Source organism: Chroicocephalus ridibundus, chromosome 13, assembly GCF_963924245.1.
Source record: "Chroicocephalus ridibundus chromosome 13, bChrRid1.1, whole genome shotgun sequence".
In the NCBI taxonomy this organism is placed as follows: domain Eukaryota; kingdom Metazoa; phylum Chordata; class Aves; order Charadriiformes; family Laridae; genus Chroicocephalus; species Chroicocephalus ridibundus.
This window is the reverse complement of record NC_086296.1, coordinates 16,830,162-17,108,500: the sequence shown is the minus strand read 5'-3', so window position 1 is coordinate 17,108,500 and position 278,339 is coordinate 16,830,162. Positions and strand designations below refer to the sequence as shown.

Sequence of the window (278,339 nt, the reverse complement as noted above, 5' to 3'; positions counted from 1 at the left end):
TGGATGCAGACGGAGAAGAGGAAACTCTGCTGGGGACCTTCATGTACAGTGTGGCAAAAGAGGCCATTCAGACCTTCCCTCTGAAGGTGCGATGCAGGCACGGGGAGTGAAGATGCCAGGGAGCAAAGCTGGTTTGCCTGCAGGTCCACGGCAGGAGGAGCATGAATGCTTTCTCCCTGGGCAGAGGTGGCCCGGGCCACTGCCAAGAGAGAGCTGGTGGGGCTGGGAGGGCTGAGCGGCACGCGGTGGTGGTAGCAAAAGGATAGCGAGGACAATGTCAGGCCCATGGCAGCACAAGTCCCGAGAGATCCCTGGCTGTACCCAGGGATCTGCCTTCAGCAGAGCCCACTGCACACGCGGCCACTGCACCCGAGCAACGTCTTTGTGCCGTGGAGAAACAGGGACGCCCGTTGGAGAAAGCTGTTGGGCAGCACCCTGGCTCCATCCCGTGGCCTGCTGGCCTGGTGTCCTCTCCTCCCAGCATAGCATGCCCCTTCTCTCCCGCTGCTCTCACGCCTGCCCGCAGGAAAGCGGGCAGAGCAGACAGCGGGAGCTCGGTGGGGTGTCACACCGGCTGCCCCACGCAAAGGAGCACCTCCCCGGCCTCTCTGCCGGCACAGAGCGAGGCGCAGACGGAAGGGGCAGAGGGATGGGAGACTGAGCCCCAGCCAGGCCCATGCAGAGGGTGCCAGGTGCCTTCCCCCTCCCCGTGTCCCCAGCCTCCCCAGCAGCCCCGCTACCAGAGCCAGCCTCAGATTTCCACAGCCACTCCCACCCACTGTCAGGAGCTTGTTCCTGAGCAGAAGCAGGGCTGGTGGGGCGAGATACGTGGACTGCATTGTGGCTCTTAACACCCCCGATTCCTCTTCCCTCTTTTCCTCACAGAACGCCACGCATCCCAGAGCCTTCTGCTATATCAAACTCACTGTGAACAGCACCTGGGGAAACCCAAAGTACACCTGCATTTATCGAGTGCAGGTTCATGGGGAGATGGCAAAACCAGACAGCCTCAGCTGAAACCAGAGAAAAAGAAAGAAGGACAAACACAAAAAAAGAAGACAAAAAAATAATGTTGCCACAACTCAGATTGGTGTCTCTTAAAATGGGTGCACAATAAGGTCCATTGAGGGGAGTGCGCAAGTAACTCCTTATGAAGAACAAACAGTGAAGAATACCATATCCCCGAAGAGACTGGATAACAAGCTTGCAAAATAACTGGGGAGCTGCAAAAGCTTCTGCATTTATCTTCACCAGTCCACACAAAGAGATTCCTCTATTATCAGCTTAAACCAGCCGCCGTACACCACTAGGAACCACCCAAAAGCTACCATGAAGCCCATAACAGACTTAATGCGCATGTGCCAAGCTGATGTGAATATGGAAATGAGCTCTGGAAATGCAGTGAATATGGAGATGACTTCTGGAAATGTAATGAATATGGCAATGAGTGCTGGGACATGTAATGACCACGCATATTTTGTATGGATATAAGTCTCTGTGAATCTCACATTCAGTGGACATGTTAGGTGGAGAGATCCCCCGTGTCCCTGGTGCCGAATAAAAGAATGCCTGCTTCTTAAGAGTACGTTAGTGTTAAGAAGTTCATTCCCAATGTCAGTGACAGTTTCTGGTGACCCAGATGGGACTCTGCCACTGAATCTCGACAGATCGGCCTGTGCTGAGGGCTGTCAGCTGCTGGGCGGCCTGCTGAGTGAGCCTGGGGTCAGAGCCAGCACCTCCCCTGGTTGCTCAAGCCACCAGGTTATAGGAAGCCTCCAGGAGGGCTAGTCCCTGCCCACAGAGCACAGAGTGAGCAACCAGTCCTTTGGCTGGACCTCAAGAGCAAAAGGAGAGTGTATGACCTCTGGAAGAGGCGGCAGGTCTCTCATGAAGACTATAAGGATATAGCGAAGCTCTGCAGGGAGAAAATTAGGAGAGCCAAAGCACAGCTCGAGCTCAACCTAGCTACAGCTGTTAAGGATAAAAAAAAATGTTTCTATAAATTCATTAACAACAAAGGGAGGATTAGGGAAAATCTCCCTCCCTTACTGGATGCAGAGGGAAACACAGTCCCAAAGGCTGAGGAAAAGGCTGAGGTGCTCAATGCCTACTTTGCCTCAGTCTTTAGCAGTGGAACTAACTGTTCCCTGGGCGCCCAGCCTCGTGAGCTGGGAGACAGGGAGGGGAAGCTGAATGAGGTCATCGCAATGAAAGAGGAAGTGATCTACGACCTGCTACGCCTCTTGGATGCGCACAAGTCTATGGGACCGGATGGGTTACATCCAAAAGTGCTCAAAGAGTTGTCAGACATGCTCACCAAGCCACTTTCCATGATCTACCTGAAGTCATGGCTAACTGGGGCGGTCCCAATGGACTGGAGGGTAGCAAATGTGACACCCATCTACAAAAAAGGCAGAAAGGAGGATGCAGGAAACTATAGGCCTGTCAGTGTGACCTCGGTAGCAGGGAAGGTCACAGGGCAGATCATCTTGAGTGCCATTACAAGTCATATAATGGACAAGCAGGGGATCAGGCCTAGTCAGCATGGGTTTAGGAAAGGCAGGTCCTGCCTGACGAACCTGATCTCCTTCTATGACAAGATGACCCAATTATTGGATGAGGGAAAGGCTGTGGACATTGTCTGCCTAGGCTTTTGAAAAGCATTGGACACTGTCCCCCACAGAATTCTCATGAAAGAACTGGCGGCTCATGGCCTGGATGAGCATGCGATCTGCTGGATCAAGCACTGGCTGGATGGGCGGTCCCAAAGAGTGGTGGTCAATGGAGTTAAATCCAGCCGGCGGCCGGTCACAAGTGGTGTCCCTCAGGGGTCGGTGTTGGGACCGTTTCTGTTCAACATCTTTATTGATGACCTTGATAAGGACAGAGAGTGTATCATCAGCAAGTTTGCAGATGACATGAAGCTAAGCGGGAGTGTTGATCTACATGAGGATAGGGAGGCTCTACAGAGAGACTTGGATAGATTGGACTGATGGGCCAATGCTAACGGTATGAGCTTCAACAAGGCCAAGTGCCGGGTCCTGCACTTGGGCCACAACAACCCCATGCATCGCTACAGGCTTGGGGAAGTGTGGCTGGAGAGCTGCCTGGCAGAAAAGGACCTGGGGGTTCACATTGACAAGCGGCTGAACATGAGCCAGCAGTGTGCCCAGGTGGCCAGGAGAGCCAATGGCATCCTGGCTTGTATTAGAACTAGTGTGACCAGCAGAAGGAGGGAGGTGATTGTCCCCCTGTACTCAGCACTGGTGAGGCCACACCTGGAGTATTGTGTCCAGTTCTGGGCACCTCAATACGAGAGAGATATCGAGGTGCTGGAGTGAGGGCAGAGGAGGGCAACGAAGCTGGTGAAGGGCCTGGAGAATAAATGTGATGAGGAGTGATTGAAGGAGCTGGGACTGTTTAGTTTGAGGAAGAGGAGGCTGAGGGGAGACCTCATCGCTCTCTACAACTACTTGAAAGGCCATTGTAGAGAGGTTGGTGCTGGTCTCTTCTCACAGGTAATTGGCGATAGAACAAGAGGGAATGGCATCAAGCTGCAACAGGGTAGGTTTAGGCTGGACATAAGGAAAAAATTCTTCACAGAAAGAGTGGTCAGACACTGGAATAGGCTGCCCAGGGAGGTGGTGGAGTCACCGTCCCTGGATGTGTTTAAGACTCGTTTAGATGTGGTGTTAAGGGATATGGTGTAAGGGAGAACTTTGTAGAGTGGAGATGATGGTTGGACTCGATGATCCCAAGGGTCTTTTCCAACCTAAATAATTCTATGATTCTATGATCACACATATTGAGCCACTTCCCACAGAGATGCTACAATTGTGCGATGAAATTGAGAAATGTATGATACAAAGCTCTTGTCAGGCCTTATCCTGAATATTGCGCGCTATTTTAGTCATCTGTGCTCGAGAAAGATGGATTGAAACAGAAATATACCCAGGGCCACCCAAACTGGATAATCAAGGGAATGAAGAGCCTCCCTCTTCAGAGGAGATGGAAAGATTTGGCTGTTTTAGCCTAGAGAAACAAAAACTAAGAGAAGAGATGATTGCTCTCATCAGTAGGGCAACTACCAAAGGAGGGAACAAGGACTTGTGAAGGTAAAGAATGATACTGGCAGAAGAACAGAGAGATGTAGCCTGGAAGTGAATAAATTTGGGCTGGGAATCAGAAGAGTATTTCCGAGCATCGGAGGAGTGAAATTCTGGAACAACACTGCAGTAAGAGACAGAGCGTGGTACAAAAGAAACTTGTTTTTAAAACAGCAATTAGTAAGATTAAGAACGTCATTATCCAAAGCACTTGCTGTGACAGCAGGGCTCCTTCCAGTTCTACCCTGGTGGTTCGATGCGATTGACCCTGTCTTTGATTAGAAAATCAACAGAAGGTGCAGCTAAAGGCAGGGAGTATGTTTCTGATTGAGAGACTTTGCAGAATTTATTTGGAAAACACCTCTTTCAGTCATAGAGAAAGGCAATAGTGGAGCAATTTGCCAGCCAGCCATTGCAACTGAACAATTACTCAAAATACAACATTTTTGCAAGATGACATTTTTTTTGGAACTAGATAAGAACTAAAAATGATAAAAAATGGACAAATGTTAAAAGTAGTTCATTTTCAACTTGATTTTTAGTTTGGGATTTGTTGGTGGTTTTTTTATAGCAAAAGCCCGTTGAGAAGATCAGTCAGAATATGACCAGGTAAATACCACTCACTTTAGAGAGCCACATTGATTTCAAAAAATTGACCCAAAAAAACCCAAATCCAAACCAGTTTCTCCAATAATGGATTGATGGCGATGTTCATCTCATCATCCATATGTCACGATTTTTCACATCCTTATCAGGCAGCGACCTTTAGCAGATGAATTGGCAAGCTAATTCTCCATTTGAGATCTGTTGATAACTGCTTGGATCTGTAAAATTGATGCATTTGGTTGCAACCCTCACTTTGGCAATCTGCTTTTAAAACTGCAGTGGAGGCTAAAACCTGCTTTTTATGTGCATAAGGCAATAGTGCCATCTCGTGGGAAACACGCTGCTTCGTGCCTTGTGGTGGGCAAAAAGAGCTTGGAACCTTTCTTCACACAAATACCTCCTCAAGACAGATAGATTTTTATTTTTCTTTAAGTTGGCTCCCTCCGGTTAGCATGTAAACTTTCATCTAAAATGCCCGCTAACCTTTTCTGGGTAAGGTTCCGTAAGGATTCGCCTCTGCTCCAAGATGCTCTCCTACAAACCCCGGCCCCAGCGTCCTGTTTGGGTACAGCCCAGGAGGAGCAGGAGGGTCCCACGGGCAGGAGGGAGAGCACCCAGCCCAGCTCCGACTCTGCCCGCCGGCAGAGCAATGCTGCTCGGCGTCCGCCAGCAAGACCAGCCTCGCTGGGCAAGCACATGCCACGAGTCCTCAGGTCTGCTGTATGTGCAGAACATACACACACAGTTGACAGTCGCATCTCAACCCTGCTTCTCCTGTCGACATTTTTGCTCCATTTTATCTGATTTTGTGCCTCTACCTTTTTTGGCAGAGCCGAAACACAAGCAGCACTTGGCACACCGAAGAGCACTGGAAACCTTTTTACATTTAAAATATCATTCATCTTACAGAGGGAAAACAATGAGGATTCATCTGTTTCTTCCACGAGCAGTGGAAGAAGCATGGCAGGAACAAGGCTCTTTCTTCCAGAGAGCTCCGCCTGCATGGCTCCTTGGTGAAGAAGGGAACTGGTTAACCAAAATTGGCTTCCTTTTACACAAAGCAGGTGTTAAACAGAAACCCTCTGCCTCCTTCAGATTCCAGCCTTTCCTGCAAGGCTTCTCCTCCTACCGCCACGCTGGTCCTCATCTGGACCCTGGTCAGCCTGCTTCTTGGTAAGCAAGTCAAGGTAAATGCCAGCACAGCTTTTTTTCCTAGATCCCTGTTAAACGTTGTGAGTTCTGGAGCCATCAGATAGATATTAACCGTAAATAAGAATTAAATAGGATCCTGTATTCACAGCAAGTTTCCGTTTGCAGCCTGCAGTCAGTGCTTCAAGACGCTCAAGAATGAATCTCAGGCTGGTGCTTCCATGATGCTGTTGGTTCGGCATTACCAATGAAGCCAAGTGTCAGGAAAAATGGTAAACTATTACCTTCATTTATCATTTGTATGCTCTTGCCAGTAGTATAAAATTGGGATTTCTATTTTAAAATACCAGTATAATAAAATAAGGAGAAGCTGTCACACCTACCAATTTTGTCTTCCTGTATGAGGCTCTGGACTGTTCCCCTGGACTGTTATACATGTACGGTGAGACAAACACACGCTCCCAAGCTTAAAATTCCTGAGATGGACGATCTATCACAACTCTTGATAAACTGTGCCAGTATAGTTACAGCAGTATCCACAAAAAAGACGACAAGCTTACAGAGAAGAGATGTCACCTTGCGTTTTGGCATCAGAGGTTTGTCCATTTGCAATAACAGCAATTGAGATCTTGTTTAATTTGGTTTAAGCTAAATTCAGAGCAGGTCAGGTGCTGTTGGTGTAAGATACAAAGAGCTTAGGCTTGGTGTTTTATTAATTCTCTAACAAAATAACCAATTTACAACACAATTTTGAGGTACTATTTTAAAACAGCCTGTTCACTCAGACTAATTGAAATGGACACATTCTTTAGAGTCCAGTTAGTCATTCCTGAAATTCCAGTCTGGGTGAGAAAAACATACGGTACTACTACTACAGGTGTGAGGTTCAGGATAAAGCTGAAGGCAGCGACAGTGTGCCTGGGGGAGGACTTTGCGCTGAACCAGCGAATACTTCACATGCCCTCATGTCAGCAACTCACCTCAGCCTGAACAGTAATGATTCGCTTCCTTGTGGCATGTAAAGTGCTTCCAAAGAATAAAACATTCCATTGCTGATCGACACATAAAACCATAAAGCACGGATAAAGGTTTGGGAAAAGAAAGTCTGTGTATGCAACGTGCACTACAAGCAGTATTACAATAGGTACAACTTACCCCAAAAGCAGTCATAAAGCTTATGGCTAAGAAACAGAGGAAAAAAATGATAAAATAGCCCTTCAGATTTTCTGAATTTTACATTTGCGTCACAAGAGATTCTGATAAATCTTGGTTGTAAGCTATTTAACCTAACTGCATATTCTGATACTTCCAAAACAATGAGAATAGAAATTTTATACAATAAACTCAGTGTGATTTTTCTAAACCGCAATATTTTGGCTTGCTTTTTAATTAACAACTTCAGAATAGACACAGTCTATTCATACATGGCTCCGTGCCTGGTGTCACCCACACAATTTTGGGGTTTTCGAGAATGGGGCGGCCTGCACGGCACGAGGCTTGCTGGCGTCAGATGGGATTCACCTTTCTGAAAGGGGGAAGAGGGTCTTTGCTCCCGAGTGAGCAGAGCTCATTGACAGAGCCTTTAACTAGGCTTGAAAGGGGAGGGGGACAATATCAGGCTTGCCCGTGACAAGCGGTGGGACAACACACCAAGGCAGAGGGTTGGGGTGCTAGTGCGGGCCCTCAGCCTGTTGCTCTGACACGTGCTGGCAACACTGGAGGACGCTTGAAGTCTTCCAGAGATGAGGGAATGGCTCCTGAGGTAATGGGGGGGAGCCAAAGGGGGAGGAGTCAAGAGGGGAGGAGAAAAGAGGGGAACAGCAGTGAATAGCTCAAAGGAATTAAGGCATGTTCCTCTAAGAAGGTGACATGGCTGACAGACCAGCTAAAGTGCCTCGACACCAATGCATGCAGCACGGGCAACAAACGGGAGGAGCTGGCAGCCACCGCGCTGCTGGAAAGCTGACGCCTCGTTGCCATTACTGAAACCTGGTGGGATGAATCCCATGACTGGAGTGTGACTGTCCATGGCCAGCAACAGGGGAGGAAGAGGGGGCAGAGGGGCTGCCCTCTGGGTCAAGAAACGGGTAGAGTGTGAAGAGCTGTCTCTGAAGAATAGCCAAGAGCAGGTTGAAAGCTTACGGGTAAGAAGGAGGAGGACCTCTGAGGAGAAGGACCTGGGGGTCCTGGTAGACAGCAAATTATCCATGAGCCAGCAGTGTGCCCTTGTCGCCAAGAAGGCCAATGGCATCCTGGGCTGCATAGGGAAGACTGTGGCCAGTAGGTCGAGGGAGGTCATTCTCCCCCTCTACTCTGCACTGGTGAGGCCACACCTGGAGTACTGTGTCCAGTTTTGGGCTCCCCAGTTCAAGAGAGACAGGGAACTACTGGAGCGAGTCCAGCGTAGGGCAACCAAGATGATTATGGGACTGGAGCACCTCCCTTATGAGGAAAGGCTGAAAGAGCTGGGACTCTTTAGCCTGGAGAAGAGAAGGTTGAGGGGGGACCTGATTAATGTTTACAAGTATCTAAAGGGTGGGTTTAAGGAGGACGGAGCCAGGCTCTTTTCAATGGTTCCCAGCGACAGGACAAGGGGCAATGGGCACAAGCTAGAACATCGGAAGTTCCGTTCAAATACACGGAAAAACTTCTTTACAGTGAGGGTGACAGAGCACTGGAACAGGCTGCCCAGGGAGGCTGTGGAGTCCCCTTCTCTGGAGATTTTCAAGACCTGCCTGGATGCAGCCCTGAGGGATGTGCTTTAGGCAATCCTGCTCTAGCAGGGGAGTGGGACTAGATGATCTCTAGAGGTCCCTTCCAACTCTGAAGATTCCGTGATTCCGTGAATTAGAGAGCCAGGCAACAAAGGGAGCCTTGGCGTTGGTGTCTACTCCAGGCTGCCCAATCAAGGGGAGCCTATTGACGAAGCCTTCTTGCTCCAGCTACAGCAGCAGGCATCGCGCTCACAGGTTCTCGTCCTGCCGGGGGACTTCTGCCACCCTGACAGCTGCTGGAAGAGCAGCACGGCAAGCTGGAGGCAATCCAGGAGACTCCCAGAGCCGAGTGCCTTGAAGATAACTTAAACCAGGTCACAGACAGCCCCACCAGAGGAGAGGCCATACTGGACCTGAAGGGCACCAACGCAAATGAGCTGCTAATGGGTGACATCAAGATTGGAGGCAGCCTGGGCTGTGGTGGTCGGGCGCTGGTGGAGTTCACAGTCCTGAGGGGTGTGGGCATCAGGGGGAAGAGTAAAGTCAGGACCCTGAATCTCACGAAAGCAAACTTCCAGCTCGTCAAAGAGCTGGTCAATAGGACCTTCCGGGACACTGATGAAAACCTAGTTCCTATGAAACTGATAGAAATGGCACTTGCAGATTTGCATGAGGGACGTGTAAGTACAGGGAACATGGACTACAAATTCATACCAGTGCGCACGCGTGAGTTCAAAAGTTTTAAGCAAAGTCTTAACTGTCAGTAACACTGAGTTTATTTAAAGAAAAAAAATCCCTTCTGTCCACACTTCCACCCTTCCTTGCCAATCCATTGGCATATGGATTATGGATTATGGATTGAACTAGCAGCTTGGCTACTGCTAGTGCCCAAAGTGGTGCACGGGGAAGGAGGCACAGGGGACAATGGGGTCAGGGTGTCACACGGCGAGGCCGCTTTCTTCCCCAGCAGTGCTTTGTTTTTTTCAGGGCTTTGTTCTCCACCAACTGGAGCAATGCCGAGAGGAAGGTCTATCAAATCCCCGGCACTTCCTCACAAATGATGCGGCTCCTTATGGAATATGCCTACACCGGGACAGTGCTGCTCACGGATGACAATGTTGAAAGTTTGCTAATCGTGGCAGACCAGTTCAACGTCCTGGACATCGTCAGACTGTGCTGCGAGTTCTTAAAATTCCAGCTGTGCTTGGAAAATTGCATCGGCATCTGGAGATTCACCGGCTACTACTACTGTCCTGACCTGCAAGAAGCAGCCCATGAGTTCATCCTGCATCACTTCGAGGAGGTGACCAAGGTGTCCACAGAGTTTCTGGCGCTCTCCTTCAATGAGCTGGAATGCCTGCTGGAGAAGGATGAGCTCCCTGTGAAAGAAGAGGCCGTGTTCGAGGCCGCTCTGAAATGGGTTGCCCATGACCTGCAGAGCAGGAGGCAGCACGTTGTAGTCTTGCTGGGCAAGGACCAATCCATAATATATATGACCATATGACCATAATATATAGGTACATGTTGATCTTGACAATCGGGGCAGGCTGCAATAATATTGCGAGCCTCAGAGTTACTAAGATTAAACTGATGTTTTAAAGCACGATATCCCTGATGATAAAAACTAGGCGATGCTATCGCTTGCTGTTTAACATTGGGCACAGGTCCCAGGGCCACTGCAGACACTAAAGCATCAGCTTGTGCATTGCCTTCTACAATAAATCCTGGCAACTGGGTATGACTTTTAATATGCATCACGTAATATTCTTGCTGTCGCTTTTGTATTGTTATCCATAATAGTTTCAATACACCAAACAGCAATTCATTGGTTACATTACCTAAAACAGTCTTATCTAAACGTTAGTACCAGTCCAGCCACATAAGCCGTGTGAGGCTTCTATGTGTCCTGCAACAAGTTGTTCTGTTACCAGAGACTGCAGGGCCGTTAATTTCTCTTGGCTAAGGGGCCACTGATCAGCCCACACTGGTTTTTCTGTTAGCCATTTTAGAGCTAAAGTGAGCTGAGAAACGCCCTGCAATACAGTGGCCCCGACTAAAAATCCGTAGTTATGCGAACTCCCCGTTGGCCTAAGCAGTCCCTTCCCCAGAGGTTTAAAGGAGGTGAGGTCACATATGGCTGCACTGTAGCCCTTTGCCCTTCTGAGTTTACAGTCACCATTGGGTTAGTGGACATAGAACTATTGGCAACCCCTCCGAGTCCTGCCGCTCCCAAGGCACTGGAGGTTAATGGCCAAGCAGCAGGCCACTCCCTTAAAGAAATGATCGTCACATCTGCTCCAGTGTCTCGTAATCCAGCCACTCGGACCTTCTTAGGAGTGGCATCACTAAGTTCAAGAACACAATGCATTTGTGGGCGTTGATCAGATACCGTCTGCACCCAATAGACTTGTGGCTTTCCCGTAGCACCAAAACCACCATCACCACGTGTAACGTTGTCCCTTTGTGGAACACAACTTTGAAATGGGACTAACTGAGCAAGTCGAGTTCCTTTCTCAATAGTCACAGGTGGTGTAGCTGTCGATACCATGGCACATATTTGTCCTGTGTAATCAGCATCAATCGCTCCAACATGTACCATGAGGCCTTGTAAGGTGCAACTAGATCTTCCTATTAGTAAGGCACTTCAACCTTTGCCAATTGGCCCCCAAGCGTCCAGGGGCACCTTGTGTACGATGGGGGTGGCTCCCCAGAGTCCACCACTTCAGTCCCTTCCTCACCCGTTATAGGACTGCCCTCCTCATCGTCTGACTCACGTGGCAAGGATGGAAAACCCAGACTCGAGATGGGGTTAGTAGAAATAGAGGAGAAGGCCATGCCTCTGTTTCCCCCAAGGCTGGAGCGGGGGGTGCGGAGGGACGCACCAGTCCTTCAGGGTGGATAACACCCATCCCTCTTTGAGTCTCTTTTACAGCTGCTATTTGGTCACGAGGCAACACGTACTTATATTGTTTATCTTTTGTGTTCATCGGGAGCAGTCCCTATTTTCTTTAACAGCAATCTCCCGCCCCTTCATATCATCAACAGGAGGTTTTAAGGCCAAGGGCTCAGGGGCTGCGGACGGCTGTTCACTTCCTTCCACTAAATCTTTCTGCTCCTTAAAGTTCTTTAACGTGTCTAACAAAAGTCACCACGTAGTTAACAGTTCAATGGCTGGTTTTGAGCCACGCGTAGCTTCCTCAAATAATGTCTGCCCTGGGTTCGTCCATTGTGTTACACTAAATGCCGTAACCGACGTTACTTCTACTCCCTGTTCTTTTCCCCACAATAGCATTTTTCGCAAAGTCACTTCAGGGAGGATTACACCCTGCCGCTTCAACAGCAGCGTCCATGTGGAGACTTCCTTAGTTAATTTCTCTCCCATGTCCCCAGTGGCTCACCTACTACAGGTGTCTTCTTAAATATGATCCGGATCCGTCAACAGCTCTGCCCGCTGTCTTCGGCTTCACTGGGCTCCGTCCCCACGACTATTTCCAGTCATCTTCTTCCTCAGCATCACATCGGGGTCACTAATTGTCGTTTCAGTCGGGACGGACAAACGACAACTCTCCTTGAAGAGTTAAGTTAAGCTCACTCTTTATTACAAACTTGGCTTTCTTATATATCTAATCTTTTGTTCACGCTCCGTTCACGCGTTCTTTCTACGCATTCAATTGGTTAGGTGACATAGCACATGCGCTCGTAGCTACAATACGATTAGTTATTGAAATCCTGTTCACATTGCTCAAAATCTGGCTTTCTCACAGCCTAACTCTCCTTGTTCTCTGAAGCAATCTTCTTTCTCCTTTTTGTTACATTGTCCTTATATGACGCAACTCGCGGCCTTCTTATGGGTACACTGCAATCTCTGTCTCTTCTGTCAAGGGGTCTACAGACCCGCCGTATCCCCCAACAAAAACAAAGCAAAAAAAAAACCAAGGAGAGGTTTGTGTTCAGTACAGTAGAGCCACCGGTACCCTCTTGCATCGCCCTATGGCTCTACAGTGAAGGTGATGGCAGTCAGATGTTTCAAACCAAGCCTCTACCCTCCCAAAAATTTAGGGCTGCTGCACAAAACCGCCTCCGGTGCTGAGCTTTAACCTGCTCCTGTCATGATATAATGACAGCCTGCAGAGGCATAATTTAGCCCAGACCTGAAGACGTCTGTTTTAAGGTTAAAAAGTCCTCCCAGCTAAACTTTATCCAACAGCAGCAATGAAAAAATCAACTTGTCTGGTGTTCATTTGGGTTCCTCTCATTAATGAAGTCACGCAGGGTCACAGCCCGGAGGGTCCATCTTTGCTTTATCCCAACTTCCCATATCCACTGCAAGGTTTAATTGGTTTGATGGCACCGGATCCCAACAAGGATTTAAAATGATCCGGTTGCTAACAGACCTGGTTGCTTTAACCCTGAACCCCAGCACTGGAGGGACGCAGCCTCCCGATAAGGACAATGCCCCTATTGCTGGGCAGTCACCCAGAATCGGTGCCAAAATGGGTTCTGAAGTTTGGTGACCTGAAGACCAGCCTCACCCCTGGCAATGCCATGCCGAAAGTCAGCAGGAGCCACTGAAAAGCTCCTCCCCACCTCTCACCGTGCCTGTGCAGAGCAACATTTGGTCATCGTGTCTGGAAATGCTCCCTCCGGCTACCAGAGGGGGACAGGTTGCATGAATTCAAGCAGCAGCTTTTCTCCTCAGAAGCGAGTTATCATTTCTTTGGTTCTCAAGATGATAGCACCCACCTGCACCCCAAAAATTACCTTCGATGTGATGCCGTTTGAGGAGAGCCCACTGGGAGGACTGGCCCTGAAGCAGGTTTGTGCACGCAGCCGTCTCTCCACAGGTGACATCTGCCCCAAAGTGCTCGCATAGCCTTCGGAAAGGGAGGTTACCGCCCTGAAAGAGACAGCAGAGAGATGGTTTGTCAGGAGATTTGCTCTGTTCCAGATGTGGCAATGGCAAATTTGGACAAAAGGAGAGAATTATCCACCTACCGTGGTCAGCGGAGCCAAGTAGAGCGTGCCTTGGATTTCCAACTGCAAAACAAGAAGGATGGAGGAGCATGTTAGGAGAGCTGAAGCAGCAGTGGTTAAACAGAACGATATTCCAGGTAGCAATTGTAGCACTTGCCTTGGCTAAATGTCAGTGTGAAACCCAGGAAATCACTGGTTTTTCTTCGAGAACCCCAACTATTCCAAGAGAATGTATCACTTGGAGAAAAGAACCAGAAACTGGAACCGCTCCGTTTGTTTTCAGTGCTCAGCTTGGAGAAAACTCAAAGCAGTTACAGATATAGAGGGATGCAAGACTGGCTAAAGGATGAGCGCGGAGAGGGGCCAGAACTGCTCCAAGCACCCGTTGCTCCCCGGGTGACGTTGGGTGCCCCACGAAACGCTCCCAGGAAGCCGACTGCTGTAACGTGCCGCAGAAGAGTGGCGACGTACCCACTTGAGGGGACATTTTAGCACTAGCGCTTCAGGGAAGCTGACGCTTTACTTGTCCCACTCAGCTCATCCTGCTTCACCCTCTCCCAGGCAGCCAACGGAGCTGGTTTTGTCGGCGCAGCCCCCTGCTACGCGCTCCCTGCTGGGAGCCTGCCCTGGTGCGTCTCTCTCTTCAGTGTGCTTCCCTAGACTTCCAAATCAATGCAGCCCTGGAGGGATCACCGGGGTCCCAAATCCCCCACCCCAGAGCAGCGCAGAGCAGGGCCCCCGCACCCTACCTGCGTTACCCACAGGCACAGCCTGCTCTGCTCGTAGCGCTTGGGCTTCATACACGGCCTGCTCTTCTTCTGCCCCCGGGCCCGCTTCCGCTCCACGGGCTCCTTCTCCGCTGCTCCACCATCCTCTCGGCTTTCCCCGTCCTGACCGAGGTCCTCTGACTTCACCCGTTTGGCGGGGGGCTCGCTCTGGCAGCTGCCGACCTCCTCCTCCTCCTCGACCTTCTCTTCCTCCTCCTCCTCCTCCTCCTCGCCCCTGCCGCTGGGCTCGCCCCGGGCCCGCAGGTAGGCATGGCACTGCTCCTTGGAGGCTAGGAACCTACAGAAACATCACACCCCTGTCACCCCAGCCATGGGGGGAGCGGTGTGACAGGGCCATGGGGGACAGGGGGCTGCTGGGGGGACAGCGGGGCCGGGCATGTACTGGGGGGGCAGTGCAGAGGCTTGGCATGTACCGGGAGGGGGTTATGGGGGGGCCGTACACGTAGTGGGGGGGTTACGGAGGGCGCTGGCCCCTACCAGGGGGGTTATGGAAGGGCCATACCTGTACCCGGGGGGTTATGGGGAGGTCCGTGCATGTACTGTGGGGGTTGGGGGGGGCCTGGCACGTACCGAGGGGGGTTATGAGGGGGCCCGGGCACGTACCGGGGGGCCGGCGGGGCAGGGCCGGGGCCGGGGCCATCGTGGGCCCGCACTCACCGGGGGCCGGCGCCGCCATGCTGCCGCACGCGGGGATGAGGGCAGGGGCCGGGCGGGCCACGTGACGGGGGGCGCGTGCGCGGGGCGGGTATAAAAGGCCCGGCGGGCGGCCAGGCTGCCTCAGAGCGGCGGCGGGGCCGGGGTTTGCGTGTGCCCGGGCCGGGGGCAGCGGCCGGGCGGGCTGTGTGAGGGGTCGCAGCGCCGCTGAGGTCAGTGTCCGTCCGGCTGTGGGAGGCTCTGAGCGCTCTGCGGGGGAGCAGGGCCTGTGGGCTGGGGGCGGCCCTCAGGAAGGGCCTGGCCGTGGGGGCAGGACCCCCGGGGGAGGGGCTGTCCGTGTGGGGAGGGGCGGCGCGGGGCGGCCGGTGTGTGGGCCTTGCACCGGGGAGAGGTGTCGTCCCGTGTTGTGGCTCCTGAGGGCCTGTGTTTTGGGGCACCTCCTGGGTGCTGACCTGTGAGGCGTTCGGGATGAGCAGCAGCTGCTGTGCCGGGGGAGCAGGGCTCATCCTGGCTCGAGGGACAGAACAACCCCCCTAGAGGCCCCCATCTGGTGACCTCTGAGGGGTTCTGTGCTTTGGGGCTTTGGCTCTTCTGCCTCCTGCTGGCTGTCAGCTGGAGAAGGTGGAGCTCTCTGCAGAGATGCAGGGCGCTGGGTGTGGGCTTTTTTAATGTGGGGTTTTTTGAAGCAGTAAATGCAAGGCCTGGTTGCTCAGGGCTCAGCCGTCTCCCATTGCACAGAGGTGTAAATCTGCTTGAAGCTGTCCCGTGGGCAGAATTCTGTTGGGGCTGCTCTGGCAACAGGGTTTTCCACATTACCCTTTGGAAGCGTTTTCAAGCTCAGCCCAGCAGAGGTGTGAGAGGGCTTTGTGTTTCGGCTGCTGGTGGCCCATGGGAGGAACTGTTTTTTGCTCCTCCTTTGGTGCAGGCCGTTGTGCCTTCTTCCTGCTGTGGGCAGGCTGCAGGATGGATGGAGGAGCCGTGGGACAAAGTCACCTTCCCTCTGGGGGCTGGGGTCGTTCTCTGACATGGGCTGTAGCCAGCACAAAGCTCACTGCAGATGTTTGGTGCTGCCACGCGTTCCTGGTGGGTGTATGAAGGAGGCTGTGCTGCTAATGCAGGGAGCAAGGGCTGGTGCTCATGAGAGTGGCCGGAGTGCAAAGTCTGTCCTTGTGTTTGGTGTGTGGGTGGGAGTTCAGACTGAAAGACAAAGTGAGGTGACAAGTGTGGGGTGCTTGGTGTGAGATGGCACTCGCTGACCTCTGCTTCCTCCCCTCTAGCTGCCACACCTTCCCCATGTGTTTGGGACCCTGGTTGCAGCCTCTCCAGCTCCATAGTCATAGAATCGGGTCATACGGAGGTTGGAAGCGTGTCCAGGGGAGCGAGGAGCTGTGAATCCTGCGTTGCGGCTGCCTGAGCTGGAAGGCTTTCATGGGCGAGTATAGTGCTTGGATCGCCAGAGCTGTTGCTTCAACATCCTTCAGCAGCACTAAAGCAGCTTTGAAGAAAACCACTACCCAAGACCTCGCTGGGAAAGGCCAAGTCAGGAGAAAAGGAAAGGCTGATTGCAAGAAAGCGTGATATATATATACAGGGAGAACTAAATCAGAAAAAGTTGAGCTACTTGAAAGTCCAAGTTATACAAGTATGAACGAAAATCCCCCTTCACTGGGGCTGTGGCACCTGGTGGGGGCTGATTCCCGCTGCCCCCCGCACTCCCTCCCCTCCCGGACAGGCACGGAGCAGGGCTGGAGAAACAACTTTTAATGGAAAAACACAAGAGAAAAGGTCCTAACAAAGCCACTCTAAGCCTCCTCCCTCAAAGGTACCTCCTCCCCTAAATGCATCCCTCCCCCCACCCACCCCCAAATACAGTACCCTCTCCTCAAATGCCCCACCCTCCCTTAAACGCATTCCCCCCCGCCCCCCAATACACTGTCTGCTACAACTTATAATGGAAAAACACAACAGTAAAGGACCTATCAAAGGTACTCTATCCCCCACTTCCCTAAACCCATCCCCCTCCCTCAAACACACCATCCCCCCAGATACAGTCCCCTCCCTTAAATCTGCCCCCCCACCCCCCTCCCCTTAAAACAACCCTCCCCCGACCCCCCAAATGCACCCCCCCATCTGCCCCCCATCATCTCCGTCACCTCGCTGGGGGGCATCTCTTCCCCCCCGCTGCCCGCCAGAGCCCTGTGCTTGCTGGGTGGCAGCAATGCTGGGCTCATCCCCCGCTTCTCTGCCACAGTGGGCTGGGGCGGCAGCAGCTCCTTCCCCACGTCCTGCTATGGCTCCTGGGACTCTGTCCCGTAGAGGAATTCTTCGAGAATGCGGGCACCCTCCAGGGTCTCCTCCATGCTGTAGTCGAGCATCAGCAGCTCCTCGGGCAGCGAGAGGGAGTCGACATCGCAGAGGGGGGCGGCTTCTCCAGTGCCACCGGGGTCACAGTCCAAGAGCCTCAAGGCCTCCTTGAGAGACACCTTGTGGGGCACGGCAAGGTGGCTGTCCATGTCCCCGAGTGTTTGGCTGTGGGGGACAGCAGAGGGGCTGGTGGGGACGTCGCTCTCGGAGGAGTTGTCGCTGCTCGAGGAGGTGTCACACTTTAGGGAGATGGTGTCGTACTCTGTGATGTCCTGCTCTGAGTAAGTGATGTTCTTTGGGGAGAAGGTGAGCTCTGGGGAGATGTCGCTCTTTGGAGAGATGTTGCTCTTTGGGGAGCTGATGGTGCTCGAGGAGATGTTGCTGCCCAGGGGTGTCTGCATGGGGGAGGCCCCGCTGAAGCTGTTGGTGCCTGCAGGCTGTCCCTTGAGGTGCTGGCAGCCAGGGATGGAGGTGAGCAGCAGCGGGGGGGCTGCAGGCACCACTGTGGCCTGGTGGCCGTAGGCTGGGAGCTGCGTCATTTGGGGTGGTGGTGGTGGTGGTTGTCCCTGGGGGGTGCCAGGGTCTTCCCAGGCTGGGAGGGTCTCGCAGCCCCCGGGGCCCCACAGGGCAGCACCTGGCGGAGCAGCGGCGCCGTGGCCGAGGGCGGTGGTGGCTGGCGCAGGCACATTGGTGACGGTCCACTCGATGTGGAAGAAGCGCGGGTCGAAGCAGCAGCCGCATGGGGCCCTGTGCAGCCCTGTGTGGGTGGGAGGGAGCCGTGCTGGGCCGGGGGCACCCTCCAGGGCACCCTCCAAGCTGGCCCCCATGGCCATCAGGGTGGCAGAGGGGACAGGGGTGCCATACCTGGTGGTGGAGCCTGTGGGGCCGCCCCCACTGGGGGTGCCCAGGCCGTGGGGAAAAGCAGCTGCTGCCCGGGCGATGGGAACAGGGTGGCTGCGCCTGGAAGAGAGACAGGAGCCATGGTCACCTCCTGCGCTCCTGGTCCCGAGAGCGTCCCCGGGCTGCGTGTCGGGGTCGGTCCCTGCCTTGGGGGTAGAAGGTTTGTGGGAGCACAAAAGCCTGACGGCTCTGGGGCGCCGGGGGGGCGCGGGGGCCGCGCAGTGGGAGCCACGGAGGTGGCAGCGCCATGGTCGGTCCCCTCAGTCTCTCCGCTGCTAAGGACTCTTTGGCGTCTCCAGGATGGAATGCTGGGGCTCCCTGTGCTCCGCCCCCTCCCAACGGTCCCCCCAACAGCCCCCCCAGCTCCTGCTGGGGAGGGAAGGGGCTCAGGGGGGCTGAGGCCCTGCAGCCCCTACGGGCAGCTACTGGGGGCTGTGGGTGCAAGTGCCTTTGGCTGGAGCCTTGGTGCATTCCCAGAGCTGGGGTGTCCTTGGGGTGAGTGGGGCTCAGTGGGACGGTCCCACAGCTGAGGGGCCGTGCTGGAGGTGCCGGGCTGTGCGGGGGGGTGGCAGAGCAGAGGTGGAGGGGTCGCACCGTATCCAAGGCAGAGGTTTGATGGTGCAGACACGATGGTGCAGTGGGGGTCTGCGACCCATCGCCCAACCAGGATGCTAGCACTGAGGCCATGAGTCTCTGAATCTCTAGGGGATGAGGAGACACCTCTGTGTCAGGAGCCCATCTCCTTATGGGAGATTTCATCTTCCCAGACAGCATCTGGGAAGCCCCTGGTGCTGTGAGGAGCAGGGCTGGGCAATTCCTGCAGTTTCTGGGAGATGGGAACTTCTTGTCGGCAGCGCACAGGGGGCCATCGAGGAAAGATGCCCTGCGAGACGTGGTGGTTGTGAGCGGAGAAGGACTCATGGGAGATGGGAAGGTCTTGGCTGCAGACATCATGAAATGGTTGAGTTTCAAATTGTCAGAGAAAGGGCAGGCAGAGTTGCTCCCCTGGATTTTGGGAGCTGAATGCCCCATTAGGAAGGTTGCTGGTGATCCCAAACTGGGAGGTGCTGTTGAGTCTGTTGAGGGCCAAGAGGCCTTGCAGAAGGCTCTAGATGGCTTGGAGCGTTGGGCAATCCTGAGCGGCGTGAAATTGAACCAGTCCAAGTGCCGCGTTCTGCAGGTGGGAGGGAGGGAGGGAGTAACGGCGGCAGCAGTGGGAATGGGGAGGGTGCGTCTGGGGAGCAGCCCTGCAGAAAGAGGTCTGGGGGTGGTCAGAGCTCAGGAGGAGCCAGCAGTGTCCCCTGGCACCAAGAGGGGACCAAGAGGGCCAGCGCATCGTGGGGGGCATCAAAGACAGTAGAAGCAGCCGGCCAAGGGAGGGGATTGTCCTGCTGTGTTCGGCGCTGGCGCGGCTTCACCTGGAGCACTGTGTGCGGTGCGCGGCCCCACCATTGGGGAAGGGTGGGAAGGTCCTCGGATGGTGCAGAGGAGGGCAAGCAAGGTGGTGACAGGGCTGGAAGGCATGTCCTCTGAGGAGCGTCTGAGCACTGGGGGTTGGTCTCATCTGGAGAGCAGGAGGCTGAGGGGCGAGCTCGTGGCTCTGTGCAGCTTCCTGAGGAGGGGACGCGGAGAGGGAGGTGCTGAGCTCTTCTCCCAGGCATCCGGGGACAGGATGCATGGAAATGGCTCAAAGCCGCGCCAGGGGAGGTTCAGCCTGGGCATTAGGAAGCGTTTTTTCACCAAGAGGGCGGTCAAACCCTGGAACAGGCATCCTTGAGAGGTGACTGATGCCCCAAGTCTCTCTGTGCCCAAGAGGCACTTGGACAACGCCCTTAAGAACACGCTTTAACTCGAGGTCAGCCCTGCAGTTTGGGTTCTGGTCTTTCTCTTCCCTTTTCCTCCTTCTCTGGCGCAGAGCAGCTCCCCGCAGCCCCCGAGAGCTGCGGGCGGTGGTGGTGCAGCTGCTGCAGGGGACGGGAGTTTTGGGTGCAGGAGGGTGCTCAGGGCAGGGGGTTGGGAGGCCGGACGCGGAGCAGCAGCGGTGCCGGGAGCTGCGCTGGGCCCTACCGAGGCCAAGGGGACTGCACCCGCCCGGGGCCCGCAGCGGCTCCCCCCACCCTGGCGGCGTCCCTGGGGCTGCCCTGGGGCAGGGGCTCAGGCCCCGACACCGGGGGTGCCCCGGCGGGGACCGGGGGCCTCCCCCCGCACCTTCTGCGTGCCGGACCCGCAGAGGGGCGGCTGCTGCCCGAAGGCGCCCTTGGCTGTGTTGGCCCCGGGCTGTGGAACTGGGAGGGGGAATGGGCAATAAAGAGATGGGGTTTCCAGGCACTTTTGGCCCCTGCTGTCATTTCTTTGTTTATTTCTTTCCTTATTTCCCCCCCGGACTGGTGTTGGGGCTGTCCAAGGCGCAGGCAGAGAAGGGGAGGAGGGTCCCTGCCTGGCCGGCAGCTCCTCCCTGGCCGTTGTGGGGGTGATTTGGGGTGATTGGGCAGCGCAGGGAGGCAAAGCCGGGCTGCGGAGCCGCGGATGGGGGTGATTGTGCCGAGGCTTTGGGGGCTTTGCCCCGAGCCCTGTCCCCGTGGGAGGGGACGCTGGCCGGGGTCCAGCCGAAGGCCTGGCAGCCCTTGTGGTCGTGTGTGTCCGTCCCCTCCCGCTCCCCAAGGTCTGTCCTTGTCCGGGGGGCTCCGTGCTGCTTTCTGCGTGGGGCTGTGTCCGTGGGTCCTGCGGGGACCCATCTGTCCTGGTTGCCCCTGGGGAAGGGGACAGGGGAGTCCCTCCCCGCCACTGCCAACCCGCTGGTGGTGACTCGGCTCTGGGGGCGGCTCGGTGCCCTTCGGGGTCCCATGTGGGGCTGTGGCACCTGGTGGGGGCCGATTCCCGCTGTCCCCCGTGCTCCCTCCCCTCCCAGACAGGCACGGAGCAGGGCTGGAGAAACAACTTTTAATGGAAAAACACGAGAGAAAAGGTCCTATCGAAGCTACTCTAACCCCCCCCCAAAACGCGCCCCCCCATCTCTCAAAATACACTACCCCCCCTTTAAATGTACCTGCCTCCCCTAAACACACCCACCTCCCCAAACACACTGCCCGCTACAACTTTTAATGGAAAAACACGAGAGAAAAGGTCCTATCGAAGCTACTCTAACCCCCCCTGCCCTAAACATGTCCCTCTCCCCACCCCCCCCAAACACACCACCCCCCCAGATACAGTCCCCTCCCTTAAATCTGCCCCCTGTGAGAAACAAGTTCCGGCCCGAATGAAATAGGCTCAGGCAGCATCCTCTGTGAAGCACATTTTTATTCACGTTCTCGCAAGAGCGGGTGACCTAGCAAGTAGGCACACTTCCAGTTCTTGAAACACACCTTTTTATTCCCTAATCCCGGATGAATTTTTCCCTCCCCTGTTTCCCATTGGTTGGGTACTCCAGGGTTCACTGTCTGTCCGAGGCGCCTAAAATTCTTCCCGGGTGTCCTGCCTCTCTTTACTTCTCTTTATGCTACACCCAAAGGGATTATCTGACTAGTTTCTTTCTTTCCTTTTTGGTAAAAGATTGCTCAATGTCATTAGCCCTGGTTAAATGCTTGACTACCCTTCTAGACACTAATCCAGTAGGAATCAGTTTGTCCTTTTATCTGCGTGATAAGAGATGTTCTACAAGCCTTTGCTGGAGCCTCTTTGTCTTAGTCCTTCCCTTATCGTGTCACCTCTGATGGAAACAGCTTTTCTCCTCTGAAAAAGCAATACCTGCCTTTCTTACAACTTCCCCCTTTCCTTTTTCATAATCTTATTGTCTTTTGCATTTCTAGGGCATGGTTCCATATGAGGCCTCTAGACCTGACAGCATGATGTTACATTCTTCTTCTTCTCGAGAGTTTTTATTTTCTTCTAGATGAAGCATTTTTCCAGGGTATGGGGGAGGGTCTACTTCCATTCATTTCATTAGGGCAGTTTCAATTAATCGTTGAACTAATCCTCACACACAGGGAATGATACAGCATCCTACAGCCACTAACATTCCCGCTACCATTAAAAGAGAAGTTAATATTGAGACCACCGTAACTTTCCATTTCAGAAACCAGGAATCCAGCCATCCTATCAGTGAGGTGTCTATTCCAGAGTTCTCCGCTAACTCATCAGCTAGACTGGTGAGCCCTTGAAGGGCTTTAGTTATAGTACCATCTGGAGCTGGACTGTTGGGGATGAAGGTACAGCGCCGATTCCCTAACATTACACACACCCCTCCATTCCCTGCTAAGACCATGTCCAGGGCGATCCTATTTTCCCATGCCATTCGGCTGGTTGCATCCAATTGTTCAGCTATTCCTTTTAATGCATCCCTGGTATAATTAATAAAATTCTGTTGGTTATAGTAAATATAATTTATCCAATCTACATTTCTGTTTATAGTTTATAGTTACCCACCAGAAAAAGACAAATTCGAATCCTGCTCCTATCCGATTCCTTGCTTTGTGTTCATCTGGGACCCCTCTAGGGACTCCAATGGGATCTCTCTATATATCTGTTCATCAAGGGATATACCTCAACTTCTTTTTACTCTATTGCCTGAGCTCAGGGATCCCGTTCCTTTTTCAAATGCCAGGGTGAATGGTATTGCCAATTGTACCATTCCACGTGTACCTTTCCAGTTAGCCGGCAGCACAGATCGCAAGGTCTTCCCTCCACAATACCACCAGAGATCCGCCCGAGGCACTCGTAACGCTGAGCCGTTTCCTTTCACATCCTTGGTCCCATTCAGAGTTTCAGTGCACAGGGTAAATCCCCCCCAGGTCTGGCAGCATTCACGCCCTGCCGTGAGAGGCACGCTGGATGGTTCCCAACTGCTGTGGAAAATGCTGGTGGCACTTTAACATCTCTAGACTCCAAGGCAGGAAACAGTAAGGAAAGTGAATGACAAGTCTCATTTCCCCAGGCGGTCTTTTCTTGGTATAACGCTATCATACACCACATCCCTACGGAATCTTTCCTCCACCCTAAGGGAAAAGGGATGATCTGTGCTGGGGGCCTTCCTGAGGCACAAGCAGAGCAATTGCTTTGGTTCAAACTATTAACAGTATATTTTACCCATTCTACCCAAGCATTTGTCTCAGTGTACCCTGTCTCAATCCCAAATGTTTGTCTAAGACCTTTAATCTCAGCAACCGTTACCAAAGCTGGATCATTCGGTGGTTCCCACTGTTGTATTACTGGGAGTTTAGTAGTCATAGTTGTCCCTTCTGCTTAACTGCTATTTTCCAGTGTGTCTATTCTAGATCTTCCCCTTGGATCTCTTCCAGACATATCTGCTCCTATTCCATACATTAGGTTAGCCATATCATCCCCCTGGGTTACAGTTATCAACAGAGGATTACATTCAAAAAGGCCACGCTCTGGGGAAGGTGATCCTTTGTAAAAACGTATTTTCTTTTTGAGAGGGTAATAATAAGAAGGCTTGATCCACTTATCAATGGCCCACCCTCCATGGTGGTGTGGTCCACCACAACTTCACTCCATCGGTCACAAGGTGCAGCCTCGTGATATCCCTCTGTGACCCTCCAAATTTCTGGGCACAGGTACTTGTTTTCCCCCCTCAACCATCTTTGGGCCTCTAGATTCCCACACTTTGGTACTTGACAGGCATCAAAGCGTACAGTCTGTGTGGTATTTCCTTTAGTGATATTTATGATAAGCCTAACGGGGTCATCTGGGTGTGCACTTCGTATGTGATCTAGCTGTACAACACCGCCCCTATGACTAGTATCATCGCACAATGCTTCTTAAAATTCATGGCATACACAGATTTATATCTCCCGACTGGATCATCCCGCCCCAACCTACAGCTGATTGTCTCTTTAGGGTTACTCGCAGCGGGCTGTCAGTAGAAGGTACAGTCTGCTGTTCCACTGGATCTGTTGGCGGGGGTTCAACTGGTCCTTTTAGCCGAGTGTAGTGAGTCCAACCCCTGTTGGCCGTCCTCACTGCAGTCCCAGTGGTCAGTAACACTTGGAACGGGCCTTCCCATTCTGGTTGGAGCTTGGTTTCCTTCCAGGATTTGATCAAGACCCAATCTCCCGGTCAAAAGGCATGGACTGCAAATTCCAATGGTGGCGTTTGGGCAAGAAGTCCTTTATTTCTGAGGAGAGATAAAGAAGATGACAACCCTGGAATGCAGTTCTTAAGAAACATATCTTTAGTTTCAAAAGTGGGCGTCTTCTCTGTTACCCATATAAGGTAGTTCAAAAAGCATCTCATAGGGCAAGAGACCTGTATCTTTTCTAGGAGAAGTCTGGATCCTCAACAATGCTGTTGGTAAACATTTAGTCCATGGTAATTTGGTTTCTAAAATCAGTTTCAAGAATGGTCTCTTAATGGTCTGGTTCATCCTCAGCTTTTCCTGATGATGGGGGATGCTAGGGGACATGAAATTCCCACACTATCCCTAAACTTTCCGCAATTCCTTGAAGGATTTTAGAAGTAAAATGACTGCCCTGATCTGAGTTTATATTCTCCACTAACCCGTATCTGGGAATAATTTATTCTAGTATTATTTTAATTACCCCTGCTGCAGTAGCTGACACCAAGGGGTAGGCTTCCACCCATCCAGTAAGATGGTCCACCAGGACTAAAAGACCTTTTCGCCTGCCTGTTGGTGGCAGTTCAGTGAAGTCTACCTGTATACTTTGGAACGGTCTCAAGCCGGGCTCTCCTCCTCCTGAAGACTGCTTTCTCAAGGCTTTCTTGTTTGCTTTCTTACAAATAATACATCCCTCACAAATTTCTTTGGCCATTGTCTATATGCCAAAGCATCTGTACTTGACAAAACCATTCGCACGTTGCATGCGTTCCCCAATGGCTTCCCTGTTGTAGCACCGTCACTATTTCTCTCATTGTTGGTTGACCATTTCCCTTCCATCAGGCAGAATCCATTTACCACATATCTCCACTGCCCCTGCTTCTGTCATTGCTTCTCCTGCCCCAAGGCCGCCTCTTTTGCCACCTTGTCCACTAATCTGTTTCCCCTTGCGGTAATTGAATTGCCTCTCTGGTGACCTTTAACATGTAAAGCTGCTATTTCACTTGGTATTAATATATTAGCTAACACCTGCTTTGTACGTTCTTCATGTAAAAGTTCTTTCCCTTTGCTGTTTATTAGTCCTCGTTCTTCCCAAATTTTACCAAAGGTATGCACTACCCCAAGGGCATAATAAGAGCCTGTATATATTGTTCCTTCTCCTTTCTTCAGTTAATTTAAGTGCCTGGTTTAAGGTATACATCTCACATGTTTGAGCGGACCATGCACTAGGTAATTTTTCAGATGCTTTTACTTGTTGGTGTCGCGTTAAAAGGGCTGTAGTTTCAATACTTGTCTGTCAGAGTCCCAGGACTTTCACTGATTTACTATCAGAGTCCCAACAAAGGACTTTCACTGAATCAGATTCACAAATAATCAAAATTAGTTATTTTATTGAGAGCGACAGAACAGATTCGAGATTGCCGTTGATAAATTCGCTAACTACAATAGCGCTCATGACTTAAGGTTAATATTGCTAGCAAAAATAATGATAGTACAAGAACCCGGGGTAACGTTCCCCAGAGGGTGAAAGGCGCAGCGCTCACCCAGAAAGGCGTCCCTGCCTGGGGTGGAGGGAGAGAACACAGCCCATGGACCGGTCCGTCAGGTATCAAGTTTCTTCACTCCCAATTTAACAGTCATTTTCTCCATCCTTCTATCCCCAAAATTACAAGGTTTCCCTCCCCTAGGTGACGTGTAGTATGATTTGGGTGGAGAGATGAGTGCTATAGTCATATATGTTTAGCATGATCTCTAAAATCTTCATTAGCATATACAGGGGTGTCAACTTCAATATGCATTTCACAGGTAACGAGGCAAAGGTCAATTACCAGACACGGCAGCCGCTCAAGGAAACAGAGAGCTACACAAGGTCTCTGTTACCTTGATTTTACTGTCTCTGCTGACGAAAAGCAGGGCTGTCCTGGCTCCCCAAGACTACCCCGTCATTTATGTATCCTGTGATGGCCAGACAAGCCTTCACTCCCCTGGGCTGCACAAGAGATAGCAAAGCCAGTCTGAATTGCTCTTTGAGCACAGAGGCTTCACCTCATTATCCAAATTCCACAGTTGACTCACTCCATTTACCACCGCATGTCCATGATACCTCTTTCCTTCTATCACTGTTGAAGAACCGTCTACGAACAAATGAAGACCCCCAGATAGGGGTTCTTCCCTTAAGTCAGGTCAAATCTTAGTCTGGTACTCAATTTACAGCTAAGCATTCGTGTGTAAGTTCTTCATCCTTTGCCTCTATATATATATATATTTTTTTTTTCCACAAAAAGCTCACTGGGTTAAGGCAAGGGCTGGTAGTTAAAATCAAATCATCCTTTTCAATTAAAATTCCTTCATACTTCAGTATTCTTGAATTGGTTAGCCGTTTTCCCGTGGTTTGGGCTAAAATAGTTTTTTTTGGAATATAGTCCTTTAGTCTTTTGAACACACCCCGCTATCCACAGTCCACAGTACCCAGTCAGCCCCAAAAGTTTTCTCAGTTCCCCCTTGGTCTTTGGCAGAGGTAAGTCTACTATTCCTTTGATCCTCTCAGGATTTATTTTTTTTCGACTCCCTTCACTGACTAGATGTCCCAAGTACTTCACTTCTGTTTCCACGTATTGCAATTTTTTTATTATTTTTTCTTTTTTGAGACCATCAAACCTTACTGTCCCGAAAAGTTCAGTATCTCATTCGTGGCTTCTTTTACCCTGCCTTCTTCCTCCCCAGATACCAGTAATCATCCACACACTGAAGCAGGGCTACTCCCAATGGAGGGCTGAATTGTTCAAGCACTTGTTCTAACACTTGCCAAACAAATTAGGGGATTCTGTAAATCCCACAATGATAACACCCTACCGGTGAACCTCGAGCTGCTGGTAGGAGTGGCTGGGGCAGTCCTCGTCCCATTATTCACCCCTCTTCCTCGCCCCCAAGTAACAGTCTAAGGGGTCCCACTTCGGGGATTCAGTTTCTTTGTCAATTGAAACATCATCGACAGCCTGGGCTGGGAACATATAAAATGGATTTGGGCGTTCCTGAATATATTCATCTTGACCCAGCAAAAAGCATATTCACCTTCTTCTAATTCCTTATTATTCCTTATTATTCGCATACATGTTTAAAGTCTGACAGACCCAGTCTTCATCAGATCCAAATTTGGGCCAAAATACACTAGGAGGTCTTATGGGTTCTTTGGGCCAAACAAATTCAAATGCAAATGCAAACATGTCTCCCCTGGGACACCTCTGGGATCCTGTAAGACAGACACAGGACCCCTAGGACACCCCTGAGACCCTTCCCAGGATGTCCATGGCCCCTCCAGCCACCCCAGACCCCTCCAGGATGCAGTCCGAACAAAACAAATCATTTTCTTTTTATCTTTATCCCTTGTACAAGAAGAATCATTCCAAAACCTCAACATTCTACCCTAAAGGACTGTCTGGGGGAATGTTCCCGGGGTCTTTCTTATTATCCCCTTTTTCATCGCTAGGCTTAGAATCCTTATTTCCCATTCTGAACACAGACTTTTCTTACACCCCTTCCTTTCGCTTCGTCCTTCTCCAGCTGCACCCCTCGCGGGACTACAGAACCGTGGATCCGGACTCCACACTCGCTTCGTACCGCAGTACATCTCAGTCACTCACACACAAGTCTCTTAGAACGTCCCGACCACCAAGGCAATACTTTAACAGTCCAATTTTTCTTACCTTGGTCCATGCATGGAGTTGCCTGGTCGTACTCTCTGTGCCTACTGCACCTACCCCTTCTCCCCCTGTGCTTCACAGAGTCTGCCGTCCAACTGGGTCTCGAGATCTTAGTCAATTCCTCACGGAATCCCTGCCAACGATCCACGAGACTGTTGAAATCAACAGGACACGTCTTCCCGTCCTTTGGCGACAGGGACTCCCAAGAAGATGACTTCTGCTCCTGGATGAGCCCCCAAATTGTGAGAAACATCTCTGGTTGTCGTGGTTTAGCCTCAGATGGCAACAAAGAACCACGTGCCGCTCGCATGTGCCTTCCTAATACAGGAAGGATCGTAAGAAAAGGCAAGACTCTTGGGTTGGGACAAAGGCAGTTTAACAGAACAGCAAAGGGAACAGGCAAACAACAACAACAACAACAACAACAACAACAACACGGATAGGGGAATATACAAACGCGATTACGGAACCGCTGCTCCCCACCGCTCGCCGACCGGCCGGACCCGGGACGCCCCAGCCCGCTTTTAAGCAGCAACTTCCTGCCCCCTCCCCCGGCAGCTCAGGGTGGGCGTGGCTCACATGGCATGGAATACCAGGAAAAGTTAACCCTATCCCCACCGGAACCAGGACACCGGTCTGAATGAAATAGGCTCAGGCACAATCCTCTGTGAAGCACATTTTTATTCACGTTCTCGCAAGAGCGGGTGACCTAGCAAGTAGGCACACTTCCAGTTCTTGAAACACACCTTTTTATTCCCTAATCCCGGCCAAATTTTTCCCTCCCCTGTTTCCCATTGGTTGGGTACTCCAGGGTTCACTGTCTATCCGAGGCGCCTAAAATTCTTCCCGGGTGTCCTGCCTCTCTTTACTTCCCTCTATGCTACACCCAAAGGGATTATCTGACTAGTTTCTTTCTTTCCTTTTTGGTAAAAGATTGCTCGATGTCATTAGCGCTGGTTAAATGTTTGACTCCCCTTCTAGACACTAATCCAGTAGGAATCAGTTTGTCCTTTTATCTGTGTGATAAGAGATGTTCTACAAGCCTTTGCTGGAGCCTCTTTGTCTTAGTCCTTCCCTTATCGTGTCACCTCTGATGGAAATGGCTTTTCTCCTCTGCAAAAGCAATACTTGCCTTTCTTACCCCAGGACTTGGCACGAGGATTTGCACAAGGCCTCACACCAGGGTTTGTTCGAGGGCTCTTCAGGGGCTGGGGGGAAATGAGGGGGCGGGGGAGGTGGGTGGCGGGGGATCAGGGGCACAGGGTGGGGGTTGATGCGTGGTGGGTATTGCACAGAGGTTTGCACGAGGGTGCGTCGGGGGCTGAGGGGGCACTTGATGGGGTGGGGGAGGGGTTTGGGGGGTTGGGAGGGGGCAGGGGGTGAGGGTGAGTAGGGGGGGGAAGTGCGTGAGGGGGGCTCGCATGAGGATTCACACAAGCCCTTGCAGGATTCACACAAGTGTTTGTAGAGGGTGGGGGAGGGGGTTGAGGGGGGACACGTGTGAGGGGGGTGGTGAGTTCACACGAAGGTTCGGGCGGGTTGAGAGGCTGGGGGAGCATTCCCAGGAGCGTTTGCACAAGGGTTCGCACGAGGGTTTGCACAAGGTTTTGTGGGGAGCTGGAAGGTTGGGGGGTAGGGGAGGGATCTCACACGAGTGCTTGCACAAGAGTTCATAGGGGGCTGGGGGGGTTGAGGGGGTGAGGGAGGGATTTGAGGGTGATTTTGGGGGGTCGGGGAGGGGGTGGATGATGGTACATGAGCGTTTGCACGAGGATTTGTACGAGGCTTTGTAAGGAGTTTGAAGGGGTGGGGCAGGGGGTTCACGGTGGATTCGGGGGTGGGGGGAGAGGTTGGAGGTTGGCACATGAGGGGGTCGCAGGAGGATTTTCACGAGGGTTTGTAGGGGGCTGGGGGAGGTTTTTGGATGGAATTTGGGGGGTGTGGGTGGTGGGTTTGCACAAGGGTTTGGGGGGGTTCAGAGGCTGGGGAGGGGGGGATGGGGGATGGTGGCATTTAGGGTATTTTGCACATGGACTCGCACAAGAGTTTGTAGGGTTTGTAGGGCTGGGGGTGTTTCAAGGGTGGGGGAGAGGGTGGAAGGGGAGATTTGGGGTGGGAGGGGTAGGACGTGGGGTACGGGGGGGCTCGCACGAGACCCTGCACTAGGGTTCGTAGCAGGACTGGTGGCGTGGGATTGGGATTCTGCTCGAGGCCTCGCACAAGGACTCACATGGCAGTTCCTAGGGGACTGGGGGGGTTGGGGGAGGGGCTTAGAGGGGATTGGGACGGGGTGGGGTGGATTTGGGGGTGGGGGAGGGGTGTGGGAGCTGGGGGTGAGGCAGGAGGGGGCTCGCACAAAGATTTGCACGAGGGTTTGTAGGGGCTGGGGAGGGGGTTGAGGGGGGACTTAGGGCGTGGGGGAGGGGGGAGTGGGATGGACGGTGGCCCGTGAGGGGGTTTTGCAGGAGGATTCGCACGAGGCCTCGCACCAGGGTTCACCAGGAGCTGGGGGTGTCGGGGGGTAGGGGAGGGGGCTCACACGAGTGTTTGCACAAGGGCTTATAGGGGTCGGGGGGGCTTCGGGGGTGGGATTTGAGGGGGAATTTGCGGGGTGTGGGAGGGGGCGGGTGATGGTATGTGAGCGTTCACACGAGGGCTTGTGGGGGGTGGAAGACTGGGGTGTGGGGAGGGGGCTGAGGTGGGGTTTAGGGGCTGGGGGAGTGGAGGTAGATGTCACGCAAGGAGACTTTGCATGAGGGTTTGCGTGAGTGTTCGTAGGGGTCTGGGGGTGTTGTGGGTAGTGGGGGGGGATTTGGGGCGTGTTGGGGGTAGGTGGGGGGGGTGGGGCAGGAGGGGTCTCACACAAGACCTTGCACGAGGGCTCATAGGGGGATGATGGCGTGGGGTTGGGATTTTGCATGAGGCCTCACACGAGGGTTCACGGGAGGCGTTTTGGGAGGGGGGGGGCAGGAGGTGGGTGGTGGCGCATGAGGGGGCTGGAACGAGGCTTTGCACAAGGATTCGCACGGGGCCCTGCACGAGGGTTCGCACGACAGCTCATGGGGTGCTGTAGGGGGAAGGGCCGTGGGGGAGGGGTTTGAGGGCAATTTGGAGGGTGAAGGGGGGGTTCAAGGGGGATATAGGGGGTGGCGAAGGAGGAGGCTTGCGCGAGGGTTGGCATGAGGTTTGGCAGGGAGGGCTGGGGTGGTGGGGTAGGGGCGTGAGGGGGCATTTGGGGGCGGGGGAGGCGGTGGATGTCGTGCAAGGGGGTTTTGCCCGAGGGTTTGAAGGACAAGTTCCCCAAGGGCTTGTGTTAGGGAGAGCGGGGGGTGTTGGAGGATGTGGGGGACGGGGTTGAGGGGGGATTTGGGAAGGGGGGAGGGGGTTTGCACGAGGCCTTGCATGCTGATTCGCACAAGGGTTCACAGGGGGCTGCGGGGGTTGGGAGAGGGGAAGTAGGGAAGTGGGGGAGGGGCTGTTGGGGGGAGGGGAGAGGGAGGTGGGCGGGGTGGGGGCTGTCACAAGGGTTTGCAGGGGGGTTGGGAGGGGTTGGAGGGTGGGGGAGGGGCTGGCAGAGATTTGGAGGTGGGGGAGGGGTGGATGATGGTACCTGAGCGTTCCCACAAGTTTGCACAAGGGTTTGCAGGAGGGTTCACAAAAGGGTTCATAAGGGAGTGGGGAGGGTTGGGGCTGGGGGAGGGGGCGGTGGCGCACGAGGGGGCTCGCGGTAGTATTTGCGCGAGGGCTCGCACGAGGGATCCTGCAGGGCTGGGGGTTAGAGGTCTTGGGAAAGGGGTCGAGGGGGGATTTGGGGGAGTGGTACAGGAGGGGGCTTGCACGAGGATTCGCACGAGGCCTCACACAAGGATTCACACAAGGGTTTGCACAAGGATTTGGGGGGGGATTTGTGGGTGGGGGATGGGTTTGAGGGGGTATTTGGGGGTGGGGAAGGGAATGGATGTCGCGCAAGGCATTTTTGCACGAGGCCTTCAACAAGGATTTCCACGAGGGCTTGTTGTAGGGGGCTGGGGGGGAGCGGTGATTTGGGGGATGAAGGAGGGGGTTGAGGGGGGATTTGGAGGGAGGGGGAGTGCCGGGGGGTGTGCGTGCAGGGGTCCGGAACGAGGATTCACACGAGGGTTTCCACAAGGATTCACAGAAGGGTCCCTGGGGGTGGTTGGGGTTTTGGGGAGGGGTCGAGGGTTGGGCTTGGGGGTGGGGCAGTGCAGAGGGGATGGGTGGCAGTGCACGAGGGTGCTTGCACGAGGGCTCGCACAGAGACTCACATGAAGATTCAGGTGAGGTCTTGCACCAGGGTTTGTGGAGGGCTGGAAGATTGGGGGGGGACGCGGGGGCAGAGTTGGGGTGTACGGCGTGGAGATGGGTGGGGGATGGTGCGTGAGGGGCCACAATCCAACTCACGGATCTCCTCGGGCCTCCCAAACCTCCTGAGTCCCCCCTGAACACCTCAGTCCCCCCAACCACCCCTGTCCCCAACCCCCTGCGTCCCCCCAAAACGCGACTCCCCAAACACCTGTGTCCCCCCCAAACCCCCGGGTCATAGAATAGAATCAAAGAATCATTTAGGTTGGAAAAGACCTTTGGATCATTGAATCCAACCATCATCTCCACTCTACAAAGTTCTCCCTTACACCATATCCCTTAACACCACATCTAAACGAGTCTTAAACACATCCAGGGACGGTGACTCCACCACCTCCCTGGGCAGCCTATTCCAGTGTCTAACCACTCTTTCTGTGAAGAATTTTTTCCTTATATCCAGCCTAAACCTACCCTGTTGCAGCTTGAAGCCATTCCCTCTTGTTCTATCGCCAATTACCTGTGAGAAGAGACCAGCACCAACCTCTCTACAATGGCCTTTCAAGTAGTTGTAGAGAGCGATGCGGTCTCCCCTCAGCCTCCTCTTCCTCAAACTAAACACCGATGATACAATCTCTGTCCTTATCAAGGTCATCAATAAAGACGTTAAACAGAAATGGTCCCAACACTGAGCCCTGAGGGACACCACTTGTGACCGGCCGCCAGCTGGATTTAACTCCATTGACCACCACTCTTTGGGACCGCCCATCCAGCCAGTGCTTGATCCAGCAGATCGCATGCTCATCCAGGCCATGAGCCGCCAGTTTTTCCATGAGATTTCTATGGGGGACAGTGTCAAATGCTTTTCAAAAGCCTAGGCAGACAATGTCCACAGCCTTTCCCTCATCCAATAATCGGGTCATCTTGTCATAGAAGAAGATCAGGTTCGTCAGGCAGGACCTGCCTTTCCTAAACCCATGCTGACTAGGCCTGATCCCCTGCTTGTCCATTATATGACTTGTAATGGCACTCAAGATGATCTGCTCCATGACCTTCCCTGCTACCAAGGTCAGACTGACAGGCCTATAGTTTCCTGCATCCTCCTTTCTGCCTTTTTTGTAGATGGGCGCTACATTTGCTACCCTCCAGTCCATTGGTGTCGACACGGAAGGCTTGGACAATAACACAACGACCAATATGATCAGGTTAATGCCACTTTATTGCACAGTTAGCTCAGTTATTATAGACGTTCTGGTTCCGCATCATGCGCCAACACTTTGCCGATTGGCTGCATGAGCTGTGCATGCGGTAAGCAACATATTATAATTGGCTTAAAACATCTGTCCACGCGAACAATCACCCCTCCGATATCCTGGGTGAAGTTCTGCATTTCGCATGCTGACTTCAGCACACTTTCTCACATCTTGTTTGTCTCAGCATTTCTAACACTGCTACAATGTTTTCACGTAACCTTCAAACTTACAAGGCCTACATAGTTGTTAGCAATTCTTCGGTGCTTGGAGTGTTCACAGGATGACCCCTTTGTACTAAAAATCCTCCCACAGATCCCCCTTTTTGTTTTTGAACAATCCAAGCACCTGAAAACATTTTTTCTATAGACACTTCTAAAGATCTTTGTAGACAAGAAAACAAACAAGGTAAAATGATCAGCAATATCATTACAACAATCAAAATTACAAGGCCCTGTTTCAACAAATCTTGTACCCAGCCAGCCAGTCCCCGAGAATTAAACAATTGCTCCAACCACGAATGACCCTGAGTGAGCTTATGCATATTGTGCTGTAACTGGGCTAAGTGGTCATGAATGGAGCGTGAGCGATCAGACAAATTCATACAACGCATCCCTTCAAAATCCTCACAACCGTGGCCTTGTGCTAACAACAAAAAATCAATAGCAGCACGATTCTGCTGCTCTACACAATTTGGAATTCCGTGATTCCGTGATTCCATGATTCTGCAGCACAGCATGTCGTATACTATCAGCATCTGTTAATAAAGCAGAAATCATCTCAGAAGTCAGTTAAACTGTTTTATACTCCAACAGGCTAGCTTTTCTAGATCAGTTAAAGCCTTGGCTGCAGCCACACCTGGAGCTAAAAAGCCTGTAAAAATTTTTGACGGGCGATCCCAAAACTCGATGCGGTCACTGCACTCAGGGGTAAAATCGGTAATCGTTCGTCGCGATCGCCGTGACTGGTTCCTAAGACTAATAAGATTAATCCTGTCAGGAGCAAACAAGGTAAGTCTGCCTAAATAACACGGTCCTCCTACTGATCGACTAGGACTGCCTCCCCAAGCTCGGTCACCACATATCAAAAAATATCCAGGTGGAAGTAGCTTAGGAAAAGATGCATTATTCCAAATCCCTCCACACGACAGTCCGAGGTCAGCACCTCCGTTTTGACAATAATTACTCTTAATAAATGAAACAGTGGGAGTAACATTTTGCATACCAGTGAGAGCACCTGTCATATTAAACCCATAATCTCTATATAATACTGGATTTTGCCCTCCCAATTCAATACACCCTAAGCTAAAGTTGCCAATATGCCTACCAGTATTATTTCCAGCATGATGTCCCACTGCTGGAAGTGACCCCAAAAGATCCAATTCCTGCAAAGGGAGAGGAAATGATTGGTTTAAATGATTAATGAGATGACCTTGAAATATGGGTCCCACTGCTTCTGGACACCAGTAGCTGTCTGCAGATCCTCGCAACAGGTTACAAGTGACGTTAACCTGCTCTGATTCTAACAGCGAATTATTTGTTAAATTGACTTGGGATACATAGCCTTCAAAATCCTCCAATCGCAGGAACGGAAAACCAATCAAACACGTTCGGAAAGGATCTGATGGAGTGGCCATGGATAAGCAAAAGGCCGAGTTGCCTGTCTGATTTGCCCATGTTACCCACATGTTCTGCCTAGGGGATATGTTTGTAATACCTTCCACTCCCGGTCCCACTAAACCAATAATCATTATCCCAATTATCCAACCCATGTTGCCGTTATGGTTTTCCCTTTCGCTTCCAACCAAATCGCCTTGCACACTTTTTCTTCGTTTTCTCCCACTCTTCTGGTTTTACCTTCCAAATGCGGGGTATTAAAACGTCTTTGCTACACTTGACTGCTAAAGGATCACAGTTACCCTGATACTTCCAAATTGCTCTCACCCAACAATGTGTTTCCCAAGCTAACCGACGATTATGATTCTCGTCGACGTCATGCCCTGTTAAAATGGCTATACGAACAGCCTGTTGTATCCTTGCATACTGAACTTCCAGGCAAGCCGAACACCAAAACCCTGCTAATCCGGCACGTTGACAGAGCTGTTTCTTGCACTCATTACACTCGCAAAGAACCCACGGTTCACACTCTCTACAAGCTGCACATATGACAGTTGCCAAGCCTGCGAGAGCCAGAGTGGTGAGTTCACGTGGTCATATCAGTCTCGCGTTCCACTCTCTTGCATTTTAGGTTCCCTCCACGGCTTAATCCAACGTGCTGGTACCCATCTTGGACCTTGATCTGTCAAAACACAAGCATATCCACGACCAATCATTTTTATCTCCACTGGACCCTTCCATTGCCCTGATTGCCAATCCTTATACTGTACCCGTACTGGTGTGGTTGCTTGCAAACCAGACCGTAATGACATGTGATGAATCACTATTGGAGGTGAGTCACGTTCTCCAGTTAACTGCAAATAGTTCAATACATATAAAGCTTTTGCAAGGCGTTCTGCAGGAGAAGAGGTAATTTCTCCCCCTTTTTGTTTTTGCAAAAGCGACTTCAGCGTAGCGTGTGCACGCTCGACTATGGCCTGTCCCGTGGGAGAATGAGGAGTTCCAGAATGTTTACGTATACCCCATAGAGTACAGAATTTAGCAAATCATTGAGAAACATAGGCAGGTCCATTATCAGTTTTAATTTCCTGGGGTACCCCCAAAACTGCTATAGCTGCACACATATGCTTAATAACATGTTTGGCTGTTTCTCCAGTTTGTGCTGTGGCCCAGATGGCGTGCGAACAGGTGTCAATGCTTACATGGACATATTTGAGCCCTCCAAATTCAGGAACATGGGTAACATCCATTTGCCATAATTGCAAGGAATGCAACCCACGTGGGTTCACGCCTAGGCCAAGCCCAAAACCAGTTCCTTGGCAATCCGGACAGGATTGCACAATGCCACGTGTCTCAGAAATAGGTAAATTAAACTGCCTCACTAATACTTTAGCCGATCGATGAAAAAAATCATGAGACACTCGAGCTTGTTCAAATAAGTTGGTTTGACGGTTCTCCCAGGTTGCTGCAACCAAATGGTCAGCACGATTATCACCAATGGCCAGGCCATAATCAGGCTGATGGCTACGTATGTGCACTATAAAATAAGGATACGTTCTCTGATTTAACAAATGTAACAATTGTAACAATAACTGATATAAGACAGAATTTCGAAGAGATCGAAGCATCGATCGTTCCAGTCCCATAACAGTACTGACCACATACATAGAATCTGAAACAACATTAATCGGTTCATTCTGCCAGTTTTGAAAAGCCCACACAACTGCCCGTAGTTCTAAAGTCTGTAAAGAATCTCATCGAGCAGTTTGGAATGCCATTTTCCATTAAGGTACCAGGTAACCGCCGCCCTTTTTGATTTCTTTCCGTCATCTGTAAATACCGTGAGTCCAGACACCGGAGAATTCGAACGTCGTGGAGTCTCTTCAAAAGTTTGATTTTGAATTAATGGCAAAAGTTTCATTGGTGGGTAGGCGTTAGTTATCTGTCCGGAAAAATCCGTTAACGCATATTGTAAAACCTCTGAGGAAGAGAGAAGCCAATCCAGATAATTCTGGGTAATTGGAACATATATAACCTCCGGCTCATGTCCAGTTAAGTCAACGATACGACGTCTGCCCTTTATTATAATAAGGTTTGCAAACATTTCTATACGAGTGCAGACAGTATTCTTAGGTTGGTAAGATAGAAAAACCCATTCTATTATAGACACTGTACAATTGACCTGTTGCACTAACAAACCTATCAAATGTTCTCTGCCAGACCCAGAATTTATCACAATCAATTGTAGGGGAACTCCTGTTAAGCGTTGCACGCACCCAGTCATGATTTTTTGAACAATGAAATCTAAAGCCTTTTCTTGAGTTGGCGAGAGTTGCCGACAAACTTCAGCCTGTGTAGAGGTACCTAGCAATGACATCAGAGGAGCCAGGTCATCATTGGTGATACCGGATACGGATCGCACCCATTGAATATCTCCTATTAATTTCCGTACATCCGTCAAAGTTTTAATTTTGGTCGTTAGCTGAATCTTTTGAGGCTTAACAGTACTTTGAGTAATAATCCAACCTAAATAATGCCATGGTGCATTCTTTTGTACCTTTTCAGGAGCAATTTTCAGACCCTTTTACTCTATGGTTTCAGTTAACTCCTTCAAGGTTGCTTCAACATCCAAATTTGGGCCTGCCACTAAAATATCGTCCATATAATGATATACAAGCAAAAATGGATCATTTTCCCTAAACGGACGTAAGGCCCAGGCCACAAACATTTGACACAAGGTGGGAGAATTCTTCATTCCTTGTGGCAGAACAACCCAATGATACCGCTTAGCTGGTTCTTTCTTATTTGTTGATGGCACGGAAAAGGCAAATTTTTCTGCATCTTCCGGATGCAACGGTATAGTAAAGAAACAATCTTTTAAATCTACAATAAACAAATTCCATTCTTTTGGTATCATCACAGGTGATAGTAAACCTGGCTGTAATGCCCCCATATCCTGCATTACCGCATTAATGGCTCGGAGATCATGTAATAGGTGCCATTTTCCTGATTTTTTTGGAATAGTAAAAATAGGGGTATTCCAAGGGCTCGTTGAGGGTACAATATGACCTGCCTCCAACTGTTCCTGTACTAACATTTGAACAATATGCAGCCGATCCTCTTTTAGTGGCCACTGGTCCACCCACACGGGAGTTGTAGTGGTCCAGGTGAGCTTCAATGTTGGTTGCTTGACCGTGACCGCTCCTAAAAAGGCGATGTCACAAGTCGAGCCCCAAGCTGAGAAACCACATCTCTACCTATCAAGGCGACAGGTAGCTGCATCACGTATGGCTTGACTGAGACTACCGTTCCATCCATAAATGTAAAAGAAACTAAAGTTTGGCTGATCATTGTCCTTTGTGGACCCCCTGCCCCGACTACACTCCTCGCAGCAGGAACAAGGGGCCGCGCTGATGGCCAGCTAGAAATAGGCACAATCGTAACATCAGCACCTGTGCCTATCAACATAGTCAGGGTAATAGACGATCCTGAAGGATGCGTCACAACCACCTTTTCTTCAGGCTTGCCTCATGCTATATCAATAGCTAACAAGACATCAGGAGACCCTGTTGAGCCAAAACCTCCGGCACCCCTCTGTTTTGGCAGCGACCTCGGGACCATTAATCGAAATAATATCAATTGTGCAATTTTTGACCCCTGAGGAATGGTAATCGGGGGGGTCAGCGTATATACCATAATCTTTATAATCCCTGTATAATCACCATCGATAAGGCTCGGTACAATAAAAATGCCCTGACGGGACACGGAGGAGCGCCCAAGTAACAGAGCACTCAGTCCATGGCCCAGCGGTCCTCGTTGATCTGAATCAATTAGAGCGACCGCCGTTGTGACTAACGTGGTATCTACTGCTGTTGCCAGGTCCATTCCCGCGCTTCCTGTGGTGGCGGCGGCGCAACGGTCCAGGCACCCTCTACCGCCTCCTGTACTTGTGTCATAGCGCGAGGAGGACGCATCACGCTTGGTACCCGGTTTCCCGATCGCCTACACTCTGCAGAATTATGGGTGGCGCTTCGACAATTCACACACCATCTACCTCCACTCTGACGTGGGGAGCTTACTTGCCTGCTCGCTTGTCCCTTATGTGCGTTTCTGCACTCTTTACGAAAATGACCTGATTTTCCGCAATTATAACATTTCTTATCATTATTATTACATTTTCCTTTTGATTGCTGTTGCACCAATGGACGTACCGCCGCTCCAACAGGAGCAGCCATAACCATAGCCTGTTCTTGGGAAAGCACCCGTTCTGCTGTTTCCAGCAGCTGAGTAGTGGTACTGCCTCGAGGTAGGGTACTAAGAGCTTTCTTGGTTTTATCGTTCGCATTATCAAAAGCAAGTAAGTCTAAAAACTTAGCTTTCATGGTCTCATCAAGGTCAGGGTGAGCAGAAATAGACGCATGCAATCTATCAACAAACCCAGAATAAGGCTCCGTACGTCCTTGGCGAACATTTGTAAAAGCAGGAGGGGTTTTTTCCCCTCTAATCCCCAACAAAGCCCTGTGAGCTAGCTGTTGACTGAGTTGCAAAACCTCCACAGCAAAATTAGCTTGCCAATCAGTCCGAACGTAAGGTCCCGTCCCCATTAACATCTGCGTCTGTACCCCATACAAAGGATCACCTTGAGGATGCGGGGTGGCAGCAGCCTGATCACATAGGTTCTGCCACACACTGAAAAACTGCAACTGCTGAGAAGGGGTGAGCAACATTTGAGAAATCTGCTTTGAATCATGTGGTGTGAGTAAATTTGCAGTAAATAAATGCTCCACTATAGCCCTAGTATAAGGAGAGCCTAGTCCATATTGATTAACAGCCTGTTTCGCCTCCTTTAACAATTTCCAATCAAACGGTTCCCAATCCTTTCCACCCCCAGCATTAGCAAACACCAGAAACGCCATAGGCTCAAGAAACACGCCCTCAATTGCCACGTCTCTAATTACTCCCCTCCATCGGTTTTTCAATCCTTTCTCCCCTCCTACCGCTCCCCCACGCCCCTCAAATCCCGACGATGGCGGCCACAACAAGGCATGATGAGGCAGTGGCAAAGGAGCAGGGTAAGCTGGAGGAGCTCGTGAACTGGATTGATCGTCTAGACGAGCTTCCAACGCTTCCAACTTTTTTAACAACTCCCAGAATTGATGGTCTGTCAGTCCACCAGGTGGTACTCTAGTGCTGCTGCCGGGTGATGGCGGAGTAGAGGGAGGCAGAGGAGGGTACGGCGTTGGCTGATCCCTGGAATCCTCAGGGGGGTCTCCTTCAGTACTTTCGACAACAGTGTCTTTGGGAGGGGGAGGAGGAAACGTAGTTTCTTCCTCTTTTCCACTTTCATAAACAGGCGTCTCAAGAGGGTCTGTAGCAGGAGTAGGCTGGCTCGGGGCAGTAACGGCACGACTCGCTACATTCCCCTGTGTTATTCTGCAGCCCCGGGGTTGAGGGACGACAGCTTCTGACAATCCCCCAAAAGAAAGGCTCGTGGGGGAAACATCCTTAACTCCGGGTGTTAACGCTGCAAAGGCAGAGGTGGCCGCAGCACGTTCTGCCTGCATTGTTTTCAAAGTCTCTGATACTAACCTCCACACGGTGGAGAGTTTCTGTGCCTCCTTGGATCCTTTACTTACTTCATCCCACAACACCGCTCCTATTTTAGCCCACGTATCTTGAGCAAAAGCGGCAGCAACAGTGGGGATAAGTCCTTTATCCCGCGCCCATGCTAAGAGTGCCTTCAAGGTAGGCGTATCATACTTCGGTCCTCTCGTAGAGAGTATATGTTGGAGGAGCTTGACTACCGCCTCTTCTTCTTTGGAGAGCGTAGACCATATCTCCTCCCTGGCCGCTCGCTTGGCCAGAGCGAGATTCCCTACTTTGATGCGCTAGCGTCTTCCCGAGTGCCGGGGCAGCACTCACCTATCGACCGGCTTCTTCTGCCCCCTCTGTCCGTTGGTTGCTCATCGGGTATTCACTGATCCCAACACCGATCTGAGGGTCCCTGTTCGGGCGCCACTTGTCGACGCAGAAGGCTCGGACAGTAACACAACGACCAATATGATCAGGTTAATGCCACTTTATTGCACAGATAGCTCAGTTATTATAGACGTTCTGATTCCGCATCACGTGCCGACAATTTGCTGATTGGTTGCATGAGCTGTACATGCAGTAAGCAACATATTATAATTGGCTTAAAGCATCTGTCCACGCGAACAATTACCCCTCCTATATCCTGGGTGAAGTTCTGCATTTCGCACGCTGACTTCAGCACACTTTCTCACATCTTGTTTGTCTCAGCATTTCTAACACCACTACAATGTTTTCACGTAACCTTCAAACTTACAAAGCCTACATAGTTGTTAGCAATTCTTCGGTGCTTGGAGTGTTCACAGGATGACCCCTTTGTACTAAAAATCCTCCCACACATTGGGACCTCCCCAGTTAGCCATGACTTCAGGTAGACCATGGAAAGTGGCTTGGCGAGCATGTCTGACAACTCTTTGAGCACTCTTGGATGTAACCCATCCGGTCCCATAGACTTGTGCGCATCCAAGAGGCGTAGCAGGTCGTAGATCACTTCCTCTTTCATTGTGATGACCTCGTGCAGCTTCCCCTCCCTGTCTCCCAGCTCACGAGGCTGGGTGCCCAGGGAACAGCTAGTTCCACTGCTAAAGACTGAGACAAAGTAGGCATTGAGCACCTCAGCCTTTTCCTCAGCCTTTGGACTATGTTTCCCTCTGCATCCAGTAAGGGAGGGAGATTTTCCCTAATCCTCCCTTTGTTGTTAATGAATTTATAGAAACATTTTTGTTATCCTTAACAGCTGTAGCTAGGTTGAGCTCGAGCTGCGCTTTGGCTCTCCTAATTTTCTCCCTGCAGAGCTTCGCTATATCCTTATAGTCTTCATGAGAGACCTGCCCCCTCTTCCAGAGGTCATAGACTCTCCTTTTGTTCTTGAGGTCCAGCCAAAGGTCCCTATTTAGCCAGGCCAGTCTCCTTCCCCGCCTACTTGTTTTTCGGCACACAGGGACAGCCTCCTCCTGTGCCTTTAAGACTTCTCTCTTGAAGTATGTCCAGCCTTCCTGGGCTCCTATATCCTTCAGGGCAGCCTCCCAAGGGACTTTGTCCAGCAGTCTTCTGAACAGGTCAAAATTTGCCCTCCGGAAGTCTAAGGTGGCAGTTTTACTAACCCCTCTCCTTGTTTCCCCAAGAATCAGAAATTCGATCATCTCATGATCACTGTGCCCTAGACAGCCACCAACCTTTACTTCCCCTACAAGTTCTTCCCTCTTCGCAAGAAGCAGGTCCAGGAGGGCACCTTCCCTGGTTGGCTCACTTACCAGCTGCGTGAGGAAGTTATCTTCCACACATTCCAGGAGCCTCCTGGATTGTTCCCTCTCAGCTATGTTGTATTCCCAGCAGATATCCGGGAGGTTAAAGTCCCCCACAAGGGGAACAATGGCAAGTGATGGTGAGATTTCCCCCAGCTGCTTATAGAAAGCTTCGTCCGCCTCACTGCTTTGGTTGGGAGGTCTATAGCAGACTCCCACAGCGATAGCAGCTTTATTGGCCCTTAACCTAATCCAAACACTCTCCACCCCGTCATCGCTATACTCGATTTCTGAGCTCTCATAGCATTCTCTAATATACAGGGCCACTCCTCCACCTCTCCTTTCCTGTCTGTCCCTCCTGAAGAGCTTGTAGCCATCGATTGTGGCACTCCAGTCATGTGAGGCATCCCACCACGTTTCTGCGATAGCCACTATGTCATAGTTTCCCTGGTGCATCATGGCTTCAAGCTCCCCCTGTTTGTTGCGCATACTGCGTGCATTGGTAGAGATGCACTTCAGATGTGCTAATGACTCCAGCACCTTTTTGTGGGTGTGGGCCCCATTTCCCACCAGACCCCTCTCAGGTGCTTCCATGATTTCTAAGTGTCTATCCCTTCTCTCCAACGAAATGTCAGAGTGAGAGTCCTCGCTAGCCCACCATCCTTCAAGCCCTGGCATGCCTCCCTTGGATTTACTCCTGACAGGCCCAGTTGTCTCCCCTTCCCCCCTCATATCTAGTTTAAAGCCCTGTCAATGAGCCTTGCTAACTCCTGCCCCAAAATTTCCGCTGGCTTCCAGTGTTTATCCCCTTCCGTAGCAATTTTTTCTTGAGCAATTATAAGGAAATTATTATATTTTGAATGCAAAGATTTGATATGAAAATTGCTTTGATACCATTTTATAACTTAACCTTAATTATAACTTTGTTATAATGTATTACGTATTATATTTATTATACATATTTGATATATATTTCATATTATCTATGATGCTTATACGTTATACAATTAATTTATTATATTATTTAAATAACACCGTATAATTATATTATGTAAATTTATTATAAGAGTATGGAGATTACCTTTCCCTACAGAGTACATACACTGTGGTCTCATCTTGAGCGGAGAGAGGATGTTGCCGGGGTGGCTGAGAAGAGACAGGAGGGAAGTGAAGGGTGTGACCCCTGCTCTGCCAAGTAAATAGTTCCTTCTTCTTCTGGCCTTTGGAGAACGTTTGGACCAGCCTGTTTGGCCTCCTCTTTCAGATGGTGCGTCATCTACCCCTGTAGCCCAGATGAGAATGCCCTAGGAACTGCTTCCTGCCATGAGAGCATGCTGAGCAGTCTGGGCTCGTCCCCTGAGTTGACGCCTAACTGGGCTTCTGCTGCATTTCATGTGAGGACCATCTGGCCATAAGACTGGGGGGTTTTTTTTGCACATGTACTTTTCCCGTTTAGAGTGCCTGAGACAGAGTAAGAGCTCTAGGCGTGGAGAATATGCATTGCCTTCTGTGTAGCATGGCGTTAGGGTGTATAATCTGGTTTGAAGCATCACACATGCAGAAGGCAGATGCAAAGCATTTGGGGAACTGGTTCTGATAGTGTCTTGCACATCATTCCTGTTGTAAGTGATGCCCAGTGTTTGCCATTACTCCGTGGTGCATAAAATCCACGGTATAAGTTGCCACTTAGCAGGAACTAAAGCCGTGCCAGCAGTTACGCAGTAAGCATTGTTGAGGTCGAAAAGCTGAGCTCGCTCTCTCTTTGGTTTATTTTAGAGTGAGAAAATGCCATAAAGTTCTTTCTCTGTTCTAGGCCATCTAAGAGAAGCATGAGTGGTTTATAAAAAGCTAGCTTAAGTCCAGTCATTATGCAGATACGAAGTGTTTCTCCGTGCCCCGTGAAGGCCCCGGAGCAGGGAGTTTTCCGCAACATAGTGTATGTGGTGGAACCTGATCTTCTCCTAACATCCCTCAGGTCTCCATCAGAGACCTCTAAGAGAGAGGTCTGAATCTCCCTCAGGTCCGTGTGAGTCCCGTGACTGAAGCATGTCTTTGCTATCCTTTTATCCCGAAGGACGCTTAACACAGGCAGTCAGTTGCAAACAAGAGAATTAAGCACCCGTTGGTGAATGTTTGGTCGTCAGAGCTTTTCACTGCAGAGTGAGCACTTGCCATGCTGACAGACCCCGCAAGGACAGACCGCAATGCACGATTGTCCACTTTTGCTCTAAAGCAACTTTCGGAGCTGTGAGGTAGTCGTACACATAAGAAAGGCTTCACAGCGTTGAAGGTGACTTGTAGGAATGTGTCTGAGAGAAAATGGTCACGTGAGCCAGCCTCCCTACTATGAGAGATTAGATTAAGGGCAAAACAGGTGGTAGAAGATGGAATTAGGACATGGGAAAAACAGGAACTGAGAAGGTAGAAAACATGTTGTGCTAATGACTAAGTAATTTACTATGTGAATTCTTGTAACCAATCTGATCTGTGAATGAACTGCATGGACAGTGCGTGAACAGAGACTGTAAGCCAATCATATAGCTGCCGCTAGCGCGTGCTCTTATTGCCTGTCTATATATACTCTGTGAAAACTTGAATAAAGGGAGAACGATCATACTCATATTGAGATTCCATCGTTACTCCGGGTCCATCTCCCACTCCGACATCCTCCGACATCTGGTAGCAGAGGATGGTTCAGCGCGACTGAGTTCTCCGAGACTGCGGTAAGCAGCTAGAGGAGGGGAGTGGGAAACTTCGGCTGGGAGACGTGCTGCTTGGGCGCATCAGCGGGAGCAGACAACGGCGTGAGGTCGCTCCTCACCTCCCAGGTGCAGCTATGGAAACAGAAGCTGCGGCCACGCTACTCGCTGGGATCCTCTCTCTGAGAGGGATTGAAACACCAGCGAAACTGTTGCTCAAACTGATTAAGTCGGGGCAGGAGATGGGGCAAAAGTAACAAAAGAAGAAGGGACAATATTAAGACTTCTCCTGCATATCCTCTCTAAGAGAGGGGTGAAATACAATGAGCGTATGCTCCGAAGGTTGTTAACCTGGTGCAGAGAGAACGGATTCGCACCAGAGCCCCAGACAGCTTTTAAACCAGAAATACGGGAGGCTGTTGGGAATAAACCGTGGCAAGTGATAAGTAAAGGAGACAAAGAGGCATCACCGTTAGCGACGACATGGTGGTTGGTGTTATCGACCTTACAAGATATGAAGGCGGAGCGAGCCACAGCAGCCGGGGCTTTTGCAGCATTACAACCCACGGGAGGGGGATCGAACAGGCCAGGTCCGAAGGTCTGGGACGATCCCCTGCTGATCCCCTCTGCTCCACCTGAGGCCGATGGAGGAGGCAGAATGTCAGCAGAGAAGGACAGAGCCGGAGCTGTTTGCTCCTGACATTGCCCGCCTCACCCCCTCCCCTCCCCAGTCGTCTCCCTGAGATAAAAGTGCTGGTTTTGTATGTCTGCTGTGTAAGTGTGTGTGGGCGCCGGCTTATACCTGCTGATCAGCATGTGTGCTACTGTTTGCTTTTTGTTGTGTGCAGTGTCGTTAGGTGACTCCACTTGAGCAGGTGTTCTGCCCGGTGTGGTACTGTTCTCGTATGCATCTAGGGCTGACACTCCGTCAAGTGAAGAAGTTTGTATATACACAATGTTTAGACGTAAGGCGAGCGCGCCCCAGGCAGATACACCAGGATGGGCTGTAGAACTGATGGAAGTCCTGGAATATTGGGGGAGTTTTCATGAGCCGACACGTTTGCACTCTCAGGAACGGCTCGCCCGTGCAGGGCGTATTGTTGGTTGTTTGTTGTTTGTCTATAAGATCATGGTTGATTGGGAAAAGGAGTTGAGATAAAGTCTATAGGATGCTCTGTAGGAAAATGAGAAACTTAAGGAAAAATGAGAAACTGAGCTCTTGTTGCAAAGGCAGACTTTTATGTCAGTCGTAAGTGATGAAAAAAAAAAGAAAAAAAAAGAAAAAAAAAACAAAAAAGAGGAAAAAAAAAGAGGGGAAACACCCCCCCCAAAAAAAAAAAAAAACCAAAAAGAAACCAAACAGCAACAATTAGATTGGAAATGTGCCACGTTAGCACAAAAGTATGCCATAAGCATTACGAGAAAGCATCAGAAAAAGAGAAATAGGACACCTGGTTCAAAGCAGTACCATAGAGATATGTTTTTGGTTTTTTCCTATATGTGTCTATGTTATTGCATGCCTTAGTAGATTGCTCTGTGTTATACCCTGCGAGACTAAAATGAACCCAGCAGAAGCGGTCTCCTGAGCAAGGGGGTGGAATATGGGAAAGCAACGGAAGATCGGCGAGGAGGACTGTAAATACACTCAAGGGACTCGCACCTGGGTGCTGGAAAACACAGATATCACACCAATTGTTATTCAGTCTCGGGTGCTTGCAAGAAAAACATTTGGATGACATAAGCCTGTAATGGACTCACACACACCTTATCTAGCTGCTTGAGAATCTTGGCCTGTTGTGGAAGAAGATCAAAGCACAGCACCAGCAAGAACAGGGAGTCCGCATGCTCTCTAGCTAACAAGGACTCTTTTGCTGCCAAGGATTTGTGATAACAAGGACTCTCTTGCTGCCAAGGATAAGTTTAACAATGCTACTAGTACCGCTATTTCTGAGTTATTGCTAGATGTAGATAGTATTCGATATGCGATGTTGCAAAACAGAACTGCTACTGATTTTTTGCTTTCAGCTCACAGACATGGTTGTCAAGATTTTAAAGGATTGTATTGTATGAATCTAAGTGACCACTCCAAATCCATCCATGCCCAGCTGCAGGAACTGCACCGACCGAACCAGCAACTTGTGGAGGCCACTGGGTGAAATCTCTTTGCTGGATGGACTTGGGGGTGGGGTTGGTTCAAGCAAATTGTACTCATCGCCTGTGTGGAAGGAATTTGTCTGTTATGTTTAGTATGCTGTTTGCCGTGTTTAATAAGCATTATATGATCAGCTGTAAATGCTGCTTTGCATCGTACCCTTGTACGAGTTGTAGAATATGTTGCTCTAAAAACTATGTGTGTATCCATGAGAACCCGACCTTCACAGAAGAAGATAACAAGAAGGGATTACAACAATGTAGTCACGTATCAGACAGCCGCTGTCAGCAGAGCTGGATCATGAGTTTGGTGAGACTCGCTGCATACGCTGGCCACGCGTGCGGCGACTCTGGCCTGTACTTTTCTACTCAATCCAGTGCAGGAGAGTCTGGTGGGACTCGCTGCGTGCGCTGGCCATGCATGCAGCGACTCTAGCCTGTACTTCTCCACTCAATGCAGTGCAGGATATAAGGAGGCTGTCTCAGGTCAGAGAGGGGGAGAGAGACATGAGCGCACTTTGAAGGTACAGGGGATGCCCTGAAGCACTGTGTCTGCCCCCGCCCCCCCCCCCCCCCATAAGTTCTATGTTCATTAACCCCAACAGCTCTGAAGGCATTACAGTATATTGCAAGATAAGATATAGTCTACTACTGCTGCAAGACGCACTGAACACCTTCCTACAAGAATTTCAACTTTATGCCCTGATAGGACAGTGGGATGATGCACTCGCAAAGCGCCTGACTGCGTTAGAGTGGGTATTTTTGCCACATACCTTTTCAAAACCAGTAACTATGATGATTGAAATGTTACCACGATTGTTTTTCCAGGGTCGCTTGTGCTGTCAGCAACCGCAATGTATTTGAAATATTACAAAAGGATTTCTCGTGGGTAAATCCAAAGAAATTGGCTTTCTGGGCTAGATTTAGGAATCTGGGTATTTATTGCCTTAGCAGGGTTCTTTTTGATTCTGTTTTTAATTGTGTTTAGTATATAACCGGCTAAGAGCGTCACAACGAGTAGAAACACAAGCCCTGGCGACCTTGTTAATAAATGGTCTGATGTTAAACAAAAAAGGGGGAGATGTGGCAGATCTACGAGCAGAGGCCTGCATACGGACAAAGATACAGTGAGCAGAGCATACAGGAAACACAGAGCCAAGAGAACAGTTCATACCTTCACTCCATCCTGTGACGACCATATAACATTTTCGAATCTCAGACAAAGAATAGGGCTAAGTATTCTTCCTTCGCTAGGAACAGCAACAGCATTAAATATGCTGAATAAGATAGGGTGTTGGGCAAGTAAACAGATAAACCTTACAACTGAAATCATATCTAGCTTGCTTACTGATGCTGATAGCATTCGGCATGCTACGTTGCAAAATTGAGCGGCTATTGACTTTTTGCTGTTAGCTCAGGGTCATAGGTGTGAAGATTTTGAAGGTATGTGTTGTATGAACGTTTCTGACCACTCATCATCCATTCATAAGCAGTTACGGGAGCTGAAGGATAACATGTCCAAATTAAAAGCGGTTAAAAAGGGTTTTGATGATTGGTTAAGCTCATGGGGTATAACGGGATGGTTATCAGACTTACTAAAACAAGGGCTCATGCTACTGTTGGTTATATTATTATTGATTATGGTAGCCTCATGTGTTCTCCGCAAAGTGACTGACATGATAGAAAATGCCATGCATAAGGTCTGGCTGGCTCAAGAAGAAAAAGGGGGTATTGTAGGAATGTGTCTGAGAGAAAATGGTCACGTGAGCCAGCCTCCCTACTATGAGAGATTAGATTAAGGGCAAAACAGGTGGTAGAAGATGGAATTAGGACATGGGAAAAACAGGAACTGAGAAGGTAGAAAACATGTTGTGCTAATGACTAAGTAATTTACTATGTGAATTCTTGTAACCAATCTGATCTGTGAATGAACTGCATGGACAGTGCGTGAACAGAGACTGTAAGCCAATCATATAGCTGCCGCTAGCGCGTGCTCTTATTGCCTGTCTATATATACTCTGTGAAAACTTGAATAAAGGGAGAACGATCATACTCATATTGAGATTCCATCGTTACTCCGGGTCCATCTCCCACTCCGACATCCTCCGACAGTGACTTCTGCAGTGGGAAAAGTGGCATGTGACAGAGGAAGCTGAAGAAGTCAGGAGGGCAAGTTACAAAGCGCCGATACTGGAAGAACAGCGCGAGGACAATCGAGAGACTTGTACAACCACAAAGCAGAAAGGTGGGCAGGCGGAACCTCTTTCTGCGTTACATTGGTTAGAAAAATGGCCAAAGTATAACATCAGCAGCTCTACCGTAATGCATCGCTCAGGCACAGCAAACAGCCTGAGAAGAGCTGAAAGATTTCTGTCAGATAACATGAGACCATAAGAAACACCACTGGGTCTGATGAAGCAGTGCTCTGTCTGGTGACTGTGGGAGCACATAGGCCTGTCTGCGCTCTACAAACCACTCCCGTGCCTTTTCCACCGTCCACGTCCTCTAAATCCAGGGAGTGGAGGGGAACAAGGAGCTGTGGTGACAGAGAAATTGGGGGTTCCATTACTGAGATACCACAGAGTCATGGAGTTGCCCAGACAGGAAAGACCTTTCAGATCATCAAGTCCAACCATCAACCTAACGCTGCCAAGTCCACCATGGAACCATGTCCCTCAGTGTCACCTCTGCCTGTTTTTTAAATACCCATACAGAAGTGGGTAATGGGAGTTAAGTACAACACCAAATTTCCCCACACTACTCAGGAAAGAGGACAAAAACATTCAGAATGATTGGCTAACGCATCTGCAAGCAGCCTGCGCTTCACTCTCTGGATCACAAGAATCATCTTACTTGGATACACTTATCTACCTCTCTGCCTCCCACTTAGATGACACTCTGAAAGGCTTCTAAAGCCGGATCAAGTCTTGCATTGGCAGAAACTATTTTTCTGTCTGCTGAAGCCCTGGACGAGATCTGCTGTGCATATGGCATATGGTCAGTGCTCCGGTGGGCTGCTCTTTATGACCTGGGGCTGTGCAAAATACTTGGTCAAGTCGTTTATTCGTTTTGATTCAGAGAGCCATGACACGGACAAGTAGTTAGCAGAATGGGCATTTCACCATGAATAGCACAAATATTTGAATTCAAATTTATGTTAACAGCAATTGATTGAAACCTTCATTGTGAGGGCCTACGGGAACCAAAGGCAGATGAAAGAAGAAGGAAAGATTCTTTTCAAGGCTAAGTTAGGCTATTAAGACAACACTGCTTCTTGCAAGTGTGTCAGCTGTGTTATGCACATAGCCACAGAAAGAGGACAAGAAAACTGTATTCTGCTTAGCCCCTGCACCACAGTGACAGCAAGGGGGTTACCGTGAAGGCGGGCTGCAATTTCACGTCATCTACTAAAATGTGGTCAAGTAAAAGGCCGTGCTATAACTATCTGTCTGTATGGTTTTTTCCTGGGGCAATGGTGCATGCGCTTTCAAAAACGGAGTGCACAGCCACAAAATGCCTGAAAATTCATGCGGGGAATGTGTGTTTAAAAAAGTAATAAAACCTGCCTATATGGGCATGAGGCATTGAAATAAAGAACAATGTCTCATTTTTATACATATTGAAAAATATGAGTGTGTGTATATAAAAGTTCAAAATAAAACCCTGTATCTACTCTGTTATATAAACCATGTTATCATATTAAAAGATCTGTCCCATCGATAATTTTTGCCTTCATGGTTCTTTCTCTGTCTGGCTCCCTGTTGCGTCCTCCTGTCTGGTCTGTAGCCCGTTGCTGTTTTCTTTCCCCTGTGGCTCTCTTTCCCTGTTTCTCACCTCCACCTTCTCTGCCCTGTAGCCGATCGCTGTTGTATTGAGTTTAAGTGACAAGGTTTTGTTAGATGAGTTGCGGGGGCAGGGGCTGCAGGGGTGGGTTGGGGGAGAAGACACCTGAAACTCTCGCCACAGTAGGCACAGCCAGCGCAGAGAGGGACCTGCCGCTGGTCAAAGCCGAGCCCATGAGCAACGCTGGCCGAGAGCAGAGCAGAAAGTCCCTGCAACCCGTGGAGGCCCCCCCATTGGAGCAGAAAAAGAGTGCGAGGAGGAAGGAGCAGCAGAGACAATGCGAGGTGAACTGACCACCACGCCAAGTCCCTGTCACCACGTGTCGTCCAGGGGTAGAAAGCAGAGAAGTTGTGACTGAAGATGATCCCGGAAAAAAAGAGAGGGGGGGTGGGAAGGTGTTTTTAAACTCGTTTATATTTCACATTGTTTGATTGACAATAAATTAAATGAATTTCCCCAAATTGGTCTGTTGCTCTTGTGGCGACGAGAGATCTCTTTGTCCTTGTCTCAACCTACAAGCTTTTTGATTTTAATTTCTCGCCTTGCCTTGTTGAGGAAGGGCCGCGATAGAGTGGCTGGGTGGGTACGAAGGGGCCAGCCAAGGTCAATCCACCACAGATGACTTCTGCTACGCTCCCTGTCCTTGTTGTTTTCATGCTTGACTCTCTCTCTTGTACCCGATACCTTTTCAAACTTTATTTCTCACTTTCCATCTCATTATTTCTAATTCTTGCTTATGTTTCCTGATCCCTGTTAGTTTTAAATAAAACTTGCAACCTTTCACTCTATCTGTCTCCCACAATAAATTTTAATTTCTTGCATATATTTCTTGTACCCTGTGGATTTTCATAATTGTCCTCCTCCATTTTTTTCCAAAAGCTCTTTGGGAACAGCTTGCATGGCCCCATAAATCTTTGGGCTGTGGGCTTTTCAGGCCCCTTCAGCTTCAAAACCACACTTCCTTATTTGGCACAACACTAGCCTCAAAAATTTCTATATGTCCCGAGATTACTTCCACGCCCAAAGGACCAGGAGGGAAAACTGTGGCTCTTTTTAAAGCTCTTAGGGAATTGCTTGCCACGTGGTGCCCTACAGCAGTACTACACATGGGCGCCACTACCCGGTGCTCTGTGTTGCTGCATCCTTCAGTACCAGATTCTGGTTACCAGGGGGTAGCGGTGAGCCCGGGGCCGTGCGGTGGGGCTGCACAGGGGTGCCTCCTGGCGCCCCACAGCAGTACTGCGCATGGGCGCACCCCCGCTGCCCTAGGGCTGCACTGCGGACGCCTGGCCTCTGACCAGCCGTACCACATTCTGGCTGCCAGGGGCCAGCCTTTACCCTGGGGCTGTGCGGCGGGGTAGCACATGGGCGCCTCTTGGTGCCGTGCTGCGGTGCTGTGCATGGGCTCCCCCCCTTGCTGCCCTGGTGCTACACCACACATGCCTGGCCTCCGGCCTGCAGTACCACATTCTAGCTGCCAGGTGGTGGCAGTGAGCCTGGTGCCCTTCAGCGGGGCTGCGCTTGGCATCCCCCGGTGCCCCGTGGCAGTACTGTGCATACCTGCCACCATACCTGCCTTCTGACTGCCAGGGGGCAGCAGTCTGGCCAGTGCCCTGTGGCAGGGCTGCACAGGGGTACCCCCTGCAGCCTGGTGGCAGTACTGAGCGTGCTCTACCCACCCCCCCGGGGTCCTGGGGCTTCAGCACACACGCGCAAAGTCTGGCCTCTTCCCTACGGCCTTCTGGGCGCCAGAGGACAGCAGTGAACCTGGTGCCTGCTGCCCTACAGCAGGGCTTTGCAGGGGCGTCCCCTGACGCCCAGCAGTGGTACTGCACATGGGCGCCCCCTCCTCCCCAGGGCCCTTGGGCTGCAGCGTGCATGCACATCCTCCGGCTTCTGCAGTACGGCCTTCTGACCACCAGGGGGCAGCAGTGAGCTTGGTGCCCTATGGCGGGGCTGCGCAGGGGCGCTCCCTGGTGGGCGGCGGTGGTACTGCGCATGGCCACCCCCCCAGCCCCACTGCCCTGTTGCGCATGCATTGCATCCTGCCCGCAGCATCGTGTTTTGGTCACTAGGGGGCAGCGGTGAGCACTGGGCCGCACGGTGGTGCTCTGCATGGGTGACCCCTTCTGCCGTACGGCAGTACTACGCCCACACGCTCCCTCGTGCCAGACGGCTGTACTGCACATATGTTCCCACTTTGTGTCGTACGGCTTTACTGCACATGCATGGCGTCCTGCCTTCACTACCGCATTGTGGCCGCTAAGTGGCAGCAGTGAGCGCTGTGCCATATGGCTGTACTGCGCATGCGCACCCCCTTGTGCCATAAAGCCTTACTACGCATGCACAGCATCCTGCTTGCGTTACCGCATTCTGTCCACCTAACCCCTAACCCTGACCCCTAACATTGACCCGTAACCCCGACCCTAAGCCTAACCTCTAAACCTAGCCCTAGCCTCAACCCTTACCCCTAACCTTAACCCCAACCCTTACCCCTAACCCCAACCCCATAACCCCAAAGCCTAACTCTAACCTCTAATCCCTACCACAACCTTCAACTCTAACCCCTAACCGTAACCCTTAAATCCTAACCCTAATCCATATTCCACATCACAAATCGTTTCACAACTTCAAGTTAAAAAATATATAACATAGTTATAGAGTGACCAGTCACTTGTTCCCCCTAATAGTATACACTGACCCATCTTCTTACACTGTTCAGCTCACCTCTGCTGCATTGCCCTGCACAGCTTGTCCCTCTGCATCTGTAAAAATATCAAAGTAGTCAAATGGATACAGAGGGATAGCTCCACAATGCAAAAGGACATGTTTCTACACAGGAATACCATCTCGAGTCCAACTACAGCCTGCCATTTAAAACTGTGAATATTAAGGCTGCTTTGTGTGGGGCTTAACATCTTTGTGATGTAATCTGATTCACTGCTGCTGAACAGCCTCTCCAACGTATCTCTGCTCACCCAAAAAAAACCACTAATGAAAGAGCTGCCCACATGACTCTTAACACTATTCCACCTACCCCTGAGTCTACACTCCAGGCAGGGTGGGTCCAAGCCAAACACACACACACAGACCAACGCGACACAAAACACTACAAACAATGCACCACAAAGACAAGTGAAAACTCTCAGCAAGAAGAATGACACCCAGACATAAGTGACTGTCAGGCAAGAAGACCTGCGGTGACATGATGGTGACATGAGGAGGCTCTAAGGAAACCCCAGAAAATGCACAAATGTAAAGGCTCAGGACAACAAGTGACTCTCAAAACTGAGGAGATGTATGTGCAGGAAGCCTGGCTTCAAGACCTAAGAACATAAGGATGCAGGGAAGAAGTCCCAGTTCCTAAAAACAGGCTGTCCAGAAACTTCCAAGATGCAAGACTGATCCATGCTTCAAGCTTGTAACGCAAGAAAAGCAGCACCCAACTGGTGCTATGCTGATGAGTACGGTCATTCAAGACTCTAGGGATGGTGCCTGAGGCACCATGCCATGCTCCTTGAGCATAAAAAGGACATCTAGACCTGAGGAAGGTCTAAGACACAGAAGACAGACCACACAAACTACACAACAACAGACATGGGCTGGAACTGCCCTGCCCAGCATATGCTAGCATCATGATGAAGACTAACCTGCTTCCTTTACCTGCCCAAAGGAGACAGCTCCAGGACAGCCCTCTTCCCTATGCTAACATTAAAACCCCCTTTCTGCAACTGTCAACCTTGGCCCCTCTCCAGTGCTAGTCCCTCAATTTAGGTTCCAGAGGGCCAGGGGTATGAATTAATCCTTGACAAAAAAACCACAAGAAACAGCTACCTGATATGTTTCTGCAGTCACTGGGTTCCTCTTCTTCACCTGCAAAACAAAAAGAAACCACAGCTCCAGCAGCGAGTATCATGACTGTAGACTGTTGCGTGAAAAGGGGCAAAGCAGTTTTGGCAGAAAATAAACCCCTTTGCATTCTAACACTCCTCTCCGAGGCGGGAGGCCAGGTGCGGCTGGGTTTAAGTTCTGAGTGATGCCCAGTTCACCACTATCAGTCCAGTCACGTTTAATATATTAAACTGTTGTGATTTGGATACACTAATAGTGGACTGCGCCTTCAGTCTAGACGTGCTCATGAACCAGCACGGCCACTCTCGAGTCTTTGGTTGCGTTCAGGGAGAAACAAAAACGACTAGCTACTTTAAAAAGTGCAGTTTATTTAAACAACAGATATACAGGTTCTTAGGATTGCTGGTGATAAATACACTGTCTGCAAAGCACGTGCAAATGAAAGTATTGTTACATATACGAAACGCGCGACAAAGTTATAAACGATACAGCCTGGCTATACATGTAGAAAAGAGTCTCTAGAGAAATTTCTAAGTTTCCCGAGGAAGCAGTCAGTATAATCTAAGTCTTACCCAAAGGCGTCCCTATGGGGGGGAAGAGGCTCAGCCCGTCGACTGATCCCAGAAGTCAGTGATGTAATTCTTTGTGATGGTGTCTTCCCTGGGTATCCCCCCTCTCTGGGGCTATTTTTATACTATTTGTTATCTTCAAGGTGGAGTCTGAGTGACTTTAGTCATACATACTTTTATCATGATTGGTGTAAATTTCTCTCGCTTCACAATTAAAGGTATCATTTACGAGAAATTCAGGGCTCAGACTCAAGTAGTGGTCGCACCTTGGAGGTGGGCAGTCTTCGGGATGGAGTTGTGTTTTGGTATTATAATGACATTATAATGAGCAAAGTTCGCACAAAGGACAGCATTTCATCAAAATTTGACAAAATGTTGGCTCTGAGCATCTAGCGGGCAGCTAATTGGCAGCTTATCTGTTTCATGGTATCATCCCATTCCCATATCCGCTATACATCATAAGGTAAAGCCGCGGAATAATTGCATCCTGTCCCGTACCTCATGTAGCTTATCAGGGAACCACAGATGTTGTGTCCTTCATGCCAGCTGCGGCTATTTTCTACCTCAGAAGCCTCTTAATTTTATACTTTTCCTTAATGTGTGAACAATGCTGTACTTTTGTATTTTTTAGCCAATTTAGTATTTACTCCACATAGACGCAAAGCTCTTCCACAACACCCTCATTCTCAGAAACGCCATGGCATTCTGCTCACCTGCTCCATGCCAATCCCTGAGTCAGAGGCTGAAGTGACAGTTTTTCATGGCACCTAAGATACCAAGAAACACAAAATTACCATTGTGCTTGTGTGGAATCACCAGTGCCATTGTGATACTACTCATCTTCAACACTACCCATCTCACCTCAAATGTGAGAGACTAAAACACACCCAAATCCAAATGCAAATCCGATATGAGAAAGACTGATGAACTTGCCTCCCTTTCCCAGCCATCCCCCAGTCCCAGAGCTTTAGAAACCCCTTCTCTTCTGAACTGTCAGGGAAGGAACCCCGCTTCTTCCCAACAGTTCCTGCCCTGTATTTGCACCCCTGAACCCCCTGCAGCAGCCGCTCCTCAGGAGTGGCTCTTCCAAGCCATACCCTGCATTCTGTGGGCACCTCCTATCTTCTGTCTCCCCACAGACTCTGGGCTCTGCTACAGACCCACAAAATAACTGAAACTCAGACACAATCTATGAGGCCGTAGATTTGTAAAAGCTCTAGGGACACCGTGGTACTCTGTGGGCAATGGGGAAAGGTGGCGAGGCATCCGATACCCTGAAAGACGCTATGCCTTACGTCCCTGCTGCTTCCTTAAGAAATGCTAAAACTCCACATACAGATACACACAAGATGCTCACCCTAACCCCTGCTAGATAACTTCACCATCAGTACTATTGAGAGAAATGATATCAGCAACTTACACAGTATACAGCAAAAATGGTGAAAAAAAAAACACAGTTCCATCTTTAATAAAGTTGGGAATTCCAGGAAAATACAGTGCACCTGGAATAAAGAAAAGCATACTATTAAACCATCTTGCCACCCCTGAACACTCATTACAAAACTACTGACCTGAACAAAAAAAAAGAAAAAGCAGCATACAAGTCTATTTTCTTCTATATAAACTGCTGAACATTAACTTGTCCCAAAGGTCTTACCTCAGCCTCCCTAAATGCTAAAACACACCTGCCCAAAAGGCTGAGCCAGCCCCAAAGCTGCAGTTGACTGAAGGCCCAGCAGAGCACCGTCCCCACAGAAGCCCCCAGCAGAGCATGCTCCCTGAGCAGAGACCACGGCTCATATACCCCGGGCCCCGCCCTCTGCCCCCGGGCCACACCCACCTATTCCTGGCCCCACCCCCCACTGCTCTGGAGGACCACAGGGCCATAGAGATCGAACTCCCGAGGACTGACGGGCACGTCCAGTTTCCTGGAGGACTGAAAGGCGTAGAGAAGCCCTCGCAGAGGACTGACAGCCAGTTCCAGTGTCCTGGATGACTGAAAGGCAATCGAGACCCACTTCCGGAGGACTGACAGGCAATTCCGATGTCCTGGAGGACTGCAAGGCCATAGAGACCAAGCTCCGGAGGACTAAAGGGAAATTCCGATGTCCTGGAGGACCGCAGGGCCATAGAGATCGACTTCAGGAGAACTGATGGGCACTTTTGGTGTCCTGGAGGACTGAAAGGCCATGGAGGTGGACATCTGGAGGACTGACGGGCACTACTGGGTGATCCGGAGCATGATAAGAGCCAGTACCAGAGCGCTGATTGTGGCTCTCCGGGCCGGGCGGGGTGGCTGTGGCTGCGGGTGAGTGGAATCGAGCCTGCTCTGGGTGGCAGGAAGCATTGCCTGAGCCCCCACCCCGAGCATATGCCGGTTCACCCTCACCCACACCCTTGGACTCGGTGCCGGCCCAGCCTCCGCGAATCCGCGTATGCAACTGAGCTACAGAACAGATGCAAAAAGCCGCCAGGGGCGTCACTGTGCAAGCGGGGCTCCTCATCTGCAGTACTGGACTATGGCCACCGGGCAGCACCACTCCCTTAATTATCCCACTCTGAGCGCTCATTAGGGGAATGAGCGGTGACCGGTCTCATACCGTTTATTGCATCGAGGGACCGTAAAGACTTACTGTGTGTAGGGCTTCAGTCTCTCTGCCTTGTCCCTGTTCGCAGACCAGGCAGCAACAGCCATCACTTCTGCACTAAAAAGCTGCAGAAGAGGGGTTTTCGCCCACTTTCCTGGTGACTTCATCCTCAAAGAGAACTAGACGGGCTGGAGAGATGGGCCCATGCGAACCTCATGAAGTTCAGCCAGGCCAAGTGCAATGTCCTGCTCCTGGGTCATGGCAATCCCAGGCACAAATACAGGTTGGGCGGAGAATGGCTTGAGAGCAGCCCTGAGGAGAAGGACTTGGGGGTGCTGGTAGACGAGAAGCTCAACATGAGCTGGCAATGTGCGTTTGCAGCCCAGAAAGCCAATCGCATCCTGGGCTGCATCAAAAGAAGCGTGGCCAGCAGGGTGAGGGAGGTGATTCTGCCCCTCTGCTCTGCTCTGGTGAGACCCCACCTGGAGTGCTGTGTCCAGCTCTGGAGTCCTCAGCACAAGAAGGACATGGACCTGTTGGAACGGGTCCAGAGGAGGGCCACAAAGATGATCAGAGAGGCACCTATGCTATGAGGACAGGCTGAGAGAGTTGGGGCTGTTCAGCCTGGAGAAGAGAAGGTGCCGGGGAGACCTTATAGCAGCCTTCCAGTACCTAAAGGGGGCCTACACGAAGGGTGAGGAGAGACTCTTTATCAGGGAATGTAATGATGGGACGAGGGGTAACGGTTTCAAACTGAAGGAGGGTAGATTTGGATTGGATATCAGGAAGAAATTCTTTACTGTGAGGGTGGTGAGGCACTGGAACAGGTTGCCCGAGGGAAGCTGTGGCTGCCCCATCCCTGGAGGGGTTCAAGGCCAGGCTGGATGAGGCTTTGAGCAGCCTGGTCTGGTGGGAGGTGTCCCTGCCCAGGGCAGGGGGGTTGGAACTAGGTGATCTTTCAGGTCCCTTCCAACCCAAACCATTCTGTGATTCTGTGATTCTATGCTGGAACTTCAATATGAACTGGACTCCAAGGCAGCCAAGTGGTATGCAACAATTGATATCACTAATGTGTTCTCTCACTCCCTTTGGCAGCAGGGTGCAGGCCACAGTTTGCTTTCACTTGGAGGGGCATCCAGTACACCTAGAATGGACTGTGGGGACCCTCCTTTATGTCATCTCCTCACAAATGCAAAGATGCCTCTTCCTAGACATTCAAGCCAAGCAAAGGGAAGAGGGGTGCTTGGCGCAGTCACTGGTCTGAGACACAGCCAATTTTCATCTGCTCTGAACACCAGAGGAGTGTTAGCCCATCAGTACAAACAGGATGAATCGAGACCTTCCCTTTACAGCTTCAGTGTGGTCGAAGTTGTTTTGAACACAGAGAGATGTCAATCAAGGAATAGTCTCACCACTTACTCCTCCCAATGAACTGATCCCATTGGCATTTTCAGTATCTACAGCCAATAGAAACCAAAAATCAGCAGGACCACCTATTTCCTCTTAAATATTATTGTCTGACCAACAAACCCCTTGGCTGGCGAGGCCGGTCCTCTGCCCTCTCTGAGGTACCCCTTGGCTGACACTGGGGAGTGCTCCAGGTCCGCCTGACTCCAGCAGCCGGTCGCACACAGGTGGTACAGGCAGGGCCATAGGTTTCTTGTCCTGCTGCAGGCGGCACTGGCAGGTACAGGGCTGCTGAACTGGGAGCCCCAGGCATCCCCGGCTCATTCCTAGCTGTACCTTCTAGTCCCGCTTCCCCACCTTTTATCCTGACGCTCTACTTCCCGATCTTTTGTACAGTTGGTTTTCCCTTTATGGTCTCACCAGTTTCACCGCAGGCCAACTAGTTTTCTCCTTTCATGGTCTGCCACGTCTACAGTTGCTCTATTCCCAAAGCAGTGAGTTGCACCTTGAGCCAGGGTGGTTGAGGACAAAAGTGAATGAGAGCTTCGGTAAACAATGAGACAGCAGACATGATCAAAAAATGTCTGTCCTCTCCACTGCACACCTTAGAAATCTTGAGAAATCTCTAAAAGCACAAATAAGGAGCAGCTTAGAAGCTGTTCAAATCAGTCGGGCTTGGCTGGGATCCCAGTGAGATCCATATGTTTAGAGAAGACTTTTCTGAATGATGCCTCAAGCTCTCTGTCCCTTAGGCTGTAGGTGAAGGCATTGATTAAAGATGTTAAAGCAGCATAGAAAAGAAAGAGGATGATCCTTTCGCATTTCCTATTCTGACAGCATCTGTTAAGCGATACACACTGTAAGAGTCCCATCAACAATTGTATGCCCAACCAGTGATTGGAGGAGAGCAACAGGGCAAAAGGTAGGATTACAGCCCTGGACTTCAGGAGAGCTGACTTTGGCCTCTTCAAAGACCCACTTGGAGCAATCCCATGGGCTAAGGCTCTAGAATGAAGCGGGGTGCAAGAGAGCTGGTTAGTACTCAAGCACCACTTCCTCCAAACTCAAGACTGGTGCATCCCTATGCGTCAGAAACCAAGCCGAGGAGGCAGAAGACTTGCATGGATGAGGAAGGAGCTTCTGGAAAAACTGAAATGGAAGAAGGACATTTACAGAATGTGGAAAAAGGGACTGGCCCCTTGGGAGACATATAGGAATGTTGTCAGAGTATGCAGGGATGCAACAAGGAACGCTAAGGCCCACTTGGAATTAAACCTGGCAAGGGATGTCAAAGACAATAAGAAGGGCTTCTTCACGTACATCAGTAGGAAGACTAGGGAAAATGTGAGCCCACTGATGAATGAGGTGGGTGCCCTGGTGACGGAAGATGCAGAGAAGGCGGAGTCACTGAATGCCTTCTTTGCTAGAGTCTTTACTACTAAGACCAGCCCTCAGGAATCCCAGACCCTGGAGGTAAGAGAGAGAGTCTGGAGAAAGGAAGACTTTCCCTTGGTCGAGGAGGATCGGGTTAGAGATCATTTAGGCAAACTCAACACCTGCAAATCCATGGGTGCTGATGGCAAGCATCCACGAGTGCTGAGGGAGCTGGCAAATGTTATTGAGAAGCTGCTCTCCCTCATTTTTGAAAGGTCCCAGAGAACAGGAGGGGTGCCTGAGGACTGGAGGAAAGCCACTGTCATGCTAGTCTTCAAAAAGGGCAAGAAGGAGGACCTGGGAAACTACAACCCAGCCAGCCTCACCTCCATCCCTGGAAAGGTGAAGGAACAGCTCATCCTTGATGGCACCTCTAAGCACATGGAGGACAAGAATATTTTCAGGACTGGTCAACTGTCCTGGTTTGGGGTGGAGCAGAACCAACTTTCTTTTCAGTGAGAGGCTCTTATTTACCCCATGGAGGGGCTGCACCTGTGGGGAGGAGCGGATGGCTCAGGTGACCCAAACTGACCAATAGGGTGTTCCATCCCAGCTGCCATGGTCAGTAGAAAAGAAGAGGGATTGAAGGGTCAGCTCTCTTCTCCAAGAGCTTCTTCTTTGAAGTTGTGGCTTCTTCAATGGCTCTCTTTCTTCAATGACTGACATCTGAGGAGGACCCTGTCAGTCTACCTACCTTTGATCCTGACCTGTGGGTTCCTGAATCAAGATCCAGAGTTCAGTTCTCATTCATCACAGAGTCCAGTCTGGAACTCCCCCAGTGCCCACTGGTGATATCTACCTGGGAGCCTGATGTGATTTTTCTATATATTGTATCTATTTCATTACTTCCTTTTTCATTTTATTATTAATATTTCATTAGTTTATTTTTTTCTAAACTCATAACTCGGTCTTTATTCTTCCTCTCCTTGGAGCTACAGGGCTGCTGGACTGGGACCCCCAGGCATCCCCGGCTCATTCCTAGCTGCATCTTCTGGTCCCTCTTTTCCCCTTTTTCCTATTGCTCCGCTTCCACATCTTTCATGCCCCACTGGGCAGCACCCTGCCCCTCCCTGTGGGTGGCAGGTCACAGGGGGGCCCTTTGTGACCTCACCGTGTGACACCCCACTGCTCTGCATGCGGTTAGCGTGGCTGCGGGCCCCCACCCGCAGCGTCCGGCAGGACGGCGACGGGACAGGGCAGGAGCACGGAGCTGGCGAGCAGCCCCCGAGTGCAGACCACGTCTTTCCCCAGCAGCCCCACTGTGCCGAGGCATTTCGCCAAAGCTTCCTCCGTCCCCACCCCTTTTCTCTGTGCTGCAGGATGGCAGAGAGACCCCCCAGCCGCCCCAGGGTGGCCTGGGAGCAGGTGGCTGCTCCCCAGAAGAGCAGCTCTTCACGGAAGTCCTCCAGGGTGACCAAGATCCTGCCACTGCAGATCGGTGAGTGAGGGGCCCTGTTGGTCTGGGCAGGGCTGGGGCCAGCGAGCGCACCCTGTTCGACGCCAGGATCACGTTTTGCTGGTACACTGGTGGTGGGCGTCCCATGGGTGGTGGGCATGATGCTGCCTAGGGGCCGGGGCTGCTCAGGGCTGGGAGCTGGCCCCAGCACAGCCTCTCCCAAGGCAGGAGAGAGCAGGGGGGGACCCAGCTCCTGCTCCAGGGCGCGGCCAGTGAATGGCAGCTGGGCGGGCAGGAGGCAGCGATGCTGTGGCACAGGGACCTTTCCTGCCCATCTGCAAGCGAGTTCCTCAGCCCGGGACACTGGGGGCTTTCCCTGCTGCGCTGTGCTCCGACATGGCAGCCCGTTGGCCGGGCACCCTCCTGCCCTGACACACATGGGAAGAACGTGCCAGGGGAGCGGGCACGGGGCTGGACGGAGGGCAGATCTCCTTCCTCTGCTCTCCTGCCAGCAGCCCCTCTCCACAGCCCTCCCTGCTCTCCTCCTTTCTTAGATGCTGAATGGTTACCGGCTTACAGAGAGGAAAAGGAAACCGTGGACTTTATCCAGTCTTTTGCCTGCAGACCAAAAGAGGTAACTGCGGCCATTTTAACGGCAGCTGTGCCAGCGTCTGCTGACACGGGCTCTGCTGCCAGGCTGCTGGAGGTGTGCTGGCTGGGCAGAGCTGCTTCTCCCAGCTCTCCCACACGGCACCGCACCCCCAGGGCTCCGGTCCCGCTGGCTGTGTGTCCCCCCCCTCACGCTCTGTTTGTCTCTGTCCCCACGGCTGCCAGAACGAGGACACGAAGATGAAGTTTCTCGACAGCATCTGCGTGCTGTGCACAACAGCCAAGCGCCGTCGCTTGTCACGGGGCCTAGATGTCTTCTGTCACACATACGAGCTGGCAGAGACTATCAAGGTGAGAGCACACCGGGCGGCTCTGGAGAAGGGGGTGAGGCCCCCCGGCACTGGCACCCTGTGAGGGCAGTGCTTGGGCAGGGCGGGAGTCTGGCGGAGCTGGCAGCTGCCAGGCCCCATCCTGGTTGTCACCTGCAGATGCTGTTGGAAAAGGAGCCCAGGGACCAGCTGCACACAGCAGTGCGGTGGAAAGCCATGCTTGCCATCACCGAACTGAGGTACCTGCCCATCCCTGCCCCAGAGTCCGTGTCCACCTGCAGGAGGCCTCGAGGCGCTGCTCCCAGCACCAGTGTCCGACTGGCCCCTCTCTCTCTGCAGCTCAGTGCAGAGAGCGCTGGAGGGCAAAGAGAAAAGCCTCCTTCAAGCCTGCTTCTCGAGGGTCTTGTCCCTTCCTCCCACAGAGGAAATGCAGGGCCTGGACACTGAGCTCTATTCCAGGGTAAGTGCTGGGTGAGCTCCAGGAGCCTGCGGTCCCTCTGGGCTGCTCCCTGGCCACCCTGTGCTGCGATATGACCAGAGATCCAGGGCAGGGTCTTGGCTTTGCTTTCCCACCCTCATCCCTTTGTCCCCTTCCCGTAGGCCTGGCCACGTCCAGTGCCACACGCTGCTCTGCATGTAGCAGATTGTGTGCCCCTGGTTCTCCCTCGGGCACCACGAGGCAGCAGGGGAGTCCTCCCTTGGCTCTGGGAGTTCAGAGCAGTCTCCTGCGGGTAAGAGGGACAGCAGAATCACTGGCACAACTCTTTCCCCTCCTTGCAGACCCTGAACGCCATGGATACCATGCTGGAGACGTTGGTGCTCCGCTGTCCTCTCCCCAGAGTCAGTGAGGTGCTGCAGAATATCTTCCAGGTCTGGCATGTGAAAAGAGTGGGCTTCACAAGGGCTGTTCTTCACCCAGCAGGGAAGGGGGTGTCCACTCTTGAGTGGATGCTCCTGCCCCAGTGCCATGCAGAGACAGCATACCGCAGGGAGGGTGCTCACCTCCTTTGGGCAACCAGGGGCTGCCCAACAGGCTCTTCTGGAGCACAGTGGCTGCAAAGGGTGGCCTCTGCCTTCCTGCCTGGCCACAAGGTTGGCCCGGGGCATTTGTCCCAAGCCTGCGAGCTCCTCCAAGGCGAGAACCCCACTACAGGCTTTCCTCCAGATCAGAGGAAGCCTTAATGGGCTGTGCAAGTCCATCCCAGGAGTTCAGCGGTGCTGCTTCTGCTGGGGCAGGTGTCTGCAGCCTGGGCACACCAGCAGCTTCTCTCTTCCCAGATGCTGCTGAACTTCACTGACTCTGAGACAGTAGCTGTGCGGGTGAGAGCCCTGGACAGGATTAAGATGCTGAGCGGTTTGGTGGCCAACAATACCACCCTGGAGGTAAGAAGCCAGGCACCCTCCAGCCAGGCCATCTCCCCCTCCTGTGCACCAGAGCAGCCTGCAGCTCTCCCTGTGTGGGGCCGCTGCCCAGACAGCTGCTTTGGGAGCTGCGGCCGGCACAGCCCTGCAAAGCCCAGGCTCACCGGGAATCCGTCCCTGGGCACACTCTTGGGTTCAGGGCTTTGGCATCAGCTGCCTGCCCTCAACCCTTCTGCCTCCCTCACCCAGGTCTATGACCACTTTAGAAGAGACCTGTATGGCCCCGTCTGCTATGGAGACCTCCAGATCCCAATCCTGGGACAGCTGCTGGGACGTCTCCTCCTTTTCTATTCTTCCAATGAAGAGACACACTTTCCAGCTTTGGATGCTCTTTATGCCCTCTACAGATTCATCCGTAACCAAAAAAGTAAGAGAAACAACCCACAACAGTGGGCTTCATCCCTCTGCACGCAGACATCTCCTGATAGCTCTGCCTCTCTTCCTGACCTCCTTTGCCCCTCACAGCTGCTTCCCATAGCATCCCAGCTGTCATTTTGCTGCAGAAGCTGAGTGCTCTCCTGATGTCCATGGATCTGTCCTCTGCTACTCTCCTTCCTCCCTCCTTTCAGCATCTTGAACCCCACTTACTGTTTTGTGGTCCCCACAGCCAAAGCTGCCATTGATTATCATGTCCCAAGGCCACGTCTTCCCTGTTAGTGAAGAGCAGATCCATCTGTGCATCACCCTGGCTGGTCTCTCCAGTGCCTGTGGCAAGAAGCTATTCCTGCTGCCCTCCAGAAATCTCCTTGACCACTTGCATCCTGCCATCTTGCAAGTGGACCTCAGGGCAGTTTGGTAAGCTTGCTGTGCTTACCAACAGCAACTGCTGTGTCTTATTGACTCTGCTGTGTTTCCCCCGCTATTTAGGCAGGTCAGTGACACAGGATAAAGCAGCAAAGCTCCACTGGAAACCTGAGAGCGACTGCTATGCGTGTTCACCCCCCACCAGAGACTTTGCCATGGTAATGAGCTCCCCCCCTGCTGGGATTCTTATCTGAGGCACCAAGACAGGACTTGAGTGAGCAAAGGCATCCAGAATCAGTGGGGTGGCGTGGCCTCACTGTCCCTGGTGACAGGGTTCCTGCTGTCCCCAAGCAGGGATGATGTGAAGGCTGCACACCAGTGTCCCAGCAGCAGCTCCAGCCCTCCTGGCTACCAGCAAGCCTGGGTTCTCGCTGTGCCCATGAGCCCAAGCCTCCTCCCTCACCCTGGGGACCCTCTGCTCTCATGCTCTGCCCTGCAGACACTGCAGCCCCTGCTGCCACCTTTCCTGCGGGCACTGCTGCCAGCACTGCCACCGGCACTGCCAGGCATCTCTTGCCAGGGCTGCTCAGTCTGCCCAGCTAAACAGCACCATCAGGGGACTCAGTGTGACGTGTCTTCACTCCCTTCCTTCCTCCCATAGGAGTTTGCAGAACACCTCACACCGTATGAGATGACAGACTTCGTTCTTGTGGCCATTGAGGCAATGAGAGACTCCAGCATCTTTGACAAGGGGGTGGCAAGAAACATGCTGGATCTGGTCATGAGTTACCCCAGCTTCTGGATGGTGGATGTAAGTGACCTGTGGCTGGATTGCCCTGCCCTTGAGCCCTGTCAGGCCTTGTTCCTCCCTCCCTCCCTCCAAAACCCAGGTGTCTCAGGCACCTGAAGCCATCTTAAGCCAGCAGAGGGGGATGGAGAGGGCAGCTGAGGAAATGGCTGTGCTCCAGTGGCAGCACCATCCTCACCCGTGTCCCCTCCAGGTGCCAAAGATCATGAGCTGCATCCACAAAAACATGGAATGTATCACCATGGAGTCAGCCCGGCACAGCGTGGCGTCACTACTTCTCATGCTGACCAACCAGGACCCCACCAAAGTGGTCCTGAGCCTGTTGAAGTTCTCTCCAACAGGAGACAGGTACTGACCCCAAAAGCCATGAAGGCTTGTTCCCTGTGGGAGAAGGATCCAGAGACTCTCTGGCTGTCAGACCCAAGGACTAGCAGAGAACATCCCTGAGGAGCGTGGCCCTTCATCCCACCATACTTTCCAGCCCTGGTGGGTCAGCCAGGCCTACAGCAGCCAGAGTTGGCCAAGCCAGCCCCCAGATCCAGCACATTCCTCCCCACAGGGAGCTCAGCTCTCTCCTGCTGCCCAGGGCATCCCGACTGAGGGGCAGGGTCTGGGTTATGCGGGGCTGTCCCCAGCCATGCTGCTGTGGCCGAGGCGGCCCTGCTGACAGAGTGCTCTGGCTTACAGCAATGGCATGGCGATGTGGGAGGTGATGCTTTCCATCCCCGAGACTTTGGAGAAGGTCTTGAAGGAGCTCCTTGGCAAATTCCAGGCCATGAAATCACACAGCCTGATCACCATCGAGAACGCCTACATCACTCACTTGGCTGTGAGTTACCTTGACCAAAGTGAAAAGGCCTGGCTCACCTTCAGCAAGCCCTGCAGGCTCTGCCAGTATCTCACTGCTGTGTTTTTCAGCTGATGGTCTCCACTGAGTTTCAGTCTGAGGATTTTGGTGACGCCTGTCAGAGGCATTCAGGCGTGGTGGTAGTCTCTGTGTTGCTCAGACGCCTCATCCCGCTGTCGGAGAGACCTGACATGGTGAGCAGGGCGTTGTTAGGGGAGGCACGCTGGCTGCCGGGGGCTGGGGCAGTGGGTGAGGTGGTGGCTTGGCCGTGGCTGGGAGACGGGCAGTGGGGTGACTGCTCCAAATGCCCTACCCCTGCCATGGTGGGGCCTGGCGGCTGCCCAGGCAGTTTTCCAGGCACAAAGGGTTACCAAGCCATCTGCCCCTCTGGGCCTGTGGGAAAAGGGAGTGGCTGAGCAGGGGACGGGGAATCTTTGCTTTCCTGCCCTCTCTCTGCTCTCCCGTGTCCCATCAGTGTGCCCATGGCCACCACCTAGCAGGAGGCTGCCGCAGAGATTCCTGTGCCAGTACCTGCCAGGATGCTGGACAGGAGGCTGGTGCTTAGTGACCAGAGCATTTTTGCCAGGGTGGTCTTTGACAGTTTCTTAAAAAAGAAACCTGACTTTTGTACAGGCAAGAAAAATGCAGGTCCTCCTGCCACACATTATGGAGTTGTTCCAGGATGGTCCCACCAATATCAAGATCAATGTCCTGGCCATCTTCAGAAACGTGATGGGTCACCTGGAGAGGAAGGAGGCCAGCCCCATTGCTGTGCAGCTTGCGGAGAAGCTCCTGCCCCTCTTTGACGCTGTAAGGCTGATGTGGGAGACTGAGCCCTGCAGATGGGCACTCTGCAATGAGAGCTGCCCTTCAGCCCAGCCCTGTGGGCGGCACTCGGAGCAGGGTCTGCTGCCCTGGGCTCTGGTGGGATGGCTTCTGGGCTTTGCAGCCCAGCACGGCTTCTCCCTCCTGCAGAATCTGATGCCGGAGCATCTCCCCTCACACGTGCCATGCTCACGCCCGTGGGCTACTGCTCACAGTAAGCAGGGAGCGGCTCTCTCTCAAGTCCTTCTCTCCTTCTCCCTACCAGGAGTCCAGCCAGCTGCGAGAGCTCTCCATCAGCCTCTTCAGAGATCTGGTGGAGACTGTGGTGGGGAAAGACAAGAGGAGGGTGAAGAAGGAAGTGAAAAGGGGCCTGCTCCCGCTCTTCTTTCACACACTGGATGAGACGGACAGTGTGTCCAAGGTACAGATTTCAAAGCTGGCCAGTGAAACAGAGAAGGGCATGCAGAAGCCCTGGGCACGAGGGGCAAGAGCTGCTGGCACTTGGACTGTGGGAGTGTCTGTCACCTTGGGGTCCCCCTGCCCAAGTCACTGAGGACAGGGCAGAGCTCCCCTCCTTCCCTGCACCAGTCCCACCACTGCCTCCCCTGTCCCCCAGTGCCTCTCGCTGCAGAAGTGGATGGGGTGCTGGAGTCCCAGATGTTTAGGCCAGGGCATGTCCCAGCTCCCCATGGGCAGGATCCCACCAGCAACAAAGACAAGAGCAGGGGGATGCCAGGTCTCCTTCTCCAGACTGTGGAGCCATCTCTCAGCTTTCGCTGTTCTGCAGGCCTCCGGGGAAGCCCTTCTTGCTGCAGCAGAGCACCTCAAGAGGAAAGAACTCAAAAACCTCGTGCAGCCACAGCAGACATGGAGGACTGTTGAGGCCTTGGTGAGGACAACTCCCAAGCCCCGAGGCCCAGGCTGGACGAGGGGGTCTGCCTCCCGGCTCTGGGGTGTGGGCTGTGCAGCTCTGCCTCTGCTGGAGCCCACAGGCTGGAGCTGCATCCTTGTTCCCTGTCCTCAAGAACAGAGCCCCAAAGGGATCTTCTCCAGGTCCCTCTGCCCTCCCTCCACGCAGCGGGAGGGAAGGGTCTCAGCAACAGGGGTGCTGGGAGGAGGGATGCATCCGGATAACTGGGGAGGGATGGCACATGCCCATGCCACTGTGCCCTCTCCAGCTGGTGCGGGACAGGAGGAGGGTGGAAGAATACTTGAAGCAGAGCCTGCCCTACTTGAATAATGCTCAGAGCACCTTGCGAGATGCAGCCGTCAGGTTCATCGGTGAGCCAGCCCCCCCGGGTCCTTCTGCCCGCAGCCTGGCCCCAGTCCCCGCTGCTGCACCACAGGGAGGGGCAGCCCTGCGGCTGACAGAGCCTGGCCACCTCCTGCAGGACCTTGGCCCCCTTCTCCCAGCCCTGCCCACTCAGATGGGGTCGCTGGGAGCCTTGATCAGTCCCACTGCCCTCGGGGACTGTCCTTCCCTGGGGTCAGCCCTGCTGAGGGGCAGGAGGGCGTGCAGCCAGGCTGGCAGGGCCAGGGGCCGTGCTGCCGGGGTATGCTGAGGAGCAGGGGGTCTGACAAAGCTCTGTGCCTAGGGCTCGCTGCACGGCACCTGAGGGACCAAAATGAGAAGAAGCTGCAGGATATCTGCAACGGTGAGTAGGGGCAGTGCTGTGCTGGCCGGGGCTGGTGGGGCAGGGGACAGAGCCTGGGCAGGGTGCTGCCATGCCTAACCCTGCTCCAGGGAACTGCTTCAGGGACCGAGGAATGCCCCAGGGGCATTGGGAGCTTCCTGAGCAGCAGCTTCCAGCTGATCTCTTGGTCCCACCTGCTCCTCCTGGCCAGAGAAAGAGACGGATGGGGCTGGCTTGGGAGGGTCTCTGCAAACAGCGGGGTTTCACCACTGCTCTGTTTCTGACACAGCCCTCGAGCCTTTGGTGAATGACACAGAACCCTCAGTCCGGTCCCTGGCAGCTCAGACCTTGCTGATCCTGGAAACACCAAGGAAGCAGACAACATCAGGACAAATACTGGGCTGTTGGCTCTGCAGAGACCACCAGGACTCCGGCTGAAACCAACTGCGTGTGAATAAAGCTGGAACAGGCAGCCCAGTCCCACGGTGTCCTTCACAGAGGGAGCAGCATGAGCGGGCCGAGAAGACAGCATCATTCCTGGCCTCTACTGCGGCCTGCAGGACAGCTGTTGAGGGATATTAATTGTTTAGTGTAAATAAGAAATTTTAAGTTGAATAAATGACTTGGCACAAGTCACACCAAATTATTATCCTGCTTGCTTAGCTCTCCTCAGCGTGAGTAGATTTGCTGAAACCTTCAGGCTGTGAGAAGTCTACTCTTCTCAGCATCCTTCCTGTGATAGATAGGAACTGGATTCCGGATGTGGTTTCAGGAACACACGGATCGGGATCAAAGGCAGACAAACAGACAGCCCTCCTTGGACACCAGCCATTGAAGAAAGAGAGCTGACTCTCAGCATTTATACTGAGCATGATGTAGAATGGCTGTGGGGGCCAGGCATACGCTATACAAACAAATAAGATTTCCACTGAGCTTGAGTAAGTCTTACATATTTAGCTTTTCCAAGGGGGAGAGGCGGGGCTCTGGAGTACACCAAAAGGAAAGGGGCCTCCTTTCCTGTTGCCAGGGTGTCTGACGTGGGAGGACACACTGGAGGGCAACAGGGAAGTCCCAAGGGGACATGAAGGCAAACGGAGACCTTGAGGCACCTGAATTGGGGTTTGCAAGCAAAGATGCAAGGCGGCAGACTTTTGCCAACACAAACAATGCTAGCGCACAAATACTGTCATCTTCCTTTGAAAGTGCTTAAAGAACTAAGCTTTTTTTAAAAAGTCGTACACAAATTTCTATCACTTTCTATCACAATTTCTATCACTTTCACTTGGTGAAAGAATTATAGGTAGTGTCCCTTCCTCTGAGTGAAGAAGACCAGTGCCTAGCGTGGTGTAAAGTGATGTGCTTTACTACTGCACATGCTAACTTGCACAGCTCCAAGGCTTCGACACATGCTCAGCAATTTTCCAAGAGCAGGCAAAGGGGTTTGAGATTTGGGACAAGTAGCTGTAGAGCTCGGACAAAGGCAAGAGAGGCTGGAGCTGTAGGCCTGCTGGCGCTGGGGAGCCCCAGGGACAGAAGTGAAAGACGGTGGCCAGCCCCCACGGGAAGAGTGATGGGGGCTCTCTCCTTCCTTCTGGCTGCAGGAGCTGAGCTGCCGCCATGCCGTGAGTGTCTCTGTGCTGAGGGCTCTGTCACCAAGCACCGATCCCGCATTCGCTGTCCCTCGCTGGCAGTGCACAGCTTCCTGCCAAGAGAAGGGGCTGAGTGGAATCCTTGTCCATTTTCTGTTGGGATGGGGATCAGTACTGGGTCTTTAGCGTTCTTCACGTGAATTACTTTTTCTATTAAATCTGTTTCTCTTTCAGCCCTCATGTTCCTGTGGTTTTTTTCCCATTCCCTTTCCCAGCTGGGGTGGGGACATCGGGTGATGGACTCCTTGTCTAAACGACAAGGAACTGGGGGATGTGCAGAGCTGGCCTGCTCTGGCCTAGAGCAGGTGTCCTGGGACCATGTGTCGCATTAAAAGGACTGCAGTTTCGATATTTGTCTGTCAGAGTCCCAGGACTTTCACTGATTTACTATCAGAGTCCCAACAAAGGACTTTCACTGAATCAGATTCACAAATAATCAAAATTAGTTATTTTATTGAGAGTGCCAGTCGCAGATTCGAGATTGCCGTTGATAAATTCACTGACTACAATAGCGCTCATTACTCAAGGTTAATATTGCTAGCAAAAATAACGATAGTACAAGAACCCGGGGTAACATTCCCCAGAGGGTGAAAGGCGCAACGCTCACCCAGAAAGGCGTCCCTGCCTGGGGTGGAGGGAGAGAACACAGCCCATGGACTGATCCGTCAGGTATCAAGTTTCTTCTCTCCCAATTTAGCAGTCATTTTCTCCATCCTTTTATCCCCAAAATTACGAGGTTTCCCTCCCCTAGGTGACATGTAGTATGATTTGGGTGGAGAGATGAGTGCTATAGTCATATATGTTTAGCATGATCTCTAAAATCTTCATTAGCATATACAGGGGTGTCAACTTTAATATGCATTTCACAGGTAGCAAGGCAAAGGTCAATAAACGGGCATGGGAGACTCTCAAGGAAACAGAGAGCTACACAAGGTCTCTCTTATCTTGATTTTACTGTCTCTGCTGACGAAAAGCAGGGCTGTCCTGGCTCCCCAAGACTACCCCGTCATTTATGTATCCTGTGATAGCCAGACAAGCCTTCACTCCCCTGGGCTGCACAAGAGATAGCAAAGCCAGTCTGAATTGCTCTTTGAACACAGAGACTTCACCTCAGTATTCAAATTCCACAGGGTACCCTGAGGGGTGGGGAGGGGGGCACTGGCATCCTATGGGGGAAAGGGCATCTAAGGGGTGGGGAGGCAGCTCTAGCACCTACAAGGGTGGGGGGACACCCTATAGGGACTTGGGGGTCCTGGACACGTGGGTCCCCCCCATCCCGCTCCCCTGGGTCACTGCTCCTGGATGCCTGGGTCCCCTGAGAGCTGTCACCAAACGCAGGGCAGGGGTCACCCCCTCCCAGATGCCTGGGTCCCCTCCGCCAAGCTTGACCAAACTCCCATGATCCTCTGTCCCCCCCAATTAAAAGCAGGTATTAATTATTTGTGGGGGAGTGTCATTAGGGCTGCCCCCGCAACACCTCCTGGGGGTGCATGGGGGGGCCCTAATGCCTGCCGTGGGGCTGAGGGGATACTGGGAGGGCTACGGGGACATTGAGGGGGCTGAGGGGTCACAGAGGGGGTCTAAGGGGACATGGAGGGGGTGAGGGGACATTGGGGGTGGCTGAGGGGACACTGGTGGGGTCTAAGGGGACATATGGGGTTCAGAGGATACTTGGGAGGGTATGGGGGGGCTGAGGGGACATTGGCGGGGTCTAAGGGGACCCAGCGGGGACTGATGTGACATTTGGGGGGCTGAAGGGGCATGGGGGAGCTGAGGGGACATTGCGGGGCCCCAGAGTGAGTTAAAGAGGACCTGGAGGGGCTACGGGGACATTGGTGAGGGACTATGGGGAGCTGAGGGGACATTGGGGGGTGTCTAAGGGGACATTTTGGGTGGCTGAGGTGACATTGGCAGGGGCGAGGGGGCCTGAGGGCACCCAGAGAGTGTTTAAGGCGACATGGGGGTGTTGAGCGGACACCGGAGAGGCTGAGGAGACGTTGCGGGGGGCACGGCTGAGGGGACAGTGGGGTGCTGAGGGGGACCCGCGGGCGCTGAAGGGGATGGGGGCGCTCGGGGGTCTGAGGGTACCCGGGGGGGGTGTGAGAGGCACCTTGGGGGGGCCCGTGGGGGGGGAGGGGACGCTGGGGGAGCCGGGGACGCACGAGCCTGAGGGCGCAGAGCCGCCGCCGCGCGCCGCTCCCGCCGAAACGCGGCCGCGAGCTCCCCGCCATGGCCACGCCCCCAGCAGTTGACCGCGGCCTGAGCCACGCCCCCACCCCGCGGCCCCACCCCCGCTTTGCGCTTTCCGGCCGCGCTTTCCGGCCTTGTCGCGACAGCGCCCGTCGGGCCGGGGGGGAGCGGGGCTTCCGGGGAGTGAGTGCGCCACACACACTCAGGGGAAACTGAGGCGCGCACAAACCTTGAGGGTGGTGGTGGTGGGGGGTGTCCTAGAGGTCCCCAGGCATCCGGGCGACCCCCATCCCCCCTCAATCAAGGCGGTGTTAGCGCATGAGTGGCTGTTAGGAATGTTACAGTAGCTGGAGACAGCATTAGGAGCATTACGGGAGCCGGGCACCAGCAGAGGGTTAGGCTGAAGCCTGATATGAAGGCTATTAGCAGCTATTGTAAGCAGCTCTTAGGGGTGTTGCGGTAAGCGGGCCCCAATATTCGGGGCATTACAGGAGCTAGACCCCGCTATGACGGTAGCTCGGAGCCTGGTATCAAGTCTGGAGCAGCTATAAGGGGCTTTATGGTACCTGGACACCAATATTAGGGGTGTTAAGGTACCTAAAGCCTGCTGTTAAGATCATCTGGGTGCCTGAAGCAGCTATTAGGGTCATTATGGTATCAGGTCCCCAATACTGGGAGCGTTATGGTGGCTGTACCCCACTTTTAGGGTGTTGCATTAGGAGGCAAAATGGTTTTGGCAGAAAATAAACCCCCTTGCGTTCTGACACTCCTCTCCGAGGCAGGAGGCTGGGTGCGGCTGGGTTTAAGTTCTGAGTGATGCCCTGTTCACCACTATCAGTCCAGTCACGTTTAATATGTATTAAACTGTGAAAAATAGCGAAGGTATTGTTGGCTTTCGCCATAATAACAAGGCTATAATCTTTGACTTATAAGGATAACTAACCTTTAGTAAATTAGGAAACATGAGAAACCTCAAAGATAACAACTAACAGCAACTATGAAGAAAAACATCTGAGAGAAACAAAAGAGAACTTCTCCAAAAGACCCCACAAATGATTAACAGAAGGAAACAGATGCATAGGCGAAGGGAGTTGATGATAATCAATCCTACCAGAAGGAAATGGATGCTTGGGAAAGGGGAACTGAAGATCATCGATCCTCAGAAACAATTCATAAGGAAACACACACATAGAAGAGAAAAAGGACTAATGATAATCAATCATTATCAACAATTACTCTGTCTAAAAGAGGGAATACGTATGCAATATTGAATGTATATAAGACATGGTTGAAGTGTTAGCTGGTGTGCCTCTGACTTGAGTCATGTGCCCAGCGCTGTGCTTTTGCCTTATTGGCTTTGTCCCTATAATAAAATAAGTGCCATTTTACCCTCAAGGTGGAGTTTGAGTGACTTTAGTCATAAATACCTTAAGGCGGGTAGCCTTTGGGATGGAGGTGTGTTTTGGTATTATAATGACATTATAATGAGCAAAGTTCGCACAAAGGACAGCATACCTTTCCTTAATGTGTGAACAATGCTGTATTTTTGATCATTTTAGTAATTATTCCACATATTCCACCCCATGACTATGGTTACTCAAGCTCCACGATACTCAAACCTGACTGGGAATATCACATGTGCTCTTGTGGAGAGGGTTATCAAGTACAAATACATGTTGTGGAGCCGTCAAGCAAGTTAAGCTTTTCATCATGATCCAAAGTTTAACACAAAAAACAATTGTTAAAGCAAAGCCCAATGCAGTGAGTACTGGTAAAACAACTACAGGATGGAGCATCTTGTTAAAAGATTCCTGTAGCTGTTGGTGACAATCCAAAAATGTCCTCCGTCTTTCTTGACTCTTTACAACACTTGGTGTATCTCTTCAACATCATGATGGATGGTAATCAGAGTTCTTTGTCCATTTTCTTGGGCCTCTTTCAATAGTTGCTTCACGTCAGTATGTTGTAGCAGCTTCTTCAACAATGTAATGTTCGTCCCAGTGGGGGCAAGTAATAAATCACGGATCAGCATGTAGTTAGACCGTAGCAATTGATAAGACGTAACAGGAGCTGAATAATTGAAGTCACATCCAATAATGTTAGTAAAGTTACAAACACAAAGATTCGAGTGATTATTTATATCTACCGCTATGTCATCTACCAATATAAGACTACGGGGAGACCTCATGCAAACGCACCCTTTCCCAATATATACAAGCACAGTTTCTGGGGTTTCATCGGGATGTATCTCAAAATGACAAACATTTTGGTCCGTGTCAAGACAAATGTCTTGCGCTTTGAGGGTATTACTCTCACAAATGAATCCTTGATGGTCTCATGAAACACATGCATCAACACCAACAGTTTGCCATTTATTCTTGTTTTGTTGTGCCCACACTCTGTGCTCTATTGGATAGAGTACAGCTCCATGGTGATTCCACCCCAGCGCGATGATTGGGTACATGGTGTATACCGAAGCATTGTGTATTGTTAGGACAAAAGCTGTGGCTTCGCTCTCAATGGGATTGTAGGTGAAATTAACCAAATACCACCAGGATTGAATTTTTTTCTCAAATTCAATTGCGTTATCCCATATTGCTTTTCAAATTTCGGTGAGCAAGGTGCCTTCTTCACCTTCCATTATAATTGCGGCTGTCGTTGATTGCATCCACAGTTGGGCTTGGATACAACTAAGAGCCAAAGAAACATTGTTTTGGGCTATATCAAGTGCGTTTGTGATCAGCTGATGGTCTTTTTCACCCATTTCTTCCCACTGAGGTAATATATTTGATAAAAGCCATTGGTGGTTTCCCAGTGCTAATAGAGAGGACTGTAGAGGACGTTTCAATTTGTTTAGATCACTAGTGGTGGTGACTAGTCTGCTGGCCAGTACCTCAGCATCTCTACTATTTAAGACTCCCAGTCGTGTTCCTAAGATACCAGTCACATCTCTCTTCAGTTGTTGTGAGGAGGTAGGGGTTTGCCCGTGTAACCATGCTGACCATCCTGCATAAGACGTACCCAGGAATGGTGAGCAGGTGGGTTTGATCGCAGAGATGTTAATCCGCATTGATAATTCCACTCATTTGAGGGAATATGTTTGGTTGAACAGTATTTGTTGTTGACCTGTATGTTTAATAATTTAAGGGCCAATGTTGAAGGTGTTAGGAGTTAGACTAATGGCTGGCTGAGTACGTACACCTTTGAAAGTTTGTTGAGGTACAGGTCATGGGTTCTTTCCAGCACATTCAGATGTAGTTGTGTCAATCATAAATTCAAATGATAATTCTGTGCCTTTATAGCCCCGAAGACAATGCACTACTGTAGGTTTGGTAAAAGTAAAATTGTGCCAGCAATCTGAATTTGGCTCCATAATTTTGTAACATTCAGAATTATATTTTTCTGGTTTGGTAGAGTCCACATAGATTGTTTTAACAATTGGCCTGTAGCCAACTGTTAACAGTTGGCCTGTAGCGAGTAGACCCATTGATTACTTGGCAACCAATCTGTATTTCCTTTCCTGGGACGGCTTCGAGTTTAGTCATTTGGAGTGAGTCTTTCCAACTCCATTTATCTCTGGAATATACTTCACTTCCTTGTATAATCAGAGTAGAGAGATTTAAATCCTTTTTGTTTTGCGGTGTTCCAGTGCTTGCAGTATACCTTGACAATGCATTATCCCAAAGGTCATCATCCACTTAATAAGGTTTCAGTGTGGTGGTTACTGTCAGGGGTTTCAAATAGCAAGAGTGGAACCAGACTAGGCTGTGTGGTTGGATCAAGTTCAACTATATCTATTTTGAGCTCAAATAACAGTGTTATTTAATGCTGTTGACTACGACAAGTTACAAAAGTGGGTTCCACAAGAGTAAAATTATAACAGCAATCCCTCTTGTCTGTGATGCAGTGCTTTGTTGTCATTGAGCATGGATTCTTAGGGCGAAATAATTTTATTCTTGTGGCCTTCTCATGGTTTGAACCGTTGATCAATCTACATCCTACCTGGATTTCCTCTCCTGCCTTACCTTTCAGGGTTGGATACCAACTATTCCAGGCCCACTCATGTTTTGAAAACATCTCGTTTTCACATATAACTACAGTGGCCAAACTCAGTTTCCCCTTTCTTGTTCCTGCCATCGCATTGTGTTTAATAAAAGCTTGAGACCATGGCCACGCTGGGTCTCTGTGACTACAAATAACAGGGAATAAAAAGGTAAAACGGAACAGCATCGATTCCATCTGCCAGTTCGTCATTTTAGAACTTGGGTCTCCACAATAAAAATAATATTACTGCCAGGATCGACATCAAGACTCCTTGGAGGCACTCAAGGTTAGAATTCATTTGAGGTTCCTGTAAGACACAAAAGACAAGAAAATCTGCTCTGTCTTATTTTGACCAACGGGGTTAGAAAGCGGGCGAGATCCACCAGGTACTGATCCGATGTATCTTTCCTGAACAATCTCTGTCTTCCCATGCATGGGGGTTTTTGGGAGTAACTAGTACCATTGGCACCGTTCCAATTTGAGGCATTTTCACCAGCACGGGTTGTCCAGGGTGAAATCGTCCTAGGTATTTTCCTGGTTCATTGGGAACTTTTGGAGAGATGATATTAGCAGATACACAGAAAGCTTTCATTTTAGGACAGCCGTCTCCACACCATCTGTTATTTAGTTGATAGATGGCATCATCCAATTGCAAATGCCAACCAGGTTCGTGAGTTTTTCCAAAATGTTTAACCAATCCATTGGTGCGTTCAACAATGCCATTAGCCTGAGGATAGTCGGGGTGTGAAATACCCACCGAATCCCTTCCTCCTCGGCCCAATCTTGTACCACCATAGCGGTAAAGCGTGAACCGTTATCACTTTGGATTTCCTTGGGAAGGGGAAGTGTGCTGAACCATCCCTTTAGGCCTTTTGCTGCGTTGTCCCCTGTAGCTGATTTGGAACTAGTGGCCATAGTGAGGCCAGAGATAATCTCCACTCCTACCAGGACATATCTTCTTTCGCCTGATGGTCTCAAGGGCCCTATATAATCAATTTGCCAGGAATGCCACAATGTTTTCTTGTCCCAATGTGTAAGGGAGGCGCCTTACTCGGATGATCTTTACTGAGTCATAGGCGACATTGTGAATGGGCAGTTACTACTTGCTCGCACAGATTAACCGATACAGGCCACTGTCGGGCTAGACCTTCCTGGTATAGGTCAGCACAGCCCGTGTGGCAAGGCTTAACGTGTAACCATTTGAGTAAGCGTTCCCATTCCCGACCATCATCTACAATGTCAATTTGCTGCAGCCGCGTGAGCCTATCTACCTGTTGGTTGAACTGAGCAGTGATCGAGTTCAAACGATCATGGCCTTTTACCCAGCCAATGCACAATGCTCTCTGTCCTCCTATTTCCAACAGTTGCTTCCAACTATCGGTTTCCCAAACTGGGACCCTGTTCACCTGCCAATCATTGGCTGCCCAGTGACCATCCATTCGGTTCTCCTCTCCTGGTTGGCTCCTGCACCACCTGTGTCACAAGGGATTTGTACATGGGAGGGAGTCGAGTCCCTTTCTGTCCCCAGGACTGAAAACACAGGAGGAGGTGACTCAGTTGACTCAGCTGCATCCCTTCCCTCCGCAGGGCTAACGGAGATCCTTCCCTGGCACTGTCTGGGTGCCCTGCCTAACGACGGCACAAGGAAGGGCTATTCTCATGCCCAGTTGTTTTCCCGGCATGAGAAATGACACCGCTGGAAAGAAGCCTCTGTCCCTGGCTGAGGAAGGGAACATCAGCCATTCCTTCAGCCTGTTTGCCAGCAGGTTCCCCTGGAGCCCCAGGGACAGCTGGAGGGAGCCCAGCGGGGGCAGAGAAAGTGCTGCCTTGGGCTGGTCCTCTGCTGCTGGGGTGGGCTGGGCTCCTGGGACGGAGGGAGCTCATGGCAAGCAGGCAGCGCTGCAGGGAGACAGCTCTGCCCAGGAGCAGCTCCTCTGTGAAGCGCAGCAGGGCCGAGGGCACTGCCTGCAGGCACCGAGCGGAGAGGAGCGAGGCACAGAGAGGGTAAAGGCAGTCTGGGAGGGAGGGTGGAGAGGGGGACAAACCACGGAACTAGCTGAAACTGACAGATGCAAGCAGAATGAAGAAGAAAAGGACCAAGGAAACAATTCCAAGAGAATGAGGTAACTTCAGAAAAAAAGGCCAGCCCGGTGACCAAGAAAACCAGTAAAAAAGCAAGAGACCACCAACAAGGATTAAGTGGTTGGACTTGGAGATCGGGTGATGGGTGGTACGTCCCGGGAAAGCTGACTGTAAGGGTACAATTGGCGGGTGAGATCTGCAGTAGGGGTCCCTCCTTGGAGGCACCCAGCTCGAGCTGCTCTGCACATCGGATAAATAAACCACCGATTTACTCAGTGGATTGGTGACTTGTCTTCTGCGAGCAGGAACCTGGGGCCGAGCCCTGTTGAGGTGGCACCTGCAAAATTCCTACCATGATCTAGGTGGCAGCTGTGTACGCTCCTGAAACAACGAGCCAGGGGCCTGCTGCCACCCTATCACCCGCTCATCCACCGAGGCCATCACAAGCAGCTGGAGAAGCAGCTGCATGCTCCTGCCCTTGTAGCTGCAGGGCCACCACTGACATCACAAGCACCTGCAAAAGCCAGGCGTTCATTCATACCCAAACAGCTACTTAGCCACCAGGGACATCAGGAGCAGCTGTACAAGCCAGGTCCTGCTCCTGCCCCATCACCTTCTCATCCACCTACGGCATCACAGGCAGCTGCACAGGCCAGGAGTTTGCACATGCCATGTCAACTACTCAGGCACTTGCGACACTGTAAGCAGCTGCACGTGGAATGTTCCTGCTCCACCTTTGTCACCTACTCAGGCACATGAACAAGCCAAGTGCCTCCTTCTACCCCATCACCTGCTCATCCACCTATGACACTGCAAACAGCCGCACAAGCCCGGAGCCTGCTCCTGCCCTAACGCCTACTCACCCACCCATGGCATCACAGGCACCTGCACAGCAGGAGCGTCCTCACTGCCAACACCCGGGCTTTTCCACCTCCATCTCTGTCTCCCATTCCCATCTCCATGTGCTCTCCTTGCTCCCAGGCACCTTTTTCACCCACTCCACAACCTCCCGGTGCCCCTGTCTGTCTTTGTCTTTCTGAGGCAGATGCTACCTCGGAAGCATTGTCCCAGTGAGGTCACCTGATTCTCCTTCTCCCTCAGCTGTTGTCGTGACTGTCCCACCAGTCCAGTGCTTTTTGACCTCATGGGCCCTCTCGTCCCACCTCCCTTCTGCAGTTAAACCCTGTTCCTGTGACAACCAGTCGGTGCCCGCTCTGTGGCATCTTGCCTGCATCTTCCTGACCAGGACAGCTGGCGGGAGCTGTGGCCATCAGCCCCAGCTGTGCCTGACGTCTTCTCCTGCACAGGCGCAGCTCTGGGTGTGCTTGGTGCATACGGTGCTTCCTAAAGGAAAACAGCGACAACAAAAGTAAGTCCTGGGCAACATCGTGGTGGGAAGAGCTGATTGCAAGGTAGGATTGACGCAGGTGCTGAGACCGGTCCAGGGGTGCTCCCTGTCCCCCAGCGCGGCCACAGGTCCCACATCCGGCTCCTTCCTGCAGGATTTTGGAAAGCCCATTCCAGCTGTGAGCGCCAGGCCGAGGGGATGGGGCAGAAACAGCTCCCACCCCCGAAGGCCCCATCCCCCCACAGGCCTCTGTCCCCAAACTACTAAAACTTACAAACAGGCTCTCCCTCTTGCGGAATTATCTGCTGTTTCAAGAAAAGAAACCCTACCCTTCCAGATTAAGTTCTCTATGGCTGTTGGAAGGCCATTTGTGCTTCAATTCCATTACACAATCTCAGCCACCACCTCCGAGATGGTCTTGTCATTGACCCACAAAAGCTCGGTTGTCAAAAACCTAGCGGCTACTGAAAAGTATCCTCTCCTCCCCAGACCTTTGTTTCCCTCATTCCCTCAGACGAGGCAGTAATAATTATATGATGGTTATTCTGTAATTACCACCGGTCTGAAACCGCTCCAGAGCATCACTCACTGACGTGACCGACAGCACTGTGGATAAGGGAGATCCTTCACTGACCACACACCCACCCGTTAGTCCTTTTGCAGCAAGGCCTCTGTGGCCGAGCACATCTAACGTGGACATCTCTGCCTGACAGGAGACGACCGGCCCCAAAACAGTACCTCAGGGTGTCTTGGGCCTAGTGAAGGCAAGGAATTTGGAATAATGATACAAAAAAGTGTAAGAGAAAGCAGGGTAGCAGAAGAGGCAGAAAAAGGGATGTCTCTCCCCCACCTCAAATTTCAGAGGAAGTTTCAAGGGGTATTTTTTTAATCACTGCCCAGCCCGAGGGAAAAAACACAGACCTGCTGTTTAAGGAGAACTGAAAACAAGAGGAAGATGATTGAGCCTGTGCAATTACTCTTCTTGACAGGACACATTGGCTGGCTGTTTTTGTTTTAAATCTCAGTGGAGAGCTTCAACTTAAAATCACTGAGTTCTCATACAGGAATAGCAAAACGTCCTCTGTAAATCTTTGAAAAGAACAGTACATTGAAGGGAAACTGTTCATATAAACTGTAAATTACACGTTTCCGCTGTCAAGGTTTATAACGCTTTTCAGTATCTTCGCCACCCTCATCTTCTTTCCCTTCGCTTTCTTCTGGTGACACTATCGCTACCGGACCTCAGCAGAACATTATGCTGTTCAAGTTCTCTTGCAAATCAGGTAACATCCAAAATGCCCCTCACAGGTGCCTATAGGTTTTGTGTTATCATCATGTTAATGACACAGTAGGTCCTGCCAAACCTACAACCTGCAAAACCTGAAGATAATCGAGAGATTCCGTAACTACACGAGTCTGCTGTTCCTTTCCACCCCCTGAGGTCCCACGGCACGAGGGCAGGGGCAGGAAGGGCAGTTGTGCGCTCGGGTCGCACCAAGGAGGAGAGAGCAGGAACCTTACACTGGTCCTATTGCCCGTCACTTGGGAGAAGAGACCGACAGCCCCCCTGGCTACCCCCTCCTTTCAGGGAGTTGTGGAGAGCGAGAAGGTCTCCCCTCAGCCCCCTTTTCTCCAGGCTGAACACCCCCAGCTCCCTCAGCCGCTCCTCACAGGACTTGTGCTCCAGATCCCTCACCAGCCCTGTTGCTCCACCACGCAGGTGGTCTGTGAATGTCAAGTAGCTCTCCAGGACCCCTCTTCTCTCCAAGGCCACATCCCGCAGGAGTCTTCCAAACAGATCTCTGAAAAGCTGCAGTCTGCTGTCCTGAAAGCCAGGGCTGTGGTCCTGCTCTTTGCCCTGCTCCCTCCCTCCCACATCGTCAACTCCACCGTCTCAAGGTCACTGACTTTCAAATCCCCACCCAGTTCTTCCTCCTTCACCAGTACAAGGTCTCCAGCAGAGCACCTCTCCTTCTTGATTCCCCCATTACCTGTGCCAGGAAATGCACCCTAGAAATCTCCTCAATTGCTTGAGCCCTGCTGGATTGTCCTTCCAGCAGGTACCCGGGTGGTTCAGGTCCCCCGTGAAGACCAGGGCCTGTGAACATGAGGCTTCCTTCACTTGTTTGAAGAAGGCCTCCTCTCCATCTCCCTCCTGAACAGGAGCTCTCTAGCAGATACCTGCTAACATGGCACCCACCTTGGTCTGCCTGCTGACCCTGAGCCATAAGCTGTCTCCTGTCCCACCCCAAGCAGGAGGCAAGTCCACCACCTCATCTTCCCAGACAGCCCTTCCTGAGGAGCCCATGTCCCTGCACCGCAGCCCTCCCGCCGTGCCATCCACCCACCACACCTCCGCGCTCCCCCAGTGGTCCCAGCCCCCTAATCACGCACAGACTTATGGCCCTGCAGGTGGTTCTCCACGATGCGTGCAGGAGCGTGCAGGCACTTCAGGGAGGCACCAGCTCTGCTGGTTTCCCGGGAAGAGCGGGAGAGGCTCCTGGGTCGTGCTGCCTGTGTGTTGGCATGTGCAGGAGTGGGGCTGCACGTGTGCCCACTGTGGGGTATGTGTGGACTCGATTCCCTCCTGCCCCGAGGAGCAGTTCTGGGATCACACCTGGGGCGTGTATAAACCCTTTAGACCGATCCATCGCCAGGCACAGGCCAGTCAGTCCGGCTGGGAACACCCCCGGGGCTCTTCATTTTGTATTTGTCGGTGCGTCTCAGCCGCTGAGAAGCCTCCAGAGCCCTGGCTAACAGCCACCGCTACAGCCGCCGCTCCCGGCACCTTCCCCTCTGCTGCGGTACCAGCATCTAGTGCTAGGGAGGAAGAAAGAAAAGCGTGTGATCGTACGCACAGGGAGAAGGGAGAGAAATCCTTCCGGTGTGTCTCAGGCCACCTGTGTTGGGATCTGCTTGCCATGAAGCCTCAAGGTGTCTGTGAAGCGGGAGAGGCCTCTGATGCCCAAGCCCCTGAGAAGGTCCCAGGTGCAGCTGGTCAGCCTGGGGCTGAGTCTGGTGGGGCTGAGACCTTGGGTGTCCCATACAGGTGTCCCCCCTGGGGGCAAGGTATCTTGGGGCAGGACTCTGCAGGGGAAGGACGTGCTCTCTGGTTTGGAAATGAGAGAGCCAGCCATCAGAGGGATCCCTCTGCCTTCAGCCAGTACTTTTACATCCCCCATAGAAAGCCACTTGTGGGTGCCCAGGCAGTCCCCTTGGGTGTCAGGGAGGTCCAGGCCAAAGCCAGCCTCCAAAACCTGCTTCTGTCTCACGAGGGCTGCCAGAGAAATCCCCTCTTTCCCCGAGGGCTGCCCTCAGTGGAGGCAAGGGCCCTGCAGCCGGGGGAAGCACCATCCCTTTTTGGAGGTAGTTACCGGGGAGATGCAGAGAAGAACAGAGAGTTCAGCCAAGAACACAGCTCAGCCATGCTGGTCTCTTCCCTTTCTTGCTTGATTTCTTAGACCTGGAGATCGAGAACTCTTGTGCTCTATGGAAAGTGTCCTTGGAGATCTGCCAGCTCTGTTCTGCCCCCCTGTCCACTGCCCAGGGGGTCCTATTGACTAACTCCTTGAAGAGCTGGGGGTTTGCTTTCCTAAAATTCAGGGTCCTGACTACACTCCTCAGCTGGCATGTATCCCTTAGGACTGTGAACTCCACCAGTGCGTGGTCACTGCAGCCCAGGCTGCCTCCAGTCTTGACACCCTCGATGAGCTCACTCGCAGTATGGCATCCCCTCGGGTAGGGCTGTCTGTTTCCTGTCTTAGGAAGTTATCATCGAGGCACTCCAGGAAGCTCCTGGATCATCTACAGCTTGCCGTGTTACTTTTCCAGCAGATGTCGGGGTGGTTGAAATCCCTCCCCCAGCAGAGGGCCGTCAAGCGCAATGCCTCCTATAGCTGGAGGAAGAAGGCTTCATCAGTAGGCTCCCCTTGATCAGGTGGCCTGTAGTAGACACCAACCACAAGGTTCCCCTTGTTGCCTGGGTCTCTAATTCCTCCCCATGAGCTTTCGACTTCCTCTTGGCTATTCTTTAGGGACATCTCTTCACACTCTATTCCTTGCTTAACAGAGAGGGCAACACCTCCGCCCCTCCTTCCTCGCCTGTCCCTTCTGAACAGCCTGTAGCCATCGATAGCCACGTTCCACTCATAGGATTCCTCCCACCAGGTTTCAGTAATGGCCACTATGTCATAGCTTCATAGCTTTCCAGCAGCATGGTAGCTTCCAGCTCCTCCTGCTTGTTGCCCATGCTGCGTGTGTTCATGTAGAGGCACTTCAGCCAGGCTGTTGGCTGTGACACCTTCTTAGAGGAGCACCCCTTGGGGTGTTTCAGGGGTGTTTCCCTGTTTACTCGGACTACCTCAGGAGCCCCTGGCTCATCTCCATAAGACTTTGGCTGTGATGGAGCATCCCTAGCATGTCAAAAAAAACAAAATTGTGGTGGCGACACCAGCCACAGAGCCATGTATTAATGGGTTGGATCCGTCTGTTCCTTCCAGTGTCACTGCCTGCAACTGGAAGGAGTGAGGACAAAATAACCTGTGCCCCAGACTCTCTCACCAACCTTCCCAAGGCCCTCAAGTCACCTTTGATTGCCCTTGGTCTACGAGTCTCAGTTTCGTCTCCACCTACATGGAAAATCAGTAATGGGTAATAGTCCGAGCACTGTATCAAACTAGGGAGTTTCCTGGTGATGTCCTTATCCCGGGCTCCAGGAAGGCAGCAGACTTGCTTAGGGGGGCAGAAGGCGTGGACAGCTGGGAGGTAGGGAGGACAACTCCTTGAGTGTCAAAGCTGAAGATCTGGGAAGGAATTCAATTTGGAGCTGCTTTCTCCAGCTGCCCAGTGTCCCTTGGCCTTATGCGGGGTGATGGCTTAGTGACATCTGTGTGTCGCTGCCATCCCTTGCCCCTCACCCCTGTTCCCAGCCTGGCCTCCCTGGCTGCTTGGGGTTCTCCTGCGAGGTTAGCAGGGTTCCTGGGTCATGCCAAAGAAGACCCTGGGGTCTCTAGGTCAGCCCAGAGGAGCTGTTCAGGTGTCTTGTGCGTCTTGTTGAGGAGGAGGGGCCACGGTGGTGCTTGGCAGCATCATCCCAGCCGCTGTGGGAGATGGAGCCCTGCCTTGTCGATGCGGAGCCTGAGGGGCCCAGGCCCAGGCAGGCGCTGCCATCGCTGCCCACTCCCACAGGAGCCCCCTTCCAGGGCTGGACAAGGGAAGCCCGTTCCTACCCAGAGCATCACCCCCAAATACCGCCCTGCCCCACGAGTGCGAGAGCCGCCCGTCCCGTCCTGCCGCAAGCCCCCCAGGCGCCCTTTGTTGCCAGGGCCCTCCTGCCACCAATGGCACTGGCAGCTCTGGTCTGGGATCTTCTAACATCTCATTGGATTCTTTTCCAGCCTAAAGGTTTCAGCAAATCCAGCGCCTCATGCTAAGTAGAGCTAAGCAAGCAGCACAAATGACACCAAATTCTAATCCTAAATCATTTATTCTACTTAAAATGTACTTATTTACGCTGAACAATTAATATCCCTCAACAAGAAGGAAGGAGCAGAGCGTCTCCTGGCCCTGCTCAGCCCTGGGCAGCCCCAGCACGACGTCAGAGGTGACACCACTGTGATGTCACAGCTGGCCGCCTGCACAGCCCTGTGGTGTGTGGGGCAGGAGCCCACAGTTGCCGTGTGGCTGCGGCCCTGGACAGGCTCCTGCTGGCTGCGGCGAGGGGCTGCTGCTGGAGCTGGTCTTGGGGACAGGACACGCTGCTGGGGCTCAGCGGGGAGCCTGCCTTTGCCACAATGGCGAGGAGAAAGGCCCCTCGGAGAAGACACCAAGGGGCCTCCAAAGGCTCCTTGGGGACCAAGGGAAACCAACGGCCGGCAGGGTGAGAACGGGGCTGCGCTGCCGGGCGGGCTGCCCGGGGTGGGGGACTGCTGCTGCCAGCTCGCCTCCTCTTTTGCCAGGGCAGGCCTGTCCCGCAAAGGGTGGGGACAGGAGGGGGACCCCTGGAAGCAGCCCAGCCCTGCTGCCCGCTCTCGCTGCTGCTGGGACAGCCCTTCCTCTGGCAGGGGCCTCCGCTCAGGCTACTCCTCCCCGCCTCAGCTCCCGCGGCCTGGGGACGGTGGGCAGCCGGCATTTGTCTTTGTCCTCCCACAGGGACCCAAGCGCTGACGTGGAGCTGGAGATGTGCCCGTCAACTCCCAGCTCAGCCGCCCAAGGGCCTGCCAAGGGGCGCGCCAACGCCACAGAAATCGCAAGTAAGCTCAGCACTGCTGCTTGCTCCAAAGTCCTCCGGGGTGAACGTGGAGAGCCACGCTGTGCCAGAGCTCTGGCCAGTTGTCACAAGTGGCAGGAGAATCGTAGAATCCTAGAAGAGATCTCTAGAGGCAGGCTTAACTTTTCTCTGGTTTCTTTGCCCAGGGACGGTCTTCAGCCTTCCTTGCCTTCTGGCAGTTGCCCTGGTCTCCCTGTGGGGACATCTGCTGAGCATGTGCCTCTTGGCCGCGTACGTACGACATGTTTCTGCTGTGGACGAGGGGTAGAAGGGGGGTGCCTGAGGGCCAGTGCCAGCAAAGGGCAGAGCGGAGGGTGCTCCCCAGCCAGCAGCCCGGGGCTCCCAATGGGGCGCCTCAGCTTGGGCACTGCTCGTGCTGTGGCCGTTCCACAGGGGAGCCAAGAGCAAAGCCCCTCGGCAGCCATTTGCCGCAGCCCCAAGCTTTGGCTGCGGCAGGACAAACTGCCCCGTAGCCAGACGCTCGGGTGCAGAGCCAAGCCTCCGCAGGGCAAGGGTTTTCCCCAGCTCAGGCAAGAGACCACGCCGGTCTGTGGAGGGCTCTGGGAGGAAAGGCGAACAAGGCTCCTGCGCTTCCCAGCTCTGCGGGAAAAGACTTGCCCTAAGAGGGATGTGTGTGATGGCAAGGGAGAACAGGCCTGCTTCCTCAGCCAGAGGGAGAGCAAGGTCCGCACCAGAAAGACTGCTGGAAAGCACTCTTCGTGTGCTCGACGTCTTTGCTTCCTGGGATGATCTTCCTGGAGACCTTCCTTTGGGGAAGAGCTGCCGGCAGCGTTGAACGATGGGGACAGAAATCATGTTCCTGCTGGACGCTGCTCTGTCAGTTCTCTGTCAGCAGCAGGCTTCCAAAACGGTGCCTTTTTGGCCTGAAAAGGGAAATCCGCCTGTGAAGGGGTTTGTCCAAGGCTTGGATCACTGACAGCACCAGGACTCCCTCTTTTTCAGGCGAAAGATGTCCCTGCAGAAGAAGACGTTCTTGCAAGTCGGCTTCCTGTTGCTCCTCCTGGCTCTTGGTGAGTTTTCATGAGCAACCACCTGAGAGCGACAGCCTGGCTGGGCTGGACGCCAGCTTTCCTTTTGGGCCAGTATGTGCGGAAACTCCCGTGGCCCAAGTGCTTCCCAAGCAGGTCCTTGATTGGGACTGCCTTCTGGGCCCCCACTAAGACTGGTAGTCTCCCAGCCACGCTGCTGCTGTGGCTACCGGACCAAACGGCTCGCTTAGCCTGCACGCCTGCAAAAGACGGGTGTAGCTCTTTGCAAGCCTGACCTGGGGATTCCCAGAGGGCAGGGGCCGTGCAGGGGGACCGATGAAGAGGTACCTCTCCTCGCCCAGCAGCCTGGTCTCAGTGCTCACTGGGGCAGTGAGGGGAAATGGGGAATAGCTCTGGGGCACCGAGCACACCTGAAGATCACGGCTGCGCAGCGCGCTCAAGCCTGGGCTGATGGCCCCCGGTCAGAGGCGCGTCCTCTCCCTGCACCCCACGTTCCCCACCTCCTCAGCTCACCTGCTGCCCCAGCCCCAAGGCAACAGGCAGAGACAACGCCACTGCAGGGATCCCAGCAACCCCGGTAAAATAACTGTCTCTTGCTGATGTGAATTGCAGCTGCTGTTTACTGCGGGATCTCGCTGCCAGGCCTGAAGCCCCTGCGGTAAGAGATGTTTCCTGAGCTGGAACCGGGTCTGTGCGGAAGGGTCAGACGACCTCGTGTCCATTTGCCTGAGGGCTGCGGCTCCCACACTGTCCTCCCGCCTTTGCCTCTTGCGCCAGCTGGTGCGGAAGGGAAGCGCTGGCAAAGCCGGGAACACACGTGTGTCTCTCCTTGCTGAGCTCAGAGGCTCCCAGTGGGGTGGGCTGCTCTCTGACAAGATCTGCTTTCCTGTCCCTGCAGGAATTCTCCCCATTTAATGCTGCAGCAAGCCCAAGAGGAGGTGGCTAAACTGCGGGCGCAGATCAGCAGTTTGAAGCAGGTGGTGTGGCGTTTTGGGGAAGGAGGCTTGGCTGGGCAGAAGTCCTTGGGGCTGTGGGTGGTGTGGGACTGCTGACTGCAGTCAGCCAGCCTTTTCCCCAGGGGCCTCCTGGGTGAGCTTCTGGGCTGGCTGAACGTTGATGTGGTCCTTTTCTCTGTTTACGGCGTTCCCAGGAAGTCGAGGAAATGAAGCGGGCAGCATCCGAGAGGGCTTTGGAAGCCTACGTGGAGATGTCTGACTGGGCCCTGCAAAGCTCTGGTATGGACACAAGCAGCCCCGTCTCCTTGCCCTGCGCTTGTCCGTAGCCCTCCCCAAAGGCGCCTGCGCTCCAGGCGCTGCTCTCCAAAGTGGGGGAGCCAAAATGCTTGTGGGGTCGCAGGGCAAGGCTGTGGCAGAGCAGCTCTCTCAGACTCCCTCCCGGCCCTGCCCTCGGCGTCCTCACGCTGCCTCTGGCGCTGCCCCCGCACGTGTTCCTGTGCTGGTGGAGGGGCTCTCTTCCTCTCCTCGGCAAAGGGGATGGCCGGGCCGTCCGTGGCTGCCCACGCGGCAAGCCCTCAGCTTGGGGCTGCTGCCGTTCACAGGGGCACCGTCTGTCTCCCAGAAGCCCCAGACCTTCTCCTGATGGTGCTGGGAGTGCAGCAGTCACCAGGCACGTGGCCGCTGTCATTCCCCTGCACAGCTGGGCAGCCGGGCAGCCCACCAGCCTGGGGACGAGGACAGGACTGACAGAGGCGCAGCTGGCCAGCGGTGTCAGAAATAGTGTCTGAGCACCAAGCCCTCCTCATCTGTGGCCTCTTGCAGTCGTCTGCTCTCCCTTCCCTGCAGGTGCCAGCATCGACCTGCAGAGAACTTCTGAGACCTACACCTGCAAACAGCATTGGTTCTGGACGTTTGTTGAGTCCTTTTGCACTCCCTGCAGTCCTGATCGCATTTTGCAGGTATCGTAGCAGAAATCATGAGGGGCGTTTTCCTTCCTTCCTGTGAAGTTGAGACAAACCTCGGGGCTTTCCCTTCAGTCCAGTGTTGCTGCTCAAGCCCACGGTGTTGATCAGGTTCCTGCAACCAAGGCTCTAAGGCAGGGGCTGGGCTTGCTAGAAATGAGAGGTTCCCCCCAGGCGGGGATCGGAGCTGAACTGCTGCATCTTGCCCACGGTCCTCTGGTGAAAGCTGGGTGAAAGACTTTCTCCCAGGTGACCCCGTTTCCACACTCGTCCCTAACAGCGCTTTGTCGCAGGTGGGAGGTGGGAGGTGGGGGGGTGCCCCTGGGCAGAGACATGTTTCTGCAAGGCCCTGACGAGAACGGTTTTGTAACCAGGATTCTCCTCTGCTCCATAACACTGAGAGGCCCTGACAACGGTCGGTCAGGGAAGGAGGCCTCCTGCTTCTGTCCACCTCCTCATTTTCAAGCTGAAATAGACCCCCCAGACACACCGGTGCCTGTGCTTCAGGCTACGTGGGCAGTTGTCTTGGCCCCAACACTCTCTCACGCTTCATTGCTCTGGCTTTCTGCTGGCCTTTCCCAGGGCATCAGGGCCAGGTGGTCATCAGGTTGCCAGCACGAGTCCACCTGACCGCCGTCAGTGTGCACCACATCTCCAAAGAAGTCTCTCCGTCTGGAACCGTCATCAGTGCCCCCAGAGACATCGCTGTCTTTGTAAGTCTCTGCTGAGCGCTTCTAGCGGGGATCTGGCCCTGGGGGAAAGCCATGACAGGGTCTTCCTTGCCTCCTCTGAGGTTGGAGTCCTGCTCTCTCCTGAGCACTGCAGCGCCCTGCTGAGGCTCTAGGAGTTTTCCTAGAGGAAACTAGGAAACTTCAAGGGCTCTAGAGGTCTCCTCCCTCTTAAGACTCGTTCTGGCCAAGCAGCCCAAGGTTCTTGACCAAAACTCAAGACGGAGCCTGAGCTCCACCATACCCAGTGCTAGACTAGGGCCAGAGCCCCAGGGGAGGGTGGGTAAGTAACAGGGCTGACCCAGCGCCTACGTTCCCTCTTTGTCGGGACGAGTCTGAGCTGCTCTCCTTGTGCTTTGCCCTGCAGGGAGTGGATGCAGACGGAGAAGAGGAAACTCTGCTGGGGACCTTCATGTACAGTGTGGCAAAAGAGGCCATTCAGACCTTCCCTCTGAAGGTGCGATGCAGGCACGGGGAGTGAAGATGCCAGGGAGCAAAGCTGGTTTGCCTGCAGGTCCACGGCAGGAGGAGCATGAATGCTTTCTCCCTAGGCAGAGGTGGCCCGGGCCACTGCCAAGAGAGAGCTGGTGGGGCTGGGAGGGCTGAGCGGCACGCGGTGGTGGTAGCAAAAGGATAGCGAGGACAATGTCAGGCCCATGGCAGCACAAGTCCCGAGAGATCCCTGGCTGTACCCAGGGATCTGCCTTCAGCAGAGCCCACTGCACACGCGGCCACTGCACCCGAGCAACGTCTTTGTGCCGTGGAGAAACAGGGGCGCCCGTTGGAGAAAGCTGTTGGGCAGCACCCTGGCTCCATCCCGTGGCCTGCTGGCCTGGTGTCCTCTCCTCCCAGCATAGCATGCCCCTTCTCTCCCGCTGCTCTCACGCCTGCCCGCAGGAAAGCGGGCAGAGCAGACAGCGGGAGCTCGGTGGGGTGTCACACCAGCTGCCCCACGCAAAGGAGCACCTCCCCGGCCTCTCTGCCGGCACAGAGCGAGGCGCAGACGGAAGGGGCAGAGGGATGGGAGACTGAGCCCCAGCCAGGCCCATGCAGAGGGTGCCAGGTGCCTTCCCCCTCCCCGTGTCCCCAGCCTCCCCAGCAGCCCCGCTACCAGAGCCAGCCTCAGATTTCCACAGCCGCTCCCACCCACTGTCAGGAGCTTGTTCCTGAGCAGAAGCAGGGCTGGTGGGGCGAGATACGTGGACTGCATTGTGGCTCTTAACACCCCCGATTCCTCTTCCCTCTTTTCCTCACAGAACGCCACGCATCCCAGAGCCTTCTGCTATATCAAACTCACTGTGAACAGCACCTGGGGAAACCCAAAGTACACCTGCATTTATCGAGTGCAGGTTCATGGGGAGATGGCAAAACCAGACAGCCTCAGCTGAAACCAGAGAAAAAGAAAGAAGGACAAACACAAAAAAAGAAGACAAAAAAATAATGTTGCCACAACTCAGATTGGTGTCTCTTAAAATGGGTACACAATAAGGTCCATTGCGGGGAGTGCGCAAGTAACTCCTTATGAAGAACAAACAGTGAAGAATACCATATCCCCGAAGAGACTGGATAACAAGCTTGCAAAATAACTGGGGAGCTGCAAAAGCTTCTGCATTTATCTTCACCAGTCCACACAAAGAGATTCCTCTATTATCAGCTTAAACCAGCCGCCGTACACCACTAGGAACCACCCAAAAGCTACCATGAAGCCCATAACAGACTTAATGCGCATGTGCCAAGCTGATGTGAATATGGAAATGAGCTCTGGAAATGCAGTGAATATGGAGATGACTTCTGGAAATGTAATGAATATGGCAATGAGTGCTGGGACATGTAATGACCACGCATATTTTGTATGGATATAAGTCTCTGTGAATCTCACATTCAGTGGACATGTTAGGTGGAGAGATCCCCCGTGTCCCTGGTGCCGAATAAAAGAATGCCTGCTTCTTAAGAGTACGTTGGTGTTAAGAAGTTCATTCCCAATGTCAGTGACAGTTTCTGGTGACCCAGATGGGACTCTGCCACTGAATCTCGACAGATCGGCCTGTGCTGAGGGCTGTCAGCTGCTGGGCGGCCTGCTGAGTGAGCCTGGGGTCAGAGCCAGCACCTCCCCTGGTTGCTCAAGCCACCAGGTTATAGGAAGCCTCCGGGAGGGCTAGTCCCTGCCCACAGAGCACAGAGTGAGCAACCAGTCCTTTGGCTGGACCTCAAGAGCAAAAGGAGAGTGTATGACCTCTGGAAGAGGCGGCAGGTCTCTCATGAAGACTATAAGGATATAGCGAAGCTATGCAGGGAGAAAATTAGGAGAGCCAAAGCACAGCTCGAGCTCAACCTAGCTACAGCTGTTACGGATAACAAAAAATGTTTCTATAAATTCATTAACAACAAAGGGAGGATTAGGGAAAATCTCCCTCCCTTACTGGATGCAGAGGGAAACACAGTCCCAAAGGCTGAGGAAAAGGCTGAGGTGCTCAATGCCTACTTTGCCTCAGTCTTTAGCAGTGGAACTAACTGTTCCCTGGGCACCCAGCCTCGTGAGCTGGGAGACAGGGAGGGGAAGCTGAATGAGGTCATCGCAATGAAAGAGGAAGTGATCTACGACCTGCTACGCCTCTTGGATGCGCACAAGTCTATGGGACCGGATGGGTTACATCCAAGAGTGCTCAAAGAGTTGTCAGACATGCTCACCAAGCCACTTTCCATGATCTACCTGAAGTCATGGCTAACTGGGGCGGTCCCAATGGACTGGAGGGTAGCAAATGTGACACCCATCTACAAAAAAGGCAGAAAGGAGGATGCAGGAAACTATAGGCCTGTCAGTGTGACCTCGGTAGCAGGGAAGGTCACAGGGCAGATCATCTTGAGTGCCATTACAAGTCATATAATGGACAAGCAGGGGATCAGGCCTAGTCAGCATGGGTTTAGGAAAGGCAGGTCCTGCCTGACGAACCTGATCTCCTTCTATGACAAGATGACCCAATTATTGGATGAGGGAAAGGCTGTGGACATTGTCTGCCTAGGCTTTTGAAAAGCATTTGACACTGTCCCCCACAGAATTCTCATGGAAGAACTGACGGCTCATGGCCTGGATGAGCATGCGATCTGCTGGATCAAGCACTGGCTGGATGGGCGGTCCCAAAGAGTGGTGGTCAATGGAGTTAAATCCAGCTGGCGGCCGGTCACAAGTGGTGTCCCTCAGGGGTCGGTGTTGGGACCGTTTCTGTTCAACATCTTTATTGATGACCTTGATAAGGACAGAGAGTGTATCATCAGCAAGTTTGCAGATGACATGAAGCTAAGCGGGAGTGTTGATCTACATGAGGATAGGGAGGCTCTACAGAGAGACTTGGATAGATTGGACCAATGGGCCAATGCTAACGGTATGAGCTTCAACAAGGCCAAGTGCCGGGTCCTGCACTTGGGCCACAACAACCCCATGCATCGCTACAGGCTTGGGGAAGTGTGGCTGGAGAGCTGCCTGGCAGAAAAGGACCTGGGGGTTCACATTGACAAGTGGCTGAACATGAGCCAGCAGTGTGCCCAGGTGGCCAAGAGGGCCAATGGCATCCTGGCTTGTATTAGAAATAGTGTGACCAGCAGAAGGAGGGAGGTGATTGTCCCCCTGTACTCAGCACTGGTGAGGCCACACCTGGAGTATTGTGTCCAGTTCTGGGCACCTCAATACGAGAGAGATATCGAGGTGCTGGAGCGAGTGCAGAGGAGGGCAACGAAGCTGGTGAAGGGCCTGGAGAATAAATGTGATGAGGAGCGACTGAAGGAGCTGGGACTGTTTGGTTTGAGGAAGAGGAGGCTGAGGGGAGACCTCATTGCTGTCTGCAACTACTTGAAAGGCCATTGTAGAGAGGTTGGTGCTGGTCTCTTCTCACAGGTAATTAGTGATAGAACAAGAGGGAAAAGGTTCAAGCTGCAGCAGGGTAGTTTTAGGCTGGACATTAGGAAATAATTCTTCACAGAAAGAGTGGTTAGACACTGGAATAGGCTGCCCAGGGAGGCAGTGGAGTCACCATCCCTGAATGTGTTCAAGACTCATTTAGATGTGGTGTTAAGGGAAATGGTGTAAGGGAGAACTTTGTAGAGTGGAGATGATGGTTGGACTCGATGATCCCAAGGGTCTTTTCCAACCTAAATGATTCTACGATTCTATGATCCGTGGGATCACAGGACCTCCAGCCAGCATGGAGGGATTCTCTGGGAGAAGCTCCGATCCCCGGACCGAAGAGCTCCGAGCAAGGCCCCTGGAAAGGTAAAGGCATTCCTTTCTGTAAGGAACATTAAGGGTTGTCTGCCCGTAAGGCAAGGCGAAAGCCTCGCAGGGTAAGGGTACCTAAGGCTAAGGTAAGGTACCTAAGGGAAGGAGTTGGCCTCACCAGATGAAAGCCTGTGAGAAACCCAGGTGCTAAGCTTAAAGGTATTGCTCTCAACACCAGGCGGGGAAGGCCCGCACCAAGAGCAAAGGTCTGGTATAAAAGTTTCGGGCCCTAAGGTTTTGTTATTTTGTCTTGTGTAATAAGTGCTATGTTCAGTTGTCATTTTCTTTGTGTTTTGTGTTGTTCGTTCTACTAGTACTATCCTATAATGGGTAGCAAGCCGTCGGCGGAAGGGGGAATTTTGAAAAAATCTCCTTTAGGTTTGTCCTGGTTCCCGTGGGGATACCAATGGCCACCAACCCCTGTGGCAGCCACTGCCACTGAACCAGGGAACCAACCCATGCCAGTATCAGTTGCCCCCATACAGAAGAAGAAGTACTTGAAGAAATCAGTTTGCTTACTAAGAGATGATGATGAACCAGGGCCATCACGAGAACAGGAGGAAGAGGCAGAACCAGAGATAATTACCCGATCCCTATCCTTGAGTGAGCTGCGGGATATGCGAAAAGATTTTAGTTGACTTTCAGGCGAGAACATTGTCACCTGTGTTGGGTTGGGAACCTGTGTTCGGTGTTGGGATAACGGGGCCGGTAGCCTGGAATTAGAGGGTAGGGAAGCCAGGCAGCTGGGATCCCTGTCTAGGGAAGGTGGCATTGACAAGGCAGTTGGGAAGAAGACCCAAGCCCTCAGCCTCTGGAAACGACTCCTGTCAGGCGTGAGGGAGAGGTACCCCTTCAGTGAGGATGTTGTATGTCACCCAAGCAAGTGGACTACCATGGAAAGAGGTATCCAGTACCTGAGAGAATTAGCTGTGTGGGAGATGATTTATTATGACTTAGACAATGCAGACTTACCCACAGACCCTGATGAGGTGCAATGCACAAGGCCCATGTGGCGGAAGTTTGTACAGAGCGCACGATTGTCATATGCCAACTCACTGGCAGTAATGGAAGGGAAAGGTGAAGCGGGACCAATGGTGGATGAGGTGGCTGGCCAGCTCCGGCGATATGAAGAAAGTCTCTCTTCCCCCCTTGTCTCAGCTGTGCAGAAACTGTCCCAGAAGGTCCAGCAACTTGAAGAGAATATCTCCTACTCCCCACCTCTACGGGCCAGCATCTCAGCTATTAGAAGCAGGCATTTCCCCACTCAAGAGAGAGAGTACAGAGGGTATGCACCACGAGGCACCCTGTGGTTCTACCTGCGTGACCACAGGGAGGACATGAGAAAGTGGGATGGACAACCTACTTTGATCCTGCGGACACAGGTGGCCGGTGGGCCTTTGGCGTAGCTGCCCTGGAGATGGAGGAAGTTAAACAGTTGTCTACCTTGCCTGGTCTCTCGGAGGACTCTTCTGTTGTGGGGTTGTTGAGGGTCAAAGAACAGCAGGTGACGATTACTACCACAACGGTGCATCAGCGGCAATATCGCACTAACCGAGACTCTCTGATTCCCATCCATAAGCTGATTCATCAACTAGAGGCTCAAGGAGTGATCAGCAAGACTCGCTCACCCTTTAACAGTCCCATATGGCCGATGCGGAAATCTAATGGAGAGTGGAGGCTAACTGTAGACTATCGTGGCCTGGATGAAGTCACGCCACCGCTGAGCGCTGCCGTGACGGACACGCTAGAACTGCAGTACGAACTGGAGTCCAAGGCAGCCAAGTGGTATGCCACGATTGATATAGCGAATGCATTCTTCTCAATCCCTTTGGCAGCAGAGTGCAGGCCACAGTTTCCTTTCACTTGGAGGGGCGTCCAATACACCTGGAATCGACTGCCCCAGGGGTGGAAACACAGTCCCACCATTTGCCATGGACTGATCCAGAGCATCTGCAATACATCGATGACATCATCGTATGGGGAGACACAGCAGAAGAAGTTTTTGAGAAATGGAATAAAATAATCCAAATCCTTCTGAAAGCTGGTTTTGCCATAAAACAAAGTAAGGTCAAGGGACCTGCGCAGGAGTTCCAGTTTTTAGGAATAAAATGGCAAGATGGACGCCGTCAGATTCCAATGGATGTGATCAACAAAATAGCAGCTATGTCTCCACCAACTAGTAAAAAGGAAACACAAGCTTTCTTAGGCATTGTGGGTTTTTGGAGAATGCATATCCCAGATTACAGTCTAATTGTAAGCCCTCTGTATCAAGCAACCCGGAAGAACGATTTTAAATGGGGTCCTGAGCAACGACAAGCTTTTGAACAAATCACACAGGAAATAGTCCATGCAGTGGCCCTGGGGACAGTCCAGGCAGGACAAGATGTTAAAAACATGCTCTACACCGCAGCTGGGGAGAACGGCCCTACCTGGAGCCTCTGACAGAAAGCACCAGGGGAGACCCGAGGTCGACCCCTAGGGTTTTGGAGTCGGGGATACAGAGGATCCAAAGCCCGCTACACTCCAACACAAAAGGAGATATTGGCAGCATATGAAGGGGTTCGAGCTGCTTCGGAAGTGGTTGGCACAGAAGCACAGCTCCTCCCAGCACCTCGACTGCCGGTGCTGGGCTGGATGTTCAAAGAAAGGGGCCCCACCACACATCATGCAACTGATGCTACATGGAGTAAGTGGATTGCACTGATCACACAGCGAACTCGAATGGGAAACCCCAGTCGCCCAGGAATTCTGGAAGTGATCATGGACTGGCCAGAAGGCAAGGATTTCGGAATGTCACCAGAGGAGGAGGTGACACGTGCGGAAGAGGCCCCACCATATAATAACCTGCCAGAAAATGAGAAGAAACATGCCCTGTTCACTGATGGGTCCTGCTGGATTGTGGGAAAGCATCGAAAGTGGAAGGTTGCTGTGTGGAGTCCTACACAACAAGTTGCAGAGGCCAGTGAAGGACAAGGTGAATCGAGCCAGTTTGCAGAGGTGAAAGCCATTCAGCTGGCTTTGGACATTGCCGAGCGAGAAAAATGGCCAGTACTTTATCTCTACACTGATTCCTGGATGGTGGCAAATGCTCTGTGGGGGTGGTTACAGCAGTGGAAGCAGGGCAACTGGCGGCGCAGAGGCAAACCCATCTGGGCTGCTGACCTATGGCAAGATATTGCTGCCCGGATAGAGAATCTGGTTGTGAAAGTACGGCATGTAGATGCCCACGTACCGAAGAATCGGGCCACGGAGGAGCATCAGAACAACCAGCAGGTGGATCGGGCTGCTAGGATTGAAGTGGCTCAGGTGGATCTGGACTGGCAACATAGGGGTGACCTGTTCATAGCTCGGTGGGCCCATGACTCCTCAGGCCATCAAGGAAGAGATGCGACATATAGATGGGCTCGTGACCGAGGGGTGGACTTGACCATGGACACTATTGCACAGGTCATCCATGAATGTGAGCCATGCGCTGCGATCAAGCAAGCCAAGCGTTTGAAGCCACTTTGGTATGGAGGACGATGGCTGAAATATAAATCTGGGGAGGCCTGGCAGATTGATTATATCACACTGCCACAAACCCGTCAAGGCAAGCGCCATGTGCTCACAATGGTGGAAGCAACCACTGGATGGCAGGAAACATACCCTGTGCCCCATGCCACTGCCCGGAACACTATCCTGGGCCTTGAAAAGCAAGTCCTGTGGCGACATGGCACCCCAGAGAGAACTGAGTCGGACAACGGGACTCATTTCGGAAACAGCCTCATAGACACCTGGGCCAAAGAGCATGGCATTGACTGGGTACATCACATCCCCTGTCACGCACCAGCCCCTGGGAAGATGGAACAATACAATGGACTGTTAAAAACTACACTGAGAGCAATGGGTGGTGGGACATTAAAACATTGGGATGCACATTTAGCAAAGGCTGCCTGGCTAGTTAACCCTGGGGATCTACCAATCGGGCGGGCCCTGCCCAATCAAAACTCCCACGTACCATAGAAGGGGATAATGTCCCCGTAGTGCACATGAAGAATACGCCAGGGAAGACAGTCTGGGTCAGTCCTGCCCCAGGCAAAGGCAAACCCATCTGTGGGATTGCTTTTGCCCAAGGACCTGGGTGCACTTGGTAGGTGATGTGGAAGGATGGGGAAGTCCGATGTGTACCTCATGGGGATCTCATTTTGGGTGAGAACAGCCAATGAATCAAATTGTGTGGTTTTGATTGCTAAGTAACACTGTCACTGTATGTCCTCATTACTATAATTGCTATCAGCTGTACTACAGTAAGAATCACCCAAATTAAGGACTGATGGACTTTGATGAAAAATTGAGTAAAGCACAGCGGTGATGGGATGAGAACTGACCTCAGCAGCTGGCGCCCAGCAACTTCCTCAAGATCTACATCTTCAGCCCATGGATTGTGTGCCTGAGCCACACTGGGTACACCCGTCACAAGCTCCGAAAATACAGCACGCCACAAGGCCAGCACCACCCAGCATCTCACCTGCCCTGAGAGACTGTTCTAACAGCTGGAGCCCAAAGCCATGGATTAAATGAACTCACCAGACACCTTGGAGGGATGGCCCATAAACTAAGGGCATTATAGCTGCATGAATATATATGTGTGTATACATAGATGACAGGGGAAAGTGGTGGCAATTCATTGGAGCCTGTAAGATCTGGGCATGGCAAAAATGGTATGGAATAAGGGGTGGATAATGTCCTGGTTCCAGCCGGGATAGGGTTAATTCTCCCTGGTATTCCATGCCATGTGAGCCATGCCCACCCTGAGCTGCCGGGGGAGGGGGCAGGAAGTCACCGCTTGGAGCAGGCTAGGGCGTCCTGGTCCGGTCGGGGAGCGGCGGTTCTGTAATTGTGTTTGGATATTCCTCTGTCCGTGTTATTGTTGTTGTTTTCTTGTTCCCTTTGCTGTTCTGTTAAACTGCCTTTGTCTCAACCCAAGAGTTTTGCCTTTTTCTTCCGATTCTTCCCGTATTGGGAAGGCCCGAGCAACCGGCACGTGGTTCTTTGTTGCCATCTGAGGCCAAACCACGACAAGGTTGTATACTGAAGCATTGGAAACAAATAGGAGGGGACTCACTCACAAGAAAGCGGCTGATTGAATATTGTAACAATTGGTGGCCATTATATACTTTAGAAGATCAAGAAAAATGGCCAAGAAGTGGGACTTTAAAACATAATACAATTCTACAGTTTATGTTATTTTGTAGAAGGGAAAAGAAATGGGATGAAGTACCATATGTAGATTTGGTTTTCCCTTTAAGAAACTAGCCAGAGTGGCAGAAGGATTGTGGGCGATAACCAGATATCAGAGATGGTTACTCGGAATGAGACATGCTATGCCAAAAGCGATTACTTGGTCAAAATCGTATGGGGTTAAACAAGAACCAAATGAATCGCCACCTGCATTTATGGAACGATTAAAGAATACTGCTAGGAAAGACACGAACTTGGACCCCGAGAAGCTGGAGGAGGCTGGGCTACTGGCCTCTATTTTTATGGGACAATCTGTCCTGGACATACGAAAGAAACTCCAAAAGTTACAAGGAGCAGATTCGAGGGACTTGCGAACATTGGTGTAAGTAGCTTGGACCGTCTAGACTAACAGAGAAAAGGAGAGGGAGAATCAAAGAGAAGGGACATCAATTGCCGCGTTGACGGGAGTTGCTCTGGGAAGAATGAATGGGGCGTGGGGAAGTAGAGGAGGCTACAGAGGAATCACGGAATTTTCACGGAATTTTTCAGAGTTGGAAGGGACCTCTAGAGATCATCTAGTCCAACTCCCCTGCCAAAGCAGGATTGCCCAGAGCACATTACTCAGGACTGCATCCAGGCGCGTCTTGAAAGTCTCCAGAGAAGGGGACTCCACAGCCTCTCTGGGCAGCCTGTCCCAGTGTTCTGTCACCCTCGCCATAAAGAAGTTTTTCCTCATATTTTATGGGAACTTCCTGTGTTCCAGCTTGTGCCCATTACCCCTCGTCCTGTTACTGGTATCCACTGAAAAGAGTCTGGCTCCATCCTCCTTAAACCCACCCTTTAGATACTTGTCAACATTAGTAAGGTCTCCCCTTGGCCTTCTCTTCTCCAGCCTAAAGAGTTCCAGCTCTCTCAGCCTTTCCTCATAAGGGAGATGCTCCAACCCCTCCATCATCTTTGTTGCCCTACGCTGGACTGTCTCCAGTAGTTCACTGTCTCTCTTGAGCTGGGAAGCCCAGAACTGGACACAGTATTCCAGGTGTGGCCTCACCAGTGCAGAGCAGAGGGGGAGAATGACCTCCCTTGAGCTGCTGGCCACACTCTTCCCTATACAGCCCAGAATTCCACTGGCCGCCTTGGCGACAAGGGCACATTGCTTGCTTATGGATAATTTACTGTCTACCAAGACCCCTAGAGCCTTTTCTTCAGAGCTGCTTTCCAGCAGGTCCACCCCTAACCTCTACTGGTGCCTGACATTCTTCCCCCCCAGGTGCAGGACCCTACACTTGTCCTTGTTGAACCTCATGAAGTTCTTCTCTGCCCAGCTCTCCAGCCTGTCCAGGTCACGCTGGATGGCAGCACGGCCCTCTGGGGTATCAGCCACCCCTCCCAGTTTGGTATCATCAGCAAACGTGCTGAGCATACACTCTGTCCCCTCGTCCAGGTCGTTGATGAATACGTTAAACAATACCGGTCCAAGTATTGATCCCTGGGGAACACCACTGGTTACAGGCCTCCAACTCGACCCTGCTCCATTAATCACGACCCTCTGAGTCCTGTCACACGGCCAGCTCTCAACCCACCTCACTGTCCCCTCGTCTAGTCCCCACTTCCTCTGTTTCCTAAGGAGGATGTTATGAGAGACAGTGTGAAAAGCCTCGCTGAAGTCAAGGTAGACGACATCTGCTGCTCTGCCCTCATCCAGCCAACCAGTTATAACATCATAGAAGGCTATGAGATTGGTCAAGCGTGATTTACCCTTGGTAAATCCATGTTGACGACCTCCAATAACTTCCTGCTCCTGAACGTGCTTGGATAGGACATCCAGAACGAGTCGCTCCATTACCTTCCCAGGGACAGAGGTGAGACTAACCAGTCTGTAGTTCCCTGGGTCCTCCTTCTTGCCCTTTTTGAAGACTGGAGTGATATTGGCCTTCCTCCAGTCCTCAGGCACCTCTCCTGTTCTCCATGACCTTTCAAAGATGATGGAGAGTGGCCAAGCAATAACATCTGCCAGCTCTCTCAGCACTCGCGGCTGCATCTCGTCAGGGCCCATGGACTTATGGATGTCCAGTTTGGCCAAGTGGTCTCTAACCTGATCTTCCTCTACTGGGCAAAACTCTTCCTCTCTCCAGACCTTCCCTCTTGCCTCCATGGCCTGGGATTCATGAGGGACAGCTTTAGCAGTGAAGACTGAAGCAAAGAAGGCATTCAGTAGCACTGCCTCCTCTGTGTCTTCCACCACTAGGGCGCCCATCTCATTCGTTAGTGGGCCTACATTTTCCCTAGTCGTCTTTTTTCTATTGATATACAGAAAGAACCTCTTCTTGGTATCTTTGACCGTGGTGGACAAGAGGAGTTCTGCTTGAGCTTTGGCCCTTCTAATTTTCACCCTGCAGAGCTTCACTACATCTTGGTATTTTCCATAAGTAGCCAACCCCCTTTTCCAAAAATCATAAATTTTCCTTTTTTTCCTGAGGTCCAGCCAAAGCTCTCTATTTAGCCAGGCTGGTCTTCTTCCCTTTCTGCTCGGTTTTTGGGACTTGGGGATGGCCTTCTCCTGTGCTTTTAAGAGTTCCTCCTTGAAGTAAGACCAGCCTTCCTGGGCACCTTTGCCCTCCAGGACTGTCCCCCAAGGGACATCATCAACCATGCTCCTAAGCAGGCCAAAGTTCACCCTTGGGAAAGCTAAGGTGGCAGTTCTGCTGGCTTCCTGCCTTGCTTCACCAAGAATCAAAAATTCTATCATTTCATGATCACTCTGCCCAAGACGACCTCCAATCTTTACCTCCCCTGCAAGACCTTCTCTGTTAACAAGCAGCAGGTCCAGTAGGGCACTTTCCCTTGTTTGCTCCCTCACCAGCTGTGTTAGGAAGTCATCTTCCACACGCTCCAGGAACCTCCAGGACTGTTCCCTCTCTGCCGTGTTATATTTCCAGCAGACATCTGGGAAGTTGAAGTCCCCCACAAGAACAAGGGCGAGCGATCGCGAGACCTCTGCCAGCTGCTTATAGAACATTTCATTGGCCTCTACATCCTGGTTGGGGGGGTCTATAACAAACTCCCACCACAATGTCCGGCTTATTGGCCTTCCCCTTGGTTCTTATCCATAAACACTCAACAGTGCCGTCATGCACATTGTTAAGTTCTTGGCATTCAAAACTGCCCCTGACATAGAGGGCCACCCCACCACCTCTCCTTCCTTGCCTATCCCTTCCGAAGAGTTGGTAGCCATCAGTCACCACACTCCACTTGTACGTGTCTTCCCACTATGTTTCGGTGATGGCAACTATATCGTAGTTTCCCTGCTGTATGGCGGCCTCCAACTCTTCCTGTTTGTTGCCCATGCTGCAGGCATATGTGTAGATGCACTTCAGCTGGGCTAATTGCCTTGCCACTTTATTGGGGGGACAAGCCCTTGTTCCCACCTGCCTGCACTCAGACATTTCTGCAGGTGACAACAAATCACTGCTCCTCTGTCTTTGCCAGCACTTGGGTCATCATCTCCCTCCTCTGCTGCAACAACAGGCTGCAAGACCTTGCCAGCGCTTTTACCCACCAGCACTGGCATGCTGCTCCCAGGCACCACTTTAGTCACTCTGGTTGCATCCCCATCCCCCTTCAAACCTAGTTTAAAGCCCTGTCAATGAGTCCTGCTAACTCCTGTCCCAGAATCCTTCTTCCCCTTTTGGTTAGGCTTTCCCCACCTGTTGCCAGCATGCCTGCTGTGCTGTATATCGATCCGTGGTCCAAGTAACCAAAGTTATGCCAATTGCACCAGTCTCTGAGCCAGGAGTTAATCTGCTGACTCTTCATCTTTATCCCCTCATCAATCCCTGGGATAGAGGAGAACACTACTTGTGCTCGTGATCCCTTAACCAGCCATCCCAGGGCTCCGAAGTCTCTCTTCATTGCCCTTAGACTTCTGGTAGCTATCTCATCGTCACCTCCTTGAAATAGCAGTGGTGGATAATAATCTGAGGACCGAACCAGGGTAGGGAGTTTCCTCCATATGTCTTTGATCCTGGCCCCAGGGAGGCAGCTGACTTCTCTCTGGGGTGGGTCTCCTCGACAGACAGGGCCCTCTGTTCCCCTCAGAAGGGAGTCACCTACTACAGTTACTTTCCTTTTTTTCTTGGTTGAGGAGGCCCTGAGTTGTGGGGGTGAGTGATTAGCCATGTGTGACTCACTAGATGGACAATCCTCCCCATCCTCATTTGCCTGGCCCTCAGATTCCAATGCCCCAATGACTACAACCCCTCTTTTCTCCCTTGGGGCTGTGGTACTAGTACAGGCAGTACGCCTTTCTGACTGTGGAGATGTCTCTAGCGTAGATTGCCCGTCATCCACACCCTCACTCGACTGGCCTTCCTCGTTCAGTACCTCATAGCTGTTGTTCAGAGGTACTGGGGGCGACAGGGAGGGCAAGGAGAGGGTTCGCCCACTGCCCTGACCATGAACTTGCCTCCATGAACTTCACTCCATTTAGGCTTCTGCCTTCTGCGTGACAGGAGCAGGGTACAGGGCCTCTAGATTGCGGCTGCTTCCTGCTGGGTGCTCCTGTTTCTGTTTGAAGGAGGGCAGAGCCTGGCTCCACCAGTCTATTTCTTCCTCAGCCTCCCTAATGCTTCTTGACCTTTCAGCTTCCTCTCGCAGCTCCGCCGCCAGGCTGAGCACATCATCTACCTGTTCACAACATAGGTGGCAGTTCTCATAGCTGCGGTGAAAGGCTCCAGCACTCCCTGCAGCCAATGACCTTGACGGCTGTGTGTCTCTGCGGGAGCTCTGTCTGGGTTCCCACATGCTTTCTGGCTGGGGCTGAGTGCACCACCTTCCTTCGGGTGGAAGCCATAGCTGAGCTCTTTGGCCCCTTAGAGAGTGGGACGACTGCCTCTGGTGTGGTGCTTTCAGGTGATGCCCACTCACCGCTCATTTACTCAAGTGCGCAGCAACCTGGTCACTGCGCTCCTGAAAGGCTTCTTCTTTTACAGAGGAGTGGGGAGAGGAATTTACACCTCATTCAGACCTGCGGCAGGGGGTGGGGGGCTGGCTCCGACCCACGCCCCCTCAGCTGTCACCCCCCGGCAACACCGGGTACCGGCCCAGGCTGGCCACTTTTCCAGGCTTCAAAAAGCCCCAAAAATGAACCCCTTGCCGGCCTTTTTTGCCGCGATCCCCTTCCCTAGTATAGACTTACCTGCGCTGGTGCTGGTCTCGTTGGCGAGTGATAAATTACCATATGTCCGGAGATTGCTCCCACCCCCAAGGAGCCAGGAGGGAAAACTGTGGCTTGTTCTAAAGCTCTTTGGGAACCGCTTGCGTGGCCCCACAGACGTTGGGGATGCGGGCTTTCCTGCTGCCTTCAGCCTCAAAACCACCCTTTCCCACTTGCCCCAGGGCTGGCCTAAAAATTTCCATATGTCTGGAGATTGCTCCCACACCCAAGGAGTCAGGAGGGAAAACTATGTCTCTTCCTAAAGCTCCCTGGGAACCACTTGCATCACCCCACAGAGACCGGTCAGTCTCACCTCTGTACCTGGCAAGATCATGGAGCAGATCCTCCTGGAAACTCTGATAAGCCACATGGAAAGTGAGGAGGTGACTGGCGACAGTCAACATGGCTTCACCAAAGGCAAATACTGCCTGACAAATTTGGTGGCTGCCTACGATGTTGCCACAGCATTGGGACATAAGGGGAGAGCAACCAACGTCATCTACCTGGAGTTGTGCAAAGCGTTTGACACTGTCCCGCACAACATCCTGGTCTGTAAATTGGAAAGGCATGGATTTGATAGATGGACCACTCGGTGGATAAGGAACTGGCTGGGTGGCCACACTCAAAGGGTTGTGGTCAATGGCTCAATGTCCAAGTGGTAACCAGTGACAAATGGTGTTCCTCAGGGGTCAGTACTGGGACTGGTGCTGTTCAACATCTTTGTTGGCGACATGGATGGTGGGATTGAGTGCACCCTCAGCAAGTTTGCTGATGACACCAAGCTGTGTGGCATGGTTGACACACTGGAGGGAAGGGATGCCATCCAGAGGGACCTGGACAGGCTGGAGAGGTGGGCCCATGTGATCCCCATGAAGTTCAACCAGGCCAAGTACAAGGTCCTGCACCTGGGTCATGGCAATCCCAGGCACAAATACAGGTTGGGCGGAGAATGGCTTGAGAGCAGCCCTGAGGAGAAGGACTTGGGGGTGCTGGTGGATGAGAAGCTCAACATGAGCCAGCAATGCGCGCTCGCAGCCCAGAAAGCCAACCGCATCCTGGGCTGCATCAAAAGAAGCGTGGCCAGCAGGGTGAGGGAGGTGATTCTGCCCCTCTGCTTTGCTCTGGTGAGACCCCACCTGGAGTATTGCGTGCAGCTCTGGAGTCCTCAGCACAAGAAGGACATGGACCTGTTGGAGCAGGTCCAGAGGAGGGCCACGAAGATGATCAGAGGGCTGGAGTACCTCTGCTGTGAGGACAGGCTGAGAGAGTTGCGGGGGTTCAGCCTGGAGAAGAGAAGGCTCCGGGGAGACCTTATAGCGACATTCCAGGACCTGAAGGGGGCCTACAGGAAAGGTGGGGAAGGACTCTTTATCAGGTAGTTTAATGATAGGACGAGGGGTAACGGTTTTAAACTGAAAGAGGGGAGATTTAGATGAGATCTGAGGAAGAAATTCTTTGCTGTGAGGGCGGTGAGCCGCTGGCCCAGGTTGCCCAGAGAAGCTGTGGCTGCCCCATCCCTGGAGGGGTTCAAGGCCAGGTTGGACGGGGCTTGGAGCAACCTGGGCTGGTGGGAGGTGTCCCTGCCCAGGGCAGGGGGTGGAACAAGATGGTCTTTAAGGTCAGTTCCAACTCTAACCGTTCCATGATTCTATGTGGAGAAAGAAAAAAATAGTAACAGGCTATAGGCAGACAGGGAGGAAATGGAAAAATATAGACAGGGAGCCAGACAGAGAGCCTTTGCAGCTTGGAGCAGACCCCTTGTAGACTGTAAGCATCAGGACTTCACTTACTTTGTGGGCTTACTTACTGAGATACAGCCAATACACGGTACAGTTTGTGAGCAGCTGAGGGCAAAGACTAGAGACACCCTATTAGGGTATGGCGAAGACTGCAGTGTATTTCAGCTGCAGCATATTTCTAGTCCATATGTTCTTTCTCTAGGGAACCTTTGTATGGATATCTATGGTCTTTTTTAACACCTGCTACAGAAGGAGCTGCTTCTGGCCATAAGATAATTGTTCAGTAACTTCTCAATTCTGCAAGTGTCCAGGCAGTTCTCTGTAAAGCTGAAAATCTGTGGTTGCAGCCCTTAGAGAGGAAGAACCACAAGTCTGACACCAGACTTCTTACAGTGTTATGTTTGATCCTTGCTGACAGTCACCTCTGACGTCACAGACTTCCAGGACTGTTCTCTCTGCTTTCTGAAGGCTAGTACTCTGGTTTTACACTGGCCTTGCACGAATAGGAGTGAGGTCTAACTGTCCAGATTTAACTGAGTGAGGTCTGAATAATAATAACAATGCAGTAATCTCCATATTGTTTACAGGATTGCATGCTTGGGCTAGTGGGCATCTTCTACCTCCAAAAGCGTATGAGCATGCATGTCTCTGGATGTTAAACAATTGGTTTTTAATATCCCGTTTAACTGGTCCAGCTTACTTCCAGAGGGAGGCAGCAATGCAAAACATTTTTCAGATAAAACAAACTAGTTCCCTGTGGCACTGCACAAGTGCCATATGCCTGGGCTACTTGGCGTTCAGGGATTGGAGAGACTGTAGATAACTAGGAAGGCCACAAGGTATTAGAGGAGCTTGAACCGTCTATCAAAGGTGAGCCTGTATTTCTGATGGGCTTGGAGGAACCAAGGCAATTCTGTGGCTCCCTTGACTTTCTGTATATAGTGCCTTCTGCTATGTACATCTTGAACACGTTTTTTTTCTATAGGGAGTGAAAGCAGATCTCAGAACACCGGAGCCACAGCATGGACACTCGCCATGAAGTATGGACATATGAAGATTGTGGGGCTGATGGACTTGCACGTAGCCCCAGTGCCCAAAGTCTTTGGCAGTGGTCCAGGTAACAGATGTTTTACTGTGTTTATTTTAAGATGGAACATAAAGAGAGGTACTTGATATTTTGAAAGTATATTACTATGTGTATAGGGTAATATTAGCTGTCTGTCCTGGAAATTCCAAAATTTCTGAGGATGGAAGAGGCACGGAATGAACAAGTTTTTTGTCTGCTGGCCCTCTTCTACCTAGTTAAACTTTCACCCTCTCTCTTTCAACATTTCCTTTTTATTTTCTGCTGCATTTATAGGACCAGAAGAAAATAAAGTAGATAAATTAATTACTATGCTGCTAAAAATCTTTGTTTGAACTACAAGAAAATATGAAGAGATGAGTTCCTCAGATGAATCATGTTCTGCTCCCCAGAGACAGACCTGGGTCCAAGCCTCCCAGGTTTTGGCTAAGACAACAGCGGTTGGAATTGGGGCGAAAGAAGCGGTCTCACTGTGGGGAGAATAATTAGAAGTCTAACTGAGAGTCCCTTGAGGTCTCCCAAATGCTTTGCAGCTGTTTCCATGCCAACATTGTTTTCTTTTGGGATTCATATTTCTTTTGGGATTTGGGATTCATGTGTGGCTCATACAGAAACAAAGACAGTGAACACCATTATACAAAGCTATCAAATATCCACCTTAAAAAGAAAACTGGGACTCTCTTGTCAGGGCTGGATATTGATGAGTGGAACATTACGGTAGAACAAACACTGCTCTTACTTCCATTACTGTTCCCCTGACTCCTGAGAACATGCCAGCTTACCTTTTCCAGGTAGGCTTAAAAGTTTGAGAACCATTCCCAAGCTATGTCAGAGGATGTGGTCACACAAGCTAAGAAAGTATTGATCATGAAAGGGAACTCACTGCTCCTAGACCTGTCAATTTTGTCTTCCCTGATGCTTGAAATACTACTAAAAGTGATATAAATCCCCTGCAAAAGACCAAGAGAACGATCATCCCAGTTAAGCCATGAGCCCCTGCATGCAGTGGTATGAGTTTCGTTTTCGTGTGTGTGTGTCATAGCCATGGGTATTTCTAAGGCTGATTACCTAGTTGTTGAGAATTGACAAGAATACGGACCTAAAGCATGGTCAGAGTTTGTTTCATTCTCTTAATATAGATACAGCCATGCAGATGGGACAGCCTGTACTAAAACAGTACTGTCAGCTTCTGAAACAACAGCGAGAGGCTACTAGTGTTTTAGCACAGATGCGGAGGGGTTGTCTCTGCAGGGTGTGCTTGGCTGGAGAAGGGACGTGGCTGGTGCCTTGCTCTCTTAAGCAGATGTTTTTCACCTTTTATAATATGAGTATGAAGTCTGGCCCTTTTCTCCCCGCTACCTGACGCTTCCCCCGGCATCTTCCCTCCTCCTGGTGCTTCCCCCACTGCGCCTCCTCCACCTCACGCTTCCCCTCTCTCCCCGCAAAAGCTTTCTGTCCTGGCACCTTTGGTGTGGGAGCAATCGCTGGATGTTTGCAATTTTTCAGCCTGGCCCTGGTGAGAGTGAAAAAAATGTGGTTTTGAAGAATAAGCTCAGCTGAAACTTCCTCGCTGGGCAGCAGGTGGCAGGACAAAGAAACCCTGACGGGCACAGGACAGAGACACAGAGATAACGACCTTCCCTTCCCAGGGAAGAGCAGTCAGAAATGGCTGTTTTGGGAGTGATGTCCCACACCCACCCGTGCATCTGCACAAAACAGGGTGGAAAAGGTACCTGGCTGCTGACCCCGAACACTCTTCCCTACAGGAGCTCCCTGGACCCTGCTCAGGGAGCAACCGATCGCTGGTTCTGGGGTCAGAAAGGAGTTTTTTCCCCCGGGCCGACTGGCACACGGCCCCGGGGGTTTTTTGCCTTCCTCTGCAGCACTGAGCACAGCCCCTTGCCAGGGCTCCTCGCGGCCGTTTCTGGACAGCCCTTCCCTGCTCATGCAGGACCCGGAGCCCAGCTGTGCCCTCCATCCCTCCGCCTCTCTTCCCTGGGCCAGGCTGGCAGGGGAACCTCAAGGACCTCCACGCATTGGGCCACCTGGGGGTCTTCTGCCCTGCGCACAGCACGGCCTGCTTGGGAAGGCCGCCGGCGCGATGCTCCGTCAGGAAGGAGCCGCCACTTGCTGCCCGGCCGCGCCTGCAATAAAAGCGGCGCCTTGGTCTCCTCTGCCCGAGCCGCTGTTTCTGCTCTCAGCCACCACCCTCAGCTGAGGACCTGGCGTCTCACATCGTCACTAACTGAAATGTGAGTGAAATAGGAACTATGCCTTCTCACAGCTTCTCCATCTTTAGAAAAGAAAATAGAAATAGGAAATAGAAAAAGAAATAGAAATTAGGAAGACCACGCCACTATATAACCCTGACTTACATCTGTGCGGGACGGAGGTGTGCTGTAATGCTTGTGGAGCTCCTCCTCGGTTTTTATTTTGTGCTTTCCAAGAAAAATAGCCAGCTCTGCTTTGATCATGGTGTGAATCCAAAAGAGACTGGTAAAAATCATGTCTTATCCTTGCCTTCCTGGAGAACCTCTGGCACAGAGCGCAGAAGAGGTGACTGTTGGCCCCAGAGGGTGGTAGGTTACAGGGCGACCGTACGTGTGGTGTGGCCACACTGGTAAAGGAAGTCCCAAGGTTTGAGAGCTTGTGAAGCTGCCCTGGCCCTCCAAGTTGACTGACATGAGCACCAGGAAGAATTAAAGCAAGATTGGAGGTGCTGTGAGTATCCAAAATGAAAAAAAAAAAAGCCACCTTCTGACCAGCACTTGCCCTTTCTTCAGGGATACTCCAATAGCAGATTTCTGGAAGAGCAGCTGGATTTGCTAATTAACTCAGTGGTTTTCCAGGCCAGGTTCATTCCTCATCCATGAGCTCCCTCTGCTGCTCATGAAACTTTGGTGCTACTGCAGAGCCACTGTCCCTGCCGGTGGCACAGGCACAGGAGACCGTCTCTGGCCAGGGTCAAGGCAGGTCCTGAGTCCTGGTCCCCTTCACACAATCCCTCAGGTCAGCAACGTTGCCTTGGCTCCAGGCCCTGGGGCTCTCTCCACGAATCGCTGCTCTGTCACTACTGACACCCTTTAACGCCCTTGGACACAGCTGGCCTCATCCTGCTGCTGGTAAGCATCTGCAGCTTCTCCTCTGGAGGCTGGTGCGGCTGTTCCTCAGGCTTGTCCTCTGTAGAAGCTGCTGTAGAAATTGCACGCCTGTGTGTCTGTGTGTATCTGCCTTGTTTATAGGCTGGACCTACAAATGGGAAACGCAACAACCATTTCCTTTACCACAACCAGGGAAACTGGCTTTACAGGGAGATGTGTGAAGTTCAAGGAGGAAATCTCCTGCTTCTAGGCCTGTTCTTTGCTTGCACACAATGACGCCAACGTGATGTGGCTGTCTGTGGTCCAAGGCAGACGGGCTGCTGCCCTGCCAGCAGAAGGACCCCACGGGGCCGCCATGCTTCAGGTGGAGCTGGCTGCTCGGCCAGCCCCGACTCTGCCCACGCCGGCAGTGATGCAGACTTACATGCTGTAACCTCTTAGCTGTATTCTGCAGGTTAATGATTCGCCTAGCACAATAAAACACTTCCTGCTGTAGGCACCCACACCTCCCCATCAATTGCAGAAGGTCACAGTCAGATCCAACACACACAGCATTAAGCAAACGTGAAGCATGCAGGAATTTTTTTTCCTGTCAAGCTGTTTTGGTCCCTTCACCCCATTTCCAAAGAGATGAGAATACCAGCACGTGGTTTACCTTGGACACCAAAAGAAAGGAGACTGTGCTTTTCAGAAATACTCCAACCCTGTGACCTTTTCTGCACTCCAGCTTGCCAGCCCACATGATTTCTGCCAAGCCTCGACACACGCTGACGAGTGGGTCCCTGCTTCTGAGCTGCTGCTCCTCATGCTATTGGTCAGCCCAGGTCCTGCTGACTCGTCACTTGCCTGACCTTCACCTGGAAGTGCAGTGATACGTATCAGCCAGGTGCCAGCTTCTGCTTGCAGAGCTGCTTCCTTCTAGGTAGTTCCCATCATTTAAAGGCAGGCGTTCACCAGGGCAGTAAAACCCGGCGCCTCCCAAGCACACAATGGCACTGAGAAGTGCCCAGGGGCTACAGGAAAGCAGAAAATGGTGGGAATTTCCTCCTAGCATCAGGGTCTGACCACACAAGGAACCTGTGCCTCTTGGCGAGGTTTTTGGGGTAGTTTTAATCTTCGTTTTTCTTATGTTTGGCCTGTCTGTATTCTCTTACAGACCTGTCTGTTTAACAGACTCCATGGTTGGTTATTGCTGGAAGCCACTCCGGAAGCCTGGTGCACTGCCTTGCTGAGGGTGGCGATCATCTAGTCCCCAGCTCAAGCAGGGTCACCTACACCAAGCTGAGCAGGACCTTCAAGGTGCTCCCACGACCCTTGGAAAAGGCCTTGAGGGGGCTGCTCTCCCAGGTGAGGACCTGGGACAGGAGAGGACTCCAGTGAGCCACAGGACCTGCAGACGATCGTGGAGCCTGATCTGACTCCCTGTCATCTCCACAGCCAAGACTTGCACTGAAAATAGCCGATGGACCCAGCCCAGCTTCTGCACCAAGAGTCTGGCAAGCGCAAGAGAGAAGATAATTCCCCCTTTTTAATCCCTTCCCCCATAAACCTATATTAGAAAACGGATTCTAGAGGGATGGCCTTTCCTTAAGGGGCTCTGGGCGCACACCACACCCTGGCCCAAGCGCAGCCTCCCCGGGGCCAGGTGGGTGGGCCTGGCTGTGCATGCGGAGCACCCGCGGACACCAGTGCAACCCCCAGCACAAAACGCTGCTCTCCCCTAGGGCCAGGGCTGCGGGGCAGGGGCGAGTCAAGCCCACCAGCCCAGCCTCTGCTCCCAGGTGGCAGCCAGGGAGCAGACAGATGCCGCGAAAGCAGCAGAAGAGCCTGACCCCTGCCACATCCCAGTGCCACCGACTGACGGAAAGACTGAGCTCTGTTCCTGTCAGCCCAGCCACCCTGATCCAGCAGAGTGGGGTGGAAGCTGCTGCGTGCTGAGCGGGCCCGCAAAAGCATGACGGGGTGGCCCTGGCATGGGGTTTGGTGCCGAAGGAGGGGACCCAGGTGGGACAAACATGTGACACGAAGCCGTGGCTCAACCCAGGCTCTCCAAGGCAGAAGAGGGTAATGGATGTGGTGGCAGCCAGGCAGAGGCTGTGTCGGCTGCCAGCTGGGGAGTGCCAAACCACTGTGTCCCAGCAGGGGATGGAGGGACTTGTGGGTGCAGGGCAGAGCCCGCACCAGCCCTCAAGAGTCTCCCCTGGGTCTGGAAGCTGGTTGAATTGACAACCTCAGCTCGGATGTGAAATAACTGCATCATCCCTTCGTTTGCTCCAGCTCTTGTTTCGGCTTCCAAGAAATCTGGCCACATAAACAAGTTGTTTCTCTGCTCTGCCTTCCGTGTCCGGAGCCCTGGATGCCCTATTGAACAGGATGGACATGTGTTCATCCTTTCTTCTTTTTATCTCCACAAAGTTGTAAGTTCCGCCTTGGAACAGTGGAAAGTAGAACGGCTCCTATCCAGTACTGCAGCGATTCCTTATGCAATACTACCGGGGATGCCCCATAGCGGTCCTTGAGCCACTCATTTTTTTTCCATGCGGGACCTGCCTGGGGTCGCCCCGATCTCTGCTGAGCCGGCTCCCCTCCCTGCTTGCACTGTGAAAAGCTCAGGCTCCTCCAGCTCTGCCCTGGGCCCTCAGAGAGGGGAGCGCCGTGCCTCCCCCATCCACTGGTGCCTCTCCTGAGGGGGCACGAGCAGGACGGGGCTGGCAGCACACACGGTAAACATGCTTGCAAGCCCGCAGGGAGCCAGCGCTGCTGGCCGACGGGGGCAAAGGGCAAGGCTGGACACGGCGGCAGCTGGGGATGTGTCAGCTCTGGGACATGGACAAGGACCGGATCCGCAGTCACCCGCACGGTCCAGACATCCAGCTCCTGCCCACAGGATCTCCCCGTAGGAGGCATCACCCCAATGCCCGTGCTGGCCTGGAGATGCAAAGGGAGAAGGAACAAGCCCTGTCATGACCTCAAGTCCAGGGCAGATAAGGTCCCACTTCTCCTACCCTCCTCCAGCCCAGGGAAGCCCAGCTCCAGCGCCGACCAGCTCGATAGCCCGCACCAGCCTAGTTCAAGTATGTCTTTCTTGTACTGGGGAACCCCAAATGGGACATGGCGCACAGAGTAAGGGGGTAGAATTGCTTCACTGGCTCACCCCTGCACTCCTGCCAACCCAGCCTGGGATCCGCTGGCCACCAGCATCTTTGCCAGAGCCCGGCGCTCCCCCGCTGCAGGCTCAGCAGAGCCCCAAGCGCTGCAGCAGCGCCGGCAGTGCGGGCAGAGCAAGCCCTTGGCATCTCAGTCCCGTGTTGGCCTTGCCCATGGCCTTGAGCCACGTCAGCAGCGCCAGGCGCAGGTCTGCACGGCACTGCCCGTCGGGGCAGGCAGCCCAGAGTCAGCCCCACACTCCAGCCAGACCCCAGCCTCAGCCCAGCAGCAAGCAGCAGGGCGGCAGCTGCCTGGTAAGGCAGTGGGGTGCTCTGCGCCGTGGGGCCAGCCATTCCCCCCCCCAGCCCTGCCAGCAGCTTGGTGGGTGAAGGCCAGAGCGCGGAGCGTCCCTCCTTATCCTCCATTATCTTCCAGACAAACCCAAACCGGGTCCTGGGTCCCTGACATGCTCACACACTTGGCAAGCCGAGGCTGCACCGTGATGACAGCACGAGGCTCTCCCCACAGGGCTCCCGCGGGCTGGCATGGGGCAGCTCCGGGGTGCTGGGGGTGCAGGGGACAGGAGCGCAGCGCGGTGTGGCGGAGCCCACGGCAGGAGGTCTCTGGGGCTCCCAGTGGTGTGGCTGAAGGCTGGTTTCCCCGGAGCCAGGGTACCCCCTAGCAAAGCCCTTCCCCAGCACCAGTACGCCAGCCCTCGTCCTGCTTGGTGAACCCTCCAGGGTGGAAACGTCCTTCCACAGGACAGGGGCCACGCGAACCTAGAGGTGGCCTCACCAGGTGACACAGCAGCTGGGAGACCTTTGCGACACCTCAGGCGATGTCATGGGTGGCACACGGCAGCCATATCACAGCAGCAAATTGGACTCTGCACCGTCTGTGGCGTTGGCCTCTGTCTGTGCTGTTAGGGAAATCCTGATAAGGTGAGATAAGGCTCCACTGCCGAACCCTGTCTGACAGCCCCCGGCTACTCTGCAGCACTCCCAGGCGCATGGGGCTCTGCAAATTGTTCTCCCCAAGCCCCTGGCATGCAGAACCCTAGCAGGGCACAGCATCATCCCAGACAAGTAAATAAACCCCAGCCCAGATCTGGAAGCACGAGCTGCACCAGAGGACTCATGGTGGCTCACCCTGCTTCCTTCCTCGCCTTTCAAGCCCCTGTCTGGCCCCGCCTTGGCAGAAAGAAGTGAAGCCAGACCCCAGTGGACCAATTCCCTGGGATCCCTCCGGGATACAGCAGTGATACTGCAGGACTGAGGGTTCCCAGCCCCACCAGCCACGCTGAGCAAGGTTCCCCCGGGGCACGGGGGCTCTAACCAGGGGGATGACAGGGTGGGGCAGGCACTGGGGGACGTGAGCGCTGCCCTGCAGGCCAGCCACACTGCCAGGGTATTTCCAGGGGAGAGACATCCCGGTTCCCAGTGGGGAAATGTGTCAACTCAGGCTGGGCCACCAGCTGGAAAGCAGCTCTGCACGGCCAGACCTTGGGATCCCGCCGGGCTGAGCAGGAGCCAGGGATGTGCCCTCGCAGCAGAAGCCACCGGCGGCCCTGGCTGCAGTGGGCAGAGCGCTGCCAGCAGAGCCGGGGGGGAGCACCGGTGGGGGACGGGAGGGACACGTCACTGTGTCCTCTCTAGCCTGGGCTCACTGGGGCAAGACATGGACTTGCTGGGGCGACTCCAGCAAAGGGCCATGATGGTGGTGAAGGGCCTGGAGCATCTTTCCTGTGAGGAGAGGCTGCGACAGCTGGGTCTGCTCAGCCCGGCGCGGGCGAAGTTTGGGGGGATCTTATTAATGTATAGAAATACCTGCAGGGAGGGTGCAAAAAGCACAGAGCCTGGCTCTTCCCAGTGGTGCCCAGTGACAGGACAAGGCACAACGGGCACAAACTGGGACACGGGAGGTTCCTTTTGAACAGCAGGAAGCGCCTTTGTACCGTGAAGTTCAAGCACTAGCACAGGGTGCCCGGGGAGCCTGCGGAGCCTCCGTCCTTTGAGACACTCGACGCCTGGCCAGACACGGTGCTGGGCCCTGGGGCGGCTTCAGCGGGGGCTGGAGAGGGCGGGAGCTCCGCGGCCTGTACCGTACACAGCATCCCCCTGCACGCACCGGCCCGCGCCCCGCGCAGGTGCATACGCGGGGTTGGGCGCGCGGGGGAGACGGGCACCCGCTCACCCCCCACCCCCCGCAGGGCACGCGCGTGCACGAGGCGGCTGTGAAGCCACCTGCACGCACCGGCACGCACACCGCCGCCCGGCGCCGCTGCCCGCCTCGGGGTTCTGCAACCAGAACCGCAGCCGCAGGTTCCGGCGGAGCCGCAGCTGGCGAGGCGTCCAGCCCGGGGTGCCCAGGGAGGGGGTGCACGGGCAGAGGATGCCCGGGACGGGGCGGGGGGGGGGGGGGGTAGGGGCTGTGCGCGGGCGGGGTGGGGGGAGTCCGACAGGGGCCACACGGGAGGGGGCCGGCCCGGGCGGGGGGGGGGGGGGGGGGGGGGGGCCGGGCGGGGGTTACCGGCTGCGCCCCGCCGCCGCCGGCCTTCCCCCGGGGCGGGGCCGGCGCGGCGCGGCCCAATCAGCGCTGGATCCGCCGCCGGGCGCGTGCTTAAAGCCGGGCGCGCGGGGCGGGGGGAGGGTGGGCGCGCGGCGCCGCGGGATGTGGGCGCGCGCGCTGCTGGCCTGCGCGGCGCTGTGCGTGTGCGCGCGCGCCTGGCCCGGCGGCGCCGTGTGCGCGCGGCGGGCGGTGGGCGCGGGCGGCGCGCGCTACGTGGCCTTCCTGAGCGCCGGCCCCGGCCCGGCCGCCCTGGTGGAGAGCGCCTGGGCCGGGCGCGGCCGCCTCCGCGCCTGCTGGACCCGCCGCGACCCGCGCCTGGTCCGCGCTTTCCGCGCCGCCTGCGCCCGCCGCCCGCACGCCGCCCCCGGCGCCGCGCTGCGGCGGGACTTGGCCGCGCTCTGGCGGCGCCGGGCCGCCTGCGCCGACCCCGCGCCGCCCGCAGGGCTCCCCCCCCGCCGCCGCCGCCGGCGGGGCTGGACGCTGCCGGGCACGCTGTGGTGCGGCGCCGGCAACTCGGCAGGAAACGCCAGCGAGCTGGGTACGGGGGCGGGCGGGGGCGGGGGCGGCGGCGGCGGGCGCGCGCTCCCCACCCTCCCGGCGGGGCCGCGCTCACCGGCTGCCGCCCGCAGGTCTGTTCCGCGGCCCCGACCGCTGCTGCCGGGAGCACGACCAGTGCTCGGCGCAGATCGCGGCGCTGCAGTTCAACTACGGCATCCGCAACTACCGCCTTCACACCGTCTCCCACTGCGACTGCGACGCCAGGTGCGCCGGCGGCCGGGCCGAGAGCGGGGGGGCCACGCCGGGGGCCGCCGGGCCTCTTCACCGACCCCGTCTGCCCCGCAGGTTCCGGCAGTGCCTGCTGGCCCTCAACGACACCATCTCCAACATCATCGGCGTCACCTTCTTCAACCTGCTGGAGGTGCCGTGCTTCGTGCTGGAGGAGAGCGAGGAGTGCGTCCAGTGGCACTGGTGGGGAGGGTGAGTGCCCCGGGGGCGGCCCCCCCGCGCCCCGCCTGCCTGCCCCGAGGGCTGCAGCAGGGCACGTCTGGGGCTGGTGTGCGGGGCCTTATGGCACGCGGTGTCCCCAGGTGTGAGCGTTACGGTGTGGTACCCCTGGCCAGGATGGTGCAGCAGAATCAGTACCACCACAGCCTGCCCGCGCAGGAGACGGGCAGCCCTGCTGCGCAGCCCCCGGGCAAGGGAAAGAAGCCCTCTAGAGTAGGGCGCAAGCGGCTCCGACAAGGACTGAGGCAAAAGCCTGGGCTCCTCCAGGCACAGAGACCTGCGACAGCCCAACAGCCGTGGGGCCCAGGTGCCTTGTCCCCTGCGTCCGCCAGGGACAAGGCTGAGCCCACAACCAGGCACCCAGCAGCGCAGTGGAGGCTGGAGCCCAGTGCCCCACCAGCAGTGACCGTGTTAGAACAGGACCTTGCTGGAAGAAAGCGACTGCCAGGAGGAGCACAGCACGGGGCTGGGGGCTCAGCGCGCCCTGCCTGCATGGCCCGCACTCAGGATGGCAGCATCGGATCCAGCCTGGCCACAGGGTGCTGCGGAGCCACCCTTGTGCCCGCCGTGAAGGAGCGCAGGCGGCCCGGTGAGTCGGTGCTGGGGGCAGAGCGTGCACTGCGGCGGGCAGAGCGCGCACCAGGCGTCCCAAGGCCTCAGCCCGGTGCAGCTGCGTGCCAGCAGAGCCCCTCACCACCCCGCTGTCCTCAGGCCTGCCCAGGGCGTGCAGGCGCTACAAGCACCTGGATAAGTGCAAGCACCAGATCGCCCCTCATGAAGTGAAGTACCAGCTGCGCAACACAGGCACCCAGATGCTCTTCCACTGCAACTGCACTCGCAGGTGCGTGCCCAGGAGGAAAAGGCAGGGCTTTTCCCACCATCGCAGGGCACTGTGCAGACAGTTTGGGGTCAGGTGAGGTGGGACCCAGCCACATGCCCACCCTGGCCAGCAGCTGCTGACTGCTGCCCTCCTGTGCCCGCAGGCTGGCACGGTCCCTGCGCAGGGCGAGGGACCTCAGTGGCATGGAGGTGGCTGTCCTGGCTGACCACATGGCCATGAACTGCTTTGTTCTGGAGCCGACCACTGACTGCAGCCCAGGCAAGGGGCCACAGGACAAGTAAGTGAGGAGGGTCAAGGGAGGGTGGCCTGTGTGGGGCTTCCTACCCTGCGTGGGCAGGAGGGATGCCCTGGTGGGGCTGGGTGCTGTCCTGCAGGCTTGGCATGAAGTTGGCATTGCAAGCGTTAGCCCCTGTGCTGCTGCGTTGTGAGTGGTGGGTGGACAGCAATGGCTGTCAGTGGTGCAGTGTTACAGTGATGCTCACAGCTTTGCTTCTCCGGCAGCTGTAACACAACAACCCGAGCTGTGCTAGTACCTGCGCGGCACCTCAAAAAGACCCTGAGGTGCTGGGGTCTTCCACATGCGACCTCCAAGGCCAAGCATCCAGACTGGAAGACACAGGACAGTGGTGACACCCTCTATGAGCGATGCCTGCAGCTGGCCTTGGAGCAGAAGCCGGGTGCTTATGTGGTGCCCCGATGATGCCCGAGAAGCACTGCCTTGCATGGGGAGGAGGACATGCTGTGCAGCAGCCACAGGGTGGAGATGCTTGATTTCTGGTTCTTGAGACAAAGGATGGCACTGAGCATGGCTGCTGGCATGACTATGGAGCTGGGGGGGGTCACAGCTGGAGCAGAGGGACTGAGAAGCCACTCAAGGAGCTGTGGCTGCAGGGGGTGGCTATAGCTGCCACTCATAAGCACCAAAGCGCAGGGAAAGGAACAGGAGGGCTTGGGAAAGGGGAAACTCAGTATCTCCCTTCCCTGTTGTCCCAGGAGGGTAGGGCAGGTTCCCCCCACCCTTGGATTTGTGCCTCTTCAGCTGGGGGGGGGGAAGGGGGGAAAGGGTGGGGGGCAAGCCCTGTAGGGTGATCCTGGCCCCCTTCCCCAGACAGGCTGGGAGGGGATCCGGGAGGGCTGGGGTCTGCTCTGGTTCCCAGCCCTAGAGCAAGGAGCGGGTAGCAGCCAGGGGTAGGCCCAGGGCTCTGTGTGCAGCAGAAGATGAATAAAGGGTGATGTGAGCATGGTGTGTGGTGCCAGGGCTGAGCCCGCTGCTCCTGTTCACACTGCGCGCCCCCCCACCCCCGGGGCTGATCCTGCACGCCTGCAGTAAGCACAGTGCAGCTGGGGTGGGCCAGGATGGTTTATTTTGTCATTTGCACTACGTCCAAGGCTGAGGCACAATGGAGGCAGCAGGGAAGGAGCAAGCTTTGATCTCAGGGGTACCCTGGGGTGGTCCTCACTCTATGCCCATCACCATTGCCACCAGAACCCTGCCCTGGCCTCCTGTCCCACCCCAGGTGCGAGGCCAGCCTTTCTCCCATAGGACTGAAGGGTCTTGCACTTTGAATTTCACAAGGGGCTTCCCCCCTACACACACACTGGACCAGCCTTGCCCTCCCCTGTGACGCCTCCCAGCCCTGCAAGGGCCAGGGCAGCAGCTCAGGCTGGGGGGAGCAGGGGGAGGCCCCTGCCAGGCACACAACGGGGGTGAGGGGTCACTGCAATAAATAAGGGAGGGACGTCTCAGCAGGAAAGTACACAGCAAGGGTGCTACAGGGAAGGGGGCCACTGCATCAGCGGCCCATGGCACAGCTATGGCTGTCCAGCTCCTGGGGGCTCCTTCCCTCCTTTGGGGAAGTGCTGCAGCCTGGGGGGCTGGTGGGGCTCATCCTCCGGCAGGGGTAGCCCTGATCTGCACTCTCCCTCCGCCGGCCCATGGCCTGGTCAATCATCTCCAGGCGGAGAGCGGGCAGCAGGCCCAGGTTCCTGGGGTCAGCCCTGGCCAGGGGGTTGTCAGCAGAGACACGCCGGGAGCCACCCCGCTCCTGCGCAGTCTGGTAGAAGGAGCTGCCCTCCTGGCTGTCGGCTGCCCGCCCTAGCTCCTTGGCTTTGGCTCCACAGCACCCCGGCTCCTCCTGGGGCAGGTGGATGGTGGGGATGTCCCCAGGGAGGCCTCGGCGGCTCTGGGGTGAAGGGCTGCGGCTTGTACCCCTGTCCCTGCTCGACGGCCGCAGGATGAGGCCTTGGAACTTGGCCAGGCTGGGGCTTCGGCTCCGGTGCCGTTTCATCTTGCCCGGGCTGGGGCTACGGGATTTGGGGGCCAGCAGGACAAGCGTGCTGTCATCCTCCTCTTCTGAGCTGCTGCCTGAGCTGTCTGTGGGGCTGCTGCCCTCCTCCGACCTGGGCAGGGAGATCTGTACCCCTGCATCAGCACTGCTGGCTGATCCACACAGGGGGCTGTGGGGGACCCCTACACACATACCCCCTGCCTCCCTCAGCCCCTCACCCTTGCCTCTTGGCCATGCTGACCTGGAAGGGCTCAGTCACGCCAGCGATGCTGCTGGAGGTGTTGCTGTAGTATCCAAGTATGTACTCGCCCTTCCCCTTGGGAAGCACCTCCTCCGAGAACATCACCTGCAGCCCAGAGACAACTGATGGGCACCAGGGATGGGCACCAGGGATGCCCCTTCCCACTTCCAGCCCCAACTGAGAGCAGAAATCCCTGACGCCAGCACAGTGGGCCTACCCAAGGCTCAGCACAAAATAATAAGGAGCTGCCCTCCTGCCCCATGAGGGGCACAGAGGGGCCGTTGTCCCCCCACCATGGGGCACATGCGCCCAGTGAGACAGCAGGGTTGGCCCCAGCTCACCTGTGCACACAGCTGCTTCTCCAGGCAGCGCTCTCCGTCATCGCTCCTGGCCCAGACATAGGACACGTAGTCTTTAGGATGCCGAAAACCCACCTGTGTGCACGTACATGGGAGAACGCAGGTGAACAAGGGAACATCAGCCCTGCTCGGCACCATCTGCCACACCTGGACTTTGCTCTCCTCTCACTCAACCCCCTCTCCTTGCACAGGAGCTGCCTGGCACCCACCCCGCAGTGCCCTGGCCCCCAGGAGTGCCAGGCTTTGAACCCCACGGGGCCCAGAACAAGAGGAAGAAGGAACTGCTGGATCCGAGCCTCATGAAGCAGGGCCAAATCCTGCTGCTCCGAGGGCCCGCAAGAGCAGAGAGCACAGGTCCACGCCATGCACTCCTGTGTCCACTGGCAGGGGGTAGCTCAGAAGGGACCCCCGCGGTGCTATGCAGTGCTCCCCACCCCCTCCAGCCCCCAAGCCCCTACCCGGTAGAGTCCTATCCAGTCCCAGGAGCTCCGGTGGAAGCCAGCAGCCATCTTGTACCTGACAACTGCTTGCTCAGGCCTGCTCCATTCGTCAGCCACATAAATCTCAACCGGAGGCTTGTCTGCCTTGGAAGCAAACTGTCAGAGACACATACATGGTAAACAAGGGCATGCCAAAGAGAGCCGCCCCTGCTGCCCAGGGCGCCTGGCTAGGGCTGGGCCCTCACGCATAGACCAACAGCAGGCCCCAGCCACAGTGGCAAGACAGCCAAGCTTACCAAACAAAACCAAAATAAGCCCCACACACCCCATCACACGCTGCACATGCTGGCTGGGCTTCTCACCCCTGTAGCTCCTGTCTGTGTGCCCCACGGCTGTGGGCAGTGCTCACCTGCACTGCAAAGATGGCAGCTACCGGCTTGTGGTCGCTGATGCTGTACTCCATGTGGCTGCAGTAGCAGAGCTGGCTCACCGACAGCACGCTCCGGCTGGGCCGGCGCCCGCCCGCACCAAGCCCGACACTGGGAGATTTGATCTTCCAGAGGATGCGGTCAGTCCAGGCAGGTTTTCGCTTCTTGGCACTGCGGGGCACAGAGGGGCATCTCTTGCCTGGCAGGGGGCAGCGGGCTCCACCCCAAACTGCCTCCCCCTAGTACTACAGCACGTGTGGGCAGGGAATGCAGTTCGTCTTGGCACACGGTTCAGTGTGGCTGCAGGGACAGACCTGCGCTGGCACCAGCACGACAGTTGCGTTCCAGCCTGCCACCCCCAGAACAGCCTGTGCCCGCCCCAGCGTGGCTCCCCGCGTCCATCCACAACGTCACCAGTGCCCGCCCTGGCTCTGAGCCCCAGCACTCTTGCATCTCTCAGCCATGCCACCCACTCCCAGGCCCAGCACACACTTGAGCTCTGCTCTCCTACCTGCTGTCATACTTGTTGGTGCCCACGTCAAACTTGAAGGTAGGCGGGAAGTTCAGGGGTCCTTCCTGAAAGCCACTGAGGACAGGCCAGGTGCTCTTGGCAATGTTCAGCTGTGGGAAAGAGAGCAGGTCGGGGAGCACACCAGACCCCATGGCCAGACCCCTCCGCAAGCCCCCCAGACCTCTCCACCCACAGCACGCAGTCATCCCTGCCCCACTGCTGCCAGTCCCACAGAGCTCTTGGGGTTTGTCCATGCCACGCAAGCAGCAAGTCCGTAGACCCGATGCCCCAGCTCCTCCTAGCACACTGATAAAGGAAGCGCGTGCCCAGCTCCCATAGAGACCATCCTGGGACTGTGCTGCCCCTTCCCCACAGAGCCAGGACCCTTTGCACCGCAGAGGCAGCAAGGGGACATGCCCTGTCCCACAGCTGCACGTGCAGTTTTGATAAGAGCCCAGTGCCACGCAGGGCCCTGTGGAGGCGCAGCGGCATGCCCATCCCTCTCACCTGGTCCTTCTCCCAGAGCTGGCTCAGAATGTTGCTGTCGATGGCGTACTTCACAAAGCGGATGTCAAGGCTCTCGATGCGGAAGTTGAGATCCCCAAACCAGAACACAAGGCTGTGGGTGGGAGGGAGGGCGACGGGATGGAAGGGCAGAGGCTACGGGAGCCGGGCAGCACAGCAGGGGGAAAACATCCTCAGCCTGCAGCACAGGCGCTCTCAGAAGCGCCAGCGAAGGTCAGCACTCAGCCAACTGCCTGGCCAGCTGCCAGCCCTGCCAGGATTCCTCACATAGGACCATGCACCATTAACCAAAGGGGCCTGACTTCCCTGGGCAGAAACCAAGGGTGGAAACTTCCACCATAAAGCACCTACCGGAGTCCGACTGCACAGCCAAGACACTGGGGCAGAGCCGGGCCCCCCACCTCACCAGTCCCAAACCCAACAGCACCAGTATGGCAGGAGCTGCACCAGGCCAGGATGTGCCCCAGGGGAGACCAAGGACCCCTCTTAACACCTACCCCATCGTGCTGGGTCCCCACTGGGCCACAGGACGGTCTTGTAGCTCTGCAGACAAGACCCCATTCTCCAAGCTGTGCTGGGATTCAGGGGACAGACCCCAGACCCTATCTGGAAGCGGTCAAGGATGGGGGCTGGCACTAAAGCCCTGGCCCAGACTGGGGAGCAAAGTGGTGGGGTACGCACTCGTGGTCCAGGATGCCGCTGGCAGCATGCCCCTCAAACTGCTGCATGTGCAGTATGGTGGCAAAGTCCTCCTTGCGCTGCTCCGCCTTCTCCAGGTGTGCTGGCAGGTGGCAGTTCAGGAAGCAGACCATGTGGCCGAAGATGGAGAGACGAACGCTCACCCCACCCTTGTTGCCCTGCACCAAGAAAAGCCCATGATTCCTCGGGAAGCCAGCCCCTTGCCACCTCCCCTGGGGCCACACTCACCCAGTAGCCTCCCAGCCCCGTCCTCGTGCAGTCTGTCTGGATGTCCTGCAGGAAGGGGAGGTGGTAGTATTTGGCAAATACCAGTAGGATCACACCTTGCATACGGACCGTGCTGACCTGGAATGAGAGCAGGGACTGAAGCAGGGATGGTAGCCACAGCAGAGCCTGTAGAAGCAGGGACAACTTCCCCCACCTCCAGCGCATAAGGGCAGTACCTCCATCCTTTGCATGCCCCTCATCTTGCAGATGACTAACAGCACATTTAGTTCAGAGATCTACGCACGCCCTCCTGAATACTGACAGCTGAGAAGCCCAGCAATGCTAAGGCTCATGTATGTTCTGGGGCAAGTGCCCTGGGACCCACAGGCTGCTGCCAGAAGCACAGACTTGTTCCCACATTCACCTCCTCGCTCTGCTGCGATGCAGCGGGCAACAAGAAGTGTCCCCAAAGCACCACAGGGGAAGCCTAAGGCACAGGAAAGGAAGCAGGGTGGCACAGGCTAGAGGGCACACTGGTGAGATGCACCACTAGCCCTCAGGTCAGGCCCCACACACTGCCTGGATGGCAGCAGTCCGTCCCTCCAGCAGTCCATCCCTCTGTCCCTGCAGTCCAACTCTCCCTCCCTGTGCCCCACCTGCCTGGCAGGCAGAGGGAACACCGGCCGCCCAGTCCCTTTGGGACCTCCTTACCAGGACGAAGTGGAAGGGACTCAGTGCATCCATGAAGAGCTCACTCCACTGATCTGTGAAGAGGGCATCCTTCAGGCGCTTGTTTATCTTAGAGTTCACCTCTTGCAGCCTGTGAGGAAAGGGACAGGTCCCTCAGCCACACCAGGGAGGTGTCTGGGTCCCAGCTATCAGGAGCTCCTTGGGAGAGGTGCCAAAGCACAGCGCTGGGCAGCTGGGCCAGGGCAGGAATGGCAGTTCAAGGGGGGTTTAGAGCACAAACCAGCCATATTGTCGCTCCAGTGATACTGGGCCCTGTGCTAGCAGAAGGCACAAGTGGCCCTGAACCCACAAGGCAGGAGCAGTTCAGCTGCACAGGGCTGGGCAGCACTCTAGAGCCTATCTCTAGGTGCAAGAGGGGCTTACAGGACATTTCAGCTGCATTGGTCTCTACAGAGAGGCCAAGTCTCACCGGTACTTCAGCTCACGATGTCCAGATGCATCCTAGCCACCTCAGAGCAGCAGCAAACAGAAGGTTAATAGTGCTCCTCCCAGCTCAGCAATTAGTGAAGAGAGGGAAGGATAATGTCCACAGAGAACAGCAGAATCAGGAAATGTCTTGCCCAAAAATATCAAGTACTCAGGGCACAAAAACATGGGTTAGAGGGAAGAATGCAGCCAGGCAGAGACGCCCTGGAGGTGGGGAGCAGCAGGACACAGTCCCAGGAAGTTCCTTGCTGTCAGCTACACCCCCTGCCCCATCCATCCAGGCTTGGGTCTACCTCCACAGCCCCACACAGTCTCATCCTGCTGGTCCGTAAGGCTGAGGGCACCAGGAGACTGTCTCCAACACAGCACTGTAGCTCAGGCAGCCTCAGCCTTACACCACTCTCTCCCCGGGGAGAGGAGCGCTGGGGGAGTCCCTGGGAGCATCCTGGAGGCAGATCCAGCTCCTCCATACTATGCCCACGGACAGAGGCCGCTTCTTGCTCCCTGTACAAAGGCAGCATGTCTCCCTGGTCTTCGCAGGAATCCACACATACCACAGCAAACCCTGAGGGACCAGTTTGCCCTTAGACTCTGGCAGAGCTTGCCTTGCCAGCCACGCCAATACAGCCTTACCACACCACCACAGTGCTGCCTTGCTAGCAGTTAAGTGTTGCCAGGGGCACAGGGCCAACCCAGCTGTGAGAGAACAGCAGATTCTTGCCCTTGAGGCCTGCATACCATGGGCAAAAGCTGAGATGAGGAAAATGCTCCCGGAGGACTCCGTCAGGCAAGTTAAATGCCTCTACGGACCTGACGCCAGGACTGACAGGGCTCACAGCAAGAGCAGCGCTCGCCGAGGCCCAGCTCTGCACAGCATAGCCAGCCACAGGCTCTTCAAGGGTTCAAGGCTGCTCAGGATTCAAGTATTTCAGTTCCTCTTAGGACTCCCATTTTACTAGGAGCTGATGCTCCATCACCTTTTCTGTTATTTTACCACTTGCGATGCACGCCCCTCCCTGCTCACCATGCCCCAGTGGACATTTGGGCTGCAGCTCTTCCATTCCCCACCCTCCATTGCTACAGGAATCCCAAAAAAAAAGGATGCGGCAGGGCAGGGAAGGGGCCCTGCACCTCACCCTCTTACCCAATGGCGATCATGTCCACATCATTTGTCTCGCCTGTGTTGAGGTGCAGCAGGGATGTCACATCATTCGGGGGCATGGCTGTGCCCACGTTCCAGGTGACCACTGTGATGCTTGGGAGGACAGAGGAAGAACAGGCTAACACTGTGGCTCAGAGGTCTTCCCCACCCCCAGTCAGCCCCCAGCTCCACCAAGGGAGCTTTCTGCCTGCAACAGCAGTGGACACAGCTGAAGCTCTGCTAGGGCACATACACCAGGTCCTTAACTCCCACGTGAGGGAAACGGGTCCTTGTGTCTAAATTCCCCCAGGGTCTGCACCTCAGTGCATGGCAAGCCCCGCTGTAACCCAAGCCCTGGTGAAATTCTAGAAATCAGCACAAAGAGCCCTCGTTTTCATCACCGACGACTGAGACAGGCAGACTGGCACAGCAGGCAGCCTGTAAGACAGGGTGTCCCCGGAAAACCGCTTCCTCTCCCTTCCCCAGGAATCACGCATCCCTCGGGCTCCTGGGGAAAAGGATCCAGACCTCAGCCCCCAGACTCTGCCCCAGAGCACAGCCAGCCCCAAAGGCCAGGCCATCAGATGTCACAGCAGCACTGCAAGCCCCAACAGCGGTGTCCTTCACCAGTGCAAAGCCACCATCAGTCACAACACATTAATGCCATTACGCAGCATGCGCCAGCAGCCCGCGGGCTCTTTCGGCAGTGCGAGGATGAGTCTCAGTCACAGGGGACGTGTTCCAGCAGCAAGGGAGGGTAGCGCCACATCATTTCCAGAGCTCAGGGGCAGCAGGGGCAGATGGCACTCGCTCCACAGCCTGTGCCTCTGACACGCCACCCCACGCAGCACCCGCTCCCCTGAACACTGCCTGCGCAGACAGCGGGCACTGGGCACCCTTCCCCCCAGTGAACCCTGCTCATTCATAGCCCCTCACCCCAGATCTCCTCCAGCTGAACACCATCCACAGCAGGAAGAAAGAGGCAACTCCGGCCCAGAGGCTTCGCTCGCTGCTTCGCAGCAAGGCTAGCTTCAGCCCAGCATCACTCCCCCCTGCTCTCCCCCCACAGCAACACCGCTCACCAGAACGAGCCATCCTCCGGGACCCTTCCCGAGCAGCCGAGGAGCGTGTTGCAGGAGTCGCTGGGGCTTGGCAGGCCAAGGGACCTCCCGAAGAGGGAGAGCTCCTCCGGCTCCGGTTTGGAGAGGGCTGCCGGCTTGGACAGGCCCACCCGCCCGCTGGCGATGAACTCGCTGGAGACGGCTTTGGGCAGGATGGTGGCCCTGGGCGAGGAGCCCGCCCAGGCCGAAATGTGGTCGCTGGATTCCGCCTTGGGGAGCGTCTCCCTCCGCTCGGCGGGCACCGGCTTCCCGGGAGCGGCATGCTCCAGGGAACCGAGCTCGGGGAAGGCGGGCCGGCCCGGCGCCACCGGGGACAGCACGGCAGAGCGGGCCGGCGAGACTCCCGGGCTGGGGGGCAGCGGGAAGGCATGGGGCCCGCCAGCCCCCTCCGGCTGGGCCCGGCCAACCTCCAGCGACAGGGGCTGGGCAGCCCGGCCCAGGGCCCGCTCCTCGGGCCCACCGCGCTGCGCCTCCCCGGGCCGCGGGCAGCCGTAGGGGAAGGGGTCGCAGGAGGCGTCCGGCCGGGAGCTCCTGCGGGCGCCCGGGACGCCGCCGCCGAGGAAAGGCGCCGCCGGCGCCCCGCCGTCGGGCTGGGGCCGGACCGAGCTCCCGGGGCCGAAGGTCACCGGCCGTGAGGGGGGGGAGGCGGCGGGCGCGGAGCCCCGCGGGGGGCCGGGCCGGGGCCCCAGGGAGGCGGCCGAGCCCTGATCCGTGCTACCGCGCCGGGCCGGCTCCATGGGCGGGAGACCCGAGCGAGCGACCGCCCGGCCCGGCGCCGCGCTCCCCTCACCGCCCGGCCCGGCCCCACCGCGCTGTGAGCGCCCCCCGCCACCTGCCCAGCGCCTTAAAGGCGCAGGAGCGGCGCGAGCCACCCCGCCGCCCCGACCCCCCCGGCGCGCACCTGCCACCGCCCCGCCCCGCTCACGTGACAGCTGCTGCCCCGCCTCCTCCTCTGTGTCCCCCCCACCCCGCACCCCTCACCCCCTGCCCCTCCGCCGGCGCGAGGAGCGGAGCGGCCCCTGCGCGTACGCGGCTGTCCTGGCGCGCGCGCATCCGCCCGCGTGCGTGTGTGGCTGCGCGTGCGCGCACCATGGAGTCACAGCATGGTTCGGGTTGAAGGGACCTTAAAGCCCCCCCAGTGGCACCCCCTGCCCTGGGCAGGGACACCTCCCACCAGCCCAGGTCGCTCCAAGCCCCGTCCAACCTGGCCTTGAACCCCTCCAGGGATGGGGCAGCCACAGCTTCTCTGGGCAACCTGGGCCAGGGGCTCACCGCCCTCACAGCAAAGAATTGCTTCCTCAGATCTCATCTCAATCTCCCCTCTCCCAGTGTAAAACCATTAGCCCTCATGCTGTGGCTCCCCTCCCTGCTCCAGAGCCCCTCCCCACCTTTCCTGGAGCCCCTTTAGGGACTGGAAGGGGCTCCAAGGTCTCCGCGGAGCCTTCTCTTCTCCAGGCTGAACCCCCCCAGCTCTCTCAGCCTGTCCTCCCAGCAGAGGGGCTCCAGCCCTCCCAGCAGCTCCGGGGCCTCCTCTGGCCCCGCTCCAACAGCTCCGTGTCCTTCTGCTGTTGGTGCCCCAGCGCTGGAGGCAGCACTGCAGGGGGGTCTCCCAGAGCGGAGCAGAGGGGCAGAATCACCCCCGCTGGCCACGCTTCTTTTGATGCAGCCCGGGCTGCGGGGGGTTTCTGGGCTGCCAGCGCACGTTGCCGGGTCGTGTTGAGCTTCTCATCCACCAGCACCCCCAAGTCCTTCTCCGCAGGGCTGCTCCCAACCCTTTCTCTGCCCAGCCTGGATTTGTGCTTGGGATTGCCATGACCCAGGTGCGGGACCCTGCACTCGGCCTGGTTGAACGTCATGAGGTTGGCACAGACCCACCTCTCCAGCCTGTCCAGGTCCCTCTGGATGGCATCCCTTCCCTCCAGCACGCCGACCGTGCCACACACCTTAGTGTCATCGGCAAACTTGCTGAGGGTGCACTCGATCCCACTGTCCATGTCGCCAACAAAGCCATTAAACAGCACCGGTCCCAGTACTGACCCCTGAGGAACACCATTTGTCACTGATGACCACTGGGACATCAAGCCGTTGACTGCAAGGCTTTGAGTGTGGCCACCCAGCTGGTTCCTTATCCACCGAGTGGTCCATCCATCAAACCCATCTCTTTCCAATTTAGAGACCAGGATGTTGTGCGGGACAGTGTCAAATGCTTTGCACAACTCCAGGTAGATGATGTCAGTCGCTCTTCCCTTATCCACCAACGCTGTAGCCCCGTCATAGAAAGTCACCACATTTGTCAGGCATGACTTGCCCTTGGTGAAGCCACGTTGGCTGCCACCAATCACCTCCTGATTTTCCACGTGCCTTAGCAGAGTTTCTAGGAGGAAAATCCTGGAAATACATTCACACATGCGAATGCGTGCCTGCGTGTGTGTGCGCCTGTATGCGTATGCGCATGTGTTCCCGCGTGCACATGTGCCTGAGTGCCTGCATGCCTGTGTGCACGTCTGTGTGCGTATGTCCCTGTGTGCATTTTTGCGTGCGCGGCTGCGTGCACACCCGTGTGACCGCTGTGTGATTGCGCACCAGCGGGTGTCCCTGCTCTGCGGTGGGTGTGTTTGCAGCTGGCGGTGCCCGCTCACGCTCGCGGCAGCCCGGTGAGGTGCTGCGCGTGCAGCTGCACGTGTGCGTGTTGCACTCGCGTGCGGTGGTGCGGGTGTGGTGGTGGGCAGCTGTTTGCACAGGCAGGCGTGAAAGCGTCACATGGGTGCACTTCAGGTGCATCCACACTCGCGTGCGTCTCAGGGAGCGAGGGGACCCAGTAACACGGGGCACGGAGAGGGCAGAGGTCCCGGACATCTCCTACACCTCGGTCTGTACCAGCAAGACCAGCCTTCAGGAGCCCAGAGCCCGGGGAGGGCTGGAGCACGATAGGAAGAGGATCTTGGTGGAAGAGGACCTGGTCCATGGGCCCTGATGGGATGGACCCACGAGCGCTGAGGGAGCTGGCTCCTCTCATCGCAAGGCCACTCTCAATAATCTGGGATCAATCGTGGCAACTGGGAGAGGACTGGAGGAGGGCAAATGTCAATCCTGTCTTCAGGAAGGGCACAAAGGAGGACCCAGGGAACTAGAGGCCAGTCAGCCTCATCTCCAGCCCTGGGGAGGTGATGGAGCAGCTGGTCCTGGGAACCATTGCCAGGCACATGAGCAACGAGGAGGAGCACTGGGAGGAGTCATCACGGCTTCACGAAGGGGAAGTTCTGCTTGGCCAACCTGACCACCTTCTGTGATGAAGTGACTGGCTTGGCAGAGCGGTTTATGTTGTCTACCTGGACTTCAGGAAGGCCTTTGACACCGTCTCCCATCAGATCCTCCTGGAGACGCTGTCGATGTACAAGCTGGACGAGCAGATTTTGAGGTGCCTTGAAAACTGTCTGAATGTCTGGATTCAGAGGGTGGTGGTCAGTGGCACAAGGTCTAGTTGGAGGCCAGTAACTGGTGGTGTGCTCCAGAAGCCAATACTGGGTCCAGTCCTGTCTAACATCTTCATTACTGACCTGGATGATGGGGCAGAGTGCACCCTCAGCAAGTTTGCAGATGACACCCAACCGAGAGGGGGAGCCGATAAACCCGGGGGTCGTGCATCCACCCAGAGGGACCTGGACAGGCTGGAGAAACGGGCTGGCAGGAGCCTTAGGAAGGTGAACCAGGGAAAGTGCAAAGTCCTGCCCCTGGGGAGGAACAGCCCCAGGCACCAGGACACGCTGGGGGCAGCTCTGCAGGGTTTCCTGCTGGGCACCAAACCGGCCGTGAGTTCAGCGCGTCCTGGGCTGCACCGGGAGTGCTGTCAGCGCACCCAGCTCGGGATTTTCCCAGCGCGATTGTCATCCTGGGAGCTCGAGACTGGGTTTGTAGATATCGCACATATTTCGTTATTTTACTATTGATATTACTGATACTGATATTATTGATATTATTGATATTATTATTTTTAATATTACTCTTAATGTATCGTTAAAGCAGGTTTAGTTCATTTTCAAGCCCCAAGTCCCTCCCGCTTTTCCTCTCTCCCTTCTCTTCCGGGAGGGCGGAGGGTAGCGGGAGCGGCGGCGGTCGCTGCGGGGGCCGGCGCGGAGCGGGGGGGGCGCTCGGGGAGGGCTGCAGGCGCGTGCGTTCGCGGAGCGCGGGGTGCGCGCGCGCGGGGGGCGGCCTTGGTGGTGGGTGTGCGCAGGGGTGCGCGCGCCCGGGGGGGTGCGGGGGGGGATGGTGGTGGGGGGAGGGGGGGCGGGGGCTGCAGCGCGTCCGCGGGGTGTTTGCGGGGTGTGCGTCCGCGCGCGTGCAGAAAGCGTGCGGGCGTGCGAGCGCGCGAGGGCGCGTGAGCGCGAGGGAGGGCGTGAGTGAGTGCACGGCGTCCGGGCGTGCGCGCGTGGCGCGTGCGTGTGCAGAGCGTGTGTGTGAGTGCCGGGCGTGTGCGTGCGTGGGCGTGTGCGTGCGTGCATGGCGCGTGAGTGCGGGGGGGGGGGGGGCGAGCGCGCGGCCTGCGTCGGTGTGGGGGCTGCGCGTGGGAGCGCGTGCGTGACCGCAGGGCGTGCGTGTGTGTCACCGCGCGTGCACGCCGTGCGCTCAGCCCCTCCGCGGCCGCTCGCCGTGGGCGTGCGCGTGCCCGCCGGGGCGGGGCGTGCGGCGCGCGCGGCCGGTGACGTGGCGGCGGGATGCTGCGGGCGCTGTCGCTGTCGCTGCTGGTGGCGGCGCTGGCGGCGGGGGGCGGCCCGCGACCCCCCCGGCTCCGCGTGGCCGAGCTGCGGGACCTGGCGCGGGGCAAGGTGGAGGTGAGCGCGGGGCCGGCGGGGGGGCCGGCGGGGGCGCCGCTGTGGGGGCGCCGGGGTGACGCGGTGTCTCCTCCCGCAGAGCTGCGGCGGGTGACGGCTGAACCGCCTGAGGGAGGTAGGTGCCGCGGGACCGGGCCGGGCGGGGGCCGGGCGGGGCCGGGGCCGCGCCGCCGCTGAGCTGGGCCCGGCCGCCCGCTCTGCCCGCAGGTGAAGGCCTTCGTCACCCAGGACATCCCCCTCTAGTACCCGCCGGCGGCCGCGGCCGGCCTGCGCGGCGGGCAGTGCTCGGGGCGGGGGCCCTGCCGGGATGGGCGGCGGGGACGGGACACGGGACTGGACGGGGCCGGGATGTGGGATGGGGCGGGCCGGAGGACGGGACGGGACGGGACGGGATGGAGGACGGGACGGGATGCGATGGAGGACAGGGTAAGGGATGGGATGGGATGGGATGGGATGGAGGATGGGGTGGGCTGAGGGATGGGCTGGAGGATGGTACGGGATGAGGAATGAGATGAGATGGAGGATGGGATTCGATGAGGGGTGGAGGATGGGGTGGTTGGGGGACGGTATGGGATGTGACGAAGGATGAGCTGGAGGATGAGATGGGATGGGACAGGATGGTACGGGATGCAATGGAGGATGAGATGGGACAGGATGGGAGACAGAATGGAATTGGATGTAGGACAGGATGGGAAGGGAGGGAATGGGATGTGACACGGGATGGGATGGGATGGGATGGGATGGGATGGGATGGGATGGGGGGCTACATGGGTCTGCCCAGCACTGTCTGCTCCTTAACACACCACCCAGCCATAACCTGGAGATGAAGCACCTGCCCGGCGCTGACCCTGAGCTCGTGCTCCTCAGCCACCAATACAAGGAGCTGGAGGTGAGCAGGCAGCATGGCACCCGCTGCCGCAGCAGGGTCTGGGGTGGGTGGTGTGCTGCAGGTGCCGGGCTGCAATCCCTGTCTGCGTGCAGAGAATCCCCCTGAGCGACATGACGCGGGAGGAGATCAACCAGCTGGTGCAGGAGCTGGGCTTCTACCGCAAGGAGACGCCCGATGCCCCCGTGCCTAAGGAGTTCCAGTTTGCCCCTGCCAGGCCTCTGCCCACCCTGCCACCCCCGCAAGCTCCCACCCCTGAGAGCAAGACCCCACCCGAGCGTGACGAGGGAGAACACCCAGACCTCTAGCAAGGGCTGCTGCACTCGGGAGAGGGTCCTGCAGCCAGGCCCCACTGCGCAGGGACGAGGGCATTACAGCAGCTGGGGACAGTGCCACGGGGTGGCTGAAGTTGCTCCCGCTGTTTCTTGGTGCTGTGTAGCCTCTGCCCCAAGATTGCCCTGGGTGGCCCCAGCCTTGAGCAGGGGCTCCCTGAGCATCGAGGACATCCCGGGGGGTCCCGTGTACCTGTTGCTGCCCACCCTCTCCTGCAGCCCGGGTGGTATGGAGGAGCAGCGTTCTTTGTTCTCCCTCACCATGCCCCAAGGCTTAACTGACTCCTGGTGCTGGGCAGCAGTATCCTACCTGCGTGGGACAGGATGAAGCCCTCAGCAGAAAGCCCCAAGTGCTGAGGGTAGATGTGCTGAGTCCTGGAGGTGGGAGAGCTGCCCCGCGGGGGTTGTTGCTTTACACCCTAGCAGGGTTGTATCGAGCCCCCAGTAAAGCCCTTGTGTACAATCAGCTGCACTGTGTTGTCTTTCCAGGGAGGGCTCAGTGGGGTGCATCCCGCACTGCTCTGTACTGGGCATCAGGAGGAGCTGGGTGCCCCAGAGCCCCTCGCAGAGGTGGGAGGGGACAGCAGCATCACCCTGAGCGCACGACCACCGCTAGTGAGCTGACAAACCGTCCCCTGCATTAGCCATTCTGTCCTGTGCCGCCTTCTCCCTGGTGCAGTAGAAGCCCAGCTCCTGGTACGATGGAAGGATGGGGCACCATGGCTTGGGATGAACTGCCCATAGAGGGCTGGGGGGGAAGGGGGATAGGTGTGAGCCCACGAGCAGGCCCTGAAGTGCTGAGCCACAGCCCCATGGCTGTGCCGGGCCAGCAGGGACGTCTGGCCCTCGGCTGGGGAAGGGAGCAGGGCACAGCTACACCATCTGCAGACCTGGCCTCAGTGGTAGTGTGGGGTCTTGTCACGGTGCCAGGCCTGAGGGCGGTGGGGGCAGTGAACCAAGAGTCCTTGGCCAGGGTGGGACGCTGATGGTGCCCCTCAGCTCTGGGCATTGTCCCTGAGCAGGAGGAGCAGCGTGTGCCATGTCTCCCCCCGCGGCGGGTGAGCAGCGGGCCTGCAGGCAGAGGGGCTGGCTGCCAGCCCTTCCCGGGCGCTGCGGCGTGCCTTGCACTAGTGGCACGAAGCAGTGGTGCGGACGGGGAGAAGGACCTGAGGCAGAGGTGTCACCCTATAGAATAAACCTTTATTGTCTGGCTGGTGTTGGTACACGTGTCAACACAGGTGTAGAGACGGTGATGGAGGGGCAAGCGGCGCTGAGCACGTGGCGCCCCAAGCTGGGGAGGAGAGTGGGGGCTGCCTTCCTGGCTCTCTCCTTGGGCCTCTCACTCCCCTGGGACCCCTCACCTCCCTGCCCACACCCCAGCACATGGGTGCTGCAGCCCCCTTGTGTGGAAGTGCCCCAGGGTGCGTGTGCGCAGTGGGAAGCAGAGTGTCAGCACGGGGCCGTGGAGCTGTCACCAGGGAGGTGGCACCAAGCAGGGCCTGCGGTGGGCAGAGGGGCTTCCTCGCAGCAGGCCAAGGAGAACCACTTGCAGGTGCACTGCCGGCAGGATGCACCATGACCTGGGCTGGGCTGCACAACCCCATGCGGCTGCCAACCCCTGCCAGCCCCGGGCCCGAGGGTGCAGCCGTGCCCAGGCCTCCCCAGGTCTCCATGGGACAAAGAACTCCTGGAGAACAAATAACTTAACACGCTGGAGCGTGGGAGGCGAGCCAAGCTGGGGAGCATCCCCGGCAGCGCCTGCCTGGCCCTGCCCACGGGGTCAGCCCACAGCCGGCCAGGGCAGAGGGAGCTCCAGCAAGGCAGAGGCATGGGGTCGCCCCAGTGGCAGAGCCCCCCCGTCCCCAGCGCCGGTCCGGTGGCCCCCCGGACCCTCCTGGGGAAGGCAGCTCCCCTGTCTGACAGCAGCCCTGAGGGCAGGGAGCAGTGGGGTGGTGGGCAGGGCAGGCTCTAGCACTCTTTCTGCCGCATGCGCAACTCGTGGCGACGCAGGTGGTTGTAGAGGGACTGCACGTAGGTGAAGACACACTTGGAATCTGGCTTCTTCCCCATAATCATCATGTCTTCCACCTCCACCAGGGGCACGCAGTCCACCAGCATCCTGCAGAGACACAGCCCTCAGCACGACCCCGGTTGGGCTGCCCCACCGCGGGGGCTGGGACGGGGGTCTCACGCCGCCCAGGGCCTGCTGACGCTGGGCACTGCAGCCCTCGGCCTCGCTCAGCTCCTGCCCACCCCTCGGTACCCACAGTCCTGCCTCTCCTGGCCCTGGGAAGGGCACGTGCTGCCTGCAATGGGGGCTGCCTGCCTGCCTGCACCCCTTGCCATCCTGGTGCTCTCTGCCCCGGCTCTTGGTGCTGGCAGTCAGGCCCTGCTCTGGCTGTCCCACCCTCCTCCTCCTCCAGCTGATGCTGGTACTTGGTAGGGAGAGACCTGCCTGCCCATGTGCTGTGCCCCCGCCCCAACATGCACCCCCCCAGCCCCCAGGCAGGTCCAGGGACAGGCAGGGCTGTCCTGGTCACACGCTGCCCATCACTCCTGCCCTGCTCCGCTGCCTCCCATCAGCTGCGTCAGCCCACTTCCCACCCCGGTCCCAGCGCGGAGCCCAGCCCAGCGGGCTGCCTGCCCAGGCACGGCCCAGCACCACCGGTGGGGCGGGCGCCATCCGGCTTCGAGCAGCTCAGCACCAGCCTGTGCCTACCACGTCCCAGCCCAGGCACCGCTGCCGTGCTGGGGTCTGTGCAGGGCCCTGCCCCGGCAGCTGCCAACGTCGGGGGGCCCTGGCAGAGCAGCCACGGCTGTCCCCCGATCCCTACAGCCTCTGGGGCCTGCTGACGTCCCTTTGGTGGGGTGGCAGCCCTGCCCTCACCACCCACCCGGCTCCCTGGGCAGCCGGGGGCGGGGGGCATCCAGCTTGAGAGCTGCCAGCACGGTTCCAGTAGTCACTGTGCCAGCCAGGCAGGGCACAGAGGGGACGTACACCTCCATCCTCTCACCTTTCTGCTGGGGGGTGGTGGATGAGGGGCAGAAGCAACCCTACCACTGCTGCAACCTCCCAGCCCTGCCCGGTTCCCTGCACCCCTGCTGGGCAGTGCGGCAGGTGCCAGCACCGCCAGGGGACAGATGGTGCCGGAGCACCCCAGGCTGCTGCTGTTAGTGACCGATGCAGCCACGAGTTCCCGGGGGAGGGGCTGTGCCAGAACCGAGGGGCTGCTCGGCATGAACAGGCGGCCACCGCTGACACCGTGGCTGGCCCAGCTGCTCTGGCCCCCACGCCACCCCCTGGCAGGGGCTCTGCCCCAACGACAGGGTGCACGGGGAAGCTCAGAGCAAAAGGAGAGTCTGCCACCCACCACCGCAACCACCCCCCTTCCACCCCCAAGCCCTCTCTCCCCCAACCCCCCCAGGCTGCAGTAACCCCGCTGCACGCCTCAGCCCCTCAGCGCAGCCCACCCCCCACCCCTGGGCTGGCACCAGGCACGGCTAAGGAGGGATGTCCGGCTGGTGCAAAGCCCCGGGGGAGCAGCAGGGCCCCAAGGACGGTCACCCAGCCCAGGGCCCTGCTGCCCCAGCTCTCCCCACGGGGCCTTTGCTGCACGGGAGTTGATGCAGCCATGGAGGCAGCGGGCTCTGAGCCCGTGGCCTGTCCAGCACTGGCCCCCACCTTGTGATGTGACCGCCCCGGGGAGAGGGGGGCCTTGGGAAAGGCCCCACCTGAGCTCCAGAGGCCCCCCGCCACCACCAGCCCCAGCTCAGGGGGTGATGGCCAAAGCAACAGCAGCACAAGGAAAACCGCTCTGCCCTTATAAAGCCATTGTTTGGGTCCTGGTGTGCTGTTGCCACGTGGAGCCCGGGGAAGCAGCAGCTCCAGCGCCAGCTAGGATGCCCCTGAAGACAGGCACAAACACTGCAAGACGAGACAGGACCCAAGCCTTGACTCACACTTTCCAGGCTCCCCGCTCTTGCCCATATATGAGCAGGCAGCACCTCGCCGGCAGGGCACCACCGCCCACGCCTGGCCCCGCAGCAGCGGCTGCAGCTCCCCTCCAGCCAGAGCCGGCAGTCCCCGCACGGCCCAGGGAGGAGTGCAAGGGGGCAAGTGCAAGCAGTGATGCTGGGGCATCCCGGGAGGGGGCTCAGGATCGTGCTGCTGCGGAGCGGCATCCCCAGCGGCTAATCCCCTCGGTTGGGCCCAGCCAGTGGGGAGGGAAGGGCTGCGACAGCTCTGTTCCTGCTAGTGCCGTCCCTGTGGCTGGAAAGCCAACAGCGCCCCAGGGTGACAGTCCCCTCCTCCCCAAACCCCACGGGTGCTATTCTGGAAGGCCAGAGGCCAGCCAGCCGCCTCCACCCCTCTCCTGGCCACAGCTTGGCCCCACCAGCCGACACCACCAGGACTCGCCCCTCGCCCACCAGCATGCCCCAGCCTCTGCCCCAGCCATGGTGGCCACTCCCCGGCCCCTTGGCCAAGTGGCGGTGGTGGGGCACTGGCAGGTATTTGGAGGGGAAGGTTCTCACCATCGCTCCCGGGGGGGTGAAAATGGGCTACGACTTTTTGGTTTTTACCAGCCCCTTCTGGACCAGGCAGCGATAGAATTCCTGAATGTATGTGTACACACACTTCCAATCCGGCTCGCGCATCCGGACCATGTCCTCCACGTCCAGCAACTGCGGACAGTCCGCGTGCTTCCTGGGGGCAGGGAGAGAGAGGGGCAAGCCAGTGATCGCAGCCCAGTCGGGGAAGGGAAGAAGGAGAGAAAACAAGAGACACGATCAGTGCAGTTCCCATCCCCCGCCCCGGGCAGATGCTGCTCTGCTCTCGCATGCTCTGGGGGTGCGCGATGCAGGGGCAGGAGGGCTCTGGGCACCGCCGCGCCAAGGCCATTCAGTGAGATTTGGGGGGGGCACAAGCAAGGGAGGGGGAGGGTAGGTGAGCAGCGTGGAGAGGCGTGAGGTCTAGAGGGAAGGACAGACAGAGGAGGAGGAGTGAGGTGTTCTGGCACGCCAGGTGCTCGGGGAGCAGGTTCCAGAGCGGAGCGGCGCTCTATATAGCCCCTACATAGACCCGCCGGGAGGATGGGGGGGACAAGCCCAGCCCTCCTGCCCAGCTCCGCTTGGAACCGCACGGCACAGTCCTGGTGCAGGAAGCTCGGGAGAAGATGCTCACAAGAGCTGGAGGAGGAGGAGGAAGGACGAGAGGCCACCTGGATTCCAGGCTGGAGAGTTCGATGGCTCTCTCAAGTCCACGCACCGGTTTTCCCCAATTAAGGCAAAAAGTCCGTTATCAGGAGCACCAAGAGCCAGGCACACGGCCCCATTCTCACTCCACCGAACAGCACCACGGCACCCAGGGAGCTCCCGGGAGCTCCCAGCTCACACCACCGTCCCGGGCACCGGCCAGGATGGGACCCCCACCCACCTGGCCCTGCCCCTGGGCAGGGTGCTGGAGGGGAGGAGGAGTGGGTGGGAGAGAGACAGAAGGAAGGAGAGAGGGGCTGGCTGCCAGCCCTCCAGCTGGATGCGCTCCCGTCTCTCAGCACCCAGGAAAACCAGAAGCAAAAGGGGAAGGGAAGAGACTGGAGAAGCTGCGACGGTGTTTGAGCCCCTACGACTGTGAAAGGCGGCACCTGGCATGGACAAACCCCGCTCCCCACGGGCTGCGGTCCCGCACCCAGCACCCCAGGGTGTACTGCCTGTGGCTGGGCAGGCCTGGGGGGCTGCTGCCCTGCCTTCGGCTGCTCTGCCCCTTACCCAGAAAGCCCAGACCCTCATGCCCACCCTTACCACACCAGACTGGGCTGTGCTGGCCTCTCTCGGCTCTGTCCACACAGCCACTGCTTTCCCCCGGTGTCCAAACCTCGTTGCACGACACAGGGGAAGCGATGCTTACAGGCTCCACCTCCAGTGCCATTGCCCCTGCCTGCGTTCCCCCCTTGCCCTGGGCAGCGAGCGGGTGAGCCACCCTGAGCCCCCCCAAGCCTGCGTGATGGCACAAGAGCTACGTACTCTGCGGAGGAGAAGGCCACCTCGAAGTTGTGGCGGCGGTTCTGGGGCGTCAGCTGGCTGTAGTCAAACGCCTCGGGGAAGAAGTTGTGGACCAAGGCGCAAAAGGCCATGCCATCACTCCAGCTGGATGAGAAGTTCTGGATGTCCACGTGCTGCGAGGGCAGGAGAATTACCGAGGGGCAGAGCGACCGGCCCTGGGGAGGGGGAGAGGAGGTGGCACTCACCTCGTAGCCCCGGGTCTTGGCTCTGCACCAGTCCAGCAACATCTGCTTGATGCTGTTGGCATTGGGCACACCGAAGCTGGAGGAGCGCTGCACAGCGGTGCGTGCCGCCGCAGGGTTTGGCGAGCTGCAGCAGAAGATGCAAGGCGTTATCCACGTGGCACTCACCACCCCAGCCGGCCCGCTCCTGGCCCATCCTCACCTCCCGCCCTCCTTCTGCAGCTTCTCCATCATGGCCTTGCGAGCCTGCGAGGCCGATGTCTTGGGCAGGCTCTGAGCTTTCATCAGCTCCTTCTTCTTCTCAGCCTGGCGCCGCTCCAGCGCAGCCAGACTGCTCTGCCTGGAGGCACTCTCGTCTTCACGGTCGAAGATGCTGGGAGAGAGAGAGATGAAACTAAGGGGACCACAGGCAGCCCGGGGAAAGGCGTGTGGTGGCCTCAGCCCATTGCCAGTCCTGGAGCTTTGGAGACCTCCGCGTCCCTGGGACAGAAGAGGGGTGGCTTAAGGTTCCTGCCTGGCAGACACATCTCCATGCCCATGGAGGGATCCATGGGGACTGCTGGAGACAGCGAGTGTGCCCCAAGGACCAGGAGGCTTTGGGGACATCCCTGCATGGGGACACCACAAGCTGGGTGAGAGGGTTTGTGCAAGTAGACAGCCGAGAGTGACTGCTTGGGGCTGGCTCCAGGGAGGCACTGCCACTCACCTGCCTGTCTTTTTGGAAGAGGAGCTGTAGGATGACTTAGTTTGAACGAACGTGCTGTTGCCATCTGCAGAGAGAGCAAAAGAGAGAGGCCTTGGGCAGGAGCCGAAGGAAGTGGCACCCGGCAGGTGGGGGGCTCTGCCCGCACCGCAGGCAGGGACGGCTCGGTGGAGGCAGCGCCCCTGGGGTTACGCCCAGAGGATGCCATGGGGAAAGGGCAGCAAAAACTCTTACTGTCTGATCTCTTCACGTAACTTGACTCCATGGTTGTGGTACGGGAGGTCTTGCTGCCATCACCTGCAGGGGGCAACGGGGGATAAGCTGGCGCCGGGGGCAGGAGCACCCACTGCTGCCAAGCACCCTCGCATCCACGGATTGCAACAGGGAGGAGTCCCAGGCGGCAGAGGCATAGCCAGGGCAGGCACAGAGGGGACAGATGGCACGTGCCCCCCAGGCAGAGCAAAGAGGCCAGTGCAAAGGAGCAGGGCGAGGAGCAGGAGCATCCCTCAGCCCTCTGCAGTGACTCTTGGCTTGAGCCACCCAAGGACTGGGAGAACAGAGGTGCAGGGGACAGGAGACAGGCCCGAGGTGCAGACTAGCCCCCCATCACGCCAACGGGGCAGAGAATCGGGTGGGAAGTCGCCAGAGCAGATCCCCTAAAGATCTCCAGGCAGGCTCTGGGCAAGCTAGAGGAGATGCAGCAAAACTCAGCTCCGGACCACAGTCCTGCTCCCCGCACGGTCGAGTCAGACCCAGGACAAGCATCGAGAGCGGTAGAGAGAAGCTGCGGTGACAGAGTGCTGGGAAAGACTCTGCACAGCGCCCCCCAAAGGGATGGCAAACGGGCCGCGCTGGGCAAGCGAGCCCTGTGCCCCCCCAGCACAGCCCGTACTAGACTGGGTGAGACGCTCGGTCTTGGTGACGGTGCTGCGTGCCGAGCCGTCGGCTGACTGGGTGCTCTGCGTGGTGGTGGTCTCCGTGGTGTGGCCGGCCCTCCCTGCCGTAGCCTGGCTTCTCGTCTCCTGCAGCCGCTGGTCCCGTTCCTTCTCCCGCTGGTCTGCAAACACGGGTGGGAGATGGCATCATCAGCGAGAGGCAGGGGCGGTAGGTACAGTCCCTGCCACGCTGGGGGTCCTGCAGGCTGCTGCCGGTCCAGAACTGGCTCATGGGAAGGACGATGTTCTCAGCCTGACAGAGCCAGGGAAGCAGCAGAAGACCCAATGCACCCTCCCACTTCCCCACAGCCAGGCAGCCCCGCTCCAGCACCCTGCTGGCTCCACCTGCAACGCCTCCGCCAGAGCCCTGGCCCCAAGAGGGGTTGCCGTCCCCAAGTACCTCGCTTGCGTTGGCGCAGCTCCCGCATGGCGTTTCGGATCAGTCGCCGCTCCTCAAAGTCCATTGTCCGATCCAGCTGCAGGAGGAAGTGAAGGTCAGCATCACCCCTCTGCCGCCAGCTCAGGGTCCCCTCGCCTTCCCCCAGGAGCCCCAGCTGCAGAGGAGGTACCATCTTATCCAGAATATCTTCATCCTCAATCCTGCTCAGCTCCTCAACGTTCAGCTTGCTCCTTCTCTCCAGCTCCCTCGCTTGGACTTTCTCCATGCCGTTAGGCAGCTCTGGCTCCAGCCTCGGCGCCTGGGACTGCTCCACCACCTCTGGCTCCATCTACAAGGACAGCACAGTGTGACTGAGCCCCCACCAGCTTGGCCACCCCCCACCCCCTCCCATCCAAGTCCCCCAGCACCCTGACGCTTGCCCAGTGCCACAGGCAGTGGGGACCCTGAAGAAGACGTGCCACATGCGGCGTACGAGCTCACAGCTGGTGGGACGCCGCAGGCATCCACAGCGACCAAGGCAGGCAGGGGAGCACGACATTGCTCCCTGCGGCACCCCCTGCCCCGGGAGGGCCCAGCAGTCTTTGACCAGCCTCACCGCCAAAACGGCCCCAAATATTCCCCAGTCCCCATCCCCGCAGGCTGCTGGGGCCCTCCGGCAGGCGGGGGGTGAACACCCAGCCCAGGTGTTCCAGGCTGGGCAGTCAGTGCCTGCTGCCCAGCAGCGGGCAAGGTGCTGGCAAGGCCAGTGCGCGCCGTTAGCGGCACAAGGGATTTCCAGGGAATTAAAGGACTTAACAGAAAGAAGAGCTTGTGCAGGAGATCAAGAGCCTCCCCCGCATCCCTGCTCAGGATCTAGGCCAGCTCAGCCCCCGCCGGAGCAAAGCCAGGACGCCAAGTCCCTTTCAGCATGACCCCCCAGCAATGCGTGGCAGGCAGTGGGCCAGGCCCAGAATAGGGCAGGGCGGCAGCAGGCAGGAGGCACCGGCATCGGGCCGGAGCAGCTCTGCCACACACCTGGCCCCAGCTGGCATCCTGCTGCCCTGACCTGGCAGCCGGCCCACGGCAAAGCCACCGGGTGGAGGTGACGCCAACCACGTGCACCCATGCCACCACCTGCACCCCGCCACTGCTGCGTCAGGCGGGGGTGCAGGACAGCTGCCTGCAGCCGGCATGCCGGCAATGCGGAGCAGGCAGGCACCATTTGTCCCCCCCACCACAGCGAGCCCAAATGGTGGCAGATCCCAGTGACGCTGCGTCGCCCGTGCACTGCAGCCATGGTCCCACCTCATGCCAGGGGCTTCGCCTTGGCTCCAGGCACCCTCAGGGGGCCACCGGGAGCCCTGTGGGCTGGTGCCACCCTCCCGCCCCCCCCACCCCACCACCAGGCACTGCCGTGGAGCAGGGCTGCCTGCACTCACACTACTGTTGCTCCGGGAGAGGTGCAGGGTCGATTGCTGGCGAGTGCTGGAGAAAGCGGGCGGATGGGCCACGGGGCCGCTGGGCTCCTCAGTGCCCTCAAAGTGGGCACAAGGGTCCTGTGCTTCCAGAAAGAGGGTGCTGAGGTCCTCCCCGGGGGGCTCCTGTGGCCCCAGCCGCAGCGTCAGCAGGTCGAGGCGGCGGCCCAGGCACGCCAGCTCTGCCCGCAGCTCCAGGTGCTCCTCCTCCAGCGTCCGCAGCGCCCGCGCCAGGGGCTGCACCCGCCGCAGAGCCTGCTCCAGCTGCCCCTCCACTGCCCCCCGGAAAGCCCCCAGCTCCCTCCGCAGCTCCGCCAGCTCAGCTGCCCCGGCCTGCACCAGCCCCTCCAGGCTGAGCCCCGGCATGGCCGCACTGCTGGTGCCAGCAAGCGCCGCGGCGAGTCCCCCTCGGCTGTCCTCTATCTTTTATAGGGGTGCTGGGGGCACCACCCCCGGCTGGAGGCTGGCCCAGCACACACTTGCTGGGCTATTCTTGTCACGGCGGCCGGGGGTCCCGCACAGGGGTGCCGAGGCAGGCACTGAGAGTGGGCAACATTCCCAGCCCAGGGACCAGGTGGCCCGGAGAGGAGGAGCTCTGCGGAGCAGCCCCCCTGTCCCAGGCAGCTGCCAGCGCCCTTGACGCCCCCCTGGGGGGGGTGTGGGGCACAGTGGGTGGGGTAAAGCCCCCATGTGGGATCAGCCCCAGACCATCACCGTACTGGGTGCGCTCCAGGGCCAGGGACCACCCACGCGCCCTTTCACCCGAGTGCCCTCCTGCTCCTGGCCGGCATCACCCACAACACACCGACCTCTCCAGCCCCAGGCTGGCACCGGCATGAGGGCCTCAGCCACCAGCTGTGATTTTTGGGGGTCCCTGTCCCCCTGTGTTGCCTGATGAACGCCCCAGGTCCCCACACAACGGGCACAGGCAGCACCCCACCAGCGAGAGGACGTGCCGCAATAGCCACTGTCCCCGGATCCCCACACCACGCCAGTCCCTCCAACCGACCCTACCTGGCAGGGCTGCCAGCACTGCTGCCGCTGCCGCCTCCTCCTCCTCCCTGCCGGCTGGAAACACACCTGGCGGCCGTGGCTCCCACTGGGCAGCCAACGGGCCCTAAGCCCCCCACCCTGCCGGGCAGCGCCGCTAATACCTTAATGAGAGCTGACGGGCTGCTCGGGCCAAGCCTGCCCAAGCGCATTAGCGCAGGGAAGTCACCCCTCTGCAGGCAGCAAGCTGCCCATGGGCAGTGGGACCTCCTGGCTAACGCAGGCAGCACTGGAGGGCAGCCCTGCCAGGCTGCAGGCACTGCCTCCTTCATGCTGGCAAGGGCCGAGCCAAGGACAGAGCAAGCCAGCGGCGCCATGGCCACCAGCGCCTGCAGAGGCAGCTGGACGCATGCAGGGCCACGAGCGAGGCAGCGCCACAACTGACACCCCGGCTCTTGCCAAGGCCACACGCGCGCACGCCTCGCATTACCCTAGATGGGCAGGAGCAGATAAAAGCACTGGAAGGGCTGCACACGCAGGGTGCACAGCGCACCCTGCCCTACCCCCCGCAGCACCTGGGGGGAGGCCGTATCCTGCTCTGTCCCCAAAACAGAGCAGAAGGTTGGTTTTGGTTTAGTTTTGGGTTGTTTTTTTTCCTAGTCACATCCAATCCCTCCCAGGCCAGGCCGGCTAGGGCTGCTGCTCCACTCTCAGCTTGGGATTGCAAAGCAGGAGGAGACGGGATGCCAGCCTGCGGCTCCACGGCGGGTCTGAGACCTTCAGGGAGCACCCCCCCAGGCTGGCTCCCCAGCACCACAGCCAAGGTCCAGAGGAACGGGTGGTGACAGGTTTTTCCCTGAGCTGCTGCCACCCTAAGAGGCGTTTAAAACAGGCAGAGACCCACAAAAGCCTCCCAGACCACCTGCCGCCAACCTGCATCTGCATACCTGCCAGCACAGCCCAGGGTACAGGGGGCTCACGTGCCTGGGGCCGCACGTCCGCACGCAGACCCCGGGGTCCACCCCAGCTGTGACGAACTAGCCAGAGATTCTGGACCATGCTGCCAGCACCCACCCACCCCACCCTGGTCACTGCTCCCAAGCCCAGCGCCCCCCAGCCAGTGCCCAAGTGGGGCACGGCCCCACAGCACCCAGCCCCTCCAGCACTCACCTTGGTGACATTGCTGCTGATACTGCTGACGCTGCAGACGCTGCCACCGCTGCTGGGGATGGTGGTGATGCGGATGGGGGTATTTCGCAGCCCCAGGGTCACCTCTGCAAGAGGAGCAAGAGGCATGTGGGGTTTGCCCCAGCCCCAGCCCGGCGGGCTCAGCCCCGTGCCCGGGGATCGGCTCTGGCCGGGCTGCCTGGCATGCATCCTGCCTCAGCAGCGGGCACTGAGCTCTGGCACAGGGGAAGGGCTCCGGGAACACCCAAGGGATGGGGAAGGCAGCCCCCCCCTTCCCCCCCTTGCCCCCCCCGCCCCCGCTCACCACCCTGGCTCTCCCTCCTCCCCAAGGAAGGGCACTTTCCGCAGCGCTCCAGCTGGAGCCAAGACCCCCTGGTGTGAGGGACAGCCCCAGGAACATCGCGAGCCAGCCATGACTACAGGCGGGCAAGCAGGGCTGGATCAGACACCACGCAGCAGCGGGGATAGGACGGAGCAGGACAGCGTGGACTCCCCTGGACCAGCAGGTCAGTGGGGACAGAGCATGAACGTGGGGCAGGGCCGTGGGGATGGGGCAGGGGAAGGACCCTGGCCATGAACATGCAGGACGGTGGGGACGGGGACCGGCTGCAGGGCCAGATGGCCTCCTGGTACTGAGACGCCCGGAGTATCCCTGCCAAAGGGTGAGGGCTGCCAGTGCCCACGCCACTTTTAGCAGTGCCCACGCTCAGCCTCTGGGTCGCCAGCACCCAAAAGCCACTGCTGACGTGGTCCCATCAGTGCCCGGCTGGTCTATCGCTACCCACCTGCCCGTTGCTGCCCACCACCCTCTAAGTGCCCAGCTGCCCACTGGCACCTATTTGCCCAACCGTGCACATCGTCCCGTCAGGAGCACGGTCCCTCAGTGCTTACGGCCCTGCCGGTGCCCACACGCTTGCTGCCCCCACCTTCCCTACGGGCGCCCACCTTTCCCACTCCCGCTTCCCCGAGCGCTGCCCAGCTGCCCATTTTCCCCGCCCGGTCTCCTGCCAGATACCACCTGCCTGCGCTACCCATCTTCCTCATCCCGCCCGCCTGGCGGCCGCCCCTGCCCACGCTACCCCTCTTCCCTTGCCCGGTGCCCACCTGCCCGCTGGCTGCCGGGGGCAGCCACGACGCGGGGCGCGTGGGGCTGCACGCGCCCGTCCTTGATCTCGATGGTGAAGTAGGTCTTCATGCCGTCGAGGCCGCGGCCGGCGGGGCCCGGTGCCAGGCGCTGCTCTGCGCCTCCGCCGCCGCCGCCCCGGGCGTTTTGAGAGGGCCCCGGCGGGGCCGCGCGGGGCCCCCGTTGCCATTGGCCGGGCCCGGCCCGCCCCCCCGCCTCGCCCGCCCCCGCCGGGCCGGGGGCCGGGCCCGGGCCCGCCGGGGTGAAGCGCTGGGCTCTCTCCCGCACCGAGGCGGCCCGCGGCGGGGTCCCGCCGGGGCTCGGCTCTGCGGGGGGACAGGCGCGGCGGGGTCACCGGGGCTGCGGCGACACGCGGGTGTCCCCGCCGCGCGCGCTGCGACCCCCCCTCCCCTCCCCGACACGATGCTACCCCCCCCCCCCGGGGCGCCCCTTGCAACGCGTGCTGCCCCCGCAGCCCGTGGTACCCCCCAGAGTGCCCACACGACGTATGATGCCGCCCCCCGCCACGCATGCAGCACCCCACAGCACCCACGCAACGCACGCTGTCCCCGACACCCCAGCACCCAACAACCCCTCCGGATACCCTGCCACGCGTGCTGCTCCTCCCACCCACCACGGGCGCCTGTAGCCCTTCAAAGCTTCTGCCTCCCTGCTTCTGCTGGGGTCTGGCTGCTGGTGCAGGCGGGTGGGAGGGATGGATGCCGGGGCAGGGGGGCGAGAGAGCAGGTGGGCAGTCGGCAGCCAGTCCCGCGCAGCCCGCGGCATCCTGCAGCATCCCACCACAACAGAGCACTGCTTCGCCAGGGACCTCCAGCCACGGGAAAGCAGGGAAAGCGGAGGCGACCATCACCAGGACCTTACCCCCGCGGCCAGCCGGGTGCGGAGAGGAGGACACTTGCTCCCACCGGTGAGTGTTCAGGCGAGCCGAGGTCCCCACTACATTCTGCGTGGGCACTGCCGCTTGGGAAGGGACAAGCCAGATACGCAAGGAACAGGACAAGGGGAGCAGAGGGTGAGCGCGGCACAGGGTGCCGTTGGCATCTTCCCCTTCACAAGCACAGCACCCTGGGGTCCCCCTTGCTGTCGCCCCACGCTCCCCAGGGTATTGCCAAAATCCACCAGCGCTCGCAGGCTGCCGGCTCTGTTCTGCAGTGCCAAACCACACCGAGGAGGAGGACAAGGCACAGCTGGGTGTACTTACGCCCCGGAGGCGCAGCGAGTGGTACCCAGGGTCTGTGCAGAGAGATCGGGATCACCCCTGCACCCACCAGGCCCTGGCAGAGCAGGGCCAGCCCAGCATTGCCTCTGGAGAGGGGGGCGAGGGGGCCTAGCGGCTCAGCCCCCAGCCAGGGAGCACCTGGGTGCAGGGAAGCACCGAACCGACAGCGCTCTGGTGTGGGGTCAAAGTTGCTGATGCTCAAGGAGGGGGAGGGGGCTCAGCCTTTCCCCAGCACCCAGGTTTGAGCCCCCACGTGAGGCCAGGGGGGTCAGGTCCTACACACTTCCCTCCGACCTGGGGTGATGCCATACTGCAGCCCACCACTCCCCAGCATCTCCCCAGGGTTTCTGCCTTCCCAGGACCTGCAGATCCCCAGGGCTTCTTGGAGGGAGGGGACCTCTGCCTGCAAGGGTGGCTCCGAGTGGGAAACCTGACCCTGGGGGCAGAGCACTGCTCTCCGTTTTCTAACCCCCCATTTCCTCCCAGCACAGCCACAGAGATGGTTTTCCCAGCGGTAGGAGGAGGGCAGCTGCTGGACGCTGCGATCCCTCAAGGCTTACAGGGAGGACCCAGGGGGTGCTGGGCCCTGGCTGGGCCAGGGAGTGCAGCCCCGGGGGGGGGGGGGGTCAGGGCCAGCCAGCACACGGCTCCCAGCCATATTGGGACAAAGAATGCAAAAGGCCGGGGTTTGCTGCAGGCACCGATTCCCTTTCATGGCCCTGCTGCCGCCCAGCCCGGAGCTGGGGGACTGGTAAACAGCCCGCCAGGCACCCTGCTCCCCCAGCACCCAGCTGGGGCACACACCACTACCGCACAACCAGGCGGCAAATAGCCACTGTCTGGGGATGGCCCTTGGCCTGGCCATGTCTTGCCCTCACATTCCTGCCCCAGCCTGTCACGTCCCCAGGGCTGGCACCCTTCCATGTGCCACCAGGATGCACATGCTGCAGGGCAGGGATGCAGGGGGGGCCCCCAGAGCAGCACTGCCCAGCTTGGGGTGGGCACAGCCCCGGTGCTCCCCCCATGGGGCTGCACTTACCCACTGGCGGCTCCCCACGCCTCCCAGGCGGCGCTGACACCTGGCTGTGCACCCTAACACCAAGCTGCAGGGAGGGAAAGTGACAAATCAGTCAGCTGGGGGGCGGGCCGCATGCAACCCCCTATGCCATCAAGCTGCCTTTGCCCACGGGACCGCCAGCCCCCGGTGAAGAGGGCAGCGGCGACCCCAGCCCGTGCCACCAGTTCTGTACCTGGCTGCCCCGGCTGCCAGCACTGGGATGGCCCGTGGGGGCTTGCCCCACCCGGCAGCTTTGCTTCCCACCGGGCTCCTGGGCAGCGTCGGGGCTGCCTGGGCTCCCTTCCTTCCAGGCTGCGTGGTGCTGCCCCTTTGGCTGAGCAGCGCCTGGGGAGCACGACTGGACCCGCTCTGGCTCCTCACCACCATCTTCGAGCTCTGGACCAGGTTCCGGGACCGGCTGCAGCTCCAGGAGCACGAGGGTCCCCGAGACCGTGGCTGCAGAAGACAGAAGAGGCTCTGCACGGGGGAAGCCTGCGACTGCCTGCAGAGCATCCCTGCTCCTGCAGCCCCACAAGGCACCCGGCTCCCCTGTCTGCACCTTTGGGAGGTGCCACGCTGCCCTCTCCATCCTCCCACCCCTGGCGGTGGCACTGCCCTGGCCCCGGGCACACACACAGACGGGGCTTTGCCACAGGCACTGGGTGACTCACCCTGGGCACTGGGTTTCTGGGGGTCTCCCGCCTGCTGGCTGCGTAGCTCCTGTATCCCAGCCAGGACATGCTCCTGCTCCACCGCGTCATCTTGCTCGCGGGCCTGGGGAGAGCAGAGGGTGAGAGCGGGGGCCAACCCTGCTCCAGTCTCTGATCAGATCACCCTGTCCCATCCCTGCCACCCAGCCGGGGACATGCCACAGGCTGCAGCCTCTTCCCATGACACCCGGGTCCCTGTCTGATGCTGCTGGGGATGGACAAGCTGCCCCATGCACACGCGTCACTGCAGAAGGCTGGCAGGAGGACAAGTGTCCTCACACCCTGCTGCTTCGAGCAGGCAAGGAGGGGGACACGGTGTCTAATGAAGGAAGGGCCCGAACCCTGTGCACCCCTGGGGCTCCTGGCACTCCTCTGCGTGGGGCTGATAAGCACCAGGGCATGGAGCAAGGAGCTGGCTCTTGCATCCTTCTGTAGCCCCTGCCACGAGTACACCAGCCTTGTCCAGCATGGATGCCAGGAGATGGGACGAGAGGACAGCCTTGTCCGGTGCCCCTGTCCCCTCCTGCCCCCCAGCCCAGGCACCTCAGGGCTCTGCGAGGCAGGGAGCACCCAGTTTTGCATCACCCTGTCCCTGCCCACAGCACAAACAGCTCTGCTTGGCAAATGATGAGATGATCCGGGCACAGGAACACACGCTCACATCGGAGCGGCAAGGACATGCAGGTGACAGATACCTCCCTGACACAGGCCCGACGAGGGACACGGTGTCCTGGTGTCACTAGCCAGGGCACAGAGTGCTGGTCCTGGCTGTGTCAGTGCCTTGAGCAGCACCACGGGCTCCAGGTGCTGATACGACTCCAGGGCGCAGGGAAGTGGAGAGGGGCACGTACCCCGAGGGGGCACAGGGGAACCAGGACCAAAGCCAGGCGCCACTGCAGCCACCATTCAAGGGAAAGGGCCTTGGGTTTGGAGTAATTGGCCAGAACGGAGTGGGAGAGCCCTGCTGGCTGCCTGGGAGATGTCCCAGCACAGCCAGATGGGGGAAGGCAGACAGTGCTGAGAGGTGGCACAGGGCCGTGTCCCCCACATCCCTGCAGCCTCTTGCCACAGCCCTGGGGCAAGTGGAGGGGGAAGCTGGGCTGAACGGAGGCGGATGTGGGGACCCAAACCTTCCCGCTCGGCTGCAGTTATAATCACTGCTTCTCCCCCTTCACCACCCTCTCCCACATAGGGCAACCCTGTGTGGTGTCCTACTGCCACGAGAGCTGCCCAGGAAACCCAGGCTTGTACCCATTCCTTCCAGCCCTGCCCACCAGCTCGGCCTTCCCCCAGCCAGAGCACCTCCACCACGGCTGCTGGGCACCAGCGTCACTCCAGAGCGAGCCCCAGCCCCTCAAGGGCCAGCAGGAACGACCCGCATGGGGAGAGGGACGGGAGGGATCAAGGTTTCTGCCTGTGCAAGGAGACTGATGCAAGCAGCTGCTGCAGGCGGGACGAGCGGCCATCGCCTCCAAAGAGCAAGAGCACCATCCCCGCAGAGACGCAGCGGGGAGGGGTACACCAAGCACACTGAGGGGCACCGCAGACCCCTCACCCGCAGCACTCGTGCCCAGGCTATGTCCTCATGGAGAAGCCCGGGGCACCCAGGCCTGAGCCCCCAGCCCCAGCTCACCACTGCTGGGGCCACGCTGGCACAGCCCAGCCACATCCCCCATGTCCCCAGAGACCCCAGCTCCACCTGCGCTGGTCCCCTCGGGGGGGTGAGCCCAGCATGCCTGGGGGCTTGTGCCCCAGGCAGGCTGGCACAGGAGCCCAAGGGAAGGGCAAGCAGGTCTCTGGTGGTCCTGCTCCCCCAGCAACACCCTTCGCACTCACCGCTGAGCCTTCTGGCTCCTGGGCAGGGGGCCGCTCGGCAGCTTCCCCGCAGCCACTCTCATCCGCCTCGGCCAGTGCCGGCTGCTCTGCCTCATCCCGCTGGCTGCCCTCCCCACTCCTGGCTGTGGCCAGGGGCTCGGTGCTGCCCTCGCCATGGCTCTCCCCACTCTCAGACAGGGCTGGCAGCTCAGTATCGCCTCTCGGGCTGTTCTTCCCGCTCCCAGCAAGGGCTGGTGCTTCAGCATCGTCCCTCTGGCTGCTCTGTGCATCCCCGGGCACAGCAGGGGGCTCGCTGCCGTTCCTCCGTCTGCTCTGCGTGTTCCCAGCCAGGGTTGCGGCTGGATGGGAGCAAAGGCAGTGTTTAGGAAGGAGCTGCCCACATCCCAGGCTCTCCGGTCTAGCTACCCCCAGGACGCAGGGATGGTGCCTCACCTTCGATCTCCTCAGCCCGCAGCTTGCGGATGGCAGCTCGGATCAGCTTGCGTTCCTCATACTCACCTGCCGCCCGCAGCTGCAAGAGGGAAAGACCCAGGAGAGAGGCAGGGTCAGCCCCGGCACACGGTCAGACCCGGCACACGGTCAGACCCGGCACACGGTCAGACCCGGCACACGGTCGCTCACCAGCTTTGTCAGCTCCTCCACATCGGTGATGGCTTCGAGCTGCCTGGACAAGGTGGCCAGGGCTGCCTGCTGCTCCTCCTCCAGGCGCCGGGACCTGTGCGGGGGTGAGAGCAGCCAGCCAGGAGCTGCCGTGGGTGCTCAGGAGGAAAGTCCCCTCCTGGGCAGGCAGCAAATTCAGGCAATGGGACCCTCCCACATGCCAAGCCACCTGGTGCCAGGCTGTTCCCACCCTCATGCCCATCCAAATCTGCCCAAGCCACAGTGGGGCCAGGCATTGAAGCCACCATCCCCTAGGGCAGACGCAGGAGGCGTTCGGGACCCCAGCCCCGTGCCGGACTCACCGCGGCCAGTTCTCCTTGTCGTCCTGTCGGTGGCTGCCACGCTCCGGGCGGAAGCGTTTGGATGCCAGTGCCTCCTCGTCCCGCTCCAGCTCCTGCCGCTGCAGCTCCCTGATGGCTGAGCGGATGCGGCGCCGCTCAGCCAGGTCCAGCGTCGCCTCCAGCTGGGTGTAACGGGGCAGGGCTCAGCACCAGCTCTGGCCATCACAGCCCCCTGGCTCAGCCCCGGTGCCACCCGCCGCCGGGCTGCCCACACACCGCACAATGGGACCGTCTGTCTGGCAGGGCCCACACACACGGCACACGCTGCCCGGCACCGCCTGGCCCCGCGGGGACCGGGCATGGCCCCCCCAGGGGCAGGACGCTGAGACCAGCCATAGCAAAGACAGGCTGCCATGGTGGCATCGAGACCTTCAGGCACGTGAGGGGCAAGGAGACGGGGGCACATGGCGTAAATGCCCCTCGGTAGTCTGTGCAGCCCCCAAGGGTTGGTTGCCTCTGCAGCCCTGTCCCCCCATTCCACCCGCACAGGGACGAGCTCTCCCGCCCACGCCAGCGCTTCCACCAGCAGAGTCTGTTGCCCTTCCAGGCCCACAGCCCCCAGGAGGTGCTGACTGGGGGGGTCCTAGCACCTTGCTGAGGAACGGTCCCCCCCAAGCCCCCCTCTCCACCCTCACCCAGCGCTAGGGGATGGTGGGTGGCTCTCGGAGCCAAATCCATGAGCATGATCTGTCCTTAATCAAAGTCCAACACTCTGTATGTGGGAAGCACGGCCATGACCTTCCCACAGCCCTGCCATGAACACCTCATGGGTGCTCTTTAGCCCACCTGAGGCCACCCACCAGGACCTGGCATGGGCATCCAGAGCTGCTTTCCCTCTTCCAGATCAGGTCCACAGCCCCAGCCCTGCCACCGGCCCAGGTGCTTTGAGGGGGCCCATGCACAGGCCCCTCCATGCTGAAGCGGGGCAGAAGGCAGCCGGATCCATGGGGAAAGGCCAGCCAGGGCAGGCATGGCCCCACTGTCCCGTTGTGAGACATCAGGACCAACCCCGCACTGGGAACCCAGGAGGCAATTCCTCATGGAACTCGTTAAAAAATAAACCCCGTGACCCAGGGCAGCTGCTGTCAGCATCAAGCCCCTGCATGCGGGGAGCAGCCATGGCTGTGCCACAGGACAAGAGCATCAATCTCCTCCCTTCCAGTCCCATCGGCCACCACCAGGCCACCCACCCAGGCTCTTCAGGTTCTGCTACCGCAGGAATCCAGGGTTGGTCCCTCAGCCGGACCTAGGCTGAGCAGTGCCAAGGGCACCAAACCACCACCCGCAAGCAGAAACCCCCCTGCACAGAGCCCCTAGCAAAGCCATCGCACTTCGCCCTCCCTGCTCAGGGACTGGGGACCAGGGGAGGATATTTCCACCCCAGTGAAGCCAGCAGGCCCAGAGCCCCCATGTACACCCCCGTGGCAGCTAAAATTGTGGTCCTCCAGCCCCTTCCAGCCTTGAGGCCCAGCCAGGAGCATTATCCTTCCCCAGCTGAGAAAGTCCCAGCAGGATGCTTGGCAGCTGGGACCACCGACCCGCAAGGCAGCTCCCCGTGGCCAGCCCCGCACTGAAAACACGCAACCCTGGGGGCAGCCGCTTGAACCCTCCCGCCCTGGCAGCCCCCACCATGCTGGCTGGCAGCGCCATCTCTCCCAGCATGCTGCAGCCGCTTGTTGTATCCTGCGGCAACACAAGCGGCTGCCTCCTGGCCAGAGCTGGGACCTGCAGCCCCCTTGGGCTCTTATCCGGAGCTGGCACCAGGACGGGGAACCAGCTCGGAAGAGCAGGAGCTGATGCGCTGCCAGGGCAGGAGGATGCCGGGGAGGAAACCAGCCCCTCCATCCACATGGGCCTCCCATTTCCCATCTGCACTGGGTCTGCCTGCCCCGTGCAGCTCCTGTACCCTGGGATGCTGGCTGCCAGGACAAAGGCACCGAGACGGGGCCTTTCCCTTGCTGCTCCAGCAGAGGCAGTGGCCAACCTGGCCAGCCAGGAAGTCCAGCTCCGCTGCCCATCGGGTGGCAGTGATGGAGTCTGGTCCAGCCCAAAAGAAGGAGCTGAAGGCAGAGGCTCTGTGGCAAGCACAGGTCTCCCCACAGCCGTGCAAAGGCCTTGAGGACAGAAAAACACTCCTCTGCCGCACACTGGGAGGCCGAGACCCCGGCCCTTCCCTAAATAACCTGCTGGCGGTGCAGGGCTCAGCCCGAGCAGCTGGCTCTGGGCAACAGGGGAGCAGCGGCTGTAGGAGCCAAGAGTGCCAGGAAATGCAGGACGTGACGGGACACTAGTCCTGCACACCCCGGAGCAGGGGACACCCTGGCACCCACGTGCCGTGTGACACCCACCCACCAGGTCCAGGGTCTGCCCTGCCCAGGGGGCTCCAGCTGGGACCTGACCTGCACCCGGGTCCTGGAAGGCTTCTTCCTGCAGGGGAAACAGCAGCAGGGCAGGAGGAAGAGCCTCGTCCCAAGCCCACGTCAGCAAAGAGCCAGGATGAGGGAAATGAGTGGCTTTGAAGGCTCCATGGCCAGCGGCGAGGGAGAGAGTGCCAGAAACCACGGATGGAGCCAGGGGGTGGGAAGGGGACAAGGGGCCCAACCCTGCAGGCACAGGCAGGCCCGGGGATCAGCACACGCCACGGCCCCACCGGCCCTGCCCCGTCGGCAGCAAATTAATGGTTCTGAGCGAACGCCCGCCTCGGCACACACACAAAGTGGCTTTGTGAAAAAGGTGCTGGCAAGGCACCCATGGGCTTCTTTCCCGATGATGCCCAAGCACAGCAGTGTTCAGAGTCCCAGCATGGCTGGCGGCTCCTTCAGGAGGGCTGTAATTAGCCCTGCATCCATCCGGCTCCCCAGAGCGGCTGAGCACAGAGCGCTTGGGAGGCTGGAGCCCAGCCACAGGGAAACTGCTCTGGGAACAGGAGCCAGGCACATCAAGAAGTTCCTGCAGCCCCAGGCTTTGCTGTAACCTTTGGAAGGAGCCGCGGAGAGCGTGGCTGCCTCCTAAGGAGAGGAAAGAAGGAAAAACAGCCGGGTGACGGGGACATGGCAGGGATGCAATGCTCCTCAGGGCCAATGAAGCCTTTCCCAAAGGCCACCGGGTGCAAGATGGGGACCTCATGGCAGTGACTTCCCTAGCTCCAGCCTGCCCTGCCTCTGCCTGTAAGGGAATTTGCATCCTGCCTGCCTAATTAACCAGGCTGAGATCTGCAGGGGCTGGGAGAGGGGAGCACTCCCTAGCCCAGGGCCAGCTGACCACAGCCTGGAGCTCAGCACAGCCCCGAGCGCTCAAATAACCCCCTGCTCCCAGACACCCAGCTAAGGGACATCCTGCAGCTCCCTCCCCAGGCTCCTCCAAGCCCTTTGACATCTTCATGCTGAACCACAGGTTCACCCCAACTGGCCTCCCCGAGACCAGGGTACCAGCAGGCAGCTGGGGAGGGAACCGCATGGATACCTATGGGAGGGAGACGGTGGGGCAGAGGCTCCCCGGCAGCTCCCAGCCCAGCCCGCATAGAAACAGTCCCGGCCAGGGGGCTGCAGGGACCTGCTCATGTCCCCCAGCCTCTTTCTTCCAGGACCCCCAGGGATGTCACATGCTGCTGCCGAGGTCTCACTTGCTCCGAAGGAGGAGGAGAAGCAGCCCGGAGCCGAGGGCTGGGGAAAGCAGAGGAGCAGGGAGGAAGCGGTGGGAGAGGCAGTTTTCCCTTATATGGGCTAATCCTCTTCCAGCTGAGCAAAGCCAAAACCTAGCCAGAAAGAAAAATAAGTCCTTCCCTGCCTCGCATCAGGCTTTCCCCAGCCTGCGCTGCACAGGGAGAGCCGAGCTGTGAGCAGGGCGCTCTGGGGACGCAAAGCCCCAGCAGGTCAAAGATGAAGCCCCCAGGAGAAGTGGGGTTTGCTGCACGGGTAAGATCCACCTCCTCAGACGCACCACAGACCCCACACCCGCCCCGTCACCGCTCCCAGGGCTCCATCTCAGCCCAGAGACCTCAGCTGGGACATGGCAGAGCTGGAGCATCGGGAGGACAGGGAGAAACCCAGACCACCCATCCCCACACCTCCAGGGCCCCCCCATCGGCCCTGATGTCACCCCATGAAGAGCAGTGGGCTCCTCAGCACAGGAACAACAGGCAGGTCTGCACGTTGTCACCCCGAGCAGGCCGAGGATGGCACGTCAGGAGGCTCTAGCAGGGCAGCAGAGCCCCATGCCGACCCCCTGCCCATGGTAGGGCGCAGATCCTGCTTCCCGCCAGCGCCGTGGCATCCCAACTCTTTCCTGTTCCCGCAGACGTGCCTTCCCGGCTGACTCAGCTTCCTGATGTAACCGTTCCCCAGCACCGGCCTGGGCCACCCCACACTCAGCCCCCACGGCACCCAGCAAACCCCCGGCCCCGAGCTTGCGGTGCCCTGGGGCTGGAGGGGAGGTGGCAGGACTGCCCAAATCCAGGCAGCTCTTTGTAGGGCTTCCCAGCACAACTGCCCCGGCCGAGCAGGTCAGAGCCCAACACCCACAGTCCCACCTTGGGGACACCCAGGCGCTCATCCCCCACAAGGCCAAGGCTCGGCTCTGGCTCCAACTCCTGGGGGCACAAATGGAGCAGGGAAACGACTCGGACAAAGGAGGGGATGCCCACAGTTGCGGGCAGAGCCTGGGGAGCAGCCGCCCCTGGCACCAAGCCAGCCCCAGGCAGCGCGGGAGCAGAGACCCGGGGCCAAACGGCCGCCGGCACCAGGAGAGCGGCGAGCAGGTAACTGGGCACACCTCTCAGGCGGGAGCCACCGGCCAAGGAGACGGAGCCACGGGACAGACATTACAGCCTAAGCACGAGCGTGAGGAAAGGGCCAAGCGTGGCCAAAGCCACCAGGCCGGAGCCTCTGGAGTCACTGGGGCAGGACAGGGGCTTGTGCCGGCCCAGGCCCCTCCACGTGCTGCTGCGCGGCATCCCTCAAGCACTGCAGCAGCCCCCCGCCGGCGGCCCCGCTCGCCCCCCCCGCCTGAGGGACAGCGGCAGCCCCACCACCTGCGCGGGGAAGCGCGGGTGGGCCCTAGAACCGGCCCGGCTGCCCGCACCTCAGGGAGCCGCCATCTCCCCTTTTTCGGCGGGGCACGGGGAGCCGGGGCACGCGCCGACCTGCTGCCCCCGGGGAACCGCCACAAGCGAGCAACTGCTGCGGGAAGCGCGCTTCTTGCCCCCGGCCCACCCGCCGCGGGGACTCACCAGCTTCCGCAGCGCTCCCTCGTCCATGCCGAGCAGGTTCTCGTGGGACATCCCGCCTGCCCGCCCCGCCGGGGCAGGGGCCGGCCGCCGCCGCCGCTGTTGTTGTTGCTGTTGCTGCTGTTGCTGCTGCCGCCGCCGGCAGGAGCCCAGACAACAAAGGGCGGCCGGGGCGGCGCGGCCCCGCGCTCAGGCTCGGCTCGACCCCGCTCGGCTCCGGCTCCGGCTCCGGCTCCCGGCAGCGCCGCGACCGCCCGCTGATTCCAGCCGCCCCGCCCCGCCCCGCCCCGCCGGCCCCGCCCACCCGCGCGCCCGCCGCCGCCATTGGCTCTTCGCGTCGGGCGGGACGGCCCTGCCCCGCCCACCCCCGCGCGGGGCGGCACGAAGGGGGCGGGTCCCGGTCCCAGCTCCGGCCGCGCCGCGCCGAGCCGAGCCGAGCCGAGCCGAGCCGAGCCGCGGGGGTCCGGGCCCCCTCCCGCCCCGCGCGGGGCCCAGCGGTGCTGCCGCGGGTGTCCCCCCCGCGCCGGTGCCGCGCCGCCGAGCTCGGGCCTGGCAGCCCCGAGCGGTGACGGCGCACCCGGGCGCCCCTCCGCGGGGCCCTCCCGGAGCCGCCTTTCGCGGCAGCTTTCAGCAGCCCCCCCGCGAAAGCGGGTGTAGCGCTGCCTGCAGAGCCCCCCTGCGCCCCCCGCCCTTCCCGCTGCCGCAGAGGGGTGCGGGTGGGAGGGGCCACCCCCCGCCTCGGGCCATCTCCGTCCGGGGACCCCCCGGCCTGCCCCTGCCCGGGGCGGGGGCTGCTCCTGCCCGCGGGAGAAGCTGCTGCACCTCCAACGCGGGGGGAGTGGGGTGGAGAGTTGACCGGCACCTCTGGCACCGGGCCCTCTCCCCACCGCGCCCGGGGGGAGGTGACACCACGGGGGACACCCCCGCGGGCTCCTTACAGCCGCTTCCTGGCGCCACCTGGGCCCCCCACCGCACACGGGCTGCCTGGGCACACGGGCGTGTTGCCCCACATGGTCCCAGCGCTCGCCCACGCTCAGGAGCTGCGTGTAGCGTCCTCAGCCCTTCCTGGCCCTGTGCCGTCCCGCAGGAGCCTGGTTTGTCCCTTACCTCTGGCCATCCGACTTGTGCCGCCCGGGGACAGGGTCGTGGCCACCTGCGCCACCCACAACAGGCCCCTCTCGCAGCCAGAGGTGGGAGCAACGGGGGGTATAGGGGTTTAGGCAGGTGTGTATTCCTCCAGGCTCCTGTCCCATCCCAGATGGCGGTGCCAGAAGGATGGCCAAGCCTGGGTGTCGGGCTGGGGGGAGGATCCCACAGAGTCCCCGAGCTCCCCACCTGCGAGGCTGCAGCCCAGCAGATGACTTACTCGGTGGGGCTCGGTCTTGTTCTGGGCAAAGGCCAGAAGTACTCCCTGGAGAAGACCAAGCCTGACCTGCTCCTCCAGAGGTGCTGCGGGCTTTGCAGAGCACCCGCTCCCAGCTCCCGGGAGAGGGGGAGAGGTCCCTGTCCTGCAGCCCAGAGCCCAAAGGGCTTGCCCAGGGCAGGTCACTAAGATCCAGTTCACTGCTCCTCTAAGAGCTTCCAGCTCTCCGGGGAGGTGCGTGGGATGGAGCAGGACCACAGCCACGTCTGCCACAGGGGAGGACCCACCACTGCGGGCCAGAAAAATGGGATGTGGTGGAGGTGCCTCGAGGGTCCTGCAGTTTCCACGCTGGGAGTGTTGTTGGTTCAGACGTCCCACTCCAGGCCCGTTTGACAGCGTGGGTCTCCAGATGGGCTGGCATCCCAGAGCCCTCTGCTCCCTGCTGCCCTCGGCTCCCTGGCAGCTCTCCGCGCTCCTGCCCTGAGCAGCATTGGGCTCCGCTGGAGCATGATGGCACCTTCCCAAGCAACTGCGCTAAAGCCATCCCCTCTAAGCATTGTGCCACCCAACAGGTCCTCCCTATCCCTCTGCCAGTCCCAGAAACGACATGATCTTCACTTGCTGGACGAGCCCCGTGCTGTCGGGCTGCCCCGCGTGCCACTCAGGGGTCTCCACCACCTGCAGCTCTGCTCATGAGACAGCCCCTTGTCTGAGGTTGTGCCTGGGGAGCAGGCACCGGGCACGCTCCCACCTCTGACCCCGCGGGCAGCACGGCTGGCAGCAGCTCTCCTGCCTTCGTGGCGTGTGGGGGACCTCGCTGGCAACCTTTGAGCTGGTATGGGTGCAACGGCTTTGTTCCCCAGCTCCTCTGCCCGCAGCAGCACTGGGGCCGCTTCACTGGATACTGGTGCATAGCTGGCAGCGTTGATGCTGGGCTTCCCGCACAGACCACCCAGCTGCAGAAGCATGCTGAGCTATGCTGATAAAGCAGCCTCGGATGCCCAGCTCCGCACGCGCAGCGGTATTTATCCTGCCTTTTCTCCCACAGGTCTGCACCTCTCCTGGTTTCATTCACCCCAGGGGATGACCCAGCCACATCCTCCCGGACCCGCCACAAAGGGCCAGCGTGGTGGGGAAATCCACAGCCCCGCTCGGCTCCAGGCAGCACCCCCCGGGGCTCCCCAGGGCGCGTGTGCCCAGCTGAGCGCAGCCTCAGGGAAGCAGACCTCCTTATTCCTGTGAAAGTGGAGCGAGGAGAGATTCGCAAACCCCCCGGGGAGCGCGGGGGCTGCGTCTCCAGGCCTGGCTCTGGGAAGAGCGGGGAGGGCCACAGGCGGCTGCCCGGCGTGTCAGCACTGGGCAGGTGAGGGTGTGATCTCACCCACTGCAGAAATCACAGGGCGGCTGTTGTGTGCTGGCGCAGGCGGGCAGGTTGCCCAGCAGACAGGACAAACCGGCACCAGGGAGCAGGGGCCTGGGCAGGCACAGGGGGGCTGTCCCCCAGCCAGGGGACAAGTGCAACAAGGGCAGGAGGGTCGGGAGTCCTTTGGGTTCCCTTTGTGCTTGTTGAATGTGACGTTACACACCAGTGATGGGATTTCATTGTGTTGCCTGGGAGTGGTCTGGCCCAGGGGCTGGGGACACCTGCCTGACTCAAGGTGCAGGACAGGGTAGGGACCTGGCTGCAGTGCCAGGCAAGGAGAATTCCGTGGCCTTTCCCCTGGGCATGGCAGCGGAGAGGAGCACAGGGGCAGGTGTTGCCCTGCTGTCCTGCCAGCGCCACCCCGGCAGCACAGACCCACAGGCAGCGTGGGGCCGCACGGGCTGTTGGAGCCCTGGCAGGGGGGAGGGGAGGGTGCCAGGACCCCTTTCTTCTCCCTGCTTCCACCTGGTTCAGCAGCATGTGGGAGCTTTCCCAGCCTCATCGCTCCTCCCCTGGGAACACTGTGTTGTTCCCGCTCTCCCCACACCCGACAATTTGTGACCACTCCCAGGGTCACAAATTGGCTGAACCTTGCTGGCCCGGAGGAAGCCAGGGAGGGGGAACCTGCCACCACAGGGGGATGCTTGGGCCAGGCACCCACTCCCAGCTGACAAAAGCAGCTGGAAGCTCTCAGGGAGGAGGAGGAGGAGGAGGAGGAAGGTAGCTCTTGGCTTCGCTGCACCACGCTGTTTGCCCATGGCAAGCACACACGTAGCCTGATGCCGCCACTCCTCTGGGTGCAGGGCAGGTCCCACGGAGCCCGGTGCTATCACAAACAGTGACATCATGCCGGCTGAGTTTCTGGGCTCTCACACCTGCTTCCCACGGCACCCCACAGCGGAGGGACCTGGCGGCGCCCAGCTTCTGGGCAGGTGAGAAGCTCCTCTGGCTCCCTGGGCTCTCTGTGCCTCCTCCTCTCCTTCCCGGGAATTGTACCTTGTGTGGGAGAATGTAGCAAAGATCTTCCCAGACAGCAGGTTCCTGGGCACCACGTAGCCCGGCGTGAAGACGGGCCAGAGCAGCAGGACCTGGGGGTGAATGTAGAGCTGTCCCCCTGCGGAGAGGTGGAAGGACCTGGGGGTGAGTGCACCCCCCAGAGACATGGCAGGACAAGGGATGGGTGAAGGGCTGGCCCCCAGCTCTCCCCCTCGGGTGTGGATGGAGGCTGGGCAGGGCAGGGTGGGTGGCCAGTGGGGACACACGGGAGGTGGGAGAGAGGAGCAGCATAGCAGCTCTGCTGCAGCCAGACCAGCCGGGACCGTCCACCTGCAGGGAACTGGTGAACTGCTGCCATTTGCTTAGGACAGAGCACTCGTGCCTGAGCACTTGTCCCCGTTTCTCAGGGGTGACTCACATCCTGCTGGGAGCCAGGGCAGGATGAGGTGTGATGGATTCCTCACGTCCTGCTGCTGGCATGGGCGCTGGGCAGCCTCCTGCCTGCCCTGGGGGTGCCGCATCACCCGGGGTGGGAAAGAGCCGTGTGACAAGGAAGGTCCTACTTCTGTGGCAACACACTGCCCGAGGAGGAGCAACGCTGTTGTGGGCACTGAGGACTCCGGTTGTCACACCTGGCTGGCACACCTGGGAGACAGCATGCGGAAAGCACGCACTGCTCTCGATGAGCTGGAAGCAATTTGCCCCAAGTGTGAATCTCCAGGGCTGGATCTCTGCTGTGTCTCTCTACCTGCACACGAGGAAGAGAATGGGCAGGTTTCTCCACCTGTCTCCAGGCTCTGGCCTGTCTGCTCGTGCTGCCCGCAGCGGTGTGGGCACCCCAGCCTAAGGCCGGGTGTGCACGGCAGGCGGCTGCGGCGCGAGGGCTTGCTGAGCATCGGCACATGTCCCGCGACTCCGCACCGGTGCCGTGCTGCAAGCAGGAGCAACTGCCGGTGAGCGCTCGGGAGGCTCAGCCTACACCGGGCTCACACCCTTACTCCTTGCCAGGAGCCTCTTACGGAGGGAGGATCCTGCGCTGCACACGCTTGCACTGGGTCAGGCAGCACGCCCTCCCTGCCTGCGCCGAGCCCACCCTTGTGCCCGCAGCCCAGAACCCCCCGCAGCCCGGGCTGCATCCCCAGCAGCGTGGGCAGGGGGGCGGGGGGGGGATTCTGCCCCTCTGCTCCGCTCTGTGAGACCCCCCTGCAGTGCTGCCTCCAGCGCTGGGGCACCAACAGCAGAAGGACACGGAGCTGTTGGAGCGGGGCCAGAGGAGGCCCCGGAGCTGCTGGGAGGGCTGGAGCCCCTCTGCTGTGGGGACAGGCTGAGAGAGCTGGGGGGGTTCAGCCTGGAGAAGAGAAGGCTCCGGGGAGACCTTGGAGCCCCTTCCAGTCCCTAAAGGGGCTCCGGGAAAGCTGGGGGGGGACTCTGGAGCAGGGAGGGGAGCCATGGGACGAGGGGGAAGGGGTTTAAACTGAAAGAGGGGAGATTGAGATGAGATATTAGGAAAACATTCTTTGCTGTGAGGGCGGTGAGCCCCTGGCCCAGGTTGCCCAGAGAAGCTGTGGCTGCCCCATCCCTGGAGGGGTTCAAGGGCAGGTTGGACGGGGCTTGGAGCAACGTGGGCTGGTGGGAGGTGTCCCTGCCCAGGGCAGGGGGTGGAATGAGATGGTCTTTAAGGTCCTTTCCAACCCAAACCATCCCATGATTCCAGTCCAGCTCACGTCCTGCTGTGGGGCTGCAGCGCCAGGGCAGTGAGCTCTGCCCTGCCACAGCCTTGGCCAGCAGGAGTTAAATCTCCGATGAGTGAATCCATTGCCTGGATTTTTCCCTCTCTTCACCTTTGGCCCTTGTCCTGCGTGGAGTCCCCTGGGGATCCTGTGAAGCAAGTACAGCCTGTCCTGCTCCCTGCCCTGCCAAAGGAGCCAGCAAAGGGACCAGGAGGACCGTGCAGACCCCTCTGCCAGGGTCTGTCCCGCGGCATCACACCCACCATGGGAGCCTGGATCTGCTCCTGCTGCAGCGCCTCTGACCCTGCCTGCTCCTCCCTGGGGACCTCTTGGCCATAAATCCATGCGCCCAGGAAGGACAGGAGAGGGAAACACAGTCAGCCCCCAGCACTGCAGGAGCCTGGCAGCCCCGGGACGGACCAGGGCACTGCACAGCAACCTGCAGTGCAGGACATGGCTGCAGGTGGGACACCATGTCCACCAGGAGGAGAGGGAGCTCGGAGGCAGAGGCTGGAACGGAGTTGGCATCTGCTCAGGATATGGCCCCAAGGTCGCCGTCTACTCCCTGGCAGTGGGCCTGGGGAGCTGGCGTGCTTGAGAAGGGTCAGGGCTTTGGTGTCAGCATCTCCAACACCGACAGGGCTGCCACCCTGTGAGGAAGAGTGGGCACCTCCTTTCCCTGCTGTAGGTTGGCATTTGCGGATGGACCTGCCCGCGGCAGCAAGCACGTCCTGGCTGCACAGCCGCCGCTGCCAGGTGCCCGCAGGGGCACTCTGTGGCCTCGCTCTCTGCAGCACCGGGTCTCAGTTTGCTGCAGAGCTGTGACCCCGCACAGCCCGCGCTGCTGGGCTGCAGAGCTTCCCCCTTTGCCCTGCCCAGACCCCCAGATGCCACTTGTCTGCTTTTCCTCCTTCCTCCGAGGGATTATAACCCTCCCAAAGTACCGACCCACAGGGTCTCACCCTGCTGTGCTTTGCACCTAGAGCAGCTGCGGGAACCAGGGCGCAGGGAGACCATAGCTCCTGGCCATCTCAAAAGCCCTACTCGGAGCTGGAGACAAAGACTTTGGTGCTTTCAGACCAGAGGGACGCTCCAGCTCGGCCTCAGCCCTGGCTGTGTGTGATGGGGAGGGAGGCTGCTTCAGCGTTTCCACAGGCAGGACATTCCTAAGAGGTGACCCGATCCTCGCCAGCAGCTCCCCGCTTCCCCCGCCTGTCAATTTCTTTGTCACACTGAGTGAGCACAGATATTTTTTCCCTTTTTGGGACACCTCTAGAGCCCACAAATCACAATGCTGACATCTGCTGTGGCCAATAAAGGAAGGGTTTGGAAAAAGGACAGGGGTTCAGGAAAGATGCCACTCCTGGTAACTTACCACTGAAAATCGGGCTCCAGACACCCCAAGACATGCCAGCCCTTCCAGGGGCTTCCCAGAAGACCTCACAGCAGCCACCTGCATCTCCAAGGACCTTGCCGGTCAGTTGGGGCTTTGGCCATTGGGATGCTGAGGGGGAAACCAAGGAATCAGTTTTTCAGACTGCCCTAAAAACTGGCTTCATTCACAAGCCATGTGCTGAGAACTGGACAACTCTTCTCGCAGGGATGGGTTCCGGGAAGGTCCTCAGGCTGACCGAGAAACACAAAAGCAGCACCGCTGTGCCATACGCAAGGCCATACAGTCCTGGACAGAGGTGGCCAAGCCCCATGGACTCCCCAAGTCCTCTCCGCAGACTCGTGCCAAAGCAAACAGGTCGCTTGACTCAAAGCAGCAAAACTGCCCGCGTGGAGGAAAACGCAGCACCAAGCCCAGGGCCACCCCCGGCGGCCCGCTCGACCCGCTCTTGCAGCCAGGCTGCAGGCAACCCCGACGAGGGGCACGGCTTCTCCTCCGGGACTGGGGAGCTGGGGACGAAGCTGCTCCTGCGAACAGCCCCAGACTGGCTGCGGGGCGGGCAGGGCCCCTTCTACCTTGCGGCTCAATGGCTGCTCTCTCGTGGGCAGCGTGGAAACAGCGTCACAGGCACCAGCGCCACGTTGCTGCAAGGAATCTGGAAGCTGTAACGTTACGGCAAATCTGTAACACCCGTCCTGGTATTTCCCGATGAGCCAAATCCTGCGCTGGCAGAGGGCTGTTGGGTGCGCTGCGCTCAGCGGGTCACGTCCTGTGCATCACAGGTGGTGATGGCTGACCCACGCTCCAGGACTGTCGCGCCCTTAGGCACGAGCCTGGCCTAAGAGGACGAGCCTTGCTCTGCTGCTGCCTGGTGACAGCTCTGCCTGCTTCAGCCCCCGTCCCAGCCATGGGCCCTTCTGTCTCCTTTGCCATGTGAACTATTTCAAGACCAGGCTCTTTTCTGATCATATTTTCTCCTTCCATTCACCCGATTCTCCACTGGGACAGTCACAAGGAATTAAGAAAACTTAATGAAATATTTCTGAGGTGCGCGTGCTCTTCAGGGCAGCTCCTCCCCAGGACCATCCTTCCCCTCTCCCGCAGCTCGGTACCGTGTCCTCCTGCACTGCCCGAGTCTTGCAGGCTCACTGTGAGGAGATATTTCTTGGCAATGCTGTACCTTCTGTGTGCAAAACATCAAATGTTTTCCTAGTTGTAATAAATCTCACTAGTTACGGTTCTTTTCCATTAATTTCTTAGCTGCTCATAGACTTTTGTCTGATGCGTAGCTGGCTTGGCTACTAACATCCTCCTCCTGCTTCCCCCCTTGCTTTGCACAGTCTCAAATACGAAAGCTGTAGGTTGGAGACCATCTATGCAGGGAGCGATAGACTTGTGCCAGGGTTGGCTTCGTTTCTTCTTGTCTGGTCTAGACAGCTTATGTAAGAAAGAACCAAACAGCCGCCCGGTCAGGAGTCTTCCCTGCCCAGCTGTGACTCTGCCAAGTCTTGCGCTGACTCTTAATCCTTGTTGGTATGTCTAGTCTGCTGCAGGCAGGCTGAGCTCCATCGCATTAAAACGTCCTGTCCGCACACACCTTTCAGCATTTCATATGTGGTCTCAAACTCACTTTGGAGATGGAAGATTAATTTATCTATTGCGAAGCCGGAACAAACAGGTCCTTATCCCACAGCAGATGCTCCCACCAGTGCCCCGTGTTGCTCTGCTGGCTCCCTGCAATGTGCTTTCCTACCCTTTTCCTTTTCTGGAGGTCGTTCTTCGAAGTCCCAGCTTCGGGCACTAAATTGGGGTCATCTGCAGCTCCAGCACGTGTGGAGGTCACAAAGCAGCACTGTACTCCTTGTGGTTGGGTTACAGCTGACGGTTGCACCCCGATCCCACGGAAGCTCCTGCTCCAGTCACCCAGGCTGCAAAAAACTCAGATGCAGACGAGCACCCGCGTTCTCCACTGCCCCTACGCAGGGTGTCGCTGCACCCAGTTGCCAGTGCCCCCACAGCACCGCAGCCAGCTGCGTGCCCTCCGGCCGAGCCAGTGACAGGGACATTGGCTGCAGAGCGCAGCCAGCGGCCCCAAGCCTGGCCGTGCTGTGGGGGCTCGGACTTTACCCTGGCAGGACCCCCTGGCCTTCCTGCTCTTGAGCTCGTATGTTCTGTGTCTCAGGGGCCCTTCACTCTCCTTCAGAATAAAGACTCTGCCCAGAAGGGTACTGTTTCTCTGTCCTTTTTCACTACACCATGGGACGTAAGAGCAGACGCCTCCCATTTGCGGTGCTCTGCAGTCTCTGGCTTCCTGCCTCTGCCACCATCACCTTCTGAAAATCCAGTACTGAGAGATGCAAAGGAGCAAGAAGGGTTTCTCTGGCACCGGGCAGAGGAGCGATGAGCGTCACTGCAGGAGCGCCAGCTTTCCCAGCATCAGTTGCCTCCCAGCACCCTCCAAGGCCGATGGACTTTTCCTAGCCGTATTTCCAGTTCTACTTGTAAAAGCCACTGGGAATTTTACGTTCATAGTTTTGAATGCTGCAGTTTGCTCTCTCTTGAGGAGTTTTGCTATCTCCACATCCCCACAGACACCTCTTGAACACCAGCCGTGTTTCACAGCAAAACACACTGTACAACCCAGCTAGAAATACGTGACCGCCAGCTATCACCTGCCACGACAGAATTTCTTCTCTCTGCTCATTGGTACGATGGCACATGCAGAAATTTTACGATATACTTTCAAAACTCTGACATTTCTCACAGGCCGTGCCTATGTTCGGAGGCCCCTCATGCTCTGTCTGGTCCCTCAGGGAAGCTGCTCTGCCAGGCACCCACAACGTGCCCCATTCCTGTCTCCGCTCCAGCAGCTGTGATGCGGGACACAAAAAAACAGCGGTCACAAAGCGAAGCTTCTCTTGATCCACTTGCAGTATTTACCTTTCATTCTTACACGCAAACATACTTTTGCCACACTGCAAATCAGCAAGTTACTGTTACAAGCTTCTTTTCTCCCAGTACCTGTTAAGATGTTCCCTGGCCCCAGGTCCACACGGTGAAGTGAACCTAGCAGAGTGGTGAAGGACATCAGCAACATTCACTGAGACCATGCAATGGATCATAGAACCGTAGGGTTGGAAGGGCCCTCTGGAGATCACCCAGACCAACCCCTGCCAGAGCAGGGTCACCCACAGCAGGTGGCACAGGAACACGTCCAGGCGGGGTTGGAATGTCTCCAGAGACGGAGACTCCCCCACCTCTCTGGGCAGCCTGTGCCAGGGCTCTGCCACCCTCACAGCAAAGAAGTTCCTCCTCATGTTGAGATGGAACTTCCCATGGGCAAGTTTGTGCCCGTTACCCCTTGTCCTGTCCCCGGGCACCACTGAGCAGAGCCTGGCCCCATCCTCCTGACACCCCCCCTTTCAGTATTTTTAAGTGTTGATAGGGATCAGTTGATCCTGATAAGGATCAGTTGATCAAAGTCTATACTACAGTCAGCACTGTAAAACCGACGCTTTTGCCAAACCAGAGGGAAGACAAGCCCCTCCACTGGCTGTCCAGCTTCGGAGAGACTCAACAGGAGCTCGCAGGGACAAGTCCCAGGCAAGGCACACAGTCCACACTGCCTGCTCCCCACCTTTCCGTGGGCTCCTCGTGTCGCAGGAGCTCTGGGATTGTGTGGCCTCTCGTGCAAGGCACCTCCTTCCTGGCAAGTGCCCCCTTCCCTGCACAGGCCGCACGGGTGGGACAGGGAGGTTCGGCTTCTGCCCCCAAATTGTCCCATCCTCTTTCCACGTGCACTCTTCCCATCTTCCTTGTTCTCAGTGGAAAAGTCTGTCAGATGAAAAGCTATTTTTCAGGATTAACCAAGGATAAATTGCCTTTTCTCTCCCTTGCTATGGCAATGGTTGGATTAAGACCTCAGTCACGTGTAAACAGACGGCAGAGCGGGGGGAAGCCCTCGTCATGCCCAGAGCTTGAACCACGTAACCAGCAAAGAATCAAATCTCTGCGAGCGGGGGAAGGAAGTACTGTCTTAGAGCAAAATATTTAGATTCTGTGGAATATTGGCCAATTACAATATTTTTCTTGAAATAAAACATTTCTAAGAACACTGAAATAAATATTTGAGAACATAATATACCAAAGCCTTGAGTCACTCCTGATGCAAAAGTTTTCCCTCATTTTTCAGACAGCTTCCCCATGTAGGGCTTGGAGTCAGGATGGCTTCTGGTGGCACCAAGGTGCACTGACAGATCCGGTGGCACGCGTCCCTGCTGCCTGGAAATGGCAGAGCTCCTCCTGGCAGGGGTCACCTCCCAGTTTGAGCCAAATGCCCGGGTGCGCCGAGGAGCCTGTGGCGGGGTCTGTGAGGAGGTGCGCTGCCTTGAATGCAAAAAGACGCTGCCAGCAGCAGCCTGGGGAAGGGCCTGCTGGCAGCTCTCCCCAGGAGGTGGGAAGAAGGGGCACTTCTTGACATTCCTCCTTCCTCCAGTCCTTTTGTATGGAGGACTCTGCAGAGGGATGTGGACACAAATTAAACTCCTTAGAAGGTCTTTTCTGAGATTCAGATGAACGGAGACGCTAATTTGAGCCACACACGCTTACTGCAGACACTGTCAGGGAACTCGTTCAGCGGCGCCAGGGGCCGCATCCCATCCGCTGGCTGCAGAAGCAAGGCAAACCCACCCAGCCAGCCACCGCAGATTTACTGTCCTGATGCTGACTGCATCCGACCTGATGCGCATCCCGGCCCTGAACGGCCCTGACCACACGTGCTGCTTTGCCCTCTGTTTTGCCCCCATTTACCTGACCAACCCACCCCAGTTCTTTCCCCCTGCAGGCTCGAGTTTTGCTGATTTTGCACCCTTATTCAGTAATTACAGCCTTGACAAGTGATCCCAGTCAGGCAGCACTGCCCTTAGGCACTCTCTGCCCAGGGCAGGTCTGACCTCTCAGCCCTTTGTCTGGTTGTTTCTTGCTGAGTTTGCTTGGCCCCAGGTGAGGGTTGGCCCCTCTTTAGCCTCTCAGGGCCAGCCATCTGCCTGCGACTTTGCGCTACTGTCATCAATGCTGGTATTTTTCCTATGTTTCGAGTGCCGCCACGGCTGCTGTGGCATCTAAGCAGACCTTCAGCACATATTGGAGACAGTCTTTTTCCACTGGCTTTCGCACACCCGCTATCCCACATGCCTGTGGGAAACGTGCCACTACCACACTCCTCGTGAGCCTTTGCTCTTCCTTGTCAGGTCAGGTCAGGTGGGGAGGGAGGAGAGAAATGGTTTGGGAGAGGCACACAGGCAAAGCCACCGTTACAGAGCAACGGTCTTCGTCTTTTTAAAATATTTAGGCTCATGTGAGAAAAGAACACGGACTATCCAGATCATCAGCACAGGACAAAGCCGGACCCCCCTGAAGAAGGGGAGCTCGGGATGTACTGAACAAGCATGGTGACATCTCCACACATCCTCCAAACTGGACACTGATGGGATTACAGGATTGCTGAAGACTGGTCAAACCATCAATGCAATGATCCAGCTGTGCTGCCAAAACCTTTCCTGAGTTGCTTTCTCTTAACGAAAATAACCATGTCTGGGTGAAAGACCCGAGTGACAAGAACAAACAACTTCAGGGTGAAGTTCCTGAAAAAAAATAAAATGCCATGGTCACCCTGTTAAGAAGCCTGCACACCTCCTCATGTTGGTAGAAGCCGCTAAAACTGTCACGCAATCACAGCTTAGAACGAAGGAAGCGTCCAGGCTCGGGTCCTTTTCAGCATCCCTGTGGAAAAACATCAAACCTGTAAATCTCTGGCAAACAATCAGTTCATGCCATTTGTAACTCTTCCAAATTTATCAGCTAAATTCTTTTAAGATGCCACCATCGCTCCTCTTCAACTAGCTTCTTGTGGGCTCTTCTGCATGTCATCCTCACACAGACAGAGACCTCTGGTTTAGGCCCCAGGTGGTGAAGTGATGCTGTACTGACATTCTGCTTTTTTTTCATGTTTGCTAATTCCATTTTTTGCTTAGTTCATTAATCAAGGCTGGACTCAGGACGGGGGGAGCCTGACTGGTGGTGGAGGATCCTCACCATCCACCAGTCCACTGACAATTTTCTGGTTCTCACGTCAAGATGGCTCCCCGCTCTCATCTGTTCTCACCCTTTCCATTCTCCTGCAAACTCATTCACAAAGTCGCTGCTGGCAGCCAGTGTCAGACTAAATAATGAATTTAAACCCATGGTGTGACTTTTCCTGGAGACAAAGAAGCAGGAGGCTGACACCTGGCACTACAGAAGAGGTCCCTGAGCTTTATGCCAGCGCCTCCCATACGCATTTCAGGGACTCACATTTGAACACCTTGTCTGCGTGTCCTGCAAGGACTGACTCACTGCTCACTAAATGACTGTTCCCAAGAGAAGAAAGGCGGGACTCAGGCCTCCCACCACAGCAGAAAAAGATACGTCCATGAAGAGAGGCCTCACTTCACGACTCCTTTGCATGTAGTCAGCAAACTGCTCTGCTACTTGACACGAATGACGGAGCGGCTGGACAGACGCGGCTACGAACACACGGAACAGGTCTACCCCAGGTCACATCAGGCAGAATTCCCTACTAGGAAAAGCCAAGGGGAAAACACTTCCTTTTTCTAAATTCTTGACTTCGTGGCTTGTATTCTTGTATTGCATTGAGTTGACCCCGAGATTTAACTCACGCCCAAGAAACAGCAGAACGCTTTGATGAATAGTGCAGCTCTTCTCTATGAGCGAGCCAGGCACACTTCATTTAAAAATACCTCCTGCTGTTTTGAGGGAGAAGCGCGTTTCCTGGCAGGAAGTTTCCGTTCTGTGCAGGGAGATAACCCGAGCAAATGACACGGCAGAGCCAGCGTGTGGCACAACACGAAGGAAAGAACCAAAAAGCTGCGAGCCAACACCATGACTCCACAGCTCGTTAAGGGAAGGTCATGTGAAATTCCTACTAGAAATCCAGGGCGATGGAAAAGAGATCCACGCCACTTCGGTTACCAGGGCCTGTAACTGCACCCAAACTTCTTAAGAGAAGTGTCTCAAAAGCGAACGCTCAGCAGAATAATAGCACGGATCAAGAATTTCAGCAACTTCCACCACAAGCCTTGGCCCTTGTACCCAGAGACAGTGTTGGATGCTATTTTTTGCTTGCAGAAAATGGAAGGATAAAGTAAGGACCAGTAAGTCCCTGAAGATTATTGGTGATCTCGGACTTATTTTCCACTGCCTGCAGTGATTATTTCATTCTGACAGTGAAAACCTCGTTCATACAATGCAAAGGTTTACGTTTCTTCATGCGCTTAAACACAGAATAAAGCCACTAACGGGTGACTCCGGAAATCTAACAGGAGTGTGAAAAAGACACTGCTACGCTCATGGCACTTGTCTGGCGCAGAATACAGCAATTACACCTATGGCAATTCACCCACTAAGTACTGGCTTGGCAGTCTGGTGCCTCAAAAATTAGGGGAGACAAAGAATAACTGTTGATCCAAGGCCCACACAGGTGTTGGAAGCAGTTATCTCCAATTTTCACAACAAGGGCCACATAAATAAACCGTTCAAGGACGTCAGGCTATGGCCCAGCGGAAAGAGGCTTAGCAAAATACTGTGCCAGACGAAGGACCCAGCAAACACTACAGCGGACGGCATGGGAACTCTCACTCCCCAACCTAGAAACACAAAATTTGACCAGTGTGGAATCAAAAGACTCATTTTACAAGGGATCTGGGGATTATTTCAGAGTAAGAAACTCAAGACACTGCTCTTAAAGAAGAGCAATATGGTTTGCCTCAAGTTCCTTGCAGACAGGCTGGACAAACCACCAATCCACAGGTGATTTATCAGGAAAGTTCCGTGCACCAGAGCAAACTGACGCTTTCAACTGCAACAAGAGCCCCCCAAGGGTGAGAGGGTACTGCCCGTGACACTTCGGAAGCCAGACTTGTTCTGCTCCTACACATAAGATGGCTGCGGAGATGCTGGTGCTGCAGAGGAACTCGAGGAAACGGTGCTGGTAGCCAATGGGAAAGGAAGGGAGGTCACCGTGATAATCAGCATAACAGAGATATAGAACTATTTAAACAAAGTCTGGAGAGGGAGTTTCTAAGATAAAATAGCTGCCTCAAAAGAGGATAAATGTGGATGTGCGGTGGGAATACTACAATCTCAAAAGCACTGAGGCACTCAGCAGTTTGCAGCGGTGGCACACGGGCAAAAAGAGCGTATCGTCTCTCCATCTACCGACAGACAGGTCCCCACCAAAGAATAGCTCTGCTGTGGCCAAGCTGTGGTGTCATCCAAATGCCGTTCTGCAAAAGGCAAATTCATTTCCTTACTCCTCGGGATAACGTCTGGCAGCACAGAGGGACGGTGAATAATGATATAATCCTTTCAAGACTTGAGCAAGAGGGACCAAAGAGCAGAAGTCAGAAACATGTCTGAAACCTACTTCAGAACAGCTACGGAAAGCGTAAGAATTAAATTTTCATTTCACTTCTGTCAAAGAACATGAAAAGGACATGGAATGCAACACCACCAAATGGTGGGATAGGAAAGAGTAATAATAAATAAATGGCCAAATAAAATGGAACTGCAATGTCGTGCTCTTGTCCCAAGGGCCAGGCAGCCAGGACTGCCACCCAGCCTCAGGAGCAGGTCAGGCCCCACAGGAGCAGCAGGAAGGTGTCCCAGCTGCTCCGTTCCAGAGCGTTGCGGTACTCTGTCCATGTTGCCAACCTCTCTGGCGTCAGGAAAGGAACACTGGTTCCTCCCCGAAGGCAAGATGGTACAACAAAGTTCCCTGTTAGGAAAAGAGGAGACACCCAAAGAGGGCTGATGAGACACACAAGTGCAGGTTCATGTTCCTTAGGAACACGTATTCTGCATAGTTACTTTGCTGGGATTTGTATTGAACATCTACTTCTGATATTGACTAAAATATGATGAAACAAAAGCCGAGCACAATAGATGAAACTACAATATTTAAAAGACTCAAGCAGATGCATTATATTCTATCATAAACTTAATGACACCTAAACACAGCCGTTACCAGTAATTTTCCTAATTCCTTCATGAAGCTTTGATGTTCTGGTCTACATAGCTTTTCAGAGACATGGCCTTCAAGAGTCGCTCCACGCACCTACGCAGCGACTTTCTGATGACCAGAGATGTACACAGAGCAACCCCTGTCAGTGGGAATGACGTGACTTGCCGGCTTGAAGGACTCTTTAGGCCTGAACAGGTTGAACTGAGGATAAACAGAACTAAATCCTGTGCTGGGAGGTGAAGTTCTCAGGTCAAAGCTGCAGGCCTGTCAGCTCTGGCTTGCGTACTACCGGGGTCACAATTCACACAAACACGCAGACAACGAGGTACTGCAAACGAAACCAGAGGCAACTCAAACACAAAGCTCGGACTTCAGCCATTGACCAACAACGATCATTGCATTTATCTTTTCACTGCATAGCTTGGATACATATCAGTCTCTGCACAGACTGAATTAATTCCTTCAGATTTTTGATCTTTAGTTCAGATTCCTATTATCCGAGACACAGGGGATGCTTTAAAACACAGGATGTTTTAAAGTCCATTTCAGAAGGAGAATTTGGTGGTTTTCCTCTGGGCAACTGAAGTGCTCGGCAAAGCACTCCCGGCCTTCAGGATCCCGGGGCCCAGTTTAGAGGGAGCCGAGGCGTGCGCGGGGTACGAGGAGAGCCCAAATTTGCTCAATCCCTTTGGATTTCAAGCTGAATCAAAGGCATGGGATTGAAGCAAGAGTATCTGTGATCTCACGCACCCCCTGTTCATATATTTGACAAGTGCGGGAACATCCAGCTGCTTTTCCGTCACGACCCCCCAGAGCCTCCCTGACCGTGGGCACCGCAAGCCGCGGGGCCGACAGCCGGTGGAGTCCGCGCCCCCCTCGCAGGCCGCCGCCCCCTGTCTCGGCCCGGTTCCAGAGCGGGGGCAAGCCGCCCCCCGACGAAGCCGCCGCCGCGGGGCACCGGGCGGCTTCTCCCGCTCCGCCGCGGCGATGTACTGTGAGCTGGAGCCCCCGAGCCCCGCTCGCCGCCGCCTCCCCCGCCCGAGAGGCGCCGGGCCAGGCCGCGCTGCGCGCCCCCCTCCCCGCTGGCGGTCGGGCCCCACCGTTCTGGCGGGGTTTCCTCAGGAGGCGCGGGCTGGGCGCTGCTCCCGCTACCGGAGGACGTACCCGCTCCCCCCGTCCCTCCCCTCCCTCCCGCCCCCCTCCGAGGAGGCCGCGCCGCCGCCGCCGCTCCCGCGGCGCTGAGGCGCGCGGCCGCCGGGAAAGGGGCGGGGTCGGGGCCGAGTCTCGCGGGCGGCCGCGGGGCCCCCGCGCGCGGCGGTGCGCCCGGTGCGCCGCCTGCGCGCGCGGTGGCCTCCCGCTCCCACCCGCCTCTCGCCGGCCCAGCGCGCCCGTCACGCGGCCGCCGGGAAGCCGCTGCGGCCCGCGCCATGGCTCTCCGGTCACGTGCCGCGGCCCGCCCAATGGGCGGCGAGCGCTTCGGCCCCGCCCCGCCGGGCGGGGGCGGCCGCGGGCTGCGGGGGGGCGCGATCGCATCCGCGGCGGAGACAAAGCGGGGCCGGTGGGCGAGCGGCACGGCCGGCAGCGGCAGCCGGTGACCGCGGCGTGCGCCCGGCGGGGGCCTCGCGCGGGGCGCTGGCCTCCTGGCGGCGGTGACCGCCGGCGGTGGGTGGCGGGTGGGGAGGCCTCGAGGCGCGCGGGGCTGCCGGCGCACGCGGAGCGCGGCCCGGCCCGGCCCGGCCCGGCCCCGTCCCGGCCGCCGCCGTCGTCGCCACCGCCATGGCCTTGGCCAATTACAGCAGCCTGAACCGGGCCCAGCTCACCTTCGAGTACCTGCACACCAACTCGTGAGTACCGGGCCGCGCCGCGACGGGCCGCGGCCGCCGGGCAGGGCTGCGGCGGGGCGGTGCCGCGGCCCCCCCCTCCGTGTGCCCCGCCCGGGCCGCGGCGCCGGCGCGGCAGGTGAGTATGGGCGCGCCCGGCCGAGCCCCCTCGGCGCCGCCGGCCCGCATCTCGTGGAGCGGCCCCGGCGGCGGCGGGCGGACAGGCCCGGGCAGGGCTGTTGTGCTGTGGGCGGGCCTGCGGCCCGCGGGGAGTAACGGTGCGCGGAGGGGACTGGCCTCCGGGGGGACTCACCGGGGCGGGGTAGCCCCTAGGTCAGCCGTGCCCCCGCGGCCGCGCCTCTCCGGGGAAGCGCCTGCGCTGGCCGCGGCGGCTGCCGTCCCTCCACAGCACCGCGGCCCGCCTGCGCCTGGGCGTTTTGTGCAGGTAAATTTGAAGCAGGAATATGACATTCTTCTTCTGATCAGCATTTTGGAGCTGCTGTGGCTTTTGCACGTCACTGATGAATCGCCCGAAATAAGATCTCCTGAGAAGAGGCGAAGTTCTTTAAAATAGGTTACTTCTGAATGCTTGTCTGGAAAATGGGAAGGGCCGCCAGGAAACGGTGCTTAACGGGGTTAAGCACCCATCTGTGACCTGACTACTGCCTATAAGCCTTGTAGTGCCACGTACGGAAGAATTTAATGAAAGAGGTTGTTCTGGACGAGCTGCCCTGGAAGAACAGTGTGAACCACGCTTGTCACTTCTTCATTTTCATCAGCTGGTCACTGCCATGAGATTGTCTTCCAGTATTTTGTGGAAGAGCTGACTCTTACCATCGATAGAAGAAGAAATGAAGTGCAGGCTTATCTCATCACCCTTTTCCATGTGTGAAGGCGAACTTGAGAGTGAAGGATTGGAAACTCTGCAGCAGTCTAAAAACTACTTATGCACAGAAATACAGGTGACTTGATTTCAAAGTAGCTCTGGCTGCTTTTGCTGGTAACACAAAGTACATCTGCAAGAGCAACTAAGACGAATCTCACTTATGTATGCCAAGAGTGTTATGATCCACTTCTTTTCAAGATCAAGAAAGTAATGGGTTTTGCACAGGAGAAGAAACCTAGTAACAGCCTGGTGTCATACTTGGGTCTGCGTTCTGTGGCTTGGCTGGTAGCAGTTGTATGTAGAGTGAACAGCCTGGTGCCTGAAGGTGATGGAGAATACTGACTCACATTCCTGGTGCTCTCTCTGATTTGTGAAATTCTTATGTCCAGCTGCAGAAAACAAACCTTTTTACAGCTTAGAAGACTGTATGGTAGAGCTCCGTCAGCAGTTTGTGTTTGCCTGCAGAACACCAGAACTCTCTCTGTCTCCATAAGAAGATAATGTCGGTGCTGCCCTGAAGTATTAAGTGTTAAAGCTACTTCACGTTGCCACTGTAGTTTCTGTTCTGCAAATGCTGCCGGTCTACTTCCAGTCTGCTACGTGTCTGCAATGCATAACTGCATCATGAAATTGGTAGGAGGAGCTGGAAGCTAATGTGTATGAATAGGCCAAAGCCAGGTATTTTGGTCCGTCATGAGCGAAGAGCCTTTTGAGATTATGGGGATCGGTGCATAAGCCAAGCATTTCCCTAAGAATGGGAATGGAAACAGTGGAAGTCGTTTTTAAAAGCAAGGAAAAAAAAAAAAAAAAAAACCAAAAAAAACAAAAGACCACAAAGCAACTTACAACAAATAATCAACCCCCTGCTACCCCAAGGAAAAAATGAGGACCCCTCCCCGCCCACCCCCCCCCCCCCCCCGCAGACCACAGCAATAACAGCATAGGGCTTTTGATAATGGAGACTCCTGTCTTTCAGACTATTCCCTCTTGCTGAGGAAAACCATACCATCTCAGACAAATTTCATTTTAGTGCTAAAGATGTTCTCATAGTCATGGAGGGAGAAGGTTTTTTTTTAAATTGCATTCAAGTTATCCGTCTAGCTGTTGAGGTGCAGAAGGAAACTTATTTTTCCCTCCTTTTTTAAGGCTTTCTTTAGGAACAGTTTTAGTATGTCTAGCGCAGAGTACTCGGTCTGAAGTGCTTTGCAGAAGCCAGTTTATCTGGTCCCTGAACTTGAGGACTTGCAGCAGATATTTTCAATAGCTTCTTAATGCTTCCATGTCTGATGGCAATTTTCACAGCGTGTACCTGAATCACTTTGGTTACCATCTTTTTTTAATAAAAATACCGCTGTGCTTTTCCAAGTGCTTTCTCGATGAAGAGTTGAGTGGGTGAGTGGGGACAGACTTTTTGGTAAGGCCGGTAGTGATAGGATGAGGGTAAGGGTTTTAAATGAAAAGAGGGTAGATTCAGGCTACATATAAGGAAGAATTTTGTTACAATGAGGGTGGTGGAACACTGTCCCAGGCTGCCCAGAGAGGTGGTCGATGCCTCGTCCCTGGAAGCATTCCAGGTCAGGGGGGACAGGGCTCTGAGCAACCTGATCTAGTTGAAGACGTCCCTGCTCATGGCAGGGGGGTTGGACTGGATGGCCTCTAAAGGTCCCTTCCAACCCAAACCATTCTGTGATTTTATGTGAAAGTTCTTTTAGATCCTAGAATGAAAATCACTGCGCATGAGCACGTAAAAATTACCTGTGCGTTGTTTTTATGTCTTCCCAGAGCCACCTGCTTGCCTTCATGTTGTTTTTCCTTAAATGGTGCTACTTTAAGATACTTCCAAAAGCATTCATTGAGATGATTACAAAACCACACCTGAGCCCAACCAACGTGTTTTTCAATTTTGCATTACAAGTATTCAAAATATGCAAAGAGTGTGTTAAAATTTGAACAGCTGAAATTGTCCTCTAACAGTAGGTAGGATTTAGCTTATGATTGAACTTGAGGTTTTTTTCTGTGACTAGAAACGTTCTGTTGAATACAGCTGGAGTGGAAGAAGGTTGCTCGAATAGAAACACGTTAAGATGACTGAATACTGGACTGGAGGGATACTAGCAATAACAGACCCACATCTCCCCACCACGCAAGCTCTCCTGTTTCTTCTTGTGTGTGTTTTCTGTTCTTGCCTGAAATGGAGTGCAGTATTGAGAGGAACTCGTGTTCCTGACAAGGATTCCAAACTTAAAGATTTTCCCAGATGTGGCCTCCCTCAGAACAAAAATGAACTCTTATGTCTTTCACTAGTAGTTAGGTCCTTGTCTGACTATGCAGGATCAGGAGTCCAGCCGAGTTCAAACAGGGGTGATCCTCTAAGAACTGCTTACAAAATAATTTTTTCTTCCCTTGGGGCGTGACTCCAAATGGTTGTTTGTAGACATGTTTGGAATTGGTCACGTCCTACAGAGTCATCTAACTTGACCTTTTGTAACCCAAATTTCAATAAATTGGCAGCATTGGACTTCCCTGTTTTGTGCCTTGTCAAGGCTGTAGTCCTGTGTGGAGCTGTCTTGAATGAAAGTTGGAAGCTGTAGGAAGGTCCAAGCCAGTCTGCTTCTGCCAAGATGAGTTGTCACTGAGACTACGGATTTTGATAATGCTTCCCCCCCTTTTCATGTGTCATTTCATCAGTTGTATTTCGGTTCTCTGACTAATGGAGGTTACCGTTGCCTCTGATGATGCCCATCTGGCTCGTGCTCAAGTGTTGCCACGTTATGGGCAAGCTCTGATAGACTCCGTTTTGCCAACAGCTTGCCTCATGTTTTTTAAACTTATGTTGCAAGTAAAATAATCCCAAGGTTTTTTTGGGAGGTGGAGGAAAATTGTCGCTGGTTGGTAATGGTGGATGTTAATTAAGTATTTCAGGTACTTTTGGCTGTAAGGCAAGAGCATGGTTTCTGTTAAAACTGATTGAATCAGGCCAAAGCACTTCATGTGACTTTAATCAGACATTGACAAGATGAGTGCAAGTGTTGAGTTTAATATACTGAATAGAAGGTATTTGTAGTGTATATAAATTTTTCTTAGTGATAAATAGCTGGAGTGGATTTCACTTGCTTTCTAGCAAGGTTTCATTTTGCCTGTGTCAGCACAAGAGGTTCCAGTTTTGGTAGATGTTCAAGTTGAGTCTATGTGGAAATCGTGTTTTCTCTTGCCTCTGTTCTTATCACCTGCAGCTACGTTTTCAGCTGTTTTGTTCTGTTATCTTTCTTTGGAAATCCCTCTTTGTATCTTATTTGCATCTTTTCCTTAGTTTGAAGCATTCTTTAAATTGTAGAATGAAAGCTGCTAATGAAGTATAGTTAGTAGTGCTAAAGCATCCATTTGCTTATGCTTTTTTCCTGACATTGGTTACTTCCTAAATAAACTTCTGGGATGTTGATTTGTGGAGCTGAATAGGGGCTCGTAAACTCGAGGGAGGGCTTGAAATCTGTGCCCAGGAAATCCTGCTCAAAGAAAGAACACCAGGTGCGTTTGTGGAATTTTCCCGGTTGGGAAGATAGTCTCCAAAACACCATTCCTTTCTCTCTCCTCAAGAATGGAAATCTCCTTTCTCATGGTTCTAGTGATAACTTTGAAAGCGGATGTGTTTTACCTCTGACTGGAGCTGCGTTGATGGGTTTGCGATGGCATTGAAGACGGATATGAAAGTTAGTTTTGTGATTATTAGCATTATGGAGCGCTATATATTTTATGTGTGAGAAGTATCTATATATCTGTTCTTCGAAAGCTGAAAATATGAAGAAGTATCACTGTTTGGTCACCTGTTGGCCTTTTCATGTAGTAGTGAAAGCAGGTTGTATGTGTGAAGACGCTTCGTACAAACTGAAACATATTCATAAAAACAGTTCCTGAGGACTCAGTCTCTTCATCAGGCATCCTAGAGGAGCAACAAATTCCAGCAACTGTTTCTCCCGGTCTCCCCGCTGCTGCTAATATCGGGGTCCATGTGGCTCATCTACGTTTGAAATAATTGTTAGATGTTGAAGATAGGTCACCACACTAGGCGTTCAGTGGACATATTAATGTTGGCAGACAATGTATTGTAATGATTTCATTATCTCTTCAAGGTTTTCTCACCATGTATCTTCTTTCAAGGGTGAGGCACATAACTAATGGCTTTCAAACGGGTGCTGCTTATAAAAGGTGGCAGTGAAGAGGCTGGAAACTAAAGATGGCTGTTGAAATCGTGCTGAAGTGGCACCCGGCTAGATGATCTTAGGGCTGAGTTTGGAAGGTGGTGTGGAACAATGGTGGCAGAAGACTGTCTTTGTCTGGATTAGGAGCATTTGCAGCTATTGGAAATCCGCCAAGATCTGGAAGCTTCTTCCTGTCAGAAATAACTTCTGCAAAGGGAAGATGACCCTTATGCGTAATCCTCGCCTGTCTATGTTTGGCATCTACACAATGTTTGGTTGCCACGAAGAGACCTGTCAGTGTGGTGAATAATTGAAGATTTATATGAGTTGTTGACTGGTTCATAGGCTGGTTCATTAGCTCAACGATTTTCTCTGTCGTGTCTGTTGGCCATGCGTTGTTTTTTTAGGCGGTAGTGAGCCGCGGTTTGTTGAGTCAGACTCCACGGAGTGGCCTGTTCGCTGTGAGTCTGCCTCTGGTAGACAGTAAAACGCTCATTTCTAGTCTGCTGCTGGCGGCAGATGTTAGTATTGTAGACATACAATTGGATATGTTTGAAATGTGGTTGAGATCGTGGTTTATTTAAAGGTCTCTCTTTTTAAGTGTCAGTGTAACCCTGCTGATTCTGTGTTTCGTTGCAGAACTACCCATGAATTCTTGTTCGGTGCCCTTGCTGAACTTGTAGATAATGCCAGGTATGTCCCTGAGACTGCGTAATGCCCCAGGTAAATGCGGTTAAGATTGTCTATTTGTTGATCTTGAGCGATTTTCACTTCTAGTAGACTTTACAAAAAATACAAACTGGAAGACTTTGCTGTAGTTTAGTATTAATATTTTCCTTGGTTGTCTTATGCTGCCACATCCGCCCCCTTGGGGAAAAAAAAAAAAAGGAAAAAGATATTATTCCTGAAAAGGTAATTTTGAGCGAAGCATAGAACAACTCATATTGGAAGGGAAATGGTTAGAAGACACAAGATAGATTTAAAGAAAAAATAAGTCTGCTTTTTTCTTTAAATAAATTGGTAAAATAATAATTAGCGGAGCCTGGGACTCTTAAGATACTTAGATAATCCTTGACTCTTAGTATCAAGCATGGTGATAGGATGAATATGAAATCAGGAGTGGGATGCTGAAGCAAGAACAGTTAGAGCAGTTGTGACACTTGAGACACTTGGTATTTGGAAATTGCAGGTTTTGGGCCACACTGCTCGTGTCTGCAGTCAGGAGTCCGGGCTGTAGCTGTGTCTCAAACCTTGCGTGCTTAACCGCTGGAGCTTCACAGAGTACTCTGATGTGGCATTATGGAAATGTTTTGAGATCGTTTTCTATGAAGCGTGAGTTGTTGCCCTGCGCGGCTCACAGCGAGAGAAGATTCTGTGCGGGGAACCAGCCCTGTGCGTGCGCGCTGTTGCTGCCGTCGCTTTTGCTACAACGTAGTTAAATGTGGCATCTTTGGGATTGATGGGTGGCTTTCTCTTCAACTTCTTGATTCCTCCTCCGGCAAAAGAGAGGTTGGCCGCCTGGGGAGGGGGTACCTGGATTTGGCTGGAGACACAAAGACAAGACAAAGCGACTTAGGCATCTGGGAAGTGGGGTTTTGTTACAGCACTGCAGCTGCGCTCGTCTGATCAGCAAACCAAGGGTTTGTGATGGTCTACATGGGGGGAAAAAAATAAAAATTGGTTTTGAGAAAAGGACGTAGTGCTCTGTATGGTGCTTTTTCAAGTACCGCGGAGGATGCACGGTGTACGAAGGGCTTTACTTAAATGATCCGGTAAGGACGCAGTTTCGTATGGCAGCCTCGAATGTGTTTGGCTGGGGTTTTATGTGGAGTTACTGAGCTTTTTGTAGGCAGCTTGCCAGAAAAAATGTAGGGATTGCTTGTTGAATACAGGAGGGAGCTCAGAAGCGTTTGCTTGTTGGATCCCCCGCCCCTAATGTGACTTTTGTTAAAAAGCCTGTGATGCTTGCTGTAGAGAGGTCTAGTTGTGTGGCAGCAATGTTTTGTGCTGGAGTTTGAGTTCAACTAGGCAAAAAGTAAAACAATGTCTTTTAACTTGTGGGTTGGTGCTGACTGTGGGGCCTTTGTGGCCTTCGATCTGTGCAGCCAGTTAATTTTGGAAATTATTGCGTGTATCCAGATTTTAGCTTCATTTCTCTTTGAGATTTGAATACTGATTGTGTTTTTATTGCTTTGTAGGGATGCAGATGCCATGAGAATAGACATTTATACTGGTAAGTCGCTCCTGCTGCTTCCTTGCATGCCAGTAGTTAACTTGGATTTAGGCTGTGAATGCGTGTTGTACTTGATAGAATAAGAGTGAGGGTGTTTATGCCCGATACAGTGGTCAGTTTTGGGCCCTCTCACTCCAGGAGGGACCTTGAGGTGCTGGAGCGTGTCCAGAGAAGGGCGACGGAGCTGGTGAGGGGTCTGGAGCACAAGTCCTGTGAGGAGCGGCTGAGGGAGCTGGGGGTGCTCAGCCTGGAGAAGAGGGGGCTGAGGGGAGACCTTCTCGCTCTCTGCAGCTCCCTGAAAGGAGGGGGCAGCCAGGAGGGGTCGGGCTCTTCTCCCAAGGAACAGCGGATGGGACAAGAGGAAACGGCCTCAAGTAGCCCCAGGGGAGGTTTAGGATGGATATTAGGAAAAATGTCTTCATTGAAAGGGTGTCCTTGTTTCAGCTGGGGTGGAGTTAATTTTCTTTGTAGCGGTTGCCTTGTTTCAGGTTTGGAGGGAAAGCAATGTCAGTAATGCGTATTGTTACAGTTGCTGCTAGTTGGTATTTACAGTGTTCAGGGACTTTTGTCAGCTTCCTCTAGAAGCGGAGAAGGAGCACAGACGCAGCAATGGAATGGCCGATGGGATATTCCGTGCCATAGATGTCATGCTTAGTATATAAATGGGGGTTGCCTGAGGGGGTGGGAATTGTGATCGCTCCTCAGGACGGTGCCGAATTCACCACTTTACCGGGTGGTGAGAGTGACTTCTGTCATTATTATTGCTGTTTTGCTTTTCTGAGATCGTCCTATTAAACTGTCTTTATCTCGGCCCGTGAGGTTTTTGTTCCCTTTCCTTTCCCCTCCTTTCCCCCCTCTTCCGCTTCTGAGGGGAGGGGAGAGAACTGTGCCGGCTGTGCCAGGCTGCCGGCTGGGGTTGAACCATGGCAAAGGGTTACCAAGCACCGGAACGGGCTGCTCAGGGCAGTGGCTGAGTTGCCATCTACATGTATGTAAGAGACGTGTACGTGTGGTGCTTGGGATGATGTACACGTGGTGGACAGTGTTAGGTTTATGGTTGGACTCAATGAGCTTAAGGGCCTTTTCCACCCTATGGTTCTACTTTTTATCCTGTGCCCCAGTGCCTGTTGTCTTTCAAAAAGACAAATACAAATATCTGGAGAAAAGAAGGCTCCGAGGAGACCTTCTAGTGGCCTACCAGTATCTTAAGGGGGCCTACGAGAAAGCTGGTGAGGGGCTTTTTAGGGTGTTGGGTAATGGTAGGACTAGAGGGAATGGACTAAAACTAGAGATGGGTCGATTCAGACTGGATGTTAGGAAGAAGCTCTTCACTGTGAGGGTGGTGAAACACTGGAACAGGTTGCCCAGAGAGGTGGTGGAAGCCCCATCCCTGGAGGGGTTCAAGGCCAGGTTGGACGGGGCTTGGAGCAACCTGGGCTGGTGGGAGGTGTCCCTGCCCAGGGCAGGGGGGTTGGAACTAGATGATCTTTAAGGTCCCTTCCAACCCTGATAAATCTATGATTCTATGATCACAAATATTACAAATGACTTGGGCAAGGACTTAGATCAGCCTTCAGCTGAGGCTGGGTAAAGTGTGCAGCTGTTAATGCTCGACGCTTAAGAAACTTGCTTTTACAATGTACTCTTGTAGCATATATTTACATACAGTTTAAAGTGCAGGAGAAGTTCTTAGTCATTCTGTAACAAAAATCTGATGCTCTTTCTTACAGCTTTGCTATATTTGGGTTGTGAAAGCCTTGTTTGTTATGTTACTCTTGTCGTGAACGCTGATTCCATTTTATGGAATTTTTAACTTTTGCTTGTGGGAGTAGTGAATAATTCTTCTCTTGTAGAGCGACGGGAAGACCTACGAGGTGGATTCATGCTGTGTTTTTTGGATGATGGAACGGGAATGGATTCAAGTAAGTGACAGGAAGTTACACTTGCATTTTCAAGCTGAGGTTTCATGTTATGGCTTAAGCTGAATTAACAGCTTGGTTGTGTTGAAAGGGGCGTATTCCATGCCATGTTCCTGGCTCTGCACTGGCTCTTTTGCACCGTATCATGTATCAAACTATTCACCTCTTCAGTTGCGGAACGCTAATCTGGCCTAAAGAAAAATGTTGTGCTGCATTATAGAGTTGAGTCAGCCTGGCCTGTGTCTTTCCAGCACACCGAAGTTGGCCTTGGGGCTGGAGGGACAACAGCGTAGCCAGAAAAGGGAAGGAGCACAAGCTTTGTTGGGCGTAAGTCTCTTCCCCATGAGAGGCTGCTAAGCAGTTCGTGAATCTCAGCTCTAATGAGAAAGCGTGCCGTGACAGAAATTTCAAACTTAACTTTGGAAGGATTTTGCCATTGTTTCATTATTGGCATTGTGATGGAGATCAATACCTGACAGTATAAAATCCTAGGAGTATGGGAAGAATATATCGAATGTGCTTCTGCCCTGTTGTAAGGACTGATGTAAATCTGTGATGTATCTAGCAGGAGAAAAGCCTTCTTGCTTTGCTTTAGCATCAGTGAATGGCACTGTCAACCCACACCACCTTCTTTGTGTCTCGAAGGCGAGTAAATCCTCCTGTGAGGAGCCCTCTGCCGGGCTGAAAAGTTGGGCTAAATTGGAAGATTTTGGAGAAGGCAAGGGAGATGGGTAAATAGGCATCAACTAACATTTTTGTTCTTATGCCTTAGTACTTTAAGATCCTCTTGTGATATGAAGCGCTCAGTTCCATTTATTAATGCTTATAAAAACATGTTAACATCTTTGATACTTGGATTTGTGACCTGCATGAAGGAATTTAGTTTGAACTCTAGGTATCTTCTGGGTATTCTCTGGAATACAATTAAGGATGCTGAACAGGTCTTCTGAGAGTACTTTTCTGTCTCCAGTGGAACTGAAGGAAGCAATTAAGCCTCATCCATAAAACAAGTTCAGAGACTTAACCTGTGGCGTTCTCACAAGCCTTTGGATCGGGGAGAAGATTTTCTGCATGTCTTGAAAACTACATTGTTTCTCTCTGGATCGAGAGCAGAAGGTGACGAATGTCTGTTCTAATGCCGCGGAGTCCAAATAGCAGCTTTTACGCTGTTGTTGCTCCTGTATTGCTGATTTTGTGACAAAGCGGGATTTAAGTACTGGCTGAGTATTAAGTTGCTTCTTTTGACTGATTTTTCTGCTAAATCTTGAAGGATTTTGTCCTGAGTTTAGTAGTCTGAGATACTCTGTTAAGGAGATGGGCAGATACTGTGGGTTGTTGTGGTATGTCATGGTGCTATACATCATATACAGTAAATACCGTATACTTTATGTCCTTTGACTGTCTTGATGCTTCCATCAAAGTATGGTTCATTCCGTATCTGAAATTACTATTTTTTTTTTTTTATTTTAAATAGGCTGTGAAGTTATCTTTACCCCTTTCCAGGACGTTGCTTTTCAGTACGTAAAACTGGTGTGCAACTCTGCTTGTACAGAAGCCCTTCTTCATTTTCGGTAGTCTGATACATACTGTTTTGGTGCGGAGTCTAGCTCTACCGATCACATCTTCATGGCGTCAGTGCTGGATGGTCATAGTGAGCTTGGTAGGCGTTTGAAAGTCACTCGACTGAGGGCAGCCAGGTAGAAACTCCGCTGGCTGCCCTGTTTGCCTGTCGACATGGACAAAAGTGGCTGGGGAGCATCTGTTATTCCAGCTCCCTACGTGCACCTCCCTCTGTTTCTGTCCCTGGCTGTAGGGGTCTGAGTTTTAATTTCTCATAATGCAGGATTTACCAGTTTTAGAGACATCCAGAAGATCTCTTATCTGAAAGCTGATTTTAGGAGATGTCAGCAGAAAACCTTTTATTGGCATTTTTTCCCTTCTTATTTTGAAAATAGCGTCAACATCCACACAGACCTTCCTTCAACAGAAACCATGGAGTTTGGGAGTGTTTTATTTTTCCGCGTGATAATTTTAATTACGGGTTATTTCCGTTGTACATAAAGCTGACACGTTAAAAAGAATAACTGCGTGACTTGCCGTAGTGCTGTTGGAGCCCGCACTAGCGCGTGATCTTCCCGAGTACGCTGAAAGGACAGTGGGGAGGGCTGGATGAGGCACCGCCTGGGAGAATGAGTAAATGAACCCAGGCATCCCTGGGCGCTTCACACAGAGGGAGGAGCAGAACGGCCCAAGTGAAGCGTTCTGTTAACACATTCCCTGTGTTACGCTGTCCTGTCGCCGTTCGGGCTCATTGGTCTTGTTCTGTGCTGGACACCTCTATCTTGGTCTGGCAAACTGTGAAAACAGAGAAGCGTGTAGTGAGGCAAAGGGCCAAAATTGAGTGCTCTGTCTGATAGCTCCGGATTGTCAAACCGAATGGCAGTTCCTCAACTGAAATTAGAGAAAGGTGTAAGCGATCGGCGTTTCTTGAAGTGAGGTGTGTTTGTCAAGTGACTCTTACCACGGTTCCATTCAGAACTTGCTGGGTTGGCCCTCTGGATGATCACAATATGTTTGTACTCAAGCTGCAAACGTCTTATGCTGTAGAGTCATAAGTTCTCAAAAGACCTGAGGATTCGGTGACGCCACAGTACAGATCTCTTCTAAGAAAGCATTGCGTCCCACAGGGAGATATTAGTGTACTAGTACTAGTTCAAAAGTCTGGCTTTTCCGTAGGGGACTGAATAGGAGTCAGTTAGAAAAACAAACAATAGATCTCATGCAGTATATCTTAGGTCGGGATTTCACATCTTGTCAGTAGCATCGCTACTGAGGATACTTAGGCTTGATAATTTTACCTGCTGCTTGGACTCCGAAGGTGCTGCATGAATTTAGTGAATAAAAATGTTGGTTGAATGATTCAATGCATCGACTTGTAGGTTGAAAAAGTGTGACTACTAATGTAGAAAGGGATTTGTAATTGTATTCTTAAAGGACTGAAGAAAATAAGTCTTTAATTTGCATTTTAGACTCGGGGAACAGCCGAGATTGGAAATATCCAACCTTAGCTTAGATGAGATGGCTTAGCACCCTGTCCTGTTGTGTCTTGAGAACCTCCAGCGATGGGGACTCCGCCATATCCCTGAGGAGGTTGTTCCAGTGATTGATTGTTCTCACTCTAAAAATTTCTTTCTCCTATTGAGATGAAACCTCTCACAGTGCAACTTGTACCCGTTGACCTTTGTCTTTTCCATGTGGCTCCTCGTGAAGGGAGAGCCTTCATCCTCTCTGTAGCCGCTCTTTAAGTACTGGGATACTGTGATGAGATTCCCCCTGAACCCTCTCCTCTCCAGGAAGAAGAGACTTAGCTCCTTCAGCCGTTTCTCACAGGGCAGGTTCTCCAGCCCTTTGATCGTGTTCTCCTGTCCAGTCCGTCTGTGTCTTTCTTGAGTTGAGGAGACCAGAACTGAACACAGTACTCCAGTTGCGGCCTGACGAGCATGGAGCAGGACGAATGTCCCTGTAGTAATGCCTCTGTGGATGCAGCCCAGGATCCCGTTTGCCTTCATTGCTGCAGCGGCGCACTGCTGACTCCTCTTCAGTTTGTTGTCTAAGAGGACCCCCAGGTCCCTTTCAGCAAGGCTGCTCCCCACGCAGATCCCAGCCTGTGCTGGGCTTTTCGGTTACTTCATCCCAGCTGTGGGACCTCGCCTTTCCCTTGAACTTCATACAGTTCTTGCTTGCCCGCTCTTCCGGCCTGTCCAGGTCTCTCTCTAAGGTGGCTCTCCTTGCTCACCACCGTCAGGAAACTGGTGAGGGTGCTTTCGATCCCATCATCCGGATCCCTCATGAAGGTGTTGAACAGTGTGGGGCACAGCATCGGTCCCTGGGGGGCCCCACTTGTGACAGGCTGCCAGCCAGAGTAAAAACCACCGACGATCACCGTCTGAGCGTGACCTGTGGGCCGGTTCCCCAGCCGTCTTGCACACCACCCATCCGGTCCGTGTCTTGCCAGGTTGTCCGGGAGAAGGTTGTGGGAAACAGTGTCCAACGCTTTGCTGAAGCCCAGCTAAACAAGACCCACAGCTCTCCCCCCACGGACGGGGAGTCCTGCCTTGTTGTAGGAGGTGACCAGGTCAGTCAGGCGGGACTTGCCTTTGGTAAATCTGTGCTGCCTTACCCCAGTCACCTGCCCTTCGGCTCGTAGCACTTCTTAAGAGGACTCATTCCGTTGCTTTCCCAGACTGAAGTAACTATATCAGTTCTTGCTCCTTTAAACTGTATTTTTGAAGTCTGGAAGCTCAAAAGAGCTCTTGTTTTACTGGATGCAGCTTATTAAGTTCTAATGTCTGAGTTACTTTATTAGATCTTATATTTTTAAAATGCTGTTTATCCAAGGCTCGCAATGGTGAGGAATGATGTTTAAATGTAACTGGGATTCTAGCACTGATTTTAAAGCGTGTGTATGCACTTTTGTGTGTAGGCAGTGACGCTCGGGGAATGCTTGATTTTTCTCTCAGGGGGAAAATGTCACTTTAACCTTGTAACACGTTGACGTTTCCTCTCAAGTTAACAGATTTTTTTGAAGTAAATTCAGCAGGTACGTATATCAGACTGATCAGTCAAATCACTAGCTGTGTCCAGCCATTTCCTTCAGGTGGCTGGGTGCCTTGTGTTTGTTATGGTGATGAACGACATTGGAGCTTCTCCGCTGTCCCAGGGAAAGTTTGACTGGAAGTAGTCTTGGTTTAGGCTGATTTTTCCACCAGGTAGTAAATTAGATACTTCGGCCCTGGAATATTTTTTTGAGGATGCTGTCAAGTCCACTGCAGGTACTCTACCTCCTGCAAATACAGCAGGTGAATTTACAGAGAAGGCACGAAGGATAACTTCCTGCGCTCAGATCGGGACCTTCGTTAGTGTATTCTCAACTGGAGAACTTGGAAATACGAGCGGACTCCCCTCGAAGGGTGAAGCCGTGTCTGACTTCGGTGGCTGCCCTGTGACCTGGAGCAGGGTGGCGGGGAGCTGTGGCGTGTGACCCTGAGCGGGGCGGCGGGCAGTTGCCTGCAGGGACGTCTGCGGTGCGCTGTGTGCCAGCCACCGTGTGTGCTGTACCAGCCCGCCTGTCCTTTGGGAGGAGGCTCTCCTGCTGTCCCGGAGGACAAACAGCTCTGTTGCCCGGTTCTTCGTCCCAGGGGTCTGATGTTTCTTATTAGGAAACCTTTTATCTCTGCCCTTGATGCCTTTTCTTGGGATCTTGGGATTTTCTTCTGAAGATCAGCCTGCCATCTTGAGCAAATTCCTTTGGAGTGCTTTTTTTCTCTCCTCTGTTTGGCATAGATCACGTCGCTCTCCTTTTTGTTGCTAGGGAGTTTGGGTTTTTTTTTAGGTCTAGTAACTCTGAGACACGACAAAACAAAAACAGTGTGACTAAAATAGCCTTGAGTGAAACTCCCTCCAGAGCCTTAACTCAAAAAAGCTGGGAAAAAAAATTCCTTTGTACCTTGATTCTTGGGAGGAGGTGGAGAGTAAGTCTCTCCCAAAGGCAGCAAGCCTGGTGCAGAGAGGAGCTCCCGCAGTCCCCGGTGCTCCCCTCGGCTCTGTATCGTCTCCGTCCCTCTGCCCAGAAAGAAGAATCTTTACAGGGTGGGTTTGGACATCCAGAATTGAGTGATAAACCATATGGTCACCTTTTCTGAGAGAGGAAATGCTTTGGACAATTACTCTTCACCCTTTTTAGGCTTCTCAAAGTTTTCTTAAAAATAGTTGTTGATACAGCTTTTTGTATAGCAAAAGGGTCCCAGCCATTGTCTTTTCTGACCAGGCTTTAAAACTAACACAGTAATAGCAATAATATCATCATCAATATCCTCACGCAAATCTCAAATGTGAGATAATCTAATGTTTTCTCTTTTTGGCTAGAAAATACTAGAGCAGGCTGAAGAAAAGGAAGGGGTGCTCTCATCCAGTCAAAAGTTGGTTTTGAGATACTTGTGGACCTCTGTTGTCAACGTACTGAATTGGGGCAGCGAGGTGCTTGCGCAGGTGTTCTGCCTTTTTGCCTTGTAATTTCTGGCTTTAAATCTGAATGGCATTTCAACGGAAAAGAGCGTTCTGTCGCCCAGCTTGGTGACTTCGTGTTGCACCGGTGGCGTTAGTACTAAACATCTTACTGCAGAAACTCGCCGTCAGCGCTGGCGGCGCTGGGTAAGTCTCCTGTGTGCTTAAACCCAGCTCGTCCGCACGCTCGGCTCCCGCGGAGCTGGCTGGTGGGGCGAGCGATGTCCCGCGCTTCCTCGCAGCTTGTGTATGCATTTGAGGGCTGTGATTGTTGTTAGCATTCCTGTCCAGGACTTGGTGTTCCTAGCCTCTGGAATTGCATTTCATTTCTCCCAGTATAGTGCACGGTGAAACAATCGCTGTCCCTGGGCGGAAGGAAGAGGAATTGTTCTGTCCTATGGATGATGTTAAAAGGCTTTATCCCTCAAACAATAGAAAGGCTTGAACTAAAAATGACAGGCCCTCTCAGCTGTAAAGCCATCACGTCCTTTCACTTTGCCCTGTGCTAATGAAATACTCCGTTAATTGCTGCAGTGCTTGCTACCACCGCCTTTTCACCCACAGCTGACCCGCTGTCAGTAGCCCAGCAATCTGCTGTGGAAATTAGCTTTTGTCTTACTAGTGCGTTAATTAATCATAGTGTTCAGTTCAACACCACAAAGAAAAAATAACGTTTATCCCAAATTCAAGACCTTTTTTACAGTACTGACTTACGCTCTAGCGCCAGTGGTTTGGAGTCTGTGGTGTCAGCAGTGCGCACAGGAAAGCAGAGCCGCAGTGTCCCGGGATGTATTTTGGTTTATGAGTGTGTTTATAATTACGGTGGACGCAACAGATCATCTCGTAAGACCTTTTTTTGTAAAAAGAAACATCTTTTTGTGGTTCGAATGAGGCACCGGGCTAGTCGGAAACTTAAAAGTCTCTTTGCCAGCGTAGTGGCACCTGTACAAAGGTTTTGATAACGTAAATACCATCGAGCAATGTGTATCTTACAGGGCTGTACGGTGGAGCTTCAGAATGAGATTTTGGCTTGGGCTTCTGGCCTCTTCCATGCTATAGTGTTTCTGCGCTATTTGAAGCGGTGAATAAGTTTATCTAAAAGACGTGTGTGTCTGTATATTAAAATAAGCTTTTTTTTGTTCCCTGTCTCTTCTTCCAGATGAAGCTGCCAGTGTTATTCAGTTTGGGAAATCAGCCAAGCGATCACCTGAGTCAACTCAAATTGGGCAGTATGGGAATGGCTTGAAATCGTAGGTATAACAAACGCCAGCCTCCTGAGATTACGGAGGTTAGAGTTGAGATAGTAAATGTATTTTGTGCTTGGAGGTGTATATCTTTTTTTCCAGGGGGGCAAAAAAAAAAAAAAAGGCAAAAGAAATCTAAATAAAGACCATGGTTTGGTAGACAGGAGCTCACTGAAGGTCCGCTGTGGTTCTTCAGTGGCAGAGAAGTCTGCCAAAGCTGATGACAGCGTTTTGCCATAACGTTTGCGTGATGCAGAGTGTACAGATCAGAGCTGGGGAAAAGCACGAAAGAGCAGGAAACAAAACCCTCACGTGCCCGTGACAGGTAGATAGTAAAATTGGAGCAATTTAGTGCTGCAGCCTCTCGCTAGGAAAGCTGTCTGGTGCAAGTCAGATGGACGTAAGCCTTTTCTTTTTTTCTTAGACAAAATGCATGGAGAAGAATGGGAATGATGAGGAGGAGTGGGATTAAGTAGCAGAGGAACAGAGGCAGTAAGGACAGCTTACTGGTTGGAGAGGATTTGCTAGGGAAGGCAAAGGCGTTTGCTGGGGTGAACTGGTGTCTTCAGGAAAGTTGAAGAGCTTTCGTGGCTTACCGTGATAGGCTCTTCCGCTTTATGCTGCTCCACGTGGCGTGGTTGTTTACGTGCATCCTACCGGGGAGAGCTGCGGGACTCGATAATCTGGAGGGATAGGAAAAAGGGGATGTAAGGGATCTTGGGATGCTGTTGATCGAGCTGCAGTGCGGGACAGATCCCAGGTTCTGCCTGTGCACTTGCAGGACAGATTTCTGTCCTGTTCTTAACCTCCAGCAAGAGGCATACTATATTACCGCTGAGAAACGCAGACTGAAACCTGAACGTGCGAAAGGTGAGCTTGGGTATCGCATTAAGCCAGTCTGGAGAGAGCTGAGCTAACAGGACGCTAATCCTTCTCTTGAGTTAATTATTCTCCCTTAAAGTTTTTTGGACAACTTGGGTAACAGGGTAAAAGAGAAGATGGCGAAGGCACTATTGGGATAGGAGAGGGGGGAGGGAGATGGGACTCTCCCCTTTTGTGGAACTCGCTGCTAAGTCGCATTAGCTGAAGTGTCAGTGGGTTTTCCGAGTTAGACATTAGGAAATAAATTGTCTGTCTCCGAGAAACTTGTCTGCTGCTCCTCAGTCTGTCTACAGCGAAAAGAAGTGTGCATTCACTTTCTCACGTTTCTGCTTATATATTTGAAGGTTATTGTCACATCTCACCTTAGTCACCCTCTTTAGATTTGAGGGAAAAAAAAAAAAAAAGACACGCTTTTTCAACCTTTTCACATAGTGTGAGCCTGGAAAGCTGCCCTGTACTTCTCCACTTTTTAATTGTGACTAGAATTAAATGTTTTGAAACGTCATTGAAATGCCCAGACTGAGATGCCTTTTGAAAGGAATGAGGCATTTAGAGAGAAACGGTAGTTGCTGTTTAAGCCCTTCGTCTGCCTTACCTGGTTTTGGCGTCTCGTAATTGAACACAATGGGAAGAAAACTCAGTAATGTGCTCTGCTTTCTACAAAGTGTTGTGCATCGGGTGTAACATGCAGCCTGAAATCTGTCTCCAGGGGTTCCATGCGGATTGGGAAGGATTTTATCCTGTTCACGAAGAAAGACAACACCATGACGTGCCTCCTCTTGTCACGGACGTTCCACGAGGAAGAAGGCATTGATGAGGTTTGCACGTAGTTTGTTGTAATGGGCTAATGTGGTGAATGCTTTCTCGTCTGAGCTTCCCCAGCTCTCGCAGGGGGGGCCGTGTCAGTGTTGGTTACGCTCGGTTTAGGATTTTCTCAGTGTATGATTTTTCTCTTGGTGGTACACTTGGCGGGGTTCTGCAAAACCATCAAAGACTTTTATTTTTTTTCCTTTTGATTTTAATTTTGTTTGGGAGGTCTCTCTAAACTACAGCAAGTTTGAAGGACTTGTTTCAGTCACTTCATGTTGCATATGCTGAGTTCAGGACGTGCCCAGACTTCTTGCATTTTCCTTTTCCCACAAAATTTGAGTCTGAGATGTATTTAAATTTGTTGCGCTGATTTGATTTTCTGTAGAGAATTAAAGGTCTGATTGCAGCAGTGGCCCACAGGTCATAAACACCAGACATGTCTCTTTCTGTTTTGTTTTTTTTTAATAAACAATGTGGTTCTACCTATTGATAATTTATGTTAGTAGATAACTCTGGCATTGTTGTTCTGTATCCACGCTCTAAATGTGGAAGTATTTTTGTGCTCAAGTGCAAGTATTTTCCAGGCAAGGCCGATAATGAAAAGCTTTAAATTTGCCCTGGGATGGTGTCTAAGAAAGCACTTCCCATGGTGATAGCGGAGGGAGCTCGACAAGGCAGCTGTTGGGGAAGCAGTGCTTGCTGGTGGCCAGCTGATGGCTGAAGCAAGTTAGGAATAGTGATGTAGCTCCCACAGCGGCTCTGGAGCCGGAAATTCTGGCTTCATCTCAGTTCTCCAGCGAGGATGGGATTTGCTGTCCTTGATAGGCAGCTGCAGTCCATAATTCTGTCTGTGGTTTCGTTCTAAACGACGGAAAACACCAATAACCGTGCTGGAATCCTATAAAAATAATGAAGAGCGAGATCAGGATAAAGATAAGGGATGCATATTTGAGTTCAAGGGAAGTTAGGCACAGAGGTTGACGTTCTTTAAGAAGCAAGGTTTGGGTGGCTTTTTAGTATTATGAAAGTTGTTACAAGAGGAGGGGAAGAAAGACGTTGGGTGTGTGAGTAGCCAGTACCGTACAGGTTACTTGGGAATGGCCCAGTCTAGGGCTAGGTGCTGTAGGGAGGCGACTCGGAGGCTGGCCAAGGGGGGTCCTCAAGCATTTGACAGACATACAAACTGCTGAAAAGCTAGGAGGGACTCTTGCAGTGACTTAGGGGGCGGTTGGAAGGGGTGAGTTGCTTGGCTATGGTCCGCAGAAGGGGCTGACTGGGGTGGGTGAGTCTGAGTCGCTCCTCATGCAATGCAATTTGCAGGTCATTGTTCCCCTGCCCACCTGGAATGCACGAAGCCGGGAGCCTGTGACTGACAACATGGAGAAGTTCGCTATTGAAACGGAGCTAATTTACAAGTATTCCCCTTTCAAATCAGAACAGGAAGTGATGGAGCAGTTTAATAAGATCCGTGGGGAGAAAGGTATGTATGGACGGTGCTGGTCGTGGGCAAGGTATTTGGGGTTTGGCTGGGATTCACCTGATCAACTTGTTACTTGCTCAGGCACCCTGGTGATCATCTTTAACCTCAAACTAATGGATAATGGAGAGCCAGAGCTGGATGTGACTTCTGATCCCCGAGACATTCAGATGGCAGAAACACCCCCCGAGGGAACGTAAGTGTGAGGAGTGTTACAGGCCCTTGGACTCTGATCAAATTATGTGTAGACTTTGGCTATATACTGTGTGCATGTGTGTTTTAAAAGCTTCTCTTCTATGGTGAATTGGAGAATTTAGAAGATCTTTAGTTTGTTCTTTAGCAGTTTGGAGTTTACGTGTGTAGACGGCCTGTGGGCGTTACGGTTCCGTGTTTGGCACGAGTGCCGGCGTTGGCTTGTCTCAGCTTAGTCAAAGCAGCAAACTCGATGCCCTTCCTTAGGCACCCTAAAACAGAGGATGCCTAAGGTATATTTCTCCACTCATCAAAGGTGTTTTAATCGAAATGGCAGCCGATTGTGGGTCTGTGCTGCTCTCAAACTGATGTTCAGTTTTGTGATCAGATGAACCCTGGCAAAATGCGAGGCGCTGCGCAGGTCAGTCTCCAAGAGCGAATGGTGCGGGAGGGGCGTATCACCGCATTGTGCTGGGAGGAGGGGGCAGCTCCTGGCCTTCCCCGCAGAGGGAGAAGGAGGATGGGCCCTGTTCAGGGAGAGCTGAGCGTTTGCCGAGTTGTTCACTTGTAGCCTGAAAAGGAAAAACTGAGCTGAACTGAGCCAAATGCTTGATTAAATCCTAGAGCTTCACGGGAGCAAACTTACTTTTTTTTTATGAGATTATACGCTTCTTCCCTCAAGTGCTTGAATTTCCTGTAGTAATTGTTTCAAAGTGTAAACCTAATTATTTCTGTAAGTATTAGCTTGAGGTTATTGAGTACGCAGGTGCAGCAAACTCCTTGGGGACCTCCAGGGATCTAATATGCTTCTCAGTTTCTTTAATGGTGAGCTTTCATGATTATCCCAAGGGGCAACTGGGACCACGCAGCTGTTCACTCGGTCCCTGCCCCCCGAGTGGGATAGGGGAGGAGAACTGGGAAAAAAGGAAACCTGGTGGGTTGAGATAACGACAGATTGATAGAACAATAATGGAAGAGAAGATAATAATAACAATAAAGATAAAAGAATATACGAAATGAGTGGTGCGATACAGTTGCTCACCACCCAACGATTGGTTGCCCAGCCCATCCCAAGCAGCCATTGCAGATTCCTATCCCCCAGCCGACCCCCATTTATATACTGAGCATGATGTCCGTGGTACGGAATATTCCTTTGGCTGGCTTGTCCTGTCTGTGCACCCTCTCAGCTTCTATGGGAAGCAGAAAAAGTCCTTGACTTAATACAGGCATTATGTAGCAACAATTAAAACAATACGTGTTATCAACATTATTCTTATATTAAATCCAAAACACAACAGCTACTGGGAAAATAGACTCTGTCCCAGCTGAAACCAGGACAGCGCTGATGAGTGGAAGGAGCTTCTTCCTCCTGACCTTGTGATACCATTCCTTGTGTGATCCGTGCAATTTGTTGGAGCAAACTCCTGACTAACCAAAGGGTAAGAGGACGCACTAGTGTCATGGTTTAGGCTGGGCCGTCACTAAATGCCCAACAGTGTCCCTCTCGCTTCCCAGAAGGGGAAAGAAGAGAGAATAAGGGAGAGAGACTTATGGGTTAAAAAACCCCAAATATTGTTAATGAAATATAAACAATAAAAAGAAAAAAAAAAATAACATTAATGAGAAAATAATGAAATATATGCAAAACCTATGTGGAGCTCCCAGGAAGGTGATCACCTTGCTGGCAGGCCCTGGGAAAGTCCCAGACTGGACTCAGTGGCAGATGGGAACTGGATTCAGGAACGCATGGATCTGGATCAAAGGCAGACAAACAGACAGCGTCCTCCTCGGACACCGGCCACTGAAGAAAGAGACTGATTCTTTGATCCCTCAGCTTTTATACTGAGCATGGTGCAGACAGGATGGAATACCCTGTTGGTCAGTTTTGGGTCATCTGTCCTGTCACTCATCCCCGCAGATGTGACCCTGCTACACTCTTCTACCTCTGTGTCTGGGAATATCATGGAACAGATCCTCCTAGAAGCTATGCTAAGGCACATGGAGGACAGGGAGGTCCCATGGCTTCACCAGGGGCAAGTCCTGTCTGACCAACCTCGTGGCTTTCTACAATAAAGTGACTGCATCAGCGAACAAGGGAAGAGCAACGGATATCATCTACCTGGACAAGGCCTTTGACACGGTCCCCCCATAACATCCTTCTCTTTAAGTTGGAGAGATACGGATTTGGTGGGTGGACTCTTTGGTGAATAAGGAACTGGATGGATCGTTGCATTCAGAGGGTAGTCGTCAATGGCTCGATGTCCAGATGGAGAGGGGTGACAAGTGGTGTCCCTCAGGGATCCATACTGGGACCGGTGCTGTTCAACATCATCAATGACATAGACAGTGGGATCAAGGGCACCCTCAGCAAATTTGCTGATGACACCAAGCTGAGTGGTGCGGTCGATGTGCCAGAGGGACGGGATGTCATCCAGAGGGACCTGGACGAACTAGAGAGGTGGGCCCGAGCGAACCGTATGAAATTCAACAAGACCAAGTGCAAGGTCCTACACTTGGGTTGGGACAATCTTCGTTATCAATACAGGATGGGGGATGACGTGATAGAGAGCAGCCCTGTGGAAAAGGACTTGGGGGTCCTGGTGGATGAAAAGCTGGACATGAGCCAACAATGCGTGCCTGCAGCCCAGAAGGCCAATGGCTTTCTGGGTCGCATCAAAAGAAGCGTGGCCAGCAGATCCAGAGAGGTGACTCTGCCCCTCTGCTCTGGTGAGACCTCACCTGGAGTACTGTTGTCCAGCTCTGGAGTCCTCAGCACAAGAAGGACATGGACCTGTTGGAGTGGGTCTGGAGGAGACCACAAAGATGATCCAAGGGCTGGAGCACCTCTCCCACGAAGACAGGCTGTGAGAGAGTTGGGGGTGTTCAGCCTGGAGAAGAGAAGGCTCCGGGGAGACCTTCAAACCCCTTCCAGTCCCTGAAGGGGGCCTACAGGAAAGCTGTGGAGGGGCTGTTTGCAAGGGCATGTAGCAATAGGACGAGGGGCAATGGTTTAAACTAGAGCAGGGTGGGTTTATATTAGACATTAGGAAGAAGTTCTTTACACTGGGGGTGGTGAGACACTGGCCCAGGTTGCCCAGAGAGGTGGTGGAGGCCCTGTCCCTGGAGACATTGAAGGCCAGGGTTGATGAGGTTCTGAGCAACCTGATCTAGTTGAAGATGTCCCTGCTCACTGCAGGGGCAGGGCTGGACTAGGTGGCCTTTAAAGGTCCCTTCTGACCCAACACATTCTGTGATTCTGCTTCCGACCCCCCAACTTTGTGCGTAGCAAAGATAACTGACCTTGGTTGTTATAGCCATAAGTATAAGCAAGAGCCTCTCTGCATACCATTCCTGGGTATTTAGTATAAACATCAGACGTTATCAGTCTGGGAGCAGACACTGTCTGAAAAACATACTCTTAATTTCAGAGAATGCAGTTAGTTACAAGAGGATTAACTGAAAAGTAAAATTACTGAAAAGAAGGTTGGTTTTGTTCTTTCTCAAACCAGGACATTCAGCTCCTTATTCCATACCATTTATGTCGTGTTCGGGTCACTGCTCCTTGTTGTCTTCAAATATATGTACAGATCACTAATTTATGATTTATCTTTCTACAGAAAAGTTCATGAAGTTCATTTAGTCCATGATTGCAGGTTTCCATCTATCACGGCAGTTTCTAAGGGCAGGACAAATAGGATGAAGCTTATCGTGGTTAATGCCTATGGGTAACACGTCTACCTCGAAGAGGTTACTGGACACCATTTGATAAAGCTGGTTCCAGTTTCATCACCACTATGTTATCCTGAAAAACACTTAATGAACACTGTTAGTATTATGTAGCAATCAACATCATACAGCTCAAAACTGAGGATTCTCACCCAGGGTTAAGTTTGCTTGAGGTATGCATTGGACTTTTCCATTCCTCACCATCACCCACCAAGTACATCCAGATCCTTGAGCAAGAACAGTCCCACAAATGGGTTTGCCTTTGCCTGAAGTGGGGAAAAACCGAAATGTTTTTCCCCAGCATATTCCTTTCATGCACCAGAGGGACTTTATCCCCTTCTGCAGTATGTAAAAGGTCTGATTGAGCAGGACCAGCTTGACTGATGGATCCCCTGGTGTTAACTAACCAGGTGGCTTGTGCTAATTCTTGTCCCAATTTTTAAAGGTTCCACCCCCCATTGCTTTCAGGGTAGTTTTTAATAGTCCATTGTATCGCTCAGTTTCCCCAGAAGCTGGGAAAGGGAGCTGCATGATAGGGGATATGATATACCCACTCAAGGCTGTGTTCTTTGGCCCAGTTACTTACAAGATTGTTTTTAAAATGAGTGCCATTGTCCTACTCAATTCTTTCGGGAGTGCCTTGTGGCCACGGGACTTGCTTTTCAAGGCCCGGGTTGGTATTCCGGGCAGTGGCGTGGGGTACGGCATAGGTTTCCAACCATCAGGTGCTTGCTTCCACCGTTGTAAGCACACAGCGCTTACCCTGGTGGGTTTGAGGGAGTGTGAGAAAGTCAGTTTGCCAGGCTGCCCCGTGCTTGTATGTTGGCCACTGTCCCCCATGCCACAGAGGTTTCAACTGTTTGCCTTGCTTGGTTGCAGCATGTATTTCACAATCCTGGACAACCTGGGCAGTAGCGTCCGTAGTTAAGTCCGTGCCTCAGTCACGAGCGCATCTATATGGTGCGTCCCTTCCTTGATGACCTGCAGTGGCATGAGTCCACTGAGCTAAAAATAGTTTACTCTTGGCGGTCCCACCACAGAAGGGTCATCAGAAAGGCCAGGTAAGGCAGACCGCTGTGTGACATCCTCAGTCTCTACAGCTGCTATACCAAAAGCCCACCAATACCCTTTCGGATCCTTAAAATACCCTCTCCTGAGGCAGTCTGTGCCAAGGGTGCACAGAGCGTCTGGGCCAGTCACAATGGGGTGCTTCTCCCATTTACTCCCAGTTAGGCTCGCTTTGGCCTCCAGTACAGGCAGCGCTTGAGATCCCCTCCATTACTGCAAAAATAACGCCAGATTCTGCCCTTTCATGATTCGATGGCAATAGGGTACACCGTGTGCCAGTGTCCATCAGGGCTTTATGCTTTTGTGGCTCTGAGGTGCCAGGCCATCAAATAAATTCACACAGTCCGATAAACGTGGTTGTCCCTCTCCTCCTCCTGGCTGGAGATAGGGCCCCTCTGATGTTGAGCATCGTACCCGCGATTAACAATGTGTTCGCGCAACTTGTGTAGCTATCAGTGAACGGATTCGTACTCGAACCGGAGAACCGCTCCCTGTAGTGCTTCGTCGATGCCTCTGTCTCTGGGCAGGTTTCCCAGCTGCCTGGCTTCTCTACCATCTCAGTCGCTGGTACGGGCCCCGTTATCCCAGGATCAGAGACACCAGGTGATAAGTGTCTCACCTTCATGACAGCTAAAGTCCTTTCTCATGTTTCACAAGTCCTTCATAGATAAGGGTTGAATGGTTACCTTGGCGTCTGATTCCTCCTCCTGCGTTGACGCTGCCTGAGAAGGACCCTTTCCCTCATCTCCGTGACCTGACACGAGTCACCTGGTGACTCTTCCAGGTCACTGGAAGGAGCTTCTTCCTCCTGACCTTGTGAGGCCATTTCTGTGTGTGGTCAGACTGTACTCCTGACTGACGAAGGGGTAAGAGAGTGCACCAGCAGGTGAGGCACACAGTGTTAAATGGTGCCGTGTAGAGGTTTGACCTTTGTTATCCAGCTGTATTTAAAACATCCTTTTCAAGCTACGGTAATACGTGCATCAGCGTTTTGTAACAGTATTTAAAGTGTACAGCTCGATAGAAAATCTCTGTAGAAGACACAGGCAGAAGGAATTTAAAAGAAAAGCCTCCCTTAATGTAGCTGCATGGCAATAAAATAGAAAGGCCTTTTCTTTTCCTTAGCTTTCCTGCTGAAGGTTGTCTCTCTGGCATGTTTTGAACTAGGTGGCTGTGAGCTGGGTTGGTAACGGTTCCATTTGTGTAAGGTGTGAATCCTGCCATAGGTGCTTAAAACCTATGGGGCTTTAAGGGTTAAAGGGTTTTAGTTTTTAACCTAAGGGTTAAAAACTATAGGGGTAGTGCGGAGCAGCGTGGGGAGGTGCTTCCGTTGATCGCTTGGCTCCTGGGTAGCAATTTACTGGGAAATGAGAATCTTACAAGTTCTGTCTGTGGAGAAACTCGTTCATTTGGTTTAGATGGAGGAGAAGGCTTTGTGGCAGTAGTATGTCATGGCTCTTCTTAATTGGGGGTGAATAAAGGAGCAAAAACTGCAAAGGAAAGAGGAAGCGGAATGTGGACTGAAAGAGGCTCCAAGAGACGCTGGTTGCTCGGGGTGGGAATCGATGGAGTCGTCTTTGGGCTCCATGGACCAGACTGGGAGAACGTCTGCTGATGGTCCGACAAGGAAATGCTGAACAAAGTGCTCAGTCTCTAAGCATCCCTCTCTTGCAGAAAGCCTGAGCGCCGCTCCTTCCGTGCCTATGCTGCTGTGCTTTACATTGATCCCAGAATGAGGATCTTCATAAATGGACACAAAGTACAAACCAAGCGACTCTCGTGCTGCCTGTACAAGCCGAGGTAAGTGTTGGACCCAAAGTCTGCAGGCGTGTGGGACCTTGCAGAAAAGGTTTAGCATTTTTCTCTCCAGGTGCGTCCTGGAGCAGGACAAGGAAATACATGTGGTGGGAGTTGGAGTTTTTATGAAAAGGAGCTGGAGTGAGCGCTTTGAAAATCAACTTCTATGCGTAGCTAATCTAGGCTTCAATAGAGATTGGGAAATACCTTTCCTTAACTTCCTTTTAAATTCCCTTAAACAAAAAATTTGAAAGTGATCAGAGATGTGCTGGCAGTCGGTTTAACAGGATTGGGAAAGGTTATAAGGATGGGAGGAGAAAGGGTATTTAAGTCTGTATTTAAGTCATGCTTGAGGCAATAGTCGTCTTCTGTCCCTGGGAGCACACAGGCTGCATTCGAGATGCCTTAACATGATTTGTCTTAATGAAATAGTAGTAATTTTATAGAGTATTTCCGGTTGTTTTAGTTGAGTATTTCGGATTGCAGTAGCGTGGGCCCACTATCAGCCCGTCGGGTACTTGTACTAACTGCGGTCCGATGCCACACCGCTGATTGCTGCCCTAAGAGCCTGGCCCGTTTTCAGCTTACAGCATCGTCTGTCCGTCAACTTGTACTTCCTCAGCTTCTTAAATGAAAATGTGGGAAATGGTACGGAAACTTGACCGAAGCCTAGGGAGATGATATCCGCTGCTATCCTCTTGTCGCCCGAGCCAGCCGTTTCATTGCGGAAGGCAGTGGGTAGGTGCAGCCTGACTTGCCACTGTAGATCCTGGTTTGCCGGGTAGAGAATCTCTGAATTTCTGGCTGCATTTTACCTACACGTGAGTGCCGTGTGCTCCTTCCTCTTGTGCCACGGTCCAATAAAAGCACTTGGGAGAGAAAGCAGAGGAGGAGGGCACGGGCTTTTATGTCATCGGAGACCAGCTTCTTGCGGGACTCAAAGGCAGGATGCCATCGCTGTGGGATGGTGCTAGCATTGTCATGATAATATAGCACGGACCAGGTCGCCCCAGATGTCCATTTGCCTTAAGACCTTCTTTTTCAAGTGGTCAGTAGTCAATGCCTGGAGAGGGATGTGGGAATTTTGTTCTATACCGTAGGACTCTTTTCTGTTGAAAAGAGACTGGTTTTAGACAATTTAGACAGCAGCTCTTCTGGGTCCCGATCACCAATCCTGTGTCTGCTTTTCATTGATTTTCGGGGAATAGTTGCAGCTGTAGAAGGGGAAATTCAAATTGTAACTGCTCAGAAATGGTAATTCGTGACCAAGGAACGGTCTGGCATGGAGGGCAAGAAAGCCCAACTGCTGAATGGGTGGGTTATGCTGGCTGATGGGGTAAGAAATGCTGTGTTATTGTCTCGTAACAAGCTCGAGGGCTGATCGTGGTAAGTGGAGCTGGTGCTGGGGGATGAACCCGGCGCTGGGCTAAGGTGCTGAGTGCTCACGGGGTCGGTGCTGGCGCAGGTGTATCTAACAACTCTGCTTGTGCCACATCTTTGCAGACTCCTTGCGGATGTGCATAGAGAGGTAGGCCAATAAAAATTCCCTGACACCGTAAAGACGTTTACATTTAAAATCCCCACTCCTGCAGCAGAGTGGTAAAGACTGTGCAAACGAGGCCTTCCTGTAGAGCGGGAATCTCCATGGACTTGGGGCAATTAAAAGCCTTACAGTGTCTTTCCTCAGAGTGTCCAGACTACTTCCTTCTGGTCTCAAACTCCTGACACCAGGTTTGGGCTCCAGAAGCTGCATGGCCATGGGGACGAGCCATCAAAGCCTTCGCTGTGGGTTCTGAGAGCCAGCACAGCCCTTAGGGTAGGTGCCCACACTACGCCCTGGACGGGTTGTGGAAACTCACTCTTTTACTCAGGTACCTGAGCAGAGCTTGGTCTGCCCCAGGTGGCTCTTTCCCAAGGGAAAACCAGTACTTCAGTCCATTCTGAGTTACTCTGTGTTTATAGCTAGAGGTGACTTTTTTCTTTTTTTCCTCCCTGAAGCTGCTGAAAAGGGTTGCTCGTTCCCTGGATTTTCTCTTTAGAGTTGGAGCCAGCATGTTCTGCAGATTGACGCTACTCCCCTGCACTTGTACGGGGACTCCGCTTTGTAGGGGGCGCCCGGGCGAGGGTGTACCACCGTTAAGGTGTTCCTTTAGTGCAGAGTTGACGCGGCAGTGATGCTCAGCTCTTTAGCACAGATGGTTTTTGCAGAGCCTCGGAGGCCAGGTAACTGTTGAACTTCCCTGGTCCAGCAAAGGGACGGGTAACAGGCAGTGAAGGTGCTCCTGTCGCATGGCCCAAGGAGATGGCGTGCTGCGTGTGGTACGTACTTAAGGGCTCTTCGCTAGTCTTCGGGGAAGCGTCATGATGCCTGAGCCAGGTGTTAATTTTTATTCATATCCTCCTGGTAAAGGCCAATGAACTCCTGTAAGGGAGCGCCATTCATCTGTCAGTACGGAGAGGAGACACCTCTGTTCATCCGTGTTGTTGGTTTTATAAGAAAGTCTGTTATAAACCAGCCTGGCGTGCAAAGGGCAGGCCATTACCTGATGGTGAGCTGGCAGATGGCTCCTGATTGCAGTCTCTTTACATGCTTCTCGGTGAACTTTGGGCCAGGTGTCTTTGTTTGATGCTTTTGTGCCTTATGTTGGACATCGGTAGGTACAGCCTTCGGCTTGCCTCTCTGCCTTCTGGTCTACTTTCAAGACCTGCTCAGGAGGACTGCCTTCAGCAGGCGGTGGCTCCCCTCCTACTGTAGGGCTGTAAGTCAGATCGCCTTCATCTCTGAAGGAAAAGCTTGTACAGGGGCTGGTCAGGGTTAATGTGCTGGTATTAGAGAAGAAAGAATGGAAATCCATCATGGGCTTCAGGGTACAGAAGTGCCTTTACTGAAAGCTGGGGTTTTGCAGCCATTGCACCATTCTTCGTCAGGAATAACAGCTTGCGTCCCGAGCAGGGCCCTTGTTTTACTTTTGTTATCTGCCCTTTCTGGAAGCCGTGTTTCTTTGGGTAGAGGTTTCTCCATACCGTTCTGGAGCCTGTAACGCCCTGGTGGCAGGGGCAGGCTGGTTTTCTGCAAATCCTTCGCCAGCAGGTGTGATACCACAGTACCAGCCTCCCTGGGAAAGGCTTGTGCATCCCGAAGGATTGCTTCCATCGCGTCCCTCCCACAGTAACTATTCAAGCTGGTGTGGCAGCACGGGCTGGGCAGACAGGAGGAGCCAGGCCTTGTGCGAGGAGCTCCCTTCACGAGGGCACTCCAAGGCAGTCGTAAAGAACGTCTTGGTGCTGGGAGAGTGTCTTTTACCGTCGCATCCTGCAGAATTCTTGTCTGTCTGACCTGTCTCCGTACGTCTTTGCTAGATCCACTGCTCCAGACCGCTTGAAGAGGTGCTTTCCTGGCTGTGACTGAAGCCATTTGATGTTGGAAAAGGAAGCGAAACAGGAGGGCAGCCACAGTGGTGGCGCACGGTGCCTACCTGGGACACCTGCAATTGCACTGCACCCTGCTGCAAAGGGGGTGCTGGCTGTAAGGTCCCCTTCGGGTACTGCCCTGCCTCACGAGCTGGGCCCGTTGAGACAATTCAGCTTTGCTCTGCTTCTCTCCTTTTTTCTTTTTTTGGTGTTTATTCCCTCGGGAAAGTCAGGCGGGTTGTGGATGAGATAATTTAATTATGCCAACATGTTGAAAGCAGTCCGGTTTTCAGAGTGTGTTCTCTCTCTGTCTCAGCCTCGGGTAGCTTTAATTGCCCTTAAGTCGATTTGAGGAGATGGTGCCACCAAAAACCTGACTCTGCGCTCTGCGTCTCCTAGCACGGTTATTGGGTGATTTCTGGAAGAGTTAGCACCTGCCTGCTTTTTCCACAGTGAGGAGATACTTAACGAATAGCAGAAAATAAATTTAGTAGATACAGAAATGTGTTTAAGTGGACTGTGGTTCTGGTGTAAATTTTCTGGATTGGGGAGCGAGGGTTGGTGAGTCCATTTCCAACATCAGTATCGACATCCACACGTGCTCGCCCACAGAAACGTACCTAAATGAATTTATTCATCTGTGCAAGGTGATTTCTCATGGATCCTGATAGATTATCTGCCATTTGTGGGGATCTTGTCTCTCACTGGGGTCTAAATGTGGTTCCTCCTGCGTTAACGAGTTGGTCAGTCAAGCCTTACATCCATACGTGTTTCCACCTCTCTGTAAAAACAGCATTTCCAGTGGCTTTCGCTTTAGCTAAATGCTGGAGAGGTTTATTTTTTCATAAAGAGTTCTTTGGGATGGGATTTTCCCTCTCAATGCATCCAAAACCTTGTGTTTTAAGGCAGTTTGAGTTCCTGCAGGCCATGATCATCCTTCGTGGTGTCGTGTCTCTCTCTCCTTCCCCAATTACGTGCCTCTGCACAGAGGTGATGCATACCCACGAGCTTCTGCCGCTTACGCACGCCTGCCTCTCCCCTCTGCAGTCTCGCTCGGGCTGTGATCTGCATTTGGCATATTATGGTAAAGGGGAGGTGAAACAAGCCGCTGCAACTCAAGCCCAGTTTACAAGGTCGTCAGTCAGGCGTGTAGCATAGAGAAGTATCCTGAAATTTGAAGCTCCGTTCAGAGAGTTGCTCTGCCACTTCAAGGATTTGAGCTGGCCCTCAGAGGAGATGGGCCCTGTCAGACTGCACCCCTGGGCAGCTGTTTGCAGGAGAAAGGAAGGGTTATTTGTCTGTAATGGGAGGGTTTTGAGTAGCTTGCCGTATATATAATTGCTCCTCCTTTCTGCTTCTGAAGACGTTATTCCTCTAAACCTTGTGGTTTCCTCCAAGAACATGGATATATTTTGCCCCCATCAGCTAATGCAGAAGTGGGTATTGTGGTTGCAGCTACTACTAAAGCATCTCTGTTTTAAAAAGCTTCTGCCTAATTGCATCCAAAAATGCCCAGTTCCTGATACGTAAACCTCCTTTTCCATTTATTGAGTCTATTGAGAAGGGTGGAGTAGCACATGGCGACCTTATATGTCATACAGTGATGAAATCTTGGTTTGACCTTACTGCTGAGTTTGCTAATTAATAAGTTTTGATCATCACAGGATGTACAAATATACTTCAAACCGTTTCAAGACCCGTGCAGAGCAAGAGGTGAAGAAAGCAGAGCACATGGCAAGGATAGGTGAGTCCTCGGGTATGCACGCATCCTGATTTTGCTGTAGCAAAGGAAAGGACGAAAGAGGCTGCCTTGTCGGATATGACCTGAAATTGCTTGTTTCTGTGATCATTATGGTTGCTCAGGATGTTAGTTAATACAGCGAATACAGTTGACCCAGGCTTACTTCCATGCAATGGAAGGAACATACATTGTCCCTAAAACCACTTCCTCTGGGGAATATACGTACAGAACAACCCTTGGAGTCACAGTTGTCTGCCCTGGCTCCATATGAAGCCTGGCTAAGCTGCTGCCCTGTTACAGAATCGCAGAATGAAAAGGGTTGGAAGGGACCTCTGGAGATCACCTGGTCCAGCCCCCGGCCAGAGCAGGGTCACCCACAGCAGGTGGCACAGGAACGCCTCCAGGCGGGGTTGGGATGTCTCCAGAGACGGAGACTCCCCCACCTCTCTGGGCAGCCTGTGCCAGGGCTCTGCCACCCTCACAGCAAAGAAGTTCCTCCTCATGTTGAGATGGAACTTCGTATGGTCAAGTTTGTGCCCGTTACCCCTTGTCCTGTCCCCGGGCACCACTGAGAAGAGCCTGGCCCCATCCTCCTGACACCCCCCCTTTCAGTATTTATAAGTGTTGATAAGGTCCCCCCTCAGCCGTCTTTTTTCCAGACTCAAGAGACCCAAATCCCTCAGCCTTTCTTCATAAGAGAGGTGTTCCAGTCCCCTCAGCATCTTGGTAGCCCTTTGCAGTCCCCTCTCCAGCAGTTCCCTGTCCCTCTGGAACCGGGGAGCCCAGAACTGGACCCAGTGCTCCAGGTGCGGCCTCCCCAGGGCAGAGCAGAGGGGGAGGATGACCTCCCTCCACCTGCTGACCACGCTCTTCTTGATGCCCCCCAGGATGCCATTGGCCTCCTTGGCCACCAGGGCCCACTGCTGGCTCATGGGCATCCTGTTGTCCCCCAGGACTCCCAGGTCTCCTTCCACAGAGCTGCTCTCCAGCAGGTCACCCCCACCCTGTCCTGGTGCGGGGGGTTATTCCTCCCCAGGTGCAGCACCCTGCACTTGCCCTGGTTGAATTTCCCCAGGTTTCTCTCCGCCCAACTCTCCAGCCTGGCCAGGTCTCTCTGGATGGCGGCACGGCCTTCTGGGGTGTCAGCCACCCCCCCCAGCTTTGTGTCATCAGTGAACCTGCTGAGGGTGCGCTCTGTCCCTTCATCCAGGGCACTGATGAATGTATTGAAGAGGTCTGGCCCCAGCACTGACCCCTGGGGAACACCGCTCCTCACTGACCTCCAACCAGACTCCGTGCCCCTAATCGCGACCCCCTGAGCTCTGTCTTTCAACCAGTTTTCAATGCACCCCACTGTCCCTTCATCCAACCCACACTTCCTAAGTTTCCCCGTGAGGATGCTGTGGGACACCGTGTTGAACGCCTCGCTGAAGTCAAGGCAGACACCACCCACTGCCCTCCCCTCGTCTGTCCATCCAGCCACGCCGTCATAGAAGGCTGTCAGACTGGTCAGACATCATTTTCTCTTGGTGAATCTGTGTTGACTGCTTCCGATAGCTTTCTTTTCCTCCCCATGCCTTGAGATGATGCCCAGAACGAGCTGTTCCATCATCTTTCCAGGGATGGAGGTGAGGGTGACCAGCCTGTAGTTTCCTGGGTCTTCCTTCTTGCCCTTTCTGAAGACTGGAGTGACGTTGGCTTTCCTCCAGTCCTCAGGCACCTCGCCTCTTCTCCAGGACCTTTCAGAGATGATGGAGAGCTGCCCAGCAACGACTTCCGCCAGCTCCTTCATCCCTCTTGGGTGCATCCCATCAGCTCCCATGGACTTGTGGATATCCAGTTTACTTAATTGATCTCTAACTTGGTTCTCCTCAACCAAGGGGAAGTCTTCCTTTGTCCAGACTTTCCCTGTTACTTTCTCCAAAGTCTGGGACTCCTGAGGGCTGGCCTGAGCAGTAAAGACCAAAGCAAAGGCGGCATTCAGTAACTCTGCCGTCTCCGCATCCTCTGTCACCATGGCTTCTGGCTCGCCCAGCAGCAGGCCCACGTTTTCCCTAGTTTTCCTTTTGTCTCCAATATACTTGTAGAAGCCCTTCCTGTTGACCTTGACGTCCCTTGCCAGGTTTAATTCCAAGGAGGCCTTGCCTTTCCTCGTTTCATCCCTGCATACTCCGACAGCATTCTTGGAATCCTCTCAGGGGGTCAGTCCCTTCTTCCACTTACTGTAAACTTACCTCTTCCGCTTGAGCTTTTTCAGGAGCTCCCTGCTCAACCATGCAGGTCTCCTGCTGCCCTTGCCCGATTTCTTGCTCTTACGGATGCCCCGATCCTGAGCTTGGAGAAAGTGGTGTTTGAATACCAACCAGCTCTCTTGAGCATCTCTCTTAACCCCCTGGTTACCCCACAGTTCTGCTCTCACCTTGTGTGTATCATTAGCTTTTGGTTCTGTTCTCCTTCTCCTTCCCTGTTGAGGCAGTTGTTCAAAATAAAGATTTCTAATCTGTCACTTGACATAAAAGTGATTGACCTGGATGTACAAGGGAATCCTGTTTCTTGTTTTATTTTTTTCCCTTCAAGACATACCTTTTGTCTGTCTAGTCTTCCCTTCCCGTTAAGTCCTGTAGTTCTCAGGAGAAACCCAATTTGACGTTATTGGATATTCGGCATATTGAAATTACATAAGCGTATAAATATAGCATATAACTGCATTAAATTTGCACAGATTCAACATACAAAGCGGTCTCCGTAAACCCTGATGAGGAAATGCTGTAGTGAAGGAGGAATCTTGGAAGCTGTAAGACGTGTCGAGATGTATCTTCTGGTGGGTTTCATCAGTCCACTTCATAAAACAGTGGGAGGCGTGTGTCCTCTCTCCCTGCGTACTCTCTCGTGCTGCTCTAGGCGCGTATGTGTGCAGGTCAGATACTCGAGTGGCAGCGTCACGTTCAGCCTGTGCAGAGCCGTTAAAGGGCAGAGCGTGATCCTGGCCCTGCCCAAAGCAAAACAGCCAAATGAAATCGTGTAAATTGCTACGTTCCCTGTTCCTCCTCTGTCAAGTGCAACCTAATGAGATGGGCTGGAAACTGCGAAGTTTAAGCAGATTTTATCCTGTGCCTCAATCCTCATAGACGAATTTATTTTTTAGAGTGAGTCCCATAGCCAGAGCAGATGTTCAGTGCACACTTGCCTTGCCTTCGAGAAGGTGCGAGTAGCTTGATTAGAGAGGCTTCTTTCTTGCAGCAGTCCCCGAGGCCTCCGTGGTGTTTAAAAGGTGAGCTTTAGTGTCTTGTCACTGAAGAACACTGCCATTCCGTGTCCCAGTGCTAAGAGCAGATACCATTGGCACGGAAACACGGATGCTGGGCTTTGAACGTGGTGGTAAAAACTCACAGCAGACCTCAGACTGTTTTCTGCGAGATTTGATCACAGGAAGCCTCCAGGACTCACACATTCTTGTAGAATTAGCCTCAGTGTCAGTGGCACACATCTCACTGCTTCTAGGAAAAGGAACTTAATCTGTAACAACCAAGTTCTCTTGTTCTGCTGTCGATAGAAAAGATTAACTTCTCATCTCCGGCGTGCGTTTTTCTCTTGAGAACGCACACCGCTCTTAGGAGGCATCTTCACCAGGGAGTGGTTTGCAGTTTTCCCCTTTGAAACAAGGGGTGCGCTGTGGGAAATGGTGGGTCTTAGCTGAGCTACGTGCAGCTCCAGTATGCCGTGGCTGCCTGCCAGGGACGCGTTGGAATCCATTGTACTGTAGAACTCACCGAGGCATCGATGAGTCTCTGGAAATGGCTTATGAGCTTCTGGAACCAAAACTTAGGATAACCGAAAAATATTGGAGGGGGGGAAGACGTATGGGCAGCTGTGACTATTGGTGACATGGCTTTGACATCTGCAAGAAGAAACACGGCTCAGGAGTGAAGACATACATATATGTAAGATGAGGAAAAGCCACTCTTCTTTCCCTCGAGCTGACTTCCTGCCTCATGCGATAAGCTGTAGCATCCAGATCCCTAAGTGAGCAGATGGAGACAGGAAAAAAAGTACCCTTCCTGCACGAGGCAAGAGACCAGCGGCTGCTTTCTGCGCGTTTCTGAGCCAAGACTGAGCGCTGCACCCAGGCGTCTCGGTATTGCCGTTGCCTGGTTTCAAGAAATCCTCTTAAAAGTTTGAAAAGCAAACAAACAGAAAAGGCGAGGAGTTCCGTGGGTGTCCAGTACTGATGGTCGTTAGCAGCCGTGTCTTGCACTGGATGTTAGTCCGGAGCATATTAGTGCATCCAGTGACTTGCTTGGCCGTACCATGGGTGTGCTGTGCCCCTTGTCCCCCAGGGGGACGTGAATGTGGATTCTGGCTGCTGTATGCTCGTCGTCCTGCTTAGGGCATGCATTGTTGCCCATTAGGGCCTCAACCCTCAGACCTGTAACGGAATCCTTCCCTGTCAGCCGTGCCTTCTCGGTCGTCATTGCATCATTGGAGCAGGTTTGACCTGTGCCCTTATGGGTCACCGCTGTGTTCTTCCCTCTAGACACAGTTGCATTTAGCCCACCAGCTTCTACCGTACGAGCTTAGATTTAAATGGACCAAGTGTTTTAAGTGGTCTCCAAACTCCTGTGTCTTCAAGCTAAACTTGGCCATGATGACTTGATGATGAAGTTGGTCGCACAGCGCAGTTCTGCTGTGACTCGCTCGGTGAGCCGCTGTGAACCTCAGAGGGTGCTTCTGTGGGAATTAGTGCAACAAAAGTCAAATGTAACACCGCGTAGAAAGGGAAAGTGATTTTTATTGTAATGGTCTAGGTAAGTTGACTCTGTCCGTTTGCATTCCTGCACACGCCAAAAAAGTGCATCTCAGCAAGTAACGCTGACGGTGGCAGGGAGGACAGTGCGTACCGGTTATCAAACACCAGCAACAGCATCCGGATTCCTTCTGGCTGGCAACGGTGCTGCTTTTTGGAGAGATGCTCGGTGATCTCTTAAGAACCAGTTGCATTCCTGTCATCTTCTTGCTTACCTTATCCTCTGTAAATCTTAGTCGAGGCCCTTCCTCCACCGTTGTGTTTCCTTGTTTCGGGTATCTCACAGCCGCAGTTTGTCTCCCCGTTGGGAGAGAGGTGGCTCGTAGGGTGTGCTGCAGCCATGCTGCCGCCCTCCTGCGACAGGGCGCCCACCCGCTGCTCGTCTTGCTGTGAGCCACACCGATCCCTCAGCGTCTACCAGTTTTATTTCCAAATCGCGTCTGTGCCTGTCAGCGCTCTTTAACCCGTGCTTTATCGTTTCTTCTAGTCGTCTTGCACATAATCATTTCTGTTCGTGCTTCATTTGTACAGGTCCGTTTCTGTTAGAAATCTCTGCAGTCCATGAAGGCTGCGCCGTCGCCGCATCCTCTTGCAGAAATGTCTGTGCTGGAACACGGGCAGAGGGAGCGTCGTGACGAGGGCAGCGCTGCATCCCCTCGCGTGCCCCGGGCGGGTGCCTGCAGGGGACAGCTGCGGCTCCGACCTTCCCCGCCTAACCCCGGCATCACCTGCCAGGGCACGTTCACCCCTGGGGGCCTCGTAGCCTGTGGGCCAGAGGAGGATCAGTTCTTGCACATCTGTGAGCAGAACGGGCTTCTGACCCGAAAGGGTTGTAGACATGGATGGAGAGCGCGCGGACGCAAGGTGTGCGGTGCCAATTCGCCAAAGCGCCTTGTGTCTCAATTTTAGGAAGGGGTCTCCTCACTGAAAATCCAACTTGTTTGACCGAATCTTAAGCAGCGTGAGGTTGATGCGTCCCCGTTGCCCCGCAGTCTTGTTGGTAGTCTGGGAGAGGAGCGAAAAAGGGAGTTTCTTTTAAGTGGCAAACAGTGGCAACCTTGTGCATGCAAAGATCACGTGTAGTGGTAGGTTTTCGGAACACTGCCTCTGATTTTGTGTAATACAGGTTTGTCTTGTTCCAGGCAAAATTTAGCAATTATCGAAGACAAAACCATTTCCCAGAGTATTCCTTTCCCTTCATCCCTGCAAGAAAATGACCTCTTTGTAACTCCTTTGCCAGCCTGAATCAGTCTTCATTTTGTGAGAGCCTTTCTCTGCCTTCGTGCGTCTGGGCAGAGCAGGCAGGGCCACTTGAATGCTTACGCTTTCCAGTTCCTCACTAAATTCCTCATGGATCCTTCCTTTAAACACACTTTTGCAGAGTTTATCCCTGCTATTATGCCAGGGTTGACTGCGGCCTCTAAGCAAGTTACAGATGGCGTTTCGGTGATGCCCTTCCTTACGTAAGGTTTTATTCTGTACCTTTTTGTGTTACCCTTGTACGTGTCAGTCCAGCAAAGGCTCTGGAAATCGGTCTTCTCAGGTGAACGCCTGACGGCGCGCTGCCTGTACTGAATGGCTGACATCTTCCTTTTCCCTGTGTGTTTCAGCGGAGGAGAAGGCTCGTGAGGCGGAGAGTAAAGCACGCGCCCTCGAGCTGCGCCTGGGAGGGGATCTCACGCGGGAGTCCAGGGTGAGCCTCGCGGTTTGGGCGCTGAGGGGCGGTTCAGAGCGCCGGGGACGGGGCTGGGCCCGGCTGGTCGCCGCCCCGTCGCAGCACCCGCTGTGCGGGTCAAGCAGGCGGCGACTTGAGCGGGTGGTGAGTTGCCAGCAGCGCTCTGTGGTCTCATGGCCACTGGCCGCGCTTCAACGCCTACCTGTGGTTTCCAGCCCGGGCGGGAAGCTGACCCTCCCCTGCCCACAAGCTCCAATGCATCCCGTGTGGGAAGGCAATCCCCAGCCCCCAGGCGCTTTTTTCGATGTCAGCGTCTGCAGAAGAGTCCAGGGGAAAGTGAGGGTTTTTGGACAGAAGTGAAATTGGGTGCTTTTTGGCTGTTCCCCTTCCCTGCCGGCACCGCTGGCCCCCGGCTGTGGGAGAGGGGCTGCTCTTTCCCTGCCGGGGGGACCATGGCTCTGGACAGGGGGAAGGGCTGGGACCCGCCTGGGTGGGCAGAGGGCTCGCGGGGACGCCGGGTGGGTCAGAAATTGAGACCAGCTTAAAACCACTGTACTTCCTATTGGCATCTAATGGGAACAACAGGATCCAGGCACCCTGGCCGTTTCCCTGTGCCTCCGTTGCCCTCTGGTTTCAGTTACCTTAGACGTTTAGGTACGTTTACACGCTGTCTTCCAAGAACTGTGTAGCTACTTAAATAAACCAGCAGCAAGTACTGCCCTAAGTGTAAAGGCATGCTTATTTTTGCCCTCCACCGCGAATTCTTTACGTTTGAAACATTTCTGAGATCTTCCTGAAGGGGGAAGAAATCACAGAAGTGAGTTAACTTCATGAATTTCACGGCAGCAATTTTACTGTGCGATGCCTGTTTGCAGGTGACGCTACGTCAAGTCCAAAACTCCGCGATAACCATGCGCCGGGAGGCTGACGTCAAGAAAAGGATCAAGGACGCAAAGCAGCGGTGAGTGCAGGGTGGTTCAGAGCTCTGGTTTTCCCCGGCTCTTCCCTCCACGTGCCCATACGTCCCTCCTGCTTTGCTTGTGCGGTGGCGGGAGCAGTTGAGCTCGAAGCTCGGGCGCCTGTGGGTATCCTGCGTGCCCTGGCTGCTAAACGAAGGGGACTGAGCTTGCAGTCCTCGTTGCTTCTGCTGTTCCCTTCTCATTGCTGAAAGAGATCTTTGGATTTGGCGTGTTTTCTGTAGGTGTTTACTGGGTTTTCACATCAGCTTTTTTCACTCTTCTGCTTTTTCTTCTGCAAGTAAGATTCAGGGAGGCAAACAAACATTAGCAACTTCCAGCGAAACAGCTTTTAGAGTTGCAGAGATGTTTTCTAAAACCTGGCTGAGTTCTGTTATAGTCAGTGCCGTGAAATCCCAAGACATTGTTCTAACTTCGCTCCGGTTGCAATTAACTTTTGCAATGTACTCGCAGAAATATTTCACTCTCTGTACACAGGTGTGGGCGGGTTTTTTTTTTTTTTTTTTGCAAATTTATCATATGCATTTCACAAATGAAGCGGTAACCAGAAACAAGGGCTCTTACAACAAGTGCTGAGTGTAAGAAAGTTCGAGATCTGTCTATCCCCAGTCTCCATTCGCACTCGGGTGGTGTGCATGCTAGTTTACCTGGCTGCTTAGGTCAGAACTATCCCAGGCTTGTTGCCAGAGATAGTTCTAATGTACCTTAAGATGCTAAAAATAAAGAAATAAAACCAGCTTTAATTTAAAAGTGCTAGAGCTGTGATCTGAAGAATGCAGAAACTCCTGGGAGAATCGGTTTTCTTCAACTTCCGGGCACACGTACGGCTTGTCTTTTTAATTCTTGGGTTTGATGACATTAGCGCACAAAGTAAAATTTTGTGAGTGGCCTTCTGGCCTGTCCGCCACTGGGTAAAATACTTCTTCCTTTTAAAAAGCTGAACGACAGTCAAGGAACTTGGACAATACAAGTTTGTTTGAAAATAGCTTCTCTGCGCCCTTTATTGGCTAGTCGGAAATTACAGATTCCAGATTTTCTTAAGCACTTCTTTCTGTTTACATCTAAGAAGGCCACAAAACGTAAATCAGCTGTTTTGGAAGAATGCCTCCGTTGTAGATAACGTCAAAAGGTTATCTCTAGTCAGGTTTCAAAGATGCGATGACGAGGAAAATAGATGTATGTGAGAGCGAAGCAGCAGCAGAGGAAAAGGCCTGTTGTCGGGTTTTCTGCGCAGACGTGACCGTGTGTGCTCCCAGGCGAGAGCTGCCGGGTGCTCAGCCCCTTCTCCGCGGGCGTATGACTTTCCCTTTGTCCCGGCATTCGTCACCGGTGACCAGAGACAGTTGAGAGGGCCAGGCTATTCCATAATCTTGTACTCCATCTGGAAAACAGAAGAAATTCCTGGAAAAATGTGTATGATAGGAAACCTTCTGTACAAAACAATTTCTGTAGCCTCTCGGAAAACTCTTGAGTTCTAGAGTATGTTCTAGGACAGTTTGCTGCTGTTTCTCTGGTGCTGGGTGCATCAGTGAAAGAAATGCGTTCTGGTTTCCAGAGCCTGTGTAAGGTCAGGTTATAAATCCAGCAGGTAGGACAGATTCTAAAGTCCTAGTTGTAAAACCTTGGATTTCTGGCCCACCACTTAATTTTCCACGGTTTGGTTTACTTCCAGTCCTCTCTGATAAAAATGAGGAGATGCCCTTCCTATTTTGTAGGTGGGTGGACGTTGTTATTTAAAATTTAAGGCTCTGCGTCCTTCTCCAGAAGTTAGAAAGAGAAAATTGATCCCCGAGATGGGTACTTAGCCACACCTGCTCGTGCTCTCAAATAGCAGTTGTCCACCTGGATGAGATGAGACCAAAAGGGGAACGTTGTAGCCCGGCTTCTATGCTGGCAGTGTTCAGAACACCTCTTGGCAAGGGTTTGGGTTTAAAATTACTGAAAGCTGCTATAGCAGGTCGTTTCCTAGTAACTTCTTAGAGTCATCAGTGGGAAGTTGTGTTACAGGGTAGCTATACACCTTGTGCAGGGAAGAGGACGGCTTTAAACAGAAAATGAACCTGAAACAAATTTATTTCAGGGCTTTATTTTGAGATGCTTGACTGTTAAGACGGACTTACGTCTCATATCTGCAGTGGTCGTGCAGACACAGCTCAGGTTCTTTTAATATCTGATGTTAGTAGACAGTCAACAGATCAGTTTAAAGAATTCCACTATCTTCAACTGATTGCTTAAGGAGAAGTCAAATTCCTAATTGGGATAGAGCCCATAAGTGCTAAGAGTTTGCTGTGGGAGGGAAAATAAGGGAGGTCAAAAATGAGAGGGGTGGGTAGGACAGTGGTAGAGACTATGCCTTGTTAAACGTTTGGACCTCATCTTTGATGATGCCTTCAGCCTGAAACTAAGGATCCTTATTATGAAAAATCCTCAGCCTGGATTTCATGGAAGCCGTGGAAACTACTTAATTCAGCTCATTAAAGAGCAGTGGTTCTGTTTGTGAGACGCAGGGATTTCGTTTGAGTTATAACGCAGAGACGGCTAAATCTCTCGAGGCTTTCTGCATCACAGGAGACACCATTCCTGATAATCAAAGATTCCGATTCAGAAATCCGTATGTGCTCACAAACGTATTTGAGGCCAACTTTTGCTGAAGTCATCTGCTGCATAGATAAAGTAAAAATCATGCACATCGCTATGCTGCCATTTCCAGGAAAAAAAAATAAATAAAAATCTCTGCTTGGGGCTGTGTGTTGTGTCTTCCAGCTTTTGGACTTGGAGTAATAGCATTGTACAACTTGCAATTACAGAACCTTTCCCAGAACCTGAATTTCGGAACTGTAGTTTTATATCGAAATCTTAATTTACATGCGTTATCTGACATAGAGATCTGCGTCTGGAGAATACAAACCCAAATAGCATCGGAGAAGACCAGTCTGTACCTGACAGTACTCTCATAAAACTAGTTAACTGTAACGTTTTGAACAAGCAGATCTGGAATAAAAACCAGAATCCATTCCTGAAGGAGAAAACATGTACAAATGAACAGTTAAATTATCTGAACAGATGCTGTCCAGCCTAAATTGATACCTGTATCGCAAAGTTTCTGTATTTTGTTCGTCTTTAGTTGTAATGCACGTTCAACAAATGCTTCTTGGTTTTTAGAAATAGCAGACGACAGGACAGGTATTAGTAAACCCATGATTCTCAAAGGTGCTGGATTTCCGTACCCCCTCTTTAATGACAGCAACTAATTAGTTTGATTTTTCAACATCTCTGAGGCCGCGTTTCATTCTCTTACAGGGCACTGAAGGAACCCAAAGAACTGAATTTCATTTTTGGGGTGAATATCGAGCAGCGCGAATTGGACGGCATGTTCATTTATAACTGCAGTCGCCTGATAAAGATGTATGAGAAGGTGGGCCCGCAGCTGGAGGGTGGCATGTGAGTTCCTGGATATTCTTCAGCAACCTTTTTGCTTAGGCCTGGCATGTCCCCGCGTGTGACTTGGGCTGCTCTTCATGAGTGAGGCTTACTCCTTTTGTCAACCTTTAGTTTGGATTCTGACAAATAAGTTATATTTAATATTGCCCAGTGTTTCCCTGGTTTCTCGATAGAGAGTTCTCTACGCAGATTTTGGTCATACCTGCAGCGGTATGAGGCTTTGGTTCTCAGTGCTGGCATTTGGGGGTGATGAACGCTGACAGCAATAGTGCCTCCATCTAGGGACAGGGAGGATGGGTCCTGAAAGCAAATACAAACATTTGAGCCGACCTGACTTTTTGCATGCCGGCCGGAGCCTGATTTAGAGAGCTGATAAATTAAACCCAGTCCTGCTGCAGGAGGGGGGGGTGGGTGTGTAATCTCCTGTTTTCAATACTGTTCCTCTCAACAACGACCTTGTGGTTTAATGATGTCTGTGACTGCGTGTCCCTCTTCCAGGGCATGTGGTGGAGTGGTAGGTGTGGTGGACGTGCCCTATTTGGTTCTGGAACCAACCCATAATAAACAAGACTTCGCTGATGCCAAAGAGTATCGACACCTGCTGAAGGCCATGGGAGAGCATTTGGCTCAGTATTGGAAGGATGTTGCTATAGGTAACGAAGCTTCACAATTACCAGGGGCTGGAAGGTGAAACTTTGGTGGCGGGAGGGCGGCCGAGAGTGCAGGTGGTGATTTTCGTTGTAATGGCTCTGTACTGAGCCGGCGCTTGTTTGTTTTCCAGCCCAGAGAGGTATCGTCAAGTTCTGGGATGAATTTGGTTATTTGTCAGCAAACTGGAACCAGCCTCCGTCTAGTGAACTGCGCTACAAACGCCGGAGAGCCATGGAGATCCCTACCACCATTCAGTGCGGTGCGTCCAGCCAGGCTGAGATTAGGAGGCTGCTCCTCCCTGGGGAAGGGGGGAAGGCTCCTGGCTGCAGTTGGGGAGCAGCTAAACGGGTCGGGGATTTGAGAAGAGCTTTGCTATCATTATCCCCTTCTAGGGTTTGTCTCCTTCTGTGAGTTGCCTTTGTCTGCACTTGATGGTACACTTGGACATCTTGGTGTAAGGTTCCTTTCCTGCACGGTTTACTAACCATGATGTTCTTCGGGTGCCCTTACAGAACAAGGCAGGTGTTGCCAGTAGCAGTGTTGAGAATGGGCTTAGAAATGTCACTGGAACTGGCCCAAGCCACCAACACTGGAGTAAGATCTGAAACTTGCCTGTAGGCAATGCAAAGTAGCCAAGTAATTTGGGTTCTGATGCACTGGCCTGCTAATAGGTACTAGGTGTGAGCACAGAGGGGAACCATTTACAGTCGACTTCCAAATTTAACGCAAGTTCTCTTCTGTGCACCTCTAAAGCTCTGGCTAAGCCCTTCCTGGGGTAAGGGAGATCTCAACACAACCGCTTTGGCTCTTAGTAGAGGGACACCAAACTCTCTCAACCTCACTTTCCCCACAGGACGTGGGGATGAGGATGTGGCAAGGAATATGAGGCCGGTCTTGTGGAATTATTTTGTTAGGCTCTTCTGCCTGGACAGTTTTCTTAGTCCTTTCCAATTTCCTCCCAAGGAGGAGGGGCTTTCCTGTCATTCTTCTTGTGCTCTGTGGTTGACATCCCTTCCAGAGCCTGATTTAAGAACATTTGCTTTTTTGTGGCAAAACTTGATTTTTTTTTCATTTTTTTTCTTAAGCTGTGGATTTCCTGGTAGGCCAGCAATAGTCTGGAAGCTAAATCTGTCTTCCTGGTTCATCTAAAATTTATTAGATTATAATAATTTTTTTTTTTCAGTGGATAAATCTCTGACTTGTTTTGTGTTGATATCGGTACCAGACAGCCTGACTTCTGAGATGAGCAGTGATTTCAGGGCTGGCAGTTCAGTTTGGTTTGTACACGCTGTCATTGCAGCAGTGAGCGAGGTCCTCTAGTATCAGCTGATGCCAGGCTCCATCAGGTTCTTCTTACGGATGCCTTGTACAAGATTTGAGGTCTTCCTCCAAGCATTTTGTGAGCATGAAGCAAGAATTCATTCAGTATATCCTGTGGCCATCTCACTTTTCTTTTTGGCCGCTAGTCTTACTGTTGTTGGATATACTTTGGAAATTGGTGGGGTCCTTGGGCATTAAATGGGCTTGAGAAGTGCTATGGAAAAAAGTGATTTTGCTGCTCAGGCTGTATATTTCTGACTTGCAAATTGTTTCTCTAACAGATGTATGTCTGAAATGGCGGACTCTCCCATTCCAGCTGAGCTCAGTGGAGAAGAATTACCCTGACAGCTGGGTATGCTCTATGAACCCTGATCCTGAACAGGACAGGTAAGAATCACAGAGTGATAAGGGTTGGAAGGACTTCTGGAGATCACCCAGACCAACCCCCTGCCAGAGCAGGGTCACCCAGAGCAGGTGGCACAGGAACGCCTCCAGGCGGGGTTGGGATGTCTCCAGAGACGGAGACTCCACCACATCTCTGGGCAGCCTGTGCCAGGGCTCTGCCACCCTCACAGCAAAGAAGTTCCTCCTCATGTTGGGATGGAACTTCCCATGGTCACGTTTGTGCCCGTTACCCCTTGTCCTGTCCCCGGGCACCACTGAGCAGAGCCTGGCCCCATCCTCCTGACACCCCCCCTTTCAGTATTTATAAGCGTTGATAAGGTCCCCCCTCAGTCATCTTTTTTCCAGACTAAAAAGACCCAAATCCCTCAGCCTTTCTTCACAAGAGAGGTGTTCCAGTCCCCTCAGCATCTTGGTAGCCCTTTGCTGTCCCCTCTCCAGCAGTTCCCTGTCCCTCTTGAACCGGGGAGCCCAGCACTGGACCCAGTGCTCCAGGTGCGGCCTCCCCAGGGCAGAGCAGAGGGGGAGGATGACCTCCCTCCACCTGCTGGCCACGCTCTTCTGGATGCCCCCCAGGATGCCATTGGCCTCCTTGGCCACCAGGGCCCATTGCTGGCTCATGGGCATCCTGTTGTCCCCCAGGACTCCCAGGTCTCTTTCCACAGAGCTGCCCTCCAGCGGGTCACCCCCAGCCTGTCCTGGTGCGGGGGGTTATTCCTCCCCAGGTGCAGCACCCTGCACTTGCCCTGGTTGAATTTCTCCGTTTTCAATGCACCCCACTGTCCCTTCATCCAACCCACACTTCCTAAGCTTCCCCGTGAGGATGCTGTGGGACACCGTGTTGAACACCTCGCTGAAGTCAAGGTAGACACCACCCACTGCCCTCCCCTCGTCTGTCCATCCAGCCATGCCGTCATAGAAGGCTGTCAGACTGGTCAGACATGATTTTCCCTTGGTGAATCTGTGTTGACTGCTTCCAGTAGCTTTCTTTTCCTCCCCATGCCTTGAGATGACGCCCAGAACGAGCTGTTCCATCATCTTTCCAGGGGTGGAGGCGAGGGTGACCAGCCTGTAGTTTCCTGGGTCTTCCTTCTTGCCCTTTCTGAAGACTGGAGTGACGTTGGCTTTCCTCCAGTCCTCAGGCACCTCGCCTCTTCTCCAGGACCTTTCAGAGATGATGGAGAGCTGCCCAGCAACGACTTCCACCAGCTCCTTCATCCCTCTTGGGTGCATCCCATCAGCTCCCATGGACTTGTGGATATCCAGTTTACTTAATTGATCTCTAACTTGGTTCTCCTCAACCAAGGGGAAGTCTTCCTTTGTCCAGACTTTCCCTGTTACTTTCTCCAGAGTCTGGGACTCCTGAGGGCTGGCCTGAGCAGTAAAGACCAAAGCAAAGGCGGCATTCAGTAACTCTGCCTTCTCCGCATCCTGTCACCAGTTAATACAGAGAGTTTTCTGCAGCATGCCTTATCTGCACATATTTATTTTTTTTTTTCTGGTCATCTCTTCTTTGAGAAGACTGGAGGCACAGGCAGTAATTCTGTACCCTTAAGCTGTGCTCAGAGTCAGTGAAAAAGTAGTGATGTGTGTATTTGGAGCCAACACGTTGGTGGGCATTTGTGCAATATACAGACTGCAGAGTGCACCCTTCACAAGTCTGTAGATGGGACTAAGCTGGGAGGGGTGGCTGATACTCCAGAGGGTTGCACATCCATCCAGAGCAACCTGGACAGGCTGGAGAAGTGGGCCAACAGGAACCTCATGAGGTTCAACCAGAGGAAGCACAAAGTCCTGTCCTTGGAGAGGAACAATCCCAGGCACCAGGACACACTGTCCAGCCTGGAGCAGAGAAGGCTTGAGGGGATCTCATCCATGTATATAAATACCTGAAGGCAGGCTGCAGAGAGGACGGAGCCTGGCTCTTCCCAGCGGTGTCCAGTGGCGGGACCAGAGGCCATGGGCACAAACCGGAACGCAGGAGATTCCCTCTGAACATCAGGAAACACATTTTCCCTGGGAAGGTGACTGAGCCCTGGCACAGGGTGCCCAGGGGGTTGTGCAGTCGCCATCCTGGAGGTGTTCTAGGACGTCGTCCTGGGCAACCAAGCAGTTCCAAGTGGCCGTACCTGAGCAGGGGATTGGACCAAGTGATCTGCAGGGACCCTTCTAACCTCAACCAGCGATTTGGTTAAATTGAGTTCCTTTAAGGTTTTTCTGCACTGGAAATATGATTGTAGCCTTAGTTTTATGCATGTTAATTTTCACGTAGATAGCTTAGACAGGACTTGAAGAACGGTCGTAAGCACGGGCTGGCAGCGCTGCGTGCGCAGTGGGGTCTTTGCAAGGGTCTTGGTTGCTGCTGTAGCTGCAGCCCATTGGGCGCGCAAACTGCAGCAACACCCCCGAGCTGCAGTGAGCCCGAGGGTGACGTTTCGCACACTTGAGCGAGCAGCACGTCAGGTCATTCGCCAGCAGTGTGCTTCATAGTTACACAATTTAGGTAGGATCTAGTAATTTATTTGAATGAAGAAAATGATTGCTCTAGGCTGCTTCTCTATGAAGAGAGACACTGCTAGAAGCTGGTTCTTAATTGTGTAACGAGGGAAGCTGCTCAGCTTTAATTCAGGGCTTAAAGTGCTTAAGGACAATTCAGGCGGTGACTTTTAATTGGAATAAGAATTTCAGCATCTGTGGCTGCAAAGGCTACAAAGAAGTGTTGATGTTGATATTTGGAAAGTATTGATTTTTTTTCTGGCTTCTTCCTTTTGGCACCTGTCACTGGAAGGGTACCGACGCTAACTTCCCTGTCGCTCCACGTATTTGTGCCTTGGTGCAGAGCTACGATGAGCGTGACTCTGCGGAGGATGTCCCCTGACTAACCTGCTGGGGCAGGGACAAGCCTGCGAGCCCCAGAAGAAGCTGCCAGACACCTCCAGCCCCCTAGCTGGAAGCGGGAGCAAGGCTGGGAAGGTGTCGCTGGTAGACACACACAAACACAGGTAGACCATGCGTGTATGCCCATCCGGCCACGCAGGTCAGCGCAGGCGGACGCGCACAGCGCTCACGCAAACCGCACCAGCAGCCTCATCCTTTTCCCTCTTGGCTGATTAGGGTGAAGGACCACTGGTGGAAATAATCACGGGCGTATCTGGCCCCTGGATCCCGTCCCTCTGGTTACTGGCACTGGGATAGATGAGCCCTGAGGGGGTTGGTGGGTACAGGACACAGATAACCCATGCACACCACAGACCTCCCCGTGTCTCACCTTGGGCACGCTCTCCATCCCATAGTGGATCTGGATCCGTGCTCTTCCCTGTTTATACAGCCCAGGTGCTCCTGGCGCTTTTGCTGCCAGGGCTGGCTCATGCTCAGCTTGCTGCTCACCAGGACCTTCACAGCAGAGCTGCTCCCTGCCAGGCAGTGCCCACGCTGTTTCATTCAAGGGACTGCTCCTTCCCAGTGGCAGGACTTCAGACTCGTCTCTACTGAACTTCAGAAGGTTCCTGTCGGCCCATTCCTCCTGCCTGTCGAGTTGTTTCCAAATTACAGAGATGGGGCTGTCCAACTCTTCACTGCTATCAGTGTGGTCAAAACAAAACCATTTATAGCCTACTGTAAGAGACGTTTTCTTCTCCTGCCTCGAGGCACCCACAGCTCTGCCTACACTCCCATACCCACCTCCAGCAGTCGGGCAGGAGTCCCTGCTCCCTCCAGGAGTCAGCTCCTGCGGGCTCATCCCTTCACCGCCCTCTTCCCTTGCTCCCAGGCTACGTCCTTGGTGGCCTGTCTGGCCCGACACATGCTGTGAATCATATGTTCGTGTGCACACCTGCGGTCACTGCAGCTGGTGGCACGCAGGCACCCCTGTGAGCAGTGACCCCACTCCAGCTGCCGGTACTCAGACCCCCATACACGCGTGTGCGTGCAGAATAGACCCCTTCGCCCAGAAAGAGAGTTAAACGGGGAGTTTAGTACAAAGACAAGTGTACTGATCAGCCAGCTGTTTATGTATAACCGGCCCTTTTTAGCCATTTCATTTCAGTTTTCCCACATTTGTTCCTCCCCAAATCATCTCCGTCCTGTCTTTTACCTGCTTTTGATTCCTCCCATCGGTCCAAAACTGCTTCGACGAGCTGCTCTGACTGACTGGGCGCTGGGGCTGAGGCTGCCCTGAGACAGCCCTGGCAGGAGCCCAAACCGGGTATCTGTTCCTCTAAGTACCTAATTAGCATTCTCTGAGCTGCCTTTGGGCCTCTGGGCTTGTGGAAATGGGCCTTGGATGGGCTGGTGGCTCCTAGGATGGCCTGGGAGTAGCCAGGGAGGGGTGTTGCTCAGATTCCCCTACCTGCCGTTCTCTTGGTGCTGGTTTGTGCGTGTGTAGACAGGCGTTTTTATCATGTAGCCTAACGGGAACTTGATTTTACTAATGAAAGAATTTAAATTTTTGTATTTGCAGTAGCTTGAAAATTTGGAGGGGTTTGGCTGCATTTTCTGTGAGGCCATGTTGGGACGTTGGTTGGGAGCGAGTTAGAGTGCTTCCGCAGCGTGCGCACGTGTGGCGGTATCCCACGTTCCCCTTGCGGGGAGGTGGGAAAGGGCAGGTGAAGCGCTTTGGACGGGCGATCCAAACTTCTGGTCATTTTGGCTTCTTCAAAAGGGACCTCAGGAGCCTTACTATGGGAGGAGAAATAACTGTAGAAGATTTTTGGATTGAGTAGGCCTACAGCACTTTGCAAGAGTGAGCGCGGTTGTGTCCTTTAACAGGAGCCAGAATGTTTCCTGCAGAAGTAGCACTAGCACTCCTCTGGCTTGCTTGGTGCCAGTAGAAAGCAGGACTTCCTCGCAGTCACTGCATTTCTGAACTTCCCTTCCAAGTGCTCTACGGCCTGATGTTTCCTGCTGTGCCTTTGCGCCATGGCTTTGCACACCTTCAGCTCTGTGCCTTGATCTCGTGCCCCAGCTGTTCCATCCCAGGTATCTGTACTGTCTGAGGGAGAGCTGAGGATTTGGGAAGCATCGTTGTTGCCACCATGGGTGGGGGACTTCAAGCTTGTGCACCATGAGGGTCTGTGAAGAATCTCATCCAGACAAGTTGAAGATGAAGCACTGTCAGAGCTGATGACCAGGCGCTCTCCTGGTGTCAGAAGAGCGCGTGGTGGTTTTGGCTACATTGGCATTGTCTGCCTGCACTGTGTCTGCTATTGGCACTGAGCCCTTCTGATTTGTCCACCTACACCTCAGTTCCTGCTGGTGGTGCGTTGTCCCGGATCATGGGAGCTGAACGCCCTTCCCCATCTCTGTCATGTTAAAGCAGTCACCCCTTCCGATGCCATGGTCTATGTTAGGGTCAACGCTAAGCAGCCCCATTGCTCACTTTGTCACAGAGAAGGCAGCGTGTCTGTCACTTCAGCGTCAGGCTCGCTCTCCTCCCTTTTCCTACCTAAAATCCAGTTGGGTCCTAAATGGCGTTTGGACTCGTGGTTGAGACGCCAGCTGAAGATGACTCTCTGTCTCAGCGCCTTGAACATCGCCAAAGCCTTGGTGATGAAGTTGCAGACTGTTCTGACATCAAAGACAATTCCTTTTTTTCTGACCTGCCGCCTCTAGCGATGCAGTCTGTGGCTTGGAATGTCGTGAGTAGTCTCAGTTCTTTTGCAACGGCAGAACTAACAGGTGCTTTCGTACTTTCTTGCGCTGTGAGATACAGCCTAATGTTTGGAGCCTCAGTGCGTGGCACAGGAGATGGCATTTCTCTGCTGGGAAACCCGTGTGTGGTGCCACTTGTTCACCTTTATCTTTGGGAATTGCGGCTTTGGTGTCAAGCAGGCATTTTGCGGTTATGACAGATGTTTCTGGGCCGAGGAAGTAATCGCTCTCTGAAAAACTCCCCTGCAGGGCTTCAGCTGAGAAGAGGCTGATGGAGAAACTGCTGCTTTTGCTCCTTTCCACTGACAAAGCTGATCACAGCGTGTGTCTTGCACACTAGGGGGTGTCCCACCAGTTGGCAGATTCAGGATCAGTGATCTTGATAAAATAAATCATCTCTCATCAGCCTCTTGGCGCTGGGATCCTCCCTTTATCTGTAAGACTCAAACTTTCAGGAAGTTTCGATCGGCTTGGCTCCGAAGCAGAGCAGGAGTCGGCTGGATCTCTCGTGTCGTGCAAGGGTTGTGGTGGTACTGCTGCTTTCCTGGCTCGCGTCATTCTGCATGACTTTGCCCTGCAGGGGCTGATCCTGGTGCGTCTCCCTGTGACCCGGCTCTGTGAGGGGAAATGAGCCTGGGAGCCCCCCGTCCCCTCTCCCTCCTGTCCCCTCTCCCTCCTGGCGGTGCTCCTGCCGACCAGCTGCTCAGCCACAAGTTTGCCGGTGATGCCAATCCGCTTCCCTCTATTTCCTGCCTGCGGTTTCCTCCTCTCTCAAGGACTCTGCTGGGGTTCTGCATCTGAGGGGGCCTGAGGGAGCAGGATGGACGCTCGCCACTGTGTTAGAGGCCGTAAGCTGAATAGGATGAGAACAGCAGATAGTTAAAGGATATTGCAAAGGAAAACTTTGTGGCCTTGGGCGGCAAGGCGAAGTGCATCTTCTGTTCACGTAAACAATGGCTTAGTCGCAGGTTACTAGTAATAAGCTTTCCTTTCTAAATGGAAAGGAAGTCTGCAAAAAGAGGAACTGGTCTGAAGACAGAAGTTGATAGGAGAGAAAACTGCTGTAGAAGTCCAGAGTACAGAAACAGCATAGACAACCAGTCGCAGCTGTTCCTGAGCTTTGTTTAGCTCCCGGGCTCTGAATTGGTAATTCCCAGCATAAATAGCTTGGTTTTTAACAACTGTGCTTTAGATCCTGTTGTGGTTTAACCCCAGACAGCAACTAGGACCTCGCTGCGAGCCTTGCTCGCTCTCCCTGCCCCGGTCGGGTAGGGAGAAAAGGAGGGGAGAGGAAAAGACCTCGTAGGTTGAGATAAGGACAGGTTTAATAGAACTGGGTTTGAGACTGGGGCTACTGTGGAAAGAAAAGCAGTTTTACTGCTGCATTCGGGATGGGATATGGGGACAGTGCAGGTCCTGCTGTCGGTGGTGAGGTTGTCTTGCGTTCCCTTTGTGCCAGGTGTGAAGCTGCAGAGCAGAAGCAGAAGGTACCACTGGGAACTCTGAAAAAAGACTTGAAATCACAGGAGGAAAAGCAGAAACAACTGTCAGAGAAAATCCGCCAGCAGCAGGAAAAGCTGGAAGCTCTGCAGGTAAATCTGGAGGTCTCCAGCTAAGCCCAGCAGGTCTGAGAGATCTCCTAGTGCAAATGGCTGATGCCGAGCCGCGTCTGTCTCAGCCTCTGATGCCACCCACACTCCTTCATGGGGGAGAGGTTTTTTTTAATAACAGAAAGCAAGCATCTCAGCTTGCATTTCACTTTCTGCTAGGAAAATGGGAGCGACTGCCGGTGTTCAGATGGAGGGGTGTCTCTTGAAGGATACAGAGCACACCTTCTTAGAGTTGTTTATCTTAAACTGGAAGACTGTTTGCTGGGGTGGGTTTAGATAGGCCCTGATGGCTTTTAAAGATGGACTTTCTGATTTATTTATTTATTTATTAAATAGAAAACCACTCCGATTCGATCTCAAGCTGACTTAAAGAAACTGCCTCTGGAAGCGTCCACGCGGCCTGCGGGGGAGGTAAATGGGCTACCGTAGGCTTGTACTCGTCCGTGCCATCCCTAGCTGCTCTGACAAGCAGTGCCCAACCCTTCTGTCCTTTCTGTACCCTCATTTGTTTCAGAGCACCCAGCCACAGACCCGACCTCAGCGCCCGCGATCTCCTCCTTTACCTGATGTAATCAAGAACGCTCCCAGCAGACCACCGCTACCTCCGCCTCTTCCCAAGTCCGTCAGTCACCTGAAAAAGAGCTCTTCGGCTTGGACGAATACCAGCACTCCCAAACTGGCAAGCGTCCTCTCCAAGGAGGAGGCCAGCACTTCCAGGACGTGCCAGCACACTGTGACAGCTGCAAAGTCTAACAGCGCTTTAAAAACTCTCGCCAAACCAAGTACAACAACGAAAACGCCCTCTTCTGTCGTGCAGAACCCCAAAAGCTCACGTGAGACATCCAGTCCAAAAGCTGCCAAGATGCCAGCACTAAAGAAATCCGCCACTGTCAAATCCCCGCAGGTGAGACCTGGTGGGATAACAACTGTCAGCTCCTGACCCGCTTTTCTGCGGAGGCTGTCTCGCTCTGTCGCGTGGGGTTTGCACCGTAGACCCCGCGCAGGACAAGATAACTTTTGCTTTACTTCTGGGCTAGGATGCCGTTCCACACCCCTCGTGAAGACTTGTTTCATCTCTTTCCTGTTAGACTAGGGTGTTTTCCCAGGGAAAAAAACAAAACTGGAGTGGTGAGGTGAGCGTCTGCATGATCACGTAGCACCTGCTAAAACCTTCCAGGAAAGCTAATGAACTATCAAACTAAATACTGGATGCTGAGCATTTTTTTCTTAACTTGGCCAAAGGAAGGTTTTTGATTGGTAGCGTGCTGGAATTGTAGCTAAAGCTTGTTTGCTCTCCCGACAGGCCTCCGCCACTCGGAAGAGGACCTTGAACAACACAGAGGATGGGTCTGAGGAGGAGGGGGAGTACAAGAAGGAGAAGACAAAACGGGGCAAATTCGTGGCAGTGAAAGAAGAGAGGAAGGATTCCAGTGAGGTGGTGGTAGAGGTAGAGTGCACTGGTTTCCCCAGCAAGAAGGTATTTGTCAAGTGTTTCTAATTTGGTTGGGAGGCAGCTAATCCGAGCTCTCTCTGCTCACAGCTCACAGACAGCGCTGGGGAAGAAGAGCTGGCAGAACTGAAGAAAGCTCAGAAAGGTGAGAAATGAACCCTTGAACTGCCTCTGGTATCTGACACAGTGGAAAAGGACTGCTGCAGAACTAGACTTGCTGGTTAAACGTGTGATTTCATTAATGAGCTTTTTAAAATAAAAATTAGCGTAAATTTGGGTCCCAAAACCCTGAGATGACTCTAACTCGCATTAAACACTTTGGTCAGGAACGCCTTGATGAGACAAGAGGCGATTGTGGCATGGGAAGGTCTGTAAGCTGAGGGCTGCGTCACGTTTACGGGTGTGATGCTTGGCTGGGTGGTGTGGGCTGATGTTGTGCTCGCCCTTCGTAACCGAATGGAAAGTGGAGCTACATTAGCTGCGAAATGGAGACCTGCTGCGCTGCCGTGAGAGGAGAAGGGCCGAGAGACCCCCAGGAAAGACGGTAGCCAGGACGACATTGTACCTGCCAGAGCAGGGCATTTCTTCAGCTTGTTCCCAAGGAGCTGTCTGGAGAGTGACCCACTAGGAATACGCGGCAAATTGTCCTACCTGGAAGGCCCGTGTCAGACAGCCTGGAGAACGGGAGAAACCTTCTGTCTGAAAATGCCATATAATTTGCTTGCATCTTAAACGTTTCCGAGTAGGAGTTGAACTGTGCGGCAGTAGTGTTTTTATGGTTTACGTACCATTTGAAGGGATTGTCACAGGTTTAGGGTTTGCTCCCCACTGAGGGCGTCTGTCTTCTCTAGAGCTCGAGCAGAATGTGCTCTCTGGCATCGGAGTGTTTGCAAACATCTTTGCTGTCGTCCTCCTTGCAGATAAAGGGCTGCACGTGGAGGTGCGTGTGAACAAGGAGTGGTTCACAGGCCGTGTCACGGCTGTGGAGATGGGCAAGCAGGCAGTACGCTGGAAGGTGAAGTTCGATTACGTTCCTACAGACACCACACCAAGGGATCGCTGGTAACTATCTCCAGCTACTGAATTCTGGGGGCTTGTTCTGCTTTCAGGAGACAGACACCCATTTTACTTCCATAGATGCTGAAGAGGAGTGTGTTGCTTTGCCGTGTCAGGGAGCGTTTGTGTGCTCGGGACTGTCCGGCTGCTTCATAAGGAATGAGCGTGACAGGCTCCACACAGTCTGCCCATTGCTTTGGCGTGCTGCTCCTGTGGAGGCAGCTGTTGTGCTCATCTAGAGGTCTCAGGGTGACAGCTGGGTACAGGTTCTGATGAAGCTGGTAACAGCGTTTCAGGTGTGGCCAATGTAGAAAAAAAATAAATCTGACTTTCCCTTAATATCATTTTTTTCCAGGGTAGAGAAGGGCAGTGAGGATGTGAGGTTGATGAAGCCTCCCTCTCCTGAGTACCAGGCTCCAGACACACAGCAGGAAGAGGAGGTTGTTGGAGCTGAACCTTCTACCTCAGACTGTGTCAGAATTGAGCCAGACACCACCGGTCCCAGCAGCGGCCAAGAGACAGTAGACTTGCTAGTCCAGATGCTTCGGTGGGTTCACTGCGGTTCTTGCGGGCGGCTGCAGTCTGACCGCTTTAGTCTTTCAAACTCCCAGTTCTGGCTTTGTGTTTTTCTTTCCTGCACAGAAATTGTTTGCGGTACTTCTTACCTCCGAATTTTCCCATCTCCAAGAAGGAGCTGAGTTCAATGAGCTCAGAAGGGTTGTTGGCGTTTCCTTTGGTGAGTTCAGTATTTCTAGAAAACTAAGTTTGGGGTTTTTCCCCCGCACGCATTCCACTTTTATGGCAAGGGTGCATCCTGTTGATGCAAGATCGCGCTCTGCAAAGGGTTCTTTGGATCCTTAGCAGACTGACGTAGCTGAGAAAAAGAATGAGAGCCTCTGAAATATGCCTTAGGTCCTTTGACAGTCATCTGAGGATTTTTTTAATTACCATAGACCTCTGTGGGAAAGCCGCTGGCTGCTGCTATCTTAACCTTTAGTCCATTGCTGTTAAGCTTTTAAAAAAGAGAGGCCAGGTTACAGGCTTGTGAAAATAGGATGTGGGTATACCTGTTCGTTTTGCCCCCAGCCTTACGAACCTAACTGAGGCAGATGCAATCTTGAAAATGGGGGAGAACGCGGTAGCCAAGCCTCTCACGCTTCTCCAGGTGAGCAGAATGACTGGCTGTGAGTCAGCTGTTCATCTTCAGGCTCTTGGTGTGGGCTCCGTTTATTTGAGCGAGGAACAGATGGAGCTGAGCTTGCACCAGTACCTGCGTGCTGCTGTTGGAAGGGCCAATGCGGGCTGAAACGCAGAGAGATGGTACTGGCTCCTCTGGCTTCTCTCTTCTTTGACATACCACAAAGGAAGAGCTTCTCAGGGGGCATCTGTAGGTGGCTTGTGTCACCTACAGATGACCAAATGACAAAAGCTACTGCTTTTTTTCAGCAGCTCTGAGGAGAAGGACCTGGGGGTCCTGGTAGACAGCAAATTATCCATGAGCCAGCAGTGTGCCCTTGTCGCCAAGAAGGCCAATGGCATCCTGGGCTGCATAGGGAAGACTGTGGCCAGTAGGTCGAGGGAGGTCATTCTCCCCCTCTACTCTGCACTGGTGAGGCCACAACTGGAGTACTGTGTCCAGTTTTGGGCTCCCCAGTTCAAGAGGGACAGGGAACTACTGGAGCGAGTCCAGCGTAGGTCAACCAAGATGATTATGGGACTGGAGCACCTCCCTTATGAGGAAAGGCTGAAAGAGCTGGGACTCTTTAGCCTGGAGAAGAGAAGGTTGAGGGGGGACCTGATTAATGTTTACAAGTATCTAAAGGGTGGGTTTAAGGAGGACGGAGCCAGGCTCTTTTCAATGGTTCCCAGCGACAGGACAAGGGGCAATGGGCACAAGCTAGAACATAGGAAGTTCCGTTCAAATACACGGAAAAACTTCTTTACGGGGAGGGTGACAGAGCACTGGAACAGGCTGCCCAGGGAGGGTGTGGAGTCCCCTTCTCTGGAGATTTTCAAGACCCGCCTGGATGCAGCCCTGAGGGATGTGCTTTAGGCAATCCTGCTCTAGCAGGGGAGTGGGACTAGATGATCTCTAGAGGTCCCTTCCAACTCTGAAGATTCCGTGATTTTGTAGTCCTCAAAGTGCCCTGCTCCTTCACTCGCAGTGAAGGCCGTCTCTCCCTCTTTTCTCTACGTTAATTCAGGCGTCTGCTTGAGTTACCGGTCCTGCAGCTTCCGCAGGACGTGTTGGTCTTGTCTGGAGTTTTCTGCAGGTGTAGATGTTCCCACCTCACAGGAATAAGCTGTGCTGTCTGGGTGATCTATAATAAGGAAACTCACGGCGTACAGAGGCTGTCAGATCTTTCTACAGCATAACTGTGGTTTGGGGCTTTTTAAAACATGCTGCATCCTTAATCTGAGTTCAGGCAGCTTTTGTTGCAGTTCTGGTCTTTGAGGAATGTAAAAACCCGTGTGATTTTTGTGCCGCCTGCAGTAGGCAAATCAGAAATGTAAATGCGAGCGTAGCACTGCCTGCAGGCCGGGGTGCGGGGGCGCGCTGTCGGGCTGGCGGTGTTCAGTCGCGGCGTGCTGGTGGCTGGACTCTTCTACAGGCCGCGAGTGCCGGGGCTTTCTTGATGCTCGGTGCTTCTTCGTAACGTGTCGTTTTCTTGCATTTTGTCTTCTACAGAAAGAATATTTCAAACAGTACGAGGTAGGTCTGCAGAACCTGTGCAATTCATATCAGACCCGCGCCGACACCCGGGCCAAAGCCTGTGAAGAAAACCTCCGCAACGCGGAGAGAAAGCTGAAGGAAACAGAGGAGAAACTGCAGAAGCTCAGGACTAACATCGTGGCCCTTCTGCAGAAAGTGCAGGAGGTGAGTGACGAAGGGCTACGAAAGCAGAGCTGCCCCACGAGTGGCAACCTTCCCCTGGCCCGGGCCTTTAGAGGCACTTGAGATGTTTTAGTCCAGCATTTAACTGGGCTTCAGCTCTTTCCCAGTTGTGTGCAACTTGGGCTCGGACCATCGGAAGCAGCTGAGCGCACGGCTGTGTCACTGCCCACCTTTTGGGATCCAGGCCTCGGGGGTCCTGGCGAGCGTTACTTTTCACGGATGGATTTTTCATAGTGCACAGCTCCCGTTTGTTTTCTGGTTTCCGCTGTGACACGCGGGGCTGCGGGAGAATTTCCCTGGGTGTAGGCGGTGTTCTGCGGGGAATTCCTGGCCCGTTCTTGGGCAGAAAGGTGGTGCTAGGTTCTGAACCCCGTGCGTACAAATGCAAAGCTTTAAACAAATAATACCGCAAAGAAAAAAAATTATGTTGAAATCTATTTATCAGTTATGCTATTAAATTAAAATAGGAAATAAATATTTAAATAAAAGCTTTAAATAAGTGAACTTTAAATAAAAAAAAACGACTTCAAATAAAATTAAGACGACTCAATGGAAAAACTGCTGAAAGCAGATGACGGCAGTTGCTCCCTGCCGGGAAGATGTGTGTTAAAGCTATAAAAAAACCCTCATTTGACCCTGATCGGCACAGTAAATCTATTGTTCGAGCATCAAGTGCCAACTGGTTTCCAGGCGTTGTCCATTAGGCTCTGAAAAGTGAAGCTGGCGGCGCGTTCCCAGCGGATGTCAGCGGCTGGAGAGTGCTGGGAGTCGGGGCGTAAAGGCTGACCGGGACGGATGCTGCAGGGCGTGCCGTGCTGCTCGGCCTCGCCCCTTCTGGCCCTCTTCTTCCAGATTCACGTTTCACTGGTATTCCTTGTGCTTTTGGTTTCAGGACATTGATATTAATACAGATGATGAACTGGATGCGTATATCGAGGACTTGATCACGAAAGGAGATTGAGCAGACCCAGGACGAGTCCGAGGGAAGCGCAGAAGAGCTGGTTGCTGCGATGGGAGATGTGGGTTCCTGCAGCGGAGGACTCTGGCAGCCGATGAGGAGAGAGGGTTTTTAGACAGTACTTACGTTGTCTTGGTGTACAACTTGTTCTTGTGACTTCACATGAAAAAGACATTTGTGCTGCTGGCAGGAAAATTTTTAACATTGTAGTTCTCTGAATCTCTTCCTTTATAAATATTTATTTTTAAAAGAAATAGGGACTGTGCCTGATGTGATGGGAGGGTTGCTGTGTGCTTTTAGTGAGGTAAAGGTGTGGGTACCCTCTTTGCATCTAGGGTATGTTCACACGCTCGACCTGGAAGACCAGAACATCCCGCCTAGCAAGTTGCCTCGAGTAAGAACCTGGCAGCAACTTAAAAATAAGCCTTGAGTTACGGAAGAGGAGGTCAGGACTTAGACTTGGAAAACACTGAACTTGCGCTAGAGAAATGCAAGTCAGGAATTTGAGCGACACGGGGGAGGGCGAGCGGAGGGGATGAAGTCTCGGTGGTTTGTGAGGGTTGAGTGTACGGGATTGGCATTCGCCCGTGCAGTGAGGTTCCCGAATACGAGGTGAGTTGTCACCGTGCTAACATTCAGAGGCTGAGGATCCTTTTGGAAGAGGATGGCCTCCTAGGCTGCTCACAGGGGGTTGTGATCATCAGAGGGAGAAAGCTGGAGTTCAAATTCTTTTCTAGGAGTCACCTTATTGCACACTTTTGCTGCTGTTTCTCTGAGACGTAATTGCAATGGCAGAAGAACTCCTCGACCAGCTGAAAATAAAGTGACCCTCTGGTCTGTTGTCACTCCCTCAGGTTTGCATTGCTTTGATCAACTTGCTCTTCCAGGTAATTTTTTTTTTTCTTTAGAGTGCTGGAATTTGGAGCCTTGCATCGCTGAGTCACACCTGGCCCCGGGTCAGCAGCAAGGACAATTCCTTTCTTCCGTCCTCCCAGCTGGAGGCTGCACCACAGCTCCTGGCAGACCACCTGTGGCCAAGGTGACTCGGGTTGAGTCCGCTGGCTAGCCGGCTTCTCAGGTCTGCTGGGACAAGGGGTCCGTGAACTGGGTGCTCAGAAAACTGCAATCCTCTACAGCCCGGCGGGTTGAAGAAATAGAGCGTGACCAAGAGGCGCCCGCCTTCAGGAACATCAAATGAAATGGACCGTTGGGGTTCTTTGGACAGCTAAAAGTATAATAGATGTTTTGCAAAAAATATTCCAAATTAAACATCTGTTGCACAGAAAAAAAATCTTAAGCATTAATGGTTTGTAGTCCTGGAGAAGTCCCAAGTTCTACATACCACAGGACAGGGGGGAGACTTTTGCTTATTACCTGAATTCCAGGTCCTTGTAACAGCACGCAGCGAGACCAACTGCTTTCATTCAGGATCTGGGCCCCGACACCCCAGTATAAACGAAGGTAAGGAGCATCTCCCCCGTCCCCGTACACCTTCCCGGAGAGACGGGCTGCGTTCCTTAAACGTAGGAGCAAACTCCACCAGTCTCCTCCGTTCCTTACACCCACTGGAGGTTTTGTCAGTTGTGCTGGCACGCCGGTGCTTCCGATTAAAACCATCCTTCTGTAGAAGCTGGGGTTTTATATAAAGGCGAAAGAAGAAATTTTTGTGCTTTCCACGCAGGGACAGCACAAAGTCTAAAGAGCCAGATTTCGTTAAAATACAGTTCGGAGATGCTGCGTCTCGCAGGCTTTGATTTGTAACACCCAGAGGCCAAGTAGCTCTTACGCGTTTCTTGAGCGTCCTTACACAGTCTGATCCCCTCCTGCTGCTCTCCTCTTACGAAGGTGTTACTCAGTTTTTTCCCCTCGGTTCTCTGGAAGCTTACCGTTTCCAGTTGTAGCTTTGGGGGGTTTTTTATGGCATTTTTTTGATCTTGTACCAAGTGATTTTTTGTTTTGAGTTACATTTTGTCCCTGGAATTACTTTCATCGGTACAATTGATGTGTCCTCTCTAAACTTCCATTTTGCTAGGGAAAGCAAGCCAAGAACTTTTTTAAGTGCCAATAAAACACGTGTTTCATTCTTGGAACTTTCCAGGTAGTCCTTCTCTGCTTCAGTTTGACTTTTTTTGGTAACCTTGTCAAGTGGACCTGTGTGTAACACGAGGTTTTAGTAACACCTTTAAAAAACGTAGGAACGAAATTGCCTCTGGAGGTCGTGTAACCAACCTGTGCCAAGCAAGGCGTGCTCAAAAGCCGCGTCACGTCGCTCGGGGCCTTTTCCGTTGGAGCGCTTAAAATCTTCAAGGGTGGAGGTTGCAGCGCTTTTCTGCCTCGCGCACCTCCCCAGTGAGCGCGTTCCTCCCTTGCGCCTGGCGAGGGTGTCCCTGCTGCAGCTCCGGGGGCCGTTAGAGCTGCCTGCTGAAAATCTCGCCTGCTGCGGCCTTGGCAGTCAGACCTCCGTGCCACCGTTCAGACTGTTGGTACCACATCCGTGCGCAGTTCCCTCGGTCTTCGTCTCTGCTTCCAGCTGTGTCTTAACAGCAGAAATGCTAAGAAGTCCCCAAGTTGCATTTTGTACAACGTCCCCTCTCTGCAGAAGGGCGCCTTAAGTCCCTCCTTTATGCCTATCATTATAGTCACCCGTTTTGGAAATTCCTGCTACAGCTGTCTACCTGGACGCTTCATAGCGTACACGTTTCTGTTGGTAAGGTTGCTAGTTTATGTATTTAATATTGAGGCAGGAAAATAATTTTTTTAACATAAACTTTTGTGTCTCATGACGATTATTGTCCCAGGCCAGCTTTGCCTCAGCTTCTCGCCTGCTGCAGGGCCCGGCCTTGGGGGGTCCTGTCAGCAGGACCGTCACCGTCCTTGCTCTTCCCTTACCCTGGAACCCAAGGTCTCTGTCAGCGATCCTCCACCTCCTACGGATTTGCCTGGCTTCTCCCGCAGACTAGAACTGATACCGTGAGCCGGCGATTAAGGACTCTCTAAGACTCAATTTTGGAGTGTCAAAGCAGGCGTTCTTTATGGCAGCGCTGGGCGCACAGGGGATCACTCCGCCTCGTGTGCGCCCCGAGTTGCTCAACTACAAAGGTTATAAGCAATCGGAATATACGGATTCATTGCGTTTCCCAGAAATGGTTCACGTATTCGTTCATACTATCCCCTAGAACTCATGAATATATGTAAACGTCCTTGAGGCATGCGCATCCCTGTCCGTTGCTGGTCTTCCAGGGCCCTCTGCTGGTCGTCCATAGTCTTCCTCCCCGTGTCCGCTGGTTGGGCTCGGCCTTCGCGCACACTCAGTTCGTCTTTGGCTTAGTCTGCGACTCCTGTTCTCGCCAAACTCGCTTCTTCCAGCATCTCTCCCCATCTACTCTGCTCGAGGGTACAATGTCTCAAGGCTTCCTTCTGTGCAGCTAAACCCAGCAGATCTCTAACCCAGCCGCTCCCAAAGCATTTCGGACTCAGCGACGTTATTGCAGTCAGGAGGGACCCTTTTAACTCGGGACCAGTAAGGCCTGAGGGACCTTCCCCCCCAGCTGTGTCCGTGTCCTTTCGTGCTCTTCGAGGCTGCTCTATCACCAGCGACGGTATCGGAACAAAAACACCTGAGCTGGTGGCAACCAGTCCCTCTCCGGGTGTGAGAGACACGGTCCGGCCTGCATGTCTTTCAAGGGTTGTGTATTGCTGCTGTTCCTCGAGCAGGAACTCGACCAGTGCCCGCTGTGTGGGATGAGACCAGGCGGGTAACTCTTGGATGATCTTGCTGTCCCCTTTCTCATCAGCAAAGCTGCAGCTGCACGGCAGGAGCAGAGGAGACCCTCCTCTAAGCCTGCGCTGGAGGGAAGGCTCCAAGAAAGCTCTTCAGCACCTTTGGGACGCCTGGACGCCTCTGGGCACCGACCACATTGGTGCAAGGAGAGACCAGGTTCCTGGGGACGCCCGGGAGCCCAGGCTGCGTGTCCTGCCCCGTCCTTTCAGCGTGTGCAGAAACCAGGCACTTTGGGCCGCTCCAAGCCCTCAAACGCTCCCTCTTCTCTCTGGGCCGCAGGGAGAAATTCAGCGTCCCCTCAGCCTGGTGGGAGCCGCCCACCGCGGGTGCCACCGCGCTGGCTGCCCCAGAGGAGGGCAGGGGCTGGGGCTGTGGAGGCCCTTCCAAGGCTGCTGTTACTTGGACACTGAGCAAATCCTCTGAGCGGGGAGGGACCTGGTGAGTCGTGTCAGTACGGCAGGAGCACGGCGCTGCAGAGCCCCTTGCTCTCTGGGAAAGGACGAGCCTGATTCCCAGTGTCGTGGGCAGGAAAAAAAAAAAACAACAAAAAAACACCAAAACAAAAATAACCCCACAGAAGCCTTGGCTCAGCCTGGAAGGGTGGGTACCAGCCCAGGGTGTTTGCATGGTGCCCCGAGCCCACAGCCCTCGTTTTCTCTGTCCCTTCGTTCTGGGAAGCTGTGGCCGCCCCCAGCTCGTGGTGGGGGTGCTGTGCTGCCGCTGGCAGCATTGCCGTGCCCGGCTGCGCCTGTGCTGTGGGCGCAGGTGATAGCGTGGGCTCCGCACGCTGCTGCTTCAAACCTGCCGTGAGAAGCCAGGCAGGGGCCGGTGCCACCACGCTGGCTCCTGCTGCCGGCATCCCTCTCTGACGTCCGAGTGCGTGGCTTTGGTTTTGCTTGCCAAGGAAGGGCGCGGGCAGCTGTGGCGCTGCAGGTCTGGTGGCCTCGTGCCCACCTCGCCCAGTGTGGCTCTGGCACCAGGGCCATTCCCTGTCTGCCTCCCCCGGGCCCCATTCGGCCGGGCTGAGGTGAAGCTGCCGGCTCGGCTGCCGGGCATGGTCTGCACGGCGGGACCCCTCAAGCGAGGGCACTGCCACTGGCTCATCAAGCGCCTCTTTGTGTGTGCGGGAGCTGCCAGCGCCTGGGAACACAGGACGCGTGTGGAGGCATCAGCCCCTGGTGCTGCCCTGTCTCCAGGGAAACATCCCCCAGCGGGGGAGGCATCCCCGGCCCCTGCCAGGGCACCCCTACCCTGCCTTTGTTGGCTCCGACGCGGTTCTTCAGGAGACAAGGGGATAAAGTCTTCCCTTTCCTGCCAGCCTCCAGCTCCCGCTGCAGCTGCCTGGAAGCGGCTCCCCTCGCCCTGAAAGGGTCAGCTGTGGCTCCCCGCAGCAGCGAAGGCCGGCGCTCAGCGCCGCAGACAGCACCGGGCCAAGGCGCGGCAGCGCTCGGGGCTGCCCGCGCAGTGTGGCCCTTGTCAGTACTGGCAGCTGCGGGCGGCTCCTTGTCCTGGGCCCTGCGGGCAGATGGGCATCCCCTGCCCAGCCCGGGGAGGAGCTGCCGGGGCGCAGCGGTGGTGCTGAGTGCGGCACCATGGTGCCGGGGGGCAGGTGCCGGCTCTAGGCCACTGAGACTTCCATGTGCCCTTGTTTCCCCTCTCTTGTCTCTGCCCCTCCTGAGCCTGCCTGGCACAAGCCGCTGCCCAGACACACTGAGCCAGGGGACGGCTGTGGCAGGGTGAGCTGTTTTTTTTCTTAAACCCTCTTCCGCTCTGCAGCACCTGAGTGCGACCACAGGAGGTTTCTCACATTCCCCCCGCCACCGTCAGCCCAGCTCCCTCCTGGAGTACTGTGGAACAGGGATGTCCCTCCGGGGTGCCGGGGGAGGTGGCTGCAGCGGGATGGAGAGGATGTGACCGAGCGCTCGGTGCAGGGGGGAGCTCTGTTCCTACTCGTGCAGCCGGGCCGGGGTTCTGGGTACCTTGGGGCCCAGCTCCCAACTGCTCCTCCCGGGTCCTGCTCTTGCCTTGCTGTCCTTCGGCTCAGATGGGGCCATGGCCTCAGCGCTGTCGGCTCCAGGTAGCCCTCCACTCCTCGGAGCTGCTCGCCTGCCTTCAGGCACCACGCTAGCTGGAGAGGAGCGCTGCTCTGCCCCGTTGCGTGGGCAGCACCAGCCTCCCACCTCGCAGTCCCCCCCAAACCCATCCTGCAGCGCGCTGTAGGTCCAAATCAGCCGTTGCCCAGAGAGCCTGAGCTTTGAGAGCTGGTTTTGCAGCAGCGCCCACAGGCAGCAGGAGCACAGATGCTCTGGATGCATCTTCCAAATGCAAAGCAGCAGATGCACATGGAGCAGAAACCCTAGAAGGATGCAGAGCTGTCTGCTCCTCCTCTGCCCAGGGGCTTGCACCCCAGAGCAGGGAAGGCGTATGCCCTGGCTGGCATGGCTGCTCCTCGTATGGCCCCAGCCTGTCCCCATGCTCACCCCACACCTGACCCGCCAACGCTCAGGGGCTGTGTGGCCACCAGCCTGGAGGACAGATGGGTCTCACGTGGCTTCACGCAGGGCAGGGGCTGTGATGGCCGCAGCGGGGCCAGCCCCGGTCACCTCCGCACGGGCTCTGGCCCTGAGCATCGCTCCAACCTTTCACTGGGGGAAGCCCTGGAGGGTGGTGAGGGTGACGGCGGAGCCCACTCTGTCCCTGGAGCACAGGATGAGGCCCTGCAGCCCACGGGGCTGGTGTGGGGCAGGTGCCCCAAGGCCGGGGCTGGAGGACAGCAAGCGCATCTTGTGCTGGGGTGGGACGCAAACAGTGGGGCTTCCAGGGGACAGAGCGGGTGACTGGCACAGATGTAAGGTCACTCCCGGGGCAGCGGGGCTGTGAACGGTTCCCTTTTTCCCAGCCTTCCCTCCAGGGAAAGTGGTGCCTGTGGTAGGATGGCTTCCACCTGCCAGCCCCGTTGTTGCCGTCTCCTCTCTGCTGTGCTTCTGCAGAGGAAGGGGGCTGTGGTGGGTGCTTGCCCCTCCTGCAATTTCCTCCGCACCCTCAGCCCTTCCTCAAGGGCCCTCCTTACTGGGATTCATGTTCCCCTCATGCAACCTGGAGCCATGTCTGTGGCCGCCCTGGCAGGTGTTCCAAATGTTCTGGTTTGGGGACATTTCACAGGGAAAAAGAAGTCCGCAGCCCTACGGAAGCAAGGTTTGGGCAAGGGCAGGCACTGCCCAGAAGGAGAGATGGGCAGGATTTGCCATTTTTTGTCATGCCGTTGGTTCGGTAGAGCTGCGCGGTTGAGCTGAAGGGGAAGGAAGAGCATCAGGAGGCTATGGAGCGTGACGAGCCTGCCCCAGTTTGGTGCTGCTGCCCTGGGCTGGCATGGGCATGGAGGGGCGGCAGCAGGGAGGGACTCTTCACCAGGTGCCTGGGGGGACACTGCCTACAGCCGGTGTTACGCTGCCCTGGTGTCCTGTCCAGACATCTCACGACCCGTGGGCCTGAGGACCTCCTACCTACATCTGTGCTGCCTGGTGGTACTCTGTCCCCCTGCACACGTGGCTCCGAGGCAGCCAGCCTGTCGCTCTACGTGACTGCGCGAGGCTCAGTTCGGTACGGGCTGGGCAGGCTGTGCCCGCAGAGGTATGTGTGGATGCCAAGACAAGACAGCAAAAAACCCAGCAGGATTTGCAGAGCCGGGGGAGGAGGAGGAGGAAAGCGCATCCACCCACACGTGCAGCACTGCCAAGCGCGGCACCTGCTCAGCTCAGACCCAGCTGGCTCTAGCGCAACTTCTCTGGTGGGGTGGTGTCCCCGCCACGAGGCTTGGCTGGCCCCGTCCCAGCTCCCGCAGTGGCACTATCGGCAGCTTGAGAAGCTCACTCAGAGGCGGTCGTTAGACTCCACGGAAGGGCTGCCCATTGCCGGGCAGGAAGGGGTGACACATCTGCGGTCTTCCAGAAATACCACCACAGCCCAAAGTAGTACAGGCTCCCGCCGACAGCAGTGTGGGACGGGTAGCTCTTCTACCCAACGCAATGCTCCAAAGACCCTGTGCTGCCTGCCCGGCGTCAGCACAGTAGGCAGACACCCAGGGACCCTGGCATCACCCCTTGGATTTGGGAAGGGTTTTCCTAGAGGACCCCTCCAGCACCAGATTGTGCCTGGGGAAAAGACTTGGCTCACCTGAGCTCAAGCCAAACGCGCCCAGCTCCCAGCGCGCCGGGTCCAGCGGACCACAGGGACCCTCTGGGAAAACCGTGCCCAGAGGATGCAGCACCCCCGTGCCCCCACCCAGCTGCCTGGGACAACCCTCACGAAGCTTCTCTCCGGGAAGGAGCCGAGCAGCCTCCAGACATGGCTGTACGCACGTTGGCTGGGCCCCGAAGGCAAGCTGGGCAGAGGGGACCGCTGCCCGGGCGACCGTGAGAGCGGGGGCTCGCAAAGGTGACAGCGGCCGTGCCAGAGCCCCGTCGCCGCCGGCAGCGCCGCTGGAGGGGAGGCACGTCCCCAGGCGGCGGCGGCGACGGACGACCGGGCCTGGGGCTGGCGGCGCAGGGGCTGCCCCCGGGCCGGCAAACCGGCGGTCCCGGCCGGAGCCCCGCGGGGAGTCCCGGCGCCGCACAGGGGGGACAAGGCGGGGAAAAGGGGGGCGGTGCGAGGCCGCGGGCGCCGGGCCCCAGCCCCGCCGGTGGCCGCCCTCTCGCGCCCAGCGGAGCAGCGGGAAGAAGGCAGCGGGCTCCGGCAGCGGAAAGGGCGTTTATTGCGGGGGAGCGCGGGCCCTAGAGCTTGGTGGTGGCCGGGGGCAGCTCGGAGCGCTGCGGGGGGCCGCTGAGCGTGGGGCAGGCGGCGGGCGAGCGGCGCGGCCCCAGCGGCAGGCGGCAGCGGGCGCGGAAGCGGCCGTCGAGGAAGGCGCAGAGCAGCGGGTTGAGGCAGCTGTTGCGGTGGGCCGGGCAGGAGGCGTAGGGGTGCAGGCGGGCGATGAGCCCCAGCAGCGCGCAGGGCAGCCCCAGCAGCCCGGCGGCCGCCAACGCGAAGAGGCTCTTGAGCAGGTGGAAAGGCAGCCAGCAGCCGGCGAGGACGGCCACCAGCGCCGCCAGCAGCCGCAGCAGCCGCCGCCGGAGGTGCCGGCGGACGGCGCCGGCCACGCAGCAGCAGCAGACGGCCACGAGCAGCAGCGGGGCGGCGAAGCCCAGCGCCGTGCCGCCCAGGCTGAGCGCCGCTGCCAGCTCGCACAGCGTCCGGTTGCGCGGCCCCGCGCCCTGCCCGGACAGAGAGGACCCGCGGGACACCGAGCGGCTGCCCGGCACGGCCGGGGCACCGGAACCGGGACCTCGGTGCAGCGCATGAGGGCGACCCGAGCCGAGCGGGGCCGAGCTGAGCCGAGCGGGGCCGAACAGAGCCGAGCGGGGCCGAAAAGAGTAGAGCGGGGCCGAGCAGAGCCGAGCGGGGCCGAACAGAGCCGAGCGAGGCCGAAAAGAGTAGAGCGGGGCCGAGCAGAGACGAGCGGGGCCGAACAGAGCCGAGCGAGGCCGAAAAGAGTAGAGCGGGGCCGAGCAGAGCCGAGCGGGACCGAGCAGAGCCGAGCGGAAACGAGGGGAACAGAGCAGGGCCGAGCAGAGCCCAGCGGGGCCGAACAGAGCCGAGCGGAAACGAGGGGAACAGAGCAGGGCCGAGCACAGCCGAACGGGGCCGAACAAAGCCGAGAGAAACCGAGCGAGATAGAGCGGAGCCGAGTGCTCCCGAGCAGAGCCGAGAGGAAGCGAGCGGGGCCGAACACAGCCGAGCGGGAGCCGCTCACATCTCGCGAGAGCCGTTGGCGAGGTCTGGGCGTTGCCGGGGCAACGGCGGGAGGCTCAAACGCGCGGTACCGGCGGCAGCGGCCGGTCGCCGAGGGAGCCGCTCCGGGGCCGGGCCGGGCCGCGGCCCAGCGGGTCTCGGCCACCCTCCGCCCCTCTCCGAAGCAGCTCGGGGAGTGCCAGCGAGCAGCAGCGCCGCGAGCGGAGCGGGCACACGGAGCGCGGCGCGGCCCTTGGCCTGGCGAGGCTCCAGAGGGGAGTCCGGCCGGTGGCCGCCACCCTCGCCGGAGGAGCTCAGCTGTGGGACCCGCCCGCCACAAAGGCACGTCCTCCGCGCTCCACTCCGCATGTGGGAGGCCAGTCCGTGGGTGATGTGGATGAGGAGCCATCTACACCAGAGGTGTTGCCAAGGTCAGAAAGGCCTGTCCCCCTGCCGCAACCACCTCTGGGAGGAAGAAGAGACGGGTGACAGTTGTAGGCCAGGCCCTTCTAAGGAGAGCAGAGGGTCCAACACGCCGGACAGGCCCTCCTCTCAGGGAAGGCTGCTGCCTCCCTGGGGCCCGGGCTAAGGACACCTCTAGGAAACTTCCCAGCCTGGTTCGGCCCTGGGACTAGTGCCTATTACTGCCCTTCCATGTGGGTGGCTGTGAAGCCACAATGCGTAGTCCAAGGGCAACCAGAAGAGGCTTCAGGGCCCTGGGGCGGTTGGTAAGGGAATCTGGAGCACGGGTTATTTTTTCCTCTCTCCTTCCAGCTGCGCGCAGCAACATTAGAAGAAACAGGCAGTCCCAGTCTAGCAATACACGGCTCCAAGGCTGGTGTCACCACCGCAATTTTGGGTTTTTTTTGCAAATGGGTTGGCCTACACTGTGCCAGGCTTGCTGGTGTCAGATGGGATTCCCCTTTCTGAACAGGGGAAGAGGGTCTTTGCTCACAAGCTGTCAGGGCCCGTTGCCAGAGCTTTAAACTGGGCTTGAAGCGGGAGGGGGACAGTATCAGGCTTGCCCATGACAAGCTGTGGGAACGTGCTACGGGGAGAGGGACGGGGTGCCAGCGAGGGCCCTCAGCCTGTTGCTCCGAGACGTGCTGGGTGCAGCGCACTTTGAGCCCTATGGAGACGAGCCGGGGCTGCTGAGGTCATAGGAGCCAACAGGGAAACATCAGTGAAGACACAGAATAGTTCGGGTTGGAAGGGACCTTTGGAGGCCATCTAGTCCAAACCCCCTGAGATGAGCAGGGATGGGGCATCTGGGAAGATTTCTTTTTTTTTATGCTGAGGGTGGCGAGACACTGGGCCAGGTTGCCCAGAGAGGTGGGGGCTGCCCCATCCCTGGAAACATTCCAGGTCAGGTGGGACGGGGCTCTGAGCAACCTGATCTAGTTGAAGATGTCCCAGCTCATTGCAGGGGGGCTGCACTAGATGGCCTCTAAAGGGCCCTTCCAACCAGAACCATTCTATGATTAATTACTGCATGGAAGAAACAGACAAAGGAAAATTCAGGCAGAATCAAGTTAGACTGATTCTTACAGAGACTGGACAGCCAAAGAGTGAGGAAGCGCCTCCCATTGAGTCACGAGGTTCAGAGTGGGTCCCCTTGCTTTCTAAACTCCTTATGGAGCCCAGGCGTGGCTGGATGGGGTCTTAGCCTCAGACTTGGACAAGGGTTTCTCTCAATAGTACAGACAAGACAGATGTCTTTGTTTTAGCTCTAGTGTCTTGTTCTGTACTTTGGTTATCTTGCGTTTTGGGGTTTTGAAACCACCTTTAGTTCTTAGAGCAAGCAAACAAATAAACATCTCCTGTACAACAGAATTCTACATGGTGTAACAGTTCTTTGGTTCCTTTTCCTTTCAGAATTCCTCCAAAGAAAAGGAGTATGAGTTTAGTCCAGCATCCCTTAGCGTGGGTGTGGAATTTGGATAATTAGGTGAAGCCTCTGTGCTCAAAGAGCAATTCAGACTGGCTTTGCTATCTCTTGTGCAGCCCAGGGGAGTGAAGGCTTGTCTGGCTATCACAGGATACATAAATGACGGGGTAGTCTTGGGGAGCCAGGACAGCCCTGCTTTTCGTCAGCAGAGACAGTAAAATCAAGATAAGAGAGACCTTGTGTAGCTCTCTGTTTCCTTGAGAGTCTCCCATGCCCGTTTATTGACCTTTGCCTTGCTACCTGTGAAATGCATATTAAAGTTGACACCCCTGTATATGCTAATGAAGATTTTGGAGATCATGCTAAACATATATGACTATAGCACTCATCTCTCCACCCAAATCATACTACACGTCACCTAGGGGAGGGAAACCTCGTAATTTTGGGGATAAAAGGATGGAGAAAATGACTGTTAAATTGGGAGAGAAGAAACTTGATACCTGACGGATCAGTCCATGGGCTGTGTTCTCTCCCTCCACCCCAGGCAGGGACGCCTTTCTGGGTGAGCGCTGCGCCTTTCACCCTCTGGGGAATGTTACCCCGGGTTCTTGTACTATCGTTATTTTTGCTAGCAATATTAACCTTGAGTAATGAGCGCTATTGTAGTCAGTGAATTTATCAACGGCAATCTCGAATCTGCGACTGGCACTCTCAGTAAAATAACTAATTTTGATTATTTGTGAATCTGATTCAGTGAAAGTCCTTTGGTGGGACTCTGATAGTAAATCAGTGAAAGTCCTGGGACTCTGACAGACAAATATCGAAACTACAGCCCTTTTAACGCGACAGTGGGCTGTAACCAAGTGAGTTTCTGTAAGTAAGGAATTCCTGGATTGTTCCATTCAAATTGGTCACATTAAATTGCTTGCCCTCACTGTCCCGTGGCAGCGCTTTCCCAGCCCCACCGACACCGGGGCTCTGCGCTTTCCTTGCCACGTAACGGTCCCCTCGCCCTCTCCCACTCTTGCCCAGCTCCAAAATCAAAAATGTCCAGCGATTGCTCCCACACGGAAGATGACTGAAAGGGGCTCCTTGCCCCCATTATCCCTCGGCAGCGCTTTAACAGGCTCACTAACACTGAGGAGCTGCGCTTGCAACGGTCCCAACGCTCTCTGTCGTTCTCAGCAGAGTCAAGGTCCAAAATCGAAAACATCCAGCGCCTGCTCCTACACTAAAGGTGCCAGGACTGGGAGCTGCTCTTGCCTTCACGATCCCGCAGCAGCGCTGTGACAGGCAGTGATGGCAGCTCGGGCGGAGGCTGAGGTCCCCAGGACCATGGGTGGCCCGGATGAGAAAGGTGTGGAGGGAGCAATGTTGGTGAGGTCCTTGCCCTCCTTGGCATGGCTTTTCCAGGCCCGGGGTCCCTGGAGCTGTAGGATTTGTGCTCTGGGAACCCTAACCCTAGCCGTAACGGGAGGTGTGGGCTGAGGAGGAGCTCCTCAAGACCATGGGTGGCCCAGATGACAAAAGTATGGAGGGAGCAATGCTGGTGCAGGGCTTGCTCCACGTGGAATGCCTTTCCCAGCCCCTGTGTCCCTGGAGCTGTGGGTTTGTGAACTCACAGAAGAGAACTCAAACCCTGACCTACCCCAAATGGGAGGGTCGGTGGGTCCTGAAGCACACATCACTCTGCAAAAGAGAAGGAAGGTGCCTTGGAGAGTCTGGGGTCCGAGAGATGCCTGGGAGGAGTCAAGGGTGGGTCCCGGAGCAGAGAGCATTGTCTTGAAAGGAGGAAAAACAGATTGGGTATCTCACTTGGAGGCATCTGGGGCTGTAACCGGGATCTCAGGTCCCTAAAACGAGATCAAAAGACTCCAGGAGATGCCTGGGAGGAGTCTCGGGTGGATCCCAGAGGAGGGAGTTTTCCTCTAAAGAATAAAAATCCCCAGGGGTACCTTCCCTGGTAAAAAAGAGGAAACAAAATCTCAGGAAGATTCTCTGAAGGAGTCCAGGGCTTCCATCTCGGATTTCAGGTCCCTAAAGCAGAGGTCAGAAGAACCCGGGACGTGCCTGGGAGAAGGCCGAGGTAGATCCTGGAGGATTAACAATTGTACAAAAAGAATTGGAGGAGTCTGGGTCTTTTCCCTTGAATATCAGGACTTTAAAGCAAAGGTCGAAACACTACGGGAGATGCTGGGAGGATTCATGGGTGGATACAGGATCACAGACGCTTCTGAAAAAAAAATATAAAAATCATCTTGGGGATATTCCTTAAAGCAGCCAGGGGCTGCTATCCATAATCTCAGGTCCCTAAAAAAGAGTTCATAAGAATCCAAGAGATGGCTGGGAAGAGTTTCAGGCAGTTCCTGGGGGACGGAGCTTTCTGAAAAAAGAAAAAACCCCTTGGGAAGCTTCCCTGGAGGAGTCTGGGGCTGCTCCCTGGGATCTCAGCTCCCGAAACCAGAGGTCAAAAGACTCTGGGAGATGCCTGGGAGGAGTCTCAGGTGGATCCCGGAGGACAGAGTTTTCCCCCAAAATAAAAAACCATAGAATCTTCATGGTTGGAAAGGACCTTTTGGATCATCGAGTCCAACCAAACAACCTACAATCTCTGCCACTAGAGCATGCCCTGAAGTACCAAATGTAAATGTTTCTCAAATACCTCTAGGGATGGCGACTCAACCCCCTCCCTGGGCAGGCTGTTCCAGTGCCTGACCACTCTTTCAGTAAAGTAATTCCTCCTAATGTCTAATCTAAACCTCCCCTGCCGCAGCTTCAGACCATTTCCTCTGGTCCTGTCATTATTCCCCTGGGAGAAGAGGCCAACCCCCACCTCTCTCCACCCTCCTTTCAGGTAGTTGTGGAGGGCAATGAGGTCTCCCCTCAGCCTCCTCTTCTCCAAGCTAAACATGCCCAGCCCCTTCGGCCTCTCCCCACATGCCCTGGTCTCCAGACCCCTCACCAGCCTGGTCACTCTCCTCTGGACACGCTCCAGCACCTCAGTGTCCCTCTTGTACAGCGGGGCCCAGAACTGAACACAGCACTCGAGGTGAGGCCTCACCAGTGCCCAGTACAGAGGCACCATCACTTCCCTGCTCCTGCTGGCCACACTATTCCTGATACAAGCCAGAATGCTGTTGGCCTTCTTGGCCACCTGGGCACACTGCTGGCTCATGTTAAGCTGGCTCCACCAGCACCCCCAGGTCCTTTTCTGCCGAGCAGCTTTCCAGCCACTCTTCCCCAAGCCTGTAGCATTGCTTGGGGTTGTTGTGACCGAAATGCAGGACCCAACACTTGGCCTTATTAAACCTCCTACTGTTGGCCTTGGACCATGGATCCAGCCTGTCCAGGTCCCTCTGGAGAGCCTTCCTACCCTCCAGCAGATCAACACTCCCACCTAGTTTGGTGTCGTCTGCAAACTGACTGAGGGTGCACTCGATCCCCTCATCCAGATCATTGATAAAGATATTAAACAAAACTGGCCCCAAAACTGAGCCCTGAGGGACACCACTGGTGGCTGGCTGCCAAGAGGATTTCACCCCATTAATCCCAACTCTCTGGGCACGGCCATCCAGCCAGTTTTTAACCCAGCTAAGAGTACACTTGTCTGTGCCATGATTCGCCAGCTTCTCCAGGAGAATGCTGTGGGGGACAGTGTCAAAGGCCTTACCAAAGTCCAGATAGACAACGTCCACAGCCTTCCCCGCATCCAGAAGGTGGGTGACATGGTTATAGAAAGAGATCAGGTTGGTTAAGCAGGACCTCCCTTTCCTAAACCCATGCTGGCTGGCCCTGATCCCTTGGCCACCCTGCACTTGCTGTGAGAGCTCAATCAAGATGATCCTCTCCATGATCTCGGGAAGCTTCCCTGGAGGAGTCTGGGGCTGCTTCCCGGGATCTCACATCCCAAAACCAGAGGTCAAAAGACGCTGGGAGGTGCCTGGGAGGAGTCTCCGGTAGATCCCGGAGGACAGAGTTTTCCTAAAAAAGAAGAAACCCCTCGGGAAGCTTCCCTGGAGGAGTCTGGGGCTGTTAAGCAGGATCTCAACTCCCTAATTGTTGTGTGAAAAGGGGAAAGCGGTTTTGGCAGAAAATAAACCCCTTGCGTTCTAACACTCCTCACCGAGGCGGGAGGCCAGGTGCGGCTGGGTTTAAGTTCTGAGTGATGCCCAGTTTAGCACTATCAGTCCAGTCGCGTTTAATATGTATTAAACTGTTACGATTTGGATACACTAACAGTAGGCTGCACCTTCAGTCTAGTCGTGCTCCTGAACTAGCACGGCCACTCTCGAGTCTTTGGTCACGTTCAGTGAGAAAACAAAACGACCGGCTACTTAAACAGTGCAGTTAATTTAAACAACAGATATACAGGTTCTCAGGATTGCCCTTGAGAAATACACTGTCTGCAAAGCACGTGCAAATGAAAGTATTGTTACATATACGAAACAAGCATCAAAGTTATATAGATACAGCCTGGCTCTAAATGTAGGAAAGAGATTCTCTAGAGAACTTCCGAAGTTTCCCAAGAAAGCACTCGGTATAATCTAAGTCTTACCCAAAGGCGTCCCTATGGGGGGGAAGAGGCTCAGCCCATTGACTGATCCCGGAAATCAGTGATGTAATTCTTTGCGATGGTGTCTTCCCCGGGTATCCCCCCTCTCTCAGACTATTTTTATACTATTTGTTATCTTCAAAGTGGAGTTTGAGTGACTTCAGTCACACATACTTTTATCATGATTGGTGTAAAATTCTCTTGCTTCACAATTAAAGGTATCGTTTACGAGAAATTCAGGGCGCAGACTCAAGGAGTGGTCGCACCTTGGAGGCAGGTAGCCTTCAGGATGGAGGTGTGTTTTGGTATTATAATGACATTATAATGAGCAAAGTTCGCACAAAGGACAGCATCTCATCAAAATTTGACAAAATGTTGGCTCCAAGTATCGAGCGGGCAGCTAATTGGCAGCTTATCTGTTTCATGGTATCATCCCATTCCTGTATCTGCTATACATCATAAGGTAAAGCCGCGGAATAATTGCATCCCGTCCCGTACCTCATGTAGCATCCTTATCACAGAACCACAGGGGTTGTATTCTTCATGCCAGCTGCGGCTGTTTTCTACCTCAGAAGCCTCTTCATTTTATACTTTTCCTTAATGTGTGAACAATGCTGTACTTTTGTATTTTTAGCCAATTTAGTAATTATTCCACACTAAGACAGGGGTCAATGCACTTCAGGAGATGCCTGGGAGGAGTCTCAGGTGGATCCCAGAAGAGCGATCTTCCTGTAAAGAGAAAAAACATCTTGGGAAGAATTTTTGAGGCGTCTAGGGGGACCTACACAGTATTTCAGTTCAGTAAATCGGAGGTGAGAACACTCCGGGAGATGCCTGGGAGGAGTTTCGGGTGGATCCCGGAGAACAGAGTTTTCCTAAAAAAGAGAAAAACCCCTCGGGAAGCTTCCCTGGAGGAGTCTGGGGCTGCTTCCCGGGATCTCAGCTCCCTAAGTGTTGTGTTCTGTTCCAACTACATTGGGCCTGGGAGAGTTTCGCAATGATTCCAACTGTGAAATTAAGATGCAAACGAGGTCAGACACCACTCACTGCAGGTCTATTGTCATTACCCAGCAAAAGTCACTAAGACACGCGATAGAGTAAAGGCAGAAGTAGAGGAAAGGCAGAAAAGAGAAGCAGTATTACAGAGCGTAGCAAGAGTATAGTGACCACCATAGGCCCGCCAATGTCTCAGCGGTCCTCTGGAAGTTCAGTGGTGTCCCGTTGATCCGTGGCTGATGGTGGTGGGGGTCTCGGTCCTGATTCCCCAAATTGTGGTGGGTCGCTGCACCAGTTTTAGTCCAGGTAGCCCAGGTCGGTCTGTAGCTTGACCAATCAGCGTGACGGCGGCCTTTGCCCAGCGAATTGTCATTTTACACGTAGGAGTAAGGAGCCGTAGGAGCTTTTCCTGCCCCCTTGGTGTTTGGGCAGCGCTTGGCACAGTCATTGTGCTTCAGCACTTTTGGAGTTAACAACACAGGCTCAGGTGGGCGCCGGGCTAGGCAGGGTCTGGCCACTCTGAGAGCCAAAGGCCCTCCTCAGCCGATGGCAGTCCTGGGGGGTGGCTGGCGAGCAGGAGGATGGATGGTCTGCAGAAGGTGCTAAATAGATACAAGCAAGCTTCCTGTCAGCCTGCAAGCCTGCTGTCAATTTGCAGAAGCTTAAGCAAGCTTTGAGACAATTATTTTAAAGTTCCAGCCTCTCACACCACCCCGTTGCTGTTGCTGTCTTCAGGGTCCAAGGTGGTGATAGAGAGAGGAGATAGTAAAGCAGGAAAAAAGCATTTGGTCACGAAATTTCTACAACTGAACACTTCGGCTGGTACGCTGCACGGATATATTTGACACCATCTGGTGATGGAGCGGCTACAAACTGCGTATTGGTTACAATGCACTGAAGTAATTGTATTAAACACGGAACAAGGCATGGTAAAAACAACAACACTGCTATACCACACAACATATAAAACAGCACATGCTTAACCCACAGGGCACCTGGAAGCCATGAGAAGGGATTAATTTCCCAACCTTTCCAGGTTTGAACAGGGACATGGGCCAATTTCCTTATTCCAAAGGTTATTTGTTTAACAACTTGACCATTATCATCAATTTTTAAATGACACTTTGAATCATTTAATTTGCCACAAACGCCTCCTTCCTCAGCTCGCAGGTAATCGAGAACCATGCGGTGTTGCAAAATTGCAGTTGGCGTTTGCGTGGTCTGGTCTGCCAATAGATCCAGGGCGCGAGCAGTTTCATTAGTAATAAGTTCTAAAACAGCGTGGAGTCGAATTGTACAGTGTAGATTATAAACGAGTCCTCGAGCACCACTAATCCACTCATGGGGGCTCCAGGTGGCTGGCCCGTAATGTTCAATGATTCAATTTCTGCGGTAATATGTAATACATCCTAAAAACACAAACGCAGCAATTGTTACCAGTACAATGCAAAATACTGATATCCACGTGTATCTTCAGTATGGTCTGCGATGGCGTCCCCGGTGGGCTGCTCCTAGACAAACAAGAAAAAAGAAAAACTGTCCTCGGATCAGTTCAAGAACCGGGTTTAACTGTTACTAAAAAGATGGGACAATCCGTCTTGTATTGATTTTATGTTCTTTGCCGAGGGCATCCTTTGCTACCCAGACATGCTTATTAAGAGGCGTGCTTAACACTAGGGGAACTGCCCCTACAGTAGGTAGCTCTACCAGGACTGGTTGTCCAGGGTAACATGAAGGTTTAGTGGGGTGGTCCAGGGCCGATGTGACCAGGACTATTGCAGGAGCTTGTGGGCAGAAGGCTGTAATTTTCGGACACCCGTTTGTCTCCCATCGACTATTGACATGTGTGACAGCTTCCCAAAGACGCTCATCCCACCTTGACTCATGGGGTTTGAGGAATCGTTTGAGAAGACCATTAGCGCGTTCCACTATTCCGTTGGCTTGAGGATAATATGGAGTGTGGAACATCCATTGAATTCCTTTCTCTTTTGCCCAATCTTGTACAACCTTGGCAGTAAAGCGAGAGCCATTGTCTGACTGGATAGACTGAGGCTTAGGGAAAGTACTGAACCACCGTTGCAAGGCCTTAACAGTGCTTTCTCCTGCGGCACGGGAAAAAGCCTCAGCTTGCACCGGGCCCGACACAATTTCCACCCCTCCTGGTACATAATATTTCCCGTTAGACCTTCAGAATGGGCCAACGTAGTCTATTTGCCAGGCATCCCATAGTGCTTTACCTGTTTGAACAGGTAACGGGTCGTCTTTAAGAGGGTGTTTTTCTAACCGCATACGGCACTGGCCACAAGCTGAGATACAAGTCTGGCAGTGTTCTCGGTGGCCGGACAACCTCTTGATTGAGCTTCCCGATACAGGTCTTTAACCCCTGAGTGCCCTCTTTTCACACGTAACCACTCTAAGAGTCGCTCCCAATTCTCCACCACTGGTTCATTCCGCAAATGGGCATGTTGGGCCACCTCGTCGGCTCTGTTATTCCATCGGCTAGCTGGGGTTTCATTCGCCTGGTGGGAGGCGACCCATGCTATTGCGAAATTCCCTTGTTTAGCAATAGTTAGAATGTCTTGCCACTTTTCTTTTTGCCACACGGGCACCCGATTGACCTCCCACCTGTTCTGTTCCCAGAATGGAAGCCACTCAGTGCGCCCTTTAAAAACAGCAAAAGAATCAGTACAGATATAGACAGGAGAGGCAGACGGAGCTTCATGCTGAAAAACACTCCACACAGCCTCTGATTCTCCCACTTGGGCACTGCCTTCCCCTTCAGTAACTATTTTTTGATCGGTGTCTACCTGTACTGCAACTGCACGATATTTCCAGCTCTTGCCTCCTCGTTTGGCAGAAGCGTCTGTAAACCAGACATTTTGCAATTGTTCCAAAAATGAGGGGGGGTGCTACTTGCACGACAGGAGGGGGTGTGTCATCTTCCCGATCTGAGGCTACTTCCTCTTGAGTAACCAAATTCTTGATAGCGCCTTCAGGCACCTTAAAGGTGTCACAATACCTCTCTATTTGTGCATACCGTTTTCATACTGAAGCTCTTTGTGCCACCCCGTCAGGGGGAGGTGTTCCAGCTAAAACACTGTTAATTACATCAAAGGGGCCTCTAAGCACTCTCGGCTGTTGGTGGATGGTACGTTCTGCCTCCCGCCATGCTAAGCTAACCACAAACAGTCCCTTTTCCCATACAGTATACCATTTCTCTGCATCCTTAAAGCTGCGGGAGTAAAACCCGATGGGACGAGGGGGTCCTTCAAGGCCTTTTTGCCAGAAGCGCATCGACCATCCTGACTGGGCAAATCCCTGCTCCATTTGCACGGGGTCAGCAGGGTGTATTGGGCCAAGGGCCTGGTGATGAGCTGCCTCAAATAGCAAAAGCTGCAAAGTTTCCTCGTGGGCTGGAGTCCAGTCCCGGGACGCGCTTTTTCGCAATGGATCATATAGTGGTCTTGCAATGATAGAAAAGTCTGGGATGTGTTTTCTCCAGAATACAAGTAACCCTAACGCATGCTGCAGCTCCTTCTTTGACTCAGGCATTTTTACCTGATCTGGTGTGGAAAGGGTATCTTTAGGGATGCACGTTATTCCCCCTTTCCACCAAATTCCTAAGTATTTGACCTCATTAGACGGGGTCTGGATTTTTTTCAGGTGGGATTTTTAATCCCAAATTCTCCAGATAAACGATAATGTCATCTTGTGGTTTTTGAACCTTTTCCACCTGGCTCCCTCCTATTAACACATCATCTACATATTGGTAAATTCTAACTCCTTCCTCTGGTGAGATTTGTTCTAATTCTCTTGCTAAAGCATGATGGGCTAACGTGGGTCGTGTAAAAGCGAACCGCCGTCCTTCCCAGGTAAAAGCAAAACGATTTTGGTCCTCAGGTTGCACAGGGGCCATAAAAAACATATCCTTAACATCAGTGGTTGCCATAACAGGGTGTTCTTGCTCCCGAATAGTGGCAGATACCTACGTAAAGGCTCAGGCTGGCAGCCAGACTCAGCCAAGCGTCTTGGCGTAACACACATACTCTGAAAGGCTGTTAAAGCACACGTGCCCGTGGCAAAACACTGCCAGAGGTATGTGGCCGTGACAAGAGGCAGACACAGACCCACATCCCTTAAACCGGCGCAGAGTTGTTGTGACTCTTCTAACAGTGGTCGCAACAATTACAAATTAGATCATAGATTCGTGCCTGTCTGGCTCTTCATGTTTCGTCCTTATCACAGGGTACTGACTTACTCTTTGCTCAGTTAATACCACTCTCTCGATTTTTTCAGGCTTGCTTGTCCCTCACCAAAAGGCCCTTCTCACCCTTCTGGGCCAAGATCAAGAAAGACAAAAAGCTGCATTTACCCACAGGGTGCCACATGCTCTAAAGTCTGCAGCTGAGGCTGTTCCACGGCTCAGTTCCCCAGTCTCAGGACATTTTGCTTCAGCTCTGTTACGGGGCGTCTGTGACCTGCGTGGACAGCTAAAGCTGGTTTTGGCCAAAGCATCATTCAGTGGCCGTTCGGAGGGAGCACTGAAAAACACCTTCTTCTTTTGCAGCTCTGCCTGGGAAAGGGTTAGATACAGCTTTTATGGCCAGACCTTCAGACCGTGGTTTCTACTGACAGCATCCTGGTACCTGCACTTCATCATGGTGCTGGGTTTCTGCATGGTGCTGCCTTCGTGCCACAGGGACTTACACGAGCTCCGAGCTTTGCTGATCACGGATATCCAGCAGGGTGCGTGTGGGGGTGTGAGTACGGATGTGTGTGCGTGTATGTGATCGCAAGGTGGGGAGATTCTGCCCTTGCCCGCCTCTGCTGCTGCAACCCCCTCACCCTGGCAGTCTGCTTGGAAACGGGGCAGGCTGAAGGCTCAGGACAGTGTCTTCAATAATCGGGTGGTTTCTTCCCAGTTACAACTCAGCAAGCATTTCTCTTCAGTAAACATTAATGAGAGGCCTGAGTAATGGCTATCCATGTGATGCCAGTATGGTGCGGCTCTTGCAGCTCCCTGCTCATGCCAGCCCAAGCCATTTATTCCAGGAGTTTGTGTAGAGTGTTGAGCACCCGAGTCCGAGGGGCTCGCCTGGAACAGAGCATGAGATCACTGTCCTGGCAAGGCATGAGATCACTGTCGTGGCAAGCAGTGAGCAGTGGCCATTTCTCCTTATTGCTCATAAACAGGTGCAGAAAGCTCCCCTAATAATATTTATTTGTGGGTTACAGACTTTTGTGCACCAGAAAGTCATGATCCTGCGTAGAAAAGGAGCCCAGAGTTGTGTTTTAAATGCAGCCTGGTAGAAGGGAGAGCTTTTTCCAGCTTTTGAAGGACACCCAGAAACCAAGTTGTAATCCCATTGGTTTGGATACAAAGGTTAGTTTCTTCTAGTGGAAAGATGCATCCAGGAACAGCACTGAGATGGGCCGTTGTAGCTCCTGGGTGGAGATGATGCATTCTAGGGTTGGAGTAGCGTGAGTCTGATCCATTCCTAGGACTGACAAAATTGCAATAAGTTCTTGCTGGTCGCTGTCTGGACCAGACCGGGAGAGGCTGAGAACTGAGTCTGTAAGCAGCACTCTGCACAAAGCGCTTGGTTTTGGGGATGAATTGAGAGCTGCTGTGATTTAGGATGTTGTGCAGCTTCACTCATATCGTTGGTAAAGCTCCCCTTCATTTTCCCAGTAGCGAAATGTGAATCACATCCAGGGTTCTATTGCCATCCCCCCTGAGAAATCAGCAATGTGTCCTTCTGCTAATGAAGCGCAATGGTAGCAGCATCTTCCCTTTGCCCTCTGCCTCGCCCCTCTGGACCAGTTAGAACTTGCAGTTTCCCCCTCTTCTCCCCAAGCTCTGTAAGGACACACTCACATTGGGCCTGATCCGAATTCCACCGAAGCTGGTGGAAACTCTCCCTCTGGCTGACGTAGATGTTAAACAGCCCCGCGGCCATTAAAAGGCAGACCAAAAGGGCGGGTGGATAGAGTCCAAACGATTCTGGCCCTCCTCAGAAAAATCTTTGCCCCCGTTTCAGACCTGATCCCTGAAATGTCCCTCCATTAGGAATGGACACAGGGGAGCGACCCCCAGGAAAGGGTCCCTCAGGCCCCCCTGACCCTCCTCTTCCTCGTGCAATAGGGTACCTTTAAGGTCCCAGGCCCCCCAGCTGCCAGAAGAGCCATATATGGTTATTTGGATAACCATCACAATGGCCTCCTGATGCCACGAGCTACCTCACCTTGTTCTGTTCCGGACCCTATAAATACGGGACCCCCAGCAGTTGGCCTGCTTTCGCTGAGCTTCTGGGCCCTCGACCTCTACAATGGTTGGCGGAAAGAGGACCCACAGCAGCAAGGCGAGCGGGTGCCCACCTCTGCATGGGCAGCGAGAGGAGCGCTTGTGGGAGGCACCGAAGAAGAGGCGGCGTCAGAGGGGAGGCACCATCAGCTACTTGGCCGCAATGGCCATCACTCATGTAGCTGATGGTGTGGAGCCCATGGAGGTGGATCCGCCTCCAGATGAAGAGGAGCCTATGGAGGTGGATCCGCCTCCAGATGAAGAGGAGCCCATGGAGGTGGATCCTCCTCCAGGACGGCTCCCCTGGCACCACTCCATCGTGCCCGGGCTCCCCTCCACACCACCATCAACACGGGGCCGTAAGAGCACCCAGCCAGCACCCTACCGGCGGCCCGACCTCCGCACCCGGCACTAGCCGAGAGGCCCACCCTCCATGCCTGTCTTGCTTGCTGGCTCACATATTCCATCTCCCCAGCATCAGCAATTAGTCTGATGATGGCTGTGGGTCTTGTGAGCCTTCCCATCCCCCCACCCCCCTTCTGAAGGGGTACCATCTCCTCTGCTCTGAGCCCCAAGAAAAGGGAACAATACAACATGGCTTCTGCAGGCTGCTGCGCCGGGAGAAGTCCCTCTGAGGGCCACTATGGTTCCTGGCACCTGGAGGTGGTGTTTCTTCGGCCTGAGGATGAGAAGGCTGCTTGACGGGAAGTTGGAGATGAAGCTGATCCTCCGTGGCAGCTCATGGAGAAGAGCAACAGATCATAGAATCACAGAATCAGAGGGTTGGAAGGGCCCTCTGGAGATCACCCGGTCCAACCCCCGGCCAGAGCAGGGTCACCCAGAGCAGGTGGCACAGGAACGCGTCCAGGCGGGGTTGGAATGTCTCCAGAGACGGAGACTCCCCCACCTCTCTGGGCAGCCTGTGCCAGGGCTCTGCTGCCCTCACAGCAAAGTTCCTCCTCATGTTTAGGTGGAATGCAAATGAAGCAAATTAGTTAGGATGAAGAAAAGACGCCAGAGAGACAGCTGTTCCTCTGGAGAAAACCACCGCAGGCCTGCCAGGAGGAAGCACTGGCCTTCCACACTAAGGCCCGTTCTATCTGCTTCCTCAGTTCTTTTCAAGACTGGGCAATCAAAAATTTCAAAAAAGAATAAAACAAGGAAGTCACAGTAAAAATGCTTTCCCTCTCTCTTGTTTGGTACTTTGGCAGCTGCGTTTGGGCTCCTCTGTCCCTTGTGGTCTCCCCAGCCCAGGAGAGACATGGGTGCGGGTGGTGAGGACCCAGCCCCAGGCCTTGGGGACAGTGAGGGGCTGGGGCACAGGAGGGCAGGCCAAGGGGACACGTCCCATGGCTCCCCTCCCTGCTCCAGAGTCCCTCCCCAGCTTTCCTGGAGCCCCTTGAGGGACTGGAAGGGGCTGGAAGGTCTCCCCGGAGCCTTGTCTTCTCCAGGCTGAACCTCCCCAGCTCTCTCAGCCTGTCCTCACAGCAGAGGGGCTCCAGCCCTCCCAGCATCTCCGGGGCCTCCTCTGGCCCCGCTCCAACAGCTCCGTGTCCCTCTGCTGTTGGTGCCCCAGCGCTGGAGGCAGCGCTGCAGGGGGGTGTCCCCCGAGCGGAGCAGAGGGGCAGAATCCCCCCCTCGCCCCCCTGCCCACGCTGCTGGGGATGCAGCCCAGGCTGCAGGGGGTTTCTGGGCTGCCAGCGCACGTTGCCGGGGCGTGTGGAGCTTCTCATCCACCAACACCCCCAAGTCCTTCTCCTCAGGGCTGCTCTCAATCCATTGTCCCTTCACGACCCAGCACATTTTATTCCTACATTTACTCTAAGCTCGACATGGCCGTACATCAGGCGATACGTTTGGAGTGCCATGTTGCTGTAGTCCATCACGAATGAATGCGTACTGGCATCGCAACCACAATCAAAACCTTATTAAACTGTTCTTCAGCTGAATCTGTGATGTCAGGACAGCCAACACCAGACATATCTTGGCAAAATGTCCTCATTGTAGAGTCGAGTCACATCCAGTCCTAGAAATTAACACATTCCAAGGCTTTATTCTCCAAGTGACCAATTAACAAAAAATTAATGCCTTCAAATTTGTGGGTGGCGAATAATCACAGGCATCCCTCTGCTACGCCAAGTTGCAATGCTCCCCCAGCAGAAAACTTCTCGTGAAACTTTTCCTATCTACTTTTTGCAATTTCCAGAGAGCTTTATTCTTGTCAACAGGCTTTAACTTGACCAAAAAGGAATGTACTTGCCCATGGATTCTGCAGGGTGTCTGCTAGATACCAGAATAACACCTTTGCAAATGACTAGGTTTGGCTGAAAATCAGAAGGGTTGTAGAGATGCTCAGAGGAAAGCTATAATTTTTGGTTTTTTTAGCTATGAGAAAACAAAGTATTCAGCTGGAGAAAAGGGTGAACAATATTTTTATGTTAGATAAAATAGGTAAGTAGCAAGGAATTTAGAGAAAAAGGTTTTAGGAAAAGAGTTAACCACCTTAACTCATACCCATCCCTAGAATCCCAGCTGAAAATAACTTATTTTGCTATAGTTCTAGTAGAATATTCTTTTTACACATTTTTCCAGTGGAAAATGGCTTTGCAACCAATAGCAAAAGCCCAAGTGTGTTTCATTTTCTTCCTTTTTCTTTTCCTTTCTTCTACCCTTGAGAACTTATTTACTGTGGGGGTGGGAGAGGAGGGGAGCGGACTAAAAGTCCCTGGGTTTTCAAGCAGCTGAACCAACATTTTAAATAATATGTACGGAAAACACTTTGCTGATGAATACTAGTATGTCAATAAATTCAGTCCAGCAAAACTGAGCGAAGTGGGGCTGTGCTCACTGTCATCTTTGTGCTTTTTGCTTTTCCTTTTTCAGCTTGTAGCCTCTTGTCAGGACCTGCCTGGCAGGAGCAAGGGCTGGGAGCAATTTTTAGGGGCCTGCGGTGTGAGCCCCGACCCAAAGACCTGGCCGGAGGTAACAAACCAGCCTGACACTCGGGTGGGGGTGTAGGGGCTCGGTGGGGGTTATCGGCTGGAGCCACCGGCAGTGCTTCACGGAGGGGAGCGGAGGCAGACGACGGGAAAGCGGGGCTTTCATACAAGAACCGAACTCCCCTCCCTGCTGGGGCGCGCTGCGTTGGAAGCGGGGATCAAGCAGGGCCTGGGAAGGAGGAGATGCCTCTTCTTCGCTGGCAGCCACCAGACCTGCGGAGGGCACGGTGGGGCAGGGGGTGCGGGGAGCGCCTGAGCTCCCCACGCGGGCAGCAGTGACCCAGGGACAGCTGGGGACCGGGGAGCGGAGAGCACACACGGTGACCACCCTCCAAGGTGGCAGAAGCAGCAGCTCTTCCTAAGGTCCTGCCAACCCGCCTGGAGCTGGTGTGGACACCTGGAAAAAGGTGCTGGAAGCAAGCCTGAAAGGACACCGTGTCAGGAGACAAATCTATTTACAGACTCTTTTTCTGGCTCATTTTGTCTCTGCTTTGAGAAGATGCCTATTCCAGTTTCTATTCCAGTGAAACCTGCCTTTATTTCTAAACTCCCTCACTCCTTTTTTAGGGAGTGTCTTTGGTAGGAAAAGGTGAAAGAGAAACTTTCCCCATACGGGAGAAAGGAGCATGTGTGATCTGGATGTGTTTCAGGACTTCCCTTCACCTTCTGTCCTCCAGCAAAACCTTCCTGCAGAGGGGATCCCTCCCCACCGAGCCCTCTGGAGGGGCTGCTCCCCCCCACTGCCGTCTCGCACACCAGTGGAAATGTGGGGCAGAAAAGTGCTTTTGATGGACCATATCTGAAGTGTTCTGAACAGATCGTATTTTCTGCCTCCCAACAGAGGAGCAGCTTATGAATTTTTCTGCAGGATGCAGAAGTAGATCCGCTGGGAATGAGATAGCCCAGGTGGCCCATTTGTTATCCTGGTGTGACTGCTCCCATGCAAGGTACCTTTGCTTTCCCCGTCTGTATCTCCCAGAGCCTGCCGATTCCTGTCTGCAGGGCACTTCGCTTTACATCAGTCACCGCATCAGAATATCCCACCCTAATTCCCTACCCTGTCAATCACCAGCTACTACCCCGGAGGTCGGGTATTTCTGGTCAGGGCTTGGGTATTTCTGGTGAAAACTGCCAAGCAAGCAGCAAGGGCTGGACTGGGGAAGGAGTCGATAAATCGCTTTACAGGGAATTATCGCAAGAGCGAGCTCCATCAGTGCTCCACAGGCGGTACAAGCACACAAGATTTGGGTCTGTTTTCGCTGCACCTCGCAGGGCTGAGCGCGTCGCTCCAGGGGAGGGACAGAGAGACACCGTCAGCACTGCGGGGCTGAGCTGCCCAGGGAACAGCGGGAGACGGAGCTCTGCCCGCGGTGGGGTGACCTGGGCTAGAGCAGGGACCCGCCACGGCAGGGCGTGCGGGCAGCCCCATAAATACCCATAAATACCACAGAGCTGCTGGGCAGCGCGTGCCCCCGTCGTCACCGTGCAGCCCTGGGCTACGGGCACTGACTCCATCACCCTGACGCTACTCCCACGTTGGACACGGCCTGGACCGCAGGGGCGGTCGCTGAAATGTCCTCATTCGCCCTGTGCCAGGGCAAGAGGCAGCCCTGAATGTCGCCAGCAGATCCTGCCCCTCCTGCCCGGCTCCTGGGCTGCCCTGGGGTGCGTGGCAGCGTGCTCAGCCGTCCTGGGGCTGCCGGTGGGGCTGGTGGGTGCTGTGGGGCAGGGCCTGTGGGGCCGTGACAGCAGGGGCAGGCAGCTGCCCGCCACGCTGCCTCCCCCTGCCAGCTCTGCAGGGGGCAGGAAGGTGACAACACACAGCCCTGCAGCTCCCGCCACCCCCAAATTATCCCCCCCCACACACACACCCCCACGCCACTGCCGCAGGGACGGGGCCGCGCTGGCCCCCCGTGCAGCCTGGGGCAGGCAGAGCCATCCTGCCCAGCCGGGCACTCGCAGCGCTGCCAGGAAAGGCGGGGCAGGGATGTGCTGGGGAGAGGGCGAAGGGCAGGCGCTGGGGTGACCCTGTAACCCGGCGTGGGACGCGCTGGCACCCCCAGACCTGCTTTCCGGGCTGGATCCAAGCCTCCGCCGCACCATTCCCTTGGGGAAAAAAAGCACTGCCCTTGCCTGCACAGCCCTGCCCCGCCTTCCCCGGGGGAGGGAATCCTGGAAAAGGAGCTGGGTTGGGGAAAAGGGGAAAGGGAAAGTAACAAGGGAGGGAGGTTGTGCGAACTGAGCAGCCCAGGGGACACGAGGGGCCGGGCGCGGGCAGGGCGGGGCCGGGCGCGGGCAGGAGCGCGCAGCCAGGCGCGAGGGCGCTCTGATTGGCGGGACGGCCCTGACGTCACCCCCGGTGCTTTCGGTTTCTCGGGAAGTGCCGGAGCCGAAGCCCCGGATGTTCTGAGGCGGCCGAAGGAGCCGCGATGGCGGAGCCCGAGGATGACAGCCCCGGCGAGTTCCACGTCTTCATTAAGACTTCGACATGCAGCACACGCGCGGTGAGAGTGTCTCTGGATGACACCGTGCGGGAGGTTAACGCTAAGCTGGAAGCGTGGGACTTCTTCCTGAGCCAGGAAGGGGGAAGTCTGACCTACCGTAGGATGTGCATGGAGTACGACCTGGCCCTGAGCCGCGGAAGGGGAAGGCTGATCTACAATGAGAGATACATGAAGGACGACCTGACCCTGCGACACTATGGAATCAAACCCAACTGCTTTTTGTACCATGTCGAATGTAGGTGCGGTGTGGCTCGGGAGAGGTGGGAGAGGATCCGTCTGGAGGTGGGAGAGGGGAAGTGGGTGCAGACCAGGGTGTCTCCCGGGGAGGGACCCTGGCCGGGACCGCAGGCAGGAGCTCCCGCAGGGACGGGGCAAGGCGGCTGCGGCTGTGTGCACACCAGGGAGCTGCCAGAGCACGCTTGTGCTGGAAGGTGAGAGCCCAGGGGCGCACCTATGCAGGGCAAAGGCAGGAGGGCAAGGAAGGATTCTGCTCCTGGAAGCTGCTCTCATGGCAGCGGTGAGGGGTGGAGAAGCGGAGGCTGGGAGCGTGTTCTCAGCCCCGCGGTGTGCACTGCCCTCCTGGGACGGGCAGCTGGGTGGGATTCCTGGTGCCCAGCAGCTTGGTGTGAGTGGGCACAAACTGGCAGGAAGAGGTTTCGTAGCAAAGGCATGAAGAAGAGGGAGAGGACAGGTAGAGGATGGAATACTGCTCTAGACATGACCTAGCTCCTGAGCTCTCCTCTGCTTTGTGTTTCTGTTGCAGTGCAAGGTCCTGGTGGAACTTTCAGACCTCGAGTTTCACGTAAGGTCATGTCCTGGTGCTCACTGACCACCTGGCTCCTGAGCTCTGGATGTATCCTGGCTCCTGAGCTCTCCTCTGCTTTGTGTTTCTCTTGCAGTTCAAAGTGGTGGTGGAACTTTAATAGCTCAGTCTTCACGTAAGGCCATGTCCTGGTCCTCATTGACTACCTGGCTCCTGAGCTCTGGATGTATCCTGGCTCCTGAGCTCTCCTCTGCTTTGTGTTTCTCTTGCAGTTCAAAGTGGTGGTGGAACTTTAATAGCTCAGCCTTCAGGTAAGGCCATGTCCTGGTCCTCATTGACTACCTCGTTCCTGAGCTCTGGATGTATCCTGACTCCTGAGCTCTCCTCTGCTTTGTGTTTCTCTTGCAGTTCGAGGTGGTGGTGGAACTTTAATAGCTCAGTCTTCACGTAAGGCCATGTCCTGGTCCTCATTGACTACCTGGCTCCTGAGCTCTGGATGTATCCTGGCTCCTGAGCTCTCCTCTGCTTTGTGTTTCTCTTGCAGTTCAAAGTGGTGGTGGAACTTTAATAGCTCAGCCTTCAGGTAAGGCCATGTCCTGGTGCTCACTGACCACCTGGCTCCTGAGCTCTGGATGTATCCTGGCTCCTGAGCTCTGGATGTATCCTGGCTCCTGAGCTCTCCTCTGCTTTGTGTTTCTGTTGCAGTGCAAGGTCCTGGTGGAACTTTCAGACCTCCAGTTTCACGTAAGGTCATGTCCTGGTGCTCACTGACCACCTGGCTCCTGAGCTCTGGATGTATCCTGGCTCCTGAGCTCTGGATGTATCCTGGCTCCTGAGCTCTCCTCTGCTTTGTGTTTCTGTTGCAGTGCAAGGTCCTGGTGGAACTTTCAGACCTCGAGTTTCACGTAAGGTCATGTCCTGGTGCTCACTGACCACCTGGCTCCTGAGCTCTGGATGTATCCTGGCTCCTGAGCTCTCCCCTGCTTTGTGTTTTTGTTGCAGTGCAAGGTTCTGGTGGAACTTTCAGACCTCAATTTTCATGTAAGGTCATGTCCTAGTCCTCATTGACCACCTGGCTCCTGAGCTCTGGTTGTATCCTGACTCCTGAGCTCTCCTCTGTTTTGTGTTTCTCTTGCAGTTCGAGGTGGTGGTGGAACTTTAATACCTCAGTCTTCAGGTAAGGCCATGTCCTGGTCCTCGCTGACCACCTGGTGCAGTGAGCCTGGTGGAGCTGCGCGGTGGCGAGTGTGGGACCTCAACTCTCTGCCCGGTGGTGAGCGCGTCCCTGCCACGGTTCATGGAGGCGGATGTGGAAGTTGCGGTGGGGGAGGATGTGGTAGTACACGGGGGGACCAGGGCAGCCAATGGGATTGGGAAGGTTGGGTGAAGGCTGCCTGAGGATGGCTCCTTCTCTCAAACGTGAGCCAGAAATGACGATTTCTTCCAACTTTTCCACTCGCAGGCTTAGCCCTAAGGGAGCTGGTGCCAGACGAGGCCTCGACGAGCGCGGAGGTGAGTTCTCGCAGGACGTGATGCCTGAGGCTGGGGTGCCTGAGTGAGGAGGAGCAGCATGGGGCTGGGGAGGAAGGCACGGCTGCAGCGCGCGGGCTCACAGCCAGCCCGGCAGACGGGGGGAGGTCCAGCACTGCCTGGTGCCACCACAGCCCCAGGCTGGGTGGCAGGAGCTGCTGCCCCCGCTCCCAGGAGAGGACCTCACCCCGCCAGCAGGCCAGGCGGGCACAGCTCCCATGCCGGCCTGTTTCCTCCCTGCAGGAGCGGGGAGCAGGGCCAGCACTGCACTGATGCTGGAGATGTTGCTCGTGCTCTCAGAAGACCTCTCCTGCTGCCTCCAGCAGGCAGGCACGGCTGGAGGGGAGAAAGACAGCTTGTGAGCGCTTTCCCCTATGTTCTCCTCTGCAGGTGAGCTATGATTTTGGACAATTCCATAGCAGTCTAAACATGGACTCACCATGGAAGGGAAACTGCCAGGACTGCGTGAGGGAGGTAAGGGCTTTGCCGGTCCTGGCAGGGCACTGTTGCACCCGAAGGAAATGGCACACCAGGGAGCCTGGGACTGACCCTGGCTGTCACCTGGGAGGTTGGGTGAGCCTTCAAAAGCTGTTATTCACAGCAATTCTTCACCTGCCAGAAAAGTCCGGTCCATTTTGCTATGCTAACTCAGCACGGGCTGCCCCAGCTTCCGAGTTCATGGGAAGACAAATTCCACTTGCTCACATCCCAAATCTATTCTCGCTGCTAAACGTTTTGTCTGCCTGTGGCCACTGTCCTGTCTGCTGATACCCCATGGCAGAGAGGGAAAAGCCCAGGCTTTACTCCCAAGAAAGTCAGCAGCCAACACTTTCTCTCTTGGGAAACAGAAACTTTCCTATCTGGAATTCCCATTTGCAAAATTCATCCTAAAAGTCAGTGGGTGAAACATGCAGAGCAGCTCCCAGAGCTCCAAACTACATGTCCAACATGCACGTCCATCTTTCCTACTGATGCATGGGGGACGCGTGGACTAACCGATGCCTTCCTTACCCCAGTGGTGTCTGCCCGAGTGGGGTGAGCGTTCCGTCCTCCTTGCTGTGCCTGCACGCGGGATTTCTCTTGGGCACCACTACAGGCATCCGCATTAAAGGGGTCGTGAGCCTCAGATGCGGCCGGTGCTTCTTTTGGCTCCCAGGGCAGAGGAGTTGCCAGGCAATGACTCTTCTGGCCTCTTCGCTGGTGAGAGTGGTGCCTTTCTGGGCACCAGGCAGCAGCTGCTGATCCCCTGCTGCTGCTTGCGAGGCTCCAAAGTCCCACGCCAAGCTGCATCGTGCTTCACTGTAAATCCCAGCACTCCTCCTGCAAGCAGCTCCCAGTGCACAACGTGCCGTTCAGTCCCAAACTGGCCACGCTTGTGTTGCAGGATCTTCCAGAAGTGACACCGAGGAGAATCCGTGACTTGCTGGGACACCACACTGCGTACCGGTAAGAGCTGTCGGGCGAAGGCGGGAGCACCTTCCAAAAGCCTCATCCCAGGTGGCATGAGCCTGTCGTCCCTCCCACCTGCAGAGCTCGCCTCCCTGGTGCAGGCATCTTCCGGTGCTCCATCACAGGCCTCGGCTTCGAGGTGAAGTCGGCAGTGACCGTCACCTACAGATACGACACCTGGACCACGCACCTGAGCAAGGCTGACCAGGAAATGTGGATGCCTGCCGGACCCCTCTTCCACATCGAGGTGCAGCCCGGGGTTGTGCAGGCAGTGCGTCTCCCCCACTTCATCTGCCTGGCAGGTACGGCAGCCACAGGGACCTGGGTCTCCCGAGCCACCATCCCTCAGCCCGTCCGCCCCCAGCGACATCTCTGGCTCCTTGGAGACCTCTCTCTCCAGACAGAGCCAAATTCTCCCTTCCCTCCAAGGTCCTGTGTACCCCCTTGTATTCCTCCGCTTTGCTTTAGCGTCCTTCATCCTTCCCTCGCATTCTATCAAGCCTTCAGCGGTCCCTTCCCCAGCTCCCGCTCCACACCCCCAGCCTCTCCTTGCCCACCCTCTCCTCCCAGCTGTCGCGGTGACCCCTGGGCACTACCCCAGCCCAGCTGCACACCAGCCGCCGGGCTCCCCCTCAGAGCTTCTCAGCTCTTTGCACCTCTGGCAGCTGTGGATGGCGACGGCTGTCCCCGCTCTGCCCCAGCGGGACGGGAGCCGACCAGCTGCACCCACCCGCAGGCTGGACCACCACCCATGCAGTGGGTCGGAGGTGGCCTGGGCAGAAGAGTAAGTGGAACAAAATAGTCCATTTTCACCCAGGCAACACGAGGAGCCACAAGGCTTGGATCTGAGCCCTCTCTCTTAGTGAGCCACTGTTAATGAGCAGAGAAAGAGCATCAGCACCCGCAGCTGGGCTGCAGAGCATGCAAAGGAGTCCCAGTCCCCCGTGCGGGGATGCCCTGATGCAGGCACTGGGTGTGCTGGCCGAGGGACTCTTCCTGGCAAGTCCGCAACGGAGTGCGCTGCAAAAGAGTTTCTTGTTGGGTGGCTCCACCTCCCGCCCAGGGCCCAGCAAGCGCAGTCGTGTCAGCTGAACCGTGGTTCTGCGCACTCTTCACTGGCATGGCTGCGCTAAGCAACGTGCTGCGATTGTAGCAGTCTGTCGGGTGAACAGCAAAGTGTGCTCCAGAGATAACCCGGGTGACTGGACGTCAGCAGAGCTCTCTGACCCAGTAACCCCTAGGGATGTCACCACGGGATGTTCAGGCTGCCCTGGTGATGAAAAACCGTCACGCAGCGACTGCCTCCCCGATACGCGGTGGTGTGGTGCTTGTACGCAGGATGCTGCACGGGTGCAGTCTGACAATTTTCATGGTCCCAAGCTGCCACCTTGAGATTTGCAGTTTCCTGAACCCGCAGGAGGGCTGCCAAAGGCCTGCCACTCCCTGCTGAACCCCAAAAGCTCGGGACACACATGGGACCTAAAGCAGAGCATGTCATCGTGTGGGGGCACGCGTCTCCTTTCTGCTGCTGAAGCCTTCAAGAGAAGGAGGCGGCCTGAGAGGGTGCCAGGAAGAACAAACAGAACCTTGTTGCCTTTGCTGTCTCTTGCAGAAAACGTTAATACCAGCCTGTGCTCCATTGCCCACTTTGAGTCTGGGAAGATGACCCTGGAGAGTCCGACCAGACTGATGGCTTTCTCTGCTGTCCTGGAGAATCCCAGCTTCTCAGCGCTCGGGGTGCTTTGGAGGAAGATACGTTCAGCCTTCTGTTCACTCCCTGTGCACTCTTTGGTGTTGATCTTCCAGCAGCTCAATGCTGCAAGTACAACTCTTCACCTCTACCTGATCCCAGATGACAAGTCCGTGAAGCGGGTAAGGTGGAGGGAGCTTGACCAGGTTAAAAAAGGACGACATCTGGGGCGGCTGCAGTAGCAGGGCCTGGATTTGATAAGCAGAGATGCCTCCCAGTTTTTCTGCCACCAGCCTCTGACTCACACGCAGTTCTGTGCCCCCATCTCCCGCCACATCTCCCCCACTCTCCACTTTCCCAGATGCCTCCAGGAATTGTGTTTCTGGCTGGCGCAGCGTGTCCTAGCACGAGCGAAGCCATGGCACAGGGTGCTCTGCCACACGGAGCAGGTGTAGGACTTGCTGGCCACTGCCGGGGCAGCAGTCGGTGGCTGCATGCCAGCCGTTCTCCCGAGGGGTGCGAGCCCTTCCCCCTTCCTCAGAGGGACAGGGCACCACCCTGCCCCGGTTCCTGCCTGCACACGGGAGGTTCCTGCCTGTGCTGAGCGGGAGCTGCCTGCCCGCAGCACTGCCTGCAGTCCACCCAGCGGTCTCTCCTGACTGCGTCGGTCTCTTCTCTTCTTGACTTTCCGAGGGCTACCTCCAGTTCACAGCTCTTGGGTTTTTTTCCTCTCTCAAAAGCAATGCTTGATTTTTACAGGCCATTGAAGAACAAGAAGTGAATTGGAATTCAAAGCTTATTCCCAAGCCTCCTCCATTCAGACCTCTGTTCTTGGGCCGCAATTACCGTGTGACCAGTACAAAGCAGGCAGAGATAACACCTGAAGTAAGTGGAATTGTTCCTTTTTTTTTTTTTTTTCACTGAAGTAGACAATACAAGAAGTCTCTGTCTTCAGCCGTATTCTGCTACCAGAACGTGTCTTACTGGGTCTCAGAGCCAGAGGTGCAGGGAGCTGTACTGGGTACAAGTGGCAAAGGTATTTCATGACGCACGTCGCCAGGAGGAGCATGGAGCCCACCCCAAAGCCGCAAAGGGGCTGTGTTTGTTTTTCCTTATGGCAGAAATCACAACGTGGGACTTGTTGGACTTACCGTAGCTGCATAGCAAGAAGGGATTTCAGAGCTGTTGGCTCAGGTGTGGTCCCAAGTCCTTAATCCTCATCTCCTCTGCAGTGACTTTCCTTCAGCTTAGGAGTGGGACTGGAGAGAGACTTTCTCTCTATGCCATGATGTGACATAACTTCTTTCTCTATGGAAAATCCATTTGGGAATTTCTGATTTTGAGCACCGTGCCCTGTGGCAATCGGATTGCAATGTCTGGGAAAATCTGGGAAGGTTTGGCCATTTAGTCCTTGTGGTTACTTGCTTTGTACAGGAGTTTGTGACATCCTGGGAGCAGCTGATGGCAGTCCAACAGCGCGTTCGTGGCTGGTTACAAAAATCTCCTTTTGTGGGTCTGCGCTGCACCATAATAATGAAATGGGAGCCAGAGAAGCTTAGGTTGGATGGGGTCTCGGGAGGTCTCTGGTCAAAGCATGTGAGTTTTGAAGTTAGATCAAAGTGCTCAGGGCCGTGTCCGGTCAAGGTTGAATATCTCCAAGGATGGAGACACCACAGCCTCTCTGGGTCTCTAGTCCCCTGTTGTAGCGCCCTCATTGTGATCCCCCCCTCCCTTATCTGTTATCTAATCGGAGTTTCTGTTGCTGCAGCCTGTGCCTCTTGCCTCTCATCTCATCGCTGTGCACCTCCAGGAGGCTGGCTCTGTCTTTTCTTTAGTCCCCCTTTGTGTAGTTAAAGACAGTGATTAGTTCTCCCCGTTACTTTCTCTTCTTCTGCCTCTGCGTATCGTGCACGCCAGCCTGGAGCTCCAGGATGTCCACATCTTTCTTGTACTGGAAAGCCCCAAACTGGACCCAGTGCCCAAATGCGGCCTCGCCAGTGCTGAGCAGGGGGAAGGAATCCCTGACCTCACTGTTTTGGCTGTGGTCTTGCTAATACAGACGGGGACGTGGCCAGCTTTGCTGCCCGGGCACAGTGCTGTCTCCTGTTCGACTTGCATGCCCACCAGGGCTCCCGAGTCCTTCCCTGTGAAGCTGATTTCTGTGTCCACCCAGTGCCCGGGCTCCCGTCTGATGTGGGGCTATTCCATCCCAGACGCAGGACTCTACATCTGCCTTTGCCAAATTGCATGAGCTTCCTGCCAGCAAGTTCTCCAGCCTTTCCGGGTTGGCATCCCTCCCCTCCAGCTTATTCATCATCTCCCCTTCCAGCTACAACCCTGTTACCGAGCTGAACGCGGCCCCAGACAGCCAGGACCTTCAGCTTAATTCAGACACAGTCTTAAACCCATGAATCGCGAGGAAGGATTTGGTTTTCCCGCTTCCTGGAATGGCCAGGGAGTAACTGGGCCCTCTGCCTTGAAGAGTGGTTGTAAAGATGACGGAGCCAAGCTCCCGGCCGTGTCAGGTAAAAGAGGTAAAAGCCGTAAGCTGCAAACTGAGAAGTTCGGGCCAAACGTTAGGAAAAACTTCATCACTCGGTGGAGATGCAGCCATCAGAGAGGGCCAGAAGGTGGTGAATCTCTGCTGAAAATGGAGGTTTTCAGTACCCAGCTGGACAAAGCCCCAGCTGAGCAGATCTAGACTTGATGTTGGTCCATCTTTGAGAGGTAGGTCAGATGAGACACTCCAGAGGTCCCTTCCAACCAAAATTTGGTTGGTGCAGTGCAGCAGAGCCCTGACGTGCATCTTCCCTTGTTTTTCCTCTTGCTGGTACGGCCAGGAAACGCAGGATGAAGCACGGGAATTCACTGCAGCTCCCCACGGTGACAGAGACTCAACTTGCTTCCTACCTTTGCAGGAACACTTGCCACTTTGCTACAAGAGTCCAAAGAAACAGCAGCCCTTTGTCGAGATTTACATTGCGGACATGGGAGGGGGAACTAGGCTCCGCATGACAGACACGCGCGATGGCACTAAGGTCTGGAAGGCATCACTGAGGTCAGGTAGGAGCAGCAGGTCCATCTGGGTCTCATTCACCTTAGCAAAAGCGGAGGGGCACCACCGAAGCAGGTCTCGCACATTTTGTGGTCGCAGTCGTCCGTGCATCCTGCAGGGAAAGCAAACCTGCGTGGGCAGCAGTTGGCCGCTGAAGAACAGGGACCTGAAAGGACACCCCGATGGCAGTAGAGCAGAGCTTCAGATTTAACGTGGAGTTTCAGATGCTGGGGTTTAAGAGAGCGTGACGGAGCTATTGGTGTCTCTCTGCTCTCTTGACTACTGTTTGCATAGAAATCTTACTTATTTGTAAAAGTCCGTTAACCCCCACGGCCGTGCTAGTGCAAGCACTGTGCGATGCAGAGCAGGTAAGGAGAATGCCACGATTTTAGTGAAAATCAACATCTTAAAAAACCGACGTGTTCCAGCCAGCACTAACTGTTCCAGGTCTGCTGGTGCGACACCAACGTGCGAAGCAAGACCCAGAGCCACAGGATGGGGGTGAGGCCAGGTGGACCAGAGCCTGCCCTCACCACAGGCCTCTGCTCACGGCGGCGTCACAAAGGTGGCACGCAGCAAGCCTGCTGGTGGCGTGGGGACTGCTCTGGTGGCATCAAGAGACCGTGGCTTACAACTGCTCTGCTTTAGGGCTGACTGTACTGACCTGAGTCCCGTGCAGAACTTCGGCCGGGACAGTGGGTGGTGGAGGCAGAAGGAGCGGAGTTAGCAATGGCGGGTGCCAAGACTCGTGTTCGCGTGTCCTCTGGCAGGACAGAGGCGCACCCAGCTCCAGAGCGGCAGGTTCCTAATCTCCTTGCCTCTCTGCCCAGCTGCTGCCGGGCCAGCTCAGCAGCCACCACACGTGCCACTAACGTCACGTAGCAGCACCCACCCCTGGGGTCCCCTGTGGGGAAGCTTGGCAGAGGAGCTGCGGGCAGCAGCATCCCGCAGGCGTGTGGTACGGTACCGCTCTGTGGGCCTCGGCACCCCGTCTCTGTTAGTCTAATGTGGCACCTCCTAAAAGTTACCCCTGCTGCCGTGCAGAGCCCAGGACCTTGGCCGAGTTCAGAGATGGGCAGGAGCGGGTGACGGCTTCGTGGAGGATTAGGTACCTGGGGAAGACCTTGTGGAAGATTAGGCACCATCATTTCGGTGATGGCACCTGCGGTGATCTCTCTCTCCTTTCTCTTTCAGGTGATATTGACCACTCTGCCCGTGTCTTCAAGGCCTCGTCAGGTCAGTACCGTGTTTCGGAGCTGCGCCTCTGGAGTCTGAATCTCTTTCTTTGGAGCTCTCTGTCCTCTGGTTTATCAGCCTCTTTTCCCAGCCTTATGATAGTTTCTAGACAAAAAGCCGTAAAGCTGCAACCTCAAACTTCTATTCCTGCCCTGTCGACAGCACGTTCTGTGCCGCGCTGGTGGGTAAAGCGGCGTAGTGCAGGTGACCCTCCTAACTGGTTTGCCTTTTCTGGGGCCAGACGTGCTGCTGTGACGGAGAATGAGCTGCAGCTAGTAAAGTTCCCGGTCCGTAGCCAACGTTCCACTGGAGTTGCAGTGAGTGGTCCAGCTGCCGCGTCCCATACAGCCAGCTTGGGGGCTGGCAGCCCCTGTGCCAAACGGGAGTGTTTTCCATGAGAGCCGTGCCTCTGGGGAGGAGCCCGCGGCCGGGCGTTGGCAGAGGGGACAGCAGGGCCGGGAGTTTCTGACCAAGGGGCTTTGCTTTCTACTTGCTTCAAATACAGTGACAACAACCTGCTGCCCAGCGGTTTTCAACATATTGTCCCAGCCGAATCTCTCCAGGGCCACAACACTTCATCATCGCCTCTTGCATCTCGTCTTGCTGACAAAAGGCCAGATCCAAGAGGACACCCAGGCACCTCAGCCACAGGTTGAAGCAGATAGGCCTGGCTTGCTTAGACACAAATTTGGAAATTTCAGCTTTATTCTTTTTCCTTGCCACGCGTGTGGAATCACCACGCTGGCCTACAGCCTGCCCAAGAGTACCAGGAGAGGGGGGTGGCAGACAAAAGCAAGGACAAGTCACGGGGCAACAGCTCTCAACTGAGAGAGGGCAGGTTTAGGTTGGACATGAGGAAGGAATTTTTCACTCTGAGCGGGGTGAGCCCCTGGCCCAGGTTGCCCAGAGAAGCTGTGGCTGCCCCATCCCTGGAGGGGTTCAAGGCCAGGTTGGACGGGGCTTGGGGCAACCTGGGCTGGTGGGAGGTGTCCCTGCCCAGGGCAGGGGGTGGCACTGGGTGGGCTTTAAGGTGCCTTCAACCCAAACCATCCTGTGATTCTACAAGGAGACGCCCGTCTGGGTGCACACCTCAGCCTCACGTAGGAGGGCTGGGTGGAGCTTGGGAGCAGAAGCCAGGCAGCGCTGCCCACCACGCTGACCCGCGGCTTGCTCAGCACTCCGCCGGCATCGGCTGCCTTTCCAGGCTCTGTTTCTTTACAAACCACTTGGAATCCTCCGAGAGTTCAGAGCTTTGAGGGACCTGTGCTCTGAGTTAGGAGGTCCTCACCTTGCAGGGCAGGGGGTAGGACGGCAACTTCGTGCCCAGGCGCTGTAGGAATCCCAGAGGGGACAGTTGCTGGCAGCTGATGGGGGCTACCGCCGACCTCACCTCCCCCAGCTCTGGCTTCGCATTCCTGCCCCCTTCCTTGCCCTGCCTCCAGTGCTCCCACCGCTGGTGCACAGGGGGCCCATCCTTTTTGGTGGAGGGGTGGAGACACGTGGCTGTGGGACAGAGTGCGTAGCCGTGGTGTCCGCTGGCTTAGGGTGCCACGTACCACAGCGTGGCACTCGCCTGCGGCTGCCTGGCCGCATGCAGCACAGTAACGTGGGCTTGGTGTCTGCTAGGTGCAGCCTTCCTGATGGAGTACAAAACCGCACTTTGCTCCAGGATGAGGCAGCTCCCCACCATTCTGCTGCACTTACGGGATGCAGATGTCATCAACAGCGACGAAGAGGAGGAGGTGCTAGGTCAAGGTACAAGTAAAAGGAAGAATCAAGTTTTGCTGGAGCTAGTTAAGAAGAAAGGGGTGCGGGCCCAGGATCGGCTCTACCAGATCCTCCAGGTGGTAGACCCATACCTCATGGAAGACCTGGCGTTCAGCTAGGCCGGGGAAAGCGGTCTGCGTTTGCTCCCGTTACTCAGCTTACGGGAGTAAGTTTACCACTGGTAAGTTTACCAGTGCCTGAATTCTGACCTCTCGATGCCAAATCCATGGTGCAAATCAGCAATAAGCCTTCTGAACCACCCCGTCTCAGGCCTGCCTTGCTGGGCTGACTTGGTTGCCACTGGTGGGAAGCTGCTGGAACAAGAGACCTTGGTTCCCGATGCAGTGCCAATATCTCGGCCCTGCCTGCCTCCCTGCCACAGGCAGCTGTTGACAGAGGACCTCCCCTCAAAACAGGTGCCTCAAGCTCAACCTCCCCACCCTCAGTGTCCGTGGGCGCTTGTCACGGCTGGAAGGGGGGAGCCGCTTTTCCCCGTAGCGCTGTCTGCAAAGGCTGGTTCTCGCGCGCGAGCCGCAGCAAGCCAGAGATGGTGATAGGAACCCGTATCAACATCAAACTCCAGCCCAGTTTACCCAAATGACCCAAATTCACTGAAGGAGCAAACGAGCATCCTGACCCCAGCAGCAGTGGGTGAGGGACATCCCCCCACCCAAAGAAGCCATGGAAAACAGCAAGATGAGAGATACAGGTTCAGGCAACCTCAGGGAAGGTCCGCCTCAATAGCAGCTCCTTTACGTTCAAAAGAAAGCCAGCGGACCGTTTTTAAATCACATCCGTAGCGTCCATAACGTCAGTTCCTTTCTGGGTCGCGTGGATGCCTTCACTGGTGGTGTCCTTCTGCTGCTGAACACGCCGCTCGGGGCAGGAGCAGTCTGCTCTGGTGTCCAGTGGCTAAGAAGAGATTTTTTGGGTGTGTGTGTCAAGCTCAGGTGAAATTCAGCCTTGCCAAAGTGGAGAGAGCAACTTCTAGAAGCTCAAAGGACCTTCCAGGGAGCGTTGAGTGGAACGGTCCCACCACACGCTCTGGGGCTTTGTGGGGTGGAAATGAGACTGCTGTCTCCAGTATTGCTTTGTATTTGTTCCTTCTGGTAAACGCCTGGAGAACATGTCGCTGCTGGAACGTGCGATTGGAGCGTGTCTCTGCTCCGCTGAGGGTTGAGGACCTTCAGTGCAGTCAGGGACAGTACGAAGGGGAGCCAGGAGGAACAAAGGGGAGGCAGAAAGTGGGGTAAAAGGGGCCACTCAAGTATAAACTGGGGCCAGTGTGGCCGAGCCCTGGGCCTGGCCGCTACGCTCTGTCCTATCTCTTTAAATATATTATGTATATACGTGCTTATATTATATATATGTAATATATATTTATATTGTGGAGGAAAAGAAAGCTATCAGAAGTACTCAATATGGATTGACCAAGGGGAAATCACGTCTGACCAGTCTGACAGCCTTCTATGACGGCGTGGCTGGATGGACAGACGAGGGGGGGGCAGTGGGTGGTGTCTGCCTTGACTTCAGCGAGGCGTTCGACACGGTGTCCCACAGCATCCTCACGGGGAAGCTTAGGAAGTGCGGGTTGGATGAAGGGACAGTGGGGTGCATTGAAAACTGGTTGAAAGACAGAGCTCAGGGGGTCGCGATTAGGGGCACGGAGTCTGGTTGGAGGTCAGTGAGGAGCGGTGTTCCCCAGGGGTCAGTGCTGGGGCCAGACCTCTTCAAGACATTCATCAGTGCCCTGGATGAAGGGACAGAGCGCACCCTCAGCAGGTTCACTGATGACACAAAGCTGGGGGGGGGTGGCTGACACCCCAGAAGGCCGTGCCGCCATCCAGAGAGACCTGGCCAGGCTGGAGAGTTGGGCGGAGAGAAACCTGGGGAAATTCAACCAGGGCAAGTGCAGGGTGCTGCACCTGGGGAGGAATAACCCCCCACACCAGGACAGGGTGGGGGTGACCTGCTGGAGGGCAGCTCTGTGGAAAGAGACCTGGGAGTCCTGGGGGACAACAGGATGCCCATGAGCCAGCAGTGGGCCCTGGTGGCCAAGGAGGCCAATGGCATCCTGGGGGGCATCAAGAACTACAGGCCAGTCAGTCTGACCTCGGTGCCTGGGAAGGTCATGGAACAGATCCTCCTCAGTGCCATTACACGGCACGTGCAGGAGAACAGGGTGATCAGGCCCAGTCAGCATGGGTTTGTGAAGGGCAGGTCATGCCTGTCAAACCTGATCTCCTTCTATGATAAGGTGACCCACTTAGCGGATGAGGGGAAAGCTGTGGATGTTGCCTACCTGGATTTTTGCAAAGCTTTTGACACTGTTTCCCACAGCATTCTCCTGGAGAAACTGGCTGCTCATGGCCTGGACAGGTGTACTCTTCGCTGGGTAAAAAACTGGCTGGATGGCCGTGCCCAGAGAGTGGTGGTAAATCCAGGTGGTGTCCGGTCACAAGTGGTGTCCCCCAGGGCTCGGTGCTGGGGCCGGTTCTCTTTAATATCTTTATCAATGATCTGGATGAAGGGATCGAATGCACCCTCAGTAAGTTCGCAGATGACACTAAACTGGGCGGGCGTGTTGACCTGCTTGAGGGTAGGTTGGCTCTGCAGAGGGATCTGGACAGGCTGGACCGATGGGCTGAGACCAATGGTATGAGGTTCAACAAGGCCAAGTGCCGGGTCCTGCACTTGGGACACAACAACCCCATGCAGCACTACAGGCTTGGGGCAGAGTGGCTCGAAAGCAGCCCGGCAGAAAAGGACCTGGGGGTGCTGGTGGACGGCCGGCTGAATATGAGCCAGCAGTGTGCCCAGGTGGCCAAGAAGGCCAACAGCATCCTGGCTTGTATCAGGAACAGTGTGGTGAGCCGGACTAGGGAAGTGATCATCCCCCTGTACTCGGCACTGGTGAGGCCCCACCTTGAGTACTGCGTTCAGTTTTGGGCCCCTCGCTACAGGAGGGACATTGAGGTGTTGGAGCGTGTCCAGAGAAGGGCTACAAAGCTGGTGAGGGGTCTGGAGGACAAACCTTATGAAGAACGACTGAGGGAGCTGGGGTTGTTTAGCCTGGAGAAGAGGAGGCTGAGGGGAGACCTCATGACCCTCTGCAACTCCCTGAAAGGAGGTTGTAGAGAGATGGGGGCTGACCTCTTCTCCCTGGTGACAAGTGATAGGACGAGAGGAAACGGGTTCAAGTTACGTCAGGGGAGGTTTAGATTGGATATTAGGAAACATTTTTTCACTGAAAGGGTTATTAAACATTGGAACAGGCTGCCCAGGGAGGTGGTGGATTCACCATC

At 54.6% G+C, this 278,339-nt stretch overlaps 7 protein-coding genes across 19 annotated transcripts; 4 read left to right on the top strand and 3 right to left on the bottom strand.

Annotated features, from left to right (window-relative positions):
- The first annotated feature begins 117,386 nt into the window (after positions 1-117,386).
- PLA2G3 (phospholipase A2 group III) lies at positions 117,387-120,128 on the top strand. The gene is made up of 7 exons (XM_063351143.1): positions 117,387-117,822; positions 117,914-118,046; positions 118,128-118,262; positions 118,373-118,878; positions 119,001-119,130; positions 119,273-119,407; positions 119,632-120,128. Exons 1-7 carry the CDS (start codon positions 117,387-117,389, stop codon positions 119,828-119,830), a joined length of 1,674 nt encoding a protein of 557 aa, XP_063207213.1. The 3' UTR covers positions 119,831-120,128.
- Positions 120,129-120,474: 346 nt separating this feature from the next.
- On the bottom strand, positions 120,475-129,192 carry INPP5J (inositol polyphosphate-5-phosphatase J). Its single transcript, XM_063351191.1, has 12 exons — positions 128,228-129,192; positions 127,149-127,259; positions 125,540-125,648; positions 124,850-124,966; positions 124,604-124,779; positions 123,905-124,016; positions 123,398-123,507; positions 122,868-123,057; positions 122,477-122,614; positions 122,001-122,093; positions 121,660-121,764; positions 120,475-121,544 (listed from the first exon to the last, which is right to left on the bottom strand). The coding sequence occupies exons 1-12, from the start codon at positions 129,001-129,003 to the stop codon at positions 120,924-120,926; spliced, it is 2,658 nt and encodes an 885-aa protein (XP_063207261.1). The 5' UTR covers positions 129,004-129,192; the 3' UTR covers positions 120,475-120,923.
- Positions 129,193-132,810: 3,618 nt separating this feature from the next.
- SELENOM (selenoprotein M) lies at positions 132,811-135,343 on the top strand. 2 transcript variants are annotated; one of them, XM_063350936.1, is made up of 5 exons: positions 132,811-133,095; positions 133,175-133,210; positions 133,303-133,337; positions 133,906-133,984; positions 134,803-135,343. In XM_063350936.1, the coding sequence occupies exons 1-5, from the start codon at positions 132,979-132,981 to the stop codon at positions 134,935-134,937; spliced, it is 402 nt and encodes a 133-aa protein (XP_063207006.1). In that variant the 5' UTR covers positions 132,811-132,978; the 3' UTR covers positions 134,938-135,343. The 2 variants fall into 2 exon arrangements, with proteins under 2 accessions (XP_063207006.1, XP_063207005.1); XM_063350935.1 differs by lacking the exon at positions 134,803-135,343 and adding an exon at positions 134,077-134,779 and having other exon boundaries at positions 132,836-133,095.
- Positions 135,344-135,493: 150 nt separating this feature from the next.
- SMTN (smoothelin) lies at positions 135,494-158,675 on the bottom strand. 4 transcript variants are annotated; one of them, XM_063350932.1, is made up of 22 exons: positions 158,420-158,674; positions 153,154-153,314; positions 152,813-152,906; positions 152,624-152,702; positions 152,192-152,529; positions 150,317-150,419; positions 149,839-150,101; positions 149,628-149,691; positions 148,231-148,329; positions 147,330-147,674; positions 146,208-146,311; positions 144,012-144,128; positions 142,763-142,921; positions 142,594-142,669; positions 142,151-142,315; positions 141,493-141,555; positions 141,262-141,325; positions 140,758-140,928; positions 140,559-140,682; positions 140,335-140,486; positions 138,847-139,018; positions 136,293-136,432 (listed from the first exon to the last, which is right to left on the bottom strand). In XM_063350932.1, the coding sequence occupies exons 1-21, from the start codon at positions 158,468-158,470 to the stop codon at positions 138,874-138,876; spliced, it is 2,937 nt and encodes a 978-aa protein (XP_063207002.1). In that variant the 5' UTR covers positions 158,471-158,674; the 3' UTR covers positions 136,293-136,432; positions 138,847-138,873. The 4 variants fall into 4 exon arrangements, with proteins under 4 accessions (XP_063207001.1, XP_063207003.1, XP_063207004.1 ...); XM_063350931.1 differs by lacking the exon at positions 138,847-139,018 and having other exon boundaries at positions 135,494-136,432; positions 158,420-158,675; XM_063350933.1 differs by lacking the exons at positions 138,847-139,018; positions 144,012-144,128 and having other exon boundaries at positions 135,494-136,432.
- A 17,251-nt stretch (positions 158,676-175,926) lies between these two features.
- On the top strand, positions 175,927-236,807 carry MORC2 (MORC family CW-type zinc finger 2). Of its 2 annotated transcripts, XM_063351611.1 has the most exons (26): positions 175,927-176,244; positions 181,942-181,995; positions 183,501-183,535; positions 185,389-185,457; positions 192,677-192,767; positions 194,353-194,461; positions 195,774-195,933; positions 196,015-196,126; positions 202,591-202,716; positions 207,789-207,868; positions 214,280-214,362; positions 215,220-215,305; positions 218,622-218,762; positions 219,261-219,415; positions 219,544-219,672; positions 221,015-221,120; positions 228,244-228,376; positions 228,731-228,805; positions 228,909-229,298; positions 229,698-229,841; positions 229,935-229,989; positions 230,765-230,906; positions 231,256-231,447; positions 231,543-231,636; positions 233,590-233,778; positions 234,689-236,807. In XM_063351611.1, the coding sequence occupies exons 1-26, from the start codon at positions 176,177-176,179 to the stop codon at positions 234,755-234,757; spliced, it is 3,087 nt and encodes a 1,028-aa protein (XP_063207681.1). In that variant the 5' UTR covers positions 175,927-176,176; the 3' UTR covers positions 234,758-236,807. The 2 variants fall into 2 exon arrangements, with proteins under 2 accessions (XP_063207681.1, XP_063207682.1); XM_063351612.1 differs by lacking the exons at positions 175,927-176,244; positions 181,942-181,995; positions 183,501-183,535 and having other exon boundaries at positions 185,439-185,457; positions 192,677-192,771; positions 234,689-236,806.
- Positions 236,808-243,304: 6,497 nt separating this feature from the next.
- On the bottom strand, positions 243,305-254,026 carry LOC134523010 (uncharacterized). Its single transcript, XM_063351367.1, has 4 exons — positions 253,975-254,026; positions 253,614-253,839; positions 253,175-253,248; positions 243,305-244,377 (listed from the first exon to the last, which is right to left on the bottom strand). The coding sequence occupies exons 1-4, from the start codon at positions 254,024-254,026 to the stop codon at positions 243,305-243,307; spliced, it is 1,425 nt and encodes a 474-aa protein (XP_063207437.1).
- Positions 254,027-263,420: 9,394 nt separating this feature from the next.
- LOC134522828 (caspase recruitment domain-containing protein 8-like) lies at positions 263,421-277,365 on the top strand. Of its 8 annotated transcripts, none has more exons than XM_063351004.1 (20): positions 263,422-263,779; positions 264,308-264,346; positions 264,444-264,482; positions 264,580-264,618; positions 264,716-264,754; positions 264,852-264,890; positions 265,013-265,051; positions 265,174-265,212; positions 265,310-265,348; positions 265,446-265,484; positions 265,770-265,819; positions 266,228-266,311; positions 267,222-267,283; positions 267,368-267,588; positions 268,899-269,158; positions 269,736-269,861; positions 271,895-272,039; positions 273,226-273,267; positions 273,773-273,918; positions 274,894-275,033. In XM_063351004.1, the coding sequence occupies exons 1-20, from the start codon at positions 263,470-263,472 to the stop codon at positions 274,906-274,908; spliced, it is 1,812 nt and encodes a 603-aa protein (XP_063207074.1). In that variant the 5' UTR covers positions 263,422-263,469; the 3' UTR covers positions 274,909-275,033. The 8 variants fall into 8 exon arrangements, with proteins under 8 accessions (XP_063207067.1, XP_063207074.1, XP_063207073.1 ...); XM_063351003.1 differs by lacking the exon at positions 274,894-275,033 and having other exon boundaries at positions 263,422-263,544; positions 263,646-263,779; positions 273,773-274,874; XM_063350997.1 differs by lacking the exon at positions 274,894-275,033 and having other exon boundaries at positions 263,421-263,779; positions 273,773-274,808.
- The last annotated feature ends 974 nt before the right edge of the window (positions 277,366-278,339 follow it).

What these genes read in the sequence shown, in the direction of transcription:
- PLA2G3 (XM_063351143.1), top strand. Translation starts at nt 117,387, where the DNA reads ATGTGGGCGCGCGCGCTGCTGGCCTGCGCGGCGCTGTGCGTGTGCGCG. An exon ending in CACTGCGACTGCGACGCCAG is followed by an intron (nt 118,047 to 118,127) that starts GTGCGCCGGCGG and finishes TCTGCCCCGCAG; the next exon opens with GTTCCGGCAGTGCCTGCTGG. An exon ending in CAGTGGCACTGGTGGGGAGG is followed by an intron (nt 118,263 to 118,372) that starts GTGAGTGCCCCG and finishes CGGTGTCCCCAG; the next exon opens with GTGTGAGCGTTACGGTGTGG.
- INPP5J (XM_063351191.1), bottom strand. Translation starts at nt 129,003, where the DNA reads ATGGAGCCGGCCCGGCGCGGTAGCACGGATCAGGGCTCGGCCGCCTCC. An exon ending in AGCGGCATCCTGGACCACGA is followed by an intron (nt 124,017 to 124,603) that starts GTGCGTACCCCA and finishes TCCCACCCACAG; the next exon opens with CCTTGTGTTCTGGTTTGGGG. An exon ending in AGAAGCAGCTGTGTGCACAG is followed by an intron (nt 121,765 to 122,000) that starts GTGAGCTGGGGC and finishes TCTGGGCTGCAG; the next exon opens with GTGATGTTCTCGGAGGAGGT.
- SMTN (XM_063350931.1), bottom strand. Translation starts at nt 158,470, where the DNA reads ATGTCCCACGAGAACCTGCTCGGCATGGACGAGGGAGCGCTGCGGAAG. An exon ending in CTGGCAGCCGGGGCAGCCAG is followed by an intron (nt 149,692 to 149,838) that starts GTACAGAACTGG and finishes CCCTCCCTGCAG; the next exon opens with CTTGGTGTTAGGGTGCACAG. An exon ending in TTACGTGAAGAGATCAGACA is followed by an intron (nt 141,326 to 141,492) that starts GTAAGAGTTTTT and finishes CTCTCTCTGCAG; the next exon opens with ATGGCAACAGCACGTTCGTT.
- MORC2 (XM_063351611.1), top strand. Translation starts at nt 176,177, where the DNA reads ATGGCCTTGGCCAATTACAGCAGCCTGAACCGGGCCCAGCTCACCTTC. An exon ending in ATCAAGGACGCAAAGCAGCG is followed by an intron (nt 215,306 to 218,621) that starts GTGAGTGCAGGG and finishes ATTCTCTTACAG; the next exon opens with GGCACTGAAGGAACCCAAAG. An exon ending in CCACGCGGCCTGCGGGGGAG is followed by an intron (nt 228,806 to 228,908) that starts GTAAATGGGCTA and finishes CATTTGTTTCAG; the next exon opens with AGCACCCAGCCACAGACCCG.
- LOC134523010 (XM_063351367.1), bottom strand. Translation starts at nt 254,026, where the DNA reads ATGCGGTTAGAAAAACACCCTCTTAAAGACGACCCGTTACCTGTTCAA. An exon ending in CTCAAACCCCATGAGTCAAG is followed by an intron (nt 253,249 to 253,613) that starts GTGGGATGAGCG and finishes TTGTTTGTCTAG; the next exon opens with GAGCAGCCCACCGGGGACGC. An exon ending in CAGTATTTTGCATTGTACTG is followed by an intron (nt 244,378 to 253,174) that starts GTAACAATTGCT and finishes CGCGCGTTTGAG; the next exon opens with CCTCCCGCCGTTGCCCCGGC.
- LOC134522828 (XM_063350997.1), top strand. Translation starts at nt 263,470, where the DNA reads ATGGCGGAGCCCGAGGATGACAGCCCCGGCGAGTTCCACGTCTTCATT. An exon ending in TTTAATAGCTCAGCCTTCAG is followed by an intron (nt 264,619 to 264,715) that starts GTAAGGCCATGT and finishes TTTCTCTTGCAG; the next exon opens with TTCGAGGTGGTGGTGGAACT. An exon ending in TTTAATAGCTCAGCCTTCAG is followed by an intron (nt 264,891 to 265,012) that starts GTAAGGCCATGT and finishes TTTCTGTTGCAG; the next exon opens with TGCAAGGTCCTGGTGGAACT.